This window comes from Ahaetulla prasina, chromosome 5 (genome assembly GCF_028640845.1).
Source record: "Ahaetulla prasina isolate Xishuangbanna chromosome 5, ASM2864084v1, whole genome shotgun sequence".
Classification (NCBI taxonomy): domain Eukaryota; kingdom Metazoa; phylum Chordata; class Lepidosauria; order Squamata; family Colubridae; genus Ahaetulla; species Ahaetulla prasina.
Window position 1 is genome coordinate 109909578 of NC_080543.1, and position 288358 is coordinate 110197935.

Below are 288358 nucleotides of genomic sequence, written 5' to 3' on the forward strand. Positions count from 1 at the left end.
GGAGATCTAGTCCAACCCCCCTGTTCAACCAGGAGACCCTGTCCCATTTCAGACAAACTTTGGTCCAGGCTCTTCTTTAAAGCCTCCAGGTGATGGTATAGCACCCACAACTTTAAGAGGCTAGTCGTTCCATGGGTTAACTGTCCTCACTCTTTGCAAATTTCTGCTTCATTTTCTCCTTGATTTCAGCATTTAGGGGCAGGGGAAAGTCAGCCTGCCTGCTCTGGCCAAACTTTGCCTCGAGCTTTCCGTGGCCGGCTAATTTTGTTTATTTATTTTATTTGTCAATCATATATAAGATAAGAGATAAAAGTATAAACATAATTTGGATACATGAAAAGAGTAAGTAAAAAAAGGAATATTAGGACAGGGACAGTAGGCACGTGGATGCACTTACAGATCTCTTAGGAGTGGGGTGAGGTCAACAGTAGACAGTTTAAGCTTAAAGTTTTGGGGGTTTGAGGAAGAAACTACAGAATCAGGTATTGCATTCCAGGCATTGACCACTCTGTTGCAGAAGTCGTATTTTCTGCAATCGAGTTTGGAGTAGTTTACCTTGAGTTTGTATCTATTATTTGCTCATGTATTGTTGTGGTTGAAGCTGAAGTAGTCATTGACAGGTAGGACATTGTAGCAGATAATTTTATGTACTACGCTTAGGTCAGACCGAAGGCGGCATAGTTCTAAGTTGTCTAAGGCCAAAATTTGGAGTCTGGTGGCATAAGGTATTCTATTGCGAGCAGAGGAGTGGAGGACTCTTTTTGTGAAATATCTCTGGACTCTCGATTGTATTTATGTCCGATATGCAGTGGGGGTTCCAGACAGATGAGCTGTATTTGAGAATTGGTCTAGCAAATGTTTTGTACACTCTAGTTCAGTGGTTCCCAACCTTTTCTTGTTTGAGGCACAACCTTTTCTTGTTTGAGGCACCCTTGGAAAGCCTTTCAAAAGTTCCCGGCACCCTTATAAGGAAATAGATATTTAAAATCTCCGTAGCTCAAAAGTTCCCGGCACCCTCAAAAGATCTCACGGCACCCCTTAGTGCCGCGGCACACTGGTTGGGAACCACTGCTCTAGTTAGTAGTACAATATTACCAGAGAGAAGTTCCTGAACTTCCTGAACTCCGCCAACTTCCTGACCTTCGAACCTTTCGCCGCGAGCTTAAGACACGCCTATTTATCTGCGCAGGACTGGACTAGAATTTTAATTTTTGAATTTGGTTTTAATGGGGTTTTATTATTTGTATTGCTATTTTTAAATATTCGGCCTTATGTAATAAGTTTTTTAACTGATGTTTTATTTTGTATTTATATGTATTTTTATTTGGCTGTAAACCGCCCTGAGTCCCTAGGGAGGTAGGGCGGTATAAAAATGCGAAAAATAAATAAATAAATAAATAAATAAGCTACCCATGATTAGGTTATGAGCTCTTAATGCCTTTTTGGCACTAGGAACCGAGGCAAGCTGCAAGGCAGGGGCTGCCATTGATCCCACCGCTCATACAGGACGCTCCTGGCCGGTGCAGCGAAAGGTGGTCCCAATCTAACCCCCAACCTAACCCCCCAGTCTGAAGACCTGCCTCTCAAAAGAAGCAGGCGGCCTCAGGTTCGCACTCGGCGAGGCTCGACTTCCGCGGGGCAGAGCCGGGCCAGGCGCACGCGTCGCCGCCGCCGCCTTGCCGGGGTTCCCGGGGAGGCAGGAAGGCTCTGGCGGCGGGCGGGTGGGCGAGTTGCCAGCTCACTCCGGTCGGAGCCGGGCGGCTCCCTCTAGAGGCAGCCGGTGCCGCGGGTGAGCCGGGTGTCGGGTTGCCCGGAAGCACCTCCAGCTCTACCCGCCGCTCCTTTGCTCGCACGCCTGTCTCTGCCCGAGGGGAAGAAATCTCCGCCGGGCGAGGCCGCGCAGGTTCCTCCTCCTCCTCCTCCTCCTCTTCTTCTTTTCTCACGGCGGGGTCGATGGAGGCGCTTCCCTCCCGGGACGAGAAAGCGAACCCTTCGAGGGATGCCAACTTCTGCTCGCGCCTTTTCTTCTGGTGAGTCGTTTCCCCCACCCGCTCCCCACCACTCCGCTCCCCGCCTTCCGCCTCCTCGTGAGTCCCAGCTTTCCACCCGAATCAGCCGAGCTCTCCGCCGGGTTTCCCCGCGAATGAATGAGGCAGCCAGCCGCCCCCTTGCCTCAGGAAAGCTTATCCCGGGCGTTATTTGTGGGGGGCAATTAAGGTGCTTTTGTCGCCCGGGGTTAAAAGAAGAAAGAAAGATGCGATTCTCTCGAGACAGGTGCATGGAGTTTCGGCGCTCGGCTTCTCAGATGGACTCGCGGTAGAAGCACCGTCTGAATGCGCGCAGGAGGGGAAACCCGACACGCACACACACACATTCTCACTCACTTACTTTTACCACCTAGGGCTACAGGTATTCTCGACTAACGACCACAATCGAGTCCAAACTTTCTGTTGTTGAGCGAGACGTTGGTTAAGTTGAGTTTCTTTTGCCCCATGTTACGACTTTTTCTTTCAGCGAGGTGGTTGTGGTTTAAGTCAGTGAAATAAGTGAATCCAGCTTCCCCCATTGATTTTGCTTTAATCTCACCAACTTCTCAGAAATGTGGGTCTGTAAGTGGTATTTCCCTGGATGTTCTCACACAGGTAGACCCTTCACTTACGACCATAATGGAGCCCAAAATTCATGTTGTTCAGTGAGACCTTGGTTAAGTGAGTTTTTTGCCCTGTTTTATGACTTTTCTTGCCACATTTGTTAAGTGAATTACTGCAGTGGATAAGTTAGGAACTTGGTTGTTAAATCTATCTGGCTTCCCCATTGACTTTGCTCGGCAAAAAAGGATCACACGACCATGGGACACAGCAACAGCAGGGGTGAAATGCTCCCGGTTTGGACTGGATCGCCCAATATGGTAGTGATGGTGGCAGGTGGTTCGGAGAACCAGTAGCAAAAATTCCTGCCCCCCACAATGCTGAGCCGCGCGATCATCAGAGGTTTTTTTTAAAAAAAAAAGCTGAAAAAATGCTTTTAAAAGTAAAAAAAAAGTCTCTGATGATTGCGCGGCTCAGCTGGGATCCTCAGAGCCTTTTAAAAGCATTTTTATTTAATGATCCCAGCTGAGTTGCCTGATCGTCAGAGCCTTTAAAAGCGTTTTTATAACTTCTTCATCCGAAGAGATTGTAGAAAAAATGCTCTTAAAAGTTTTTTAAAAAAAAGTTGGCCATGCCCACCCAGTCACATTACCACCCCCTCCCCCTCCCCCCCCAAGCCACCTCCACAGAACCAGTAGTAACAAATTTTACAATTCACCACTGAGCCACAGTCATCGATATGAACCAGTCGCCAAGCATCTGAATTTTGGTCAGATGTTCATATGGATGCTGGAAAGGTCATAACTGTGAAAAACAGTCATGTCACTTTTTTGAGCGCCATTGTAACTTTGAACGGTCACTAAACAAACTGTTCTAAGTCGAGGACTACCTGCACTTCTTAATGCTTCTTAAGGTAGACTTACAGCAGTTTATTTAGTGACCGTTCAAAGTTACAACAAGGGTTGAAAAATGGGACTTAGGATCAATTTTGCAAAGTTGAGAGCTTTGCGGCATCTCTATGATCATGTGACCAAAATCCAGATGCTTGGCAACTGGTTCATATTTACGACTGTGGCTGTGTCCCGGGGTTGTTGGATCCCCTTTCTGATGAGCAAACTCAATGGGGAAGCCAGATTCACTTAGTAACTGGGTTACTAACTGATCAGCTGCAGTGACTCGGTTAACAACTGTGGCGAGAACGGTTGTAAAATGGGGCAAAACTCACTTAATGCCCCACTTAGCAACAGAAATCTTGAGCTGAATTGTGGTCGTAAGTCGAAGGACTACCTGCATAGAATTTCTCCAACCTTGCAGTAGTACAGCGATATATATGGCAGCAGCCCCCCCCCCTCCTGCCCCATAAATAGAATATTTTGGTTCCAGGTAGCCAAATATGCTATTTAGTTTTACTGCTTTAATATTTCGAGCGGTTCTCAAATGTTATTGTTCAGCCACGTGGGTGCAGGTGCATCTGTGGAGGAGAGGTCAAAAAAGTGAAGGTGGCAGCTGTGACCATGTGATTAAAACCCCACGCCATCTTCATACATGTAAAAAGGGGAAAATAGTTATGGACTGGCCCGCGGTGCCTCTGGCAGCCAAAACAGGGTGCTGGGGCCATACACGCCCCGCGTGCCTCATTTTGGCTGGCAAAGTGCTGCAGAAGGCTGTCCAAACTGAAAATAAGCCGCGGGGGGGCCACGTGTGTCCCCGTGTCCCGTTTTAGCCGCCAAAATGCTGCAGGAGGTGTCCGTCCTGTCTCCTCCTCTCCCCGGCCCATAAAGGAGAACTACAGTGCTGATCCAGCTCTCGAAAAAATCCAGTTTGATACCCCTGAAAAAATGACCATTTTTCACACTTAAGACCACTGCATTATCCCCATGGTCATATGGATGCTTGACAGCTGGTTCATATTTATGACGATTGCAGTGTCCTGGGGTCATGTGACCATCTTTTGTGACTGTTTGATAAGCAAAGTCAATGGGGATGCCAGGTTCACTTAAAAACCGCATTATTAATTTAAGAACTGCAGTGATTCACTTAAAAAATGGGGCAAGAAAAGACGTGAAATGAGGTGAAACTCACTTAACAAATTTCTCACTTAGCAATTAGCAATAGTGGTCGTAAGTCGAAGACAGTCTACAATCAGCCATTTCTTCTTATTAAGCACTGTGCCATCTCACACTCTGGTTGTGTGTGTTTCTATTTGGAAGACAATTATTGTAGCAATTTCTACTTGGTAGGAGCATAACATTTCAATGCTAAAATACAGCACAGTAAGAGGATGTCCTATTATTATTAATTGGATAATTATTCAATTATTATTTGAACTTAAATATAATGCTTTGCAAATTAAAATGGATGCATTCCTTGGACAACAATTTATGGTAGTTATTTGACTGTATTATCCTGTTTCCCCCAAAATAAGACATCCCTTGATAATAAACCCAAATCGGGCTTTTGAGCACATGGCAATAAGGCCAAGTGCTTATTTCAGGGTTCAGAAAAATATAAGACAGGGTCTTATTTTTGGGGAAACACAGTAATTTGTGATAAAATAAAGCTACAGTTTCTCAGTATTAAATCCAAATTATAGTTAAGAAAGGCATTTTGTTTTTTTATTATATAGGTATTAAGAGAACATTAATGTATTTCTGCTTGTGTCTTCATGTAGTAAGATCAAGAAATAAAAATAAAAATACACTGTTTTACTAAGGAATGTAGTTAGACTAAGTACTTAAAAATTTCCTGAAATTAATAGTTAATGACTGAAGGTGGTATTGTCCTGTGACATAGAAAATCAATGTTTATAATATTTGTTTGGGAATCATACACATTCATTACTTGATTTTCTTACACAACCCTGGGATATTTCAGCACCCTTCAGAAATAGTATGTCATTTTTGAAAGTCAGAATGATGCTTGCAGAATGATAATTATTCATCTGTTTTTAGTTTCCTACCTGAGTTTAGGTCTGGAACAAAATAAAATCTTATTGGGTAGATTTTTAATCTAACAATCATCAGAAGCAAAATGGAATACTTAAAAGTTAATACAATCCTCTTAAACCATATAACTATGATTATGACCTGTGACCTATTACTTGTGAGCTTCTGAAGCGGAGACAAATTCCTTGTGTGTGTGATCACACTTGGCCAATAAAGAATTCTATTCTATTCTCTTCTCTTCTCTTCTCTTCTCTTCTCTTCTCTTCTCTTCTCTCTTCTCTTCCCTTCCCTTCCCTTCCCTTCCTTTCCCTTCCCTTCCCTTTCCTTCCCATACCCATTCCCATTCCCATTCTCGCCCTGCCACCTCATGTAGCTTAGTTACATCAATAAGTTTGTTTAAATTACAAGTACTCCTTGCTTATCAAAAGTAATTGAGACTGGGAATTTTATCACTAAGTGATTGGATAGTAAAGAACAATATCAATGTGACTGCACTAAGTTAATGATGGCAATTCTGGCAGCCCCAGTTGTTGCTGGACTATTCCTGCAGAGTTGCAACATCCACTGGTCATTGATAGCCATTTGTGACCTCCTCCTGGCTTTCCCATTGACTTTTCTTGCTGGACACAGGAGCTAGTTAAAAATTGCAAATCATGATTACATGACCGTGGGACTTTGCAGTGTTGTAATTGCCAGCTGGTTGCTGAGCGCCCAAATCGTAATTATATGACTTCGGGACCCTATAACAATTGCAATGGTCACTGAACAATTGGTCTAACTTTGAACGCTGAAGGAGCAGTCATTAAACATGGTCTATCTCTATACACTGAATGTCAGAAGCTGTGTGAGTGAGTGCAGAACTCCTGGTTTGTTGTACCACCTTCCCGCTTTTATTTGGGCACCCGCAGTCTGCAACATCTCTCTGTCCTGCTGCAGTTATGCGGGCATTGCTTTCCTTTCAACAGAGCAGAACATCTGTAAGTTATGAGGGCATAACAGATACTGCTCCGAAAAGGAAGAGTTAGTTCTTCGTTGGGAACTGTCAGCTTGCTCTTCCTAATACAGGTAGTCCTCAGCTTACGACCACAATTGAGCCCAACATTTCTGTTGCTAAGTGAAACATTGCTTAAGTGAGTTTTGCCCCATTGTATGCCTTTTCGTGGCACAGTTAAGTGAATCACTGCAGTTGATAAGTTACTAACCGGTCCTTAAAGTGAATCTGGCTTTCCCATTGACTGTTGTTAAATGAATCTGCTCACTGTTGTTAAGTGAATTGGCTTCTCCATTGATTTTGCTTGTCAGAAGGATTGCAAAAGGTGATCACAAGACACAGCAACGGTCATAAATATGAACCGGTTGCCAAGCATCTGAATTTTGATCACTTGATCATGGGGATGCTACAAAGGTCATAACTGTGAAAAACGGTCCTAAGTTCCTTTTTTCAGTACCGTTGTAACTTTGAATGGTCACTAAATGAACTGTTGTAAGTCGAGGACTAACTGCTATGAATCAATCGGCAAGCATCTGAATTTTGGTCAAATGACTATGGGTATGCTGCAACAGTTGTAAGTGTGAAAAATGGTCATACGTCATTTTTTATCTGTGCCATTGTAACTTTGAATGGTCACTAAACGGACTGTTGTAAGTTGAGGACTAGCTGTGTTGAATGTGAGTTTGTCGGTGATTTGTTCCTTCAAAAGGGGTTTTGAAAACTTTTTTTTAATTGTTTCAGCTACTTTTAAAGTATATTCCATACCATAACTGTTGGCGTCTACCCAAGAGTTATTAAGGATCTTAAAGCTGAGATTTGTAGACCTACTAACTTCAATAGGCAACCTGTCTCTGCATTCAGTTTCTGTAGGGAGGAATGGAAGTTGGCCAATATAACTTCAATTTTTAAGAAGGGTTCCCAGGGAGATCTAGGAAATTATAGGCCTGTCAGATTAATATCTTTTCCAGGAAGATATGGGAAGTTTCTTTTAAAGATAAAATTACCAGATACATGAAACACTGATTTTGCTCAAGGATACCTAACATGGATTCACTAAGGGTGGTCCTGTCTAGCTAATCTACTAGAGTATTTGAAGTTGTTAATAACTGTATGGTTAAGGGTGAGCAAGGACAGGAGACATAATCTGCTTAGATCAAAAAGCCTATGATAAAGTCCCTCATCAACAACTTCTCAGTAAGTTTAACATGAAATAAAAGAGGAGATTCTCCTGTGGATAAGCTAAGCTAAGCTAAGGAATAAAAAACCCCACAAATAAGTGGAAATTTTGCCCAATGGAAGGGTGTAGTATGATTTATGCTGATTCTATCACTAAGCGTTGTATCTTATGATTCATTATGAATGTATTTTCCTGATGACTATGATCATGATTTATCACTTATAGCTTTTATGTACAATGAGAGCTTATGCACAGAAGACAAATTCCTCGTGTGTCCAATCACATTTGGCCAATAAAGAATTCTACTCTGCTCTGCTCTGCTCTGCTCTGCTCTGCTCTGCTCTGCTCTGCTCTATTCTATTCTATACTATTCCACTCCACTCCATTCCACCCACTCCATTCTATTGTTAGTGGGGCCCTTTATGTTCTATTCTAGCACTGGAATATTTTAAACTATTTATAAATGATCTGAAATCAGACATAGCTAGTTGAATAGGCACGTTTGCTTACGACACTAAGTTATTCAGGATAATTAAACAATAAGGGACTGCAAAGAGCTCCAAGGGGATCTCTGCAGATTAGGGAACGGGTGTTGAAATGGCAGATCCCATTTAACGTGATGTACATTGCAGCCACAAATTCTAACTACTCAATACAAACTAATGGATCAGAGCTGCAGGAGACCCTACAGTAAAGATACATGAATGTGTATCAACCCAGCTGCATCTGCTGCCAAAAAAGACCAACAGTATTTAAGGCATAATCAGAAATCGTACTGCAGATAGAGATACAATATGGTAATTTTATTTATTTTTATTCATTTATCAGACTTGGAAACCATGTAAATCACAGGTGCAACTGTATCTGGAATATTGTGTGGAGTTTTAGGGGCCTCACCTCAGAAAGGATATAGTGAGCTGCAGAATGTTCAGGGGAGGACAGCTAAAATCTTCAGATTAAGAGATTGAGGTTTCTCCCCCATGAGGAAAAGTTGCTTTTTTCTTAATCTAGAACAGAGGCATCCAACTTTTTGGACATCAGGGATTGATTCCGTGGAGAGAGGTTTTTCTGTGGACCGGAGGGGGTATGGTTTTATGTGCTGCCTGCATCCTGCGGATGTGGCTTTGCTTGTTTGTGTGGGCTGGTTTCTGGCATGCCAGGGACCGGTGCCAGTCCACGGATCGGGGAGGGGACCCCTGATGTAGAAATTTGATGAATGAAAGGAGGCATAATTGAGCTGTACAGAATTATGCATGGTGTGGAGAGTAGGATAGGATAGGATAGGATAGGATAGGATAGGATAGGATAGGATAGGATAGGATAGGATAGGATAGGATAGGATAGAATAAAATAGAATAACAGAGTTGGAAGGGAATTTGGGGGTCTTTTTGTCCAAACCCCTGCTTAGGTAGAATACCCTACACCACTTCAGACAAATAGTTTTCCAATCTCTTCTTAAAAACTTCCAGTGTTGGAGCATTTACAACTTCTGGAGGCAAGTTGTTCCACTGATTAATTGTTCTAACTGTCAGGAAATTTCTCCTTTTTTCTAAGTTGCTTCTCTCCTTGATTAGTTTCCACCTATTACTTCTTGTTCTACCCTCAGGTGCTTTGGAGAATAGCTTGACTCCCTCTTCTTTGTGGCAGCCCCTGAGATATTGGAACACTGCTATCATGTCTCCTTTAGTCCTTCTTTTCATCAGATTAGACATACCCAGTTCCAGCAACTGTTCTTTACTGTATATGTTTTAGCCTCCGGTCCCCTAATCATCTTTGTTGCTCTTCTTTGCACGCTTTTTAGAGTCTGAACATCTTTTTTTCATCGTGGCAACCAAAACTGGGTGCAGTATTCCAAGTGTGGCCTTACGAAGGCATTATAAAGTGGTGTTAACACTTAACGTGATTTTGATTCTATCCCTCTGTTTATATAACCTAGAACTGTGTTGGCTTTTTTGGCAGCTGCAGCACACTGCTGGCTCATATTTAACTGATTGTCCACTAGGACTCCAAGATCCCTCTCGCAGTTACTTTTGAGCAAGGTACCACATATACTGTACCTGTGCATTTTGTTTTTCTTGCCTTAACGTAGAACCTTAGTTTTTTCACCACTGAATTTCATTTTGTTACATGGTGCCCAATGTTCAAGTCTGTCAAGAAACTTCTGTATTTTAAGCCTCTCTTCTGGAGTGTTGGCTATTCCTGCATTGATGAAGATGTTGAAGAGTACTGGGCCTAAAACAGAGCCTTGGGGTGAGAACTATTGCTGGACTAGTTGGGCCAAGGCACTCTTTTATTGTTACGTTCTTAGACCAGAATTATGAGTGCATCTATTTTACTATAGTTAGCTAGTTGTGAATTAAACACACACTGAGTTTGAGCTGTCTGTAGACAATTTTAGTAACTTGGATCCAAGACTATGGCTAGATTGGGAGAGGCCTCTCCTTTACCACCATATTTAGTAGGGATCGCTAAAGAAAGAAGCTCTACTGATCCAACAGAGGATATTAATTGCTAGTAGAAATTACGAGAGCAGCTTCACTTGTATCATCTTTTGATTACAGAAGATACTTTATATGGGGCTGTGTAGCATCTAGTAAGTTCACTTGTCCCAAATCTCTGAAATTCCAAATTCCTTTTGTTTTGTTTTTTCGTTTTTTCTTAACTTTACTTTGTTTGTTTTGTTTTTTTGTTTTTTTACATTTATACCCCGCCCTTCTCCGAAGACTCAGGGCGGCTTACAGTGTATAAGGCAATAGTCTCATTCTATTTGTATATTTTTTACAAAGTCAACTTATTGCCCCCCCAACAATCTGGGTCCTCATTTTACCTACCTTATAAAGGGTGGAAGGCTGAGTCAACCTTGGGCCGGGCTCGAACCTGCAGTAATTGCAGGCTGCTGTGTTCTAATAACAGGCTTCTCTATTGCCTGAGCTATCCCGACCCTTTGGAGATGTTATTGCCTTCTACTCCGTAAACCTTGGAATTATCCATCTTCATTTTGTTTAATTGAAAAAAAAAAAGGAAACAATGAAATAAAACTTAGTGAGACGCTAAAAGACCAAAAGTAAGTAAGTATTAAGTACGTAAGTTAATTTATGTATTTAGATTTGGAAGGCTGCCTGACTCCCAAATAACTTTTAAGTGGCTTACATAGTTAAAAGGAAAAAAAAGGAAAAAACTAACAATTGAATGGAAAAAGGGCATGTATGCCGAGAAAAAACCATCCATTGCTCTACAAAATAATTTAGGGCCTCAAAAACAATCTAGCCTGTACCTGGGAGAAAAGCCAAATTTTCAAATATTTGCAGAACCTTTATAGAGTGGAACTCATGGGGGTGATGTTCCAGAAGGCAGGTGCTATAACTCTTGGGGGGGGGGAATGATGTTCCCTCCGGCAGGTGGGATCCCGGAGAGCATGCATGCTTCCGGGATCCCACTAGATGACATTGTTTAATAAATGGTACCTGGCATGCCCCAATCTGCCCACTTTGCCCAAGTAACAAGAATAATGAGGGGGCTAGAGGATAAAACATTCGAAGAACTGTTACAGGAATTGGGTATGTCTACTCTAGTGAAAAGAAGGACTAGGGGAGACATGAGAGCAGTGTTCCAATAGTTGAGGGTCTCCTACAAAGAAGAAAGGGATCAACCTATTTTCCAAAGCACCAAAAAGTAAGATGAGAAACAATAGATGGAAACTAACCAAGGAGAGAAGCAACCTAGAAGTAAGGAGAAATTTCCTAACGGCGAGAGCAGTCAATCAATGGAACATTTGCCTTCAGAACATGTGGATGCTCCATCACTGGAGGCTTTCAAAAAGAGATTGGAAACCATTTATCTGAAATGGCACAGGGTCTCTCTTGCTCGAGCAGGGGATTGGATTAGAAGAGCCCCAAGGTCCTTTCCAACTCTATTAGTCTATGTTCCTTTATGGCTGATCTTGAGTATATTTCCTATATTGTCTACATTTTCACTGGGTTTTTCATCCTTGCCATCACTCCAAACGTCATTGGTTGGTTTGTTGTGTTGGGTTTGTGCTTGGAATTAACTCCCAAAGACCCTAAATATTGTCCCAGAGATCCTAAAAATTGTTCAGCTTCCCCTTTCATTTTTAGTTTAAAGCCCTCCTTATAAACTAATCCTGTTGTTTTCTGAAAACATTTTCCCCAGTTCTTGTGATGTGCAGCTCATCCCTTGCCAAAAGCCCTTCATGTAGGTAGTACAGACCGTGGTCTAGGAATCCAAAGTTCTCTTGGTGGCACCAACCCTTGAGCCAGTGGCTCTTTTCTAAAATCCTTTGTTCTCTCATTGGAAGTTGACATTGTTGGAAGTACCAATATGTATATCAATACCAATAAGTATCAATATGCAAATGATATCATTGGATATCATTTGCATATTGATGATGCTGAACCTTGATGGATGACCTAACTCAGAGGTTTCTCATAGATGTTAAACAGGAAGAGCATGAGCGTCAAGCCCTAAAGAACCCCACAAGTCAGGGACTCCAAATGTATGTTGAAGATGTAAACAAAGGTAAGGGACAATTTGGTGGAGTAGCATGGAAGTCCATATTTATTGGTCTGCTCAACATCCTGCCTCTTGCAACACTGACTCCAACTCCAGGCCCTTCTACAGTTTTGAAGACCACCAGCTGACCTTTAAACAGTCTGCATATGGATTTTAAATTAACACTGAAGGAAAGGTCAAGTACAAAGTCAAGAGATAAATAAACACTTTCTGGCGTGCCATTCAGATCTGCGAGGCTGGCCTATCATAATATGCAGAATCATCTCAGAACCAGCCAATTCCCATCCAAGAATTACACTGCTGGCTCTCTTTATAGCTTATTAGAGGGCTTTAAACATTACCTTTTTAAAATCTGACTATTAAATGAATAGGATTTTATTAAAAAAAAATTGGTATTACACAAAAAGAAAATTGTAGCGCTGAACAACTAATTGAAGTGCAGGTAAAAATTATTGCCAATCAAATATTTTTTTGTCAGAAGGCAAACCTTTTATATATCTACAGGTTTCACTGAATTTGCTCTGGAAAATACCTAGTAAAAAAAGTTTGCTTGTCTCCCAATATATGAACTGTTTAGAAGAGCGATCTACATAGCTTACACTCATTAATATTTTATAGATTTTTTAAAATAGAAATGAGTATATAAGCAATTTAGTCCTTATTTATGGTTGAGGTTTAGCAGTAGTATAAATATCCGTATTTTTTGGAGTATAAGATGCACCTTTTCCCCCCAAAAAGAGGGTGAAAATCTGGGTGCATCTTATACTCCAAATGTAGCCCCACCCGGCTTCTCAAAGGGAGGTTTCAGAGGCTGAAAGAAGTTTCAGAAAAGAAGCCCCCAAACAGAACTTCAAAAAAGAAGCCCCCAAACAGCTTCAGAGGCTTTTTTTCTGAAGTTATGTTTTGGAGGCTTTCAGAGACAGAAAAAGTTTTTTCTGAAAGAGTTTCAGAGGCAGAAAAAAAAGCAAAAAAAAAGCAAGGCACAGAGCTCACAACCAAAGAACCTGTTGCTAAAATTCACCTATGGGAACAGCTGATTGGGGGTATTCCGGGAGGCCCATCCACCTGTCAATCAACTTTTTTCTTATTTTCCTCCCCAAAAACTAAGGTGCGTCTTATACTCTGAAAAATACGGTAGCTGTTTTAGTGGATACAAAGATTTTAAGAAGGATTTGTTGACTGTTCTGCCATTAAAACCTTATACAACATATAATAGGCTAAGTTTTATCTTGAGTTATTCAAACCGTTTGACTCTTATATCTGCTTCTGTCCTGTCACTGAACTCTTGTGTTTGATACGATACGATCATTTTTGCAAACTGAATTTATGGATTGGCTGGACAATGTTTCTTTTGCAAAGTTTTATCCTATTTTAATGGATTTGTTCTTAAACAAGTAACTCTTTATCCTAAAATTTGGTTGAACTGATTTTTGATGTTATGACAGTTTTATTTTGATATTTAGTTGTAAGTGTTACATTGTAAGTTGAACTGGAGTCTTTAAAGGCAAAATAAAATGTCACATATTTAAAAGAAGCAAATATTTTCCTCATGTTCTTATTTTCCATGTATCAATTTGGTCTTTAGAGTAGTAAACTAACACTCCTCTGTTCCCATGGGCAGATGCACTATAATGCATTTCTAAGGAATGAGTAAAACTATCCCACTTCACATTCCTGTTCCGTTTTAAAGAAGTACAATTCATATATTTCTGCTAGTTTAAAATATTTGATTTAACTCAAATATTAAGGATTCTCCAATATAGGTTTCCAATGCTGGTTTCTCATACTGGTATGTGTGGAGGGGGATCTGTAATATCAAACATCAAAGGCGTAGACCAGGATTGTTGATGCCCCTTTTGTCCTTCTTGTGTGTTAGTCTACAGCAGGGCTCCACAAACCCTGATCTGTGGCCTGGCACCGGGCCGTGGCATGCCAGAAACTGGGCCATACAAACAAGTGAAGCCCTATCCATGGGATGCAGGCAGCACATAAAACCATGCCTCCTCTGGTCCGTGGAAAATCCTTTTTCCATGGAACTGGTCCCTAGTACCCAAAAGTTGTGGGCCGTTGGTCAAGGGCCGTGATGGCAGATCTATGGCACACGTGCCACAGATGGCACATGGAGCCATATTGGTGGGCATGCAAGCTCAGCTGCGACGTGCATGTGTGCACCAGCCAGCTGATTTTCGGACCTTCTGGGCACACCGGAAGGGAAACAGACTGTTTCCAGCTTCCGGAGGGGGTGGGGAAGGCCTGTCTTTCGCTCTCCCTAGGCTCCTAGAAAGGCTCTGGAGTCTGAGGAGAGCAAAAAACAGGCCTTCCAGTCCCACTGGAAGGCCTCCAAAGGGCCACTGCGGGGGGTTAGGCCGTTTTTGCCCTCCCCAGGCTGCTAGAAAGCTTCTGAAGCCTGGGGAGGGCGAAAAACAGGCCTACCAGGCCCACTGTGCCATCGCATGCCAAAAGTGGGGGGAGCGCAAGGGTTGGTGGGTCACACACATATGCACGGGGGGGGCGCATAGAATTATGAGTGTGGGCATGCGCGCACATGACCCCCCGTACTCTCCCCACTTTTGGCACACGATGGCAAAAAGGTTAGCCATCACTGGTCTAGGGCATGGGTATTACACTCACCATGTCACGTTGCCATCACGTGGTTTTGTGACGTTTTTCCCATTTTCAGAGCTAGGTTGGGTGCCTAGCCTGCATGTGACACATCCGGCCTGCGGGCCGTCAGTTTGACACCCCTGGTCTAGGGTTATGCTTTACAAAAAAAATATTTTTTTCCCCAGACATTCTGTTTGTTCAACCTACAGAAATTGCCATATCGTATCAAACAAGTATTACTGGTAATAAATGTCCATGTGTTAAGAATCTAGGACAGTGTTGGCGAACCTTTTTGACACCGAGTGCCGAAATGAGAGTGTGCGCACACGTGCGGGGGACCGCTGGAAACCGGAAGAGCAGTTCCCTGGCATGCATGTGCATGCCGGTGACTTGGTCTTCTGGTTTCTGGCATGCATGTGCGCACGAAGACCAGCTGGCCGGCGTGCATGTGTGTGCTGGAACCCAGAAGAGCAACGAGCGATGGCTGGCGTACTTGGAGAGATGGCTTGTGTGCCACTTCTGGCATGCGTGCCATCACGGATCTAGGACGTTGATGCAAAAAGATGGCAGTTGTTCTTTGTTTTTTGTATCTGTGGGTTTTTAATTTAGTTGTGAGTGACCTAGAATGGGACAGAGGGTAGGTAGAATATACAGAATTAGTCCTTGTGTGGAGCATGGAACCACGTGTTCTCTCACTGTCAATATGCAGTAGTCCTCAGGGTGTGGTGGCGGACAAATGTACAAAAAACTGTAGCTTTGATGACTTATTGAAGGGATCCCCCAAGAAGAGGCACTGAAGCTGGGAAATGTTCTAGCATGTCCTTCAGGCTGCTTTCCTGTTGATGTTGCTGGAAAAAGACAGACCCTATTCCCAATATTGCACTCTGAAGAGAATCTCAGGGCAAAGTCCATTCCTCCGTGGAGTCTTTCAGAGTAAGGCCTTGGCTGGAAGGGGAGCATGGGAAGAATGGTGTGGTAGCCAGTACTTGGGCTTGAGTGGAACTGGAATGTCAACCTCTATGACAGTGGTTCTCAACTTTTATAGTGCTGTGACCCCTTTAATACAATTCCCCACGATGTGGCGATCCCAACCGTAAAATTATTTTCGTTTTGAATTTATCGTGCCTGAAGCCGTTTTGGCTAGCGATCTGAACAGCTTGCGATTGCCTTGAGGATGGAGGCATTAAAGCGGAGACTCCTCCCCTGTTAAGTTTATTGTGCCTGAAGCCAGATTAGGCTAGCAATTGGGAGTGATTGCAGCTGGCTTGAGAGGAAGACATCAGAGCAAAGATTTCTCTCTTTTTTAATTCATCGAGCCTGAAGCCAAATTCGGCTAGCGATTTGAAGAGTCTGCAGCTGGCTTGTGGAGTCAACCATTGGAGCACGATTCTTCGACTCGCAAGTATACTTCCCGTATTTCCGATGGTCTTAGGTGACCCCTGGCAAATTGTCATTCAACCCCCAACGGGGTCGCGACCCACAGGTTGAGAACCGCTGCTCTATGACTTAGAGAAAACAATCCTCCTCCTCCTCCTCCTCCTCCTCCTCCTCCTCCTCCTCCTCCTCCTCCTCCTTGCCATTGTTTATCCAGTGCCACGGTGGTGCAGTGGTTAAGAGAGCAGTATTGCAGGCTACTTCCGCTGATCACTGGCTGCCAACAGTTTGGCAGATTGAATCTCACCAGGCTCAAGGTTGACTCAGCCTTCCATCCTTCCGAGGTGGGTAAAATGAGGACCCAGATTGGGGGCAATAGGCTGACACTGTAAACTGCTTAGAGAGGGCTGTAAAGCACTGTGAAGCAGTATATAAGTCTCAGTGCTGTTGCTATTGCTATTTTCTTACGGTTTCCAAAGCTCTTCAGCATGCTGAGGCATGAGCCTAGAGCCATATTTGGTCCCCAGGATGGGCAGGTCCTCAAAAATTCAGCCCAGCCTTAAAGCATTTTTGGGAAGTTAAGATTTTGGCTGGAGGTGCCTTAAATCAACCCACTTTTGAGTATAGCCTTTGAGTGGAAAATAGGTTCTATCCCAGAAGTCATCTTCCTCCTTAAATTTTAATTAAAGGCTGATGCAAGATTGCTATCATCTAAATTGCAAGATTGCTTGCAAGATTGCTGTCATCTAAATTGACCTCCATTTCTGTTGTTCTTCTCTACAGATCTTAGAAAAAATGCTAGGAACATAGATCTTCTGCTTGGGTGATAGAGGTGGTTTTTATGTGTGCGCGTGTGTAGTCATGCATACACTTCTGGAAATGGCTGCTGGAATAATTCTTGGGTAGTTTATTGGGGAAAGCTGTCTGGGCAATAAACCAAGTTAACATGCGTAATTTATGACAGAGATGATTAAAGGAAAAAAAAACCTCTGAAATGATTGCAAATTGTGGAACAATGTAGTTGTGACCTGTCAGCTGACACCGGTTTAGAAATGATGCAAACTGAAATTTTCATACTTCCTTAATTTATGTCACTACTGAAAGTAATAAGTAGCTGAATCCCCACCCATTCCTCATTTTTTGGAGCTTTTTAATGAAAGTCACAGGAATATAGTGCAGTCTTTGTTTGGCTCAGTGCCTCTAAGAACTAAAAACCCCAGACTGTATTTTCAAGAATAGTCCTGAGCCAAATGAAAAAAAACCTTTTTTGTACCTACTTTATATCATTTAAAATATCGATTTCTGCCACACACGTAGACTTTTATACCTTTTTATTTACAGATTTTTTTTAAGAGCTGTATTTGCCGAGTGTGAGAGATGATGTCTATGGAGGGGTGTGTGGGCTGGGCTGATGGACAGCTTCCCAAAAACAAGGGATCACATTCCAGAAAGGGGAAAGGGACAAGAAGCAGCATGGGTAGGTCCATGTCATCATGGCCAACTCACTGCGGGATAACTTTCCACAGAAAATCCCATGCGGGATAACTAAAAAAATGTTATCTGCTACTGTTTCTTTGACAGTATTTCCATTCACAAAGGTGGGAATTATGTCAAAGAAATAGTGGCAGATAATATTTATCGTGTTGAGTTATCCAGTGTGGAATTTTCCGTGGCAAACTGTCCCATGGTGAGTTGTCTGCATCAAAGTGGCCACGTTGAGTTGGCCGTGACAAGATGGCCGCCCTGAGCAAATTGGCCATGCCAAATTGTCCCATTCCATACAGAGAGTAAGGACAGCCACTTGCTAGTATATCCGTCAAGCAGGGAGTAGTAAGGGTTTAATCTGGCAAAATTCTGTCTCCTATATAAAAGCAAATCAAGAACTGATCTGTGACTGAATTGTTCTCAGGTTTAGCCTGAAAATGTAAATAATTCACATAATTTGGATTGGAATAATACTGGAGATGGCAGGACAAAAGCTGTTATTTAGAGTATATTCAGAGTTTATATAACATTTTAAAAATCTTTAAAGTGTTTCAGAATATCTTAAGGCATGCAACCATCTTATTAACTCTGGCTAAGTGATATCCTAAATACTTTCAATGGCAAGGACAGTTCATTCAGGGTTTTTTCTTTATTTGGTCATGGCAAATTCAAATTATGACTTGTGGGCCTGTATGAAACAGGGAAGTAGGACCCATATGGCACCATAGAACATTATGAAAAAAGGTACAGTAGCCAGCAATGTAACTGAGATCTTGTCACTGAAGGAGGGAGTTCACTTGTCCATAGTTCCTTAATGAAACATTAGAAAATAGTGGAAGCAGTTACAGGTTGGTTATGGGCATTTGACTGGCTTCAGTCCAGGGGTATCCAAACCTGGTAACTTTAAGACTTGTGGACTTCAACTCCCAGAATTAGCTAGTAACTAGTTTGACAGTGTTATTTGTTTAGCACAGGGGTCTGCAAACTTTTTTATTTTACAGTATCCTTTCCCTGCCATGCTCACCATGCCATGCCACACCCACCATGCCATGCCACGCCCACCAAGCCAAACCCACAGAACCGGTAGTAAAAATTTTTGAAACTCACCACTAGTCTGCACATGGCTCACTGCATTGTACTGCATATACCATGTTGCTCCATTTCTGTCTGGGTATTTTATCCTTGTGGTGGACAAGCTTCTGCCTTAGTGAATTCTTGGGTTTGAAGTGTGCACATATGTTGTGTTGGCTGGAGATCCTCCTGAGCTTTTCGATATTCCTGCAATGCACGGAATGACAGTGTTGCTTTGTTTTGTTGTTCTCTTCGTTGTTTGTTATCAAGGAACACCTGAAGGGTGTTTATTATCTCCTTTGCTTTTCTATGGGGAGCTCCAATTTTGTCCTCTAGAAGAAAATAAAAATTTCTTCAAGGGCGGGGAGGCAGAAAATTCCGTGTTCAGATAATCTCGTATCATTGGATTTACAAGCTTTAGGGATTTTGGGTGGGTGTGGGAGTGATGTGGGAACAGAAATATCCCATCCTGGCATGGAAGGAGTTTAGGCAAACCTCAGGAAAATAGACTGTATTCTGAAGCCTCGACTGATAAAATTTATGACCCACCAAAAGGCAAATGTCTTTCCTGTTAGATGCCTGGCATCTATATATGCAGCCCTGCTGTATTTTCATTTCCTTGCAGGAAGATAATGATGTCTTGATTGCTTTATATGACTTATGGGCTGAAGAGATATGCAGGCTGAGTCTGGAAGCCCATAGCTTATTGACCTCAACCTTGCTTTCTTAGAAGTTAAACTGTCTCTCCTGTGGCTTTATTTTTGGTATAGTTAGTTATATATTGACCTTAATAGGTTAATGCAGTTTATTAATTAAGGATTTAGGATGAGTGGAGATAGGTGAATTGCTACTTCTGTAAAATTAACCTGATGCATTTCAGATACTCTGCTTATACTACTGTAATTGCTTTGGATGACTTCCCAAAATTTAGCTTGGTTCCAAGCCAGAGGCAGCCTCCTTTCGATTTGCAATGATAGAGATAAATATTATCTCAATCTGAGCCTGAGCACATTCTGGTAATGCAGGATATAACTTACTAGCTACGTTTATGTACTTAACTTTATTACGGGTCATTAACCAGCACAAGAGAATTGGTATTCAAATATCCAAAATATACAAAACTGAATAGACAATAGGATAGTTAAGAAAAGAACATGGGGAGGGGGGAATGGCTAACAGACAAGAAGCAAAAGAATTAGACTCAAAGGTATTTTGTGTCTTGTTATCTTCCCTCTACTCCTATTTCTTGGAAACAAGAAAAAAAACACCAACCAGGTCAGGGAAGCATAGCTCAAGGCAGCGGACTAGCAGAAAAGGAGTGTGTTGTGTGTGTGTGTGTGTTTGTGTTTGTGTGTAAATGCTTAAAATATCATTCTCTTCAGGGTTGTTCAGGAGAAGGCACTAAAACATTGCTAATTAATAAGCTAACAAAAATAATTCATTGCCTATAATATTTGAAGGAGTGACTGAAAGTCTAAAGGGCATGGCATCCGAAAGGCTTTTAAATTCAGGGAGAGAGCTGAAAAACTATGCAGCTTGAGTAATGATTGTCAATTCTTCTTGCCCTTGGGTCCAAAAAGATTGGGTCAGCAAACAGAACAAAAAAATAAATAAATAAGAGTAGTGAGAAGAAATGTCAGGTTAAAGCAATGTGTACTTTGTTGTTGTTAGTTGCGAAGTCGTGTCTGACCCATTGCGACCCCATGGACAACATTTTCTGTCCTCTGCCATCCTCTGGAGTCCATTTACATTCCAGGTTCCTATGGAGAATAGATCTTTACAGCATCGGACTTTCCTTTCATCACCAGATACATCCATAGCTGAGCGTCTTTTCGGCTTTGGCCGAGTCGCTTCATTCTTTCTGGTGCTACTAGTACTAGCCCTCAGCTCTTTCCCATTAGCATATTAGACACCTTCCGACCTGAGGGGCTCATCTTCCAGTGTCATAACTTTTTGCCTTTTGGTACTGTCCATGGGGTTTTCATGGCAAAGATACTGGGGTGGGTTGCCATTTCCTTCTCCAGTGGATCACGTTTTGTCAGAGCTCTCTGCTATAACCTGTCCGTCTTGAGTGGCCCTGCACGACATAGCTCATAGCTTCATTGAGCTATGCAAGCCTCTTTGCCACGACAAGGCATTAATCCATGAAATGTGTACTTAGCAGGACACTAAAGTTCATTTTGCTGTGCATGCTCCTTTTTTTTAATGATTTCCGGGTTGTGGAGAGATGCTAGATGAAAATTCAGTAAAACATTGAAAAATGTCTTAGTTTGGATATCAGCAGTTCAGGTGCAGGATTGAATACCTAATGCCATTTACCAGTCTATGTTTTGAATCTTGTATCAGCTAATAGTTCATATCATCCAATTTATCATTATACTTTTATTTTAATGGGAGCAACTATACCCCCAGGGCTGCAGCCTGTTTGGAAGTGGGCTGCACGAGTGGTGGGCTGCATGAGCAATGGGTGCTCACACTCATGCGCGAAGCTCCATTTGTGTGAGCTGTGGGTGCACACACCCACTGCAAGTGCAAATGGAACTGCGTATGCGCATGTCTAGTGTTCATGCGGAACCATCCCCTCTTCTCCTCCCCAGTCTGCCAAGCCAGAAACACTGGGGACCACTGCAATACAGGACAACCAACACAAACCCTAAAAAGAGTTACATTGCCATACATCAAGAATTTCTCAGAAACCACCAACAGATTACTACAACCACATGGAATCAGCATGGCACACAAGCCAACTAAAGCCCTTCAAAACATCCTAAGCAAAGCAAAAAGACCCAGCAACCCTAGAAGGAAAATAGAAGTCATCTACAACATACAGTGGAATGACCTCAACCACCACTGTGTAGGACAAACAGGCAGAAGATTGGCAGAATGCATCCATGAACACCAACTAGCAGTTTAGAAGACATGATGAGAACTCTTTAATTTCACAATTTAAGGACAGACTTAACCATAGTTCCAATTGGGAAAGTTCTGACCAACCTAGATCAAGCGAAGTTCAAAAATGCCAGAGAATTTCTAGAAGCCTGGCACTCTGACAAATTAGCTGTCAATAGACACATAGACATTAACAATATCTATAGACTATGAGAAAGAAACTATCAAGCACCCAGAAAGGGAACAAAAAGACCCAAGCACCTCTCTACCAGCAAGCAGCACCCAGATCAATATAGATCAGGGGTCCCCAACCTTTAAGCCTGGAGGACTCTGGGAGTTGAAGTCCACCAGGCTTAAAGTTGCCAAGGTTGGGGACCCCGATATGAATTAACTCCAGGATTAGCATCAGACCAACAATTAAATAAACAGTATGCCAATCAAAAACACTGCCAACGTAAACAGCTCAACCAAAGAACCGCTAAGACCACTCCCACCAACAGGACAAGTTACTAAAATATTGCAAATTGCACCCCTTACTAGCACTGATGATGTTACCTAGTTTGGGTGATGAAACATCTGCAAGAAAACAAGCAAGCTTAGGGAGCACCAAGGGCCCCTCATGAAACATATTATGACATAATAGAAAATGTCATAAAACATTTTCTGTGGTCAACACCTATTGCTTGGCTGCACTGTAGAGTTCAACATAAGCTATTTTCAAGACAGATACATCTCTTAATAACTTTCCGAATTTTTAATAACTTTTCCAGTACATCAGAAGCTCTGCCATGATTGAAGGCATCGAGGAATCTGGTAGGGAAAGACCTCTGAAATGATGATCCAGTGGATCACATGTTGTCTAGTATACACATACACAAACTCACTTCTTTATATATTGGCCATCTATCATCCATGGTAACATAAGTAGAATGAGAATATCATCTATTTCATGCAAAATCTATTGCACTAAGATTCACTAAGTTGTGGATCCAATGTAATTTTCCAAAACTGAAAAAGAGTTAGGGATTTCAATGACTTCTGGAATATTGAGAGGTAAAATGGAAAAGTAATTAGAACCCTAAAATAAGGAGACAGGATCTTAGCACGGATCTATCTATCTATCTATCTATCTATCTATCTATCTATCTATCTATCTATCTATCTATCTATCTATCTATCTATCTATCTATCTATCATCCATCTCTCTCTCTCTCTCTCTCTCTCTCTCTCCAATTAGGCTGTCGGGCTACAAAGCAAAGAATTAACCTTTGGTACTTTTATTTCCAGGAATATCTGCGACTAACGAGCTCTTCAATTTCTCAGAAAATAAAAATGTAATGCGTGTGAGATGTAATAGAAGACAGGGAGAAGAGATGCTGCCAAGGATAAAACAGGGAGGAGCCAGCAGCTGAATAACAGTGGAGAAATAAACTTAGAAAGGATCCATCTGAATTAATCAGACAGTAAAAAGAGAGCGTGGGAGATTAATACTTTCAGACTTGCAAGATTCCAATAGTGTAACTTTACAATAAAGTAGAATTACTGTGGCTGGTTGTGTTTTCTGTCAGGTCTGTTTGGGAGGCTGACAGGGAGTTTCCACGGTAGCACTTGAGAATATCCTGGAAACCATGTGGAGCACCTTCATTAAGCTGTTTTGGCAATAAGCAAACCCTTCACAGATGCAGCCGTTTTCATAACAAACTCTCAAAATTCTGCTCAAAGAAAAAAAAATAGTGAGGCTTGTTTTACATAACAGGACAAAAAGAACAAGCAGGTCCCAGAGCTTCTTAACTTGTTGTAACTATATATAGTTAGGTGTCCCTGGCAAATATTTAAAAAATGTTTACAGTACAACTAGCATTATTAATGATCTTTGGATATTCTAAAAATACTAGTCCTCTAAAGGTTACAATAGTAGTGGAAGCCAACATATTGTTATGTTTATTATCCACTGTTGTTTATATATTGCTAACAATTTCATGTTTTGATGTACATTTCTGATATTTATAGTGTGGCGTCACATAAAACTTTCTCCTCTCAATTTATTTATCCCCCTACTCCAAGTAAGGTAAAGGTAAAGGTTCTCCTCGCACATATGTGGTAGTCATTCCTGACTCTAGGGGGCGGTGCTCATCTCCGTTTCAAAGCTGAAGAGCCAGCGCTGTCCGAAGATGTCTCCATGATCATATGGCTGGCATGACTAAATGCCAAAGGCGCACGGAATGCTGTTACCTTCTCACCAAAAGTGGTCCCTATTTTTCTACTTGCATTTTTTACGTGCTTTCGAACTGCTAGGTTGACAGAAACTGGGACAAGTAACGGGAGCTCACCCCGTTACGCAGCACTACGGATTCAAACCACTGAACTTCTGACCTTTCGATCGACAAGCTCAGCATTTTAGCCATTGAGCCACCGCGTCCCACTCCAAGTACTAGAATTTTATTTTAGCTTTGTGGGCATCCTCTCCAAAAGTGCGCTTTTATTTTTCTGACTGTGTGAACTAACATTAAATCTTTTTAAAGAGATGTAGGTGTGTATTATGAGAGCGAGAGGGAGAGGGAAAGAAGAAAAGAAAGAAAGAAAGAAAGAACAAAAGAACAAAAGAAAATTAGTTTATGTTTGTCTTGTGCAATAATTACATGGAGAGTAATCTTTCTTTTGACAGCTGGCTAAACCCTTTATTCGTTATTGGTCATAAACGGAAACTAGAAGAAGATGATATGTACAAAGTACTCACTGAGGATTCCTCTAAGGTGCTCGGAGAAAGACTGCAGTGGTATGTAAATCCCAATGTCTCAGTACTGATCATTCAGTCTTTTTGTTCTTTATAGTCCAATGCCAATAAAGGTAATCAGGAACACATTCCATGTGAAAGAAGAAGAGGGCAAACGAAAGACTGAGATTGAAATCTAAAAACCATTAAGATGACAGGTGTATAAGTAGGCTTTGAGCCCAGAGTGGTAGGAAATTATTAGAGACTCAGAGTAGTTACCCTCGACTCCCAGGGCTATTAGAGAAAGAGAAAGGAAAACAAAGTGTTGTGCATTTCTGTTACTGTAGCCTCTCAACAAAGTACAATTTTATTTTTCTGGTGGAATATACTTTCTGATCTGGACCATCTTGAAGGGCTGATACCAATGCACTCCTATCCCTGTAAGTCTGTTCAGTGACTGCATGGATTGTTATTGACTCTGCTGTTCTAAATCATAATTCTTCCTCTTTCCTGATCACATGACCCACGGTGCTGCGGTGTGGCTCAGGCAGTAAGAAAGCCTGTTATTAAACACAGCTGCTTGCAATTACTGCAGGCTCGAGTCCCACCAGGCCCAAGGTTGACTCAGCCTTCCATCCTTTATAAGGTAGGTAAAATGAGGACCCAGATTGTTGGGGGGGCAATAAGTTGACTTTGTATATAAATATACAAATAGGATGAGACTATTGCCTTACACAATGTAAGCCGCCCTGAGTCTTCGGAGAAGGGCGGGATATAAATGTAAATAAAAAAAATAAATGGTGCCCTTAAGCCAGGGGTATCAAACTCAATTTCATTGAGGGCCACATCAGGGTTGGGTTTGACCAAGGGGGTGTGTGTGGCAGTGATGGGCATAGCCAGGGTGGACGTGGTCAGCTCAATGTCACTCGTTGAGCATCTGTTTTCGGCTGTGACGGCCTCCTGCAGCCCTCTGCCAGCGAAAATGTAGCTTGGGGAGGCCCGCCTGGGCTCCATTTTTGGTCACAACAGCCTCCTGCAGCCTACTGACAGTGAAAACAGAGCCTCCCTGAGCTCTGCTTTCAGTGGCAGAGGGTTGCAGGAGGCCATTGCGGCTGAAAACGGAGCCTGGGCAGGCTGCACACATCCTCCCCAAGCTTTGTTTTCACTAGCAGAGGGCTGCAGGAGGCTGTCGTGGTCGAAAATGCAGCCCAGGAGGGCTTTGCAGCCCTCCCGAGCTCCACTTTTGCTGGCAGAGGCACTGTAGGCTGGACCTTCGCTGTTTCCAGGCAGCCCCATGGGCTAGATCTAAGCCCCCTACGTGCCGAATGTGGCCTGCGGGTCTTGAGTTTGACACTCCTACTTTAAGCTGTGTTCCTCTTTTTTTCTTAACTTGTTATTACTTTACAACCTGAATTTTCTGCCTTTGCAGAGGTTGCCCTTTCTAGATCCAAGCATGATGCCAGGAGAAATCTTGAAATCTTGCCTTATTTATTTCTGGCTAAGGTAGAATCTTCTTGAGTTGAACTTGGCTCATGGTGACTTCTTTTGGGCTGGAAAGTATAACAAGGATAGGCTGAAAAGTGTGGCTTCTGGATTCTCTCCAATGCCAATAGTAGAGAAGTGTTTTGCAACCACATGTTTATTGATTTCTCTCTCTCCAGATTTTCCAGTTTAGTCTATAGCCTTTGGCCACCTTTCCAAATGCTAAGCAAATATGACTCTATCCCAGCACCTCAGGTAGGCAAAGTCAAGAAACGAGCATGGTAGAGATTCCAGGAGAGTTGGAAGCCTGTCCAGATTTCTTTTTGTCCTATTTTGTAGTGAACAAATCAAGGGGCCGTGGTGGCTCAGGCTTTAAAATAGCCTGTTATTAAAACACAGCAGCCTGCAATTACTGCAGGCTCGAATCCCACCAGGCCCAAGGTTGACTCAGCCTTCCATCCTTTATAAGGTAGGTAAAATGAGGACCCAGATTGTTGGGAGGGCAATAAGTTGACTTTGTAAATATACAAATAGAATGAGACTATTGCCTTACACACTGTAAGCCGCCCTGAGTCTTCGGAGAAGGGCGGGATATAAATGTAAATAATAATTAAAAAAAGGCAGAGTTACTTTGAACTTTTTACCTCATACTCTCCTATGATTTTTTTCACAAAGTCCTCCCTTAAGAGCTTGTTTATGGCTTCCATATTCCAAAATCAGCTCTATAATCTTTTGCAATCTACTATTTGAGTTTATCAAAGTCAGTCAAGGTTAGTTAAGAGCTGTCACTGCTTATAACTACCATCAGAATGAATAAGCACCATGGACTTGCCTTGAAATCTTTGTACAATCTTTGTACAAGTTTGTGTGCCTTTATACTTCTTTACCTTCACATGCTTCAGATACTTTTTAGGAGTAACGTTAAGGAATGGAGATGTAGTCAGCATATCTTAAGAATACAAGGTTGGAAAGAGATTTTTTAGCAAGATCGATGTTGGGTCGTATCTCACTGTAGAGTTACCATTTTATGACTTGATCATTGGCCATAAGAAATGCCTGCAGATAAGATATATTGAATTCTTTCTGACTTCTCCTGTCTAATTACATTTATAGGTTCTGGGATAAAGAAGTACAAAAAGCTGAAAAAGAAGCAAGAACACCACGTTTGACAAAAGCAATTATACTTTGTTACTGGAAATCTTATTTAATGCTGGGTTGTTTTACATTGGTTGAGGTAACAGACTATAAAAGATGTACTATTTAAAACAAATCTGCATGCAAAAATTGTGAGATGGTTATATTAACATGCCTACTCCCTGCTTAGTGTTATATGTTTTCTAGAAAATTTTAAGCAACAGCCAAAACAAAGGAAAAATGGGGAAAATGAAAATTTATCCAATACTTCTTTTAGCACCCTTTACCTCTCTCTAATACTCCTCCCACTGTACCAACTTTATACGAGCTGTTATAGAAATATAATATGTGCGTACATACCAGAAGAGTTCCAAGCTCAAAATATTTTGAGTTCAGGATAATTTCATGGTGACTGCGGCTTTGGAATCCTTCCTGTAAGATTAGAACATCGTGTTTTGAATTTATAACACTTTGCACAGCCTCACTTTAGTACCCTACATAGGATGATGATGATGATGAAGATGATGATGATGATGATGATGATGATAATAATAATACCATTGATCACATACTGAGCTGTTGTAAGACAATAGCTCAGACCGACTACAAACAATGTCACAACACAGTCGCTTAGATGGTTCACTGGAACTTGTGTCACAACTACCATCTGCCTGTAGCAAAGAACTGGTGAGATCATAAGCCTGAAAAAGTGATTGAAAATGAGCATGCAAAACTACTGTGGGATTTCCGAATACAGACTGATAAAGTTTTGGAACACAATACCCCAGATATCATGATTGTGGAAAAGAAAAAAGTGTGGATAGTCAACATCGCTATACCTGGTGACAGCAGAATTGATGAGAAACAACTTGAAAAAGTCACCAGATATCAAGATTTGAGAATCGAATTGCAGAGACTCTGGCATAAACTGGTGCAGGTGGTTCCAGTGGTACTCGGCACACTGGGAGCTGTGCCTAAAGACCTAGGCAAGCACTTAAAAGCAATTGACGCTGACAAGATCACCATTGGTCAGCTGCAGAAGATCACCTTACTGGGATCTGCTCGCATAATTCGCCGATACATCACGCAGTCCTAAACGCTTGGGAAGTGTTCGACTAGTGATTTGGGATACGAAATCCAGCATAGTTATCTTGTTTGCTGTGTATACTGTGATTTTGTGTAAATAATAATAATGATAATAATAATGATAATAATAATAACAACAACAACAATAACTACTGACAAGATCACCATTGGTCAGCTGCAGAAGGCCACCTTACTGGGATCTGCTCGCATAATTCGCCAATAATAATAATAATAACAACAACAACAACAACAACAACAACAACAACAACAACAATAATAATAATAATAATAATAATAATTTGTTTCAATTGTTCCACTTCAATTGAAATTTTCTTTTTCTTTCCTTTTTTTAAAGGAAACTCTGATACTAATCCAGCCGGTATTTCTAGGGATGATTATTGAGTATTTTGAAAAGATTGGTTCTTCACATGCTGACGAAAACGCTTTGGCCTATGCCTACGGCTCTGCTGCAGCCTTATCTGTGTGCACTTTGATTCTGGCCATCACTCATCATCTGTATTTTTATCATGTACAACGTGCTGGCATGAAGCTGAGGGTAGCCATGTGCCATATGATTTATCACAAGGTGGGTAATAGGTTTTCTTTATCTCAATAAACAGGGCCCCAAACATAGGTGAGTGCTTGTCTTGCATTGTGAGTGAAGCAAACAAGTGTTTCTAGAATCATTAGCTTAGTAGGGCGATGAAATACGTGGCTGTCCATGAAAAGAATGTTAAGATTACATCAATGTGCCATATGTAAATTCCGTTCTGGGTGGACAGACCAAGGGCTGAAATCTCCAGAAAAAGCAGCAGGCTAGAAAGATGTTGGCTGCCATCATGAACTGCTAGTTCTTCTTATGACTTTTAATGCAAAAATTTACCATACTAGTGAAAAATTAGGAGGAATGAAGGGGGCTAGGTAAGATTTTTTTCTAACAGTGTTGTCCAGTTTTAAGCTTCCTTCTACTTCTTTTTTTGTGTTATGGTCAAGAATTATCTCGAAATTCTTCAAGGTAGGCTACACTGATCCGCTTGCATTTACAACAAGGAAGGGTGTGATGTAATTCAGCCATCACGCAACTAACTTTTCTATCTCTTCCTTCTGTCCAAGATGTCCTTCTAGGTTTCCAATATAGGTAATCCTCAACATACAACCGTAATTGAGCCCAAAACTTCTGTTGCTAAGCGAGACATTTGTTAAGTGAATTTTGAAAAAAATTACAACCTTTCTTGCCATAATTGTTTAGCAAATCACAGCAGTTGTTACATTAGTGACACGGTAATTAAGTGAATCTGGCTTACCCGTTGGCTTCGCTTGACAGAAAGTCACAAAAGGTGATCACATGACCCTGGGATATTGCAACCATCTTAAATATGACAAACATCTGAATTTTTTTTTTTTAATTGAAAAAGTTTTAAAAAAACAAAGACATTTCCCCTTTTTCCCCTCCTCCCAGAAAACCCCTTCCCCTCCTTCCCCCCGGCTTCCCGGGTCAATCACAAGGTATTGTTATACATAAACCAAACATAGAATAAAATTCTCCCTTCCAATCCAATTAACCTCATCCAAAGCTTTTCATCTCCCAACCCACTCCCCATTACATAAAATAACTTCCTAATTATTCAAAGGCAATCTGATATTTCTTAATCTGATATCTGTTTTGTAGATAATCAATCCATTTTTTCCATTCAATTAAATATCTTTCCTGCGTATTGTCTTTTAAAAAAGCTGAGATTTTAGCCATCTCAGCCAAATTAATGACTTTCAGTATCCATTCTTCTATTGTAGGTACCTCTTCTTTCTTCCAGTATTGTCCAATCAACAGTCTTGCTGCTGTTATTAAATTCAGAATCAGTTTAGTCTCAATCCCTGTACAATCCGTTATAATTCCCAAAAGGAAAAATTGTGGCAGGAACTTTATCTTCTTCTTCAGTACATTTTGAGTAATCCACCAAATTCTCATCCAAACATCTGAATTTTGATTACCTGACCAAGAAGATAATGCAACAGTTGTTAGTTTGAAAAATGGTCATAAGTCACTTTTTGACAGTCACTAAATGAACTGTTGTAAGATGAGGACTACCTATACTGGGATACTCTTAAAGATTGCAGGATTTGTACATTGAGGTGCCCTTTTTAAAATATATTTTTCTTCCGAGGGAAATTGGCCTATCCTTTCGACTTTAAAAAGCATTCAGTATTGTATGTGTCTGGAAGGGAATACTTTATCTAAATCTACTTTTATTTACTTATGCACTTTAGAAGTATCTCATATTTTAAAGTAGCTGTTCTATTCTATTTGCAATGGAACTGCTGCATTTTGTGCTACCTTATATAAATTGCTTTGTAGTTTATAGCTTGGATATATATTTACCTAGTGCAGGAAGACTTGTTTACACTAACTCACACTTTCATTACCACTCAGTTAGACTACTGCACTGCGTGCTAAGTTGGTGGCCTTTGAAGACTACATAAAAACTGCAGTTGGCTGAGAACAGAGTGGCCCGTGCGTTCGTTGTCACGTGTTACTTGGATCAAGCCAACTCCATCCTTGTTGGCTTTCAAAAGATATTAAAAATGGAATGCCTGTATTTACTATTTACTTTTAACCAATCTCAGGCATTTTTTCATCGGTTACTCTCTTTTTAAAAAAAAAAACACCTATTTTATTTTGAAGTATTTTACTGCAGTTTTATCTTACTGGTTTGAGCTTTTATGATTTTTATTTTAGTATTCTTTTTAATTACACTGTGAAAGTTTTAATATTTTTCTATATTATATATCATGTAAGCCAAGGGTCCCCAACCCCCAGGTCGCAGCCCACTATCTGCTTGAAATCAGGCCACTTTCACACAAGTGGAGCTTTGCATGCGAGCACAAGTGTCTCCCGTTCATGTGAGTGGAGCTTCGTGGGTTGGTGCAAGCACCCTTCGCTTGTGTGCGAGCTCCATTTGTGTGTTAGAGGGCACACACATCCGCCACTCTCACAAATGAAGCTGTATATCCATATGTTCGCCTGCCACTTGCACACCCCGCTCCCTGTGCTGAGCTGGGCCACCAAGCTCGAAAGATTGGGGACCGCTGAGGCTAAAGTGGCAATATTTAGTGTGACTATCCCTTTACAGTTGAGCAACAGCAGATATATGTCTCCCGTAAACCTAAATGGATGGGACCCTAAGTACTGTTGTTGCTAATACCTGTGTGTGTCCTACTATTTTATGCAAAAATGTCTGCTATGCCAAAAGGTCAATAATACCAGGTTTGTGCTAGACTTGCTTGAGCATTACGTACAGTGCAGTCACACATATTGTATAAGTGTAATGCGTTGGAAGCTTGCTAATGGGAGCCGTTTCAATCACATCATTCCAGTCAAAATGTCAAAGATCACAGAATTTGACAGACATAAAATCATACTTTTGCATCAGCAAGGCTACTCTCATAGGGAAATCAACAAACAAACTGGATATTTAAGACATAGTACTCAAGACTGAAAAATAATTATGGAAGTTGGTGGCGCAGTGGTTAGAGTGCAGTACTGCGGGCTACTTCAGTTGACTGCTAGCTGCAGTTCAGCAGTTCATCGACTCAAGGTTGACTCAGCCTTCCATCCTTCCGAGGTGGGTAAAATAAGGACCCAGATTGTTGGGAGCAATATGCTGACTCTGTAAACCACTGAGAGAGGGCTGTAAAAGCACGATGAAGTCTAAGTGCTATTGCTATTGTCATTATAACTTTGCTAAAACAACAAAGTGGGTGGCGGCTGAAGACTTGCACAGTACTGTCTTTGCTATGATGATGCATTTGTAGAAAAGCTAAGTTTGTTTTTCAACCTGCACTCTTCCTCCTGATACCTCCTAGGAGCTTTGTTGTCATTAGGTAGAATGCTTTCTTGTGCATAAAATCATCTCGGGGGAATTGATTTGTTTTTCAGTATAATAGTCTACAGAGAGTTTTGGGAGTCATGAAACAAGCTTTTCTACCAATACGGCATTAAAAAAAAAGAAACGGAGAAAAGCTTATTGATTCATGTTAGGCTCCTGTGTCCTCATTTTAGGGTTTTAATTAATTTTCCATTTTACTTCTTAATATTCCAGAAGTCATTGAAATCCCTAACTCTTTTTCAGTTTTGGAAAATTTCACTGGATCCACAATTTATTGAATCTTAGTGCAATCGATTTTGCATGAAATAGATGGTATTTCCATTCTGTTTATGTTACCATGATGTCGATTGTATAATTTGCATAATGTTGCTGCAGAGGACATAATTAAATAGTGATCAAGAACAATGTGTGTCCCTCCTCCAACTGGTTTGTTAAAATTGAAATGGAAGCTTCATTATATTCAGCTAGTCAGCCTATTATCTTCTACTTTTAAGTGACAAAGGCTTAAAAGGCATTGGACCACACTAGTTTATATTAAAACATTTTAAAAGTTAATTGGAAATTCTATTCTCTAAGTCTAAGTGAAGTATGCATTGCTGATACTTTATTCCATTTCCCTTGCGTAATCAGTGAGAAGTTGAAGAAAGCAACGCTTATTTGGGTGATGTTATGTCTAGAAGGTGATCATTGGAGCCCATGAAGTTTTATAATATTTTTGTTTATTTAAAATATATATAATTTGTGTATCCTGGAGGCAGTAAACTATCTAGCAATTTCATGTATACAGATCTCAAGAGAGGACCTCATTCAAAGTGTGTGAGCTTTTACAGCCTGAAACTCATTATCTCTCTTTCTCTCTTTTATTATTTATTTATTTTATTTATTTGTCAAACATGTATAAGATAACAGATATAAGTATAAGCATGTGTATTAATACAGGAAATAGATACGAATAAATTGGGACAGTAGGACAGGGACTAATTGCACGTTGGTGTGCTTATGCACGCCCCTTACAGACCTCTTAGGAATGGGGTGAGGTCAACAGTAGATGGCCTAAGGTTAAAGTTTTGGGGGTTTGGGCATGTAACCACAGAGTCAGGTAGAGCATTTCAGGCATTGACCACTCTGTTGCTGAAGTTGTATTTTCTGCAATCGAGTTTGCAGCAGTTTACCTTAAGTTTGTATCTATTGTGTGCTCATGTGTTGTTGCGGTTGAAGCTGAAATAGTCATTGACAAGTAGGACGTTGTAGCAGATAATTTTGTGTACAACTCTTAAGTCTTAGGGCCGCGGTGTGGCTCAGGCTGTAAGAAGCCTGTTATTAAAACACAGCTGCCTGCAATTACTGCAGGTTCGAATCCCACCAGAGCCAAGGTTGACTCAGCCTTCCATCCTTTATAAGGTAGGTAAAATGAGGACCCAGATTGTTGGGGGGGCAATAAGTTGACTTTGTATATAAATATACAAATAGAATGAGACTATTGCCTTACACACTGTAAGCCGCCCTGAGTCTTCGGAGAAGGGCGGGATATAAATGAAAAAAAAAAAAAGTCAGACTGAAGGCAGCGTAGTTCTAAGTTGTCTAAGCCCAAAATTTCAAGCCTGGTGGCATAAGGTATTCTGTTGTGAGCAGAGGAGTGCAGGACTCTTCTTGAGAAATACAGTTCTCTTGTTGTCCCTTTGGTTTTTCTTTCTAAAACTTTGCTATTTGTGGTTTTGAGCCATTTTACATCAGGATCAGTTCAGTTTGGCTAAAGAGAACAGAAGAAACTTAAAAGTATTCATTCAGAAGATTTACTAAATATTTCCCCCTAGAAACGCATCACACAATATTAATACCAAACCATGTCCTAGACTTTGGCCTTCTGTCGCCTTATCTCCAGATTTATTGGAGTACAAGTTCCTGATTTGTATAATCCGTCACTTTGGAAAATGGGAACTGGGAAGAATATGATTTAAAGTAGCAAGCAGTGATCATTTGATTCACAAAAATGTAACTACAAACAAATATACAGTGATGTATGTGAAGGCACTTAACACCCAGACCTTTAGAATGTTGAATATAACTGTATAATCTGAACATAGGAACTTCTATTTTTTTTATTTGTATTTTTATTAGTCTATCAAAAGATAAAATAGAGAAGTAAAACGAAAAAAGAAAATAAGGGAAAAATAAGGAAGGAAAAGGAGAAGAGAGAAAAGTGTAGGGCTAAGGGGAAAAGAGAAAAAAAAGCATTGACTTCCGACTCCTTTTGGTGCAATAGAATAAGGTAAATATAAAAATTCCATGTTTTACTTCTATATGATAATACGTAATAGCTATTTCTATCATAAAAAATCTATCTAATCAGCAAAACCAAAATCAAAGTTTCATTTTTTTCCACCTCAAGCACAAAGTCCAAAAGTGGTTTCCAAGTAGAAATAAAATTGTGTTCTTTTCTTTAATCAAAGCAGTTACCGTATTTTACAATGTATAAGACTCACTCAGTCCCCCAAAAACGTGGGTGGAAATATCTGTGTGTCTTATACAGTGAATATTGCCGAAGCCTCGCCCACCCACTGATCTCCATCCACTGGCCTCTGCTTCCCAGCAGTTTACCTCCTTGCAAACAAACTGGTCAGCTTCAGTACAGCCTGATTTAGCACAAGCAGCTGATTGGTGGTTGGATTGGCCGCCCAGAATACCGCCTATCAGCTGTTCCAGGCTGCAGGGATCGCCACCGGCCATTGCCACCATTGCTGCCCATTGCTGCTGCTGCCCCATTTTCGGCCTCTGTGCATTCTGTTTTGGGCCTGTTCCAGGCAGTGGAGATAGGTGGCAGCAGCGATCCCCGCCGCCTGGAATGGGCCAAAAACAGAATGTGCGGAGCCTGAAAACTGTGTGCGGAGGCCGAAAATGGGAGGTGTAGAGGCTGAAAATGGGGCACGTGGAGGCAGTGATAGGCTGTTTGCTGTTTGTTGCAAGGAGGTAAATTGCTGGGAGGCAGAGGCAGATTTTCCCCCTCTGGTTTTCCGCCCCAAACCTAGGTACATCTTATACTTCGGAGCATCTTATAGTCTGAAAAATATGGTACTTTGTCCATCCCTGCTGACCCCTTCAACTTTTGTAGCCATTTGTCCATTGTGGGTATCAAACAGGGGTGGGTTTCTACCAGTTCGCCTCGGTTTGGGTGAACTGATAGTGGCAGCGGCAGGAGGCTTCGCCCACCTGCCCAGATGTCACCAAAAATGCTCTGCACATGCGCAGAAGCTTCTGCACATACGCAGAAGTACCACGTGCTTGCGTGCTACCAATAGCAAACCAGTAGCCCCAGGATTTGAACACCACCACTGGTATCAAAGTATCCTTCCATTTTTGTGTGTAAAGTATTTTTACTGCCACCAACATATACAGTATAATATCAAGGTTCCAATTTTTTTCCCCAGGTTCTTTATCCATTAAAAGAAAATTCCTTGTTTTAATCTTTATTTTTATATTCATTTTAAGAATCTTCTGTGTTAAGATGTGAATCCTTCTCCAGTATTTCTTTGTTTTGTCACATGTCCATCATAAATGATAAATGATAAAAAATTCCTTCTTTATGCTTACATTGCCAACATTCATTTCAAATGCCTTTATATATTCTTGACAATTTGAACACCAACCGTACAACTGTCTGCGCATGCGTCAAGATGGCGCGGTGACGATCTTCGCGGTGCGGTCCGCGGCTTTTCCAGGGGGTCTGGGACCGAGAGGGGGTCTTTTTTAGCCCTCCGGTCCCAGACCCTTCCGGAACATCAGAGGAGGCGTTGGGCTGAGGCCCGCCGAGCGAGCCGAGCCGCGAGCCTCGGAACAGCTGATAGGCGCGGCGGCGGGCTCGGCGGTTTTCCTCAGCGTCTCCCCGGGGCGGTGGCTGTTTGGCGGTAGGCCCGGCGGCTTGGCGGCTCCCCTGGTGGTTCTTTGGACGTTTCTCGGTGGCGGCTTTGTCCTGCCCTGCCCTGCCCTGCCTCTGCCCTGCCCTGCCCTGCCCTGCCCTGACTCAGCGGCTCTGCCCCGGCTCTGCCCCGGCTCTATGGCGGTTCAACCCCGGTGTTGGCTACGGTCTGCCTGGGCCTGCGGGAAGATCGGCGGCCCAGTGACGGCCCAATGGCGGCTCTGCGGCTCTGCGGTCCGGCGGCCTTGCGGTGGCTCAGTGGCCCCCTCGGCGGCCCGGCAGCTCCCTCGGCGTCTCCCCACCTTCCTTGGGGTGGTGGCCGTGGCCATGGCGGGCGCTGCGGGCCTTTGGGTCTGGCGGCGGTGGCGGCGGCGGCGGCCCCCCCCAGGGGCTAGGGTTTTTTTTTTCCAACAGTGCTGGATGGGACTTGGCCGGACTTTTCTCCCTTGGAGCCTGGCGTTTTCCTCGGCTTACCCTTGGACTTCTGTCGGGGCCTGCTGGGCCTCTGGCTGGGGTGATGGCCACGGCGACCGCGCTTGGCTTCCGGGTATCGGCGGCGATGGCAGCGGCGGCAGGTGGCCCCCCCACTCCCGAGGACTGAGGGTTTTCGAACAATGCCTGAGAACGGTCTTTCCATCAATGCCAGGGAGGAGGAGAGACGAGAAGATCGATCGCTGAGTGGTAGTGGCGGAGGGTCAGATGTAGCCATCTGGAGGGTTTCGCCCCTCGGAGGAGGACTCGGAGGTGTGGCTGGCCCTCTTTTAGACCCTCGGCAGCTCGGCCTAGGATTGTTCAATCTGGCCTGGAGTGTCGGAGCAACTGGGTATGGAGCCCCTGACATCAAGGCCTATATTGACTTTAACACCAATTGATTGACTTGACGGAGAATGGCTAGTCATCTGTACCTGGGGCAAGTGAGACCGTTTGGGTTTGGGGACAGAATAACGGCCCCATGGAGCCCTGGAAGTCCACGGTTCATCTCGCCAGCCAGGGAGCCTAACCTTGCTATAATAACCGCGCTACAATAACACCTTGACATTTTCACCGGCCTGGATGGACTGCTGACCGTTTTGTATTTGTATTTTTATTTACTTATGCGAAGATTTTCAACCACGGACCTTCTTGCCCTGCGAGACTCCCCTCTCTCGCAGGTCTGGCCCTCCACATTATCGAGGGCACATCTTGAGGACGGGTTTTGGAACCCCGAGAGATGGCATGCGAAATCTAGGAGGCTTAGGGGATTTTTAATGAACTCTTTTAGTCGTTTTTTATTGGGGGATTTTAAGGGAAATTTTAAGGGGAGGGAAAGGCGGGAGCTGGGGTAGCCCGTCGAGGTGGGGCCAGTCACTGCGCATGTTTGCGGCGGAGTGTTATTAGGTCCAAGGTTCCGGGGAGGTGATGTTCCAGGTGACAATTGTGGTTCCATCTGTGTGGTTAGTGGGAGAGGCAGATATGGCGGAGGGGGGGGGCCGTATCGAGACCTGGGAGCACGTGTTCGATGTCTGAAGGCGATCACGTGCTCCGGCCCCTCAGTTCCTACCCGTTCCTCAGGAGGCCATGATCCTCAGAGCTTGGATCTTCGGCTGATGTTATGTAATGCCCGGTCCGTGGTTAATAAAGCTCCCCTGATCTGTGATCTTATTCAGGGGGAGTCCGCGGACCTTATGGGCATTACGGAGACCTGGTTGGGCCCGGAGGGGGGGGTGCCCCTTGTTGAGTTGTGCCCTCCAGGTTTCCGAGCATTTCATCAGCCGAGGGCCCAAGGTAGGGGTGGGGGGGTGGCGGTTGTTATTAAGGAAGATCTAGAGCCGAGGGAGGCCACTGTTCCTCAGATTGCCGGCTGTGAATCCCTCTATGTGAGGTGGGGCCATAGGAATCAGTTGGGCTTGTTGATCGCGTACCTGGCTCCTTGCTGCGTGACCACAGCCCTGCCCGAGCTGTTGGAGGTACTGGCTGCTGTGGCGGTTGAGACCCCCAGACTTATAGTCATGGGGGATTTCAACTTGCCATCAGTTGGCTTGGCATCGACGGCAGCTCGGGAGTTCCAGGCTTCCATGACGGCCTTGGACCTGATTCGAGTAAATGATGGCCCTACGCACATGGGGGGAGGCATGCTGGATCTGATTTATATCTCTGGACAGTGGTTAAATGATCTGGTATTAGACGATTTAGTAACAGAACCAATGTCATGGTCGGATCATTTCTCCTTCGCCTAGACTTCCGAACCGCCATTCACCACCGCAGGGAGACGGAACCTATACGGTGGTTCCGTCCCAGGCGCCTGATGGACCCTGAGAGGTTCCAGACGGAGCTTGGGCCATTCCCTGAGGATCTGGCCCACGGCACGACTGAGGAACTGGTCGTGGCCTGGGAGCGGCCACGGCCGGGGCCCTGGACCGTGTCGCGCCTTTGCGGCCTCTGACCCGCGAGATCTCGTCCGGCCCCTTGGTTCTCCGAGGGGCTGAGGGAGATGAAACGCCGGAGAAGACGCCTAGAGAGCACCTGGAGGTCCAGTCGCTCGGTTGATCGGACACTAGTTAGGACCTATTCTAGGACCTACCTAGTGGCAATGAGGGAAGCGAGGCGCCCCTACGCCTCCACCCTCATTGCGTCGGCAGATAACCGCCCGGCCGCCCTGTTTCCGGTGACCCGCCTCTCCTACATCAGGAGGTGCGGGATGACCTTGCAGGGACGAGCCGAGGAGTTTAGTGGTTATCTATACGATAAAATCGCTCAGCTGAGGGACGGTCTGGACCGAATTTGGGATGATCCAAGCGAGGGAGAGGAGGCACGCCTTGTTGAGCACATTTGGGATGAGTTTGACCCTGTGGCTCCCGAGGACGTGGACAGGCTGTTGGGGAGGCTTCACGGCACGACATGTTTACTGGACCCGTGTCCTTCCTGGCTGGTACTGGCCACTCAGGCGGTGACACGAGGCTGGCTCCAGAGGATTATCAACGCTTCTTTGTTGGATGGGGTTTTCCCTGCCGCCTTGAAAGAGGCGGTGGTGAGACCCCTCCTTAAGAAGCCCTCTTTGGACCCAGCTATTTTGGGTAATTATCGTCCAGTCTCCAACCTTCGCTTTGTTGCGAAGGTTGTAGAGAGTGCCGTGGCGCGACAGCTGCCCCAACACCTGGATGAAGATGTCTATCTAGACCTGCTCCAGTCCGCTTCCGACCCGGATACAGCACGGAGACAGCTTTGGTCGCATTGGTGGATGATCTCTGGAGGGCCAGGGACAGGGATATTCCTCTGCCCTGGTCCTATTAGACCTCTCAGCGGCGCTCGATACCATCGATCATGGTATCCTGCTGCGCCGGTTGGGGGATTGGGAGTGGAGGCACCGATATCGGTGGTTCTCCTCCTATCTCTCTGACCGGTCGCAGACGGTGTTGACAGGGGGCAGAGGTCGACCGCGAGGGGCCTCACTTGTGGGGTCCCACAGGGTCGATTCTCTCGCCTGCTGTTCAACATCTACATGAAGCCGTTGGGTGAGATCATCAGTGGTTTTGGGGTGAGATACCAGCAGTACGCTGACGACACTCAGCTGTACTTTTCCACCCCAGACCACCCCAATGAAGTTGTCAAGTGCTGTCCCGGTGTTTGGAAGCTGTACGGGTCTGGATGGGGAGAAACAGGCTCAAGCTTAATCCTCCAAGACGGAGTGGCTGTGGATGCCGGCACCCGATTCAGTCAGCTGCAGCCGCGGCTGGCTGTTGGAGGCGAGTTATTGGCCCCAAAGGATAGGGTGCGCAACTTGGGTGTCCTCCTGGATGATCGGCTGTCGCTTGGAGACCATTTGACGGCCGTCTCCAGGTGGGCCTTCCACCAGGCTCGCCTGGTTCGCAGTTGCGCCTTCCTTGATCGGGATGCCTTATGCACAGTCACTCATGCGCGCCGTTACCTCTCGCTTGGATTACTGTAATGCTCTCTACATGGGGCTCCCCTTGAAGTGCGCTCGGAGGCTTCAATTAGTCCAGAATGCAGCTGCGCGGGTCATAGAGGGAGCTCCGCGTAGCTCCCATGTAACACCGCTCCTGCGCAGTCTGCACTGGCTGCCTGTGGCCTTCCGCGTGCACTTTAAGGTGTTGGTTATGACCTTTAAATCGCTCCATGGCTTAGGACCTGGGTACTTACGGGACCGCCTGCTGTTACCACACGCCTCCCACCGACCCGTACGCTCCCATAGAGAGGGACTTCTCAGGGTGCCGGCCGCCAAACAATGTCGGCTGGCGGCCCCAGGAAGGGCCTTCTGTGGGGCTCCACACTCTGGAACGAACTTCCCCCGGGTTTACGCCAAATACCCGACCTTCGGACATTTCGTCGCGAACTCAAGACTCATCTTTTTATCCGCGCAGGGCTGGCTTAAATTGGGATTTTAATGTTTAAATTCATTAATTTTAAACGGGGTTTTCTTAGTATGGTAAATTTTAATTATTGGGCTAATTTAAAATAAGTTTTTTAAATCGTATTTTAAATTTGTATATTGTATTGTCGGTTTTATTATGCCTGTACACCGCCCTGAGTCCTTCGGGAGAAGGGCGGTATAAAAATCAAATAAAATAAATAAAAATAAATAAATACATCATCTTATAAAAGTTTTTTTTTAAAAAAATGATAATTTAATGTGAATTTTAGACCTTTCATCCATGTATTCTCCCATTGTTTAAGCATTATATTGTATTAAAAGTTTTTGTCATACAATGCTTTACATAATCATTCTCCAAGTTCAGTTTCAATAACAATTTATAAACCTTAGCAATAATATGTTCATCACCATTACACAGTAGGATTTCCAATTCATTTTTTACAAAATCAAATCCATAGCTCTTTTTGTCTAGTTTAAATCTTTCTTTCAACTGTAAATATGTACCAATGGCAAACACGACCTTCTGATTCCAACTCCTCTTTAGATTTGAGGATAGGGCCACCATAATTAAAATATATTATTTGATAAGTCCACCAGTCTGGTCTCGCCAGCATTTCTTTTCTAAAAATAGCTGCCTGGGGAGACAGCCAAACTTTCCATGACTTTATATTTATCCCAAACTCTTAGGATGGCATGCCTAACAAAGTGATTATTAAAATCAACATTTACTTTAATCCGATCATATCATAAATAGCCGTGCCATCCAAATCTTAATTCTGACCTTTTAGCTAGAATAACCGCTGATTTTGGAGAGTCACCCACTCTTTTAGCTAGACAGAACAACAGGCATCTGATTATAGGGATTCCTATCCCTATAGCTAGTTATCAACAACACGATCTATCAAAACAGTGTGTTAGCCTTGAAGTCTTCATTCAAAAATAAGCAGACTGTTCCTGAATTGTTTTTTCTCTCCTGATTAATAGACCACTGCAAGTACAGTAGAGCTTCCAGAATTTTTTCAACCCACAGGGAGGATTTGAGAGGCATTTGTCTCTATGTATTATTCTGCATTAGAAATTTTAGAGGACATTTAGGTAGTTTATTTATTATTTATTTATTTATTTACATTTATATCCCGCCCTTCTCCGAAGACTCAGGGCGGCTTACATTGTGTAAGTTCACCTTTAGGTTTAAGGCTTTTCTTCTTTGCTTAAGTGAAATATTTGTATATTATTGATAGAACGATGCAGTCTTTATCTGTTCACTGTTATATCAGCAGGATAGTCTTCCTGCTAAATCTTGTATGCGATAATATTTGTGTGAAACAATGACTAAGTATCATGCTACTCTTTATGTTAAGTTTAATTTTTGGTTTAAGGAAAATTAATTTATTTTATTTATTTTTATTTTTATTTATTTATTTTTGTCACAACAATATATGTAAGTATCATACAAAAAGATTATATAGTATATAAACATATATATGAGTAAATATTAGGAGGTATAAGCATATATATATATATATATATATATATATATATATATATATATATATATATATATATATATATATATATATATATATATATATATATATATATATATATATATATATATATATTTTCTGAGGTTTTCACGGTGTTTGTATATAGGTCTTGTTGTTGGGTTTTCTCCCGTGTAAAATTGGAAGTGTCTTGGCGATGTTTCGCTCATGAAGTCTCATTCGTCATCTTCAGGCTTCAACCCGTTAGCTTCTGGGAGCAGAGTGTGATCGCAGCTATTTCTTCCTTTGAAAAGGAAGAAATAGCTGCGATCACATTGCTCCCAGAAGCACGGCTGAAGCCTGAAGATGACGAATGAGACTTCGTCGAAACGTCGCCAAGACACTTCCAATTTTACACGGGAGAAAACCCGAACAACCAAAGACCTATATATATATATATATATATATATATAGGAAGAAGAAAAAAACCACACGTTATCCTTAAGGACTCACCATTCAATGTGTGTGAAAATGAAATGCTTGTTTCTCTTATTCTGTTTACAATAGATGTTTATTCCAGTATTTTATGCCATGGAAATCACATTGTGGGAAATGTATTTTGAATCCATCATTTTCTACACATTTATTATACTGTGATTAGCCTCCACATGTTTGTTTACATTATTCACAAGAGTGTGAGATTGCACTATAGGAAAACATCACTGAATACCACTTTAAGTCATAGAGCTGGAAGGGACTTTGGAGGTCTTCTAGTCCAACTCTCTGCTCAAGCCAGGAGACCTTATATCATCCTAGTCAAATGGTTGTCCAGTTCAGTTTTGAAAACCTCCAGTGATGGAGTCCCCACATCTCCAGGAGGGTAGCTATTCCATTGATTAATTGTTCTCACTGTCAATTTTCCCCCCCTTACTTCTTGGTTGGATCTCTCTTTAACAAGTTTCTACCCATTACTTCTTCCCCTGCCTTCTGGTGCCTTAGAGAATAAGTCAGTCCCCTCTTTATGACAGCCCCTCAAGTACTAGAAGACAATTATCATGTCCCCCCGCATTCTTCTCTTAGATAGGCTAGATATACCTAGCTCTCTCAATTATTCATCATATGATTTAGCCTCCAGATATTTTATTATGTTTGTTGCTCTTCTCTGCACACTTTCCAGAGTCTCATCATCTTTTTTGTATTGTGGTGACCAGAACTGGATGGAGTATTCTAAGTGTGGTTTCACCAATGCAGCGTAATATACTTCTATCATTTCTCATTGTCTTGATCTGTCGATCTGTTGGTTCAGCACAGATCTATGTTGGCTTTTTTGGCAACTGTAGCATACTGGTGGCTCAAACCTAAGTGGTGGTCCACTTGGACAGTTAGATCCTTCTCACAGTACTGCTATTGAGTCAGATACCACCTATTCTATTCCTTTGCATTTGATTTTTCCTTTCTAAGTGCAGAGCCTTACGTTTCTTACCACTGAACTTCATCTTGTTGGTTAGGACCCAATATTCAAGTCTATCAAGATCCATCTGAATCTTGATTCTAAAGTGTTCTTCCCAGCTTGGTATCATCTGCAAATTTGATGCGGTTCCCTTCTGTCCCCTCATTTGATCATTGATGAAGATATTGAAGAATACTGCCCCCAAAACTGAACCTTGAGATCCCCCTTCATGGTCCCCATTGTTCTATCATACTAAGAAGTAGGTTGTAGTCAACTTTGTCATCAAAAACTCAGGATGCATTACTGAAGTCCAAGTATACTCTGTCCACAGCATTTTGCTGATCCTCTAATTTGGTTACTTTATCAAAAAAGGCAATGATGTGTTTTTAACAAACCCATGTTGGCCTTGTTCATCTCTAGGTGGTCACAAATCCTCCATTTGATTATCTTTTCCAATATCTGGGTTTTCCAGATATTGATGTCAAGCTGATTGGCCTGCAATTTTCTGGATCAATTCTTCCTCCTTTTTGTAGATTGGAACCACATCGGCTCTTTTCCAGTTCTCTGGTATTTCCTCTGTGCTACATGAGCTTTGAAAGATAACATTCAGTGGTTCTGAAACTGCACTTGCCAGCTCCTTCAAAATACTGGGGTGTAAACCATATGGCATAGCTGATTTATACTCATCCAGGGTAGCTAGGCATTCGCTTACTAATTCCTTGCCTATTTTGACTTGTATGCCTGTTCTGTCTCCCTTGTTACTGCTTTAGATAGGTCTAATTAGGCAAACTGCCGAAGTCTTTTCTTGGCAAAAGTTCAAAAGCAGAAGACGCCGACAAGAAATAAATGCAGCATTTAGGAGAAGGCTATCAACATTGTTTTCTGACAAAGAGCCCAAACGCCGTTGCTGGTCTTTTAAGCCTTATGGGAGGGGCCAATCATCTCTTGGCCCTACTCCCGAGTTGTCCTCTTTGCTTTAGCTGCTCTTGCCTTCTGACAGCTCTTCTCATGTGTGCATTAGGAACAGGCTCCTCCTGTTCCTCTGCCTCACTACTGTCAGCCCCTGGAGGCTCTGGAGTCCGCATATCACTCCCCGATGGCCTTGGGCCCATCTCTGCCTCTGACGCAGAGTCCTCATCTGGGCCTTCTCCAGCCTCCAGGACTGCCCCATGTTCTTCCTCAGCCTCATCGCTATCCAACTCTGCTGCCAGCTCTGCAGGCTGCTGGCGGACCACAACAGGCTGCTTCTTTCTACTGCCTAAGAACAGATGCAATGAAGGAATTAAGCAATACTACTTCCTCCCTCCTATCCATTACCTTCTTGCCATTTACTTGATGAGAAACTTAATTCGTTGACAAATGCTTTGTACGTTTTAAAACAAGGATAAAGCTTCTGATATCAGATCTAATGCCTCTGACCTTGGTAGGTATTTATCATACCTCTGAGTTAAAGTTCTTTCAAGACGAGAAAAACTGGTTTTCTACAGAATATCACTATTGGGTGACACTTCTGTTAAATCTTTAAAAAAGCAAAGATCGTGAAGAACAATTTGACTCCCTGAATTGGTTCTCATGGTTAGCATGGAAAGCAAGGACTGTGAGTGAGTACGAGTTGTTCCACTGTTTAAAGATCTTGCTATGCTTGTAATTCTCAGACAATGCACCATGGTGTGGAGAAACACAAGCAGGAGTTCTGTCCTTAAAATGTTGCCAGCATTGTTGTACCAGAAGGGCACAGAGAGAAATTGACTCCTTTCTTTTATCTGAAGTCAGGTAAAGGTAAAGGTTCCCCTGCACCTGCGTGCTAGTCGTTCTCAACTCTAGAGGGTGGTGTTCATCTCCATTTCTAAGCTGAAGAGCAGTGCTGTCTGAAGACATCTCTGTGGTCATGTGGCCGGCATGACTAAATACCGAAGGCGCATGGAGCGCTGTTACCTTCCCACCAAAGTGGTCCCTATTTTTCTACTTGCATTTTTTACGTGCTTTCAAGCTGCTAGGTTGGCAGAAGCTGGGACAAGTAATGGGAGCTCACTCCATTACACGGTGCTAGGGATTCGAACTGCTGAACTGCCGACCTTCTGATTGACAAGCTCAGTGTCTTAGCCACTGAGCCACCGTGTCCCCATAGCTGAAGTAGATTCCCCCAAAATACTTTCCTCAGTTTCTGACATAACCATTTTTCCTAGAGCAGAAGGTAATACAGGGGGTCCTCGACTTACAACAGTTCATTTAGTAACCCTTCAAAGTTACAGCGGCACTGAAAAATGTGAGTTATGACTGTTTTGCACAGTTATGACCTTTGCCGCATCCCCATGATCATGTGATCAAAATTCAGATGTTTGGCAACTGGTTCCTATTTATGACCGTTGCTGTGTCCCCTTTTTGCGACCTTCGGACAAACAAAGTCAATGGGGAAGCCAGGTTCACTTAACAACCATGTTGTTGTGGTCCGTCAGCAGCCTAGGGAGCTGGCAATGGAGTCGGACAGCAATGAGGCTGAGGTGAGGCCAGGGCCATCGAGAAGTGAGGTGCAGACTCCAGAGCCTCCAGAGACTGATAGTAGTGAGGCAGAGGAACAGGAGGAGCCTGTTCCTAATGCACGCATCAGAAGAGCTGCCAGAAGGCAAGAGCAGCTCAAGCAGAGAGGACAACTCGGGAGTAGGGCCAAGAGATGATTGGCCCCTCCCATAAGGCTTAAAACAGACCAGCACTGGCGTTTCAACAATGTTTTAGCTGCGTCTTCTGCTTCATCTTCTGCTTTGTATACGTTTTTGTTTTTGTGGCTTCTGGATGTTTTCCAGGAAGGGTCTTTGGCAGTTTGCCTAATTGGACTAAGGTTTGTGAGATAACTGAGGAATTTGAGTTGGGAGGCATTTGTTTTACTTTGAGTTGAAGGACGCTGAGAATGAAGTAATTCCGTGCTGTTCGAATAAAGTTTGTTTGTTTTTTCATGGACTGAGTTTATTACTACCTACTTGGGCCTGGGTCACAACACATGTTACTAACTTTTATCAGCTGCAGTGATCCACTTAACACCTGTGGCAAGAAAGGTCATAAAATGGAGGAAAAGTTCACTTAACAAACATCTTGCTTAACAACAGAATTTTTTTGGTTCAATTGTGGTCGTAAGCTGAGGACCACCTGCATTTCTAAACAAATCCTTAGAACAGGAGAAGCTGTGGCAATGGGGTTCGACAGAGTATGACATTGCAAAAGGAAGAACTGATCCCAGCATCCTGAGTTTCTGAGGATTCTTCGATAGAAGAGAATGGTTACTTCTTCTGCAGATAGGCGAGCTGCAAAAGATCAAAAGAATAGCTATTATTAGCCTGAAAAGAGGCAATAATTTCAAGGGCCAGTAAAAGATACCAACAGATGAAGAAGTGATAGGGAAGGTTTTAGAGTGTGCCGAAATGGGCAAGTTAACAAAAGAAATTAAAGAGAAAGAAGAGACAGATTATTATACAATCTGGAATAAATGGTATGAATGGTTTGAGTCTAGAAATAAAAGGAAAAAAATAAAGGGGAGAAATTAGAATGTCCAGAATATATTAGAAATGCACAATATGTAAATAATAAATATATAAGAATCGAGAAAAGTAAAGCTATGAGTATTAGATAATTTAATGTAAATAAAGAAAAGGGGATAAGAAAGAAAATGAAATAACAAATGTGATATGGGGGGAAAGGTGTACAAGCGAAAGAAGACCACTAAGAAATGCTGTTTAGAAATAGGAAATATTGATATATTATATGTTGTGTGTTTGTCAGATTGTGTATCACATTAAAACTATAAAAAAATTTTTAAAAAAGAGAAAAGGATCTGGGCTTTGTTGTAGCTGCTTGGGGGAACCCATAGAGTGGAAGAGTAGAGAGCTCTATCTCCCCCCCCCAATTCTTGATCATTGCACCCTAACTCTGCCCCTGCCTCTTAGACTGGTATCTGGATACTTTCATTGTCACTGTCTCCTGTGAAGTGTCTCCCTATTAATTCTGGTATTTGAATAAGAATAACACTCTGCTTTATTTTCTGGCGGTTACTAAGGAAAAGTGAAAAAATCATGTAAAAGAAATATATTGTGCTGAAATCCTATCTTGACCATAAAACATTGAGGCGTGCAAAGTAGATTTATTAAACATTTCTTCCTTGAGGTTAAATAAATCTTGCAAGGTGGACCAAATTAAATGCTATTAAAAAAGGGAGAATCAAATGGTAGAAAAATACCTTTAGCGTCAAGAATAATAATCTATATTATTCTACTTAATGTAGAATGATGTGTGTTGGAAAAAGAGAAGTTCAGTGCTGTTCTGATCCAAAGAGTTAGCAAGTGCAAATGATATGATCAGAGCTAGCTCTCGAGAAGTTGGGTTCATATGCGACATAAAAGTAAATTCAGTAATAACATAATAACAGAGTTGGGAGGGACCTTGGAGGTCTTCTAGTCCAACCCTCTGCCCAGGCAGGAAACCCTACACCATTTCAGACAAATGGCTATCCAACATTTTCTTAAAAATTTCCAGTGTTGGAGCTTTCACAACTTCTGCAGGCAAGTTGTTCCACTTATTGATTGTTCTAACTGTCAGGAAATTTCTCCTTAGTTCTAAGTTGCTTCTCTCCTTGATTAGTTTCCACCCATTGCTTCTTGTCCTGCCTTCAGGTACTTTGGAGAATAGCTTGACTCCCTCTTCTTTGTGGCAGCCCCTGAGATATTGGAACACTGCTATCATGTCTCCCCTAGTCCTTCTTTTCATTAAACTAGACATACCCAGTTCCTGCAACCGTTCTTCATATGTTTTAGTCTCCAGTCCCCTAATCATCTTTGTTGCTCTTCTCTGCACTCTTTCTAGAGTCTCAATATCTTTTTTACATTGTGGCGACCAAAACTGAATGCAGTATTCCAAGTGTGGCCTTACCAAGGCATTATAAAGTGGTATTAACACTTCACGTGATCTTGATTCTATCCCTCTGTTTATGCAGCCCAGAACTGTGTTGGCTTTTTTGGCAGCTGCTGCACACTGCTGGCTCATATCTAAATGGTTGTCCACTAGGACTCCAAGATCCCTCTCACAGTTACTACTATTGAGCAAGGTGCCACATATATGGTACCTGTGCATTTTGTTTTTTTGGCCTAAATGTAGAACCTTACTTTTTTCACTGTTGAATTTCATTTTGTTAGATAGTGCCCAATGTTCAAGTCTGTCAAGATCCTTTTGTATCTTGAGCCTATTTTCTGGAGTGTTGGCTATTCCTGCCAGCTTGGTGTCATCTGCAAATTTGATGAGTTCCCCATCTATCCCCTTGTCCAAGTCATTGATGAAGATGTTGAAGAGTACTGGGCCTAAAACCGAGTCTTGGGGTACTCCACCGCATACTTCCCTCCATGTAGATGTAGTTCCATTGAGGACTACACGTTGAGTGCAGTTGGTCAGCCAGTTACAAATCCATCTGGTGGTGATGCTGTCTAACCCACATTTTTCTACTTTATCTAGTAGTAGGTTATGGTCTACTTTAGCAAATGCTTTACTGAAGTCCAAGTAAGTTATATCGACAGCATTCTTCTGGTCCACTAATTTTGTCATTTTGTCAAAGATTTCAATGAGATTAGTCAGGTATGATCTGTTTTTGACAAACCCATGTTGGCTTTTGGTTATTACTTTGTTTGTTTCTAGGTGTTGGTGATTCGTTGCTTGATTATCTTTTCCAGAATCTTCCCCGGTATTGAGGTTACACTGATAGGTCTGTAGTTTCCTGGATCTGTTTTTTTTCCTTTTTTGAAGATGGGAACTACATCAGCTCTTTTCCAGTCCTCTGGCAGTTCCCCTGTGCTCCAGGATTTTTGAAAGATATAGTTCAGTGGTTCTGAGATCTCATCTGCCAGTTCCTTCAGAACCTTGGGGTGTAATCCATCCGGTCCTGGTGATTTGAACTCGTCTAGGATAGACAGGTGTTCACTTACCATTTTTTCCCCTATTTTAACTTGTGTTCCTAATCTGTTTTCTGTGGTGCAGTTTTTGATAGGTTGGATTGTTTTTTTCCTTTTGTGTAAAGACAGATGCAAAAAATGAGTTAAGTAGATCTGCTTTCTCCCTGTTGCTTGTCACCTTCTTGCCACTTTCTCCCAGCAATGGGCCAATTGTTTCCTTTACTTTTTTCTTGTTTTTAAATCATAGCTATCCAGATTCACAGAACAATCTAGACCAGGGGTGTCCAAACTTGGTAACTTTAAGATTTGTGGATTTCAACTTCCAAAATTATGGAAGTTGAAGTCCACAAGTCTTAAAGTTGCCAAGTTTGGACACCCCTGGTCTAGACATAAACCACGATTTATGGACCAAAAACGCAGATTCACATAATGTAACTCAATATGACATGTCATAGTCCTCTTTTTCACTATCTGTTACTCAAATTTGAACTTCTTGAATCTTTTGGAGTTTGTGTCATCTTACATTGTTTACATAAGGTGATTATTGCATCCTGGAAACTTTTTTGAGTAGTATATGTACTTTTAAAAAAAGGAATTTTTCAAAAAAGACAAAATATATCTAAGTTGTGATTCAATGTATGAATGTGACATTTGAATATGTTTGTTTCTGCTTTTAGGCGCTTCGTCTGAATAATGCAGCCATGTCAAAAACTACAACTGGTCAGATTGTAAATCTTTTGTCAAATGATGTGAATAAATTTGATCAGGTAAGCCCTGTGGGAGACCTTTTCTTTTTATTCATAGTAAAATAGAATGAAAATTCTTGGGTTTGCTTGTATGTACATGCAGTAGATAATTTTTTTAAAAAAAGACTGTAGAATCCTTTGTGGGATGCATCTTATATGCGGAGAAGTGTGATTTCCAAACAGTCTTTTTAGAATTAAGGATTTTGATAAGAATAATTTACACAGTAGTCTCTAATCTTATAGAGGACTTTGTTCTTTTTCCTCTCTTTCTCTTTTTTGGGATTGGGGTGCAGTAGAGGTGGAGGGTTTATTTTTATTTATTTATTTATTTATTTATATCCCACCTTTATTATTTTTACAAATAACCCAAGGTGGCAAACATATCCAACACACCTTCCATCTCCTATTTTTCCCACGACAACAATCCTGAGTCATGTTTAGGAAGGCACCACATAAACACGACTCACAGAACAGCCCAAAGCATGTATTTCAGTAGAGAGAAATTCCCTGAAGATGGACTCCAGCATGAGTCCAAAAACTTGGAAGAGTAAATCTCTAGTCCTGATGATTGACCCAAATTCAATCTTGCATAGTTCTGATATTTCATGGTAGTCAAGAAAGTATGAACCAGGTGTGACTGTGCTTAGGTTTGATTAGATCATTCAAGGTCAGCTAAGTGAAAGTTCATTATTTTACCTTGGGCAGCTCACTTGGCTAAGCCCTGCCTGTAGATGATTTTGTATAGATTAAAAATATGTATGCTGGTTTCATGAGATATGGGTTAGAACACTCACAAACCAGACAGCATGAAACTTGTGTCATGTGAAGGTTTTCTTAAATGTCCTGGATAAATTTTACCATAAAACATGGACACTAAAGATATAGGCCTCAGATGTGGAGATCATCAGAGATGACAAATGTCAGGGTAAAAAGAAGATATATCTCAGATGGTGCAGGCACTTGCTGAGGCCTGGAGATTCCATCTTTGTAAGGAGCAATTCCAGGGCAGCTCAAGTGACATGCAGAATTTAGGGAAAACAACAACTTTTTAATATATATATATATATATAAAACCTTACATATCCAGATATAGATTATTTCTGGGTCCCACAAGACTTTCCCCCACTCATGCAAGAAATGTGTGCACTACACTGGTAGCTGTCGTGATTTTTCTGCTTCCAGTTCATTTCGTGGGTCATGTGTCTTTCTTTTTTGCCTAGGTAACTATTTTCTTGCATTTCTTATGGGCTGGACCTCTTCAGGCAATAGCTGTGACTGTCCTTCTGTGGCTTGAGATTGGCCCGTCCTGCCTTGCAGGAATGGCGGTGCTGATTATTCTTCTTCCCTTGCAAACCTGCATTGGCAGACTTTTCTCAGCTCTGAGGTAAGAGTGATTGGGGTCCTGTCCCTTCAGAGTTATTAAAAAAAACTCTTTCAATTCAGCACTGTTAGTTCTTCTAGTCTGTGTTTTTTTTAAAGGTTATATACTGTCAGAGTGTTTACAATGTGACTACTATTTTGAGACAACCCAGGAGCAAAATACAGGACACAGAGGTTTTGTCATTACAAACAGAGGTTTATATACAGGCTTCTACATACACACATACAAGTGGTAGGCACATACCAGACAAGCAATCATTCTTCTTCAACTCTACATGGAGAACTACAGTGCAGATACGCAAGGAGAATGACTGATACACGAGGAGAGAAAGTGACGCCCTCTAATGACCTCCTTTATATAGCCAGCTTCTTAAAGGTCAATAACCCTGCTGACTCATCCTCAGTCTTAAAGGGCTGGTCAGCTTTAAATCATTACCCTGACATAAACTTTGAACATAAAGGTTCAAAAACAGGTGTCTGCTAAATCTGGCACCAGTAGAATAGAGATCTTCTTTAAATTTCATCTTTATTATACCTTCAAAGACATACACAGGGCACAACATTTGTTTTTCTTCCCAAAGCAAATTACAAAGCAGAATTTTTTAAAAAAAGTTACAGAAGTCGGGAAAAGGAGCATAGAAAGGGGCAGAATTCATGGCTTGTAAGTTTTGATTACTTTATTTTAATTATTTATTTGTCAATCAAATATAAGATAACAGGTAAAAGTATAAACATAATTTGGATACATGAAAAGAGTAAGTAAAAAGGAATATTAGGACAGGGACAGTAGGCGCGCAGGGGATGAGGTCAACAGTAGACAGTTTAAGGTTAAAGTTTTGGGGGTTTGGGGAAGAAACTACAGAGTCAGGTAGTGCATTCCAGGTATTGACCACTCTGTTACTGAAGTCATATTTTCTACAATTGAGTTTGGAGCGGTTTACCGTGAGTTTGCATCTATTATTTGCTCTTGTATTGTTGCGGTTGAAGGTGAAGTAGTCATTGACAGGTAGGACATTGTGGTAGATAATTTTATGAACTATGCTTAGGTCAGACTGATGTCTGTGTAGTTCTAAGTTAAATTAATACATTTTATTAATTAAATAATTAATAAATTAATACATTTATTAATTAGTTGCAGGACCCAATCTAGGTCGGACACCAGGAATAGACATTTTGTCTTCCAAGCTTTTCATGCTGAAGCCCATCTTCAGGAAACTTCTCTCTAGCAGAATGTGTGCTGTTCTGTCAATGAGTGTTTTTTTTCTCCAGTGAGACCAGTCTATCAGGGCAACCTGATCTACCCAAATAGGGGATGGAGCATGCTGCTTCTGCTTTCGCCTTTCAGCCCCAATCCAGGAGCCTTCGCAGGCAGTCGCTTTCGCAACGAACTATTTTTGTGTTCAATTTATATTTTACCAACAAAGAAATAAAGGGAGATTAGTATAGATCTATTTCAAGCTATTTACTGTAGCTTGTTCTGTGAATGGTATTTATATAGTGCCCGTTGTATATGTGGCTTTTTAGATGTTGATTGGGGTGTGTTGATGGCTGGCTGTTAAGGCGTTAGCTGTCATTTGCTTGTGTTGCCCAGCCCTCACCTTCTAAGTACTTGATACGCTGGTAGTAAGCCAGCACACCTGTTGATTGACAAGGGGCCTATTTCATAGGCTTCAATCACTTCCCTGGCTGTTTTTGTGCCTGCTCGACCGGCAATCTTAGTAGCTGCATTGATTAATTAGTGTTTCTTTTTAAATGTCTGGGTATGGACAGCTTAGCACAGTGTTGGTTAACCTTTTCAGCACCGAGTGCTGAAACTGGAGCACGCTGGAGTACTGGAACCCAGAAGAGAGCAGATGGCCGGTGAGCATGTGTGCGGTGGCCAGCTGCTCTTCTGGGTTCCATCATGCGCATGCCGTGACAGAACCTGGAAGAGCAGATGGCGACGGTGTGTATGCCCACAGAGAGGGCTCTGTGTGCCACCTCTGGCACGCATGCCATGGGTTCGCCATCACGGGCCTAGCATAAAGCATGCATGGCCAGACTTTAGGAAAAAGGCCTTGTGATATAAAAATGTAGATATGGTGAAATGCCGAACCTTGGACGTGAAGAAGAAAATCTAGAAGTGAGAGGAATATAGAACTCAGAGAAGACATGGATAATATAGGTAGTCTTGTATTAGAATGACTTATAACCGGAGTGAAATCCTACCGGTTCGGACCGGTTCGAGAGAACAGCTAGGGATTATGGGCATCAGTTCGCTGAACCGGTAGTAATTACCCCTCCTTAGCCCCACCCTTGCCTGGCTGGTCACTGCTCACCTCTTCCGGCTGCTCGATATTCCACAGAATTCAATGTTAAATGCAGCAGAGAGAATGCTAACTTTCTCCCTCCATTCACAACAGACCTGCTGCAGCCTGTCCCTTTTAAGATAGTCCCCAGGAGGGAGGGGGACCTGTGGGGGGGGAAAGCATCTGGAATGGAGCCATTTCTGTGAAAGGGAGGAAAATGGGGAAGGGAATTTTCCTGCCTGTCATCCATTCCTCAATCTCAGCATAGACTGAGGGAAGGATTTATTTATTTATTATTTATTTATTTTATTTGATTTTTATACCGCCCTTCTCCCGAAGGACTCAGGGCGGTGTACAGGCAAGATAAAACCAACAATATCAGTATACAAGTTAAAATATCATTTAAAAAACTTATTTAAAATTAGCCTGAAATTAAATTACCATTAACTAAAAACCCCATTTAAAAATTAATAAAATTTCCCATTAAAAATCCAATTTAGGCCAGCCCCGCGCGAATAAAGAGATGTGTCTTCAGTTCGCGACGGAATGTCCGAAGGTCAGGTATTTGACGTAGACCCGGGGGAAGCTCGTTCCAGAGTGTGGGAGCCCCCACAGAGAAGGCCCTTCCCCTGGGGGCCGCCAGCCGACATTGTTTGGCGGACGGCACCCTGAGAAGTCCCTCTCTATGGGAGCGTACGGGTCGGTGGGAGGCATGTGGTAACAGCAGGCGGTCCCGTAAGTACCCAGGTCCTAAGCCATGGAGCGCTTTAAAGGTCGTAACCAACACCTTAAAGTGCACTCGGAAGGCCACAGGCAGCCAGTGCAGTCTGCGCAGGAGCGGTGTTACATGGGAGCTACGAGTAGCTCCCTCTATCACCCGTGCAGCTGCATTCTGGACTAACTGAAGCCTCCGAGTGCACTTCAAGGGGAGCCCCATGTAGAGAGCATTACAGTAATCCAAGCGAGAGGTAACGAGCGCATGAGTGACTGTGCATAAGGCATCTCGATCAAGGAAGGGGCGCAACTGCCGAACCAGGCGAACCTGGTGGAAGGCCCTCCTGGAGACGGCCGTCAAATGATCTTCAAACGACAGCCGATCATCCAGGAGGACACCTAAGTTGCGCACCCTATCCTTTGGGGCCAATAACTCGCCTCCAACAGCCAGCTGCGGCTGCAGCTGACTGAATCGGGATGCCAGCATCCACAGCCACTCCGTCTTGGAGGGATTAAGCTTGAACCTGTTTCTCCCCATCCAGACCCGTACGGCTTCCAAACACCGGGACAGCACTTCAACAACTTCATTGGGGTGGCCCGGGGTGGAAAAGTACAGCTGGGTATCATCAGCGTACTGCTGGTATCTCACCCCGAAGCCACTGATGATCTCACCCAGCAGGGGCGAGAGAATCGACCCCTGAGGGACCCCACAAGTGAGGCCCCTCGCGGTCGACCTCTGCCCCCCTGTCAACACCGTCTGCGACCGGTCGGAGAGATAGGAGGAGAACCACCGATATACGGTGCCTCCCACTCCCAATCCCCCCAACCGGTGCAGCAGGATACCATGGTCGATGGTATCGAACGCCGCTGAGAGGTCTAATAGGACCAGGGCAGAGGAATAACCCCTGTCCCTAGCCCTCCAGAGATCATCAACCAATGCGACCAAAGCTGTCTCCGTGCTGTATCCGGGTCGGAAGCCGGACTGGAACGGGTCTAGATAGACGTCTTCATCCAGGTATTGGGGTAGCTGTCACGCCACGGCACTCTCTACAACCTTCGCAACAAAGCGAGGGTTGGAGACTGGACGATAATTACCTAAAATAGCTGGGTCCAGGGAGGGCTTCTTAAGGAGGGGTCTCACCACCGCCTCTTTCAAGGCGGCAGGGAAAACCCCTTCCAACAAAGAAGCGTTGATAATCCTCTGGAGCCAGCCTCGTGTCACCGCCTGAGTGGCCAGTACCAGCCAGGAAGGACACGGGTCCAGTAAACATGTCGTGCCGTGCAGCCTCCCCAACAACCTGTCGACGCCCTCGGAGCCACAGGGTCAAACTCATCCCAAATGGGCTCAACAAGACGTGCCTCCTCTCCTCGCTTGATCATCCCAAATTCGTCCAGACCGTCCCTCAGCTGAGCGATTTTATCGTATAGATAACCACTAAACTCCTCGGCTCGTCCCTGCAAGGTCATCCCGCACCTCCTGATGTAGGAGAGAGCGGGTCACCCAAACAGGGCGGCCGGGCGGTTATCTGCCGACGCAATGAGGGTGGAGGCATAGAACGCCGCTTCCCTCATTGCCACTAGGTAGGTCCTAGAGTAGGATCTAACTAGTGTCCGATCAGCTTCGAGCGACTGGACCTCCAGGTGCTCTCAGGCGTCTTCTCCGGCGTTTCATCTCCCTCAGCCCCTCGGAGAACCAAGGGGCCGGACGAGACCTACGCCGGGTCAGAGGTCGCAAAGGCGCGACACGGTCCAAGGCCCCGCCGCTGCCTGTTCCCAGGCCACGACCAGTTCCTCAGCCGTGCCGTGGGCCAGTTCCTCAGGAATGGCCCAAGCTCCGTCAGGAACCTCTCAGGGTCCATCAGGCGCCTGGGACGGAACCACCGATAGGTTCCGTCTCCCTGCGGTGGTGAATGGCGGTTCAAGGTCTAGGCGAAGGAGAAATGATCCGACCATGACATTGGTTCTGTTACTAAATCATCTAACACCAGATCATTTAACCACTGTCCAGAGATATAAATCAGATCCAGTGTGCCTCCCCCCGTGTGCGTAGGGCCATCATTTACTCGAATCAGGTCCAAGGCCGTCATGGAAGCCAAGAACTCCCGAGCTGCCGTCGATGACAAGCCAACTGATGGCAGGTTAAAGTCCCCCATGACTATAAGTCTGGGGGTCTCAACCGCCACAGCAGCGAGTACCTCCAACAGCTCGGGCAGGGCTGTGGTCACGCAGCAAGGAGCCAGGTACGCGATCACCAAGCCCAACTGATTCCTATAGCCCCACCGCACATAGAGGGATTCACAGCCGGCAATCTGAGGAACAGTGGTCTCCCTCGGCTCTAGATCCTCCCTGATAACAACCGCCACCCCCCCACCCCTACCTTGGGCCCTCGGCTGATGAAATGCTCGGAAACCTGGAGGGCACATCTCAACAAGGGGGACCCCCCCCTCTGGGCCCAACCAGGTTTCCGTAATGCCCATAAGGTCCGCGGACTCCCCCTGAATAAGATCGCAGATCAGGGGAGCCTTATTAACCACGGACCGGGCATTACATAACATCAGCCGAAGATCCAAGCTCTGAGGATCATGGCCACCCGAGGAACGGGTAGGGACTGAGGGGCCGGAGCACGCGATCGCTCTCAAACATCGAACGCGTGCTCCCTCAACTCGGTACGGCCCCTCCCCCCCGCCATATCTGCCTCTCCCACTTACCGTATAGATCGAGCAACCCTCTAAACCTGGAACGTCCTCCCCCCCTGCCTTCAGACAAGATGGAATAGTGTCGCGAACTAGCACAGGGGCTGGATCCCCCCCCGACGGGTTCTCACCCCCACCCGTCAAATCCCGCCCCCCCCTTAAAAAACCCTTGTTTAAAAAACTATTTAAAAAACCCCACAACTTCTTCTTGGTCAGATACCACCTCTCTGGGTCCCAAGACCCTTCGTTAAGGTAAGCCCTCGATAATTTGGAGGGCCATTCCTGCGAGGCGGGGGAACCTCGCAGTCGTAGTAGTTCGGCAAACGAGTATCTCATGGGAAATAGTCAATATACAGCGAAAGGATGTCCATCCCTGACCGGCGGAGATGTTCCGGTCGTACCGATAGTTCGTCCGACCCGGTATTAGTCATATTACTGGCCACTCGGGCGATGATATTAGTTATAGTCCGTAGAAAATCCAAAGGGTCCAGAAACAACCAAGGGGCCGAAAGTCCGATCCCGATCTAATGACCTCCACCTCGGAGGTTGGCATAATAGCCTTCCCTTGGTTGTTTCCTCGGCTACAAAGATGGAAAAAGTCAATAGCCGGGATAAAAATCTCCCTCGGGTTCCCGGCAACGTACCATCACGGGACAAAAACCCGTGTGGTACGATAATCGGGACGAGATCATGCCGCCAGTGCCGTCAGTGCTGTCCATACCGCCGTCCGTACCACCGCCAACCAGCCGCCAGATTTTACCGCTGGGCCCAACAAGGCCCCAGCACGCCGCTGTGCCGCTGTTGTGAGTGACCAGGCCCAGCCACCTCTGTCGCCGATGGAAAAACAACCCGGAAAGATGTAAGCCGTTGGTGAAATTACGGCATTTTTGGCAGGCCTTGGCAAAAAGTCAGCAGTGGGGGGAAGAACGATGTTCCGGGCCATGAAGGGAGGAAGGAAGGAAAGGGGAGGGGCAATAATCATGCCCGTGTAGGCCCCATTCCAACCACCGGTGTTACCTGCGGTCCAACACCCAGAACCCAGCATACCGCCGTCGATGTCGATGTCCTCCATCCTTCATCGGTGTTTGGCACGCTCCCCCAGCCGTTGATGACATCCGCGGCCGAAAACCGGCCGCCAAACAGCTGGGTCAGGCCGGGCGTCTCATCGCGCCCCCCCCAACATGGCCGCCGCCATCCGCCGCTGTTCAAGGACTTCGGCTCCGCACTCAGCAGCCGAGAGCTCAATGAGGTCCAAAGACCTCGCTCTCGGCTGCCGGGAGAATCACACAACCGGAGCCGGGACCAAGCAGCCAGGTGGCCGGCAGAACTGCATTGCGGCCGCCAAACAGCTGAGTCGGGCCGGGCGTCTCCTCGCGCCCCCCCCAACATGGCCGCCGCCATCCGCCGCTGCCCAAGGACTCCGGCTCCAAACTCAGCAGCCGAGAGCTCAATAAGGACCAAAGACCTCGCTCTCGGCTGCCGGGAGGATCATACAACCGGAGCCGGGGACCAAGCGGCCAGGCGGCCGGCAGAGCAGCATTGCGGCCCGAAGGACTCTCAGCCGCCGTCTCCACGAAGCTCAGAACGCCGCCATAACGCGCATGCGCAGAAGAAGAAGATTTGCCTTTTCTGCAAATCTGAGGTAGACAGGAATATTTCCCTCCCCATTTTCCTGCCATTTGCGACAAGGAGTGGCTGGGAGGGGAGGGGCTGGGGAGGAGCCCCTCAATGTGAGTGATGTTGAGTTGGCCACACCTACCCAGTCACATGATCCAAACCACACCTACAGAACCGGTAGGGGATTTTTTAAAATTTCACCCCTGCTCATAACCATTCATTCAGTGATTGTTCAAAGTTACAAAGGCCCCGAAAAAAGTACCTTATGACTGTTTTTCATACAACTGTTGTAGCATCCCATTGCATCCTATTGGTCATGTGATCAAAATTTCAATGCTTGGCAACTGCCATATATTTATAATGGTTGGAAGGTCACGTGATCACCTTTTGCAACTTTCTGAAAAGCAAAGTCAATTGGGAAGCTAGATTAACAGTCATGTTACTAACTTAACAACTGCAGTGCTTCATTTAACAACTGTGGCAAGAAAGGTTGTAAAACAGGGCAAAACTCAGTTAACAATTGTCTCACTTAGCAAAAGAAATTTTGGGCTCCATTGTGTCCAAAAGTCAAGGATTAGCTGAATTTGAATTGAAAGTGGAAAATATTTCTCAATTTTTTCCCTACAAAATAGGTTCTCGGATCTTTCTGAGCTACTTGTAATTGTATATAATATACAATTATATTCCATAATTGCAAATCTTCAGATTAGAAATGTAGACCTGGAACTAGCTGTTACTTCTGCAAGTATTTCAAGGTTGAGCTTTGTGTGACTCTTAGGTCAGCCAAGCTGTGGAACGTTTAAGTTCTGTAGCAAAACAAAGATGTTTTGAGAAAGTGGAGACTTCATGTTTTTAAAAATAACTGATTATACAGTGCCCTGGTTGAATTTCCATCCTTTAGGGCATATTCCTTATGCTAGTTAATTTGCCAATTCATTTAGTTATGCGATTTAAAAATGTATAACATGTTTTCAGTTCAGTAGTTTCAAATTATTATGATTATTACTGCATTAGGTAACTGTATTATTATTTACAGCATTTTGCCAAATTGTTCAGGACAGTATGTTTGCTGTCTTATGGATGTCATCCTGCGTAATCCTTGCATTTTAAGCTGGAATTTAAGACTTTTCAACTTTGCACTCTTTTATTATTTTGCAGTAATCTCCTTTGTTGGTAATCATAGTAAATATATAAAAAATGCAAACAAGAAAATCAATATATCTACATTTTTTGTTTTTAGCTAGATGCCTGCATAAAGATATTTGGTATTAAACCTGAGATCTGGCAAATATTCATGAGCAGAATTCCAGCACTGTGAAATATTAAACTTGGTCTTCTGTTTATCTATTAAAGAACATTTCTCAATAATCTGTGACCTTCCGCACTGCAGCTAATAGTTGATTGCTTTGTTGTTGTTAGTCAGCAAGAGACAAAACATAGAATAGTATAGGGCTGGAATGGACCTTGGAGTCTAACCCACTGCTCAAGGCAGGAATCCTTATACCATCCTGGACAAATGGAGCAGAGTTCATAAGTTTGGAGTCTGCTCTAAAGTTATCCTTGAAGGTATATCTACTTTTAACTCCATCTATGTACTTATCTATTATGTTACCGTTATTTATCCATCTATATACAAATTCCATTAATTCCAAATTACATCTTATTCCATTAATTGTTTCTGGTTGTTATTGTAGTCTATTAGCTGACTGTAGTTCCTTGTTGCTATTATTAGTCTCTCATTAACTTTAAGGAGGATAGACGATGAACAAGTAGTCGTCTTTGTCCCTTGCTCACTTTCTCAGCTTTACTCTTGAGAATAGGCAAGAGGCAATAGATTCTCTTAGCTTTTTCTATTTATTCTACACTTATACACCTTCTATTACATGGGTGTCAAACTGGCGGACTGCAGGCCAGATGCCTCACACGCAGGCCATGCCCATCCCAGCTCCGTGAAGAGAAAAAAAATGGCTGAAATCCAACAGGTTCTGACAGGTTCTGGAGAACCGGTAGCAGAAATTTTGAGTAGTACTGAGAACCGGCAAATACCACCTCTGGTGTCGTGTCCCACTCCTCCTCTGACGGCCGAGTTGGGGAAGTCCGTATCAAGCGTGCCTCTGCAGCTCTGCCAAAGTCCTATCAGAGTCCTCAGGGCAGGCAGGAATCCAAGGTGTGACTTCAGCAATCCAGATTAGACTTTGCCTGACTCAGAGAATGCCAGAAAGCAGATCCTTTATATAGGCCATGGGGTGTGGCTCCATGACTCAGCACTTATCCAGGCCTGCCCCTTCCTTCCTTTTGCTGACATCGCCTCTCCATTCTCCGGAAGCGTGGATCTATCCATTGCATCGTTTCGTCTCCAGCTGTTGGTAATCCCAGCTCATGGCTGGCTTCAGGCGCACATGCTATCGGAGGGAGGGTTGTTTGTTCAGTTTGTCCGGGCATGGTGCCAGGGCTGGGGGCTGGAGGCATGCCAGGACATTCTTCTGTACTATCAGCGTCCGGCAGGAGATAAGAGGGGCCCGGCTGTGGCTGGGGGTGGGGGTGGGGGCGAACGAGGCATAACATCTGGCTGGCCCCAGAATGAGGGGGAGGAATGGAGATTTTGCAGTATCCTTCCCCTATCACGCTTACCAAGCCACGCCCACCAAGCCACACCATGCCCATTAAGCCACGCCCACAGAACCAGTAGTAAAAAAAATGGATTTCATCACTGGGAAAAATGGTCATGATACGTCACATGACGGCAACCTGATGCTACGAGTTTGACACCTGTGTTTTACTAGGATGTAATACTCCCATAGATGTGTATGGAAGTATTACATAAGAATTGGCCAGTCCCAATCCTTGGTTATGTATATCTTCACTATCTTCAGTAAGGAGTATGGCTATTAATGCTGTGTAAAAGAATCCACTAATTTTTTTTTCATAAGCATCTGAAGTTCATTCACACATGGGTTTTCAGTTTTGTTCACTACACCTTTATATTTGTATTCCTTAATTTTTACTTGGGGGGGTGGGAGCAAGAGTGTTTTTTAATTATTGAATGTAGCACAGAAATTCTCTCATTAGATAAATGAAAATGTCTGTATAAGGGTCTTTATGAATTTAGAATTAGAGTTTTTTAAAAAAAAAAGTTTATAGCTTCCTATTTCTATTTCAGGAGCAGGACTGCAGCTTTTACAGATGCAAGGATCAGGACTATGAATGAGGTTATAACTGGAATGCGGATCATAAAGATGTACGCCTGGGAAAAGTCATTTGCTGAACTTGTGAACAACATGAGGAGGTGATTTTATATCTCGCAGAAATTCTATACCTATGTTGTTTTTTTACCTGATTTTAAACTAGAGGGTGATATTTTGCAATGCAGGATTTTTTGAGTCACAACAGAAGAATCTGAGAATATTATGGGGGTAAAGGAAACCTGTTTTCCTCTTGATCATACAGCATCTCTTCCTGTAATAAGTAAGGTTTATTATTTAGCATAGCGATAAACTGAAATATGTCACAATTTTTCAAAATCTAAAACATAAAATAAAATGCTATGTTGCTTCCATGTCTAATTCCCTGAAAATTTGAAAATACGTATTAAAAATTATATATATATTTTAGATTCCCATCCCGCCTTTGCCATAGGACAGGAATTCCTAGACCAGTGATGGCTAACCTTTTTCCCATTGTGTGCCAAAAGCGGGGGGAGGGTAGCACATGCGACTACTCACACCCATAATTCAATGTACCCCCACCCCCGTGCGTGTGCACTGACGCCCCCCCGTGCTCCCCTGCTTTTGGCCCGGTGGGCCCGGTAGGCCCGTTTTTCAGTCTCCCCAGCCTCCAGAGGCTTTCTAGGTGAAAGCCCTCCAGAGGCCAGAAACAACCTGTATCCCAACTTCCAGTGGCCTGGAAGGCCTGAAAACCAGCTGGACGGTACGCTCATGTGCGCTGGAGCTGAGCTAGAGCTACGCTCGTGTGCCCACAGATATGGCTCCGTGTGCTACCTTTTTTTTTTTTTTAAATTTACATTTATATCCCGCCCTTCTCCGAAGACTCAGGGCGGCTTACAGTGTATAAGGCAATAGTCTCATTCTATTTGTATATTTTACAAAGTCAACTTATTGCCCCCCCAACAATCTGGGTCCTCATTTTATCTACCTTATAAAGGATGGAAGGCTGAGTCAACCTCGGGCCGGGCTTGAACCTGCAGTAATTGCAGGCTGCTGTGTTCTAATAACAGGCTTCTAACAGCCTGAGCTATTACGGCCCTATTACACCCGTGCCGTAGGTTCGCCATCATGGTCGTAGACTTTTGCATGTCCCTGTCTGATATGTTACAAAACTCTGTCTCTCCTCATCCAAGCGCACATTAAATTCATTCAGTTTTCTGATTGAGAAAAAAATATACATTGGATATTCATCTTACCAGCCATTTGCTTATAATCTGCCGATCAGTTTATCCAACCCTGATCTTCCTGCACATACCTGTAGATTTTTCCGCCACATAGCTGCAGTTTGATCTAGTGGTTAAGGCAATAGGCTAAAAATCAGGCAGGAGAGAGTTCTAGTCCTGCCTTAGGCATGAAAAGCATGGTCACGTGGTCAAAAATTCAGATGCTTGGCAACTGGCTCATATCATGGTTGCAGTGTTCAGGGTCATGTGATTTTCTGACAAGCAAAGCCAATGGAGAATCCAGATTCATTTAACAACCGCCTTACTAATTTAACAAGTGCAGTGATTCACTTAACAACTGTGACAAGAAAGGTCATAAAATGAGGCAAAACTCACTTAATAAATGTCTCACTTAACAACAGAAATTTTGGGCTCAGTTGCGGTCATAAGTCGACAACTACCTATAATAACAATGAGATTATAACAAACCAACAAATCAATGAATAAATATTTGCAAGGTTTCTCCCCCTTCCATTAGCCTTCCCTGTTCCACCATTCTTCAGAGTTTAAAATTACCGATTTTAACTCTAATAATTGTTTTAAAAATGCATGTTCTACCATCTGATTTGGAATTTGTTCATGATAGAGATTGGAAACCCTTGGGAAAAAAACACAACAGAATAATTGGGGAAAAAACAGGGTTGTTTTCAAACCCCCCCCCCCAATTTTCCAGCTTTTCCAGGCCTTCACATGTCTATTCATGCCCCGGAGCAAATCACACCCTCCAGTTTGAGATTCCCTGTTCTTGGAGCTCAAAGCTAAATATATCCATTCCCTCCTTCCATTTCAGTGAGGTAGGTTGAGCTAAGAGAATTGCTTCAAGTCATTTATTTATTTAACAGATTTCTATCTCTACCCATCAAGAAACAACTCTGGGCAGCTTCAACAACAATGTAACTATAAAAACAGTAAGAACTCTATTAAAAAAAAACCTAAAATACCTAGTACCGCCGTGGCGCAGTGGTTAGAATGCAGTACTGCAGGTTAATTCTGCTGACTGCCAGTGGTTTGATTCTCACCAGTTCAAGGTTGACTCAGCCTTCCATCCTTCCGAGGTTGGTAAAATGAGGACCCATATTATTGGGAGCAATAGGCTGAGTCTGTAAACCGCTTAGAGGTATGAAGAGGTAAATAAGTCTAAATGCTATTGCTACCTCAATCAACCTCCCAGGGTGCCCCAACCCACTTACCCTCCATAGCCTTCACTACTCTATCCTAGTGCCTGGGCAAAGAGCTAGGGTTTCAGTGGCCTTCTGGAAAGCTAAGAGGATGAAGGCCTGCCTGAGGAGAGGATTTTCCATAAGGCAGGGACAGCCATGGAAAAGGCATGCTTGTTACGTCCCATTAAGCCCCATTAGATAGCACTGTTTCAGGGAAGGAATCTGGAGCATTGGCCATTTTATATGACCTAGTGGGAAGGGCAGGGTTTCAGGAAGAGGTAGTCCTGAGTAACCCGGGCCTATGCCACGTAGGGCTTTAAAAGTGATAACAGGCACCTTGAATTGCAACCAGAAGGAAACCAAGCCAGTGGTGCTCAGTCAATAGGGGCATTACATAGGCAAACCAAGAGGTGCCCAACATTATGTATACTGCGGCATTCTGGACCAGTTGTAACTTTTGAATGGTATTCAAGGGCAGCTCCATGTGGAATGCACTGAAGTAATCCAAACAAGACATTGCTGTCAGGGGTAGGTTCTACTTACCTTTACTACTGGTTCACAATGGGATTGTGCATGTGCGATCCCTTTGCTCTCAGGCACGCCATGCTTCTGCGCATGTGTAGATCGCCTATAATGACATCCAGGTCGGTGGGCGGAGCCTCCTGCTGGTTTTACTACCAGTTCTATAGAACCAGTCGAACCGGGGGCAACCCACCACTGGTTGCTGTGCTTCCATAGCTGAGACGGAGTTGAACCTAGCTGCATACGGCATTGTTTTATTTATTTATTTATTTAAATTTTTATACCGCCCTTCTCTCGAAGGACTCAGGGCGGTGTACAGCCGAAGATAAAAACAATAAAATATACAAAGTTAAAATATCAATTTAAAATACATATTCAATAATGGCCGAATTAAAACTGTCAATTGACCCAACCTAAAATACCCCATATAAAATTACAAAAGATTACAATTTAAAAATTTTTAAAATCAGGCCAGTCCCGCTTGGATAAATAAATAAGTTTTTAATTCCCGGCGAAAGGTCCGAAGGTCAGATATTTGGCGCAAACCGGGGGGAAGTTCGTTCCAGAGGGTAGGTGCTCCAACAGAGAAGGCCCTTCCCCTGGGGGCCGCCAGCCGGCATTGCTTGGCGGACGGCACCCCGAGAAGACCCTCTCTGTGAGAGCGTATGGGTCGATGGGAGGCATAAGGTAACAGCAGGCGGTCCCGTAAGTACCCGGGCCCTAAGCCATTGTAGAGTCGATAATGTGGTATATACGCTACTGTTGTTTTGATATTGTATTGCTGATGCTGAATTGATTTTCTTTACTATTGTGGGCTTTACTGTCACTTAAACATTTTAGATGTGCTTGGTTGAAGTGGCTTAAAAATACTTGCAATACATAAATGCATAACGTGTTTTATCAAAATGATTAAAAATTTCAATTTCAGAAAGGAGATTTCGGTGGTTCTTAAGAGTTCTTACCTTCGTGGAATGAACTTGGCATCCTTCTTCATTGCCAGCAAAATCACAGTGTTTATGACATTCATGACGTACGTGTTGCTGGGCAATCTGATTTCAGCGAGTCGGGTATTTGTCGCCGTCTCTCTGTATGGTGCAGTGAGGCTGACAGTCACGCTGTTCTTCCCGGCGGCCATTGAGAAAGTATCTGAAGCATTGGTCAGCATTAGACGAATCAAGGTACTATCTAAAGGGGACATTCAGTTGAATTTAGTTGCAGCATTAGAAATAATTAACAAGTTGGTAGCTCATGCTTTTCCTTTCAGGCAGCCCCTGTGTCTTTTATAGCTAGAGAAAGAGAATGCATAAATATTTGCCTTATGTAATTCCCTAAGGGTAATTCTTAATTGTTGCAGATGATTAACTGCTTAGAGGTTGAATTTATGGTGCTTTTTATTGACTAAGGATGTTTACCTGAATGAGCATAAATGATTTTCAAGGTAATGGGAATAATTGTGGATTAGAGATAAGAATAGAGGTACAGTTTTATCAGATAATTTGAAATACATGGAAAAATACAGAAAGAAACCCCTACAGAATAATAAAGAATAAAAAATACAGAATAATAGTGCAAGACTTTTTTAGTCACCCTTGATCAATAAACAGCAATAGATTCTATTGCTAGGGTCTCCTTCATTTCTATTATTTGGATCTGTAATAAAATTTATGAACAATTCTACTAAATATCTTATAATAAGGCATTAGAAACCTGCTAAATAATGATGTTAGCCTAGGAACTGCACATCTGAAAAATTAACAAGAGAACCATGCCTTTGACAAAACAGGTTGGAAAATCAATGCTAGAGCTACCAGAGGAAGAAAAGGTCTTGCATTTGAGAACTTCACTGTATCAGGCATTATGAGGCCCTTATAATACTCTGACCCTTAATGGCTTAGAATAAAAGTTATAGAACAACAGAATCAGAGGTGGATTTCAGCAGGTTCTGACCAGTTCTGGAGAATCGGTAGAGAATTTTGAGTTGTTCGGAGAACCAGTAGTAAAAATTCTGACTGGCCCCACCCCCATCTAGTCTCTGCCTCCCGAATCCCAGCTGATTTGGAGGAAATGGGGATTCTGCACTAACTTTCCCTTGATTGGGGTGGGAATGGAGATTTTACAGTATCCTTCCCCTTCCACGCCCACCAAGCCATGCCCACCAAGCCATGCTATATCCACCAAGCCATGCCCACAGAACCGGTAGTAAAAATTTTTGAAACCCACCACTGAACAGAATTGAAAAGAACCTTGGAGGTCTTCCAGTCCCACCCCTTGCTTGAACAGGAACACTATATCATTCTAGATAAATGGCTATCCAATGTCTTCTTGAAAACTTCCAGTGATGGAGCACCCAGAACTTCTGGTGACAAGCTGTTTCATTGATTAATTGATCTCACTGTCAGGAAATTTCTTAGTTCTACGTAGGTGGGATCTCTCTTTAATGATCTTCCATCCATTACTTTTTTCCTGACAGTGAGAACAATTAACCAGTGGAAGGGGTTGCCTTCAGAAGTTGTGAGTGCTCCATCAGTTGAGGTTTTTAAGAAGAGGTTGGACAGCCATTTGTCCAGAATGGTTTAGGGTCTCCAGCTTATGCAGAAGGTTGGACTTAGAAGATCTTAAAGTCCCTTCCAAGTCTGTTATTCTGTTATATATATAGTGCAGTTCTTTAAATCTTCTTTTTTGGTGTGCCCAGTTGAGGATGGTATTTAGTAGGTAGGATTCATTGCCTATCTTTGCAGAAGGCTGTGTGAGGCGAAATTAGAACTGCTACGTAGATATGTGAAGTCACAGATTAAAGTTAGAAAACCAACTTTTGTTCCTGTTGATAATCAGATTTTCATTTGCTGTACATGAAATATTGTAAATTATAAACTAAACTATTAGTTAACCATCGTAAATTAATAATAAAATTATAAATCTAGATCAGTGTGTATTTATTTAAAAAGAAAGATTGATGGTCAGAAAATTATTAAACTCATTTTATAAAATAAACTCAGTTTCCCTTATGGATATGTTCTTTGAATATATTGAAAGACTTTGATTGTGTGAACCTATTTTAGCAAAAAATAAATTAGTCTTTTCGGTTTTATATTTATACAATCTTCTTTTTTTCTTTCCATTGATGCAGAACTTTCTAATCCTTGATGAAATTTCTCAGTTTAGCCCACAACTGAAAAGTAACACTGAAAATCCTTTCCTTAACATACAAGATTTGACTTGCTCCTGGGACAAGGTAACTCACCTTTATTCTTAACGGGAATACAGAATTGGTCCACTTTTGCAGCCCCAGCTAAAGGATGCAAAATTTGGAGATAGTGATGGCTGTCTCTGGACAAGCAGCAGTCGTTTCCCCTCTCAAGTTGCTGTTAAACTAAAAGTGCTTTTTTCCCCACTTCCAAATAAAACACATTCAGTAATACAATGAAAAATGTTGCTTTCAGTAAGCAATATGACCAGTGATGGGATTCAGCCAGTTCGCACCACTTTGGGAGAACTGGTTGTTAACTTTCTGAGCAGTTTGGCAAACTGGTTGTTGGAAGAAATTGTTAGGGCAGAGAACCGGTTGTTAAATTACTTGATTCCACCACTGAATATGACCTATAGCAGAGGTGTCAAACTTGATTTCATTGAGGGCTGCATCAGGGTTGTGTTTGACCTTGGGGGGGCGGCGGGGGGGCATGGCCAGGGTGGGTGTGGCCAGCAACATCACTTGTGTGATTAAATGCCACTTTTGCTAGTAGATTGTTTTGCTAGCACTCTGCCAGAGAAAACAGAGCTTGGGAAGGTCGCGCAACAGAGGTGGGTTTCAGCAGGTTCTAACCAGTTCTGGAGAACCGGTAGTGGAAATTTTGAGTAGTTCGGAGAACTGGTAGTAAAAATTCTGACTGGCTCCGCCCCCATCTATTCTCTGCCTCCCAAGTCCCAACTGATTGGAAGGAAATGGGGATTTTGCAGTAACTTTCCCCTGCCACGCCCACCATGCCCCGCCCACCATGCCACGCCCACCAAGCCACACCCACAGAACCAGTAGTAAAAAAATTTGAAACCTACCACTGCAGCACAAGTTCTGTTTTCGCTGGCAGAGGGCTGCGGGAGGCTTTTGTAGCCGAGAATGGAGCCTGGGAAGGCCACATGCAGCCTTCATGAGCTCCATTTTCACTGGCAGATGCATCATGGGCCGGTCCTTTGCTGTTTCCAGAGCGACCCTGCGGGCCAGATCTAAGTACTCTTTGGGCCAGATCCGGCCCGTGGGCCTTCTGTTTGACACCCCTGACCTATAGGAACTTAATGGTGGCCTCAGGTAAGACTTCTGTTTGAAATCTTTGCCCCAAACGGACAAGCCGGCTTTTCATAACCCACTTCTTCAGATCTTTTCTGCCCACTCTTATGCAGAATTAAAACTCATAATGCTGTCCTGCTCTGTTGAATAAGATAAATGCAGCAAAGAACCCTGGAATCGCTACAAAATGCTACGTAAAGGTCTTAAGTGTGATAGTATCATTTCCCCTCACTGGGAAATTTATAGCCCTCCTGGATTGTGATTTCACTATCTCTGCAGATGATGTAAGAGCAATAGGGTCAGTTGGCATAGAGCCTATCATTTGCCAAGGAAGCATAATCCAGTTACTACTGGGAGATAAATCCACAAGGTATAAGTGACTTGATATACTGAACATCCCACATTACAGGCAGTCCTTCACTCACAACCATGAGTGAGTGCAAATTTATGTTGCTAAGTGAAACATTTGTTAAGTGAGATTTGCCCCGTTTTATGATTTTTCTTGCTACCGTTGTTAAATGAATCATTGTAACTGTTAAGGTAATAACATGGTGTTTTAGTGAATCTAACATCCCCATTGACACTGTTTGTCAGAAGTTCGCAAAAACTGATCACATTTTATTTATTTTTTTATTTTATTTTATTTGCATTTATATCCCGCCCTTCTCCGAAGACTCAGGGCGGCTTACACTATGTCAAGCAATAGTCTTCATCCTATTTGTATATTTATATACAACTTATTGCCCCCAACAATCTGGGTCCTCATTTTACCTACCTTATAAAGGATGGAAGGCTGAGTCAACCGTGGGCCTGGTGGGACTTGAACCTGCAGTAATTGCAAGCAGCTGCTGTTAATAACAGACTGCATTAGTCTGTTGAGCCACCAGAGGACCATGACACCAGGACATGGCAACCGTCATAAATATGGGTCATTCGCCAAGTGTCTGAATTTTGATCACACGGCGATGGGGTTGCTGTAATGGTCGTAAGTGTGAAAAATGGTCATAAGTCACTTTTTGGAACACCGTTGAAATTTTGAAAGGTCACTAAATGAAATATTGTAAATCGAGGACTATCTGTAGTGCGGTTAATACTCCTCAACTTACAACAGTTCATTTAGTGACTGTTCAAAGTTACAACGGCACTGAAAAAAGTGACTTATGACTATTTTTCACACTTACGACCTTTGCAGCATCCCCATGATCATGTGATCAAAATTCAGATGCTTGGCAGCCGACTCATATTTATGACCGTTGCTGTGTCCCAAGGTCACGTGATCCCCTTTTGCAACCTTTTGGCAAGCAAAGTCAGTGGGGAAGCCTGATTCACTTAACAACCGGGTTACTAACTTACCAACTGCAGTGATTCACTTAACAAACTTAACAACTATGGCAGGAGAGGTCGTAAAATGGGGCAAACCCCACTTAACCAATGTCTCATTGAACAACAGAAATTTTGGGCTCAATTGTGATCATAAGTCGAGGGCTGCCTATACATTTTTCTCATATCATATGACAATGAATGCAATTTCTTTTGTGGAGTCTGCTCTCATTAGCGCCAAATCTTATTGCTCAGCATTGTGTCATGGTTTGCTTGACCTGGTTAATTTTTTGGGGGGGGACTTTAGAAATTTGGTAGGTACAGTACCTTATGTCAGAGTTCCAAGTAACACCCCCAATGAAAGAAAACTCTGAGGCTTGAGTTTCCTCAAAGTTCCATTTTTTTTTTTAAAGGAATAGAATTTTTTATTGGCCAAGTGTGATTGGACACACAAGGAATTTGTCTTGGTGCATATGCTCTCAGTGTACATAAAAGAAAAGATACGTTCATCAAGGTACAACATTTACAACACAATTGATGATCAATATATCAATATAAATCATAAGGATTGCCAGCAACAAGTTATAGTCATACAGTCATAAGTGGAAAGAGATTGGTGATGGGAACTATGAAACGATTAATAGTAGTGCAGATTCAGTAAATAGTCTGACAGTGTTGATGGAATTATTTGTTTAGCAGAGTGATGGCCTTCGGGAAAAAACTGTTCTTGTGTCTAGTTGTTCTGGTGTGCAGTGCTCTATAGCGTCGTTTTGAGGGTAGGAGTTGAAACAGTTTATGTCCAGGATGCGAGGGATCTGCAAATATTTTCACGGCCCTCTTCTTGATTCGTGCAGTATACAGGTCCTCAATGGAAGGCAAGTTGGTAGCAATTATTTTTTCTGCAGTTCTAATTATCCTCTGAAGTCTGTGTTTTTCTTGTTGGGTTGCAGAACCGAACCAGACAGTTATAGAGGTGCAAATGACAGACTCAATAATTCCTTTGTAGAATTTTATTAGAGATGTCATATTGGCACATCTGGAAAAATCCAAATCTGAAAGCTTCCAGGTTTTCCCACGTTCCCAAGTTCAAGTCCCTGCCCAATACCCCCATGTCCATCACATCGTCCAATCTAAGCACTGTGCCAACTGGAGATGTCTCCCAATTCCAGCCTTCCAGGTGCAGGGCAAGATGTCCTTGACTTTCTGAGAAAGGAATGTTATTATGACTATAAATCACCCTGGCTCCATACAATCCCCCCTCCCAGTTTCCTACCTTAGTAAATGTGGCAGGCCTGAAGATCCAACAAAAAAGATGGTTTCCAGGCCTGACACCTTGTATACTGAGGGTCAGTCAGAAGTTACTTTTAAGATCCCTGTGGTGCAAGGTTACCTTTTACAAAGCAAATATTATGTTGATAGTTTTTCCGCCCCGTTTTCTTTTTCTGCCAACCATGTTCCAGATTATATAATTATATATAAGTTACATTGCAGTTGGCTGAAAATGGCATGCTTCTGTTGAAGTCAATGCAAGGTCAAAGTAAGGGAAAAACTTGGTTGTATAACTTTAAACAGAAAGTTGACTTTAAACAGAAAAGCAGTAAAAAAGGAATAAAGCGAGCTATTTTCGCCACCTGGTGGAGATTAAAGCATAATGTTTAAGAAGACCAATGGCCCGTTATTTCTGTCTGTCATTATGGTGGAACAGTATTTTAGGTTTAGAAACAATGGGTTATGTTTAATACCAACCTTTACTGGAAACTTGATTATTGCTTTAAATCCAGTCAAGTTTAACGTTTAGTAACATTCAAGGTACCTGGATCAAATAAAAGAGGACGAGAAGTCAATATAATGGCAATAGAATGGTAATTGTTTCTTATTTCTGAACATGAATAACATTTTCTCATGCTGATTTCTTGCTGCTCATATTACTTTATGGTCTGAATAAAATTGATATTATTTCTAATTTTTCTTTGGGGTTTTCTTGTTTACAAGAGAATTAGGTATGAATTAAGTATATTATCAGGTAAAATGGGTGGGTGTGGTTAAGGCTCATCTCTGTTTATTTTATTTTATTTATTTATTTTGTCAAGCATGTATTAGATAACAGATATAAGTATAAACATGATTTCATTTTTATGATACATGAAATGGATATGAATAAAAGGGAATAAAACATTAGGACAGGGACAATAGGCACGCTGGTGCCTCTTAAAGATCTTTTAGGAATGGGGTGAGGTCAACAGTAGACAATCTAAAGTTGTCTTATCTATCTTGCAATAAGTAATTTTAATCAGACCGTAAGGGAAAAAACCCTATTCATTCTATAAATAATTATCAGTTTCATATCTATAAGGAATGTATATGCCATCTTGCATTTTTAAATCCCATGTGATATTTCACATATAATTATTCTTTGGATCTGGATAGATGGAAGTGATTAAACCTTACACTTGGGGAAAGAATAATACTCTTAAATTAGATTACTTTCTAAAGTTTTGTGTTGAATTCCTATAAATGTAGGAACCAAGATTGACGGAAGGCATAAAACAATGCATAGAGTCAGTGAATGTATTTTTGTTTAGTTTTCTTCAGTTTTCTTTTATTTTTTTCATAAACATGTATATTGCTTTGTTTATTAGTATTCAGTTAATGAAAGCAAATAAATAAATGCATAAATAATACAGTGAAACCAAATTAATTTCTTCCCAAATGAATAGACCATGGAAATGGCAACACTTCAAGACATTTCATTTACTGTCAAACCAGGAGAATTACTCACCGTGATTGGCCCCGTGGGAGCAGGAAAGGCAAGTTTTGAATTTTTTTTACTTTTATGTTGTCCCTTGGATGTTCATTCTGAAGCATTTGAAAACAGACATTTTGTCCCTGTTCACTCTCTGGGTGTCAATCTGTTGATATCCAAGCTTGTATAAGTGAGTAGGATGAGGTAACACTGGGCTTTGTCAGAACTGACCAATACTGACCTTCCCATTATCAAGTAATTTGGGTGGGTGTGGTTAAGGCTCATCTCTGTCTTATCTATCTTGCTAAAAAGTAATATGGAGCAGAGGGATGTATCTAGGATGGCTTGTGGAAGTCACAATCTGTTGGCTCACCTAGTGAGGTAAGGTTGCAACTTGGAACGAAGGAAAATAAACGGTAAAGAACATGATTTAGTGAAAGAAATAGAAGGAATAAACCTATGCAACAAATAGAAAAGGAAAGAACGTAATAGATGTGACCAGGGATGAAATCTATTTATCTTCCCAACCGGTTCAGAAGTGCATGCGCCGCATGCTTGGACCCTCTGCGCATGTGCAAACCCTTCTGCACATGCATATTTATTTTATTTTATTTTATTTATTTATTTATAATCCAATTTCTATACCGCCCTTCTCCCGAAGGACTCAGGGCGGTTTACAGCCATATTAAAAATACAAAAATACACATAATATAAATAACAAATTTAAAAACATTTAAAACAAATATATTAATTGGCCAAATTACTAAAACGGTCAAAACCGACATAAAACCCTTTAAAATTTAAAAACTATAATTAAAATACATTTAAAATACATTTAGGCTAGTCCTGCACGATTAAATAATAAAGTTTTTAATTCCCGCTTGAAGGTTCAGAGGTTGGGGAGTTGGCGTAATCCCGGAGGTAACTCATTCCAAAGAGCCGGTGCTGCCACAGAGAAGGCTCTCCCTCTGGGGGCTGCCAACCGACATTGTTTGGTCGACGGCGCCCTGAGCAGGCCCACTCTGTGGGAGCGCACAGGTCGTTGGGAGGCTATCAGTGGCAGAAGGCGGTCTCGTAGATACCCCGGTCCTAAGCCATGGAGCGCTTTGAAGGTGGTCACTAACACCTTGAATTGCACCCGGAAGGCTACCGGCAGCCAGTGCAGGCCATGCAGGATGGGTGTTATATGGGAGCAATGTGGTGCTCCCTCTATTACCCGCGCAGCCGCATTCTGGACTAACTGGAGCCTCCTGGTGCTCTTCAAGGGGAGCCCCATGTAGAGAGCATTGCAATAGTCCAGGCGAGAGGTAACGAGGGCGTGAGTGACGGTGCGTAAGGAGTCCCGGTCAAGGAAGGGGCGCAACTGGCGAATCAGGCGAACCTGATAAAATGCTCTCCTGGCGACGGCCGTCAAGTGTTCTTCTAAAGACAGCCGATCATCCAGGAGAATGCCCAAGTTGCGCACCCTTCCCCTGGCAGCCAATACTTCACCCCCAACAGTCAGCGAGGGCAAAAGCTGGCTGTTCCGGGATGCCGGAACCCACAGCCACTCTGTCTTGGTCGGGTTGAGCTGGAGCCTGTTCCTCCCCATCCAGACCCGCACGGCCTCAAGACACTGGGCCATCACCTTGACAGCTTTGTTGGGGTGGTTTGGAGTGGAAATGTACAGCTGAGTATCATCAATGTACAGATGATAATCCACCCCAAAACCACGGATAACCTCACCCAGCAGTTTCATGTAGATGTTGAACAGAAGAGGCGAGAGAACCGACCCCTGAGGCACCCCACAAGTGAGGTACCTAGAAGTCGATCTCTGCCCCCCTGCCAACACCGTCTGCGAACGGTCAGAAAGATAGGAGGAGAACCACCGATAAACGGTGCCTCCCACCCCCAATCCCTCCAACCGTCGCAGCAGGATACCATGGTCGATGGTATCAAAAGCCGCTGAGAGATCTAAAGGGACCAGGACAGAGGAACATCCCAAGCCCTCCAGAGGTCATCCACCAACGCGACCAAAGCCGTCTCAGTGCTGTACCCAGGTCTGAAGCCGGACTGGAACGGGTCTAGAAAGACAGATTCCTCCAGGTATTGGGGGAGCTGATAAGCTACCACACTCTCAACAACCTTCGCCAAAAAGCGAAGGTTGGAGACTGGACGATAGTTCGCCAATACAGCTGGGTCCAGGGAAGGCTTCTTGAGGAGGGGCCTCACCACCGCATAGAGGGTAAAGAACAGGTTACTTCCTGTTTAAAACCAGGAAGTAACGACAACTAAGTGGGTGGGTGGAGCCTTGCACAGCCGTTGCTACCGGTTCTCCGAACCACCGGTCGCCATTGTTACCAGTTAGGCCGAACTGATCCAAACCGGGAGCCTTTCATTTCTGGATGTGACTGAATCTAACCCCCTCTTGTGAAATTGAGCTGAGTTAAGGAATGAATTCAGAAGAATGGATATGAGTTAAGCATCAGTCTATTCACAAATCTGCAACAAACAGATATGAATCTTCATTCAACCACTCTTTCCTCTTTTTCTTTGTTCCTATCTGGATTGTGTTTCTCTGTCACTTTTGTCGTTTACTGTTTTGTGGAGTTTTTTTTCTTTTTAAAAGTTTTTAACAATTAGCAAATTGCCCAGTGTCACTGGGAGTTGGGTAGCTTATAGAGGGTACCCTTAATAAACAACTATTATTATTCATTTTGAATCAAAAATCATTATGAACCTCATTGTTCATGATTAAAATATGAAAGAATTGGTGAAGAATATATGGTGATGAGAAATTCTGTCATTTTTTTGTAGTGTGGAGTAGATTTGGGGAAAATATGGGTGTGGAATCAAAGAAGAGAAAGAAGCTAAACTGGAAGTACTATAATTAGAAGAAAAATGGTTTGGCTTCCTGATACAAAGAGACATGTACCAAGAATGGGTGCAAAGCTACCGGGACTTTAACTTTAATGTTTAGTTTGTCTGCTTTGGCAGAGTTTTATATGAAAGTTTTCTGCGAACAAAACTTGGGAAGTGAAATCCTGCTTCGTGCCAGTGAGTGACTGTACAAAGCAGATTTTTTTTTCTAGCCTGCAAATCATTAAAAAAATTATGAATCTGAGAAAAATGTATTTTGATTTAGAGAAAGCATGTGATAGAGAATTTTTTGTTGTTAGTTGTGAAGTTGTGTCCGACCCATCATGACCTCATGGACAACGTTCCTCCAGGCCTTCCTATCCTCTACCATCCACTGGAGTCCATTTAAGATCATGCCTACTGCTTCAGTGACTCCATCCAGCCACCTCATTCTCTGCCGTCCCCTTCTTCTTTTGCCCTCCATCTTTCCCAGCATTAGGCTCTTCTCCAGTGAATCCTTCCTTCTCATTAGGTGGCCAAAGTATTTGAGTTTCATCTTCAGGTGATAGAGAATAGGCTTGATCAATAGAATATTTTGTGTGAATATGGGGTGTTATTGCATGTGGTTGGTAACCGAATGTGGTAACAGCAGTCTGTTGTTAGTGAATTCAGATAATGTGGAGGAAATAAGACAAAGATGTCCCTTTGATTATTTAAAGCATCTATGATTAAATGTATAAGAAATACTTGTGGTAATGATAGAGGTCTGATGTTTTGATTAAAATCAGGGAATACGCACATAGAACAAATAGATGCATTTTTAGAAATTGGTAGAATATTTACTAAACATTGGAAACTGGATTGGAAAACCATTTGTCTGGAATGTCAGGGAGCTGGACTAGAAGACCTTCAAGGTCCCTTTCATCTCTGTTTTTCTGTGATTCTATAAGGGATGGATGTTAAGATACAAACTTGTGGAAGTGAGTGGTACTTACAAAGCTAGTAACGCATGATCTGTTGCAAGGAAGGAATGTTTTTTGAAAGAAATGAAAATAGCTGTGTATCAATGTGTGCTTCTGCCCTCTTAGTTATAAGAAAGTGAGAGCTGAATGGCAAAAGAAATATAAAAGTAAATTAAGTGCTGTGAAATGTGCATATGGGATAAAGTAAGAAAAGAGAAGATCGAGAGTAGGATCAAGAATCATTTGATATCACGTTATTTTGTTCTGCAAATTATTCAAGATCTGCCTATTCTCCTAGGTCAGGGGTCTTGCAAACTTGGTCTTTTAAGACTTGTGGACTTCAACTCCTAGAGTTCCTCAGCCAGCTTTGCTGGGAGGTGAAGTCTACAAGTCTTAAAAGAGCCAAGTTTGCAGACCCCTGTCCTAGGTGTTGAGTATAGAGCAGAGATCTCCAACCTTGGCCACTTTAAGACTTGTGGACTTCAACTCCCAGAGTTCTGGGAGTTGAAGTCCACAAGTCTTAAAGTGACCAAGGTTGGAGACCCCTGGTATAGAGTACTTTGGAGTGCATTTTAGGGTTTTTAAAAATTTGTTTTACTTTGGATTTATTTGGTTTTTGTATTTTGCTCTTCTGGACACTTAAATTCTTTTTTTTTCTTTAATAGTTGTAAGTTGCCCAGAGTCAGCTGAAAGTTGGATTGCTTCTAAATTAAACAATAAACACATGGGATGCAAAATAAATGGGTGATGAAAGAATGTTGTGATTGAATACAAAAGTGAAGGATGAATATATGTGTGTTGAAATGGTTTGGTCATAACAAATAGAAACAGACTGAATATACGAAAGGAGAGTGCATGGCCTAAGAAAGAAAAGAACAACCAAACTCCGGTTGGATGGAGTCAAAAAAAGGGAGTTGAATAATTTAAAAGGATAAAATGTTCTTGAAGGACATCAGGACATAGGAAAACTAAAGAAGGTTTACAGGAATAGAAAGGTATAGAGTAATGAATTGTTTGATACATACTAGATCACTTCCATTTCCTTCTCTTAAGTTTTTAAAAATTCCCATTATATTTGCTAGTTAATTCAAGAATGGCATCCAATAAATAAGCCATATCAGAGTAGCTAAAAAGCAGCTATGAAACAATTTCTTTAAAAAAATGTTTTTGAAATTTTTGCTGTAACAGATATTTGTCTGTATTACGGCTGTTGTGTTATCAAATTCTTTTCACTATCCATAAATCTATATCCTTTTTTATTTTATCCTAAAACCCATTTTGAGAGGGACGTGGTGGTTTAGTGGGTAAGACGCTGAGCTTGTCGATCAAAAGGTCGGCAGTTCAGCGGTTCGAATCCCTAGTGCCGCATAATGGGGTGAGCTCCTGTTACTTGTTCCAGCTTCTGCCAACCTAGCAGTTCGAAAGCACATAAAAAGTAGAAAAATAGGGACCATCTTTGGTGGGAAGGTAACAGCATTCCGTGTGCCTTTGGTGTTGAGTCATGCCAGCCACATGACCACAGAGACATCTTCGAAGCTCTTTGGCTTTGAAACGGAGATGACTACCGCCCCCTAGAGTCGGGAACGACTACCATGTATGTGCGAGGGGAACCTTTACCTTTAAAGCCCATTTTGGCGTAAAGTACTAGAATGGGTTAGCCGATTAGATACAAATAAAATAATTAGCCAACTCCAATTAGGTTCACATAGAAATTAGTACTATTAATTAGTACTATTAGCTACTATTAATCCCGTATTGCATCTGTTGAGCCATGGTGACGCAGTGGTTAGAGTGCAGTACTGCAGGCTACTTCTGCTGCCTGCCGGCTGCCTGCAATTTAGCAGTTCAAATCTCACCAGGCTCAAGGTTGACTCAGCCTTTCATCTTTCCGAGATGGGTAAAACAAGGACCCATATTGTTGGGGGAAATATGCTGACTCTGTAAACCGCTTAGAGAGGGCTATAAAGCACTGTGATAAAAAGAATGGAAAGTCATAGGAGTGTTGTGCACATCAGTATTTATAATTTTAACCTGTTTCTCCCCCCCCATACCTATGCTTCCAGTCTTCACTCTTGAGTGCTGTCCTGGGTGAGCTGTCTACAATAAAAGGTCTAATAGATGTTCAAGGAAAAATAGCTTATGTTTCTCAGCAACCCTGGGTGTTTTCTGGCACAGTAAGAAATAACATACTCTTTGGAAAAGAATATCGAAAGGAAAAATATGAGAAGGTCTTAAGAGTCTGTGCTCTTAAAAAAGTAAGTTCTACAGTTTTAAATACATTTTGAGTTTTTTGGCAATGCAAATTGGCAAAGCATTATGCATGGAAAATTACAGGGTCCTCGTGGAAGCCTCATTGCCTTTGGATTCCCAAAAACCAGCCCAACATCCAAAATAAAACAGTGAGCACAAACGTGCCTACCGTTCCTGTCCTACTGTTTCCTTTCATTATATCCAATTTATATAGTTATTACATGATTATACTTATATATATGCTTATATGTTGTATAGTTGCTTCATGCTTATGTATGCTGTTATGACAAATAAAATAAATAAATAAATAAAAATAAATAAATAAATAATAAATATAAGACATCATGCATTGTGCAAAATAGCTCCATGTCTAACTGTAATTTAAGTTGGCTGGATCCATAAATAATTATGCAGACAGGGCCTTTTTGGGATGAGACCCCACTTAATTTTAAATGAAGGGTTAGGGCAGCACTCTTAAAGGAGCTGAACAGAGACCATCATGAAATTTGACTTGATTTAATTTAATTTTAATTAAATTTAGTGAAATGTAACGACTCATAATATATATGTGTTTACTAGGTTTTTCCCCATTGCCATATTAAAATTTTCAATTCAGGGATAGTTTTGTGGGTTGTGGTTGTGTACCCTGCTTTAATACTTCAAGATTTATCGACTTCCCATTTAAAAGGCATAAAACAAATCCTAGGAGGAAATAATTCAGGTTAGAACATCTTTCACATTCCCTGTTTGTGAGAGTGAAGACAGAAATTGCAATGGATATGTTGTTCCTAAAAATGCCGTTGGCTTCTTAAGCTGGCATTGTGTTTCAGAGAATGTCCTTCAGAACATTTCAACTTTATCTTTGATTTGGCAGGTGTGATCTAGGACATTAAAATAGATTGCCAAGAGACAAGATAATTTTGTTTGGCAACTTGAAAAATATTATACACCAAATCCAGGAGATGGCATTTGATGATGCCACTGTCAGGCTGAAGATGGATGAAAAGCAGACAGTTTAAAACCTTTTGCAAAACACGTTTTCTAAAAATGCAGTTGGTCACTTTTTTATAATCCTGTTTTGCGTTATGAAAACTGCCCATCATTTTCTAAAATTCATATTTAATTTGTATAAACACACTTCTTCGGTGAGTGAAAATCTTACCAAGCAATTCTGATTAATAAGTTCTCCTTTTGAACAGAATGTATTCATATTAGTAATATTTACGACGGTTCTCGAATCATTAAAATGACAAATGCAAACATTTTTATTTGAATAATACTCTGTTATTGATAGGATATTGAGCAGCTGGAAGATGGAGACCTAACAATGGTTGGAGACAGAGGAGCTACTTTGAGTGGTGGACAGAAAGCCAGGATTAATCTTGCTAGGTAAAGTGGACTTGACTTTTATGAGACCATCTTGAACCTGCAGATATCAATTAAATACCCAATGCATTTGGTGAAACTAAAATCTAAATTATGTGCATTTCAAGATCACCTGTAAAAATTTAAAATTGCATTAATTAGTGGTAACAAAGTAATGACAGAAATCAAACTGTTCAAATCAAAGTCCTAACACCAAACAATACTACGTGTTACAGGTAGTCCTCGACTTACAAGAGTTCATTTAGCGACCATTCAAAGTTACGACGCCACTGAAAAAATCTTTCACAGTTACAACCTTTGTAGCATCCCCATGATCTTGTGATCAGAATTCAGACGGTGGCAACTGGTTCATACTTACAACCATTGTCAGGAGGTCATGTGATCTGATTCCCTTTTGCAACCTTTTGACAAGCAAAGTCAATGGGGAAGTCCGATTCACTTAACAACCGGATCACTAACTTATTAACTGTAGTGATTCACTTAGCAACTGTGGCAAGAAAGATCCTAAAATAGGGCAAATGTCTCACCTAACAACTGAAATGTTGGACTCAGTTGTAATTGTAAATCAAGGACTACCTGTAATGATTTAGACATTCGCAAAAAGAGACATTTTAATATGCCTTTATAGTATGGAGCAGGGGTGAAATCCAACAGGTCCTGACAGTTTCTGGAGAACCAGTAACAAAATTTTTGAGTAGTTTGGAGAACTGGCAAATACCACCTCTGGCTGGCCCCAGAGTAGGGTGGGAATGGAGATTTTGCAATATCCTTCCCCCAGGAGTGGGGTAGGTATGGAGATTTTGCAGTATCCTTCGTCTGCCATGCCCACCAAACCTCTCCCAGCAAGCCACACTATGCCTATTAAGCCATGCCCACAGAACCGGTAGTTAAAAAATTTGGATTTCACCACTGGTATGGAGTTCTATTCTTCCTTATCACGATCGTGTCATATTGATAACAGCAGCAATTCTGATGTGATTGAGGATTTTATCAATATTGTATTTCTTATTTTATCTACCCTCATTTGTTCTTGAATGTGATTGTCTAAAGTTAAAATGGAAGATTGGCATTTTGTCTTTTTTTTTTTAATTTTAAATTTTAAAATCATCTTAAAGCCATAATGATCAGGAAATGACATTATCACATTTATTTTTGATTTGTAATCTTTTTCTTACAGAACGCCATTGGTTGTAGGATTCTCTAACTCAGTGGGGCCTAACATTTCTAGCTTGGTGGCCCAGCCTGGAATGGGGAGGAGGGGCATGTGTGTGGCAGGCACATGCGCATGCACCCAGCTCCGTTTGTGCAAGCGGTGTGTCCTCCACTCGCATAAATGGAGCTTCACATGGCTAGGTTTCAAACAGGCCATGGCCCAGGAATTGGGGACCCCCTGCTGTAACTGATTTGTCTGAGAAGGATGCCAGGCAAGGTATCTCCCTCAAAAGTATGTGAGGTCAGGTGTAACGAGCCAATAGCTGAACCGGGCGGGAAAGTGGAAACAAGGTTAGATGAGACACCCCCCCTTTCACTGTATGGGTCTTGCTGCAGGAGTGGGTTCTACTTACCTTCACTACCAGTTCGCAATGGGGACGCGCATGCGTGATCGCTTTGCTCATTCTTGCGCATGTACATGCACAGATCATCATTTATGACATCTGGGCGGGTGGGCAGAGCCTCCCACTGATTTTACTACCAGTTCTATAGAACTGGGAGCAACTCACCACTGTCCTGCTGCTAAAAACACGCACATTTGTTTTAGAAGCAACCTAATTGTTCTTTAAGGGATGCGGTGGCTCCGTGGCTAAGATGCTGAGCTTGTCGATCAAAAGGTCGGCAGTTCAGCAGTTCGAATCCCTAGTGCTGCGTAACAGGGTGAGCTCTTGTTACTTGTCTCAGCTTCTGCCAACCTAGCAGTTTGAAAGCACATAAAAAATGCAAGTAGAAAAATAGGGACCACCTTTGGTGGGAAGGTAACAGCGTTCCGTGCACTTTTGGCATTTAGTCATGCCAGCCACATGACCATGGAGATGTCTTTGGACAGTGCTGGCTCTTTGGCTTTGAAACAGAGGTGAGCACCGCCACCTAGAGTCGGGAACGACTAGCACATATATGCGAGGGGAACCTTTACCTTTACCTTAATTGTTCTTTACTTGTCTGTTTTTTTTAGAGCTGTGTACCAGGATGCCGATATCTATCTTTTGGATGATCCATTAAGTGCAGTGGATGCAGAAGTGAGCAGGCATTTGTTTGAAAAGTATGTAACCTCCACAGTGAACTTTTTAAACATTTACATTTCTCTTCAGTGGTTCTCCTTTCTTATACTGTAAATGGAAACAAGGTTAACTTGAAACATTTAAAGACCCTCAGTGGGTCTTGTGGCCTGGTGAATACATTATTGCTCCTATATCTTATTCTAACAATAGAAAATCAGAATCATTTATGTAAACATTTCAAAAATATTGGGAGAATATTGGGCTCAGTATTTCTGCCATAAGAACCACAGATGACGTGATTATAAAAGGATGTTTTTGTTGAATAATAATATTTTTTAGTTAAGAGTTATATTTCCCAATTAAAGAATACAATCCTATATTTATTTGGAACTACCACTGAACTCAGTAAAATCTTATCCAATGCTAACTGCATCCTTCATTGATTAATTCATTGATTAAATAGTATATGGTCTCCTGCTTGAGGTTGGACTAAAAGACCTCCAAGGTCCTTTCTACTCTGTTATTCTGAACCATAAATGGTAGCTAAAGCAATTAGTTAAGAATATGTATGTAATACATACATATTCATTTGTACATTATAGGCTTTTGGTCTTTTTGTTTTTGAGTGAGAGAAAAGAAATATTTCTAAAGTAGCAGTTGATAACTATGATTGTAGATTATTGTTGCTTTCTATGTACCTCAAAAAATCACGGGGCTTTTATGGTGATGTGTTGTGATATTAATGGTGATTTCTTCTTGAAATTGTAGCATTTCTCAATGCTCCTTTACAGTACTTCATACTCTTCCCATATACTGTTTGTACTTAAATAGTTAATAATTTAACTTATTAATAAATAAATAGTTATTCTTACGTATGATAAAGCTGAATGATATATTAGTATTCAGTGTTATCTCTGTGGACGACAGAACGATAATTTTCCAGATTCTGATTTGCTTCAGACAGGGGTATCAAACTCGCGTTGTCACATCGTCACCATGTGACGTATTGTGACTTTTTCCCCTCCGCTAAACCGGTGGTGGATGTGGCCATCATGTGACGCATCTGGCCTATGGGCCACGAGTTTGACACGTCTGGCTTAAAAAAGCACTGCAAACTTTGGCCAACTATTCTGGAAGTCAGTCCCAAGTCCATAGTGATGAAATGTTGGAAATGTCATCAGTTACTAGGATCTTATTATCATATGTGGTGGGCATGCCCAGAAGCCAAAAACTATTGGTAGAAAATAAAAGGTTGGTTAGAAGAAATGATCCAACAACACATTGACTCAAAACCGGAGCTGTTCTTATTGGGGATTCTACTAGAGAAGATCAGTAGAGAAAATATCTATTTGACTATATATGTAATAATAGCAAGAATTGTTTTTGCGCAAAATTAGAAAGCAGAGAAAATACCCCTGGAAGGAGAAATTATTAGAAAAAATTTAGATTGTGCAGAAATGAATAGATTAACTTTGATGATTAAAGAAAGAGAGGATTCAGAATATTTTACGTATGGGATAAATTTTACCATTGGTTAGAAGAAAGGTATAGATAAGCAATGTAAGAAAATGATAATAATGTAATTGTAGAAAAATGGTAATAGTTTAGAATGAAGTGAAGAAAGAAGAAATAACAAAAGATGGAGCCAGGAAGAAAACTCCGAGATGTCATACCGAAGGAATTACTGATGTTTTAAAAGTATGTTTGTCTATAAAATAAAAAAACTTTTTTTAAAAAAAAGCAAGTCCATAGTGATGGCCTTTACAAAACATCCTAAATCAGTGGCCCCCCAACCTTTTGGGTGCCAGGAACAGTCTGTGGAGAGGTTTTTCCGTGGACTGGAGGGGGCGTGGCTTCATGTACTGCCTGCATCCTACAAATAGGGCTTTGCTTGTTTGCACAGCCCTGTTTCTGGCATGCTATGGCCCAGATTTGGATCTTAAATGATTTCAATTTGTTTGGACAGGTTAAATTGTTTAGATAATGAGGCATTGTTTTTCATGTCATGACCTCATGCAGAATCTCATAAAGATAATTGCTTTTATATTTTATTTATAAGAATCTGGAAGGTTTTTCTTAATACTGATCTGCACATAGGCTTTGATATCTTTTCAGATATCAAGTGGTGCCTTTCATTGAATATTAATCTTTAAAATCCTCAGTTTCAATGCATATATTTGAATCCAAAATTTTTAGCATGGTTATTTATTTATCCTACTTAGCAACTGCCCATCTCACTCACAGAACAACTTTTTAATGTGTCCGTCGAGCTAAATGGTCCCTTTATGTTGTTCACATTTCCAGCATATATCAGAGGTGCTTTTATATATTCTGGACAATTCCTCTGGTGTCATATACCAACAATACATAATTTTCCATGTGCCATTTTTGTATCAGTTTTCCTGTGTTGTACTCTAAGAAGTCAATTCGGAGTTCAGCAATTTTATGCAGCATAATATGCATGCTGAGAGAAATGAAAATAATAGAAGAATTGTCCAAGGAAGGAAACTCCTACAGCATTCGTTCTTAATCTTTTCTGCATCACTGACCCTCTTTAGATACTTTTTGTGGCCACAGACCATGGCCACAGGCCCCCCTCAAGACTTAAGTCAAGGTTTAAATCTGTTGTGTCCTGCCAGCAGCTAGCGGAGCTGGTGGCAGACTCAGACAGTGAAGAGGTTGGAGAGGAACATGGGTCAGTCCTGGAGTCTGGAGAGCTCTGATGAGTGCTCTGTGCTGGAGGCAGAGATGGGGCCAGGGCCATCCGACAGTTATCAGCTGCCTTCGGAGTTGGATATCAGTGGGGCAGAAGAACAGCTGGAGCCTGTTCCCGATGTGCACATGCGCAGAGCTGCCAGGAGAAGGGAACAGCTAAGGAACAAGGGCTGACTCGGGAGTAAAGGCACAGGGTGACAGTGAATGGCCCCTCCCATAGGGAATAAAGAGGAGCGAAGGGGAGGGGAGTTTGCAGGAAACAATTAGTTCAATTCATTAGGGTGAAGATCTGTTCCTGATTTCTTGCCAAGTAATTGCTGCTACAACGTGGCATTTGGAAGATACCGGCCTGGCCACTCTCCAAGCCTTATAAAGGTCTATAGTTGTGAAATCTTATGAAAGACTGTTTGACGGGACTTTGCTGGAGAGGAATTCCCTTTAATCTAAATAAAAGAGGTTTTATCGGGATGAGGAGTCTGCTTCATGATCTTGGGAGGCCTAGGTCAGAACAAAATCATAACATTTCTTCAGGCCTTTGTAGAGCCATTGTGATGACATCACTGCCGTCCCAGGGGTTCATGGACCACTGGTTGAGAACCACTGCCCTACAGTATTGTTGACTATATTTGTTGGTTCTAGTGGCCAATAGAAATGAGAAGGTACACCAAGCTGTGAGCCCAGAAGGGGATCTCCCAACATAATTTTCCAATATAGTTTCTGCTCTATTGTCTCCTCTCTCTACCCAAACAAGATTTGTGTGCATGTATTTTATAGGAATAATATACATTGCAGTTCTGTGGTCATGCCATGTTTGAGACATAGGTTTATAACTTAATCTCTTTTTTTACATAGGACTGAAAATTATCATTGAGAAGTTATGTATGCTATGAATTAACAGTTGCAACAATAGTTGTTCTGGTGGCATGATTCAGAGTCCTTTGTGAGAAGTGATTACTTTTTAATTAGATTTCCGCTGTTGAAATCATCCAATTCTGAAACATGATCAAATATTAATGGTTAGATAAGTTAGGTAAAATTATATTATCTTGAGAATAACCCCACATTTCTGGTTTTCCTGTCTCTTGGTCTCTTTCGCCATACATTTTGTTTATTATTAAATTTTATATTGCCAACTATTGTTGGATCACATCAAGGAGGACATAAAATGCATGAGCATCACCCCTGAAGAAGCCCTGGAGACAGCTTTACTGACAAGGAGACCCTGCCATAGTGTGGGAATAATGCTCAGAAGAAGAAGATTCCCAACTATTGTAGCTTCAAGACCATTTACAATAAAAATGTATTATATCAGTGCCAGGGAAGAGGAGCAATTATGAAATTAATTATTTTTATTTAGCTCTTTGTAAACTGAGTTATATTATTTGCAAAACATGTTACGGTTGCTGGATTTAAGACCATATTTTTGATTTTTAAAGAAGCAAAGTAAGTTGGTAGTGATTGAAGAGAAACCTTCATGCATAAATGTCCCTATGTTTAGAATTTGCTGTAATAGATATAATACATTATTGTACCATACTTTCTTATTTTTAAAATACCTGTTATCTTCTAACATTGAATGTAGAATAATGAATGTAGAATGTACATACTCAGTATGGTATGTTCATTTTTCAGGGATTAATGTGACATTTTTAATTATTTTATTACACTTTAAAGCAACTTTTTATAGCAAAATTTAATTTAATGCCTGTAAATATTCAGCTATTAATTTTTATTCAGGGTCTACCTTGTGCTGAAAGACACAAAAAATAGCTTTGTGTAATATAATATCTCAGAGTGACACTGTCAATCAAATATTTTGATTTGAATCAGATGTTCCTGTGGCTATAAGAAGTTTCCACTATGATCTACAATGCAAATGTAACTTTTCAGGCAAATTGGTTCAGTTAAACTTTCTCATGGACATCACACTTAATATTGTATAAGTTTCCATTGCAAATGTATAAATACTGCTGAAATCTAAAAAACCCAAGATGGAAAATTAGACCTGTGAGGTGCCATGGTGGCTCATGTGGTAAGACGCTGGGTCTGCGCGCTGCTAAGGTCAACAGCTCGGTGCCTTGATTCCCGTGAGTGAATAAACCGCAAGGGACAAGAAAGGAGCCTCCCCCAATTGCCTACCTGCATTCAGGCGTAAAGATAACACCGCTTGAAAAAATTCCTTTCACAGAGGTAGCCAACCACCTTGGTGATCCCTGGCTAACATGTGCCATACACTAAATAAATAAAATAAGAGCTGTGAGACAACTACAGCTGTGACAATGTGAATGAAGCGCTTCTCTTCAAAGAAATTAAGCAATTGTGTCCTATGGAACAGGGGTCTCCAACCTTGGCAACTTTAAGATTTGTGGACTTCAATTCCCAGAGTTACTCAACCAGCAAAGCTGGCTGAGGAACTCTGGAAGTTGAAGTCTACAAGTCTTAAAGTTGCCAAGGTTGGAGACACCTGCTATGGAAGACTTGTGGGATTTTTTCAGGAAACAGAACTCGAGATTCATGCATGACCTCAAGAGAACTTTCTAGACAGATCTGATGTCTGGGGCTAGTACTCATTCACTCTTTTCTTCTTTGGTTTAAGGAACAGGGTACAGCATACACCCCATAAAACGTCCAGTAAAATGTTTTGCTAAAATTATACCAATAATTTAGAATATAGGACTTCCTTTTTTCAATTTCTCCTCCTGTTCAGCATTGTAATGGTTTTCCTAGATTGGAATTTGAGGCTATCTTTCCATTCCATCTTTTTTTCCCCCAACACTGAATATCAGTAAGTAGAACAAGAGCTAGAATTTAGTTTCAAATTAGATACTGATGAATAGTACTGTTTAGTTCTTTCCTAATTATCGTATAAAGAGGAGCCTTTAAACATTACTTTTAAAGCAACTTGATCTGTTTTTAAGAAGTCAGCATTTCATTCAGTTTCATTTCTTTTGCAGGTGTATTTGTCAGACTTTGCATAAAAAAGCGTGCATTTTAGTGACTCATCAGTTGCAATATTTACGAGCTGCAAGCCAGATCTTAATTTTAAAAGAGGTTGGTGAAAATAAAAATAATCTTCGGAGGGTTGGCAGCGTTTTAGTTTGCTTTCTGTATTCTTAATATTTAAAGTTGAAGAGCTATAAATAAGGAGAATAGCATGGTCAACCTTGCAGTGTTCCAAGTAATATGGGTACATGGCCTACAAAATTATACATTTATTTTACAGAACTAAATAAATTAAAATGCCATTTTTGAATGATAAAGTCAGGACTTTTTAAACCCTAGCTAGAAATTAAAAGAAGATAGTTTAAAATATATCTGTTGAAGTTTTCAACAGCTGAAGTGAGATCTGAACTTCCTGCTAGGTAGCATGGGAAAAATATGCTCTTTATTTTGACTTTACAGCTCTAAATATAAAATGTTAAAGCTGAAATTTGTAAGTATATAAGACATTGAATACATGTAGGCATCTGTTTACATTCCATGCCCATTGTTTGCTCTCTTAGTCAAACTTAAATGAATTATAAATATAAATGCAAATAAAGTCAATAAAGATTGAACAGACATAATCTAATATTTTTTTTATTTTATTTTGTCACAACAGTATACATAAACATTGATATAAAACAACAACACATCATAAAAAACATATATATAAGCAAAAGTATGCAACAACTATATTAATTTGATATAATGAAAGGGAACAATAGGAGAGGAACGGTAGGCACATTTGTGCTCTTATGCACGCCCCTTAATATCTCCCCTCTTCCTCCGTTCTAATGTCACTAATAAATAAAATATTGTTATGTTGCTGTCAGTCTGACATTTATATTCGTATTGACTGAAGCAGTATAAAAACTGTGAAAGAAATAAAGTAAATAAATTAATTAGGAAAGATATCCTGTTTGTTATAATTATCTTAGAATAAATTCCAAATTTTAATTGTTCCATATATTTGTAGACAAACCAAATAAGAAACGATATTATGTACTTCTAATTACTAACAAGACTTCTAAGAATTATATTTTTTTATAATTTTATAAAAATATTTGCTAATAAAAATGTTGCCATCTGTCAGGAAAAAAAATCATCTGTTTCCAATATCTAATAACTATCAACTTTGCTATCATCAGCACATGCCCTACTGACACTTTATTTTTTCAATGAGGTGTTCTGATCTATAAATAAATTTGGTAATTAATGAGGGCTATATAACAATGGAATTTCCTAAAAAAAAGGTCATCCTAAAATTGGGCTATCACATATACATTGTGGACCCATGACTTTTACCACTTTTCCAACATAGGAAATTTACTTCTATTATAGAATTGTTTATGGTGTTGTATCCCATCTACGAAGGGGAGACCCATTGAAAAAATGTACTCTAGAGCAGGGGTCTCCAACCTTGGCAATTTTAAGACTGGTGTCCACCAGTCTTAAAGTTGCCAAGGTTGGAGACCTACTCTAGACTTATGTGGTTAGGACGGCACGAAGCTTTCAGATAGGTCAGTTTCCAAAACGATATAATTCCCAAGTCACCCATAAAATTTACTATCAAAAGATAAAACATTTAGAAACCTAGCTTTTAATAAAATAGAATTTATTATCAATAAAATAAAATATTGTTATGTTGCTGTCAGTCTGACATTTATATTCGTATTGACTGAAGCAGTATAAAAACTGTGAAAGAAATAAAGTAAATAAATTAATTAGGAAAGATATCCTGTTTGTTATAATTATCTTAGAATAAATTCCAAATTTTAATTGTTCCATATATTTGTATACAAACCAAATATAAGAAACGATATTATGTACTTCTAATTACTAACAAGACTTCTAAGAATTATATTTTTTTATAATTTTATAAAAATATTTGCTAATAAAAATGTTGCCATCTGTCAGGAAAAAAAATCATCTGTTTCCAATATCTAATAATTATCAACTTTGCTATCATCAGCACATGCCCTACTGACACTTTATTTTTTCAATGAGGTGTTCTGATCTATAAATAAATTTGGTAATTAATGAGGGCAATATAACAATGGAATTTCCTAAAAAAAAGGTCATCCTAAAATTGGGCTATCACATATACATTGTGGACCCATGACTTTTACCACCTTTCCAACATAGGAAATTTATTTCTATTATAGAATTGTTTATGGTGTTGTATCCCATCTACGAAGGGGAGACCCATTGAAAAAATGTACTCTAGAGCAGGGGTCTCCAACCTTGGCAACTTTAAGACTGGTGTCCACCAGTCTTAAAGTTGCCAAGGTTGGAGACCCCTACTCTAGACTTATGTGGTTAGGACGGCACGAAGCTTTCAGATAGGTCAGTTTCCAAAACGATATAATTCCCAAGTCACCCATAAAATTTACTATCAAAAGATAAAACATTTAGAAACCTAGCTTTTAATAAAATAGAATTTATTATCAATAAAATAAAATAGCATAAGATTATTGCATAAGCAAATATTTTAGTTTGGAGAAGTCCCCAAAACCTTCCATGGCAGGCTTTTCACCTACCTTTATTATTCTCCCTAAATCAATGGTGAAATTCAATTTTTTTTACTACCGATTCTGTGGCTTGGCGGACGTGGCAGGGAAGGATACTGCAAAATTTCCATTCCCACCCCACTCCTGCGGGAAGGATATTGCAACATCTCCATTCCCACCCGGTTCTCTGAACTGTATTTGCCGGTTCTCTGAACTGCTCAAAATTTCCACTACCAGTTCTCCGAACTACTTAAAATTTATGCTACCGGTTCTCCAGAACCTGCTAGATTTCACCCCTGCCCTAAATTAATATATTGCATGGATGAACAAATGTTGAATGTACTAAAACTATACCAGGACTATCTTTATGGAGAAAGTGGGAAAGAATGAATAACAAAGTTCCTGATTGGCTCATTACACATCATATACTATTTTAGATCATAAACTCAATCTGAAGTAGCCCAAGTTAGCTTTTAGATTCACCCAATTTTAAATCCTAGCTTCAGTTCTGGCTTACTGAACATAAAGACTGTCTTCTTTTTTTAAAATTAAAAATAGATTGTTATACTTCTCTCCAATTATTATTCAGAAAAAGATTATGGAGAAGAAATTTGCCAGTTGGGAGGATTGACAAGTAGGATTTTCCAACTGATTTTTATTATATGTCAGTTGAGATTGGACGAAAAAAGCCAGGAAATTAATAGTAACTGTTAGGACATTTATTTTTATTGCTGCCTTAATGAGAACAATTTAATCAGTTGCTTCGGGCATCAAAATAAATCCTTGTTTATTAAAAGAGAATACTCCTTTTCTTCTTACTTCTTACAGCATAGCCAGAGAAGGTCCTGAAAGTTTTATATCTTGTTTTATTTCTGTAATTGCCAGTTATAGTTCCATCCAGACTCTAAAATGTGATAAATTTTAACTATGATTTGTCGAAATGTTCGCTTCAAAACCATGGTCATGAAATATATAACTAAGATGTTCTAGAACAGGGGTCTCCAACCTTGGCAATTTTAAGCCTGGAGGACTTCAACTCCCAGAATACCCCAGCCAGCAACTCAGATTTGCAATATCTAGCCAAACAGAGTCGATCTTGAAAGAGCTAAACAAAGGGTGTAGACTAGACTGGGAAGTCGAAGAAATGTTCTGGCAAAAAGCAACAGTTGAGATACTTCTGTACTATTGTTAAGGAAACAACATGGAGGTGTGGTTGGTTAATCAAAATCAGAAGGGTACATTTCCATCTCCTCATCAGTTTTCAGGAGAAGGAGAAGGAGGAAAATACCAAGAGAATGTACATGTTATTGCTGTATTTCTCATTCCTAGCATGAGAAATCATGTTTTTGATTTTTAGTCTGGACTATTACTTAGACAATTGCTCACTTAAATTGAGAGAGCCAGTACTGTGTAGCAGTTAGTGGACTTCTGGCACCAAAGAGATCCAGGTTCAGATTTCCTCTTAACTACAGAAGCTGCTTGGTTGAACCATTCTCTCTTAGCCCCACCTGGTTAACAGAAATAATGTTATGAGGTGCGGTTGTGTGGAGAGAGAACAGTATATGCTTCATCTTAAACTCCTGCAGGAAAGACAGGATATAACTTTAACAAAAAATTGAATAAATAAACGATAATTCAGGGGAATACAGGGAAATATAATACACCCATGACTTAATTAGATGTTAAGAAATGTGATACTTTTGGTATGAAATGTCTAAGGTACTCTGTTATTGATCATTAGTAGTAAAATGTTTGGACCCACATTTTAACATCCATGAAGGACAAGTGGCTAGTATAAAGGTATAACTGGTGAAATCTCAGTGTCTGTGGGAGGCAGTGGTGAAATCCAATTTTTTTTACTACTGGTTCTGTGGGCGTGGCTTGGTGGGCGTGGCAGGGAAAGGATACTGCAAAATCTCCATTCCCACCCCACTCCAGGGGAAGGATACTTCAAAATCTCCATTCCCTCCCTACTCCTGGGGGAAGGATATTGCAAAATCTCCATTCCCTCCCTACTCCTGGGGGAAGGATATTGCAAAATCTCCATTCCCACCCCACTCTGGAACCAGCCAGAGGTGGTATTTGCCGGTTCTCCGAACTAGTCAAAATTTCTGCTGCCAGTTCTCCGGAACCTGTCAGAACCTGTTGGATTTCACCTCTGGTGGGAGGGATAAGTTTGGTTTATTCATCCATCTCTCTGTAGATCCCACACTTCCTTGAAATGTATCTTAATCATTTAAAACAGGTTGCTGGGAAGCATAAATGGTCGCAGAGAAAGGAGGACATTTACTAAAAGATTTTTTTTGGTGGAAGTGGAGCCTGGATTGCAGCTGACAGTTATCCAAAAAATTACTAGTATCGTTGGCCATTTTACAACCATTCTGCACATTACAATCTCTATGTATTTTCTTTCTAGGGTAAGGAGGTAGGGAAAGGTACGTTCTCAGACTTCCTTAAAACTGGAGTAGATTTTGCTTCCCTTTTGAAAAAAGATGAGGATGATGATCAACCACCATCTCCAGGAACACCCAGCCACCAGTTGACTAGGATTCGTACATTTTCTCAGTCTTCCCTGGGTTCCATGGAGTCTTCAGTTCAGTCACAGAAAGATGGAACTGCTGGATCACCAACTGTGAGTAAATGACACAATAATAATAACAATAACAGCAACAACAACAACAACAGAGTTGGAAGGGACCTTGGAGATCTTCTAATCCAACCCCCTGCCCAGGCAGGAAAACCTACACCACTTCAGACAAATGGTTATCCAACATTTTCTTAAAAACTTCCAGTGTTGGAGCATTCACAACTTCTGCAGGCAAGTTATTCCACTTATTAATTGTTAGGAAATTTCTCCTTAGTTCTAAGTTGCTTCTCTCCTTGATTAGTTTCCACCCATTTCTTCTTGTCCTGCCCTCAGGTGCTTTGGAGAATAGCTTGATTCCCTCTTCTTTGTGGCAACCCCTCAAATGTTGAAACACTGCTATCATGACTCCACTAGTCCTTTTTTTTTCATTAAACTAGACATACCAAGTTCTTGCAACCATTCTTCATATGTTTTAGCCTCCAGTCCCCTAATCATCTTTGTTGCTCTTCTCTGCACTCTTTCTAGAGTCTCAACATCTTTTTTACATCGTGGTGACCAAAACTGAATGCAATATTCCAAGTGTGGCCTTACCAAGGCATTATAAAGTGGTATTAACACTTCACGTGATCTTGATTCTATCCCTCCGTTTATGCAGCCCAAAACTGTGTTGGCTTTTTTGGCAGCCTGAGGCAACCCTATAAAACAGCCTGAAAGTTGAACAGTGTTTTTATTTGTAGAATAAGAAACTGTTGCTTATTTATGCCAAAATGTGCAAGTTTAAGTATCATATTCCATGATCTTGTGAAATATTTTCCATTGGCATGAATATTTTTGCTGTGAAATATGATACTTAAACTTGCACATTTTTGCATAAATAGCAAAGAACATTTATACTCTTAAGAGTATACATTTTAATTTCAAGTGCTTAATTACTTCACATTAAAGATTGAGAAGAATGAATGGAAAGTATGAACAAGTTCTTTTCCTAATAAGCAGAACATCTTCTGAACGATATCAGATTTAACATTTTGGCATAGAATTTGTTATATGCAAAGATGCATAAATAATATGCAATGTAATATGCAAAGATGCATACATACAATATATAATATGTATAAATATGTGGTATTTTGTTAACTTAATCAAAATAATAATAAAAATAATGTAAAAGAATCAGCTTAAATTATGTAATTGATAGCCCACATCAAAGGTTGATCTTTTAAATTAACCTAGATGCATTATTTCCTCAAATTGGAGGAGGTGACTAAAGAATTATAAAATCTTTTTTAGAAATTAATTTTTTTGTAGAAATTAGTCTTAATTTCTTAAGAAAATCCTTTGCCTTAATTTTTACTTCCATTGTATTGTAGATGGGACCACTCCTAACCGCGTTGCCAGAAGAAAGTCGATCAGAAGGAAAAATTGGCTTTACCATTTATAAGAAGTACTTTTCTGCTGGTGCAAATTATTTTGTAATTTTTATACTATTAGTTCTCAATATTTTGGCACAGGTAAGCTTTTCTAGCGATCAAAAAGGAAAATGTTACTGATAATTGTTTTTAATAGATTAGCATGTACTTTCCTATTCTGTGTGTCTGAAGTGAAGTAGCAAGACTTAATGCATAAAAGAGATAATTTCCTCTTTGAAATAAAGTGGTCAGATTGTAAGTGAGCTTGAGATTTATTTACTGTAAGGATGGAGCAGTGATCTATCTGTTCCTTTTCGCATTTAATTTCAAAAGAAAACATTCCATACAATTTGATTATAAAAAGAAAAAATGTTTATTGAAATTAGTCTTTCAAACATTGCAGTAGAATTTTCTGTTTATAGGAAAATACCTTTTACAATATATGTAGTTAGCATAAATTAATGTTTAAATATTATGAGTTGTTTACTTCTGGACAGTAGTAGGATGTTAGGGGTATGAGCTTTGACTTAGTGGCTTTCCATTCCACTCCAGGTCTTGATATCTTTTGTGAGATATTGAGGGGCTAAAGCTATTGATTCAATCATTCCACAACTTTGGTCAGTCTCTTCCACAGGCCTGGAAATAATACAGTCAAATTAAAAATAATAATGAGTAAACTTAGTCATATGTAACTAAATTCAAGGAATTGTATTTCCATGCTTGCAGTACAATAGTGTAAAAAACAATATTTTCTTGGTAGCATTACCTTTTCAGGGTGCCAACCTGGAAATTTAAGACTCAATTAAGCCTTATTCTGAGTCCCACCATGGCTACTTCTAATTCCCCTCTATAATACATGTAACGCTATTGAGAACCTCTGCTTTAGAATTTATTCCATTTTAGATAGTGCTGATAACTGCTTGATGGCAAACAGAGAATTTTTTTTACTAGGCATTCTTGAGTTTTCTTGATTTGGATGTCACAGCTCCTACAATATGTAACTGATGTGTCCAAGCTACCATGTAGTCATAGTTGATGAGGTAACTTTCAGTTATTGTGGTGTAAGATTGCAGATAAGATGCTTAGCTTGGCTTACTGTTACTTAGCTTATATTTTTGGTTTGTACTACTCCTACCACTAGCTGAAAGAGGAAGCTTGAAAAAGCTTAATACCGTTTTGAGAAAGGAATAGTCCCAACCACAGTAAGTGAGGCAATGTTGCTAAGAAAAAGCTGTGCCTGGATTCTGAGAATTGTGAGGATTATCAACTAATCTTCTATTCCTGAGTAAGATACATGGCAAGGAGCAATCTCTTTAAAGCGTTACATTATTGTATGAGATTAAAATAGAAGCAGATAATCATTTTCTTTTGAGGGCTGCTATGGGTAGAGAGGTTCCTTGGCTGCTGACCTATATTGAAAGAAAGATAGTGGGATCCTGCTAATTCTTAATTCATAAAAGGTGACTGATCTTCTTGGAAAAAAAAAGACTGTTCAGAACATTCTGAAGTGAAAATAAAATGAAGTTGACAGTCTAGGACAGCTGTGTCAAACTGGATTTCTTCAAGGGCCAGATTAGCACAAAACACACCTATCGTGAGCTCAAAACACACCTATTTATTCAAGCGGGACTGGCATAATAATGTCAAATTTTAATTTGGGGCTTTATTAATATTTTTAAAATTTTAAAACTAAATTTTAACTGGGTTTTATTATTTATATGTCTATTTTAAATATTTGGCCTATTTAATAAGTTTTTTAGATTAATGTTTTACTTTGTATATTTATGTGTTTTTTATATGGCTGTACACTGCCCTGAGTCCCTAGGGAGATAGGGCGGTATAAAAGTATGAATAAATAAATAAAATAAATAAATAAGTTCTCCATGGGCTGGCATGGTGTGGGGGAAGATGGGATGGACACCTCCTGCAGCACCATGCCTGCCAAAATGGGGTGCAGGTGGCCGCATCCCCCCATGCCTCGTTTTCGCCCTCCCCATCCTCCAGTAGCACTCTGCTGGCCAAAAAGGGCCACTCAGAGGCCTCCCGAGGCCTCCGACAGGCCTGTTTTTGGCTGGCAGGATGCCGTGGAGGCCAAAAATGGGCTGTGGGGGGCCTGATGCAGCCAATTTTGAGCCTTTGATCAAAGTTTTGGTCCTTTGATATTTCCAGGCTGGCTCCGCAAGCCAGATTTAAGCACCTCACAGGCTGGATCCGGCCCATGGGCCTTAAGTTTGACACCCCTGGTCTAGGATGTGTGAGAATCCAGAATGCCTTTTGGTGCATTTCTAGCATATGGAGTTAAACTATATTAAAAATTTTAGGCAATCCAGGTCGAATTCTATGTTTAAATTAATTCCTAATGAATGGAAGCTAATACAACATTGCACAAAGTTAAATACCACATTTTCCCACAAATCTGAATGCACAGTTACTGTTTATGTGCAGTTGTGCACAGATTGAGAGTGAGAACACTGAACCTGTCAAGAGCAGAAGTTTGGAAACCATTCAGAAGGTTGTGCTGTTTTACTGCATGTTTGAGACTTCTGTGAATATCTTCAGTAATGTTCAAGTGGTGAGGACTGTGAAAGCCATTCCCAAATCTTTACTTTTATTCAAGATTGATTTGGAGGTATCAGTCCATCAAATCTTTAGCACAAAGTATTTTAATAAAACATTGAATCTTATAAAAGATAAAAATAGCACAAAGCTAGTGATATCACAATACTGAACTATAATAGTGAAAGATTAAAATCTCTCTACAAAATTCTTAATACTAAGTCTAATAACCTAAAACAAGGGGAAGAGCTCTGAAAGCCACGAAAATATGTATGTCTATGGAGATTCTTAGTCATCTGGGTCGTGGTTGTTCCGAAGGTGCTTTTTCAAAAGGCAACTGGATTTCCTTTGTTTTTGCTTGAAAAAGTTTTGCTTCTCATCCAAGAAGCTTCTTTGGTTCTCTTCTCATCAGAACTGAAGAAGCTTCTTGGATGACAAGTGAAACGTCTTCAAGCAAAAACAAAGAAAATCCAGTTGCCTTTTGAAAAAGTGCCTTTGAGTGTTGTGGTTAACTTCACACCATGAATAGTTGCTTCTGTCCACTTTATTAAAAAAACACAAGTTGACTGGAAGAATCTAAAATTTTTACATGTAAGTATATGCATGCATGTCTTTATTTTTTGAATAGTAGGGTAGAGAGAGGTAAAGGTTCCCCTCCGACATATGTGCTAGTCTTTCCTGAGTCTAAGGGGCAATGCTCATCTCCGTTTCAAAGCCGAAAAGCCAGCGTTGTCCAAAGACGTCTCTGTGGTCATGTGACTGGCATGACTAAATGCCAAAGGCTCACAGAATGCTGTTGCCTTCCCACCAAAGGTGGTCCCTATTTTTCTACTTGCATTTTTATGTGCTTTCAAACTGCTAGGCTAGCAGAAGCTGGGACAAGTAATGGGAGCTCACCCCGTTATGCGGCACTAGGGATTCGAACTGCTAAATTGCCAACCTTTTGACTGACAAGCTCAGTGTCTTAGCCACTGAGCCACTGCGTCCCTTTTTTTTTAATAGTATGTATATCCAAAAAGAAAAGGCTCAAGGATAGTTTATAATACTTGAAACATGTTTTGAATTAAACCACAAGGCATTAAATAATCCAAAATAAATTCTAAAATAATTGTTTTAACTTTTTTAGGTTACTTATGTACTTCAGGATTGGTGGCTTTCTTACTGGTGAGTGTTTGTTTCTATATAAACCATGTAAATGATCACTTTTAAGAATCCGGCAAATGAATAAATCAGGACTTTTGATCCATATTCTTTTTGAAAACAAAACAAAAATACTTTTATTCTTTGGAAATCTATACAGCAGTTCATAGCATTTTTGGTAAGCATAGTTTGAATTTATGGAAAAATGCAGTCATCCTTTCTCTTTACCCCATCTCCAAACCATTATTTCATTTTTATTTTGTGCATTGTGTTTCTACCACCTTTCATTAAAAATATTCCAAAATTCTCTCTCTCTCTCTCAGAAATCTAAAATTCGACAGCTCATTAGTATAAAATAAAATAAAGCATTGTACAAGATAACAATTAAGGGAGCCAGAAATCCACTTCTTGGATGAATTCTGTGAAATCATCCAGATAAACCATGATTTTTCACAGTATTTAATTACCACATGAGACTTCTAGCAGATCAATCAGTATTAAACTGTATCAACAGGTTTGTCTGATAATAAAAAGCAACTTTGTCCACTTACTGTTAAACAAAACAGAGACTACTCTTTTACTAGCTATGATTTTCCTAGTGTGTAATTTACACTTTTGAAAATTCTTACTTCTTCTATTTCAGTAGACAAATCAATATTATTCTTAATAAAATGAGGGAGGATTTAATGGAAGACAATTTTTAATCCAGGATTTAAAAATGTATCATATACAATATACAATTTTTGAAATAGTTTATGAAATAAAGTACACATTCAAAGTTTAAAAAAATTACAGTTGAAACAACAAAACAAAGCATAAAGAATATGTAAGAGAAAATACAGCAAATGAAATTGTTTGTGACAAATGCAACACTGTACCAGTATAAAATCTTTACAGATTTTTGTATCCTTTTAACATGCATCTTTTAATGGATTGGATTACATTTATCTTAATTATTTTTGACTATATGTCATTGATTCAATTAAATGAATTTACAGTGAGTGAATTATGCAGTTTATAAAAGAAATCTTAGCATTCACAAATTTTGTTCATAGAGGCCGTGTGTTCTAATCCATTATGGGGTATCCCAGCTTTGAGACAATCCAAGTGGAGAAGAGCCTCAACATTTTAAAAAAAACTTTTAGATCCCAGATTGGGATAGAATTAAATATTTTAGCATTTTAAATTCTATATGATACTCTACTGTTGTTGTTTTTAAATGGTGTTGTTAATTATATTATATTTCTATGCTCTATGCTACCTTACATTGTTATTTGTTGAAAGGTAATGCAAAAGTTTTTATTAAATTACAACATAATTTGGAATAAACCTTAATTTTTACTATTTATTTCTGGGGCAAAACTAAACGTAATGAAACACATAACACTGCTAAAGCAGGCAGTATCTTCACATTGATTTTCCTCTTTCTTATTTAACATATAATAGCAGAAGTTCACATATGATTTATTATTTCAGAAATTACAGACTACAGTTGAAGAAGGACTGTTGTCTCATTCATTGCAAAGTGAGCTGTTTCAACTTTCCCGAAACTTGGAGAGAGACCAGAGATTTATTCCAAGCAATAGGTTCTCATGTGCTTGCAAACTTGTTTGAAATACCTCCTTTCCATGTGTTCACAGGGCAAACCAGCAAGTAAAGCTAAATGACACCACAATGGAATATGATGGGAAAAATATCACAGAAAATCTGGATCTTCCCTGGTATTTAGGAATGTATGCAGGTAAAAACTTAAAATATCAACTATAATTTGGAAAAATCTATACCACGATCCTAAAATATGAGGGTTTTTAAATAACTTTTAAATGTTACTAGACAACCTGTGTCCCATTGGGTCATTATTCTAACAATATTTCCTGATCATGTAAGTTATGCTAATACACTCTCACATATTCTTTCTGACCCCTAGTGTGCAACTCCACAACTTCTATGCATCCTCCCTGACCTGTGTGGCATTTCTCATGCACCCTGTGCACACTCCCTGATCTGCACACTGCCTCTTGCATCCTCCATCTTGTGTGGCGCAGACAGGAATGGTATTCAAGAGTGTAGTGCTGATCAGGAAAGGTGTCAGGCCTGGGTGTGTATGTGTGGGTTGTGGAAATTGTGAAGGTACACGAGTATGTGCAAGAGGTGCCTTGAATGTTGGGTCTGTGGCGATATGGTGCTGGTCAGGAAGGGTTTGTGGAGTGCCCAAGAGAGGCTGGAGAACTTCAGAGTAGGGGAGACTTGCAACCTTTCCTACTAACTTCCCCATTGCTGATGCTCCCTCCCAGCTTCCCATAAGCAATTGTGTGATTGTGAGAAGTTGGCAGGGAGCATTGGCAATCAACAATACATTTCCTGCCTGCTCCCCCATTGACTTGTGGGAAGCCATTAGGGAACATAAATGATGACCACGTGGCTCTGACTGTACCTGTGTTGAAACAGTGGCAACACAGCAACACTGAAATAGCCACACCTTCCCCAGATTTCAGTCCCATGGGTGTAATGGCTCCTGGAATTCTGGAAGTTACATCATTTGACGTGCCTTGGTTCAAAACTGGCTGCCCTATGATGTACCATTTGAAGATTACAAACAGACCAGGGATGAAATGCTCCCGGTTCGGACCGGATTGGCCAATCTGGTAGCAATGGCAGCAGGTGGTTTGGAGAACCGGTAGCAAAAATCCCTGCCCCCCCCATGCCCAGCTGAGCCACACGATCATCAGAGCCTCTCTTTTTTTACTTTTAAAAGCATTTTTTTAAGAACCTCTTTGGCCGAAGAGGTTGTAAAAAAAATGCTTTTAAAGGGTTAAAACAAGGCTCTGACGATCCCAGCTGAGTTGCCTGTTCATCAGAGCCTTTTTTTTTTTAACTTTTAAAAGCATTTTCTAAAAGGTAAAAAAGCTGAAGCCTGCTAGGCAAAAAATGGGGGGGATTCGTGAGAGAGAGAGAGAGAGAGAGAGAGAGAAAGAGAAGGAGGGAGGAAAAAGGAGAGGAAGGAAGGACTACAAACCTGGCATTAAATGCACTTCAGAGGATAATCCAGGGCTGGAAGGGACCTGGAAGTCATCTAGTCCAACCTTGCTCCAGCAGGACATTGTTAGTGAGTTTCTGTCTTTTGATCCCCAATCACATGGTTACATAGCCACACCCACCCAGTCACATGATCCCCTAAGCCACGCCCCCCAAGTCATGCCCACAGAACCATTAGGAAAGAAATTTAGATTTCACCACTGAAACAGACTGAAGGGTTTTAGTAGTATATAGATAATTATATATGCTGTTTTCTTCTCTGACTGTATTAATTAGATTATCTCTTTAAAAAATAGTCATAAGATGGGTAGAGAATTTATAGTCTGAGTTTTGAAAGCAATTGATTTATTGATTGAATTTATATAGCCATCAATATGTGGCTCTGGGCAGTTTATATGGTTAAAACACAAACAATATCGGGAAACCAAAAGGTAAAATAATCATGCAAACATTGGAAACATACAAACATTAGCACTGATGATGTTACCTAGTTTGGGTAATGAAATGTCTTCATGAAAATAACCAAGCTCGGAGAGCACGAAGGACCCTTAAACATTAGAAAATTAAAACAATTAAAAACATACAATCACTGGGAGAACACAGTCACTTCAGGAATAGCTGAACTGGAAGGTAAATAAAAATTGAATATTTGAAAACTCATCATAAGCTTTACCTCTCCAAATAGATTATCCCAACTGCGTTTTTATTATTAGGAACAGATTCTCAGGAAATTAGAAATTGGTCCTGCTGCTAATTCTTAACTGCCCTAAACATGCTACACTAAATCCACCTAATGACCAGCAGGATGTGTGGTCTGTCACCACCCTGTTATTAATGCATAAAATAGCATTTCAGCCATTTTAAATGCACATTAAAATTTCCAGAACACAGACTTCAAAAAATGTTTGCCTTCATACACCTTTTTAAAATTTAAATAGAGGTATAGTTTGTAAAATCCAATCGGGGTTTAAAAAGTTATTGTTAGAATATGTGTTATTGTTCTCCGTGTGTTGTTGATTAGTCATATCAACAATATCAAGTCTATAATAAAGAATTTGGGATGCCATGGCTCAGTGGCTGAGCTTGTCGATCGAAAGGTCGGCAGTTCAGCAGTTCAGATTCCTAGTGCCGCATAACGGCGTGAGCTCCCGTTACTTGTCCCAGCTTCTGTCAACCTAGCAGTTCGAAAGCACGTAAAAATGCAGGGAGAAACATAGGGACCATCTCTGGTAGGAAGTAACAGTGTTTCATGAGCCTTTGGCATTTAGTCATGCTGGCCACATGAGCATGGAGATGTGTTCCGATAGTGCTGGCTCTTCGGCTTAGAAACGGAGATGAGCACCGCCCCCTAGAGTCGGGAATGACTAGCACATATGTTTGAGGGAAACCTTTACCTTTACCTATAATAAGGAATGTCTGTCTGTCCTTTCATTGGACTCTTAAGGGATCACTGTGCATACCAGAAATAAGCATCTTGCAGAATACAGATGGCCCCATAGTCATTTTGTAACTCTAGAGCAACTCTGTTGAAATCTGGGGCAAGTCGTCCATTTTTAGCTGTACATTTTTTTCCTAAAACAAGACATTTATTGCATGAAATTGTGTTTTAATAGCCTCATTTAACTCCTTTACAACTCCATCCCCAAAGTGTGCCCCACAGCAGACTGAGAAAACCTGCTCAGAGTCTCACAGGGCCTTTTTATCTCTGCCACACGCAAAAAAGAGAAAAATAAAATGAAAGGACATCCCTTCAGAAAGGTTGTTCACCCTATTCTACCACAAGTCTGTGGTCAGTTCTCATACAATACTAATATTAGTAATTATTATAATATTCAATGCACACAAACCCCAACACCAGCTAAAGAAATGGCGGGTGTGAATTCTCATTGTGTATATAATGATAATTTATTGAATTTATATGCTGCCCAATTCCCAGTGACTCTTGGCAGCTTACAATTGTGAAAATATTTAACTTGTTAAAACATTTAAAAAACATTTTAAAAAAATATTTAAAAACAAAGAACAACAAACAACGTACAAGCCTGAATTATTTGGCTGGATCCTTTGTTAACTGGGTGTCAGTCAAATGTAGGTTCATGAATGCACCTCTATCAGTTATTTTATTTATGCTTACCACCAAACAGGGATAAATAGCTCTGGTCCAGAGGACTTTCATTAGGGAAAAGTATAAGGAAGAGTTTCCTAGACTCACTACCAGATAAGATGGGCACCGCATACATTCAATAAATGAATAAAAGATTTACTTTAATGATGAACTTAAGTCAGATCACTGGCTTATACAAAAAGCTATTTGTGCTTCTTGTTTTGTCAACATGCACCTCAGTTACCTAGCTAGAAGCAAATAACTTGTAGGAAATTTGTGCAGAATTACTAATTTTCTTGCCGCAGAATGTTTGTTAAATTAACAATATTCGATGTTAAATAAATTACTGTCGAACTACTATCATTGTGACCCATGATTTTTTTAAAAAAAAATGCTTGTCAATAGATTCTTGAAGTTGATAGATTACATTATGTAATTCTGCCTTTCATTTAAATACAGGTTTAACTGTGGCTACAATACTTTTCAGTATACTGAGGAGCCTAATTATGTTTCACATTTTGGTTAACGCAGCTCGGACTTTACATGACAAAATGTTTCAGTCGGTTTTGAGAACTCCAGTGCTGTTTTTTGACAGAAACCCTATTGGTAAGTTTCTATCACTTTACAATAGTGGACTACTGCTGACTATTCTAGGAATGGGCAAGAAGAAGCAGATATGTGATTCAGGAACATCATCACACTATTTGAATGGTGACATTATTGCATGTATGTTATCCTTTTGACATCATTGTTGGTAGGTGGTAGATGTCACTTTTGATGTATAGCAATAGCACTTATATACCACTTCACAATCCTTCACAGCAGTGGTCTCCACAATCCTTTACAGCAGGGGTCTCCAACTGCTCAATTCTGGGAGTTGAAGTCCACAAGTCTTAAAGTTGCCAAGGTTGGAGACCCCTGCTTTACAGCCCTCTCTAAGCGGTTTACAGAGTCAACCTATTTCCCCCAACAATCCGACTCCTCATTTTACCGACCTCGGAAGGATGGAAGGTTGAGTCAACCTTGAGCCGGTGAGAATCGAACTGCCAGCTGTTGGCAGTCAGCAGAATTAGACTGCAATACTGCATTCTAATCACTGCTCCACCACGGCTCTTGTATGAATGATCAGAAGATTATTTCCCCTTCGTGCCACTTTTCAGCTAAGTGGTATCTGCAGAATGTTCACATTTTTAGTGTCTACTTAGTGTAGCTGGCAATTTTTTTGTAGTGATATCTTCTTCAGTTGACATCATGATATATGCTTAAAGCAGTGGTGGGTTGCTACCAATTTGGTCTGGATCTTGCAAACTGGTAGTAACGGTGGCGGGAGGCGCAGAAGCGCCAAGCGAGCAAAGCAAGTGCACATGCGCGCTCCCATTGCAAACCGGTAGCAAAGGTAAGTGGAACCCATCCCTGGCTCAAAGGTTCATTGGTTGAGGAAGTGCAGAATAATATTTTCACCCTCTAATTTATGGACCTATTTGCAACATAAAATTGGCTTACTGTAAAAACTCTGCTTGTTTTCTTACTGCCAAAAAGGGTAAGACATTTAGTTTAGTTTACTTCGTTTGTAATATCAGCATCATTTAGCCATTGTCTTTCCACTCCAGGATGGCCTCTTCTGCATGTTTCCAACCAATATGGTCTTGAGCTTTCCTTTGCCAGTCTTAATTGACATGTTTCCTTTAAATTATAATTCAGTTTTAAGTCTGGTTAAAGACTGATTTCAAATTAACACATGAAACCATGACATGAAGGAGGCTTACAAATCTTAGATTGCCTGAACACAGAGTGTACATAACAAGGATAACTCAACTGACTGCCATTGAGGGGAGATGCTCTTAAAAATTTGAGATCTTTCCTCATGTTCTTCGTGGATAAGGTGACTTCCACTTCCTTAAAAGCCTCTTTCACTGTCAAGAGTTGTCTCCTTCCTCCCTTGAGTTTTGTGACTGACAAAGAACTTGGAAGAGAAGAAAAGTATTAGAGGCTTACTAATGATCATAAAACAAAGCCAAAAAGTATTTCTGACATTAACCAAGACTATCAGTCGATGTTTCATTCATTGCATAGTGAAAGTAGTTTTTCTGGTCTTTTTGCTTTCACAAAGGTATCATGCTAGTATCTCCCTGTGTTTTCTATAGGCCAAACCTGACTGGGCATGCTTAAGCATGTTTCTGACATGTGCTGAGTTTCCAATTACAGTGTTCTATTTAAACTCTTAGAGCATCCACCATACTCAGTAGTTTAGTGGTACACAGCATAAAGCAAATATAAACATGTAAAAATGAGAAAATGCGACCAGGAATGGCTAGGGGGTGAGAGATCAAAAGGATCCTGGTAGTTCCTTTTTTTGGTGAATATATTTTATTAAAAGGTATAAGTTGTTGCGAGTGTCAGAAGAGAAAAAAAAATGCTACTAAGCAGCTGCTGATTTTTTTTTTGTCACCATAAACTAACATGGCTCTCCACCTAAAATGCCTGAAAGAAAGAGATTAAGAGATTTAATGGGTGAATAAATAACAATTTTTTTATTGGTCACAGTAATGGGAGCAACAGCAGAATTAAGTAGGTCTTTTTGGTGCGCATCTTGTAACTAAGGTACCACTGCCAATTGTCTGCAGAGATTCTCAGTCATCCACGTCATGGTTGTCCCAAAGGTGCTTTTTCAGTAGGCAATTGGACTTTCTTGTTTTTCTTTGAAGACGTTTCACTTCGCATCCAAGAAGTTTCTTCAGCTCTGACAGGATAGCGGGGAACCTCCAAGTGCTTCAATGACCCTCTAAAAGGATGCAAATGACCAGCTGTCTGCAAGGAATATAAATCCTTCCATTCTCCACTATTGTCGTGTCCCACTCCTCCGTTGACGGCCGGGTCAGGGAAATCCGAATCAGGCTTGCCTCTGCAGCTCTGCCCAAAGTCCTAGCAAAGTCCTCAGAGCAGGCAGGAGACCAGTAAGTGACTTCAGCAAGATAAGTTCGACTTTGCCTGACTCAGAGACTGCCAGAAAGCAGATCCTTTATATAGGCCATGGGGTGTGGCTCCATGACTCAGCACTCATTAAGGCCTGCCCCTCCCTTCTTTCTGTTGCCTCCGCCAATCCAATCTTCTGATGCGAGGGTCACTCCAATCAGCTGTTGGAAGTAAACTTTCCTCAGGCTCACATGCTGTGGAGGAGGGGGAGGGGTCTAGCTGCTTCGTTTGCCTGGGCATGGAGCCAGGGCTGGGGCCGGGGGATGCTCCCTCCTCTGCAGCCTGCTTGGGCATGGAGCCAGGGCTGGGGACCGGGAGATGCCCCCTCCTCTGCAGCTTGTCTGGGCATGGAGCCAGGACTGGGGCCGAGAGGCATACATTCCTCCGTGTTCGGGAGCAGATAAGCAGACCCCGGCTGCGGTGAGAGCGGACAAGACACAACAACTATCCTGTCAGAGCTGAAGAAGCTTCTTGGACGAGAAGCGAAATATCTTCAGAAGAAAAAACAAGGAAGTCCAGTTGCCTCCTGAAAAAGCACCTTTGGCACTGCCAATTGCTGGAGCAACAAAGCAAGCTTAGTGTGCACCACCCATTCTTAATCTTGGCAATGTGTCTCTTGGCAAACCGCTAGTAAGAATTTACCAAGTTGATCTGGCTTTTGAAAAACGGTATGGTAAGAAAAGATTATTATAGCAGCTGCATTAGTTGTAACTTGAATAATTATGTCTTCTGTTCTTTTAGCACAAGAGGGCAGCATGAACTGCTTTATTCTATCCTCGCTTTACAATGAATGCCTTTTTTAAAAGAGGAAAATACGTCTTGGCTATTCTTAGTGTCATGTTTTGAGGAGTGAAATGTGTGGATATAGATAAAATTTCTAAAGCCTGACCTCTATTATTTTGAATGTAACGGGGCCCTGAAGGACTATAGACACACTACCAATTAGTGTAAGCAATGCTGAGTTACATAGACCAAAGAAAAAGCAACTTCATATTTATATCCAATATCTTATAGGACAGGCAACTGTATGAATTCTTAGCGGTTAGAATGAAATGTTGACAATTCTAAATTGACTTAAGACCATTGCAAGGTGCATTGTTTGTTTGTTAGCTCTTTTCAGTGTTCATCAAACCTAAAGTTTTGTTACATAAGTCATGTGGAATGAATTCCGTTTAGGGACTGCTTGAGAACTTCCCAGGGGATTAATTCAAAAGTATCTAAAAGTGAGTGCACATCAAGAAGTAAGGCCCATGGGCTTATTTTCTCTCTCTCTTTCAATCAACAACAACAACAACAAAAAGCAAAATAAAAAAAGCAGGAACAGACTAACTGAGCTCGCTAAAAAGGAATACAGAAGGAAGTTTGAGCTACAATTTGGCTAGACTGAATGGTGAGACCACTTACGATAGTTTTTAGCAATCATTGCTTGTTCACCCAAGTAATGGTTCTCAAGTAGACAGCATGTTTAAACAAGAAATACTGGTTGGAAGGCATGTAATTTTAAAAGCAGCTAGTATTTTTGATGGATCGTATGAACAGGTTACAAGGGGTAGCTTCATATTAAAATATTCCATTGGCAATATCATTCATCAGTCATATAAGCTCTTAGGCACATGGCCAAAAGATAACCGTGTTATGTCTGTCCAGAATGAATTGCCAAACTGGTTTCTTTTTTTGGAAAGTAGATGTATTTTAGAAGGCATTTATTATATCTGTATCTTAATGAAAAATGCGTATCTGGAGGCTTGATGGTTTGCATTTTTCTCACTTAGATCATTTTAAATTACTGATAGCTTTAGTTTTATTTCCACTTCATTTGACTGAGTAGCTTAATCATAGGAAAATCTTTTTACTATATATTAATGTTCATTGCCTAGGAAAAGTTTAGTCTTCCTGTGAATAGACAAAAGGAATCTAATAGAAGTGATACCTTACAAAGTGACCATAGACTCAGTGGAATGGCCTGCCTTCAGAAGTTGTTCGGTGCCCCATCACTGGAGGCTTTCAAGAAGAGACTGGATAGCCGTTTATCTGACATGGAATAGGCTCTCCTGCTCGAGCAGGGGGTTGGACTAGATGACCTCCAAGGTCTCTTCCAACTCTGTTATTTTATGTTCTAATATTCTAAATAGTATTCCTGGGTGTTTTCTTGAAACAGTTAATAGGCTAAGTATAAGGTGTGGTAATTAAACCTGTTTGGCTGCCACATGTTTAAGGCAAAAAGAATACCTTAAATATTTTTTTTCTTTCTTTCATATAACAATGGTTCTGTGTACCTTAACCTTATCAGGGTGTGATACTGAATGATTTTTGTGGGAGTTGCTCTGTTACAGCTATTTGTATCATAATAGCTTTTGTTACAAGTTTAAATAGCCTTACTTACACAAATCTATTTGATTATAACTCTTGTGATTCTGTTAGCAATCCTTTATAACGCTGATTGCTCTAGGAGTTGGCTAAAGTAAGACAAATAATGCATTCAGGCTTTGTGTGTATTAACTATCTATTCATAGGGTCGGACTTTTTTTTTTAATGCCAAAACACTTGTTTTCTGAGACATGAACTATAGATTGCATCAGATGCAGAGCGGTGTGCATCCGATAGAAAATGACTGTGTGAAGCAGTGCATTTCCGTTCCATTTGCACCAGGAGTGTTATTCACTTACTTTCTCTACCGGTTTGCAAATGTGTGCGTGCGCGTCCACGTATGCGCCCAGCCTTCCGCGCATGCTCCCGGTCTCAAAAATGTGCCTAAATAGAGTCAGGGCGGGTGGGCGCTACTGGTTCGGGCAAACCGGTCTGAATTGGCTGATCTGCACCAACCCAACACGGGATGCGTCAAACCCACACATGAGAGACTGAGATCCTTTGCTCTGTTTGCCTCTTGCTTGAAACCTTCCCAAGTCAGGCAACCATTAAAGTCTGTGTTCTTTCTGAAAGATTTGCTCACAACAACCATGTCAGATGTTCAGGAAGGAGACTGAACTATGGCTAAGCGTGTCTGATGTGGCCGGATCAGGTCTCCGTGCCAGAGAAAGACTAGCAGACCAAACAGAGAACTGGGTTGACTGCATAGGTTTCCTGCGGTCCCAATCAAGGAGAAAAGCATTTGGGCCTGCAGATTCAGGTGACCCAGTGCAGATTCCCCTCCCGCATGTGAAGGGGAAAAAAAAAATCTGAAGGAGAATAGTTGCCTATTTCAGATGATTCATGCTGGTCAGGATAGTCGGGAGCTGGAAAAAAAAATAAGGCTACCAGCTGTGTTTCTACCTTTATTTTTTTCCTGGTTTTCAGGAGAGGTATCAAAATTGGAGTTCTGGGTCCTGTGAATCTAAACTCTCCAAAAAAGGGAGAAGAATATGTTCCTGCATGTTCCTTGCATTCCTCTCTGTGTTGTTTTTGGAGCAGTGGCAGTTTTCAAATGCTACAGTAAGGACCTTTTGAAGATTTGCAGTTATGGTAGCTTAGAGTTTTGGAAAGAAATCTGGAGAACAAAAGCAACAGATCAGCTGACCTTCCCTCCTTTAAGATTTACCCTCCTCTTTCTGAGAATTGAGACCGAAGGCTTTTGTCATCTCCCAGGATTTGATATGCCCCCGTGCCACGTATGTAACCTAGTAAGAAAGACACAGAGGATTTAGACATGTCTCCAGTAAAGATGCTTGGGACCCAGTATGTCATTTTTAAGTGACAGATCTTGGCATTGGACTTTGCCAATGCAGTAATAGTGTGAAGGCACATCCGTCATTGAAAGACTCGCCCATGGCCCGATTGAAAAGGGTTATTATGAAGGAACTCTCAGCATCTTCTCAATGAAAGGAAAGAATTGAAGTATTTCAAAGATCTGAGTGGCAAATATGTTTTTAACTTGTTTATGTTCTGACCTAGGCTTCCTTAGAAAGTAAACAGCACAAACTTAGTCCCGGCAAGCTTCTTTTATTTATATGACTTTCATTTACAGTCTACAAGTCTTGATGAACAGTCTTTCAGAGGAAGATTATCAACACCCACCTATCTCGTATGGGACGCTGCCAGAGAGCTAATTTCCAGATGCAGGGCAAAGCCAAACTTGGCACAGAGTCACAAACAGCATTTTTACTTCTTGAATTGGCCAGATGAACTAATTGCTCCCTGCAAAATCTCACGTCCCTTTTGCTACTCTTTTACGTCTTATGGGAGGGGCCAATCATCTCCAAGCCTTACTCCCAACTTGACCCTGTTTTCTTAATTTTTCCTGTCTTCTGGCAGCTCTGCGCACACGCACATTTGGAACAGGCTTCTGCTGTTCTTCTGCTTCGCTGATGTCAGACTATGGAGATTCCGGAGGCAGCAAAGAACTACCAGATGGCCTTGGCCCCCTCTCTGCCTCCGACTCAGAGCCTGTTGTGGTCCACCAGCAGCCTGCAGAGTTGGCACTGGAGTCAGACAGCAATGAGGCGGAGGAAGAACATGTCCCAGTCCTGGAGGCTGGAGAAGGCCTGTATGAGGGCTCTGCATTGGAGGCAGAGATGGGGCCAGGGCCATCGGGGAGTGATGTGCGGACTCCAGAGCTTCCAGAGGCTGACAATAGAGAGGCAGAGGAACAGGAGGAGCCTGTTCCTAATGCACGCATGAGAAGAGCTGCCAGAAAACAAGAGCAGCTAAAGCAAAGAGGACGACTCAGGAGTAGGGCCAAGAGATGATTGCCCCTCCCATAAGGCTTAAAAGACCAGCAACAGCATTTGGCTTCTTTGCTGGAAAACAACGTTGATAGCTTTGTCTTGTTGCATTTGTTTTGTATTGGTGTCTTCTGAACTTTTGCCAAGGAAGGCCAATTAGGCAGTTTGCCTAATTGGACCAAGGTTGGTGATAGGACTGAGGAATTGTGTTGGGAGAAATTTGCTTTAATTTAGTTGTTCTAATAAAGTTTGTTTGTTTTTACACTGACTGAGTTTCCTACTACCTACTTGGGCCTGGGTCACATCAGAGCCATTGTCTGAGTCTTCCCCAGATTCCAGGACTGGCCCACGTTCCTCCCCAACCTCCTCACTGTCCAAATCTGCTGCCAGCTCTGCTGGCCACTGGCAAGCCACAACAGTTTATAGCGAAAGAAATAAAATAAAGGAAAAAGCTACAGTATGTCATTATAATAGTACACATAATTCTATATATACTTATCTATTGCAAATATTCAAGTACATACAATATATATTTCTAATACATTCACACCACTATCCTTTTAATGTGCCTTTCTCTTCTCTGATATTGTATGTATGTTCATTAACATATTTTGTATTTTGCTTTTTTCCCTATTCATTAAAAATTAAGTTAAAATAGTCTTCATATAGGGCAGTGATGGTGAACTTTTTGGCATCGCATGCCGAAAAGGGAGTGTGCATGCGTGCTTTGTGTGCGTGCTCCTCTGGGCAGCAACACGGAAGGGGAGCTGCCCAGGGTGCATACGCGCCCCCGAAAATGAACTTCTGATTTCCGGAACGTACATGTGTGCCGGTCAGCTAGTCTTTCGGTTTTCTTCAATCAGCTGGCTCGTGCGCATGCTCACACAGGAAAATGGAAGACCAGCTCTTCCAGTTTCCAGCACTGCTGCATGCACAAAGGCCAGTTGATTGTCACGTGTGCACGCACGCCAGAAACCTGGAAGAGGAACGGGTGATGCTGCGCGTGCCGGGCGACATGGCTCCGTATGCCGCTTCAAGCACGCGTGCCATAGGTTCGCCATCATGGATAGAGGGTAACTATTGAGATAACCAAATGTTAAATTTATTTAAATGTGAAGTGATGCATATTGGGGCAGTGAACCCTAATTTCACATAAACGTTGATGAGGTCTGAGTTGTGAGGAAGATTATCAACACCCACCTATCTCGTATGGGACGCTGCCAGAGAGCTAATTTCCAGATGCAGGGCAAAGCCAAACTTGGCACAGAGTCACAAACAGCATTTTTACATCTTGAATTGGCCAGATGAACTAATTGCTCCCTGCAAAATCTCACGTCCCTTTTGCTACTCTTTTACATCTTATGGGAGGGGCCAATCATCTCCAAGCCTTACTCCCAACTTGACCCTGTTTTCTTAATTTTTCCTGTCTTCTGGCAGTTCTGCGCACACGCACATTTGGAACAGGCTTCTGCTGTTCTTCTGCTTCGCTGATGTCAGACTATGGAGATTCTGGAGGCAGCAAAGAACTACCAGATGGCCTTGGCCCACTCTCTGCCTCCGACTCAGAGCCTGTTGTGGTCCACCAGCAGCCTGCAGAGCTGGCACTGGAGTCAGACAGCAATGAGGCGGAGGAAGAACATGTCCCAGTCCTGGAGGCTGGAGAAGGCCTGTATGAGGGCTCTGCATTGGAGGCAGAGATGGGGCCAGGGCCGCACATCGGGGAGTGATGTGCGGACTCCAGAGCTTCCAGAGGCTGACAATAGAGAGGCAGAGGAACAGGAGGAGCCTGTTCCTAATGCATGCATGAGAAGAGCTGCCAGAAAACAAGAGCAGCTAAAGCAAAGAGGACGACTCAGGAGTAGGGCCAAGAGATGATTGCCCCTCCCATAAGGCTTAAAAGACCAGCAACAGCATTTGGCTTCTTTGCTGGAAAACAACGTTGATAGCTTTGTCTTGTTGCATTTGTTTTGTATTGGTGTCTTCTGAACTTTTGCCAAGGAAGGCCAATTAGGCAGTTTGCCTAATTGGACCAAGGTTGGTGATAGGACTGAGGAATTGTGTTGGGAGAAATTTGCTTTAATTTAGTTGTTCTAATAAAGTTTGTTTGTTTTTACACTGACTGAGTTTCCTACTACCTACTTGGGCCTGGGTCACAACAGAGCCATTGTCTGAGTCTTCCCCAGATTCCAGGACTGGCCCACGTTCCTCCCCAACCTCCTCACTGTCCAAATCTGCTGCCAGCTCTGCTGGCCACTGGCAAGCCACAACAGTTTATAGCGAAAGAAATAAAATAAAGAAAAAAGCTACAGTATGTCATTATAATAGTACACATAATTCTATATATACTTATCTATTGCAAATATTCAAGTACATACAATATATATTTCTAATACATTCACACCACTATCCTTTTAATGTGCCTTTCTCTTCTCTGATATTGTATGTATGTTCATTAACATATTTTGTATTTTGCTTTTTTCCCTATTCATTAAAAATTAAGTTAAAATAGTCTTCATATAGGGCAGTGATGGTGAACTTTTTGGCATCGCGTGCCGAAAAGGGAGTGTGCATGCGTGCTTTGTGTGCGTGCTCCTCTGGGCAGCAACACGGAAGAGGAGCTGCCCAGGGTGCATACGCGCCCCCGAAAATGAACTTCTGATTTCCGGAACGTACATGTGTGCCGGTCAGCTAGTCTTTCGGTTTTCTTCAATCAGCTGGCTCGTGCGCATGCTCACACAGGAAAATGGAAGACCAGCTCTTCCAGTTTCCAGCACTGCTGCATGCACAAAGGCCAGTTGATTGTCGCGTGTGCACGCACGCCAGAAACCTGGAAGAGGAACGGGTGATGCTGCGCGTGCCGGGCGACATGGCTCCGTTTGCCGCTTCAAGCACGCGTGCCATAGGTTCGCCATCATGGATAGAGGGTAACTATTGAGATAACCAAATGTTAAATTTATTTAAATGTGAAGTGATGCATATTGGGGCAGTGAACCCTAATTTCACATAAACGTTGATGAGGTCTGAGTTGTGAGGAAATAGGAACTAATCAAGAAAAAGATCATGGCGGTATGGTATACTGACTTGGCACACAACAGCTACATTAAAAAAACAAAATTCAGTACTAGGGATCACTAGAAAAGAAACTGAAAACAAATATACTAACTTTATAATGTCTTGGTACAAATCTATGGGGCCTCTGCATTTGGAATACCATGTATAGTTCTGTTGGCCATGCTTGAAAAAGAATGTAATAGAGTTGGAGGAAGGCAATCAAAATAATCCACAGGCTTGATACAATTTCCCTGAGAGAAGAGAGTAGCCTGTGTTTGGGACTCTTCATCTTAAAAAAAAGGTTGACTGAGGTATATAAAATATTGTCTAACATAGAGAAAGTCGATAGGAGAGGTTTTTCCTTCCTCTCTCAAAATACAGGTAGTCCTCGAGTTACGGCCACATCTGAGCCTAAAATTTCTGTTGTTAAGTGAGACATTTATCAAATGAGTTTTAGAATAGAATAGAATTTTTTATTGGCCAAGTGTGATTGGACACACAAGGAACTTGTCTTGGTACATACACTCTCAGTGTACATAAAAGAAAAGATACCTTCATCAAGGTATAACACAACACTTAATGATAATCATAGGGTACAAATTTAGCACATAATGATACAACACTTAATGATAGTCAAAGGGTACAAATAAGCAATCAGGAAACCATCAATATCAATATAAATTGTAAGCAACAAAGTTACAGTCATACAGTCATAAGTGGAAGAAGATGGGTGATGGGAACGATGAGAAGATTAATAGTAGTGCACATTTAGTAAATAGTTTGTCAGTGTTGAGGGAATTATTTGTTTAGCAAAGTGATGGCGTTCGGGAAAAAACTGTTCTTGTGTCTAGTTGTTCTGGTATGCAGTGCTCTATAGCGTCGTTTTGAGGGTAGGAGTTGAAACAGTTTATGTCCAGGATTACCCCATTTTATGACCTTTCTTGCCACACTTTTAAGTGAATCGCCGCAGTTGATAAGTTAGTAACACGGTTGTTAAGAGAATTGTGCTTCCCCATGGACTTTGCTTGTCAGAAGGTCGCAAAAGGGAATCCCATGACCTTAGGACACAGCAATTCGTAAGTATGAGTCAGTTGCCAAGCATCTCAATTTTCTTCACATGAGCATGGGGATGCTACAAAGATCGTAAGTGTGAAAAATGATCATAGGTAACTTTTTTCAGTGTCATTGTAACTTTGAATGGTCACTAAATGAACCGTTGTAAGTCAAGGAGATCCATACCAGGTCTTTCAGTGAAAAGACAAAATAGACAAAAGAAAGCAGTTACGCACCACGGAGCATAAATTAACTTACGGAATTTGTTCACACGAGATGGCAGTGTGCATTAACTTTGATGATTCCAAAGGGATTGGATAGATTCGCGGAGGACTAGTCTATTAAGAATTACAGATAGTCCTCGACTTACAACTACAATTGAGTCCCACATTTTTGTTGTTAAGTGAGACTTTGTTAACTGAGTTTGGCCCAATTTTATAACATTCCTTGCCACAGTTGTTAAGTGAATCAATGCAGTTGATAAGTTAGTAACCTGGTTGTTAAATGAATCTGCTTCCCCATTGAGTTTGCTTGTCAGAAGGTCGCAAAAGGGGATCATGTGTCCCTGGGACAATGCGACTGTCATAAATTTTAGCCAGCTCCCAAGTCGCTGAATTTTAATCACGTGACCATGGGGACGCTACAAAAGTTGTAATTGTGAAAAATGGTCATAAGCAGGGGTGGTATTCACTTACCTTCATTCCCAATTCGCAAATAGGAATGCTGTCAGGCCTGGAAACCATACTAGACTTTAGGTTTCCAGACGCTGCCACATTTTTCCCCTGAGGGGAAGAAGGGGGGCTGAGGGGTATGGTAACATTCTTCAAGCGGTCAAGGTCAGATGGTGTTCACATCTGCAGGAAGAGTGGCGAGAAGATATTCGAATGAACTGGGAGAACGTGGGACCATGTGACCATCAAGGGGGTCAGGGGGGTGGGACTCTTGGGGTTTGTATAACTGGGAAAAGAACCCGGAAGTTCAGTTTTGGAATTTCACTCATCGTGTGCCAGTTTCCTCATGCTAGTAAAGAACTCTGAAAAACAATGGCTTCTGAGTTTTTTTTATGCAGAAGAGGTTTTTCTGGAACCTTGACAAATGCGTGCGTGCATGTGTAGAGCATCAAAAACGGGATATGATGACGTCCGGGCGGGTTGGCGGAGCCTCCCACAGCTTCCACTACCAGTTTTCCTGAACTGGATAGAACCAGTTGAATAGTGCCATTGGTCATAAATCACTTTTTTCAGTGCTGTTGAAACTTTGAACAGTCACTGAATGAACTGTTGTAAATCAAGGACTACCTGTCTTTGTCTTGAAAACTTAATGTTACTTCTGCAAGGAGACGGGTTGTCCCCATTTTCTCCTGGTGAACATCTGGCTGCTTCCATGAGAAACAAAATGCAGGACTAAGTGAACCTTGACCTGATGGGACCAAGCTCTTTTAAACTTCTTACCTACATGTAAGATTACATGTCCAATGGGTTTAGTGTTTGAAACAGAAAAAGTAGTAGTAGAAAAAGTAGTTTTGGTAGAATATTCATTCTACCAAAGGACCTTCAGACCTTTCGCCGTGAGCTGAAAACGCATTTGTTCATTCAAGCGGGACTGGCTTAAATTTTTAATCTTAAATAATTTTAATTGGGGTTATTATTTATGAATTTTAAGGGTTTTAAATTTGATCGTTTTGAATTTTGGCCATTTATGGAATATGCTTGTTTTAAGTTTTTGTTTTAATTGTATAATTGTGTTGTTTTTATAATTTGGCTGTACACTGCCCTGAGTCCTTCGGGAGAAGGGCGGTATAAAAATCTAAATAAATAAATAAATAAATAAATAAATAAATAAATAAATAAATAAATAAATAAATAAATAAATAAATAAATAAATAAATAAATAAATAAATTTTTATAGTCGCTATTTTTCCTACTGTTAATAATTGCAAATGTATCCATTTCTCCAAATCCAATTTTATTTGATGTAGTAGCCTTATATAGTTGCACATCTTGCTGTTAAATGTATTCCCAAATATTTAACTTTCTTAACTATCTAAAGGTCTGTCTTTTTTGTCAATACATTTTTTTTTGTTTATCTGTAAGGTTTTTAACTATTAGTTTTTTCTTTATTTTCAGTCCTGCTACTTCCTCATATTTTTCTATTCTTGTCATGAATTTGGGACTGGTTTCCAATGGTTCTTCTAGAATGAATATCAAATCATCCGCAAATGCTTGTAATTTATATTTTTCTTTCTTTATTGCCATACCTTTTATTTCTACATCTTGTCTAATATTCCTCTTTAACACTTCCAGTGTTAATATAAATAGCAATAGGGACATCCTTGTTGTGCCTGCTGTCGTGACTCGGATGTCCAACGGATTTAGTATACATCTATTTCCCAGGCACAGAAATGATCTCCCGGGTGAGAAATGTCTAAATTGTATCTGTCAGGAATTTGTAGTCAACTTGGTGACAAGTGTCTGAATTGTGTCTGTCAGGAATTTGTAGTTTTGAGGTTTAAACCTGGATAAGGTTTATATCAGTGGTAGTCAACCTGGTCCCTACCGCCCACTAGTGGGCGTTTCAGCTTTCATGGTGGGCGGTAGGGGTTTTGTCTGATACTGAAGCACTTTCCTTTTTTTAAAATTTAATTGACTTTTAAAATTTTATTGACTTTTAAAAGTTTTTTCATAGCATTATTTAAAAACATTTTCATTAGGTTTTCATAAAATTCCCCGTGACAATTTAAATTTCTGAAAATATACTATTTGTATCGCCCGCGCATAAGTTTAGTTCACGTTAGGTAAGTGAAACTAAATGGCGCTAGAGTGAGACCGCAAACAAAAGAGCCTCATCCCAGAATAGCTCGGCATCTCCCCCCACACTACCCAGCTGTAACAGACAAGCAAAGTTGGTGGCCGGCTCCACCCCCAACCCAATCCACGATGCGCGAGAGGCATGCGCAAACGACGATACACTTTATAAATCACCATTACTGTGGAACGGTGGGCGATTAGAAAATTTTACTACTAACAGAGATACAAAAGTGGGCGGTAGGTATAAAGAGGTTGACTACCCCTGGTTTATATTAAAGCTGGGCCATACTGAAATTTCATTTGCTGCTCCCCACCCCCGCAATTAGCCAATTATTGAAATACTAGGGTAAGCAAAATTTTGAGGAAGCCTACTGGGCTGTGTGTGAGGTTTTTCTATTTTTCCATTAGCCCCGAACTGAGGGAAGTACAACTACTTATGAAAGCAGCGTCTTCAGTTCTGAAACTTGGAAACGGCTGTGAATTGGAATGCACTGAAGCCTCTTACAATTAAAACTTACTTCATTAATAGCTGCTAGTTGTTTTTGTGATGCAGAGAAGACGTTCTCCCAGATGATCCAGGGTAATCTATGCTGTAGCATCTGGATGAATTAATTAGGCTTCTGCCAGATTTCATGCACCTGGCAGATTATGTAACAGTGGTGGGGTGTTTTTGTGCTCAGGAGAATCTTCGAATGATGGTAGTTTTTTCCCCTCCCCAAAAGAACTTCTCAGAGAGAACCCAAACGCATTCAGTAAATGAGAAGAGTGAAGAACTGTGACTATATAGGATGGGAAGATATAAATTGTGAAATTGGAGCAACAGATATGAGATATTTCGCTCATTGTAAAGGCTCTGACAAAAAATGCTATTAGAAAATTAAAACTCTGTGTAAACTGTTTTTTTTCAGCTCATAAAGTTTACTCTATTTTCTCAAATTGAGAAAATATTTTGAATCCAGAGATTTGTATCCTGCCTTTATTGTTTTTAAAATAACTCAAAGTGGAGAACATATCCAAAACACCTTCCTCCTCATATTTTCCCCACAACAACCCTGTGAGGCGGGTTGGGCTGAGAGTAGATGCACAGAGTTTTAGAACTGTTAAATGCCCATAACCCTCTGAATCTTCAAGTGCAACATAGCTGATACTTTCACGTTTTGACAGTTTACAGAGCCCAATCATTTAAAATAGTTATTTCCTGAATATATACAGTTAGTCCTCGTTCATTTAGTGACCGTTTGAAGTTACAGGGACACTGAAAAAAACTGGTTTATGACCATTTTTCACATTTACAACCATTGCAGCATCCCCTTGGTCATGTGATCAAAATTCAGATTCTTGGCAACTGACTTTTATTTATGACCGTTGCTGTGTCCCAGGGTCATGCGATCACCTTTTGTGACCTTCTGACAAGCAAAGTCAATGGGGAAACCAGATTCATGTAACAACCCTGTTACTAACTTAACAACTGCTCAGTGATTCACTTAACTGCAGCAAGAAAGGTCATAAAATGGGGCAAAATTAACAAATATTTCGCTTAGCAACAGAAATTTTGGGCTCAATAAGTCGAGGACTAACTATACAGCCAGAAGTGTTCCGTAGACTATATAATGGCATGATGCATATTATGACATCATTTTCCGTGGATATCTGCAGAGCATGCTTAAAAAATTCAAGTTGGCAGCCACGATGAAGCTATCAAAATTTGTTTTTATTTGCGTCGCAAATACCCTAATCCCATAAATGGTGCAACTTTGCATCCATTGTGCCTTGACATCATCATCCTGTGCTCTGGCCTGGGGGAGAGACGTTAGATTAAGAGTAAGATAATCTTTATTGTCCTTTTTTACTGTGAGCACACTGGCACACATTAAAAATGAATTTCCCTGCTCTCAAAAGAAAGTATATATCTACCCATACATAACACACATATGCACATGCTAAATATATATGTATATATACCTACACCTAGGGGGTAAAATGCTCCTGGTTCGGACCGGATCGCCCGATCCTCTAGCAATGGCGGCGGGTGGTTTGGAGAACCGGTATCAAAAATCCCTGCCCCCCACCCCACTCCCGCCCGTGTCCAGCTGAGCTGCGTGATCATCAGAGGAGGTTTTTTTTTTTTACTTTTAGAAGCATTTTTTCTTTGGCCGAAAAAATGCTTTTAAAGTTAAAAAGAGCCTCTGATGATCGCGCAGCTCACCTGGGATCTCCAGAACCCTTTAAAAGAATTTTTTCTACAACCTCTTCAGCCAAAGAGGCTGTAAAAAATGCTTTTAAAGGTTCTGGCAATCAGGCAACTGAGCTGGGATCGCCAGAAGCATTTTTTCTACAACCTCTTCGGCCGAAGAGGCTGTAAAAAATGCTTTTAAAAGGCTCCTCTGGTGATCTGAGCATAGTTGCCTGATCATCAGAGGCTTTTTTTTCTTTTAAAGAAAAAAAAATGCTTTTAAAAGAAAAGCCTCTGGCAACTCAGCTGGGATAGTCAGAGGAGCCTTTTAAAAGCATTTTTTCTTCGACCGAAGAGGTTGTACAAAAAATGCTTTTAAAAGTAAAAAAAAAAAAGTTGGCCACGCCCACCCAGTCTCATTACCTCCACCACCACCAAGCCACGCCCACAGAACTGGTAGTAACAAATTTTACATTTCACCCCTGATTTCACTCCTGCTACACCCATACATATAGATCACTGTCCATTTTGAATACATAATGGAAAGAGGAAACTTGAGCGTTCGCAAGGTCGATACTATATGGAACAAAACTGTGACTGAATCTAGATCACGGGTATGAAACACAAGGTCCGCTGGCCGGATCCTGCCCACGATGTGGTTGGATCTGGTCCATGGAGCCATCATGGAAAATGTAAGGGGCTGGCCTGCGTTGCTTTGGCTCAGTCTACCCAATGCGAAGAGGAAGCATCGGGCCAGCATTGCTTTGGCCCAGTCTACCCAATGCAAAGAGGAAACATACCAGCAGTTTGGGGAGTGGTGTCAAGCTGGCCACCCCCACCCCCCCAGTTGGGCACATCTACCCAGTCGGCCGTGCCTGCTCAGCCCCCCGAGGTCAACCATAGCCTGATGCAGCCCTCAATGAAATTGAGTTTGACACCCCTGATCTAGATGTTCTGCTTCGGATATCTCGAAACCTCCTCCCAGAAGGTAACAAGGGAAACCAGCGACTGCTTTTATATTATGGAATTCTACCCCATAGAAACCTACTTTCTGGGAAATGAAAATCAAAAAGATACCTGGTCATCTAAGGATTTCTTGCAAAACCAAAGAAAACTTTATTTTTTATGTGTTTTATTTTGTGAAATATCAGATCTTTTAACATGATTCTGGATTCCTTTGGAACGAGCATAGAAATAAGACAGTGATTTTAATAGGCAAATAAGCAGGATATACGTATGACACAATAAGCAATATCCTTCCCAGATGAGGAAGGTGGAGTGCAGAAATGGCTTTATATGGGGCTGCTATATTCATTTCAATTCAGTTATTCAATTCATACATCTGCCTATCTCAAATTAATGCCTCTGTGTGGCTAACAAAGCAACGGTAGGAAAAATCATTAAACGACATAACTAAGAAAAATTTAATAATAAATAAATAAATAAATAAATAAATAAATAAGAAAACAACACACATATTCAGAAGCCGTAATACAAAAAAAAAATAGAACCAACAACAAAAAATCAGCATAACCACTGAAGAGCTTAACATAGCAATGTTTCCATTGTTGTTTATTTTTCACATCCATGGGTTAAGAAATTGTCCTGCATTTCATAGAGGTGGATACCTGGCAGTGAGGGGCTGTTCAGCAATTGAGTCAAATCCCTCTCTTAATGCACAAATCCAAATTCAAGCATTCGAAACAGAATCTTTGGCCATGCCAGACTCAATTGCACCACCAGGTAATAGTGGTAGTGTGGTTGATTGGGACCTGCACGCTTAAACAAATCTCTAAGTAAGTGCCGTAAGTTAGACTTGACTCTAATATAGAGGCCAATTATGTAAAATGAAGTAAAGCTATTACATGCTGGTTTAGCTCATGTTTCATTATTTACGGGTTGATGAGCTGCATGCAAAAGCATTTGTGGCATCAAACTGTAGTAAAACTTTCCTATCTTTAAAAAGGGATAAAAACATGTAAGTACTTGTTCTTCAGTAGACTATAAACATACGAGTGATTGCATTACATCAGCTTTTGGGTGCTGTCAGATATGTGCCGCACATTAAGGTTTATATTCACATAGGTTGGCCATTTGTTGTGTTTCAGGAAAAAAATCTGCCTTAATACTGAACAAAAAGTAAATATAGAAAAGCTGGGCTATCTTCTTTCTCTATCAAAAGCAGTCAATATAGCAATTTTATTCCATAATATGCCTGTTCCTTTCCATTTACTAACTGTGTTGGCCAAGAAGTTTTGATGGAGCTTGTCAGAAAATAAATCTTGTTTCTTGAATGTCTGTGATCCTTATTTAAGATAATCTTATCTTAAATTCATAGGATATGTTTCACATGGCATATTGAAACAGTATTGATGTTTTGAGAAACATAGATATAATTTAGTTGATTTTTGGTTGCGATGGGAGGGAATTGAGACAAAGGGTGTAGGTTTTAGATCACTATTGATTTTTAATTTTCCTAAAGACTGACTTTTTCCCCTTGGAACAGATAATCAAATATATATTTTTGAGGCCCAGTAAGTTGTAATCTTTCATATGGTTTTGAATCCAGTTCTAAGCTCAAACATTTGCTGAGTCCTGTCCCAATTTTTAAAATCTATTAATTATATTAAAAGCTTTTTTAAAAAACAACAAAGGCAAAAACTCATGCAAATTAATATACTATAAATTAATATAAAGTAAGAAGAAAAAGGAAAAAGAAAAGAAACAGCTTTAAAATGCAAGAAATAAAAAGAAAAATAGAAAAGAAAGAAGACACAAAGAAATGACTTCTAATATTCTTTACAGGAATTATAAAGTTATAAATGTACCTCTTTCTATAAAGTTACAACATGAGTATCCTCTTTCAATGATCTATCCTGTTTATTGGCAAAAGCATGAATCATAAATTCAGTTTTTTTCTGTTTCATGCCAGAAGTCCATAAGGGATGTGTCATATCCCAATTTTAAACGTAAAAGGAGGCTAAATCCATGAAGAATGTTTAAAGAATTGGATATGTTTAGCCTAAAGAAGTAGCTAAAGATGAGAAAGCTGAAGGGAGAATCATACCAGTCTTTCAGCACAGACAGAATAAGGAAAAGTGCATGGATTTATTTTCCATAGTGCCTGAGCATAAGTTAAGAATTAGTGGGTGGAATCTAAATCCTATTATTAGAGGTTAATTCCTCTAAAGAACAGTTAAAGGAAATGGATATGCTTAGCCTAAAGATTGGTTTGAAGAAGAGAAGGTTGAAGGAAGACATGAGAGTAGTCTTCCAATATTTGAAGGGCTGCACAAGGAAGAAAGTGAGGATTTATTCTTAGTGTCCAAGGATAAGACAAGATCCACTGGATGGAACCTTTACAGATGTAAACTCAAAATAAGGATTGTGAGACCTGAAGAAGTAAAACAGCCTGCCTCCTGGAGATGCGGCTGCTCCATCATTGAAGGTTGGGCAACCCTTTGCTGGGATGGGTCTTGGGATTCCTGCTATGTATACTGGGCTTACCTAGGAATTCTCCCAAGGTCCGTTTCAACTCTATAATACTAAAATACGTTTTGGATTGCTTTAATTGATCCTGAGCGGATTCACGAGTTGTAAATAATTGCCAGATGTTTTAAGGCAGGGGTGTCAGACTCAAGGCCCGGGGTCCAGATCCAGCCCTTGGGGTGCTTAGATCCAGCCTGCGGGGCCGCCCTGGAAACAGCAAAGGACTGGCCCGCAGTACCTCTGTCAGCGAAAATGGAGCTCGGGAGGGTTGCCTGTGGCCCTCCTGAACTCCGTTTTCACCGGCAGAGGATTGCAGGAGGCCGTTGCAGCTGAAAATGGAGCTCGGGAGCCTGTTTTCATTGGCAGAGTGCTTGGGCCATCGGTGGTCAAACACAACCTTGATGCAGCCCTCAATGAAATTGAGTTTGACGCCACTGTTTTAAGGGAACAAAAGCATTTTGACTTTATGCCAGATGGATTTATGGTGTCAGGATCATTGGAGGTTTTTAAGAGGAAATTGGACAGCCATTTGTCTGGAATGGTATAGGAACCCCTGCTTGTGCAGGGGGTTGGACTAGAAGACCCCCAAGATCCCTTCTAGCTCTTTAATTCTGTATCCTATATCTTACCTTTTCTTCTGCGCTTCCTTTTTAATGCCTTTAACGAAATTTATCTGGGATTTAGACAATATGAAGTTTCTGGTGACACATTTATACTTTTAACAACATTATAGAAAAAGAAACTCTCATTTGGCAGATTGACATCCCTGCTTCTATACTAGCAATTAAGGAGCTTAAAGCAAACAGAATTTACCAGGAATTTGAAGTTCTAAGTTGAAGGTCTCATTGGTTTCGTAATAGAGGAGCCAGAGTATCATTCCATTAAACCTATGTTCTAGGGTCATTAAACACAATACATGCACCTGGAGAGTCAATAGGAGGTAAACTGCAGTCCTTTTCTCTGCATCAACAGCTGCTGTCTGTAAAAATGCAAAGGTAACTTGTCTTCAATAAATTTGCTATCAAAGCCCTCCTGTTGCTTGACAATGCCTCTGGTCATTCCTTAGCCTGCCTGCTCCTGCCTGTTTCTCACTAGACAACACCACCTCCAGACAAGGAACATAGTCTGATGGTGACTTTCAAGTCATACTACACTCATCACACTTTCAAAATTATATTGGATCACATAGAACAGGGGTGCCAAACTTGCGCCGTCACATGGTCACATGATGTGACTTTCCCCCCCCTTTGGTAAACTGAGGGTGGACATGGCCAGCGCATGATACATCTGGCCTGTGGACCACGAGTTTGACACCCCTGACATAGAAGTTTCTTCTCCATCAGTCAGGGATTTCTGAAGGGGCTACAGCACTGCAAATTGAGATTAGCGCAGCATCCTTTGCAGAGATCAACATGGAATACAATGTAGAAAAACATGTGGCACAGGACAGTCACCATCTGCTGCATCTGTTTTTATGGATGAAGGGTGAAGTGGAGTGATCACCAGCATTTGTAGAGAAAGCCATGAAGATATGCTACTTGAAGTGGAAGACCTCCATTCCAATCAGAAAGACCTCTCTGAAGAAAGATTGGAGGAGCTGAGAAAGAAGACAAGAAGATTCTTTTTCCAAATCTTTCTCTGGTAAGAAACTGGCTGAGATCCTACCATTTGGCAGACAGGGTATTTGAATTCGACATTTGATTTGGAGGTCATTCTTTAGTTCAAACAGAAGCTGACTGCTGTTTTGCAACCACACCAGGACATTTATTTGGCTCAGCAAAGCAAGACTAGGCAAGCATCATCATCAGCTACTGTGTAAACGTGGTTGGGTCACCTTCAGAATGTGAAATGACTTGGAAGAGGAGGCTGAAAGTTTTCCTGCTTCCTTGCTTTGATTTTGCTGCAGGTCAGAGACTGGGGAGAGATGATGTGCTGCTAACTCCAGCAGTGGAATGAAGGAACTACTTTGTGTTTGCTTGCTGTGGGCCAGAAACTAGAGAACATTATTCTATGCAGTGTTACCAGGGGTGAAATGCTACTGGTTCGGGCCAGTTCGCCTGGACTGGTAGTAAAAAAATGTAAAAAAAAGTTCCAATGATCAGCTGAGTGACACATGATTTTAAAGTTTTTTAAAAAACTTTTTAAGCATTTTTTTACTACCTATTTGCCTGAACCGGTAGTAAAAAAATGCTTTAAAAAGGTAAAAAAAAAAGGTTCCCAAGATCACAGCTGTGCTGTGTGATCGTTGGAACCTTTTTAAAAACTTTTTTAAAGCATTTTTTTTATTACTGGTTCGAGTGAATAGGTAGTAAAAAAATGCTTTAAAAAAATAAAAAAAAGGTTCCGACGATCGCATGGCACAGCTGTGATCGTCAGAACCTTTTTTTTACTTTTTAAAAGCATTTTGTACTACCTATTCACCTGAACCGATAGTAAAAAATGCTTTAAGAAAGTAACAAAAAAAGGTTCCCAAGATCGCACGCCACAGCTGATTCCCCCTGCTGTTCTACTTAGGTTCTCAAGCCTCCTTTTGGTGTGTATTGTGCATGCATGTGCAATGTGTGTTTGGTGCAAACTGTGCATGGACACACACAGAATAAAGTTGAACTTGAATAAAGTCATAATGGATGGCCAATGTACAGTATAATTAATGTTTATAGCCCTTACAAAACCTTTTCCTAGAATTTTTTATATTTGGGGGATGCCATTTTTAGTTATTTTTGAGTACTTTGATGACTAACCCATCAGTTCACATAGGCTTGGTATCCTGTTATTTGCAATATCATCATCATCAGTAACAAGGCCCATCTGTGTTCAATATTTATTGGAACTGTTTCTTGTATATAAAGAATTTTAATAAAGCAGGTGGTTAAAGAAACATCATGATTAAACACATTGGAGAAAGCAAATAGCTGTGACGATAACTCTCCATTTGAAAGCGTAGAAGAACAAAAGCAAGAATGTGATAAAATGACCAGAGGCCATTTCAAAGCAATAGCAATAGCAATAGCAATAGCACTTACCCTTATATACCGCTTTACAGCCCTCTCTAAGCAATTTACAGAGTCAGCATATTGCCCCCAACAATTTGGATCCTCATTTTACCCACCGTGGAAGGATGGAAGACTAAGTCAACCTTGAGCCTGGTAATATTTGAGCTGCCAAATTGCAGGCAGCTGGTAGTCAGCAGAAGTAGCCTGCAATACTACACTCTTACTATTGTGCCACTGTGGCTCATCCATATAGTTAAAATGGGAAGCTGGACTTTCAGTTTTCTGTAGAAACATTAACTTCACTGGTGATGTGGCTGGCAAACAAGACATCATATTGTTTTCCAGTTGGATTTCCACTGGCAAATACTTTTGTGGTTCATAAAGGACAGTATGATGCGCCATTGCTAGAGAACATTTACAGGAATCATCTGTGCCCCATTTTATGACCTCTTTTCAGCAAATCAATACATTAGCTAAGTGAATCATGCAGTTTTTAAGCAAATCTGACTTTGCTTGTCAGAAGCTCCCTAAGAAGATTGCAAATGACAATCCCAGGATCCAGGCTGCTGCAACCATTGTAAATACATGGCTGTTGTCAAGTGCCAAAAGTTTGATCACAATACTCTGGGCATGGTACAATGATCATAACGGAAAACTGGTCATAAGTAATGTTTTCAGTACTGCTGTAACTTTATAAACAGCTAAATGAATGGTTGTAAGTCAAGGACTACCCATGTCTATCTGAATAGACCTGACAGTATCATGATCTATATTGTCACTGAGGAAGATAAACCAGTGTTTGTTAGACCCTAAGAACTTTATGATCTCTGAGTCTCATCCTTATTAATCCTCAGAGTCAGAGCGAAGAAAGAGATGTTAATCTTCCATACTCAGAAGTCTCTTGTTCTACTACACAGCTTAGACTTTCCACCAGGGGTGAAATCCAGCAGGTTCTGTCCGGTTCTGAAGAACTGGTAGCGGAAATTTTGAGCAGTTCAGAGAACCGGCAAATACCAACTCTGGCTGGCCGCAGAGTGGAGAAGGAATAGAGATTTTGCAGCATCCTTCTCCTGCCACGCCCACCAAGCCGCACCATGCCCACCAAGCCACATCCACAGAACTGGTAGTAAAAAAAATTAGATTTCACCACTGCTTTCCACCCCTTCTCCTCATAATAAGCCCAGAAATAGGGTTGATAGTAAAACTTCCTTTTACTTACATTATTTTAATTGTTTGGAGGAAAACCAAATGACTTAGGAAACAGCTGGAATATAATCAAAAGGCCTTATAAAAAGCTCATACGCTTCCCTGAGTATTCTAGGTAGGACAACAAAGAATATTAAATCTTGTAATGACAAAACTGGTGCATTGAAGATGAAGCAAAACAGTGTTTCGATGCCTGAGGCTGATAGTTTTGTAAGACAGACGTGGTTGTACCAGACAGATAGTCTCTCTTCTCTCTCTCTCTCTCTGTGTGTGTGTGTGTGTATGCACACGTGCGCATCTCTTCATTATCAATGTGCTGCTTTGTGCTTCCAGATGTGGCTGCCTATCCATACTCATATGCTCTCAAATATCCTTTTGTATTGAAATCAAACTTTTTAGCAATGACTTGGGGCCAGAGGATCTCATTACATTTAGATGTGTGACTTAACCTGTTGATTTTGTTTCAGTTGGAGGAAAATAGCAGAGGGGAGGAATGAAGAAGAGGGGGGGAGACCTTGTCCTTTCTCCAGCTGTTTTTGTCAAGTGGTGAGTGAGTGGTTCTGCATGAGCATCTCAGCAGCCATCTCCCTCAGCCAGGTGTTGGTTTGGAAATATATTTGAGGCCCCACAGAGAGAAAAATGCCCTTCCCTCCATTTTGCTTCACAAGCCAGCTTTTTATGCATGTGAATACAATCAATTGAGTTGCAGTCAGTGCAGTTCTGTGTGCATTTCTGTATGATTTTACACACTTCTTCATTGATATTTTGCTGTCCTTCTCTTATGGAACATCCATCCTTATGGAAGGATGGCCAATCCTAAACCTGCTTAGCTTCAGCAGGATTGCTGCATCATAAGCCTTTGATTTCCCTGTATTTTCAGTATTTAAGCTGCAATGTGTGATTACAGTTGTGTGTCAAATGTAATTCAACCTTTTGACACCTGGATATCATCTAAGTGTACATTGGCAATTTGATAGCTATTTTTGGGTACATTGGGAGAACTGGCTGGGCTAAAAAAGCCAAGGTTTTTTTTTTTATGAGACACAATAAGTCACCTTCAGGTATGTGCTACCTTCAGCCCATTTTCTTCCCAGGCAACCATTATTTTCAAGGCAAATGAGTACCTGTCTCTGCCTGAGCTTTTTGGTCTGTCCTGGGACTGCAGGTTCAGCAGGATTGTTTCCTCAGTTGCTTCCCTTTGTAATAATCTTCTTGTCAGATGTTCATTATGCCTCATTTTTTAAAAAATATGCATGTCTGTCTGATGTCAGGCATAGCAATTTTGACTTGTTTATTTGTTATAATACTAATTACTTTGTAAACTGCAATTGTCTAGGCAGCCTACAAAATAAAGCAAAACAAAAATAATAATAATGCCATTAATAGTATCTAATTCTTGTACAATTACTGGTACTAGCAAAGGGGGAAAGCCCCTCAATAAATTAGGTAAAAGGAGCATATGACATTATTCCAACCTGTGAACATCTAATTATTTTGCTTAAATTGCGTTCTTCTTTTGTGCTTCGGACGAGATATAATCTGCAATCTTATTGATAACTTTCTGCTTTCTTCTGGAGATTGCTAATCCAATAAAGGAAACAGGTAGTCCACAATTTGCAATCAAAATTGAGCCAAAGATTTCTGTTGTAAGCAAAATAGTTGTTATATGAGTTTTGCTGCATTTTATGACCTTTCTTGCCATAGTTGCTAGGTGAAATTCTGCAGTTAAGTTAATAATATGATTAAGTGAATATGGCTTCCCCATTGACTGTGCAAGGTTGAAAAAAGTGATCAGCTTTTGCAACTGTCATTACATGCCAGTTGCCAAGTATCCAAATTGCATTGCAACTGTCATAAGTACATGCAACTATGATAAATACATGCCGCTGTCATAAATACATGCAATGGATATTGCAACTGTCGTAAATATATACCAGTTGCCAAGTGTCCAAATTTTGATCACATGACCACGAGGATGCTGCAGCAGTCGTAAGTGTGAAAAATAGTTATAATTTACCTTTTTCAGTGCTGTTATAACTTTGAACAGTCACTAAACAAATGGGTGTAAGTCAAGGACTACCTGTACAGTGGACTAATGGATAGTCAGTCCCCTGAGGAGTTTCCTCAGTTGTTAATAATTTTAGCAAAATATTTCTTTTCCTTTTTAACCACTGTTTCACTGCTACTGACAAGGTGGATTTTGAATAAAAAGTTGATGGTAGCACCAACTGACTAAACTCCAAAAGGACTCAAAGCCCAATCAGCTGTATTGGTTGTACTTCATTGGTAGTGTTTATTTCCCATAATAAAGGAGGAATGGTTTCTGTTTAAAAGCAAAAGATCATTGAGTACTAATGGAGAAATTGATTAGGAGGAGTACAGTGCTAGGAGGCCCAACCCACTGCAAGGCACAGTGAGAACAAAGGAGATTGGAAGAAAACTATAATTTTACTCTCTGAGGTGAAGGGACTGTTTTGGTCATCAAAATTGAAAAGGCGAGGTTTTATAGTTCGTTTATATATAAAAGATGAGACATGGGAAGAAGGGATTATTTGTGATATTTTAAGAGGTGATAAATTACTAAAATTATAGTTGTGATAAGTCATTTCTTTATATGTTTCTTTTTTACTGTATTCATATTTTTTATTTTTTTCTATGTCTTTTCATTTCTGTACCTTTTATTTTTTTTAGTTTGTAGTAGCTTTCTATCATTGCAATTATCAATATTAATACATTACTGTCTAAAAAAATAGGAGTACTAGTGTTACAGCCAACTGTGGGACATAAACTGAACTGGATTTTTTGGGACAACTTTCCCCCTCATGATGTAATGTTCAGACCTTTCTTATCCCAGCCCGTGACTGGCTTCTTTTGTGACTGAGAGTCTTGTTCAAATAATAAATTAATTGAGGATATAAAACACTACAAATGTGTTTGTTGTCTCCTGAAACTGCTCAGTACCATTTATAGAAGTCAGGAGAGTGATTATGTTCTTGTTACTTTCTGTCTTCTGGCACATATTGGGGGCTGTGGGGGTGGGCAGAGAAAATCTGCATGTATTTTTCTTATTTGTATTTTGAGGATCCCTGTAGCGAAGGCGGTAATAACTGCATAGTAGTGTATGTGGACAGGCAATGTTAGTAACATATTTTTTAAAAAGATAAGATGCCTCTATAAGCATTTATTTATAAGAACATGGAATGGAAACTAGAATAGATCAGTAATTGTCAACCATTCAAGATACATACATACATATTTTTAGTTTTCTCTTTTTTTTTTCAGAAACGAAACTTGGTTCCTTTTATTGCTTGAAACCCAATTTTAATGGTTTTGATGATTTAATGATTGTACTGCGTTGAACTTCACTAGCATTGCTGTGGGGTGTGTTTTCTGTCAGCAATTGATATGGACAAATTCAATTATTTGTCATTGCCTTGAAAACTGGAAAATGCTTAAAGTAGCAATAAAAACATTTTAGTGATGTATCCCTCCCCCGCACTAGTTTCTCTTAGAGAAGAATGGATATACAGTATAAAAAAACTGTTTAAATGTTCCTCTGCATCCAACCTCCCCTAATCTGGAATCATCTACATGTAGCTGACTTGGCTGGGGGAATTCTGGGAACTTTAATTCCAATTTGGCAGGAGCACCAGAATAAGGAAATACAATTGCAAGTACGTGATATGGTGTGTGGGTGTGACCTTGGGGGACTGGGTAACAAGGACCAGTCAAGGGGTCGGATTAAAGGCACTTTAGCCCACAGTTGGATTGTGAGTGGAATAAGACACTCAGAAGAAATTCTCCCTAATTTTGGGGGTCTGTTTTCAGGGATAAAACCCCCCCTCCTTTTTAGTCATATATAGTCATATATTGTGACATGTTGCCAAAAAATAATTGTAATGTAATATTAGGTTGATGGAAGTAAAGACTCCTATGATTTCATATCTTTCATTAACCTTGATTTGTTTCTTATTATTTTCTTATTAAATTTATATGCTGTTATCTTGCTATCCATGATGACTCTGGGCGGCATAGTTATCTGGAATGAGAGGTTTAGCTGAGTTGATTTTGTTAATGTTATTGAATTGAACTGGATAGGGAAAGCCCACTTTTCAGTATTAATTTGGATTCCAACCATACTATAGGTTGCTCTGACTCACAAGCAACCAGACCACACATGTCCATGCTTGCTACTTTATTGTATTCTGCCTATTATGCAGGAATCTTCCCAGACTGTCAGCCTCAGCCTGAGAACAGATAGATAAGGACATAAGGTTCTATATGGGGCTTGGGGAATGGGGTGTCACTTCTGGATTTCTTGTCACTGTATAAGGACTGGAGGTTACTTCTGCACTTGTGGCCTCTCCCCTGCCTGCCTGGGTATTTCCCAACAGGTTCTAACGTTACCGAAAATGCCGATGTGAAAAACTGGACATAGGGAGGAAGAAGATAGTAAAAATGGATGTAGTCTGTTGGACCACATATAAACCCGTCAGACTGATAATTTGATGGGTCTTTTGCTCAGCTTCTAAACTTTAGTACTCAAGAGTTGAATGATAGTTTTTATTGGATCCTTTGATGAGAAAGCATGAACGAACGTTTTGAAGTAGGTGATTTTGATTGTGATGTGCGCTTCCTATATGGAAGGAAAAATTTTAACATCCACTCTCAAGTGTCAACAGACAGCTGCAAAAGCCAGGCATGGATGTGAAACCACCTGAGCACATTCTGATTCCAGCAATTAAAGCAATTTACAGAGCTTGTAAGAAAAGAATATCACATACTGTCTCCTTTATGGAGAACAAAAGCGTTTCAAATCCTTTCACTTCAAGTTTGCCCTAACTATTATATAGAGAGGGAGGTTTAATGAATCATTGTTTAACTTAGATACGGTGAAGTGTTTGACTATAGCATAGTCCCAAATATGTACATAGAACTTTGCTGACAGACCCTTATTTAACTATGATTAATGGACCTTGGAGAGGTATTTAATTACTTAGGTAGAAAACTCAAAACTCTGTGTGTGTGTGTGTGTGTGTGTGTGTGTGTGTTCCAGCCATATTATTTAATGTGATAGTATTAAGATCTCTGGAATTTATATATTCCTTGTAAAAGCTAACTTTTATTTATTTTTATTTTTTTTGTTTACATTTATATCCCGCCCTTCTCCGAAGACTCAGGGCGGCTTACAGTGTATAAGGCAATAGTCTCATTCTTTTGTATATTTTTTTACAAAGTCAACTTATTGCCCCCCCAACAATCTGGGTCCTCATTTTACTTACCTTATAAAGGATGGAAGGCTGAGTCAACCTTGGGCCGGGCTTGAACCTGCAGTAATTGCAGGCTACTGTGTTCTAATAACAGGCTCTTAACAGCCTGAGCTATCCCGGCCCCTTTTTTTACTTTGAAAATACCCTAAAAGTATTAGGAATGTATATATTCTGGGATTAAGCACACTGAAATGTAATGGGATATAGCTCTCCTGACTTCAGAGCTCTTTTCGTAATAATTTCATAATTATTACCTCCTGTGCTGTCAGTGGAAAACATGTATTTTAATGATATTTTGTCCATTATAAAAATGAAGAGTTTTTCCTCAGTCCACCCTCCTTGAATTACATGTTTTCTTTACATATTTTTAACTGTTATCTGTACTGATGTGAAATGTGAAAACTTTTGATTCTGAGAGAACTTCTGATAATTAAACTATGTGTTGTTCATCCTTTATAGTAAAGTCATAGCAATGAATATGATCTCCCTTTTTCATTTTTCATGGACCACTAGGGTAGAGTCGGGTTTGTACAAAAGGATTTTGAGTCTTTTTAGTATATCACGTTATATTAATAAGGTAGGGGGGTACAGATGAAATGTATCCTTGGGTGAAATGTTACAGCAATGTGGAGAAGTTGATGGCCATTTCATATATTCTATTTTAATCCATTGAACTATAAACATTCTCTTGGTGCATTACGCTTTCTCAAAACCATAATATATTTAAGCATCAAAGGTCTCTTTGTGGTGTTCTGTAGACCAGGGGTCCTCAACTCACAGTCTGTGAACAGGCACTGGTCCATGGCATGCCCGAAACTGGGCTGCACAAACAAGCGAAGCTTCATCCTTGGGTTGCAGGCAGCATACGAAACCACACCCTCTCTGGTCTGTGGAAAAATCTGTCTCCACAGAACAGGTCCCTGGTGCCCAAAAGGTTGGTGACCACTGCTATAGACCAGTGTTCCTCAACCTTGCTGGCTGGGAAATTCTTGGAATTGAAATCCCTACATCTTGTCAAGATTGAGTAGCATTGCCATTGTTCATCTGGGCAGCTACTACTATAAAGCACTCTACCTGGAGTTGCCTTTAAAGAATATCCAGAAACCAAAGTTTCAAAATGGTGCAGCCCACATACTTTTGAGCTTCTGTCACTGGGAGCACATAATGTTGATTTTGCAAAGGACTCCATTGGTTGTCATGGCTTGGCAACTAGACACCTCCAGGGCCGGCACCTCCAGCTATTTTGGCCCCCCTGATTGGATCTAGAAATTGCTGTAAGTCTCACATTCGTGTGGGTAACACCTGAGTCAAGAAGCTACTACAGGTAGCACAACATAGCCCAGAATTTCTGTTGCCAAGCAAGACAATTGTTAAGTGAGGCTGTTGGTTTGAGTTCCCAACTTGGCAATTTGTTGCAAACATTTCATCACCATTTGAGGAGACATAGTCAGTGTGTTTTGAATTGTGCTCGTCTGTCAGAACACAGGTCTTTAGACACTGACAGACGAGCACAATTTGATGTTTCCTCAAATGGTGACAAAACTTTTGCAGCCAAATTGCCAAGCTCAGAGCTCAAACCAACAGCCTGCCTAACTACCAACCCGAGCTACTAATATTCAAACACATTTCAACTGTTAAGTGAATTGTGCACCATTTTACGATCATTTTTGCCTCGGTTCTTTAGTGAATCACTGCAGCTCTTAAGTGAATCATGCAGTTGTTAAGTGAACCTGGCTCCCTCTAATGACTTTACTTGTCAGAAGCCAGCTGGGAAGGTTACCAATGATGATCACATGACCCTGGGACAGTGCAACTGTCATATATACATGACAGTTGTCAAGCAACCAAATTTTGATCACATGACCACGGGGATTTGGAGATGCTGCAATGCTCGCAAGTATGAAAACCGATAGTAAGTTTTTCAATGCTGTTGTCCCTGAATGAATGGTTTTTAAGTCGAGGAATGTTAAGGAATACGCTCCCTGTGAAGATCAGATCGACTCCCTTTTTGTTGTTTTTTTGCAAGCTTCTAAAGATGGAACCTTTTGAAAGGCGTCCTCTGATCTGAGGTGCTGTTCTAATATTTTTACTGTAGCATTGTGGAATTTAAAAAAAATATATATAGGATTTATATTACATATTTTATATAAGCCACCAATATTTGTTTTTAATTGCAGCAACATTCAAGTATGTTTAAGAAATGAATAAGTGTACTCCCTTGGACATCTCTCTCCTCTAAGGCAGGGGTCTCCAACCTTGGCAACTTTAAGACTTGCGGACATCAACTCCCAGAGTTCCTCAGCCAGTCCACAACTCTTAAAGTTGCTAAGGTTGGAGACCCCTGGTCTAAGGGGTGTAGTTCCAGAAAGGCTTTTGGCCGTGATGGTGAATCTATGGCATGTGTGACCGAAGTGGCATGTGGAGCCATGTCGCCTGGCACGCGTGGCATCGTTCGTTCCTCTTCCCGGTTTTTGGCGCGCAGGTGTGTGTGATGATCAGCTGGCCTTTTTGCATGTGGCATTGCCGGAAACTGGAAGAGCTGGTCTTCCATTTTCCTGCGTGAGCATGCACGCCGGCCAGCTGATCATCGCATGTGCATGCGTGCCAGAAACCCGGAAGAGTAGCTGGCTGAAACTGGAAGTTTATTTTCGGCCGTGTGCATGTGGCCCAAACATGAACACATTCCCTTTTCAGCACTCAGTGCTGAGAAGATTCACCATCACTGGCCTATGGTCTTCTTTAGAACTTGGTAGAGTTTTCATTATATGCTGCAAGTTTACAAAAGATAGGCCTGTTTTGTTAAGCAAAACAGTTTCAAAATTGTTATCTTGCTCTAGAGTGAAGCTTTCCGAATGATGTATCACTGAATCCCTGCTACATTCGTATTTATAATTGTGCTCATGTACCAGTCCTTTCCAAATCATATGCCTTTACTCATCCTTCCAAAAATTAACACGTGAATTAGTCAGATTAAAAGGGCTGTTCACTTTTTTTTTTAACGGATCATTTTTTTTTAGGCTGAATAACTCCCATTCCCTTGATTTTTAAAGCAAAACTATTTTTCCCTACTAGAATTTCTGGCAAACATTCTTTTTAAAATACTGCATTGCTTAACAAAACATTGCAAACCCGACATCAAAGCTACAGTTTGTTGGAGTTGATTAGCAACTTGATTACCCATGAGAACTAAGTAGTCATTTTAAAATGGGAATATTGCACATAAATAATCTTCCTTTTGGAATGATTAGTACAGCTATTGGCTAGGCTTGATACTCACTTGGCTCTGAAGCCAAATTATATTATTTTGGCACTCATTAGCAGTTCTCATAATTTTAGATGTTACTTTACACCATCCTAGTTTGGGTTAGAGAGCCAAGGCAGAGGTTTTACAGTGTTTATCTCATAACCTGTATTTATTGCAAGCTTTGAAAAGTTTATGGAGGATCTAATAAATTTCTAAGGAAAAAAAAAAATCCCATCCTCTTCTAAAGGAGAATGAAATAGGACCTTGTGAAAAAATTGGAAACAAAGCCTGACACGCTTTGCATTATGGACATTTAATCCATATTCCATAGGCCAGCTTGTGGTTCACATGCAGTTTTTCCATACATCTCAAGAAGCAAAATGAAATATATATGTATTTAATATATATGTGTATTGTATTACAGTCAGTTATATATTACTGACCTGCATGAATAACAGGGAGGCAGAAAACAGAAAAAAATCACAAAGATTTATAAAGTTATAAATGTTTATTATTTTGCTTTTTTTTTAGTCCTTATATTTGCTTTGTGTGTCTATGTATATGTGTGTGTGTGTTTTTCTGTCCCATAGTAGTTATTGTGCTGGAGTAGAAGCAGTGAGATCAGGGGTGGGCTTCAAAAATTTTAGCAAGGGGTTTTCTGCCCGGTTGCTGGGTGGGCGTGGCCATGGTGTGCGTGGCCTAGTTGGCCTCCTGCATCATGGCAGTCGGGGGGGGGTTGTTTTTGCCCTCCCTGGGCTCCAGAGGTTTTTCTCAAGCCTCCGGGAGGGCAAAAATGGCCTCCCCAGGCTCTGGAGGCCCTCTGGAGGCCCTCTGGAGGCTGGAAATGGGCCTCTGTGCATGCCCTGCACTTACCTGAATCCAAAACAGGCCGTGTGGAGACTCCTGGGGTGGGCAAGGAGGGACTCCTGGGGTGGGTGGGGTCATCCAGGAGTGGGATTTATGGGTTTTCCGAACTGTACAAAATCTTAGCTAGAGGTTCTCCCAAACCCTTATGAACCCCCAGCAGCCCACTCCTGAGTGAGATTCATATTATAGTCCTCTGTTAGCATGGAAACTGGGTGGGTGAATTTGGGCCCAATCATACACTCTCATTGCTAGGTGGTATGGTGGCCTAGAGATGGAGCTCTTGCCTCACAATCAGGAGGCTGTGAGTTCAATCCTAGGTAGAGACTAACATTCCTCTCTCTGGGCATGATGAGAATATATCTGCTGAATATAACTCCGCGTTGGCGATAGGAAGGGCATCCAGCCAGTAATCACCCTGTTCTATTTCAGTTGCCTAGACTCTACCCTGGAAGGGATTATGGGGTCATTAAAAGTTGATGATGATGATGATGATGATACACTCTCTTTGCTAGACTGGGAAGTCTATCTACCAATGTGCACTGGGTGTACATGACAGCCCTTAACTTTCAATAAAGAGGCCTTTTGTTGGAGTGGATTAATTCAAGGTGATGATCATCATCATCATTATTATCTGTTGTAGAGTTTATGCCTAAAATGACTCAGATTAAGTCTTATGCATGTCAGTAAACATTAGTAGAAGTTAAAAAATTCATATATTTGAAAAAGGCGCTTTTTGAAAAAAATCATGAGAAATAAGAACCTTAGGCTAATATGAAGACTAATCAGCTTATAACTTGCCATACCATACTATTAGCTATTAGGTGGTAATCTTCTAAATAGTAGAAATGTTGGCATATATCTACCACGTAAACAGAAATTAGAAAAATGGAATTTCCAAATACGATGACTAGGAATTCTTTTTGTTGTAATCCCTACATCTAGAGGGCACAACATTTGAGTAACAGGGAAAAATCTTCCCACTATCTGACCGGTTTATCATCTGTGTGGGCCTAGAACCTTTGCAAAAGATAAGAAATTGTCGTTTTTAATGAAACAGAAGAAAATGAAAATAGAAGAATTATACATGGATTCTAATTATATTAACTGTATCAGAAAAGGAAGGCCGGAAATGTAAGATACAAATAATGCATTCATTTAGTTATATATCCTTAATTTGATTAAATTTAAATCTAAATCTAATTAAATGAAGTTTAAATGGTACTGCTTTTTTCTTTGTCCTAGCATGGCCTTTTAGAGTGCGCTCTTCATCATGCAATTTAAAGAGAGATTAAGTTAGTTGTCTCAGTAAGCCTTTGTTGGTTGTCTGGATTGTTTTCAGCTGATTGATATTTGAATTCACATTTGAATTTGAATTCCTTGTCAAGAAATTCAAGGCATGAAATTCCTATTCTTCATTTAAGTTTTGTAATTTAAATAAATTAAATTACAGACCTGGAATGAATCAGAATAGCTGCTCTAAATCTGAAAGAATGTACTAAGATTCTTTTTAGCCTTCTTTTGTATCTTTTTGTGATTTCTTTGTGGCAAATGTGCATTTTCCTTTGCAACCAGTTACCTGACATTGCAAGACTATGCTGTAGGTACTTTCTCTGAAAAATGTGCTGAACACAACCTCTTCTTCCAACCGTTCCACAATATTGTGTCCATTCATAATTATTATTTATTCAATCCAACGATATTGAGTCATCTTTCAGATTCTGAGTGAACAAGCAACCAACATTTCACTTATTTCATAAACCAAGTCATCTAATATGCTACGTGTCAGCATGATGACTTCCTTTCATTCAATTCATTGATAACAAAGATCAATTGTGTGACTACTTAGTTAAACTTTCATGCTGTTTTGGACCAGTCCTGTCCTTGTATAAATCTCACAGAGCTTGGTTAGCTCCATTAGAGTGAGTTATCATTCGCCTGTGACAAAAACAACAACAACAAAAAACCTGTAGGAATTTAGCACCCACCCCCCTCCTAGAAGAATGAAATATTTTAGAAAATATTTAAAAGGCAGAATATATTTCCCTGGATGAGAAATGGAGAAACATGTTTTAAAGACAAAGCAGCTCCCTGCAACTTCCTGCCACCCCCCCCATCTTTGTCAATGGGCCATCATCATCTGCATCATAATAGAACCCATCTAGCAACTGAAACTCACCACATGGCAAGGCTCAGGCAAGCTTGAGAGACAACCTACAAGGCTAGCTAAGACTCCCACCCCCTGGGAGTCTGACAGCCAATCAGGGTACTCTTCCTGTGCCCCAGAAAGTTCAAAGCTCAGAAAAAGCATAAAGCCAGGGAGCACACAGGATCTCAGCCCTTTTCTGTTCAGGATCTCAAGCCATGTGATCCTGACCACCATTAAACCATCTTTCCAAGCAGCCTCCATGTTTCCAGTGTCTTTGTCCCCACTTGGAACTGAACCCAGATGGATATTTCTTCCAACAAACCAATCAGGAAGATTTTCCTACAGCTTTGAGGTACCACCACTTGAAATGGTAGAGTTTTCTGACAACACAAATCTCTCCAAGAATGGCCAACTTGAAAAAAAAAAACATTTCAAATGTGTACAGCAATGACACTGATGGGGGAAACTGTCAACACAGACACAAGTAACTGCTCGTTTGGTGTCTTCTTGTTAAGTCATAATAATTTTGATACAGTACGTTCTCTGAGCATTTCCCTGGTATAGATTTGATTGGAAAGCGCCATCTAGATCAGGGGTGTCAAACTCAATTTCCTTGAGGGCTGCATCAGAACTGTGTTTGACCTCAGGGGAGCCTGGGGGGGGGGCATGGCCAGGAGGGCGTGGCCAGCTCAACGTCACTCATATCGGGATGCCTGTGGCAGCCCAAGTGCTCTGCCAGTGAAAATGGGCTCCTGAGTTCCATTTTTGGCTGCGATGGCTTCCTGCAACCCTCTGCAGCCATCCTGAACTCTGTTTTCACTGGCAGAGGCACTGCGGGCCGGTCCTTTGCAGTTTACAGGGTGACCCCGTGGACCAGATCTAAACACCCCACGGACTGGATACGGCCCCCGGGCCTTGAGTTTGACACCCCTGGTCTAGATCATTGAGTTCAACCCTGTGCTCAGGGGTTGAACTGGGAATTCCTGTTTGTGCAGGAGTCCAAATTAAAGCATCCCAGACTAGAGGGTTGACTAACCTCTGCTTGATCATATCATATGAGGGGGAGCTCACCACCCATGTAGATGAAGTTTCGTATTAACCAGTCAGTGTTTTGAGAGACTTCCACAGCTTTGCAAAATGTTAATTGCAAAATGTTGATAGGCTTCTTCAAAGTTTCACTTTGTCATAACATTTTTAAAGGAACATTTCCAAGCAATTAAAAATAGGATTGTAGCTTTAATGAATAAGGGCTTCTAATTTCATCAGAGAAAGAAATCTGTGTTTCATTCACTGATAGTAGGTTAGCCCAAGTCCATTAGTCCATTAGTCTAGTTGAGCTAGACTTGCATGGTTGGATATCTATTCATTCCTGGAACTTATTTTCATCAATCAAACTATTAAAAATGATTTCAAAAATATCTGTAGCTCTTAGAGAGGCATACCTTATGATTTAGCTGCCTATACAATGTTCAAATATAAATATCTTCAGTCTTACTAAAAGGTTTATCACTACCAAAATAAAAAGTAGGTATATAATTTGTTTTCTTACTTCACAATCATCCTAAAATTTTTGTTACTATAAAAATTAATTATTGCAATGTTAAAGAATAATTTAGACCATTGAACAAAATGTATTATTCTGCACAGATGTAAATTAGTTTGAGCTGAAAATGTATTTATTGCATGTGTATCCTGCTTATTTTGGAAAAGTTGGAAGCAGCTAATATAACAATTGTTACTTGACTTGATTGTCAGGTTGACTTGAACTTTTATAAGTCTTTAGTCTTGAAGACATCTTTCTCAGAGGAACAAATACAGTAAGATGCATGTATTTCCAAGATGGGATTCAGGCTGAGGTTCACATTTCTTTTCTCCATTTTTAAAAATGATGAAAAACAAACTTTCCTCCCATTTTTTGTTTTTTTGTCATATAACCCTCAGTTTTGTTCTTTTCTTATAGGAAGAATCCTAAATCGTTTCTCCAAAGATATTGGCCATTTGGATGACTTGTTGCCACTAACGTTCTTGGACTTTGTACAGGTAAACTATGGGCTTTTGCAGATTTGGGTTTGGGGTATCCTAAGTCTTGATGGCACGTGTGTGTGTGTGTGTGTGTGTGTGTGTATGTGTGTGTGTGTGTGTGTATGTGTGTGTGTGTGTGATGAGTTTAGTGAAAGTACTTGTTTGAGAAGGGTGTAGTCCAAAACTATAGAACAAGTGGTAGTGACTAGGGAGAAGAAATGAGTAATAAGTGGCTGGTAGGAGTGGCTCTTAACAGTTTACCATTATGTCAAGGTTTCAGTATGTAGTAGTTTAATGCTTGGTAAGTTGTACCTGGTTTGCCTTTGAGACATTTGGCAAGGTTTCTGCAGTGTTATGAAACATATCCACAGTAAAGGAACAATCAGCTCACATGAAAAGATAGCACAGATTAACCTAATTATGCATGTACTTCCTCAAAGAAGCCAATGTTTACTATAGCTGTTTGGGATTGAAATAGGTGTGGTTATTTACAAAGAAGAGATTAGTAATAATACTTCTGAAAATAATACCTTCAATGGAAACAAAAGAAAGAAGTATTATAAATACAAAAAGGTTCTCTAAGTATAAACGATGTTTGTATCAAGGAAGTAGTAATGGATTAATTTGTGGCAAAGTATTTGAGTTTCAAGAGAGTCTCAAATGTTTTTTCTGGAAACTATGTAGGACACAGGAAGTGATATTCCTACTTATGGTATGGTCTTGTTTGGAAGACTTTCATAGTTCTTAAGCCCTCAGCTGGTCATAGCAGCCGAGTGCTTGAGCTCAAAAGGCTAAACAGGATTGAATTTAATGACTCTTGGATGGGAAATCAATCCTGAAGATTGCAATGGCGAACCATCTTCATATTGCTGCCAAGATAACACAAACATGGACATATTCTTATCAGGAATTAAGTGAACTCAATGGAGAGTTTACTTGTGACATCAAGATATTACCATGTTCCCAGACTATGTTTTACCTATATGTTTATATTTGTCTGAAGGGTGGGCCATATTGATAGTGAGCATAGTTGCATTGACATTTATTTGATTACCATATTTATTTCCAATGTTAGCCAGTACTTAACTAATCTAGCAATAGATTCAAAAGGCAGATTAAATTGTCTGTGCATTGAATAGTTATATATTCATGGCCATTACCAGCAATTTATTGAGACTTGACTTCTGTTCTTTTCCTTGTTTTTAGAGAAAATTAGTTTTGTGTCCACAGTAACAAAGAGAGGGAAAAGCTCAACATTTTCTGAAAGTTTTAGCGTTGTTTTTTAAAGCTCCAGTCCAACAGATCTTAGAAAAGAATTCCTTTGTAGAAATCTGCCTTTTTGAGTGGTCGTAACACATTATGTTGAACTCTAAAACTCATATATTGAAACATAATACAAGAAAATCATCCCTTTGCAGCGAACTTCGGATGGGATCGTCACCATTTTATTTCATTTCAGATATGGGGCTTCTTCAGACATGATAGCACAGTATGATGTGGTAAGAAGGCCTTAGTTGGTAGGACAAAATGATCTCTTTAACTACCTGAACACACGTTTGGCATAATTTACTTTATTTCATGTTGGTATCTCCTCCAAAATTTACAGTCTAGGAAAATGATGCAACAACCCTAAAAAACATTATGCTTAGTATTGGAGCCCCTGAATCTTTTATGCCAATAGCTCTTACCATTAGTAGTTCTGTATTTTATACTCTAAGATACAATGCAAGGATTAGTTTTGTCTTCCGATGAATTGACTTTTCCTGATGTGTACTTGATTTAATGATCCAGTGCATGCTTGAACAATTAGTGCCAGACTAATTTTAATCCTATTAATTTTAGTCAGTTACTCCATCAACCTAAGGACCAAGCGACTCTCTTAGATTAAGAGATCAAAAATGAGTTCCGTGTTTCTTTTTCTAGCACAAAATCCTTATCTTTTTATTTGCCTCAGGTAAAGTAACTAAAAACCCTCTGGATTTAATGCTAGTGAGGAGTCACTTTCAGGTAATTTTTTAGGAAGCATAGACTGATCAGTTACATGCCTAGCCTACTCACTTAAAAAGGGCTCTGAATAGATATGACAAGGATGAATTTTTTCACAGTTTCCTCCCTGATTTTTTTTTGTCAGGGAAAAACATAATAATTCTTAAATCTTCTCCTTTGTAACTATTGTACTTCTGAAATGATTTCAGATGCATGAGAAAGCAAATGGGATGTTACCAGCTTTCAGTTTATATATTCCCTCCTTAAAAAAATTCCCTCTCTTAATTGTGGGCAGCATTGATTTAGTTGAAGCATTTTAGTTGAATTGTGAAGGGCTTGTGGTTTATTTGTGTCTGGAGAAGCCCAGCTTTGTACAATGGATCCCTATTATTGAATATGATAAAGATCTTTTGTCATTTGTTTTGTTTGCAGGTGTCTTTTATAAGAGAACCTCTAATCCCTTCAGGAAGAAATATTTTCTCTTTCTTTTCTTTTTTTTAAAAAAGGGGGAAAAATCAGTATTAACCGAGAATAAAAGCACTGAGCCTTTGCTATTGTTGTTGACAATTTGAGAGACATTTCCCAATAGTCATTGTTCAAATGGTTGTCAGGAGGAATCAAGTGAAACTCGATAAACAATGCTGTAACCAGTTCCTCACACTTTGTGTGCAGAAGCTTTTCTTGAGATGATTTGCATTGAAGAAGTGGTTCATTTTCCAAGTTGTGGTAGGGTCATTTAGAAGCATTTCAGGTTCTCCCCCCCCTTGCTTTTCTAGCAGTTGAATATTTTAGTTTTGCAAAAATATATCTATATGTTGACTAGAGAAAAAATTCCTACCATCACCCAACTATGCAGGAAATACTAGAGTGTTGCTGTGACCTTCTAGCAGTATCTTTGAAAGGGTGCTAATTTGTTTTCAGAGGGATTTATTTACATGATAATATATAATATACTGCAAATGATTACTAAAGAGTAAGTTTCCTTGTAGTTGATGGCTCTACTTTTTAGTTATTTTGTTATGCTTTGCAAAATACTATTAAAATTGCTACATGCACAATGCAATTCTATGTATCCTTAGCCAGAGATAAATCCTACAGCGTTTAATCTTGTTCAGGACTGCAAGCTTAAATATTTTAAAAGAACCAGAGTCGTAGAAATTTAAGAATACAGCAATCCTTTTGACTCTATACTGCCATTTTTTAAAAATTATTCACTGATAAATTTATGTGCTAATCAAAATCTTTTTTCCCCTTCATTTCCTTTTTTTGTTTTATACACACACATTTTCCTCTCTCTTGCTTTTTCACTTCCTGTCTTAAACACTGTATGGGTATGTTTCTTTCTAAAACTGTTAACATTGTCTTGCAAAGCATTTTCAAATTCTCCTTAATGCAGCAGACCGACTGGAGCGTTTTTTGTAGAATGTTTGGAAATATACATCTGTTAACTTTAATTTATGTTCCTGCCCCTTCTAAATGTTGCATTAAAAAAAAACAACCTTAAGATTTTGTTTTGTTTCTGGGGGAACATTGTGTGCTATCTGCAGCTGCCCTTGGATGAGAAAGAAAATGCCAGTGATTTATTGAAGCTGGTGAATTGAAAAGCCCCTTTTTCCCTCCCCAAAATCAACAGCTTGACTGAGTTTAAATAACTGACTTTTCATATCCTTTCATTGCACACAAAGACCTAATCCTGAGACTACTTGAGCCACCAATGTAGACTGTGGACAAGACCACCACTGGAAATGTCATCCCTTCTCACCACACACAAAAACACATTGACTGCAGCTTTTATGAAGTGAAAATGCCAAAGAAAAGGAAAATGCAAGTGAGGTGGCTGCAGTAATTTTTTTCAAAATAAAATAAAAAAGGCTGATCTGTTTGGATATTAAGAACAAAAAGTGCCTAAAATGACAACAATGGCTAGGGTCGCTTCCTTTCATAGGTGCAAATGAGTGAAACTGCTTGTTTGTTTCAATACCGTTGACCCTTACATTTCATTGTGTGGAAATGTCAGGGAAAGTGTGTTCGAAGACATTTCAGCATCTTTTAGTTTTCAATGTGGTTGTCATTTTGAGACGCTCAAGGGCCTCTCCCATCTGTCTCCTTCTTTCACCACAATTCATTGGCAATGTAGACTTCCATATATATTTTTTATCTTCAGTAATAATTAACTGACACTTCTCTGTTTTGTTTCTAATTTAAAAACTAAATCAGAATCCAGTATACACTTAGTATTTTTTTTTCAGAGCAACAGGAATAGCCTTGTTTCAACTTACGATGGTTCACCTATATCTGTGTTTTATGGGCTACTCTAATGATTATGTGGGATGGTCCAGCTAATGGAAGAAATACCTATTTAGGTTAATGTTCTCATAACAACTCAAGGGTATTTCAGGGCAGAGTCTGTAGCCTGTAAGAAAAAGAGAGATCGGTGGCAGTGATGTTCAAAGAGCAGGGTCCCCCTGTTGATATGATCTAGCTTCCCAGCATTTGTATTTTTTAATTAGTTTCTAATATAAAAGACAAAAGTACAAAAGCAAATAATAGGAAAAATAAGGAAGGGAAAAGTGTAGAAAAGAAAGGAAAAAGAAAGAAAAGGCGTTGATTTCTGACTCCCTTTGGTGCAGTAAAATAAGATATTCACATCAAACCTCAACTTTTTACTTTTACATAGTAGTATAAACTAGCCATTACTATAACAACAAATCTATCCAATCGGTAAAACTCAAAATCAAAGTTTCGTTTTTTTCCCACCTCAAGCACAAAGTCCAGAAGCGGTTTCTAGGTAGAAGCAAAAGTACCGTAGTTGTCTTTTTTCCTTTCTTTAATTAAAACAGTCAATTTAGCCATCTCTGCTAACTCCACCAACTTCGGCAGCCATTTGTCCATTGTGTGAATCCAAATGTCCTTCCATTTTGGTTCATAAAGTATTCTTGCTGCCCTTGACTCAGCATTTGGAAAGGGAAAGTTTGAACAAGTTGGATAAGAAAGAAGAAGTTGGTGGTAGAGAAGAAACCCTTTAGGCTTCTTTGCCTTGTCAGTCTGGCAAGGTATGATGGACTCAAAACATTTTGCTGTCTAAAACAGAAGTGCAGATGATGCTCCTTGTTGATCAAATTATTTTGGCATCTGAAAATCATGTTAAGTACCTCCTCTTGACTGCAGTTGTATTGTCTCTACCTAGGCCTCATTGAACAGTTACACACTTTCAATTTTATATATTCTTTGTTAAAGAACGTGCTTGAAATTGATGTTTTGCTGATAGCCTTTAAAAAACCATTTGCAATAATTTTTGTATACGAAAAAGGTCTTGCATTTCTTTACAAGCACCTGGCATTCACAATATGGACCGCATAATTTCTTTACATTGACTTTAATGCAAATATGCAGAAGAAGGAGTTTCCAAATTGCAGAAAGACAACATTCCATGGTGTTTAAAAATATTCAAAATTCTACCCCAGGTTTGATGTTCACTGAAGGTAGTGAATGTTGATTTTTCCTAAAAAGTTTTTGTTTTGTTTTTTAAAAACCCAAAAACTTTTTGGATCTGAAAGAAAGATTGGCAGTCATTCTTTTCTTCCTCTCGCACTCTTGCATTTTGCATTTTCCAGTTGTTGTGTAGCATTGTTTGCAGTGGCAACTAGCCATTATTTCCCTGGATTTTGGCTGATGGCAAAACACCAAGTTAGATAAAGGTTTCATGTCTTCTCACTTCTCTCTTTGCTTTAAATTGCACCACTGCATTTTAAAGCTGTGTGATACTACTTTCCTGGTAGCATTTACCACAGTTGAGGTAATGCAACACTAAAACAAACAAATACTGCTTTACATAATACTATAATTGGGATTTGGTTACGTGCTAAATTAAATGCTTGCACGTCTGCATTTTAGTGGGGTGAACACCTTTGAATATCAATCACATTTAGATTATTCCCTTTAATTGTAACTTGGGGGGGTTGACATAATCGCCCCTGCATTTCAAAAATGTACATTATGTCACTGCTGTCATAATGAATGATATTAATTACTGATCGACAACCTCAAGCCTTAGGAGCAGCTGTCAGTAAATAAAATGAATGGGAAGGCAGGATAGGGAACAAATTGGGTCTCATCTATAGACTTAGAAGAGGCTGTTTTATGGCCACACACATCACAAGCATTAATTAATTAGATGGTTACAATCAAAGAACAATTCCTGAAGCTAGGAGTTGGGTGGTGTCACTGTCACCTCCCAAAATACAATTCTGAAAACTGCCTCAGAAGATGTTGTAGAACAGTGGTGGGTTTCAAATTTTTTTACTACCGGTTCTGAGGGTGTGGCTTGATGGGCATGGCATGGCTTGGTGGGCATGGCAGCGGAAGGTTACTGCAAAATCCCCATTTCCTCCTGATCAGCTGGGACTTGGGAGGCAGAGAATAGATGGGGGCGGGGCCAGTTACAATTTTTACTACTGGTTCTCCAAACTACTCAAAATTTCCACTACCGGTTCTCCAGAACTGGTCAGAACCTGCTGAAACCCACTAGCTATAGGATGAGGGTAGCACCACTATTGGCCAAAAACGGATAGCAGATTCTGTTTTCTCTTGATATGATAGTCTTCCACATCAGGGGAATAATCTTATTCTCTCACTTTTGCTATCTTTAAATCTTTAAATGAAGCCTTGGTGAGACAGTCTTTAATTATAGAGATTTGGGTCACATATCCATATCCTGGAACGTGGCTTGCATCAGTGATGTTTAAGAACCTGTGGGCCATTTGCTCTTCAGTATTTATTGGACTCCTGAGCTTTTCATGCCAACAATGAATATGGAGTTGCCTTAAACCCAGGGTTCCCATAGGCCAGTCAAGCATTCTCCTGCTTTTTTAAATTGCTCCATCTTCCCTTGTCTACATTTCTAATTTCTTTTTACAAAAGACTATGGATTTTATCCCTTCAAAACATTTCTATGAACACTGTAACACAATTTCCTGGCAGGAAGAGTTTCTGTAGCAGAAGGAAGAAAAGATCAAGTGATTCCATTAACATTTCTAACAACTTCTTAGCTTCTACAAATCTTTTAATTCCCCTGTCACTCACAGAGTGTAACAATCCTGTTTTAAATGGTGATAAGTACAAATCTTTTACATTGCCTTAAACTACTGATATATTATGGATGTATTTATAAACAAAATAGGGAATATTTTTTTCTGTTTGACACAAATAGATCTCAGATTTTACTTTCAGATTCAAAGGGAGGTTTTTTTGAAGTAAAATTACCAGTGCAAATTATCAATATTGGATCTCAAGGGATAAATATAAGTAAGCTAAATGAATCGGAGGGTAAGGCTTGTAAAATATTTGTATAGATTTAAATACATGCTTTCTGTGAGATTTAAATATTTTCTTTTTTGTCTGTTTGCTTTGCTTTTTTTGTAGAAGGAGTAATATAGAGTAGCAGCTCTCTGTAGCATCTTGAGAAATGTCCGGGTATTGATATGAAATGTCACAGTTAGGCTGTTAATCTGTAAAGTCTAGGGATCATATGAGCCCTGTGTTAAGAGAAGTATTCTTGTTATATATTGCTTACTGAGCACAATGTAAAGTTTCAGTCTGGTTCAGCTAGGTGGCAGCACTAATCAACCTTGATTGATCTAGAAAGCTACACAAAGTCCAGGGCTGTAGGCTAAACTGGAACATTAATAAAAGTTCTGGAAGTTGCCTATAATAGCTAGTTAAATCCGTATTGTGCCCAGATCCCCCATGGATGTGTCTGTGTAATTCACCAACATACAGATCTTGCTACACTAGCCTTTAAAACCCTGAATACTCTGGAGCCTGATTGTCCAAGGATTTCCTTTGCAGTGCTAACTTGCTTAGCCATTAAGATCTGCAGGAAAAATTCTTGAGATAACAACTTGTTATCTTTTTGTTTTGTTTTGTTTTGTTTTTCTTTTAATATTTTAAACTATGTTTTTACTTTTTACATGCTCTTAGTCCTCTTAAGCATTTACTAGTGTAGAATAAATAAATCAAGCCAATTAATGTATGAAATATTTTTCTTGCTGGTTGCAAAGATAGCACACCCTGATTCTTAGTAGAAGAGAAACTACATGGAGAGAGGTAGGCTGAGGAGGGCTGGAAGAGAGACCTTTCTTTCACCTGGCCAGTCCTTGTCACTGGAGGAGAGTTCATTTTAAAACCTGGGCAATATATTTAAGATATCATCACTTTTTCTGATAAACACTGGCACACATTAGAAATGAAATTTTAATGCACTCCCTCAAAAGAAATACACACACACACACACATACACACACACATACCCCCCCACACCCCAATCATATGCTGTATACACACACAGAGAGAGAGAGAGAGAGATACATACATACATACATACATACATACATACATACATACATACATACATACATTAATCCCAGTCCATTTTGAATAAATAGCAAAAAGTCTTGAGAGTTAACAAGGTTGATACTACATGGTACAAAACTATTACAGAATCTAGTTGTTCTGCTTTGGAAGCTGTGAAGCCTCCTCTTAGGAGGTAACAAAGAAAACTGGTCATGGAAAGGATGTGTAGCATCCCAGACATTACTGCGATCCCTGATCAAGCATCACTTATATGCCATGTCCTGGATAGAAGGAAGTGAATTTCCAATAATTTTTTTTCTGCCATCCTCACCACTCTCTGCATGGCCTTCCTGTCTGAAACCGTAATACTTCCAAACCAAACAGTAATGCCAAAGACAGATGCTTTCAATCGTCCCTCAATAGAAAGTGGTAAGGACAGGGGAACGAAGACGTGCTATTCTTACACGATGCAGAAATGCAAGTGCTGCCATGCCAGTTTCATCAGTGTCTCACTGTTGAATGGCCAAGCTAACCCAGAAACTCAATAGTACTAACCACCTCCACAGTTAAATCATTAATGCACAGCGGTGTATGGCTGTGCATGTCTTTTCTGAAATTGATAACAATCTCTTTTGTTTTTCCTGCATTTAGAACCAAGCTGTTCTTATTCCACCAGTCCTCCAAACCCGCTACCTGCTCCCGTTTTAGCTCCTTGTTTCGCCCTGAACTTCAAGCCAAATCTTTTAGATCAGGGGTCTCCAACGTTGGCAACTTTAACACTTGTGGACTTCAGCTCCCAGAATTCAGAACTCCCAGGATTTTGGGATTTAAAGACCACAAGTCTTAAAGTTGCCAAGGTTGGAGACACCTGTTTTAGATCAGCTTGATTCACCTCCTTCCCCCCTCTGTGTAGAAACTGCAGCCCTCATGATGATAGTTTAAAGAAAGGCAGCTCTAAAGTAAAATTTAATTTGTTATGAAATGGCCACGTGTTTTCCAAGGATATTGTTCAATTTGCATAAGTTGGGAAATCAGATGCCTTCCCTTTCTTTACAGGGCTTGGTTGTTGCCTGTGCAATAAGGTGTCTGCCTTTTGAGACTATTTCATTAACAGTTTATTTGCATGCAAGTTGAGTTTTTCATATGCACGATATTAGAATGACCCACCCTTTCATAAATGTAATGTTAATGAGGCTTCTGTAAAATTCCTTCCAAAGATAGGATGTGTGTCAGACAATGGTGTGTCAGAACTTCATCATCCTAACAATATCCCCGCTCTTTTATTTTGCTTCCAAGAGCAGGTTTTGTTCTCAGGAATATTCCCATCTGAGAGATTTCGTTTCTTAAGGTTGTAGCTAAACATGACCCTGAAACCAAAGAGAAAATTTGTTCTCTAATTCATTTACTTCAAGCATGCTTCAAGCAGGTGCATAATGGTAAATTTCGCCTGTGTATAAATAAAGCTTTGATGAGGCCATTTTATAGTTCTGGGGACAAGTAAAAAGCAGGATAAAAAGAAAGATGAATTAAGCAGTACCCTAAAAAGGTAGAATTCCACCCACCCACCCCCTGAAAAAGGAAATGGTGGTAGAGATAATGTTAAAGCAAAGAACTAGGAGAAAATAGCACAGAGCCTAAAAGTTGAGATAAGCCCCAGAATCACAAAGGGCTGAAAGGAAACCAAAAGACTAGGGAGTTTTATGGAGCTAAGACCAGGCTTAGGAAATTTGGAACCTAGTTTAGGAGAAAACAATTTTGATGTTTCTGACTCTGCTTGATTTCTATGATCTTATTAGGGGACAACAGAGGTGGGTTTCAGCAGGTTCTCACCAGTTCTGGAGAACCGGTAGCGGAAATTTTGAGTAATTCGGAGAACTGGTAGTAAAAATTCTGACTGGCCCTGCCCCCATCTATTCTCTGCCTCCCAAGTCCCAGCTGATCGGGAGGAAATGGGGATTTTGCAGGAACCTTCCCCTGGATTGGAGAGGTAATGGTGATTTTACAGTATCCTTCCCCTGGAGTGGGGTGGGAATGGAGATTTTACAGTAGCCTTCCCATGCCATGCCCACCAAGTCTCGCCCACAAAGCCATGCCACGCCCACCAAGCCACACCCACAGAACTGGTAGTAAAAAATTTTGAAACCCATCACTGGAGGTCAAGCAAGACTGATAAAAAGTGGTGACAATTTCACATATTGCGTTCAGCTGTGGGCTTCTGGAACTTAGTTGCTGTTTTTTTATGCTTCAAAAGTACCTTTCAGGCATCTTAACCATTGCCATTTAGTTAGTTCATTAAAATGATTACCTTGCAGATTGGAGTGGGCAGAAATGATACAGCAAGTGAGACTTGTGATTTGCCAAACATCTTGCCCTTTTGAATTTTGTTGTGGAATTAGAACAATGGGCACGTTGTGGAAGGACCATAAATGAGTTTTGGGTGTTAGTAGAAATAATTAGAAAATGTTTCCCAAATATTATGTCCATTTATATGACTGTATGGACTTTGGGATGGTTTGCTCTCACTATCTCTTGGTAGAGTGTTGTGTGCAGGACTCTCAGAAGAACTTTTGAAAACAGAGATGTTTGATGATGGTTACTTTTTCTTCTGGCAGACCTTTCTTCAGGTGTGTGGGGTGGTCGGCGTGGCGATTGCTGTGATACCCTGGATTCTCATCCCGTTGGTTCCCCTTCTTATTGTTTTCATAATTCTTCGACGCTACTTTTTGGATACATCAAGAGATATCAAACGTTTGGAATCTACCAGTAGGTGTTTTAATTTTAACGATTTGGGGATCCTTGCATTCCTTGCTGCAAATTCCTCGCATGCAGAGTTGGTTTTCCTCCTGTACATACCCCTGTTTTCCTGAAAATAAGACCTATCCCAAAAATAAGCCCTAGCATGTTTTTATGCATGTGCCAGAACCTGAAATCCAGCAGGTTCAGACAGGTTCTGGAGAACCGGTAGCAAAAATTTTGAGTTGTTCGCAGAACTGGCAAATACCACCTCTGGCTTGCCCCAGAGTGGGGTGGGAATAGAGATTTTGCAGTAGCCTTCCTCTGCCACGCCCACCAGGCCACACCCACTAAGCCATGCCCACAGAACCAGTAGGGAAAAAAATGGATTTCACCACTGGCATGCGCCTAATACGAGTCCTAGTATAAGTTCTATCCCCCAAAATAAACCTTACTTAAGAGCCTGTGTAGCCCATTCCATTTGGATGCTCATGGTGCCGCAGCCACAACAGCCCTGAAAAATAAGCCCTAGTGCTTATTTTCTGGCCCAAAAGAAAATAAGTTCCTGTCTTATTTTCTGGAAAACATGAGTATATGTGTATTTTGGTAGTGATTTTGAACACTCCTTTGGCTCATCCCTTCTTGTAGCCCTTAATGGCACGTATAAAAATCTATTTCCAGCACGTATAAAATGTTCCATTTCCAGCACTCCAAAAATTCTTTAATTTCTTGTTCTCAGGAATAGACACAACGTATGTATCTTTTTCTCTCACTGGTTGAGCACACCCTCCCATGTGCTTTGTCTGTATTTGACATTAGGAATGATTGAGAAATTTGCTGAAATAAAAAGTGAAGGAAATGCTTTCAGCTCTCACAGTACTTAATACACCAATTTTATTTTAAATGAATAAGTCCAAAAAGAGTGGATGAGCCCTGTGACCATTGGAGGCTGAGGGAAAAAAAGGAATGTGACTCTTGCACCTCACAAGTTGCCTGCCTCTGATTTTGTTTTGTTTTTTAAATTATCCTGTTTTCTCTTTTCTCTATTTCAGCAATTTAGCTATGAATTATAATTGACACATCCCTTATTCTTAGTAATGAAAATATATGAAAATTTGGAGTTAGCACTAGCCAATAGCACTTAGACTTATGTTGGGCTTCACAGTGCTTTACAGCCCTCTGTAAGCGGTTTACAGAGTCAACACATTGCCCGCAACAGTCTGGGTCCTCTTTTTACCAACCCCAGAAGGGATGGAAGGCTAAGTCAACCTTGAGCTGGTCAGATCGAACTCCTGACAGTAAGCAGTGATTTAGCCTGCAATACTGCATTCTAACCACTGTGCCACCACAGCTCTTGTTGCAAAAGAAACAGAGGACAAGCTAGGAAGCTGCAACCTACTTAAATACTGTATATTATAGATTGCTAAATGACCTCAATCCTACAGAATAACTGTAGCATAAAGACTACATTTTCTTCATTATCCATTCCCCCAACCCCACTCCCCCAACAACCCTGCCTTTCTACTGCTAGTCAGCATTTCTATCTACCTGTCTCAAAATATTGCCTGCTCAGCTTTTGTGCCAGATCTCCTGGTACTGAGTGGGTATGAACAACATTATTCCACTTTATTCTTGCTTTGTGTTCTTCACTGTGAAAGATACATTCTAAGTCATATAGATATTTCTGAGTGAATTTTGTTACTGACTATCACGATTCAAGAACAAGATAACCTAATCATGGCTGTATGTATATCAGTTGAGTATCACTCCCTGCAACTTCTGCATTATTTATTTTTTTGGTTTGTTTATTTATTTATCAAATTTATTTGCCGCCCATCTTGCAGTTTCAGGTGACTCTGGGTGGCAATAATTTTATAATGATTTTTAAATAAGCATTAAGATAATTTTAGAGAAACACTTACTGTTTTTGTAATACCAGTGATAAATATTACACATTGATTCAGTTAATATCTCACAGTACTATTAAAGGTCATCATAATGAAAGAGTTCTCTTGAAATCTGACATCTTTTAATCTTTCTGTTGCAGCTCGAAGCCCAGTTTTTTCTCATTTATCATCATCTCTTCAGGGACTTTGGACAATTCGTGCTTTTCAAGCACAGCAAAGATTCCAAGAATTATTTGATGCACACCAAGACCTGCACACAGGTTTGTAAAAAAGATCAAGGTAATTAATTTCCAGTTCAGCAGAACCAAGAAGAAAGATTCTTCCTGCAGTATACTATTTCCTCAACTACTATATTCACTAATTGAGAAATGGAATGAGGCAGGAGAACGAAGCATTGTTTCATCTGAGGCATATGTTGGCTGTCTTCTCAAAAATCTCATTGAGATATATGGTAGTCCTTGACTTAATGATCACAATTGAGCCCCGAATTTATGTTGTTAAGTGAGTTTTGTCCTATTTTACAACCTTTCTTGCCACAGTTGTTAAGTGAATCACTGCAATGGATAAGCTAGTATTCTGGTTGTTAAGTGAATCTGGCTTCCCCATTCACTTTGTTTGTTAGAAGGTTGCAAAAAGTGATCACATGACCCCGGGACACTGTAACGGTCGTAAGTATGAATCGGTGGCCAAGCATCTGAATTTTGATCACATGATCACGGGGAGGCTGCAAAGGTTGTAACTGTGAAAAATGGTCCTGTCACTTTTTTCAGTGCCATTGTAACTTTGAACGGTCACTAAATGAACTGTTGTAAGTCCAGCACTACCTGTACAGGCAGTCCTCGACTTACAAGCCTTTGTTTGGTGACTGTTTGAAGTTACAACGTCATTGGAAAAAGTGACTTACAACCCGTCCTTGTACTTATGACTATTGTAGCATCCACATCAGGGATGAAATGCTCTGAAGTCTGTTACCGGTTCACTTCGCTACTGGTTCTCTTTGCGCGCACATGTGCAGTGCACGCCAAACGTGTGCTTCGCATGCATGCGGACCGAAAAGGGAGGATTAAGAAGCCTTTTCTGAGTCTGCAAAGGTAAGTAGAACAGTGGGGTGGGGGGGAACAGCTATGCTGCATGATTTAGATTCGCTAGTAAGCGGGATTTCTTGCTTTCTAGTGAATATAAATTGGGCGGCGCAGCTGATTGTCAGAAATACTGGTTCACTTGAACCGGTAGTATATTTTGTACTACCAGTTTGCCTGAACTGGTAGCATTTTTTACTATTGGTTCAGGTGAACTGGTCTGAACTGATAGCATTTTACCCCTGATCTACATGTCAAATGACCAAAATTTGAGCACTTGGCAACTGGCATATATTTATGGAATTATGGGATAACCATTTAAGACTTTCCCAGTTGATTTCCAACAAGGAAAGTCAGTGGGGAAACCCTGATTTGCTTAAAGACTGCCTGATTCACTTAACATCTGCAGTGATTTCCTTATCAATTGTGGCAAAAGAGATCATAAAATCGAGCACAATTCACTTAACAACTGCCTTCCTTAGCAACATAAATGCTGGCCCCAATTGTAGTCACAAGTTGAGGACCATCTGTATCACTATATATCCTTAGAGGTATAATGGAACTGTTTGAAAAATCTGTTTCCTTCCTGAATTTCCAAAATCAGTTTCAAAGATAAGACTGAATTTATACAATCAAATTGTTTCAGCCCTGTTAATGTTGTATCTGTTGCATCTGAACAATCTCCCTTTCTTCTTTTTGCTTTCAGAAGCTTGGTTCCTATTTCTGACTACATCTCGCTGGTTTGCTGTACGCTTGGATGCCATCTGTGCCATCTTTGTGATAGTGATGGTCTTTGGCTCTTTGCTACTTGCACAGAGTAAGAAAACATTATACTATTATCCTATTATCTACTGTCGTTTGCCGTCTCATATTTTTCTAGCTATGTTACCGACAGCAAGTGAATAAATTCTTTTCACAAGCCAGTTACTGGTAATGAGACAGTACTTCCTCCAGATAATTTTTGGGTAATCTGGTTTGTTTTGATTGTTGTCCGAATGTGCCATCTTTGTTTTTATCGATGAACTGCCCAGCCGTTGGAAGTCAGGCAATATAAAATTTTAATAAATTAAATCAATCAGTAAGTTAAAATTTCTGTTAATATTTTGCTACAACAAATGAATTTCCTCTTAATGTTCTTTATTTTTTTTATAAATAATAGATTCCTCTTTGTTAAAATCCTTCATTTAAGAACGTGTGTGTGTGTGTGTGTGTGTTTGTGTGTATATACATACATACATACAGTTTGTCAAGTAAGCAACTGCCTGTGAGGGCTCCTGGATTGGGGCTGAAAGGCGAAAGGGAAACAGTATACTCCCTCCCATATTTGGGGTAGACCAGGTTGCTTCGATAGGGAAAAAAACCTACTTAATCTTTCCCCTGGTACAGCTGAAAAGCAAGGAGAACCTTTGGCTTAGAGGTAAATATATCTGCCTAATATGCAAGCAAGCCTGGGTTTGAATCCCAGAAGGGTATGGCTAGCTGATGAGAACTAAATAGCTTGAAATAGATCTATACTAGTCTCCCTTTATTTTTTTGTCAGTAAATATAAATTTAACACTATATATATTTATTTCTTTATCAGCAAACACAAATTTGATAAGTATATATATATATTTCCTGGAGAACATATTTCCTATACATATATAGAGCCCATATGCATATGTATTTAGTTTGTGTAATTTCATACATTTTATATTTTCAATTTCATAAAATAGATGATTAAACTTGAAGAAAATTGTTCATTCAAAATTCTTTATACTTGCCTTCTTTCTTGTTTTGCAGCTCTTGATGCTGGAAAGGTGGGCCTCGCTTTATCCTATGCAATCACTCTCACAGGAATGTTCCAGTGGGGAGTTCGACAAAGTGCAGAAGTTGAAAATCTGGTAATAAACAATTGTTTCTGTAAATTATGTAAAAACCCTGCTGCATTGGAAGCCCAGAGACATTTTGCCCTGTTGGTTCCCTTGCTCTAATACAGGGGTGTCAAACTTGTGACATCACGTTGCCGTCAAGTGACGTATCATGACATTTTCCCACTTCGTGGAGCTGGAGTTGGCATGGCCTGCACATGATGCTTGCAGCCTGTGGGCCGCAAATTTGATACCCTTGCTCTAATACAGCTGATGTTGCCTCCATCCTTTTGTGTTGTGGGGACGTAAGTTATTGAGGCCTTTGAACTCTGGTGCTGGAGAAGACTCCTGCAAGTCCCTTGGACTGCAAGGTGAACAAACAAGTCAGTCGTAGAGGAGATCAACCCTGACTGCTCTTTAGAAGGCCAGATCCTGAAGATGAAACTGAAATACTTTGGCCACCTAATGAGAAGGAAGGACTCACTGGAGAATTGCCTAATGCTGGGGAAGATTGAAGGCAAAAGAAGAAGGGGACGACAGAGAATGAGGTGGCTGGATGGAGTCACTGAAGCAGTTGGTGTGAGCTTAAATGGACTCCAGAGGATGGTAGAGGATAGGAAGGCCTGGAGGAACATTGTCCATGGGATCACGATGGGTTGGACATGACTTCGCAACTAACAATACAATACAAGTTATTTTGAATACAAAAAAGTCAAGATCCAATCTGAGTCAGTCCCGGTGACCGACCCAGTTTGGATCTTGCAAAATTATCCTGGGACACATATATTTGTTTCATTTGTGACAAAAAAAGTCAGTTGAGAATTATGAAAGAACTTTCCATGAAGGAAAACAAAGATGGCAACCTCTTCTTAGAGGGAGAAGGAAGAATTTCAGTCATGGTAGTTTTTCATACAGAGAGCATAATGGAAGCCCAGCATGGTGAGATGAATACATAAGGGAGGAAAGAGTGAGTGTGTACATATATTAAATGAGTGTTATATTACAATATATATTAAATGAGTGTTTTATATATATAATGTTATTATTATATATTTAATTTTAATTTTACTAAACAATATTATATAATTAATATATAAAAATATATATTATTATATAATTAATAAGAACTGCATGGTGGCCTGGTGGTGAAGACACTTCCCACTTGGAAGGTTGAAAGTTCAATCCTAAATAGCAGCAGATGTTTCTCTCCAAGGTCACAAAGTTAAAATATCTGCTCTGAACTCTGCATAGATGTCAGGCAGGGCATCCCAACAGTAAAGGTTCAGTTCTATCCCTTTGCCCCAACTGTACCCTAAATAGGGACTGCAGTGTTGTTAAAAGGGAGATTTTTTGTAAAATTCATATATAATTATTACATCACGGATAAGGAAAATGCTGTGGGCATAGTTTATTTATTTATTTATTTATTTATTTATTTCAATTTTTATACCGCCCTTCTCCCGAAGGACTCAGGGCGGTGTACAGCCTAGTAAAAATACAATATATAAACATTAAAAAGAAATTAAAAAGAAATATTATAACATGGCCAAAATTTTTAAAACCATTTAAAATCAAAAGACATAAATACCCCAATAAAATATCAATCCAGTCCCGCTTGAATAAATAGGTGCGTTTTCAGCTCACGGCGGAAGGTCCGAAGATCAGGCACTTGATGTAAACCAGGGGGAAGTTCATTCCAGAGCGTAGGAGCTCCAACAGAGAAGGCCCTTCCCCTGGGGGCCGCCAGCCGGCATTGCTTGGCGGGCGGCACCCTGAGAAGGCCCTCTCTGTGTGAGCGTCTGGTCGGTGGGAGGCAAAGGTAACAGCAGGCGGTCCCGTAAGTACCGGGTCCTAAGCCATGGGCGCTTTAAAGGTGGTAACCAAAATCTTGAGCGCACCGAAGACCACAGGAAGCCAGTGCAAGCTGCGCAGGATTGGTGTTACATGGGAGCAACGAGTCGCTCCCACTATTACCCGCGCAGCTGCATTCTGAACTAGCTGCAGCCTCCGGGTGCACTTTAAGGGCAGCCCCATGTAGAGAGCATTGCAATAGTCCAAGCGGGAAGTGACAAGGGCATGAGTGACCGTGCATAAGGCATCCCGGTCAAGAAAGGGGCGCAACTGGCGCACCAAGTGTACTTGGTGGAAGGCCCTCCTGGAGACGGCCGCCAAATGATCGTCAAACGACAGCCGCCCATCCAAGAGGACACCCAAGTTGCGCACCCTCTCCGTTGGGGCCAATAACTCGCCCCCCACAGCCAGCTGCGGCTGCAGCTGACTATGCAGTGCCGGCATCCACAGCCACTCCGTCTTGGAGGGATTGAGCCTGAGTCTGTTTCTCCCCATCCAGACCCGTACGGCTTCCAGGCACCGGGACAGCACTTCGACAGCTTCATTGGGGTGGTCCGGGGTGGAAAAGTACAGCTGAGTATCATCAGCGTACAGATGATAACTCACCCCGGAGTTTGATTTCAGTAGGGCATTTGACAAAGTAGACCATAGCCTACTTCTTGGTAAGATAGAATAACGTGGGATAGACTGTACCACCATCAGATGGATTTGCAACTGGCTGACCAACCATATTCAGGAGATGGTCTTCGATGGAACAACATGTACATGAAGGGAAGCATGGAGTGGGGTACCTCAAGGTTCTTTCTCCGGCCCAGTACTCTTCAGCATCTTCATAAATTATCTAGATGAGGGGATAGAAGGAGAACTCATCAGATTTGCAGATGACATCAAGCTCAGGGCAATAGCTGACACTTTGGAAGATAATCTCAAGATCCAGAAGGATCTTGACAGACTTGAACACTGGGCCCTATTTAATAAAATGCAATTCAGTGATTAAAAAAAAAGTAAGATGCTACACATCGGCAAGAAAAACCAAATGCGCAGCTATTAAATAGATTGTACCTGGCTCAGTAGTAGCAACTTCAGAGGGATCTAGGTATCCTAGTAGACCATCACTTAGGTATGAGCAAGCTGTGTGCTGCAGCTGCCAAAAAAGCGAATGCAGTCCTAGACTGCATCAACGGAGGAATAGTTTCAAGATCACATGAAGTGCTACGATAGTACCACTTTATACTGCATTAGTGAGATCACACTTGGAATACTGCATCCAGTTCTAGTCATCACGATACAAAAAATATATTGAGACCTTAGAAAGAGTGCAAAGAACAGCAACAAATATGATAAGGAATCTAGAGGCTAAACCATACAATAAAAGATTGAAGAAACTAGGTATATCCCGACTAACGAAAAGGAGTATGGGTGATATGATAGTAGTCCTCCGGTGCTTGAGGGGCTGTCACAAAGAAGAGGGGGTCAATCTATTTTCTAAAGCCCTGAAGGCAGGACAAGAAGTAATGGGTGGCAGTTCATTAACGAGACCTTGAACTTAGAACTAGGGAGAAATTTCCTGACAGTGAGAATGATTAATCCATGGAATGGCTTAGCGCTGGACGTTGTGGGAGCTCTATCACTGGATGTTTTCATGAAGAGACTGGAGATCTGTGATATAAACTCTCCTGCTTAAGCAAGGAGCTGGATTAGACGGTCTCTAATTATTATATGTTCTCTGTTCTCTGTTCTATTTCATGTTTGTAAACTAATACACTGTGAACAGCTCTACAAAGCAAGCTTCCAGTTGTCCACTACCAACACAAGGATTATTTAAGATATGCAGGATAGCACACTGGTAAAGAAAAAGGTGTATGGTATATATTTAATAGCTGTAGTTTACTCTAGTGTACACTGAAGAGGGATATAATTAAGCTTTATAAGTCCCACAGTTGTGGAGTGTTGTTTTCAGATATAGAAGACATAGATTAACACCAAGATATATTGTAGGTTTGTTCCAGATATATGAAAATAAGATTACTTCAAACTATTTTTTCACTTATTTATTTGATTTATGCTCCTCCCCCTTTTCTCACAAGTGTATTTATTCAGGTAGAAATAATTGTGGCAAGTATTGAATCTGATTCTACTGAAAACCTGAAAATCAATCCTCGAGTGCATTGTAAATCAGTAAATACCTAGGAATCAATATTTGTTTCTCTTTTTCAGATGATATCAGTGGAACGAGTAACGGAATACACCGAATTGGAACAGGAAGCACCATGGCATACACACAAACGTCCACCAGCGGAGTGGCCAACTGAAGGAGTGATTGCATTTGATGATGTGAACTTCGCTTACAGTGCGGATGGTCCTTTGGTGTTGAAACATTTGTCTGTTTTAATTAAATCTAAAGAAAAAGTATGTATGTGTTAATTTTACTTTTGAGTCAGAATGGTAAAAAGAATCTTAATCGTGGTTGGGTTCCACAGGCTTGACTTCACACATTGCCTGTAGGTAGTCCTCAAATTACAACCACACTTGAGCCCAAAATTTCTGTTGTTAAGTGGGACATTAGTTTAAATGAGCTTTGTCCCATTTTAAGACCTTTATTGCCACAGTTGTTATGTGAATCACTGCAGCTAATAAGTTAGTAACCCGGTTGTTAACTGAATCTGGCTCCCCCATTGACTTTGCTTGTCAGAAAGTCACAAAAAGGAGATCACATGACCCAGGGACACTGTGACCGTTGTAAGTATGAACCCGTTGCCAAGCATTTGAATTTTGATCACATCATCACTTGACGAATGTATCTTTTCTTTTATCTACACCGAGAGCGTACGCACCAAGACAAATTCCTTGTGTGTCCAATCACACTTCACCAATAAAAAATTCTATTTTATTTATTTTATTTTTATTTATTTATTTTGTCAAGTACATATTCGATAATATATAAAAGTATAAGCATGAATTGAATACATAAAATGAATGCAATTAAAGAGAACATTAGGACAGGGATGGTAGGCACGCTGGTGCTCTTAAGCACGCCTCTTACAGACCTCTTAGGAATGGGGCAAAGTCAACAGTAGCCAGTCTAGGGTTAACATTGTGGGTTTTTTGGGATGAAACCACAGAGTCTGGTAGTGCATTCCAGGCATTAACAACTCTGTTACTGAAGTCATATTTTCTGCAATCGATTGGAGCGATTCACTTTAAGTTTGTATCTATTGTGGGCTTGTGTATTGTTGTGGTTGAAGCTGAAGTAGTCATTGACAGGAAGGACATTGTAGCAGATGATTTTAGAATAGAATAGAATAGAATTTTTAATTGGCCAAGTGTGATTGGACACACAAGGAATTTGTCTTGGTGCATATGCTCTCAGTGTACATAAAAGAAAAGATACGTTCATCAAGGTACAACGTTTACAACACAATAGATGGTCAATATATCAATATAAATCATAAGGATTGCCAGCAACAAGTTATAGTCATACAGTCATAAGTGGAAAGAGATTGGTGATGGGAACTATGAAACGATTAATAGTGCAGATTCAGTAAATAGTCTGACAGTGTTGATGGAATTATTTGTTTAGCAGAGTGATGGCCTTCGGGAAAAAACTGTTCTTGTGTCTAGTTGTTCTGGTGTGCAGTGCTCTATAGCGTCGTTTTGAGGGTAGGAGTTGAAACAGTTTATGTCCAGGATGCGAGGGATCTGCAAATATTTTCACGGCTCTCTTCTTGATTCGTGCAGTATACAGGTCCTCAATGGAAGGCAGGTTGGTAGCAATTATTTTTTCTGCAGTTCTAATTATCCTCTGAAGTCTGTGTTTTTCTTGTTGGGTTGCAGAACCGAACCAGACAGTTATAGAGGTGCAAATGACAGACTCAATAATTCCTCTGTAGAATTGGATCAGCAGCTCCTTGGGCAGTTTGAGCTTACTGAGTTGGCGCAGAAAGAACATTCTTTGTTGTCCTTTTTTAATGATGTTTTTGATGTTAGCTGTCCATTTGAGATCTTGCGATATGATAGAACCCAGAAATTTGAAGGTTTCTACTGTTGATACTGTGTTGTCAAGTATTGTGAGAGGTGGAAGTATAGAAGGGTTTCTCCTAAAGTCTACCACCATTTCTACGGTTTTGAGTGTGTTCAGTTACAGATTGTTTTGGTTGCACCTCTCGTCTATATGCGGATTCGTCATTGTCTCGAATGAGACCAATCACTGTTGTGTCATCTGCAAACTTCAGTAGCTTAACAGATGGATCATTGGAGATGCAGTCATTGGTATACAGAGAGAAGAGAAGTGGGGAGAGCACACAGCCTTGGGGGGCCCCTGTGCTAATTGTACAGGTATTTGATGTGATCTTGCTTAGCTTCACCTGCTGCTTCCTGTTTGTTAGGAAGCTTGTGATCCACTTACAAGTCTGTTCCGGTACCTGTAGCTGGTTTAGCTTAGTTAGAAGAATGTCTGGAATGATGGTATTGAATGCTGAACTAAAGTCTACAAAAAGGACCCTTGCATAGGTCTTTGGAGACTCAAGATGTTGTAGGATGTAGTGCAGAGCCATATTAACAGCATCATCTGTTGATCTATTTGCTCGGTATGCAAATTGCAAGGGGTCTAACAGCGGATCCGTGATGGTTTTCAGGTAGGAAAGCACTAGCCTTTCAAAGGTTTTCATGACTACAGATGTTAAAGCAACTGGTCTGTAGTCATTCAGTTCCTTGATGGTGGGCTTCTTCGGCACTGGGATGATGATAGAGCGTTTGAAGCAAGAAGGAACATAACACATCTCTAGTGATTTATTGAAAATTTCCAAGATATTAGTAGCCAATTCGTCAGCACAGACTTTTAAGCAAGAAGGAGTTATCTTGTCTGGGCCTGGAGCTTTTCCTGGCTTTTGTCTGTGAAATAGGTCCTGCACTTCCTTTTCTGTGATCACTAGGGGTTGTGAACCCAATGAAATGGGGTCAGTTGTAGGAGGCTTGGCTGTTGTTGGTGTGTCTGAGATGGGGGTTGTGGAGATAGGTGGCTGTAGTTTCCTTTCAAACCTGCAGTAAAACTCATTCAGGTCATCTGCCAGTTGTTGATTACCTTCAGCCTGGGAAGGAGGTTTGCCATAGCCGGTGATATTTTTAAGAGTTTTCCACATGTTTGCTGGTTCATTTGCTGAAAACTGATTCTTTAGCTTTTCAGAGTAGCTTCTTTTTGCTGCTCTTATCTCCCTTGTTAGTGCATTTCTGGCCTGATTGTACAGCATTTTATCACTTTTTTTTTTTTTTTTTGTTTACATTTATACCCCGCCCTTCTCCGAAGACTCAGGGCGGCTTACAATGTATAGGGCTACTCAAATCAACTTTGGCTGATCTGAGAAATTGGAAAAATGTCTGTCTTTGTTCAACCTTAATCTGATTTTTCACTGAAGAATAATCAATTAGATTCTGGAATAATATGTTGTTAGATGATTTGTATTATTATATTAATGATTAATTATATATTAATATGATAATGGTATAATATTTAGGATGTTAGACTAGGACTGGGAATACCTACCTTCAAATTCATCCTCATTCAGTTATTTGGGGCCAGTTTCTCAGGAGACTTAAGACCGTGAGAGATTTTAAATGCTGAGACCAACCTCTTATGTCCCTTTGAATATTAGCATACTGAAATAATTGGCTTTCTTTAGCACTCATTTTATAGAGACATTTGACAATCTCTTATTTCCTCAGTATTTACATGCTGTTCATAATGATCAATTTAGGTCTTTCTACTTTTTTTGCTTATAATTCTGACATACAGCATTGTTATGCTTTCTGCAGCAGATTGTGAAATCTTCTAGGAACTGATTATTAATAGAGACTATAAAATTCTTGTATTAGCGTATTTCTGTCTTTAGTTTTCTAGTCATTTTGGTTAACAGTATTAAGAAGTATTATTGCCTATTAGCATGAATATTTTACTACTTTCATATTTTTATTTTTATAGATAGTGTAGAATAATATTATATCACACTTCATTAATTCTGTAATAGTTTGCAACGATTAGCTTATACATTAATTTTGATATGTTACTGTATGTATGCTTAATAAGAACCATGTTACTTAGTTGTACTTTGTAGATTTAAGTCTTATAAAATGGATTTTCAAGTTCTAGGCTATAAATTTAATTTTTAATTACCTTTTTATAGTTTGTATTATGCAGTAGATATTAGGTTTGGAAAGATTCATGATTTTCTAGTTTTAAATATTATCCTAGGCTGGTCCAGGAGAGAAATATAATAAATCTGAAACCTTGGATTAATTCAGCCCAGGATTGTTTGCCCTACCTGAAGCACTGGAAGATTTGCAAGCATGGTTTTACAAATACTGTGAAACAGCTTGAATGAGCAATTAGGGAGGGAGGTTAGGTTTCGGGTTAGATTATGAGTCTCTTCAGTTCTCTTCTTAGATTTATCTCCCATTTTGTAAGATGCTGCTTCATCCCCCTAATTCCTGGTTAATCTCAGAAAGAATAATTCCACTATTTAAGTTGCTATTTATGTAAATCTACTATATAAAAAGCGTGGCATTTATTTTGCAGAGATGACTTCATGGGTAAGCGGAAGCCTCTACGGATTTATGCAGGATATCTCTTTATCACTTTCATACTTTTATTTGCCTTTGGGCCAACTCTTGCAGTAGTCATACGCTCTTCTAATAGTGGATAAGGATTCAGATGCCATGCAAAATAACAAACCAAAGGAACATGACTAGGAAGAGAGGGAATATGTTGCTGAATGAATGCACCACTACTTGGGCTGTTTTCTTAGCAGGAATAAGGAAGTGGTTTGCCACTGCTGCTTTTGGGACTGCATTCTGTGACTTTACAGTCTGGGGCTACTCTTCTGGGATCTTCTTAAGGTTTCCCTTCTAAGAAAAGATAGACTTTGACTTCGTTTAGTGTTTTTATGATCAGCCAAGTTCCCTCAGGAACTTCCATCTGCAGCGATTAAGACAACTGAAAGAGAGGTTGCTGAGAGTTTGTCTCAACTAATTCTCCAATTATTCGGCTGATACAAAGAGGAGGGTAAATCACATTGCCCCAAGTGAAGAAAAACAGCTGGTGGGCTTTAGTGGCTGAAAGGGAAGTTTGAAGAATTTCTGAATGTTGCTGTGATCTTATGCTAGGTAGTACCTCCTAGTGAATGTGAATTCAGAATCTCACCGCTCCTGATTTCACAGTATACATCTTGATTTTTTTTTTTAAAAAAAATACTAATGGAGATAAAATGCAGCATTTCCTAATTAAAGACGCAAGTAATATGAGAAATGCGTTTAAAGGTATCATCATATTATTGACAAACTTTCAGCAGATTTTTTTTTTAAAAAAATGGGGGTTAATGCAGAAATGGTTTTCATCATGTGAAATTCACATTATTGACTTCTCAGCTCATTTGAAAAAAAAATTGTTAGGTTTACACATCTTGTTTTTGATCTTTTTCCTCTTCCTCTGATATGGCACAAATGTCAGGGACAACATTCTGTTGTTTTTTTTAAATAGCAATCTATTTTAATATTCCTGTATTTTAGGAAATACAGGAATGTTATACAGGAATACAGAGCAATTTTAAGCACAATTTAGATATTTTAATTGTGAAGTTGAAGCCTGATTCAGTTTCAGTATAGTTATTTGAATTTAAAGAGGACAATATTAGAAAAAATCTTCAGATGTCCAGGCCTGACTGTAATTACAAGTATTAGAATTGTTCAGGTTTTCATCATGACCTCATAGGATTACAAAACCTGGAGTTTGAATGATAGAAAATGCATCCGATGCTTTTAATTTTTGATATTGGAGAAGACTGTTGAGAATATGATGGATAACTACAAAAAACCCACAAATCAATTCAGAATTTGCACTTAAGATATCAGTGATTGGGGTCAAACTGTAATATTTTGGCAGTTCCTTTGAGAAGCCCATAATTCTGGGAAAAGTTGAAAGAAAGAAAAGAAGTGGATGATTGACAGCAAGGTGGATAGATTCAGTTTTCAGCTACAATGAATGGAACTAAAAGGCCAACTTGAAGACAGATCATCTTGGAGAGAATTGATCTGTCACTCAAATAAAAATTGATACCAACTTGAGGGCACTTAATCAGCTTATTAATCAATCAATCACTTGTTCTCCCTCTCTTTGCTGATTAATAAACTCAATACAATTAATTATTGTCTCTGATGGCTGAGCTAGAAATTGATAAGTAGACTTTGGATCTAAGAAGTCTGTTTCACTTTCTTAATATAAAAGAAATATATGTTTATTCCTGTACTCCTGATATTACGACAGAAGGTTTATAAAAAGACCACTCATAATATTTACTCTTGAGATTGTGAGTCAAAAGCACCGTTATTCCTATTCGAAAGCAAATATTAATAATGTTTTATAAGCTACCCAGGGCCTGAAGCTAGACAAACTTAGTTTCAGAAACATATAAAATTACATTAACATTTGAGTTCAATTTAAAGACTGGAATAAGATAGTTATGCTTTAAGGGCGAGAGTAGAAGTCTTAATAAGCCGTCTCTTCACATGTGCTAAACCGGGAAAATATTTGTTTGAGTCCTACTTCGCATGAGAAAAATGAATTGAAATCACTATATTATCAAACAATAGGTTTAGATCATTCAAATGCTGAGAAAATCTTCCTTTAAAAGACAATATTTATGCATCTTTTGTTGCCTAATATCTACCGTGTACATCTTGCCTTACAAGAGGCAAAATAAACAAGATAATTAGAAGCAGTGCTTTATAAAGTCCTTCTTCCCCTAGTATATGTTTTTCTATTTTTTGTCTTTCAGGTTGGAATTGTTGGAAGAACAGGAGCTGGTAAAAGCTCTCTAATAGCTGCTCTTTTCCGGTTGGCCGAGCCCCAAGGAAGAATTTGGATTGATAAATATTTGACATCAGAACTAGGACTTCATGACTTGAGGAAGAAAATTTCAATCATACCTCAGGTATTGGTTTGCTTTGCGCATCAGCCTATTTTAGAAGTCCATCCAGCGCTCTCCAGAAACCTTAGGGTTGTAAATTTTTCTTTATCTTTCTTCTGCACTCTGCTGGTTATATGCCAGGAATCTTATAGAGTAGCGTGATGTCTCTGTGTATGTTAATCCTCTCTTCTTGAATGATGACTGAAAATGAAGTGAAATTATTATGACTATTTTAAGAGGTTCATTATCTATGTTTCTGTCATGCCCAAACAGCTTTCTTTCAGCCATTAGTTATGACTACAGATTGAATTTGGTTTAAAGACTGGAAGGATGCATTCTGTTTTGTGGACATAAAATATTTTAGAGCAGAAATTATTCTGACAAATAGAAGAGAGTGTGATTGTGCACGCGCACATGTGGGTGTGCGTGCACCCACAGTCTCTTTGTCCTCTCAAATATACGCCATAAAAACAAACAAGATTTTATGGGCTAAGGTGTTGTGAATCAGAATCCGTTCCTGGCATTTTAGACTTCACTGAGAATATAATTTCAGCCAGTAGAAAATTGATAATTTTTATTTGGCTTTCGAGATATTCCAGAATGAGAATGTTTTAATCGCAGCAGCTTTGGAAGACTCAAAATGACTGTTTGGAGCGGGAACATTTTTGCTCGTATATTCTGCAATGTGCTAAATTAACTCAGTTTGTTGCTTTGAACAGGTTATCAGCTCCAATCTCTCAGGTTCATTTGTGCCATTCTAAATATGTAAAAATATAAACAGACTGACCAGTACCATTGCCTCAAAGAAGCTGCATTGCATCCACTTTAAAGGAATATGTCTGGTCATTTTTCCTGTGAACTCTGTTTTTCAGATTGAAAAACAATCCTATCAGTCCCCATGAAGACACAAGGTTGGGGTGCTGCCCCAGGAATGGGGGCAGAGCAAATATGTTTTTATATCCTGGTTGCTTTTTAAATTAAGAAACAGGTTGCTTAATGATGACTGGGAGGGAGGGGGGAAGAGAGGGATCAGTGCACTAGTGAAATCCATTTTTTTTTTACTACCGGTTCTGTGAGTGTGGCTTGGTAGGCGTGGCAGGGGAAAGATACTGCAAAATCCCCATTCCCTCCCCACTCCTGGGAGAAGGATATTGCAAAATCTCCATTCCCACCCTACTCTGGGGCCAGCCAGAGGTGGTATTTGCCAGGTTTCTGAACTACTCAAAATTTCCACTACTGGTTCTCCAAACTACTCAAAATTTCTGCTACCGGTTCTCTAGAACCTTCAGAACCTGCTGGATTTCACCCCTGGATCAGTGCAATTTAACTTTTGTTAGTGACATGCAAAAGAACCATGGGGCCTTTTAGACTCATGACTGCCTTGATCACCTTCGCTCCTTTGACATCAAAATGCTGACTTATATAAGTTTTGGTCACCACACTATAAAAAAGATGCTGAGACTCTAGAAAGTCTGCAGAGAAAAGCAACCAAGATGATTAGGGGACTGGAGGCTAAAACATATGAAGAACGGGTGCAGGAACTGGGCATGGCTAGTCTAGTGACGAGAAGAGAAGGACCGGGGAGACATGATAGCAATGTTCCAATATTTGAAGAGCTGCCACAGAGAGGAGGGGGGTCAAGCTATTTTCCAACGCACCTAAGGATTCAGCCTAGAAAAAGAGATTTTTTTTCTGACAGTGAGAACAATCAACCAATGGAACAGCTTGCCTTTGGAAGTTGTGGGAGCTTCATCACTGGAGGCTTTGAAGAAGAGTTTGGACTGCCATTTGCCAGAAATGGTGTAGGGTCTCCTGCTTGGGCAAGGGGTTGGACTAGATCAAGGGTAGTCAACTTTTTTATACCTACTGCCCACTTTTGTATCTCTGTTAGTAGTAAAATTTTCTAACCGCCCACCAGTTCCACAGTAATGTGCCATGTATCGTCATCTGTGCATGCCTCTCACGCATTGTGGATTGGGTTTGGGGGGGGGGGCGCCGGCTACCAGCTCTGCTTGTCTGTTATAGCTGGGTGTTTTGGGGGAGATGAGCGAGCTATTCTGGGATGAGGCTGTTTTGTTTGCAGTCGCACTATAGCGCCATTTAATTTCACTTACGTAACGTGAACTTATGCACAGGCGATACAAATAGTATATTTTCGGAAATTTAAATTGTCACAGGGAATTTTATGAAAACCTAATGAAAATGTTTTTAAATAATGCTATGACATTTTTTAAGAAAGTCAATTAAATTAAAAAAAAGGAAAGTGCTTCAGTATCAGACAAAACCCCTACCGCCCACCATGAAAGCTGAAACGCCCACTAGTGGGCAGTAGGGACCAGGTTGACTACCACTGGACTAGATGATCTACAACAGGGGTGTCCAAACTTGGTCCCTTTAAGACTTTTGGACTTCAACTCCCAGAGTTCCTCAGCCAGCTTTGCTGGCTGAGGGACTCTGGGAGTTGAAGTCCAAAAGTCTTAAAGGGACCAAGTTTGGACACCCCTGATCTACAAGGTCCTTTCCAACTCTGCTAATCTGTTAAATTCTGAGTAGGCATGGAGATAGTTGTCAGTCATAAATTTTGTCAAACCAAATTTAAAGTTTTCTCTCTTATCTCAGAAGGAGAAAGTCAAAAGATCCTCTAATCCCTATACATTCTGGTTGTCATGTGTTTTCAAGGAATAGTGAAACAGGGGTGTCCATTTCACAATATACAGGTAGTCCTCGACTTACAACAGTTTATTTAGTGACTGTTCAGAATTACAACAGCACTCAAAAATGACTTACGACCGTTTTTCACACTTATGATCATTGCAGCATCCCCATGGTTATGTAATCAACATTCAGACACTTGGCAATTGGCTCATATTTATGACTGTTGCAATGTCCCAGAGTCATATGATGACCTTTTACAACCTTCTGGCAAGCAAAGTCAAGGGGAAAACCAGATTCACTTAACGAATGTGGCGGGAAAAGTCGTAAAATGGGGCAAAAATCACTTAACAAATTTCTCACTTAACAACATGCATTTTAGCTCAATTATGGACGTAGGTTGAGGACTACTTGTATATCATTTCAATATGTAGCAATTGTCGCAGGATTGTTACTATGAAACTCATAATATATTTTTGAGATCGGGCTCTCTAATTCTTCCTCCCTGTAATAGTAATAGCACTTAGACTTATATACCGCTTCACAGTGCTTTACAGCCCTCTCTAAGTGGTTTACAGAGTTAACATATTTTCCCCAACAGTCTGGATCCTCATTTTACTGATCTTGGAAGGATGGAAGGCTGAGTCAACTTTGAGCCGATCAGGATCAAACTCCTGGAATGAGCAGTGAGTTAACCTGCTATACTGCATTTTAACCACTGCGCCACCATGGCTCTTATGTCTTCCTTGTCAAGGCTAAACATTACAAAAAGCACAAAACATGTCAGCAACCTAACATGTGGCTACAGCCACATTCTCCCACGAAAACTAGAGCAGGGAGCTTCTGCCGGTTGCCTTTTGTTGCGTTGTGTATTGTTTCACCTGACCTGGACCGAGGCTGAGGAAGGGACCCGTATTATATGACATGACGCCTGAATGAGGGCTGTAGGGCTTTCTGTGACGCTCCCCCCCCCTGTTTTCTCTTTGATTTTTTTTTTTTTGATTTTTGTTTCAAACTATTGTGATTAAAAAAAAAAAAAGTTAGGCAAGCAGCTTGGTTCTCTAAAAAGCCCTCTTCGCCTTATCCTCCCTTCTCCCTTCTGCTCAAAAAATAGAAAGCACAGAAAGAGGTATGTATGCTATTACTAGGAAATAAATACAATTGGAATGAGGCCTAATGCAAGCTCCCTCTTTATTTCTGGATGCTGAAGGTTTCATTAGTGCACAGTAGCGCTGCTGAGTGAAGTTGATGGCCCTTTTGTACCTAAGAGGACTTTACATGGACTTAAATTCTTCTGCCTTTGTGTTTGCACAATATTCTTTTCTCGGGAAAACAGATGACGAACTGTTCATTCAATAGCTGCAAGGTTTTGAAAGCTTTCCTAGCTATTTCAGGTGGGGACCGTATTGTATAATACTGGAGGGTTGGGTTTTTTTTTCCTCAGGGGGAAAAAAATACATTTTTAGAAGGTAGGATGTTTTCCTACCCTAATTTTATCTTCCATCCTATTTATTGTTACATACATGATTGATATGTTAAATTCCTTGTATAAGACTTACACTTCAAAATAAAACAAAAAATGCCTTGTCTATCATCTTGTCAGTATAAACAAGATTTAATTAAATTCACAGGGGAGAGTTTCAGCTATCTAAAAGTATTTACTTATTTTTTACGTTAAAGGAGGCTTTTTTCATCTTGTCAAATGGCTGCAGAGTTGTAAGTTTGGGTTTGGACGATGCTGATAATATCAATGACAAACTACATTGGGTTATTGTGTTTGTGTTGAAAAAAGCTGCATAATATGACCATACAGAGTATATTTTCTAATTCTGTTTTTGCCCTCCATTTTTGCAATGTTAACCATGGTTTTGATGTGTGTAAGTGCTGCTTGGAAGACATTTGATTCGTTTGACAGGTTAAATTTGATTGACAAGTGAAACTTAAGGTTTGGGGATAAGATTTCTCAATATTCATTACTGCATCGAAATAAAATACGTTCAAGTTGATTCTAGAGATGGGCTTTGATTAGTTGGTTGATTTGATTCATGTAAGGCACCTTACACACCAGTTAAAATCAAAAGATAGGATAAACCGTTAAAATAAACTGCGTTAGCCTCATCTCTCCCATCGAAAAGCAAACTTATGGAAGTCTTTTCTAGCTCCCATCTATCAGCTGCTTCTTATGCTGATTTCAAGCAACCTTAAAATGCAAATAATGCATAGTGTTCAATAAAAATTCCATACATTCTACTTCACTGCTGTGGATGCAATGGGAAGGCTAATGTATTTTGCTATCACATTCCTTCATGCATCTCTAAATATGAATGCGCTGGTAGAATTATGCATAAAACCTGCTTCTGACCACCCAATTCAATTCAGAGTCAGATAAATAATGCCTTTTGTTGCATTTTAGTATAAATCAATCTAATATGACCTTCTGAGTGATTACATGAACCGGAACAGATACATAGTTAAGTTTCTGCATTTCTCCAAATTCTGCAGTGCAATTATATAATAAAAATGGATATCCAAAACATGTCCAATATGGAAATTAATTAATCAGATTTAAATGTCGCATGAGTCTTAACAGCTGTAAGGGACTGTAAAAACACTTGATTAAAATGCACGTGGATTTTTCTCTGGGTAAAAACTCACATGAATATGTGGGTGTGGGTGAATTTTTGTGAAGATTTTATAGGAAATATTTTACGAATTACTCAAATGTGTCTTAGAAAAACAGGTAGATTTGTCCATTTGAGTTTTCCTTGTAGCTATCCATCTTTTATTGATATCTAAGAAGCCAGGTTAGTTTTTGTGGAATATCTTTTGAAAACAATTTCTCGTTTGAGAAAACTGCATCACAAGAATGCATTCACTGTCAGCTTGTGCATCCTTGTCTCTCAAGTGTGGCTTTCCCCTCCCCTTCTTGGCTTATGCTAATCATAGTTTGTCCTAAAATCTAAGTTCTGAATAATGTTTTTAGGCAATTTTTACTATGCTACCATGTTTCTCCGAAAAGATGAGCCATCTTGAAAAGAAGCCCTATCACGTTTTCAAGTGCATGCAATCAAATTAAGCCCCACCCACAAAATTAGCCCTAATTAAGACTTTGCCCACTCCGGGGTGAAGGGGGTGGGGCAAGGCACACAGGTAAAAAATAAGCTAGGGTGGGGATGGGTGGTGGAGTTCCCCTACTTACGAGGCCTCGCACACCTTGACACCTGCCTCACCTTCTTCTGTGGCCACTTCTTCTGCGGCCGCTTGCCACCACTCGCATGCATCGTCCCGGCCTCCGTTTCACATTCAGAGCCTGCCAAAAAGCATGTGCAGCTGATAACGGAGCTCTGGATCAATCCAGAGCTCTGTTATCAGCTGCAGATGCCTTCTGGCAGGCATTTGAAGGCAAAATGGAGGCTGGGGCGATGTGTGCGAGTGGCGGCAAGCAGCTGCAGAAGAAGAGGGCCAGCAGTGGGCTCCTGCTGGCGGGGCTGTAAGTGCCACCACCGCGAGGTGAGTCAATAATTAGAACCCACCAAAAAGGAAGCCCTAGCCATTTTTTGGGGAGTCAAAAGAAAATAAGACCCGGCCTTCTTTTTGGAGAAACACGGTACTTTTGATTTTCAAAAAAAAGAAAGAAAGAAGAAAGAGAAAGAAAGAAAGAAAGAACAAAAGAAAGAAAGAAAGAAAGAAAGAAAGAATTAGAAGAGAGCAAGAGAGCAAGAGGGAATCTATCAAGAAAAAGAGAGAAATTATGAGATTCTGAAGAAGGGCTTCTAATTGCCAATGATGCCTTCTGAAATTAGGGTACTACAAATAGTTTTTCTCAGGATAAACCTGCTGGATGGGTTGGAGAAAGTGACTATGAAGGTATTGTAGTACCAAGCCATAAAGGGTTTTATTGGTTAAAAATAATAATAGAATCCTACTGGAAGCCAGTGCAGGACCGACAACATCACAATAATGTGGGCCAGATAACGTGTGACAGGTTGCAATGCAATGACTTGTTGCATTCTGAATCAACCAAGACATTTAAAGGTAGTTCCATGTATCACAAATTGTAGTAGTTTCTTAGATCTATACTTAAAACGATTACTAAGCTAATAATATTCCAGAAGTTATAATGCTGGTTAACTTCTAACAGTGTTTTGGAATCTGGAATCTTGGAATCTGGAAAATGAAGCATGGCAACTGGACTTCTTTCCTTCTTTGGTTTGAAACATTTTGCTGCTTATCCAAGTATAGCGAAATGTTTCAAACCAAAAAAGAGATCCGGTTGCCATGACTCATCTTCCAGACAACTCTACCTGGATCGCAGGGAAACTTCACTAAGATATTCAACTTTGAAATATAAGATGTGTAGACTTCAACCTCTAGAATTAACCAGTCAGTTTGCCAGCTAGGGAATTCTGGGATTTGAAGTCCACATGTCTTAAAGTTGCCAGAATTGAAAAATATGGTTTTAACTGCTTCTTTAGATCAGGAGTCCCCAACCAGTGGGCATGCCCCGCTACGGAGCCATGACTTATTTGCAACCGGGCTGTATGAGTGGCAGGTCAGTGCGCATGCACATAGCCCGACTCATGTGAGTGGCGGGGGCCGGTGCTCGCAGCCCCACTCGCACAAGCTGTGCGCGCATCTGCTCCTCACACAAAACATCCCTTCTCTCCCCCCCCCCCCCCGGCCAACTGAACTGGGCCTCTAAGCCGAAAGGTTGAGGAACGCTACTTTAAATGCTACTTCATGAAACTTTTATTAAGGACTGTTAACATCAGTCCTTTGAGGCAAAAATATCTATTTCTCTGACTGTAATTTATCATTTTTTTATAAGTTTAGCTTATGAGCTTCCTCTCATGAAGCAGGCAATTTTTATATAACTATTTGCCCGGAGTTGAAATTAAAACTATCCTTATCTTCTTCTGCAATACTCATGTGCTCCTACTATTTTATAGCAGTTATAAAGATTTTATGAATTGAAATTTTCCATTTTGCTAAACTATTAAAAAATTGAAATGGAAGTTCATCTCCACGATATCTGAAATGTACATCTAATACCATTGATAGATTTTTTAAAAAATAAGATTTTTTTATATTTTAAAAAAATCAGCATTTTTAATGCTTTATTGAGCCCATTTGATCAAAAGCTTTTGTAATTAAAATTATACGGCAGGAATTGCCGTTTTTGAAATGAAAAATCTATTTCATTGTCTTCTATCTTAAAGGGGAATACAAAACTATATTATACTGCACATTTCTTCTGCCTGTGATGATTTTACGGACCTTATAACTTGGCAGAAATGCATTGAAAATATTTTATCCAAAGAGCTTTGCAACTTGGCATACTTTACTACCCCATTAAAATAAAAATAGCTTCATGGGTTGTAATCTGTTGGCAGTTAATCATTGCACTACGTTCTTTCTTTACCTGTGTATATGCTTCTTATGAAAACGATTAAAGACACTTGGGACAGTTGAATACCTCTAGGCTATGTTGAACTATTATGCTAAGCTGCAGTGTGTATCTTTAAGTGAGCCTGTCAGAAGAAACTGAAGTCATTTCACAAGTATAGTAGTCACCTATGGGTCAAATTGCAGTTTGGAAGTACATAGTTTAACCTTTTGGGCTTAATTATACCAATGTGTTATCATTATTACTGCTGATTATTATAAGTGGTTTTTAAGCATTTATTCCAGGCAGTCTCTCCTTTCCGTCCCTGCCCCATTCTGTTTATTTTGGGAGGGGAGCTGGCATTAAATTTGATTGAATTTTAAGACTGGGATATTATTGTAATGTGTGAGAAACATCAAAAAGGTCTATCTTTTCATTAAACAAGTCATAAATATAGAATAGAATAGAATAGAATTTTATTGGCCAAGTGTGATTGGACACACAAGGAATTTGTCTTGGTGCATATGCTCTCAGTGTACATAAAAGAAAAGATACGTTCATCAAGGTACAACATTTACAACACAATTGATGGTCAGTATATCAATATAAATCGTAAGGATTGCCAGCAACAAGTTATAGTCATACAGTCATAAGTGGAAAGAGATTGGTGATGGGAACTATGAAACGATTAATAGTAGTGCAGATTCAGTAAATAGTCTGACAGTGTTGATGGAATTATTTGTTTAGCAGAGTGATGGCCTTCGGGGAAAAAACTGTTCTTGTGTCTAGTTGTTCTGGTGTGCAGTGCTCTATAGCGTCGTTTTGAGGGTAGGAGTTGAAACAGTTTATGTCCAGGATGCAAGTGATCTGCAAATATTTTCACGGCCCTCTTCTTGATTCGTGCAGTATACAGGTCCTCAATGGAACCTCCACTAGTGCGCCTATGTAGCATTTTGAACTGGGATGTGACAAGTCTGCAGATGCCATGTGTTTGGTGCACATAACCTCATCTATGTGTGAACTCTGAGATTTAGAGAAGTATATCAGGGTAATGAAGATTTAAAGCTGACCAGCTGCTGTAAGGCTGTGGACCAGGATGATGGACTGAGGATGAGTCAGCAGGCTTATTGCCGCTTTAAGAAGATGTCTATATAAGGGAGGCCATGAAAGGGCCTCTCTCTCTCTCTCTCTCTCTCCTCATGTATCACTCTCCTGGTTGTGTTCTATCATCTGCCATGTGCATTGTAGTTCTCCGTGTAGAGTTGACGATTGATTGATTGCCTGGTATGTGCCTACCATGTGTATGTTTGTATATAGAAGTCTTGTATATAAACCACTGTTTGTAAGACAAACCTCTGTGTCCTGTATTTTGCTCCTGGTTTGTCTCAAAATAATAGTCACGCTGTAAACACTCTGACAAAGTAAATTTAGCTTCTCATAGGAGGGGGAAACGTGGATACAGAAAGTGGCTGAAGTGGCAAAAAAAAACAAAAAAACAACAGCTGAACTAAATTAGATATTTCTAATTTTAATTAAATAATTATTTAATTCTATAATAATTGTTATTAAATCATAATAACAAAACTCTAATTACAGCTAATACTTTAGAACAGGGGTCTCCAACCTTGGCAACTTTAAGCCTGGCGGACTTCAACTCCCAGAAAGCCCCAGCCAGCAAAGCTGGCTGGGGCATTCTGGGAGTAGAAGTCCTCCAGGCTTAAAGTTGCCAAGGTTGGAGACCCCTGCTTTAGAAGATAGTCTCAAGATCCAGAAGGATCTTGACTGGAGCAGTGGGCCCTATCCAACACAATGTAGTTCAGTGGTGAGAAAAATAAGGTCCTGCACTTAGGCAGGGAAAACCAAATGCATGGATATAGAATAGGTGGTACTTGGCTCAATAGTAGTAACAGGGAGAGGTATCTAAGTGCTGGCTTAAATATGAGCCAGCAGTGTGCTACAACTGCCAAAAAAGCCAATGCAGTCCTAGGATGTATCAACAGAGGGACAGTGTCAAAATAATGAGAAGTGATAGTACTACCACCGTGCTGGTAGGACCACAGTTGGATTTTCTGCATCCAGTTCTAGTAACCTCGATACAAAAAAGACGTTGAGATGCTGGAAAATGTGCAGAGAACAACAAATACGATAAAGGGTCTGGAGGTGTATGATGAATGTTTGACGGATCTAGGTATCTCAAGCCTATTAAAGTATGGATGTCAAACTCAGATGTGTCACATGACGTATTGTGACATATCACAACGTTTTTTTTTACCTTTGCAGAGCCACGGTGGGTGTGGCCTAAGCCTTTTTGACAAGCCATGAGCACTTTGCAATGCATATGTATTGCATTAAACTGTAGCACATATCCTGTTCTCACTAACCTAACAATCACTCTATTTTCAACAGAATTTAGTGCTTACTTTAGCTGAAGTGGAAGCATCAACTCCAGTCAATCTACATTTTATTTTAGTTTCACCATTGAATGAAACCAGACATCTCCATCACCAGTGATGAACTAATGATCATTTGTAGGCTGAAGATTTTTTTCTCCTTCCAACAGGGAAGGATCTACAATAAGTGAAATCTACATTGTGGAATGTATAATATACCATCATTCGACAATCTGATGTTGTCCTATGTACCTCAGGATCCCTAGCTGTTGGGAGCTCTTTTATCAGGAATTTGTAATAAGGAAATAAAATACAGGTAGTCCTTGACTTACAACAGTTCACTTAGTGACCCTTTGAAATTACAATGGCATTGAAAAAAAATGATTTATGACCATTTTTGAGGCTTAGGAGCGGTGCAGTGTCCCCAGATGTTTGACAACCGATTCACATTTATGACGGTTGCAGTGTCCTGGGGACACTTGATCACTTTTTGCAACCTTCTGACAAACAAAGTCAAAGGGGAAAACAGATTCACTTAACAACCGGTTTACTAATTTAACAACTGCAGTGATTCATGCAACAAATGTGGCAAGAAAAGTCGTAAAATGGGGCAAAGCTCACTTAACCAATTTCTCACTTAGTAACATAAATGTTGGACTCGGTTGGGCTCGTAAGTTGAGGACTCCCTGTATTATAGTAAAATACTGTACAGTACAGGTATTCCTCGAGTTATGACCACAATTGGGCCCAAAATGTGTGTTGCTAAGTGAAACACTTGTTAAGTGAGTTTTGCAACATTTTATGACTTTTCTTTCACAGTTGTTAAGTGAATCATTGCATTTATTAAATTAGTAATATGGTTGTTAAGTGAATCTGAATTTCCCATTGACTTTGTTTGTCAGCAGGTCAGAAAAGGTGATCACATGATCCTGGGATCCTGCAAGCATCATAAATGTGAACCACTTGCCAAAGATCTGAATTTTGATCATCCATTGATCATGGCACTGGGGATGCCGCAATGGTCGTAAGTGTGGAAAAAGGTCATAACTCACTTTTTTCAGTGCTGTTGTAACTTTGAATGGTCACTAAATGAACTGTTATTAGATACAGATACGGTAGACAAATACATTTTAGTAATTTTTCGGAGTGAAAATATTTGGGAAGAGAAAGTTGCTTATGGAAAAATTGTCAGGAAGAAAAGCAATTAAGACTTCTTTCTATTTTCTCTTAACACCTCTGCGGTATTCTTCTGTCTGTCTATCTATCTCCCAATTTTGCTTTGGAAAAAAAATAGCTGTTGGGACTTCATTACATTTCTGTTTGAACATGCCTTCCTGCCATATTCTATTTTTAGTTATCCTAAACATGCTAAGGGATTTTAACTTTTATTATAGAAACATCAAGGTTGATTAATTAAAATAATTTGCCTGGAAATTTCTTGTGTTTCAGGAGCCAGCTTTATTTACTGGGACTATGAGGAAGAATTTGGATCCTTTCAATGAATATAGTGATGAAGACTTGTGGAATTCTTTAGAAGAGGTAATTTTTCTGGAAAACAATGCTTTCCATTGTATTATGATATACAGAAGACTTCTGTTCTGTTAATTTGTTCTTTGTGGCCTTGTTCTAACATCACGGTAAGTTAGAACGACCTGAACAAGTGTTGTTAACTTCAGCAGGAAATCTGATATCCTTTAAATATTTGGGGTTATACATGCCCTGGTCCCTCATTAGTGAGCATGTTAACTACTGCTGATGGAAAAGTTCAGTATGTACAATGGGCATCTGGTAATGTACCCCAAATTGAACTAATCGTATAAGTTATGTCCATATCTTGTTAACTCATTTCAATCAATGAGTTCTGGCTTGCCCCCCCCCTCTTTCTCTCTCTCTTAATGCCATAAATCCATAAAACTATGACCTGCTTATTTTAAAGCACTTTTTAAAAATAAGATGGTATGGATATTTTGAAATTAGATGCAAAGCACCTTAATGATCTCTTACAAAAAATTAACTTAGAATTACTGTTATGAATTGCTTATAGGTCCAATTGAAAGAAGCAATAGAAGACCTACCTGACAAACTGGAAGCACAATTGGCAGAATCTGGATCTAATTTTAGCGTTGGCCAAAGACAACTGGTGTGCCTCGCCAGGGCTATCCTGAAGAAGAATAAAATACTGATCATCGATGAAGCAACTGCAAATGTTGACCCGAGGTAAACAGGAACTACAATTTATCTCTGGCATTATTATAATATTGGTCCATTGTAGTTGTATGTCATTTTTATTTACACAGAGTCTCAGTGTCTGATATAAAAAACAATTAGAAAAATGCTTGCTGCAATGGTAAAAATCCATTATAAAAGCAACAATGTTAATAATTATAAAAATAATAAGTAGATAATTATAGATGAACACAAATGGAAAAGCTGATTACTCTTAGAGAAATCCAAATGTTCATTTTGGTAAAAATATCACATTCATTATCAATGGACCTTTTCCAGATCTTGCTTGAATGCTCTTCCCCTATCATCTGTCTGTCTGACTAGCTATCTAGCTTTCATCTCTTTCTATAGCCACCCATCTCAGCAACTGACTCTGGGTGGCTTACAATTCAATATTAGAGTTAAGAAAATGGATAAAAATTATATTTCTAATCCAGGTAGTCCTTAATTTAAAACCAGCCACTTAGTAATTTTAGGGACAACGAACCTAAAAAACGGTACTTAACAACCCAGATTCAAAGTTCTGATGCCACCTCTCCCTTTCATGGTCACTTGATTACTTTTGGGGCATTCGGCAATTGGTTTGCATTTATGGTGGTTTGCAGTGTCCCATAGACATATGACTGCAATTTATGACTTTTTCTGCCATAAAAAATGAAGTTTATTCCGGTTTCTACTAAAAATAACTATTATGAAAAATAAATTCACTTAATCACAATGGCATTTGCTTAACAACTGCAGTTTTACTTAGCAACTGCCACAAAAAATGTCATAAAATCGGATTGGCCATCTGATGATCCATTTAACCAGCACAATTTACAAGCATAATTCCAGGCTCAATTATGGATGTAAGTCAAGGATTATCTGTATTATATTAAGAACCAAATACAGTGATAATTGTTTACGGAACAAGAAGACAACATTTCATTCTCTGTAATTTAATTTGATTTTTTAAATGAATAAAAAACATTTAAATGTAATTATTTAAAAGAAATAATTATTTTTATACATATTTAAAAGGATGCCTTTTCTATGTATGATATTTTATTTTTGTGGCATCCATATTACATTTTAGTTAATCTTACCCAGTGATTTAAAGAAATATAAATTGGTCATTCAATCAACTATAGTTAAAAGATGGAGCTCCAGTAAATTACAGTTAAAAGAGCAAGGAAAAATTCTAGTTCTCTGTAGATTCAAGATGGTAACAAAGAAAGCTTATTCTCCTTTTGAAGAAATTTGGTTGAGAATTCTATTTAATTAAGACCAATGGGAATCTCTTTATTTTATTGGTACTTATGATTTATTTTTAAAATCATCTCAACATTTAGAAACTTGCCTCAAGATATTCCTGTTGTTATTTTATATAAAAAACTGACTTTATATTATTTAAGGTTGACCTATGGAAAGGAATGTTTCAACTGAAACATTCATCACTAATAATGGTTGTGTTGAGAAGCAAAAGTAACTTATTGCTAGAGTTGGCTCAATTCCTAGATATCTACTTAATAGTGAATATAAAATATATGAAGACAAGTGTAGATTCTTAATGACAATTGTAGCAACTCTTTATGAATATACTCTCCATGAAATTTGCCTTATCTCTGATGTAAATTGGGACACATCAAAGCTATTTTAGTGAGAACGTGAGCACTATGTTTCATTTAAAAGAGGTCAAATATACTTCTTTTAAGAGGTATATTTGAAAGAGGTATACCTCTTTTAAAGAAAGAAGGATGAGAAGCATTGCATTGAGAAATGAATTATTTGAGAGATTGTGCAGGTTGCATTAGGTAGCCTTATGGTAAGCAATGATGCTTTTGGGATGTTTGGGGCAAGAATTCTTACATTTCCTTGCCACTGGGTTAATGAAATTTGAAGTCAAAAGATTGTGTAAGGTCTGATGTAAACTGTTTTTCTACCAAATTAACTTTTCATGAAAACAATATTATTCATTAAAAGAATGGAGACTTTCAGATGTATACTCTGGCCTGAAATTTGCTCAGTCAATCAGAATAGAGCTGGAAGGGACCTTGGAAATCTTCTAGTCCAACCCCTAGCTCAAACATTTCAGACAAGTGACTGTCCAGCCTCTTCTTAAAAACCTCCAGTGATGGATCACTCACAACTTCTGAAGGCAAGCTGTTCCACTGGTTAATTGTTCTCACTGTTAGGAAGTTTCTCCTTAATTCCAGACAAAAATCCTACACAAATTTTCTATCAGACATTACTAAATGTTTATATCTGTCAAGCAAATACTATTTGATCTGAATACTATAGAATTTGGTTATGTGAACTAGAAAGCCCATTTGTCAGTGACATGAATTTTGCATATTTGTTTTTAGATTCAGTCAAGGAAATATGGGGTTCTGTCAAACGCAATCCTCATTTTCCTTCTCCTCCTCACTTAGGAAATGACTGCCTGCAAAGGGCTATAACATGCTGTGTTGTAATGTAACATAACACTTTGACGTGTCTAAAAGGCAAACATGCACTTTGCTGCTACAGTTTTATTAAAACATGTTGACATAGAGCTATGCCAAAGAATATAGAAAAACAAAGTGCCAGAAGCAGAAACTGTTTTGCTTGTTGCATAATCTCTTCACATTACTTGTGTTGTTTATTTCAGAACAGATGAGCTGATTCAAAAGACAATCCGTGAAAAGTTTGCCCAGTGTACTGTTTTGACAATTGCACACAGATTGAACACCATCATCGACAGTGACAGGATTATGGTGAGCATTAAGGGAAAAGTATGATCCCAGAGTAGCTGAAATGGCAAAAAAAATTATGCAGACACTCCTTATTAATTCCCTTTCACTGAGAACTTTGGTCAAAGACATTTGTAAGTATAGGTATACGTAATATGCATTGTCGGACACAAATTGTGCATTTTCAGTTATGCACGTGAGCATTGATGCATGCGACATAAAACATCTTTATGAATTAAGAAGGAAAACTTAAGTTATGCTAGAATTATTTTTCCTTGACAGAGATAGACAGAGACTTATTAGGACAAGTGGACAACTAAGTCAAATATCTTTCCCAATTTCATCTCCTCTTGGCTGAACTTCAACCTAACATGCAGGCTGGCAATTCAGGGCATGGCAATCCAGGGCATCTGAATATTAAGTTGGAGAAGGGTGTTTTGCTATGTCTGTTTTGCGATTGAGGAAAAGAGTATCAAAAGTCTTGCTGAATGCAGATCCTTCTATCCAGCACCAGTTGCCATCAACCAAACATGGAGGTTTGAGGCCAGTAGTGGCCCTGGGACCCCTGCTTTCCTGATTTATCTAATTATCAAAACTCCACAGCATGGTTTCCCACCATTTTGAGATAGAAAAAAACATAAACATTGCAGTATATACTATAAAATAGATTTGGCATAAAATTCCAAGTTTTGTTCTGACCTAGGCTTCCTTAGAAAGTATACAGCACAATCTTAGTCCTGGCAAACCTCTTTTATTCATGTGGCTGTGAATTATTGCCATTCACAGTCTGAAAGGCTTCTCAAACAGTCTATCAGGGGAGTGTTTACAAACATCCACCTTATCTCCCTTGGAATGCTGTCAGAGAACTAACTGCCACACACAAGGCAAGGCCAAACTTAGCACAGAGTCAAAAAGAACTTTTCCAAAGCTTTTACGACCAGATGAACTAATTGCTTCCTGCAAAAACTCATGTCCTGTTCGCTTCTCTTTTATGTCTTATGGGAGGGGCCAATCATCTCCAAGCCTTACTCCAAAGTCGACCCTGTTTTCTTAGTTGTTCCTGTCTTCTGACAGCTCTGTGCATGCACACACTGAGAACAGGCTCCCGCTATTCTTCTGCCTCGCTGATGTCAGACTCCGGAGGCAGCAAAGAACTACTGTACCAGATGGCCTTGGCCCTCTCTCTGCTTCCAATTTAGAGTCCTGGTCCAAGCCTTCCCCAGACTCCAGGACTGGCCCATGTTCCTCTCCAACTCCTCACTGTCCAAATCTGCTGCCAGCTCTGCTGGCCACTGGCAGGCCACAACAAATTTGTCCATGCCTGTTTATGACATGGTTTGGCCCACCATGGCCCTTGCCTACCCACCAAAGCTGGAAGCCAGGAAGAAGGTTCCCACACCTGTTCTAAACATGCCATTGGCACAAGAGAGTTAATGTTATGATTTTAAGTGCTGCTTAAACTAAACAATATCCTATGGTAGTTTACACTGTAAATTGTAATTTGTCGCTTCTTCAACGTGTTTTCTCCATAGCTACATAATTGGATGCAGACAATGGGAATGTAGGTTTGCAAATCAGACCTTGCATAAAATATCATAAGCATGCAAAGGGTAAATCTGGGTTTTGGTTGCATTTGTGACATTTTGGCAAAATTGTAACAAAAGACACTATTTACTGCCCGTACCAGAACAGAGAATTCTGCATGTGGCATAGTTATGACTATATCTGGTAATCCAGTCTGCTTTTCTTATCCTCTTAAAAAGTACTATATGATATATGGAGCCACAGGCGGTGGAAGTCCTCACACAATATTTCATCTCTTGATTTTTTTTCTGTTTTGCATAATACATATATATGGAAGTATGTGGTTAGGCAGAGGTTTATGAGATCCATAATCCTGGGTGTTTTAATTTTTGTGTATTTGGTTAAGTCAAGTGTGCTGTGGAGGAATGTTGTCATGGATTCTTTGGCTAATTCTGAATCTATGAATGTAAACAGAGCTGTAACATCAAATGAATAGATGGCTTTGAACTAATAAATGAAACAAATTAAAAAATTGACATGTTTGTGAAGTTGAGAGATAAATGAAAGACAAAATAAATCTGATTGAATCGACTGATTTTGTGGAATAGAGTTAAGGAATATCTGCAGGGAAGAGAAGGTGTAGGTTTAATTTTAAAATGTATATCAGAAAATATGATTGAGTGTAATTTAGGTACTTGTAGGTTTGAATGAAAATTGGAATCCTTAAGATAGTGTCATGTTATACTCCTATAATTAGATTGTATACATGGAAAAATAGGGAGATTAGGTCTGGGTAGAAATTGTGTAATTTACTCCAGAAAAAAACACACAAATATTTTCAATTAGATGACATAAATGTGTAAGAAAAAATTCAGGAAAGGCAGGAAAATTTAATAAACCATTTTTTAGACCCAAAAGTGAATTAGAATGATGACCAGTGAGTATCTGCTAAGAAAACATTTGTTTTGGACATAATGAAGGCTGCAAAGGAAGAGAAATTATGAGCATAGGACAGGCCGTTTTTTAATGTCCAGAAAGGATCTTGAGAACAAAAAAATGGACACAGAAAAAGAAGAAAAGAAGTAATGAAAGTAGAGGAAAGGTAGAATGTCTGCAAAAAAAGAGTCCTGCATGAAAAAGTATTAGAAGGTTGACTAATCTCACAACAGAATGAAATGAAAGCAGATGTAAGGAAAGAGGATAAGGCAGCTGCTTGGAACAGCATGAAAAAGAATTGATGTTCCGGGATGCCATAGAAGAGTCTTGAGTTGATGGGAGATATGGAGAAGGATGCTTAGAGGAATGATGAAGAGGAAGAGCTGAAAGAGGAATACAAACCATACTAGGAAGCAAGAGAAGGAAGATTGGCTTCTAGGCAAGAGATAAAAAAAAGGAGTATAATCAGGAAGGGCATTTGTGTACATCGATTTAGCTACATATGTTTTTTATTCTTATTTTATGCCTTATTATTATTATTATTTTTTGCTTACTACTTCTTGCTCTAGAAGAGTTCTGTTTCAATAGGCTTCTCATGTCTAGTCGAAACTCTGGTCTGCTGGTAGTTGCTTATTCCCAAACTTTATCCAAAATATTGTTTTTTATCTCCCAAATTTGACCTTGATTATTCTGTATGCGAATCCATATACAAACTGTCTGGTCCAACTTGGTTATTCATAAAGGAGGTGTTCTAACAAGCTTTGGGATAGCTAAGAAATTAACCTTTTGTGTTCTGTTTTGACACCTTTAATTTAAAAGGTTACAAAAGATGGGAGAACGTTGTGCCTGACATCCCACGGAACCACAACTAGTCACTGAGAATGATACTCTGCTATAATGGAGCACAATCCCATGTAGCATATAGTAATTTGGTGGTAAATTGATTTGAAGGAACCTTGTTGGCTTGACTGCAGAATGTCTAATTTGAGGGCCACAATTATACCTTATTAGCCTCTTTCATCCAGGTGACCTGTTAAATCTAAATTGTTTTGGGTTCCCCCCCCCTTTAATTACCTTATTTGTCTCTATCACCATTTGGCACTGCAGATTCCTCTCCTCTTTTGGGCGAGTGAGTCAATTTGAAATTAGAAAATCCATAATATGATCTCTCGGGAATTGTTTATAGTTTGCAAAATGGCTACTGCAGTCTCAAAATACATGTTATCTAGCCCCTGGAGGTAGTTAATGTCAGCTCCAACCTTTGCTTGAGCTGTTCTCCATCTTTATCTTCTCGGAAGAACCATGAAGCTTGTGTGGCATCCAAGTGTGAATAGAATAGAATAGAATAGAATAGAATAGAATAGAATAGGATAGGATAGAATAGAATAGAATAGAATAGACTTTTTTATTGGCCAAATGTGATTGGACACACAAGGAATTTGTCTTGGTGCATATGCTCTCAGTGTACATAAAAAAAGATACTTTCTTCATTAAGAATTCTAAGGTACGACACTTAATGATAGTCATAGGGTACAAATAGGCAATCAGGAAACAATCAATATCAATATAAATTGTAAGGATACAAGCAACAAAGTTACAGTCATAAGTGGAAGGAGATGTGTGATGGGAATGATGAGAAGATTAATAGTAGTGCAGATTTAGTAAATAGTTGGACAATGTTGAGGGAATTATTTGTTTAGCAGAGTGATGGCGTTTGGGAAAAAAACTGTTCTTGTGTCTAGTTGTTCTGGTGTGCAGTGCTCTATAGTGTCTTTTTGAGGGTAGGAGTTGAAATAGTTTATGTCCAGAATGTGAGGGGTCTGTAAATATTTTCACAGCCCTCTTTTTGACTTGTGCAGTATACAGATCCTCAATGGAAGGCAGGTTGGTAGCAATTATTTTTTCTGCAGTTCTAATGATCCTCTGAAATCTGTGTCTGTCTTGTTGGGTTGCAGAACCAAACCAGACAGTTATAGAGGTGCAGATGACAGACTCAATAATTCCTCTGTAGAACAGGATCAGCAGTTCCTTGGGCAGATTAAGCTTTCTGAGTTGGCGCAGAAAGTGTGTGTTGGAAATGAAGATGATTTTGGAGGCTCATGCTTTCAATTTGTTAATATTAAAAAAACATTTAAAAAAAATTATATGGTTATTTAAAAAAATTAACTGGGGCAAGGGACCTGGCAGATGCCAAAAGAGGAGCCCATAAGGGACTCCTCTTTTGGCATCCTACTGACTTTCAGCCTTTCCTAAACATTCTTTATCTAAGTGTCTTGATGATGATTCTTTCTTTGTAATGTATAAAGACATTACCTGTTACTATTGATCTCATTTGAGATTGTTCAGCTAGTGATTTAAACCAAATTTACCCAAATATACAGTATACCTCCAATTATTCATGAAATAGAATAAGGCTCTACAGCAGGAGGGTGAAACTCAAGGCCTGGGGGACAGATCCGGCCCACAGGGATGCTTAGATCTGGCCCTCAGGGCCGCCCTGGAAACAGCAAAGGACTGGCCCGCGGGGCCTCTGCCAGTGAAAATGGAGCTTGTGAGAGCTGCGTGTGGCCCTCCCGAGCTCCGTTTTCACTGGCAGAGGGTTGCAGGAAGCTATCGCAACCGAAAATGGAGCTTGTGAGGGCTGTAGGCTTCTTTCCCAAGCTCCGTTTTCACTGGCAGAGAGTTGCAGGTCTCCATTGCAGCCCAAAACAAAGCTCATGAAGGCCATGGGCAGCTCTCCCGAGCTCTGTTTATGTGGCAGAGGGTTGCAGGAGACCGTCCCAGCCAAAAACGGAGCTCAGGAGCCCATTTTTGCCAGCAGAATGCTCAGGCCACCACAGGAGCCCCAGACATGAGTGACGTCGAGCTGGCCATGCACACCCTGGCCATGCCTCCCAACCCCCCCAAGGTCAAACACAACCCTGATGCGGCCTTGATTTAATGAAATCAAGTTTGACATCCCTACTCTAAAGTGATGTCTACATTTTCCAATATTGCAGTGCAGTTCTTAATTTTTTTAAAAAAAATGTGCAGAAATTGAGGATATGTGAGGGAGGCAAGGTGCCCAAAAGGTGCCTTGTTATTAGGAAACAAGTATATGATTTGGTCACCCAAATTTCAGAGATTATTTAGGAGACATAATAGTATCATATATTTAAAAGGGTTTTCTAATTAAAAGGAAATTTATTTTTTTTAAACCTTTGTCAGGAAATATGAATAATCTTTTGGTTCCAGAGGAATTCCCTCAAGTTTTGACTCATTAATAAAATAAGAGCAACAATGTACAATAAACAAGCAAGATCAAAAATGCTTTCCTAATAAGGGTGTTTTCTTATTTTCATTAAAATGGCGTAGTCTTAATGATACATAATTATTTGGGTTTGTTTGATTCAGTTACTGCAGAATAGAGTTGAATTAGACCTCTCCATTCATCTCTTATTATTTGTTCTCTGATTACTGAAAATGTTTTATGAAGCGTTTTACAGCCTAATCTTGGAAAACAGTCGTCTTCTTCATCCTTATAAATTATATAATAGCTCTGTTGGTGAAATATTTTGAATCATAGTTACTTCATGTATAAGGCCATTTGTCTCTTTGCATCAAATATATTTTAAACACTAATCTCATCTTTTCTGGGAATAACTCATGTTACCCTCATGATTGATATTTGTCTTGTGATCCTTATTTCTTTAGTCCAGTTCCTTGGACCTTCCAACAGGGGTGCTATTCAGCAGGTTCTGACAGGTTCTGGAGAACCGGTAGTGGAAATTTTGAGTAGTTCAGAGAACCAGCAAGTACCACCTCTGGCTGGCCCCAGAGTGGGGAGGAAAGGGGGATTTTGTAGTATCCTTTCATTGCCACGTCCACTAAGCCACACCATGCCCACCAAGCCACATCATGCCCACCAAGCCATGCCCACAGAACCGGTAGTAAAAAAATTTAATTCCACCACAGCTTTCCAACACTATACTTTAATAACTGTGAAACACAGCCAGAAGGGATTCCTAAGAAGCCACATCATTGTTTGTATGATGTAAACTGAATTTTTATGCTGAGCTTTCTTTCATTTCATCATGGCAACTCTGTAACTTAACAGTTGCAAGAATCCTGGGAACCATCTGCAACCCCCTGCATAGGATAAAAATCACAGAAAAAGAGCTGTATCAGAACACTATATACCAGAGGTGGTATTCAGCTGGTTCTGACCAGTTCTAGAGAACAGGTAGTGGAAATTTTGAATAGTTTGGAGAACCAGTAAATATCACCTCTGAATGGCCGCTTCCCCATCTATTCTCTGCCTCCCGAGTCTTAGCTGATGGGGAGGAAATGGGGATTTTGCAGTAACCTTCCCCTGGAGTGGGGAGGGAATGGAGATTTTACAGTATCCTTCCCCTGCCATGTCCATCAAGCCACACCATGCTCACCAAGCTATGCCCACAGAACCGGTAGTAAAAAAATTTGAATCCCACCACTGGTACCCACAAGCATTTATTACAAGATGCCTGCAAAGGAGAGAAAGGAAGAAAGAAGGTATGAGACCAACTGTATGGCATACCCTGCCATATATCAAAAACATTTCAGAAGCAATATAACACAGCTTCCAATATATGCAAGTCGGTATCGCATACCATCCAGAGACTACCATATGAGGACAAATCCTGCATTGCAAAGGTCGCTTGGAGGTGGAAGATACTTCTAATGTAATCTACCAGATCCCCTGAGTGGATTACTCCTGTGACTATGTAGGACAGACAGGAAGGAAGCTAACTATCAGAGTGAAAGAAAACAAGTCAGACGAGGAGACCCAAACTCATTGGTAACACACTGCACACCTCACACTGCAATGAACAAGGACATACATTAAAATTTGCAGCTATTAAGATTGTTGGCTGTGCAGGCACAAAGATAGTCAGGGACATGATTGAAGCTTGGGAAGCTGGCCTCTTGTCAGTCAACAGGAGTGCTGGTTTACCACCAGTTTATCAGCCCAGGGTTTGGCAGCACAAGGAAACAGCAGCCAATCGCCAGCCATCAACACACTAACCAATGGGAAGGTACCACATAAATACGAAGCATAGAATATCCCAAAACACATATTCCAGTAGAGAAAAGTTCCCTGAAGATGAGCTCCAGCATGAGTCCAAAAGCTCAGAAGACTAAACCTCTGGTCCTGGTGACTGACCCAGATTAGATCTTGCAATTTACTTTTTGTAAAGATTTTGTAAAAAAGAATGGTATATTAGGGCTTTGAGGGGGGGGGGATGGGGTATATAGTAGGAGAATCAGAACTTGTAATCAACGGGACACTCCTCTGGTCAGTTTGCACTGTCTTAAATCAACCAGAAACACGGAGTCTCAAAACCTGAAGTACCAGCATCTTGACTTTCAGAAGACAGTCTTCAAAAATTGAGCAATGTTTAGCAATGGGCGGGCCAACTTTTCTTCCATCCTTGTATTACATTTATATGCATTTCCTAATGATCAGAACAGAAAAGTAAGTTGCACAGAAGCCAGAATGTCTGCCATTGTTTTGAGATGTAATGAATACTCTGTGTGAGCAGATCTAATCTTAAGATTCCTCTGTGAAAACAAGTGAGAACTCTCTCTGAGATGTTGGCACCATGATTTAACATTCTTGGAGCAGCCATTCGAGGGATTACAACATAGAAGTTAATTTTGTGGCTTGCATCTTTGTCATATAAATTTGTTTTGTTTTTTTAAATTTAATCCCAGATGCTGTGGGAGGTTCCTTTGGATTTTAATACACAGGAACGGAATGAAGTTTCTACTCTTTCTTTTCCAGCCATAGTCTGATTAAAATGGTTTACCCCTACACATCAAATAGAGATTAAGGGAGGCGAGAGACAAGCCAATTGGTCCTAATTATTCTTTCCCTTCTCTCTCACTTGGTTTGATGAAATGTATTTCCTTTATCAACTGATTAGAGAGACCTGCGTTTCATGAAGAAGCAAAGTGCCTCAGTTTTATAGGCTTATTTGCAAGATTGATATACGTCTCAAATCATTTTATCACTTCAGGTTAATGCAGGTCTGTTTTTAGATTGAAAGATTTTTAATAACTATATGGTAGAGATAAACTTGATTTATCAAGTTTTCTATCATTGCCACAAAGATGAAGTATTACATACTCTGTGTTCCTTCAAATAGCAGTCCTTGTGTTCATTGAAATTATCATGTAGTTGGGTTTGCAGTTCGCTATCCATATCATACTGTATTATCCATATTTTAACCTGCACCTCACTAACCTTTAGACTGGTGGATGGCATGTAACAGGATGAGAGCTCATTAAAGCTAATTAAACGATTGCAGATCCTCTCCCTCCATAGATTATTCTCCTGGTATACTGCAACATCTACATCTCCCTTCAGTAGGAAAGTGTAAATGAATTGGAAACACATTGGTGTACATGGAGAATACTGACAGTCTACAGCAGGGATGTTAAACTCGCGGCCTGCAGTTCAGATGCATCATGTGCTGGCTACCTCCACCCCCAGTTTAGTGAAGGGGAAAAAGTCACGACATGAGTTTGGTCTACAGCATGAACTCCCTTGCTCAACACAATTGCAGAAAATCAAAACGGTACGTTGGCAGTTTGCCAGGCCCAACTCCTGAGGTCCATTCAGTAATAGGAACCCCATCCATTCACTGTGTAAATAATTATTGGCTGCTCATAAATTGTAAAATATGCTGACCAAAGGTAGCAAAGTCATTTTAGGAAACTGGGATGAGTAGCAAAATGAGGTGGCCCGGTGCTAAGAAGTGACAGTCCTAGAGGTTACAGGATGGACTTCAGTTTCCATCAGTGTGAATTTTGAGCAGAACAAATTATTGTGAAGATTCTGTCAATGCAGCTTTGCTGATGCCAGTCACATGGAAATCCAGCTGCTTTTCTTACAGGGAGAAGTGAAATGGCAGAGACGTACACCACTGAGGAGAAACCTGTACAGGGAGTATGGCAAAATACTGTCCACTGAAAATGTAGTTGTAAAACCATCAAACTAGTGAGTCTTGTGGAGGTTGTGTAGAATAGAATAGAACAGAACAGAACAGAACAGAACAGAACAGAACAGAACAGAACAGAATAGAATAGAATAGAATAGAATAGAATTTTTTATTGGCCAAGTATGATTGGACACACAAGGAATTTGTCTTGGTGCATATGCTCTCAGTGTACATAATACCTTCATCAAGGTACAATATTTACAACACAAATGATCGTCAATATATCAATATAAATCATAAGGATTACCAGCAACAAAGTTACAGTCATACAGTCATAAGTGGAAAGAGATTGGTGATGGGAACAATGAGAAGATTAATAGTAGTGCAGATTTAGTAAATAGTTTGGCAGTGTTGAGGGAATTATTTGTTTAGCAGAGTGATGGCCTTCGGGAAAAAATTGTTCTTGTGTCTAGTTGTTCTGGTGTGCAATGCTCTATAGCGTCGTTTTGAGGATAGGAGTTGAAACAGTTTATGTCCAGGATGTGAGGGATCTGTAAATATTTTCACGGCCCTCTTCTTGATTCGTGCAGTATACAGGTCCTCAATGGAAGGCAGGTTGGTACCAATTATTTTTTTCTGCAGTTCTAATTATCCCCTGAAGTCTGTGTCTTTCTTGTTGGTTGCAGAACCAAACCAGACAGTTATAGAAGTGCAAATGACAGACTCAATAATTCCTCTGTAGAACAATAGAACAATAATAGTAAGGCAGTTTATCTCCTCTTGTATTATTCAAAGTCTATCAGAAAGGCACATGACATAGCAACTTCTCCCTTCTATATGCTACTTTAGAAACAATCTCTTCTTAGAGGAGGAAAAAAACCACCCTACGAAGTAAATTTGAATAGCAATGTAAAAAATATGGTAGAACCTTTCCCCCTGGATCTTCGCTATGGGTAGATATTGTTTATGTAGAAGGGTGGAAATGGTATGATTTAAGGAGGTCTTTATCAGATGTCTTCAGATACAGAAGAATTTGCCATTCCTGAAATTGATTCAGTGAAATGAATCTTCTTAGGGCTCAGATAAGTTGCACCATCTACCAATTAGCCTTAGTTGATTTTGGATGTGGGACCACTTAGGAATTCCAGAGTTGATATCTACACTAGGGATTTGTAAAGCATTCTGGAAGAAATCAAAAACAAACTATTTCTATTGTTTTGTGAAGGAAAATATGAATGCGTATATGAAATCACCCAGAGAAGGATTCAATTTGGAGCTTTTCTTTTAAGTCCTAGGTCATAATGGTGTTGAATACAGTAGGCTAAAACAATCTACATGCAATCCTGCTGGAATATGGCTAGCACTTGATTTATAGCCACCTGTTCAGAGAACATTCAAAATTCTGATGACAATGAATAAGGGTGATTTATGTACCTTCTGTGAAATTATAACCATCACAATATCCCTGTGGCTGCTATTTGCGGCCTTATCTTCCAGCTTCCCATAAACAACATCAATGGGGAAGCTAGCAGAGAAGTTTGCTCCTGTAAGTTGCTCCCTCTGCTTTTTCTCCCAAGCAGCCCTCCAGCCCATGCCCATGGCACTCTCTCTCATTCACTCGCACTCCTTAGCTGGGATGTCTTCCCCCTTAATGACCTGCATGGTCCTGAGGTTATGATGGCTTTTTTACAAGAGCCCTGGTGACACAGCGGTTAGAATGCAGCATTGCAGGCAAACTCTGCCCACAGCCAGGAGTTCAATCCTGACTGGCTCAAAGTTGACTTAGCCTTCCATCTTTCCGAGGTCGCTCAAATGAGGACCCAGATTGTTGGGGGGTAGTATGCCGACTCTATAAACCACAGCCTTTAGAGATGGCTGTAAAGCACTGTGAAGTGGTATATAAGCACAAGTGCTATTGCTGTTTACAAGCATATCACTTAGCAATGGCAGTCTTAGTCCCAACTGCAACAAGAAAAGCTACATTTCTATTTGATCACCCTTCTTTGGGTCAGTGTACACAGTTATTGTGTGGCTATGTCTGCTTGCATTCACTATTTACCTGTCTTAATAATCACAGAAAGGTGTCTTTATAATGAACGTGTGATATCATGAAGTCCAAAGACTCTTAATTGCAAAAAAAAAAAAATTTAATAAGGAAAGAAAAAGAAGTGTTACCCCAAAAAACATTGTCAAAACGAGAAGTTACAGGGAGAGAAAGCAAATTTGCATTAAGCTAAAATGACTGAAACTGATAAATAAAACGCATCAGTGCACACCTCCTGGTAAATACATAGATGAAATGACTTTTAACTTTTTTTCCTCTTTAGGCTGAGAGAGGAACTTTTCACCTTTCTTTCTTTCTTTTTTCCTTATGAGAAACCCATGAGCAAGTGTATAAAAAGGGATCAGCACTGGTGCGAATGTGTGTGCAAGTGTGTGGTGAGTGAACATGAATCAGAGCGACAATTCACTGTCTTTTTTTTTTAATCAGGTTTTATTTTACCTAAATGAGAGGAGTCTCCTGAGAACAAAAGAAAGAAAAGAATGCACTTTGCACAACTGCAGACAGAATTGGCCTAAGGAACTGTTTAATTCTAGTTTATTCTCCCCTCCTTCAGCTTTCACAATCCCAGTCACGCCTTGAAGAGAGTATCTCCACAGTATCCTTCTTTTAATTATAAATACACATATCAAACTTCAAACAACTTGAAATCATTGAGAGGATCTGTATTGTGTAAGGTGATACTGTCCTAAGACAATCACACCAATGACTAATAACACTTTTCTCCCATGCTGTGCCTTTCATCTGGGAATCTTAAATCTTGTTACAAACATTAATTAATTAAAAGTCCATGACATCCCTGCCAGGTAGGGAAAGAATTAGAGACCTATCAAAATGAGGATTAGAAAAGATAGAGTTATTTTAATAATGCTTGGGTGCTGCTAGTGCTTTTCTAGAATACAGAACTGTTGATGACATAGTGGGACTTATATACAGCTAATCTTATGATCATAATTGAGCCTCAAATTTAGGTTGCTAAGTGAAGCATTTGTTAAGTGAGTTTTGCCCCAATTTACAACCTTTCTTGCCTACAGTTGTTAAATGAACCACTATAGCCGTTCATTTAGAAACACGGTTGTTAAGTGAATCTGGTTTCCCCATTGACTTTGCTTGTCAGAAGGTCACAAAAGGGGATCACATGACCCTGGGACATTGCAACTGTCATAAATATGAACCAGTTGCCGAGCATCTGAATTTTGATCACGTGAGCATGGGGATGCTGCAACGGTCGCGAAACTGTGAAAAACAATCACAAGTCACTTTTTTTCAGCACCGGTGTAACTTTGGACACTAAATTAACTGTTGTAAGTCAAGGACTATCTATACTTAGTAACTAAGGTAAAATATTCTGAACTGTTCATTATTTTCCATTGGCAAAGCTGTCCGTTTTTTAAAAAAAACAGAGAATTCTCTGGTCTATTTGGCATTTTTGTCATGCAACTTTGGCAATGTTAATGAAATCTTGTAAATTACCCAGAAAGTTATCAGCCCTCAAAGGCTTTTCTGGGCTCTCACTTTCTCCACTCTGATTAATTAGACCCCAATAGTGGCTACAGGCATTCATTCCTCCAGTGACAATTTGTGCATTGTGATATCATGGCACTAGCTGCATCACAATATCACCTGCAAATACACAAAGGGAAGAGTTTGCATTCGATGCCTCCTCCTCTTGTCAGGGGCAATATGCTGACTCTGTAAACCGCTTAGAGAGTGCTGTAAAGCACCATGAAGCGGTATATAAGTCTAATTTCTATTGCTATTGCTATTGCGCCTTTCCTGCAAGCATCTGAGACTACGAGGTATCCTGGAAAGATAGCATTTGTAGCTGCTTTATTATAAGCAGGTGCACCTCCAAAGCCATCTTAGTGGAGAACGATGGAGCATGTTTACAAGCATGCTCAAGACCCATTGGAGTTTATGAACTGGGAACTGGCCTTCCCAACTCTTCTGGCCACTCTTCTTTCTCTGTAGTTGAGAAAAAGGAAAAATGAACAACTTTGGGTGGTTTTTTGGGGTGGACTTACCCATGTTTCCATATTGCATGGTGCAGCACTATGACAATTCAAAGGCCAACATTTCTTAGGAGTGTGCAAGATCTTTCTGTAACTCCATAAAGCAACTTTGGCTTTTCCTACAATTGCGCACCTGCTCTCCTCAGCTACAACACAACGCCATGAAAAGGCACAGCTGAGGCTCCAGAGAGTGGTAGAGGTTGGCCAACTGAAGTACAGAAAACCTTCCTGGTCATCAAACTCTCTCGTGAAGTGTCAAACCTTACTGAGAAATAGAGCGTCCATTCCCTAAGGAGGCATTAAAATTGCAGCTCAGCTGGGAAATGGATTAGGATTGATTATTTGTGTTGCCAAGTATAAGCCACACCTTGTACTGTAGACAAATTGGCACCACTAAAAGATTTCCCTAAAGAAAGCGTCAGGCTCGGAGTTTCAGTGGGACGCCTGAAATGAATCTGACTTCACCAGAAAAAGCACCTAATTGGCAGGTCCACACCCTTGTCCTTGTAATGTTGAAAGGCTATGCGTGAAACGGCTAATCGGTCTTTGAAATAGCACTTACTTAAAGAGACAAAATAAGATTTGCAATACATTCAAAGGATAGTTCGTGCTCATACACAATTGGCTCTGCTATTCCTAAGGCAGGCCTTTCCATTCTGGCCTCTCTTTTTCAACATGAGTGTTGAAGAAAAAGACAAAAATGGAAAGAAGATTGATGGGAGGGAATGAGGAGAAAAGAGAAGGCAGTTCATCTGTGGCAGCTTAAATTTAAAAGACCTAAAAAAAAAATATCGATCAAAGTTGCAAATAATTGGAGTTATGTAACATAAAGGGATTAATTAATTTAAGAAAAATGGTTATAGGATCAGCATGGGATCAGTTTAGGATATACAAGTTGAGGCAGGACTAGAGCCAAATGCCAAGTTAGCAATATTTATTTAACGTCTTATTTTAGACTACATTTTTTTTTATCTCAGATGTTCCTAATGTATGATTCTAGCAATTCACTGTAAAAGAAAGCAGATATAAAAATGATTATTTGTGTCAGCTAGTTTTTTTAAAAAGTTATTGGAACAAGTTAAAAGAAAAAAAATCTAGGAGAAGAAATCTGGCCAAACTGGCTGCCCCAAAAAGGGAATCCTCTTTTTTTTTTTTTTTTTTTTAGAATAGAATTTTTTATTGGCCAAGTGTGATTAGACACACAAGGAATTTGTCTTGGTGCATATGCTCTCAGGGTACATAAAAGAAAAGATACGTTCATCAAGGTACAACATTTACAACACAATTGATGATCAATATATCAATATAAATCATAAGGATTGCCAGCAACAAGTTATAGTCATACAGTCATAAGTGGAAAGAGATTGGCAATGGGAACTATGAAACGATTAATAGTAGTGCAGATTCAGTAAATAGTCTGACAGTGTTGAGGGAATTATTTGTTTAGCAGAGTGATGGCCTTCGGGAAAAAACTGTTCTTGTGTCTAGTTGTTCTGGTGTGCAGTGCTCTATAGCGTCGTTTTGAGGGTAGGAGTTGAAACAGTTTATGTCCAGGATGCGAGGAGTCTGTAAATATTTTCACGGCCCTCTTCTTGATTCGTGCAGTATACAGGTCCTCAATGGAAGGCAAGTTGGTAGCAATTATTTTTTCTGCAGTTCTAATTATCCTCTGAAGTCTGTGTTTTTCTTGTTGGGTTGCAGAACCGAACCAGACAGTTATAGAGGTGCAAATGACAGACTCAATAATTCCTCTGTAGAATTGGATCAGCAGCTCCTTGGGCAGTTTGAGCTTACTGAGTTGGCGCAGAAAGAACATTCTTTGTTGTCCTTTTTTAATGATGTTTTTGATGTTATCTGTCCATTTGAGATCTTGCGATATGATAGAACCCAGAAATTTGAAGGTTTCTACTGTTGATACTGTGTTGTCAAGTATTGTGAGAGGTGGAAGTATGGAAGGGTTTTTCCTAAAGTCTACCACCATTTCTACGGTTTTGAGTGTGTTCAATTCCAGATTGTTTTGGTTGCACCACAAGGCTAGTCGTTTGACCTCTCGTCTATATGCGGATTCGTCATTGTCTCGAATGAGACCAATCACTGTTGTGTCATCTGCGAACTTCAGTAGCTTAACTGATGGATCATTGGAGATGCAGTCATTGGTATACAGAGAGAAGAGAAGTGGGGAGAGCACACAGCCTTGGGGGGCCCCTATGCTAATTGTACAGGTATTTGATGTGATCTTGCTTAGCTTCACCTGCTGCTTCCTGTTTGTTAGGAAGCTTGTGATCCACTTACAAGTCTGTTCCGGTACCTGTAGCTGGTTTAGCTTAGTTAGAAGAATGTCTGGAATGATGGTATTGAATGCTGAACTAAAGTCTACAAAAAGGACCCTTGCATAGGTCTTTGGAGACTCAAGATGTTGTAGGATGTAGTGCAGAGCCATATTAACAGCATCATCTGTTGATCTATTTGCTCGGTATGCAAATTGCAAGGGGTCTAACAGCGGATCCGTGATGGTTTTCAGGTAGGAAAGCACTAGCCTTTCAAAGGTTTTCATGACTACAGATGTTAAAGCAACTGGTCTGTAGTCATTCAGTTCCTTGATGGTGGGCTTCTTCGGCACTGGGATGATGGTAGAGTGTTTGAAGCTAGAAGGAACATAACACATCTCTAGTGATTTATTGAAAATATGGGTGAAGATGGGGGCTAATTGGTCAGCACAGACTTTTAAGCAAGAAGGAGTTATCTTGTCTGGGCCTGGAGCTTTTCCTGGCTTTTGTCTGTGAAATAGGTCTTGCACTTCCTTTTCTGTGATCACTAGGGGTTGTGAACCCAATGAAATGGGGTCAGTTGTAGGAGGCTTGGCTGTTGTTGGTGTGTCTGAGATGGGGGTTGTGGAGATAGGTGGCTGTAGTTTCCTTTCAAACTTGCAGTAAAACTCATTCAGGTCATCTGCCAGTTGTTGATTACCTTCAGCCTGGGAAGGAGGTTTGCCATAGCCGGTGAGATCTTGCAAGAATGTTACAACAGGACTATCATCTCGCACCCCCAGGGGATGCGAGCACTCCAGGATGGAAACCCCTGTTTTAGACCATTGTTATTAAGAGTTTGATATTTTAATGTTTCATGGCAGTTTGTATTTGTTAGCATATCAGTCTGGATTTTCTGTAATACCTGAATGCTGTTTTTTTCCTAGCCTCCATTAACTAAATGCCTTCAAACTTTAGCCTTTATGAACTGCCCTCTCAATTCCTGGCCGATAGATGGGGATGAAATCGCGGTAGTGACAGATTTTATTTTTCTGGGCTCCAAGATCACCGCAGATGGGGACTGTAGCCTAGAAATTAAAAGATGCTTGCTCCTCGGGAGGAAAGCTATGGCAAATCTAGACAGTATACTAAAAAGCAGAGACATCACCCCGCCAACAAAAGTGCGTATAGTCAAGGCTATGGTTTTCCCAGTTGCAATGTATGGCTGTGAAAGTTGGACCATAAGAAAGTCTGAGCGCCAAAGAATTGAGGCCTTTGAACTATGGTGCTGGAGAAGACTCCTGTGAATCCCTTGGACTGCAAGGCAAACAAACAAATCAGTCCTAGAGGAAATCAACCCTGACTGTTCTTTAGAAGGCCAGATCCTGAAGATGAAACTGAAATACTTTGGCCACCTAATGAGAAATAAGGACTCACTGGAGAAGTGCCTAATGCTGGGAAAGATTGAGGGCAAAAGAAGAATGGGACGACAGAGAATGAGGTGGCTGGATGGAGTCACTGAAGCAGTAGGCATGAGTTTAAATGGACTCCAGAGGATGGTAGAGGACAGGAAGGCCTGGAGGAATGTTGTCCATGGGGTCGCGATGTGTCGGACACAACTTCACAACTAACAACAAAGCCCAATTCTGATGGAAGATTGGGTTTCCACAGTTTATAGAAGCCATCAGCATTGCTAAACTTGGGGGGGAAATCTTTTGAGTCTTTTAGTAGATCCAGAGAATTTGGCAATAATGAATGGTGAAGTCTTGATTATCAGGGTTAACATAAACAGTGCAGACCTGACGTTGACTTCAGTTGCTTTGACAGCAAACGTCATTGAAAGAGTTCTAATACTGAATATACTTGCACAAAAACATTTCCATTGAGATTATTTATGTTGAAATTAGAACTACAATACCATTGTCTGGATACAATTTAACAAATATTGTTCAATAAATATAATGCTAATTTCAGTCAAATAAATTGCATATAGCTATGGTTTGCCTTTTCTACCTTAAGATCTTCCAGATGTATTGACTAAAATTTCCAGCATTACCCCATATAAGTTTCCACTAGAAAAATGACTCAGAGTTGATTGGAATTGAGCAGCATCAAAGTTTGATTGATTGATTGATTGATTGGTGAGACCTGGAGAATAAAATTCCCAGAAGCAGCCTCAACTTTCTGTAATCACCATGTGAAAATTGGGTGGCTCGGGCTAGGACGTTGAGTTTGTCGATTGAAAGGTCGGCAGCTCGGCAGTTCAAGTCCCTAGTGCTGCTGTATAGCGGGGTGAGCTCCCGTTACTTGTCCCAGCTTCTGCCAACCTAGCAGTTTCGAAAGTACGTAAAAAATGCAAGTAGAAAAAATAGGGACCACCTTTGGTGGGAAGATAACAGCGTTCCGTACGCCTTTGGCGTTGAGTCATGCCAGCCACATGACCACGGAGATGTCTTCAGACAGTGCTGGCTCTTCGGCTTTGAAATGGAGATGAGCACCGCCCCCTAGAGTAGGCAATGACTAGCACGTATGTGTGAGGGGAACCTTATCTTTATCTTATAAATTTGTTTAATAAAAATAGCTCTCTCACCCAACTAGGAGCCAGGTAGGCTACTATTCTGATGTCCTGAGTCTTCGGAGAAGGGCGGTATAAAAATTTGAACAATAAATAAATAAAATGTCTTTCTGAACTAAAAAATGACTTATCATTTTCAGAAGAGTGAGGAAGATCAGCCTTTTGGGAGTGATGTATTTGTACTAGTTTTTATTAATCAGTATTTAGTCATTTTAACTGCTTATCATGTTTTATGGATACTGCAAGAGCAGACATACAAATAATTGTAAATAATAAATTTTACAGTACAGGTAGTCCTTGAGTTACAACCACAATTGAGCCCAAAATTAATGTTGCTAAGTGAAACATTAGTTAAGTGGGTTTGCTTCATTTTACGATTTTTATTGCCACCGTTGTTAAGTCAATCATTACATTGGTTAAGTTAGTGACACACTTATGAAATGTATCTGGCTTTCCCATTGACTTTGCTTGTCAGAAGGTTGCAAAAGTGAATTGCAAGTGACCCCAGAACACTCCCAACCGTCATAAATATGAACCAGTTGCCAAGTATCTGAATTTTGATCACCTGATCGTGGAGATGCTGCAATGGTTGTAAGTGTGAAAAACGATCATAAGTCATGTTTTTTTCGGTGACTTTGAACGGTCACTAAATGAACTGTTTTAAGTTGAGGACTACCTGTACCGTGGAATTAAGCCATATTCATATATTATTATACAGACTGTTTGGGCCGACAAGTTGGCTAATACTTTCCGGGATTTGAACATAAATAGGCACACTATTAGTACCTCCAAATGAATATGGATAGGCTTAAAGCCTAAAAATCTTCTAAAGAGATTTTCCCCTCCTATGGGTGGTTGTATTCCTTCACGAGTGAGAGGAGGTTCATAAATACATCATTTTAATCATCTGTTATAGTCAACCGTTAGGGATTAAATGGTTCTTCAAGGCTGTGCTGTTCAATTAATTTTTCAGACCAAGGAATTTTCTATACTTCTAGTACTTTTAACCTTAAGAAAGATGTATTTTATTATTCCGTTGTTTTGTTAGAATATATTTAGTGGCTAACCACAAAAATTGAATAATTGTTTTGTGTTGTCTATTTCATATGTTCTCAGGAAAATGTACAAGATAGCTTATAGGGCTCTTAATTGTTAAGAAGGCTGTGGGGGTAATCTTTCCGATCTCTTGAAAAAGTTTCGTACAGAGTAATTAAATGGGCTATGCCAGTAAAGATGGCAATATAGAAAACAAACATTTTTTTTCTGTTGAACTTGACAAGCTTGTAATTTTCTTGGCAGCAGTTCTAAAGTAAGTTCACCACTGCCTTCTTCCCAGTCTAATCTATAGCCTGGGATATTCAGGTCTGATTTTGCACATAGCTTCTGCCAAAATTGCCCACTGACACCTGCCTGGCTGCAGTTTGATGGTGTAACTTCTAGAAAGACTTAGATTAATACAGTTTTAAGAGGTATAGTGTGTTTTATGAATACTTTTATAGTAATCTCTTAAAAACTTTATGGTAGATCAGGGGTGTCAAACTGGTGGCCAGTGGGATGGATGCATCACATGCAGGCCACGCCCACCCCAGTTCTGTGAAGAGGAAAAATGCTGCAATATGTCACGTGATGGCAACATGACACTGCGAATTTGACACCCATTTGATAGATGGTAGATAGATCCATAGATGAATATAGATGAATAGATATCATAATGATTTTTTGACCAAGTTGCCTTGGTTTTGTCTTAAGGAGTTTTGTTTTGTTTTGTTTACTTTCCTGGGAAATAAAAATAATTTCTATGTGCAAACTCACTGCAGCAGAATTTCTAGAAAATTTGGGCTGTTTTGGTTATCTTCAAGGACAATGCTTTCATTATGTAGTAAGTTTTTATTGTTTTATGTTGCGGAACAAACTCTCACTTTCTAAATATTAATGATCGCATTGTTTTAGTTTTTACTTTTATTTATTCATCATATTTCTGCACCAACCATTTCATCTAGGTGATTTTAGATGCCTGTCTGAAAGTACTTCTGATAGAAAATATCTATTAATTAATACAATATATGCCAAATATTAAAGTCAGTCTTTCAAAAGAGTAAAATTGTAGGAATACACTCTATAATTATCTAGGAAAAAAACCTGAATAGAGTAATAAAATGCAGTATACAATGAATGGAATATACCGCATTGTGAAAGAAAAACAGAAGCATAAAAATAATAAGAGCTTTATTGTTGTATATTACTCAGTTAAAGTTCTATAATTCACTGCAATTCCCTATTTTCTAAAACTAGTTGGAGCTTTGATGATTGGGTCAGATCACTCTTTCATTTTGATGACAATGTTCTAAAGCTCAACAATTTAGAAACATAATTTATATTGGAATGAAGCAAATGTAAAAAGATGAATTTTCTTTTCATTATGCAGCATTTTTTATTAAATTTTTTAAGCCATACATTCCCACAAAGTTTTCTGAATGAGATGTGCACATGTTAATTGCTGTAAAGATTTTCTGTTTCTCATTGGAAAAGACATTTTGTTCACTCTATAGAAGAATGGCCATTGGAAGAATGATTAAGTATGCTTTGATATCCAGAATAACTTTCTATATAAAAAGTAAATTTGACAAAGAATTTTAATTTGAATGGAAACATTTCGGCTTCTTTCAACATAAAATGTTAATATATTACAGTAGTTATCTATGTTTCTGTAAGTTTGTTTCTGATATTTATATTTTGTTGCACTTACCGTATATACTCGAATATAAGCCGATCCGAGTATAAGCCGAGGTCCCCAATTTTACCCCAAAAACTGGGGTAAACTGGGGACTCGAGTATAAGCCGAGGGTGGGAAATGAGGCACCTACCGGTTGGGGAAACCCTCCCTCCCTCAGCTGAGAAGGCTGGCGGCTCCCCCGCCCCGCCCTCTCACTGCACCGGCAGGGCTTCCCCGCGCCGTCCGGTAAAATGTGAAAAAAAGAAAAAAAAAAAACTCGAGTATAAGCCGTATATACTCGAGTATAAGCCGAGGGGCTTAAAAAAAAAAAAAAACTCGAGTATAAGCCGTATAGACCCGAGTATAAGCCGAGGGGACGTTTTTCAGCACAAAAAACGTGCTGAAAAACTCGGCTTATACTCGAGTATATACGGTAATTCTAATTGTTAGTTTTTAAAAGCAATATCATATATGCTCATTTAGAACTAATCAATTAAATACGTAAAAACTTTATCTGCCACTTACATATTCCCTATTTATCCAACTATAACATGTTTTTCCTTTCCTTTCTTCCGTCTTTTTTGTTTATGTTAAATTATTATTATTATTATTATTATTATTATTATTATTATTATTATTATTATTATTATTATTATTATTATGTAACAAAATAGTAATCTCAGCAAAACAAATCTGTATCACAGTATATAATTATTTGGCAAAGGACTTTTGAAATAAGGACATTTCCATTTGAAAGTTGATTCCATCTAAGATCTACTCCCAGTTCTCATATGTTTCGCTTCAACAAAACTTGGATTGTGGAACACAAAATTAATTTATTAATACATAATCAGGACACTGAAGAGAACAATGACATTCAGTTTTTGTTTTTATTTGAGGGTGTTTAAGATAATTTAATGAAATGTATTTTGAATCTGACATAGTGGAGGGTGTAATTTTTTTCATTTAAGTCTGAACAATTATCAGGAGTAGACTTGCAGAAGCCATACTATAATCTACTACAAAGATGACCAGACAAAAATGTTAAATTTCTAGGAGGAGGGAAGTTAGTTCACTATCTAAAGATGTCAACCTTTTTTAATGCCTGATGCTCACTGAACCTTAATACCAACTTGAATGGTAATTCGTAACCGTTAGTGTATTTTCTTTGAGAAGAAAATGTCAACTACTCTGACACCTGGGGAGTCGCCTTCAATAGTTGCTTTCTCTAAATGAACTTCTGTTTATTAGTCTTTTTAATCTATACATAGGCACTTATTTAACCCACCTCTTCAGTTGAATTTGATCCAAAAGAAGTTGTCAAGTTAGTGAGACATTGTCAGTGTACGGATCAAGTTATCTGATTCAAAGATACTGAGAGCAAAGTTGGATCTCAAGGATCATGGAGCCCAAGCCACTATTCAGAATGGCATAACTGCAAAACAATCATTTTTTCATGACGTAATTCCACTGAATTTAGTAGACAATTGTTTCAACATTTGATAAGAGGTCTAGAGTTCTTGTTGTTCTTATATTTAAAAAAAACAAAAAACTTCAGACACAGATATTTAATCTGAGCGTTTGCTGATGTGGGTTTATATAATCAGTATCTTCCAAAAGTTCCTAGGACAAATTATGTATCTTTCTGACATTATCCATTACCTCATTAAGGTAGCATGTTGTTCACTTTTCAAAGTAGTGTTTACAAACTGCTAGAATGTGCAAGTGGTCAGATTAAGATGTTAAAGTGTTCTGTTTTGCTAGCGAGACAATTGTTTTGAAGAGCCCATTATTATGGCTCATTCCTTGATCCAGATATTTATGATCAAACTTTTGGAGTTGTTCTTGCTTACTATGTTTTTAACAGCTTAGGCTGCTATTATATAAAGTCAAACCTTGATTTTTATATATGGATATAGACACATGGAGTTTACCTTCCAAAAGTTTCCAGTGCAATTCTTTTCCACCTCTTCATAGAAATGCCTGCAAAGTACGGTACATGCTCTGTTATTGACTTAATTTGAAACAACTAATACAGTCACATTTTTAATATTACTGGAATCTTTTTCTTTTATTGAATTGGTTTTTCTTTATTGCTGTTTTGAGTTATAGCATCTTAAACTGTTCTTATGTTTTGAGAGAAAAGTTGATCTCTCCAACTTAATTTTCTGTGTCCTTTCTTAGGACATTCCTATATCATTGTTGATCCTATTGCTTGCTCTTCAGATTGTGGTGGACATCAATTTTTTTAAAAGGGTCCATTACACATTTTTCCCTGCCTGAATGATTTTTGCATGCTATTTGCAATTTAAATATCTATAAATTAATTAGGGAGTGCAGCCTCAGGCTAACCCGCCAACCTACAAGGAAGGGAAAAATAAAAAGGTCATCCACATGCACTTATCAACAACATTGCAATGCCATGTCTTTGTAATATACTAAGTCAAGGTTATATAAGCAGTGATTTTACTTTTGCTCAAGGCTGTTCAACAAGATGCCATCGCTATTTGTTGTTTCCATGCTAGTACATAGAATCATACGGCTGGAACCTTGGAGGTCTTCTAGTCCAACCCCCTGCTCAAGGCAGGAGATCTTATACTATCCTGGTCAAATGGTTGTCCAGTCTATTTTTGAAAACTTCCAGCTATGGAACACCCCCAACTCCAAGAGGCAAGCTATTCCATTGATTGTTTTCTCAGTCAGGAAGTTTCTCCCTTACTTCTGTCTTTAACAACATTACTTCTGGTCCTGCCCTCTGGTGTTTTGGAGAATAAATCAATCCCCTTTTCTCTGTGACAGCCTGTCAAATACTTGAAGTCAGTTATCATGTCACCCCTAATTCTTCTCTTCGCTAGGTTGGACATACTACCTCTCTCAACCATTCATCATATGATTTAGTCTCCAGACCCCTTATCTTTATGTTGTTGTACATTTATGTTATTAGCAATGCTCCCTCCCCTGGCTCCATATTGCAATCTGCAAAGCCCAGAATCAAAGGTACATACTGTACATATAAGGATTTCCTTCTAATGCCCAGTTGTGCAAGAGGAAAAGAAACTTTTTTCAGAGGAGGGTGGGTAATCAGATATTGGAGTATCTGATTACCCACAGTGGCTTATAGACAGCTGGGTAAAAGAACGGGATACCTTCAGACAAGATTCGTTACTTGTTTAGGTTTTGGTCACATGGCTGATCTGAGTGATAGCAAACATTATGGAATTAAAGTCATCAGTGCAAACGGGGCCAATAAGATATTTATCTTTTCATAGACTAGGGTAGATGGAAATCAGCTGTCCAGTTGGACTGTCCAGTTACACATTCATAGCAGCTGTTTTGTTCCAGTTCTGGTCCGGTTGAACTGGCAATCTGATCTCTAGTCTCATGGTTTCAGTTTCTTTTAAATATCTGTTAAATACTTGGGGAGTGTCTCTTCTGATCTGAATTTTCTTCATTTACCCAGAGGTTTAGACGCATTTGCACACATAGCAAATTTGACTTCCTGTTTCTGAGCAAGGTGCCTTGTGGGGAAATGCCTACACTTCGGAATGTATTTCGCTGAAGCGAACTAGATTTCATTATAGTTTTAGATGCCAAGTTGAACCATGTCTTTTTGTATCAAGTTTTTGGAATGCCTTGGTGGGTTGGATGATCTTTGATTTCCTCACAGTTTTAGCTTGGTGGTCATATCAAGGATCATTATTATTTATTTGCTGTGCTGATAGGTTGCTCAATCAGTACTGACGTTGTTTTAGGCCTGTTACCTTTATGCTATGACAAAAAAAAACCCGCCCTGTTTATTCTATCACATTTCATTATTTATTTAAGGAGGAACATTCTGGAGTTTAACCACATTATAAAATTTGAAGGAAATCTATAAATAAGTACAGAACGTGAATTAGAAGTCTTAGAAGTGGTTTACAGATATTGTGAAGTGTGTACCCAGGAGTTACCCAGTTTTGATAACATCTCCTGGCTAGAAGAAAAGAATTTGTGTGGTAAATCTGTGTTGGGTTTTGTTGATTATCTCAGCAGAGAATTTCTTCCTGAACATTTTACCTAACATAAAGAAACCTCTAGGATTGCAGCAGTTGTAGCAATCACTGAGGTAAATCGCAATCTTGCTTTAGTCCCTATAGCAGTTGCTAATAGTAAACAAATTTCAATGGAATTTTAAAATAGGAAAGGCATTTTGTTTTAAATTGAAGGCAAAGTATATGCATACATATTTTTTTAAAAAAAGCTAACTCTAAGGCCTTAGCATCCTTTATGTAGGAGTACCTATACTAACCAAACAGATATTCTGATATCTTAAGAGATATTAGAAATTGGGTCGAAAGTCCACAGGCTGATAATCTGGTTCAGATTATTGTTATTCTTCCAAGCAGTTTCTTTTGTATCCTGTGAGGCTAGCGTGGAGATGACTTCAGTCTAAGATAAAAAGCTATTCTGACAATCATAGATCATCCCAAGGGTGAGCAGATCCAATTCCAATCAAAGAATTGCATTAAAAAATACTACTCTTAAATATATTTCAAGGTACCAACAGTTTGGAAGTATGTAGAAAAATGAAATTAAAGATGTACTTATAGAAGATTGAATCTCTCTATATAAAAGCGAAAACCACTCACGCATTAATCACGAAATCTCTAGAATTGTAAAGCCTACAAACTTGAAATTTGCCATGTATGTTCCTCTTGGCTTCTAGGTGCTCACTAAGAAAGGATTTTTTGAAATGACCAGCAGAGCATTAGTATTTCCTATATTATTATTAATATGCTCTGATGCTAAGGTGTTGTACTCCCCCTCCCCACCTGAAAAGAAATCTGTTCCAAATGCAAAACACAAGTAGAGGAGTTTCACTTTCAGTTTTCACAGCAAGCAGCTTTACTACAGAACAATTGAGCTAAGCCACGCTCAGCCTCCTTCCTGTCTCCTTCTTGCTCACACAGCAAATACTGTTTGAGTTTCCAAACACCCCTCAACTCTCTCACATACTGACAGGATGCTAGCCAGATGAATACTGATGGATGCAGTGGGCTAGGACATTCTACTCCCCCTTCCCCACTGTTCCAACTGCCAGTTGCATTATATTAACATACTCTGATGCTACGGAGTTACACATTCTATATTAAGTTTCAGGCTGCAAGTGTCAATTTATAAAGCCCGAGCCCATAGTTTTGTAGCGAAGCACGGGCGTCCAGCTAGTATAAAATAATACACACAAAACTCTAGTATAACCCAGACTCCTGTGTTTTATGTGAGCATTCCAAAGATCTATTTGCATAGATGACTTCAGATTGTTTGAAATTAAGGCTCTACATTACTTTCATCAATTGTGCATTTATGAATAACAGGCGTTTTAAAGAAAACCAGCCTTATGTTTTCTGATGAGTAACAGCTCATTGGCACAAAATAGACAAAAACATGTAATTTTCTTCATTCCATTTCATAATTTATCACATCCACACAGTAATACACCAGAGATCCCACCAGTTTCTTACAAAGACTACCTAAGAAAATTACACCTTTCAAAAATTCAGTTTTTTTATGTAGCTAGAAAGACATAGGGAAGTTTATTGGTCTACAATAGGTATATTAAACTTTGCTGGGGTAAAAAAAATAGTCCTCTGAGAAGAAATATTTACTTTTTTTGTCAATGCAGCAAGAAATTGCCCATGATTTATAGAAAAACCTCCCCCAGGGTATAGCTTAGCTTGTGACTATCCAGTTGTACCAACTACCTCTGTCATAAGAATTGGTCTTAACTGCTTAACCACTTATGCTGTCAAAGGAGTTTAGAATTTCTTGAATATTGTCATATCCTGAACTGGGAAGGAGAAACATTGCTCTGAGCCTTTATCTCTGTAAACATTATCTATAAAATTATAGATGTGTTTGGTCAACTGGGCCATTTAAACTTCTTGGCAGAACAAGGACCTTCTATAAGTTCAAGATGGAAGATTTTTTTCACACTCATTGAGTTCATAATTCTTGACAAATGAACAATAATAACTGTAAGAGAAATTTCATTTCATACATAAGGGGAATGGAGGAGAATCACTATCTGCATACCTCAGCCTTGCTTCTAATGATAATAATGGTACTGTTTTAAGTTTTGATTAAGCTCTGTTACTATACGCAACAAGAAGCCAAAAGTAAGGGCCAAGGTAGCAACTATGTGAGAGGTACTTTCATGCTCGAGACTCATTTGTTCATATTTGGTGAATAGCCTGATCAATATTTCAGGAAAAGGTCACACCAATTCATTTATCTGAAATCCGGTACTCAAATCATGTTCTCTGGTGCAGCTTCTATGCTAGAATACTACTGCCTTCCTATCATTTCAGATTATTTTTGTGTCATCTTGTATCTCAGGAACTGTCTCGTTAGTTTGATGAATGTAGCAGATTTTGCATTTTGCGGCAGTTACTAGAATAAAATATTAAGTTGTGCAGAAGATATGATGAGCCCTCCCATCTAGGTGTAATTTGATGACAAAATTAAATACAGATAGTTAATGGTTGGATTCTGCCGCATTTTTTTTCCACTTTACAACAGTTGTTATAAGTGTAGGTTCCCTTCATTCTCATGGCTTCAGTTCCTGAAACTAAGTTTTTTCTCAGACTAAGCAAGAATGTCAGAAACTTGGCTGATGTTTAAGCTTTTGATTATAATTTATATATGCATTTGTTGGAATAGAAGTACCTATCCCTTGCCGAAGGCTCTTCTTCAACATCTGTGATGTGACCTCACATAGGTTGCTCATACTGCTTGCCTGCTCCCACCTTCTTCTCTTTAACTGTTTCATTCCAACAACTTATTGTCAAAAGATATGCAGACCTCAGACATTCTCAGAGGATAGAAAATTCTGCTGAACTTTATGTTTATGTAGATACGTTGAAGAAAAATCTCATGATCTCCTCAGCTCTTGTCTCATCACGGTATAGGTTCATATTGGCAGATTTTATTTTGTTCATACTTTATGTGGGATGGCTGTAAAAAATAAAAGCTGATCCATAATTATGAATGATGAAAAAATTAAAAAGCCAGGAATTTTATATGATAAATCCTGTTTTTTATTCTTGTTGGGAAGTGAAGATCTCACAAGCATTGGAAAAATAATGTGTTGTAGTTCTGAGCTGAATTAGGTTTGGTGGACCACAAATTGCTTGAGTTTGGGCTGTGCAGTTCTTCAGAACTGAGCTCCAAGAGTGGTTTGGCTTGTGTTTGTCGATAACACTTTGAAGGAACTATGCAATTTTCTCTAGGATCCATATAATTTACTAGGATTTGCATGTTTGCTGCTATCTATTTCAAATTTTAGCAAGGTATATTGTTGAATCTAAATTTTTGAAGCAAAATACACTATGCACCATGATCAAACCTATAGGGAATTGAACATTGTTCAAGACAGATTTCCTTACTCTGTAGCACAGTTATTTCATTGTTAAGATTTGTGTAGTGATCTTCAAAACAAGGCAGGGTATACTGCTGTAAATGGGAAACTCATCAAATTTGCAGGTGACTCCAAGTTGGGGGGAATAGCCAACGTGTTAGAAGATAAACTCAAGTTCCAAAAGAATCTTGACAGACTTGAACTCTAGGTCTTATCCAACAAAATACAATTAAGTGGTGAGAAAAGTAAGATCTCACGCTTAGGCAAGAAAAATCAAATGCATAGGTGTAGAATAGGAGGTGCCTGGCTCAACAGCGGTAACAGTGAGAGGGCTCTAGATGTCCTAGTGAGAAGCCACTGAAGTATGAACCAGTGTGCTGAAGCTGCCAAAAAGTCAACAGACAGATAACATCAACAGACAGATAATATCAAACTCATGTAAAGTGATGTTAGTATTTTATACTGCACAGACCACTTTTGGTATATTGAATCCAGTTCTGGTCACCACAATATAAAAAAGATGTTGAGAATATAGAAAGTTTACACAAAAGAGCAACAAAAATAATTAGAGGACTGGAAGCTAAACTGTACAATATATGGATGTAGGAACTAGGTATGTCTAGTCTAATGAAGAGAAGAGCTAGGTGTGACATGATAGCAGTCTTCCAATATTTCAGGGGTTGCTACGAAGAAGAGGGGATTAATCTTTTCTTGAAAACATCTGAGGCCAGGACAAGAAGATATGGATGGATGCTTAACAAAAAGAGATCCAAGCTAGAATTAAGAAGAAATTTCTGACAATACAGTAGGAACAATTAATCAGTGCTACAGCTTGCCTTCTAAAGTTGTGAGCGCTCCATCACTGGAGGTTTCAAGATGAGATTGAACAACCACTTGTCCAAAATGGTATAAAATTCCCTTCTTAAACAGGGGGCTGGACTAGAAGAACTCCAAGGTCCTTTCCAATCCTATTATTCTATGCACATGTTTATCCTTGAAAAATATTCATCAATTTAGCTCACATAAGTTGGGGTCCCTTTCTCCCACTGTGGCAATCTAAGCATCATTAAGTTTTCATTTGTATGTTCAGATGTCCTCTTAACTTCAGCTGTGAGGCCACTTTCTAAGATTCTGTCTGTAATCTTCAAATTTACATCTTCTGATAAGAAGAAAAAATACCTATAGTTGAACAGTTTATGGACAAATTGCACCAACTAAATATGTAATTCACCAAGTCAAATCCAGTTTACCCTTCATGAATTATGACATTAAATGTTAATAATGGTAATTGCTTTGCAGATACCATACCTAAAATAAGATTTTGAAGTTTAGAGTTAGCAATGTGTGGGAAGGAATTTTAGTAGGGGGGAGGAGCTTTTATGACAGTTGCTGCCTACCTAAAACCCTAAAAATCCCTGGGCTCCTAAAATAGAAGCAATTTTACTTTCAAGAGTTGACAGCCTTAATTCACTGACAAGATGCCAGCCAGAACAAATATGAAAAATATGTCATATACTATTCATCTTGTTTTGATTTTTCCATCTGTGGTCACCTGTTTTTGTGAATGTTTTAATCCTTAAAAATAAAGTGCTAGCCCAAATTATATTACTGAAAATACATATTTTTATTTTTAAAACATCTCTATGTGAAAAAAAATGGCACATTTGGTCTGCTGCACATTGTGCCTTAGTGCTCTTTAAATATTCTAATTAATTTCAAATAAACAATACCATTTTTAACATGGTGAATTGGGAATTTACTCCTGCTCAAACAGGAGACTGTATACCATTTTGGACAAATGGCTGTCCAGGATCTTTTTGAAAACCTCCAGAGATAGACCATCCACAATTTTTGAAGGCAAGCCATTCCACCAATTAACTGTTCTCACTCTCAGGAAATGTCTTCTTACTTCTAGATTGACTCTCTCTTTAATGAACTTCCACCCATTACTTCTTGTCCTGCCCTCAGGTACTTTGGAGAACAGGTCAGCCCATTCTTCTCTGTGACAGCCCTTCAAGTACTAGAAGAGTATCACCCTCAGCTAGGGGCGAAATCCAGAAAGTTCTGACAGGTTCTGGAGAACCGGTAGTGGAAATTTTGAGCAGTTCGGAGAACCGGTAGCAGAAATTTTGTGTAGTTCGGAGAACTGGCAAATACCACCTCTGGCTGGCCCCAGAGTGGGGTGGGAATGGAGATTTTGCAATATCCTTATTTATTTATTTATTTGTTTGTTTATTTATTTATTTATTTATTTTATTAAATTTCTATACCACCCTTCTCCCGAAGGACTCAGGGCGGTTTACAGCCAAGTATAAAACAATATCCATAATACAATTAAAAAATACTATAAAAATCTAATTAAATTTTGGCTCCCATTAAAACTGTTAAAATGATAATAAAATTCCAATTAAAAACTATAACAAAATTAGGCCAACCCTGCGCGATGAAACAAGAGAGTCTTGAGCTCACGTCGGAAGGCCCGGAGATCGGGGAGTGATCGTAACCCCTGAGGAAGGTCGTTCCAGAGGGTAGGAGCCCCCACAGAGAAAGCTCTCTCCCTGGGGGTCGCCAGCCAACATTGTTTGGCTGACAGCACCCTAAGGAGATCCTCCCTGTGGGAGCGCACAGGTCGATGGGAGGCTATCGGTGGCAGCAGGCGGTTCCGTAAGTAACCCGGTCCTAAGCCATGGAGCGCTTTAAAGGTGGTCACCAGCACCTTGAATTGCACCCGGAAGACCACCGGCAACCAGTGCAGCCTGTGCAGGAGAGGTGTTATATGGGAGCCACGAGTGGCTCCCTCTATCACCCGAGCAGCCGCATTCTGGACCAGTTGGAGCCTCCGGGTGCTCTTCAAGGGAAGCCCCATGTAGAGAGCGTTACAGTAGTCCAGGCAGGAAGTGACGAGAGCATGAGTGACCGTGCACAAGGAGTCCCAGTCTATGAAGGGGCGCAACTGGCGGATCAGGCGTACCTGATAAAAGGCTCCCCTGGCGACGGCCGTCATGTGATCTTCTAACAACAGCCGAGCATCCAGGAGAACACCCAAGTTGCGAACCCTCTCCATAGGGGCCAGTGACTCGGCTCCAACAGCCAGCAATGGAACCAGCTGGCTGTACCGGGATGCCGGCATCCACAGCCACTCAGTCTTGGAGGGATTGAGTCAGAGCCCGTTCCTCCCCATCCAGACCCGCACGGCCTCCAGACACCGGGACATCACTTCCACGGCTTCATTGGAGTGGTCAGGGGTTCCTTCCCCTGCTATGCCCGTCAAGCCACGCCCACAGAACCGGTAGTAAAAAAAAAATTGGATTTCACCACTGCCCTCGGCCCTTCTCTTTGTTAGACCAGACATACCTAATTCCCTCAAAGTTCATCATAACCACAATTAAACTAAATCAAATAGATGATTAATTGATTGATTAGATGCTATCAAGTCAGTATTGATCCTTAGCAACCACAAATATAGACTTTTTCTAGAATAGTTTTTTAGTCAGCAGTATATTTATTGCTGACGTAATCGGTCCATCCATTTTGCCATCAGTCCATCTGCTTCCTTTAACTTTCTCTAGGATTATGTATTTGTCAAGGGAGCTGGATAATTGTATACAGTGTCCACAATATGATTGAGTTTGTTCATTTGAATCTTGTTTGAGGATTATGATGGTTTTATTTCATAATTCATTTCCATGTTTCCTCCACTATCTGTGGTACTCTCTCTTTTTATAACCCCAAAGCTCAAAAGTATCAATACGACTTCTATTTCGCTTTTTAAAAATCCAACTTTTGCATCTATAACCGTAGCAACTTTAAGCTATATGGGCTCAACACCCAGATTGCAGTCATTAACTGCAAAGATGCTTCTAATGGCCAGAACTCCAAGGACTGGTCATAACTCCCCCTCATTTCGTGCCATCATAATTTTGATCAGTTTTTGAGCAATTGGCAACAAACTGAGGATTACCTGTGTCATGTTGAATGACATCTGACTTGAGGTGCCCATCATTTGGCACTGTACTGTCAATCATTTAATATTGTCTATCCAGGTGATTTTCTTGGTAAAAATACAGGGAGTGGTTTAATATCACCATCTTTCATACAGTGTAAACGGCCTTTGCCATGTCACTAAAATGTTTTGGGATGACCTTTGGGTTTTGGGTGATCCCGTGATTACTCTGTATTTAATATTTTTCCTTTCTGTTTAATGGCAATTTTGGAGGCTTGCGCACAGCCACGTACTAAGCAATTAATAGCATTGCTCTTTTGTTGCTGAAAGCACAACACGCACAAAAAAAAATAATTGTACAGGATTTTTTTTTTAAAAAAAGCGCCGCTTAATAAAGATGTATATAGAAACTGGTGGCCACTGCAGCCACACACAGGCTTATTTTCATACAAAGTATGTTATGCTCTATTTAATGCAAAGTGAAAACGTTTCACTCTTTGGAAGGATGAAGCCTATATTTAAAGGCTGGATTTCCCCCCTTTCATTTCTAAGGGAGTGGTTATTCAATAAAGGGCTTTGCTTTTTAAATTACACATTCAAGGCATCTAAATTGGCTTGTGAAATTATAGGACATCTTGATTGTTGTGCTCATGCCCTGTAGATGAAAGTCAGTTATCTTTAAAGCCTTCAGAAAGGTGATTTTAATTATAATTAAACATAGTCAATGAGGGTGCAATGAATTTAAGATTTGTAATGTGTTCTTGTATGCGTAAATAAAACAGAATAAAGAGAAGGAATTTAAATCTGCGTCGAGAATAGTAGCTCTGAGATTACAAGAATATTTGCAGTGTCATATAATATTAAAGTGGAAAGCTAAATGAGTAATCTTAATTAGACTGTGATTCTAAGCACACTTGCCAGGTGAAACAATGGGAGTTACTTCAGATCAGCATACAGAGGATTGTTTGGAATTTACAGTATTGTTGTGAGGATGTGGGGTGTGTGTGTGTTATTTCCAATGGACATTTTGGTCTTTCAGTGGCTGTTTTTCTCTCTCTTTTAAACATAGTTGAAAAAGAAGTGTCAAGTGCTACAAAATTTTTATGACCATAATTCTATATGTCTTCAGAAAGTCATCCTTTTTTAAAAAAAATGCAAGCAATTTATTTTCTTTGGGGAAAAGCAAATTGTGTAGCATATTTTCTAAATCACATGGGCAAAGCTACACATTTATCCCAGCAAATTAATCTTTCTCAATAGAGCTCTCTTCAGTGTGAAAGGGCTTTCCATGAAGGAGCTGCAGGGAAAATAAGACTGAAGCAATTATAGGTAGTCTTTACTTATCAACCGCAATTGCTAACTCAGTCGCTAAGCATCGTGGTCGGTAAGTGAAACATCACTTGAACACACAGATTTATTATGTTACTTACCATTCAGTCATTGCGCAAGTCATTGTGGGTCTTTGAGACATCATGTGACCGTAAGTTGCGGTTTGGCTGCCAGCATCTTCATTGACTCTGCTTGTTGGAAACCAGTTGTGAACACACAAATGGTGATTATGTGACCGTGGGATATTGCAATGAATGTAGATGCCTGCCACTTGCAAAGTACCCAAAGTTTTAGATGGCTGGAAGGTTATCAGAGAAGATGCCCAGAATCTGTGCCATGGAATCACAATTATGAATAATTTCAACAACTCTTGCATTTAACCAAATAAGTTGTGGCTGATGAAGATCTACACATCTGAGATGCAACACTTCCTTGTTCATTGGTTGCATGCTTGATACCCTGTTTCCCCGAAAATAAGATCCAACCGGAAAATAAGTCCTAGCATGATTTTTCAGGGTGCTCATAATATAAGCCCTACTCAAAAAATAAGCCGGAGTTAAGATCGTGAGACAGATGGACACATTTAGTACCGTATTTTCCCCAAAATAAGACCTAAATAGAAAATAAGCCCTAATGTGTCTTTTGGAGCAAAAATTAATATAAGATCCAGTCTTATTTTTGGGGAAACATGAGTGGTTAGAACCATTTGGTACATCTGAAAAAAGAAAGATTGAACATTTGATTACAGGCTAATGTGTGATTGCCACTTGAGTCCCCTCAACAAGTGGCAGGGTTTCCAGTCTCTTTGTGTTGTACGAGTCTTTTGTGTATTGTCAAAAAGACCTTGGTGGCATTTCCTTAAGCTCCGCTTTCTAGTCAAAATTTGTGAAGATTTGGGCCTTCACTCTCCTTTCCAGCAACCTCACCCTTATACAAAAACTAAAGCATATCAGCCACCGTAGAAATATAATTGAAAAATAGAGAATCTTTATTTCCTTAACTTCCCCTATTAATTGTAGTTTAAGTATCCACCAAGCCCAGGTAAATATGTGCTAGAGTCGGAGCAAATCCAGTGGGATGAAGACGCCTGTTGCTGTTGCCAAAATTCACCTTTATTAAGCAACTTTTTTTTTCCTGCCAACTCATCAGGTCTTAGATCTGGGACGCCTGAAAGAATATGATGAGCCATACATTTTGCTGCAAGAAAAAGAGAGCCTGTTTTACAAGATGGTTCAACAACTGGGTAAGGCTGAAGCTCTCTCCATCCAAGAAACAGCCAAACAGGTAAGGCACGTCCCTTCCTTCACTTCCCCTCCCCCACCCCCGTTTTCCTCTACAAAATGTTGTAATTACGTTTGTCTCAAGATGGACTTTCCACACAAGGCAGCATATTCAGGGCTTCAGAAAATCCCACCTTCTCCACTATAGTTAAAGCTTGTGTAGCTTTTCAATTATAAAGCCTTTTTTTCCCCATTCTTTATTACTGGGATTTGGAATAATAAGATACCTAGAGTGGAAAATCATATGCTCCCATTCGCAGAAAACAGCTATGATTGGGATTGTTTTTGTACTTGTGTAGAAGATGATACATGGTTGTGGTGCTGGACTCATTTACTTTTCCCTCTCGGTAAATCCAGGATTATAGTGAAGCTCCACCAAGTTCCCTTGTTTTTGATAAATAAAGCTGCAGTTTTGTACACGAGCGGAGGGCAATTTGATGAATGGAATCAAATTTGATGAATAAATTTGCAGTTTTATGCATGGACAAAGAAAACTAGAGGAAAAATTCTTATTGGTTGTAACTATTCAATAATATATGTGTGTAATTTTAGTTTTAGTAATTTCTTACTACTCTGATACTACTGTATTTGTGCCATGAATGAGACCTACCTATTTAGGTGTAACATTTTTTTTCTTCTGTTCAATTGTGTCTGATTCTTGGAGACTGCCTAGACAAAACTGCCTTATAGTTTTCTTGCCAACGTTCCTTAGAAATAGTTTGCCATTGTCTCCTTCCTAAGGTTCAGAGAAAGTGATTGGTCCAAGGTCACTTGGCTGATTTCATGCCCAAGGCAGTACTAGAATTCAGAGTTTCCTGCTTTCTAGCTTGATGCCTTAATCTCTATACCAAACTGGTTCTAAATAAACTTGATGACTCTCCACTCATTGGGGCATATGATTTTAAGAGAATGATGGACATCATGGTAAAAAAATCAGATAAAAGGGATAGGCAATCATCAGCTCTACTCCTGAAAAAAAAAAAAGGAAAGTGCAGGGGTGGAAGTGGTGATGATGATTGCTTAGAACAGGGGTGTGAAACTCAAGGCCCGCGTGCTGCATCTGCCCCATAGGATGCTTAGATCTGGCCTGAGGGACCGTTCTGGAAACAGCAAAGGACCGGCTGCGGTGCCTCTGCCAGCGAAAACGGAGCTTGGGAGGACTGTATGCAGGTTCTGTTTTTGGCCACGACAGCCTCCTGCAGTCCTCCACCAGCAAAAATGGAGCTGGGGGGCCCCTCCATTTTCACTGGCAGAGGGCTGCAGGAGGCCATCGTGGCTGAAAACGGGGCTCAGGAGCCCATTTTCGCTGGCAGAGTGCTTGGGCTGCCACAGGCGTCCCTGACATGAGTGACGTCAAGCTGCCCATGCCCATCCTGACTACGCCGCCCCCCTGGACCCCTGAGGTCAAACACAACCCTGATGTGGCCCTCAATGAAATCGAGTTTGATAACTCGATTTGACAACTCGATTTGGCTTAGAAAGCAAGAAGGCAAACAGGTATTTTGAAGCCACATTATTTTACTTGAACAAAATACTTCTTTCAGGTAAAACCAAACCAGGTTCTCTAAATTAGATATCATATGAACCCCAAAATATTGAATGTACAACCTATCTGCCAAGAGCATATCTCAGAATATATATACCCACACTCTGTCTGCTGCCCTGAATTATTCTAATATTCCTTTAATATCACTTTCCAATCACTTTTATAATCTACTCTCCTAGGCTTCCCTCCTTTCCCGGCACTTTAATCCAGCTGAAGCAAACTAACACAAGACACAAAATGAAAATAAGACTATTTGATTCTTTAGTATAATGAAAACAAAATAATGTTAGAATACAATAGAATAAAAATAAAAGCAACTGTAATAACTCTTTTGGACTCTCTGTAAAATTAGTAATATTTGAAAAACAAATATCTGGTTAGAACAAGAGATGTTTGGTTCAAAGCGCTGGATATTTGAAATAAATTTTCCACTCCCACCAAATTTAGATTCCAAACAATTCTGTAAAGCAAAGTTTTTAAATTTCAAGTTCAGTAAGAACTTCTTAAAAAAAAAAAACCTCCTCACATTCAATTAATTACTGTCTTCATCAATTTACAGTATTCTTATTTCTTTTGAAGAGTTAGGAACCTCTTGCTCATAAATCAAATATATGAGAAATACAGAAAAACTAATTTTAATCAAGATCTCTGAACATCAAAATAGGTTCTGGATTCAGAGACTTTTAAGAAGATTTTGCAATTGAACTTGCCAATTATTGTAGAACAAGGCCTATGCCTAAAAGAACTGTTCTGGAAATGGTATTTTGGCAATAAATCTTATTGCACCATAGAAATCTAGTGATGAGAAGAATAGTTCTGTCTTTCTCATAATTCTATCAAGCATAAGATCTTGGAAAAACCAAAACAAAAGTCGGCAAGCTGGTTTGAATTTAAATGCAGCCTTTATCATAAAGATGTGGAAAGGCGACTTCTAAGAACAGTGAAATCGCATAACATACATGTCTGTCAAATACATGTAAAATTTTTATTATACCGTGGCTCATCTCTTTATATGAGAAGAACTATTTATTTATAACTTTGCCTGGAGCATCACTCAGTGATATAAATTACAAACAAACAGGCTCCCTGCACTGTTTTCCAGAAAGCATAAATATTAGGCCTAACTCATGACATATGTCGGCTCTGTGGAAGATAGTGCATTTTGTGTGTTTTAAATAAAACTTTTTGACATTCTCCTTTCTGGGAAAAAAAAATACATTTTGAAGCCCCTTTTCACCCAAACACATTTTCCGATAAGAGCACGCAAGTCTTGACATTATTTCATTTTGTTACCCACATCTGTCAGGGAGCAGAGATATGATACAACTACTGAAAACTGATGATTGTGGAACAGTGAAACTTGACAGGATTTCATTTCCTTTATGTTCTGATTATACATTTATCAGGAAACCTGTATCTCTGGCAGTTCAGCTCGAAATTGGTAGAATTCAAGAACTCAAAAGCTCAGCCAAGAACTATTCTATTATTTGGTATCATCTTACATTTTAGAGAAGTTGCTTGCTCGAGCCATTGTTCCTGTTTTCCCTTTCCCTTTCATTATTGTGGCACCCTTTCCCTCAGATCACATTTCTATAAAGCTCTGTGACTCTGCCACATTGCAAATTAAATGCTGGGATATTTCATACATCTATCCTGAACTTTCAATGCTTGTCAATCATAGTTTGTAAAATGCAGGGATTACAACCTTGATATTCACATCCAAATCTATTGTGCTTATTTTTATGTGGGAAAATAGAAAGCCCTTGCGCAGACACTAGATTTCGAAGCAGCTTTGTCACCCTGTTTTTATCTCCATTTCTGAGCCAGTAAAAGGATTTTATTTATCAGTTTAATGTCAAATGATAGTTATCTGTTGATCAGAATTATTAGCACTTTTAGTGGGATAACGACCCTATATGTTGAAATATGTATGCTTTGCTGAAAATGAAGGCAGGTTTATTACTTTTTTAAAAAAAAAAGAAATAAAAGGATTTAAAATGTGTATTTTTTACCTTTGATATATATCCTTAAGTGACAGGCTTCAGAATAAGCTACCATATAAATCTAACATACAATATCTTCCTTCTTAGGTTTATTTTAAGAAGAATTATCCTGAAGTTACTCCAAGTGATCAAGCAGTCACCAGTTCATCTATATCTGAATCTCAAGGACTAATAATTTTTGAGACTGCGCTATGATCTTATGCAATCATTGGGAGGGGCAGGTTTTCTTTTCTTGTTCTTTTAACAGAATGTAACCTTATCAAAAGACAGGTGAATCTTCCAATTCATTCAAAGGTGTTTTTGCACTGGAATATTAATTGTCATACAGAAGAAGAAAAAATATTTTTAAATAGTCCTTACTCCTTATATTTACATACAATATTGTTCAGAATTTTTTAAGAATTGTATTTCTGAAAGTGCCTAATTTTGTGGATTTAGCAAACAAGAAGCTTGCTCCACAATATCTGCAGCCCAGTTCTACGATGGATAAATTTGCTCAGGAATTCACAACTTCCTCATTTCCTCTAATAATGCCATAGCAGAGAGACATTGCACTGTAAAATTCCTGAATGTGCTGCTGTTACATCATCCAGGGTCTGATTTGTACTTATGTCCTTTATATGTAGTGTAGCTTTGTTATCCAGAGGTAGAGAAACATATTTGTGTAGTTGTGCAATTAATTTCTGTTTTTCAATCAGTACAAACTTTCACCAGGATCAGCTTCCTGTGTGAGAATCCTTAAAGCCAAATCTGCTGTATTCCAGAAGCTCAGTCTTTAAAGGAGAAGCAGAAGAAATTGTGGGGTTTTAACACCAAACACTACTTCCCAGACCCACATAATATCTGTCCTCTGTTTTTGACCCCCTCGCTCTACTGTGCATTGATAGCCAGTGAGACGTATTTCATTTAGAGATCAAATATGGCATACATATTTTTATTCACTGTTGTGCAACCCTTGACACATTGAAACCCCTGGTGCTGGACACCTCTTATAGTTTTAGGACACCTTTCTCAGGTGGGGGAAATGTAGTTTTCTAGTTTTGCACATTAAAAACAAGTTGGGAAAGAACAAGATCATGATACCTTAAAACATGTAAATCCTTAACTCCATGGGCAGTTATGCTTAAATTAGAACTTTTGAACTTGGTTATTACAAGAAAAGAGTTACATCCTTCACTGCAATGTTTTACAAATCATATTTTACATTTAATTGGGAAATAATGTCAGTGTTCTGCCCCACCCCCGAGAAGACACACGAGCTGACTGTATTTGCCAGCAGTTTATTCTTGCTACAGATATCAGCTCTGGCAACGAACCTGCGATTGCCTGCCAAGTCCTCCTTATCTCTTCAATGCTACTGCGATCTGTTGCTGGAGCAACCCACAGTTCAGAAGTAAACAGAAGTCTGAAAAGCCAATTCCTGAGTCTCGCAATAAAGCAGCCAAAGTTTCCAAAAGTCAGTTTTTGTCCGTCACGGAGCCCAAAGGCAGCTCCACCCACTTTTATACCCTGTGGTGTGTGGCTCTGTGACTCAGCACTCCCTGGGCCGGCCCCTTCCTTTCTTTTGCTGCGCACGCTTCACTCGGCGTTACTGCCTTGCATCTAGCCACAATTGATCCTCCTCAGCTGGCTCTTGGGGCATTGCCAGAGGGAAGGAGGGGTCAGGGGAAAGAGGCCGTGTCAGCTCCTCCTCCTCCACCTGGCCTGCCTCTGGAATCTGGAGCGGAGCCAGAGAGGAAGATTCTGCAGAGGGAAGCCCTGTCGGCTCTTCCCCCTCACTCTCCGAGTCACTCTCTGCCAGGAAGCCCAGCTCGGGGCCCACAGACACAACAGTCAGTACCACAAACTATATTATAGCTGGCAATTTAAATTTTATAAATTTTAATAATTTTAATGTAGGCAGCAAAATGCTACCAGAGACAAAGCACTGGTGTGAACAGTAGTTCACTGCTGCTGGTTGCATGGATACTTCCTGAGGATAAATCCCAGTAGAAGAAAAATGTGAAAAAAATGTAGTGGTATCTTATCTGTAAATCAAGGTGAGAGAAGGTGATATTATTTTGTGCAATGCTTCACAAGTATTTCCTTTCAGTAGCATTTCTGTTTGTATATTTTGCCAACCGAAATATGTAAAAAGTTCCATTCTGATTCTACTGTCATCAGTTCACCGTATGCATTTATTGTGCCTTACTGAATCTCAAACCAAGTGTACTGAAAATACATTAATTTAAAGATGCTTTGCGAGTTTGCTTTATTTAGAGTGCATTATATACAGCTGCAAGCTACTGCCAATGAATTATTTAGACCAGTGTTTCCCATTCTGAGACCCTTTAAATCAGGGGTCCCCAACCGCTGGGCCACAGCCTACTACTAGCCCATGCCCTATTCAGAATTGAGCTACGTGAGTGGCTGGCTGGAGTGTGCGTGTGTGTGCACTCATGCATTCACACACCAATTCCCTGCTCGCACGAGTTGAGCTGCATGGATGCACGCTGGCCTGCCACTCACACGGCCCAGTTCCCCCCTCTCTCTCAGCCTGGCCTCTAAGGCTGGGGACCGCTGCTCTAAATGAGTTGGGGTACAGATTCCAGCATTCCCTTCTATGTCGATTTGGAATCATGGAAGGATGACACATCACAGAAGGCAAACAATGAGACTGTGTACAGCAAAAAATAGCTTTTAAACAAACAAAATCACCCTGTGGTATTTTTGTAACACGAATTCTGTATTCTATAGAGTTTAGGGTATATGTAAAATTCTTTAGGGTGAATTCTATATTCTATACGCAAATGAACTACAAGTTGCACACATGGACACTAATAATCTAGTACCCTAGAAGAGTACTGAAGTAATACAGGTATGTTGCTACACTTCACTGTTCTTTGGATCACATTCATTAGAAGCCAATTTGCAACTGGCCAATTTGCCACTAGAGCTATAGGGCATTTATCTGTTAATTGATAGTTGAGTGTTCACATTAGGCTAATAAGAATGTGGAGGGGAGTACAGGATCCGAGGTTCTTCATCTTCTTGCAAGAAAGATGGGTACTCAGAAAGATGGGTATTTAACTAATCACTTCTGCCAGTTGAATAGGTAGGCTGGAGTTACAGGGTTTATAAAAATCTCCCTTGATGCTCCTATTGTGTGATATAGCTACAGCTGTAGATTCTACTTTTCATAATTTAATGCAGTGCAGCACAGTTTGTGTTGCCACTGTATTCAAATTACAAGATGCTGGACTGTACTTTTTAACTCTTAATACTTTTTATTGCTGAGATTTGCACTTTTGTAGGGAAGTTCCCGTGGAAAAGAATACACATAGCTTAGGGTTGAAGTATGGAGTTCTTGGTGCATCTCAACCAAACTCAGAAAATCCCAAAAACTCCACAGTTTCATGCTATTTGCAATAGCTGGAAAACCAGCATGGGCCATCTTGCTTCAAGTAAAATTAATCAACAAGGAGATTGTAGTATCTGAAAAACTAACATGTTATATACAGTATGTGGGCTGACTGGATTTAGTGAATTGAACTAGTCCATAGAAACCAAAGTTGAGGAGCTGCCACAAAGAAGAGGAGGTCAAATTATTCTCCAAAGTACCAGAGGGCAGGACAAGAAACAATGGATGGAAACTAATCACAGAGAGATGCAACCTGGAATTAAGGAGAAACTTCCTAACAGTGAGAACAATTAACCAGTGCAATAGCTTGCCTCCAGAAATCGTGGGCATTCCATCACTGGATGTTTTTAAGAAGTTTCTAGACTCTAGGCCAGCGGTTCTCAACCTGTGGGTCGCGACCCCATTGGGGGTCGAATGACGATTTGCCAGGGGTCGCCTAAGACCATCGGAAATATGGGAAGTATACTTGCGAGTCAAAGAATCGCAAATTCGGCTTCAGGCGCGATGAATTAAAAAAGAGAGAAATCTTTGCTCTGATGTTTCCATCTCAAGCCAGCTGCAATCACTCCCAATCGCTAGCCTAATCTGGCTTCAGGCGCGATAAACTTAATAGGGGAGGAGTCTCCGCTTTAATGCCTTCGTCCTCAAGGCAATCGCAAGCAGTTCAGTTCGCTAGCCAATACGGCTTCAGGCGTGATAAATTAAAAAAAACAGTTTGCCCCCTTCTTTTTTCCCCTTCTGCGGCCGCTGAGGCGCGCTGAGATCGCTGCTTAAAAAAAAATAATTTTATGGTTGGGGTCGCCACATCGTGGGGAATTGTATTAAAGGGGTCGCAGCACTATAAAGGTTGAGAACCACTGCTCTAGGCAGTCTCTTATCTGAAATTGTATAGGTTCTCCTGTTTGGACAGCGGGCTGGACTAGAAGATTTTTAAGATCCCTTCCACCTCATTTATTCTATTCTATTCCGACACCAAAATGAATGCATTAGTCTTTAAAATGTCATAAGATTTTGTACCATCTATTTATTAAGACAGAAAATATTGTCTTTAATAACAAAATGGAATCTGCCATGGGCAGAATATATATTGCCTAGCTGTAATCAGATTAACAAATGTATTTACTTGCCTGGAGGATGTGTGGCTTAATCTGTGATTGATACTGGTGTAAGATATCAGGTCTGCACAGTTTATGACCAGCCAGGAAATATGTCATCTATTAATTAACCTTCCAGTAAATGAAGAATTATTTGTTTTGATCTGGCCCTTCTGATGAAAGAGTTATTGTTTGATGGTCTTTATAATGTTATTCTGTTTCTCCATGCTTCTATACATCTTATTTTTGCTCTTTTTCCCCCCACTTGCTCAGATGAATTTTCAGATGATCTAGTGAGTCTTCCAAAAGCCCAACTTAAATGGTTAGTGGATTACAAGTTGTGGAGATATGAATTAAACATTGCAAGGAGCACTAAGTCATGTAACCTATTTTGCTGCAATTAGAAATAGTAAGACATTACTATAGTCTAGAGCAGGGGTCACCAACCTTTCAGACCATAGGGACCACTAAATTCATAATTTTAAATCCTGAGGACCACTAATATGAATTTTTTAAAAAGATAAATAGCGTTTAGTGCAATATAAAAAATGCAAATATTTTTTCTGCGGACCACCAAAATTTTCTCGCGGACCACCAGTGGTCAACGGACCACTGGTTGGTGACCACTGGTCTAAAGAAGATGACAATTATATCTAATAATAATGGTTGCCTGATTCTCTTCCTCTTATAAATTTAAGCATCAATATTCTTCAATAAAAATTTAATCGACCAGAGACAATAGTTCTCTTAATTTTAGTCAATAAAGGCTAATATTTTATTTTACTGAAATAATTTTAAATGTTAATATAAAATTGGAAGAAAATATCGGAAGCAAATTGTCGATTCTTTGAAGGGCATTGTCTTTATTCTTACTTTATTCAGAACACTTTAGTTTTGATTTCCAAGTATTCAGTTCAGATTAGATTTAATAAAGAATTTATAAATGACTCCATCTGCATAGTTTAATAAAAAGTGTATCATTGATAAATAATAATGCACTATCTTTGAGTCTGTTCCCAAATATTTTTCAGCAATAAGGACATGTGCATGTTGTGGTTTGTTGATATTTAATATAAGCAATTGTACTTTAGACTGATTCTAAAGTAAATTTGCTACTCCAGGAAGGAAAAAATCAGTGATTGCCTTCAGTAGCTTTTCTTCTGTCAGGGCAGCTAGACTTGCTATATCAGATTATAAAAATTAGAGTTTTTGGCTTACTTGATTCAATTTGATATTATAGCCTATAGAATGCTAACAAATATGTAAAGTATCTATGAAAATGCTGAATGTGCTGTTTCGACATGTTTTGACAGGATAATTGTGGCTTTATGCAACTGATACCAATGTAACATATACCAAAATGAAAAACATTGAGAGATAAATGGAGACTACCAACAAATGATATTTGTGCTAACAACATTTCTCAATGCTTTAAATTTTACATTTTTATTACTTTTTCTTCTTTCTATTTAAGGAATGTGACAGCTATGGCTTAGATCCAAACTCCTGGCTGACAACTGAAGTTGCTGATATTCCTAGTAATTTCACAACATTGTGAAACTTCGCAAGAGGGTTGTGAATCTAGAGCAGGCACGTAATTGGTAATACAAATGTCCACAGGCAAACAGTGTGGATTTTAGGAGTCTTGGTGGTCCCTGAGCTTGGTTGTTTTCTTGCAGATGTTTCATTACCCAAACTAGCACTGATGATGTTACCTCCTTTGGGTAATGAAACATCTGCAAGAGAACAACCAGGCTCAGAGAACACCAAGAACCCCTCATTTCAACAAGAATATCGTAAACAAGAAAATGGTAAGAGAACACTTGTCTGATCTAGATGAGTTCAAATCACCATGACTCAACATATTATATCCTAGAGTTGTGAAGGAGCTGGCAGATGTTATCTCAGAACAATTGAACCGTATCTTTCAAAGATGCTAGAGTACTGGGGAACTATCTAAGGACTGGAAAAGAGCTGATGTGGTTCCCATCTCCAGAAAAGGGAAACAGATCCAGGAAACTACAGACCAATCAGCCTGACAAAAATATCTGGGAAGATCCTGGAAAAGATACCAAGCAACAAATCTGTGACCATCTAGGAGCAAGCAAAGTTTTAACCAGAAGCCAATATGAGTTTATTGAAAACAGATCATGCCAAACAAATCTTATTTTATTCTTTGACAAACTGATTAAATTAATGGACCAGTGAAATGCTGTGGACAAGGCGCTAGTATATTTGGATTCACTAAGACATTCAACAAAGAACACAACCTACTTCTTGGTAAGCTAAAAAACAATATGAGATGGACAGCATCACTACCAGATGGCACTAAGATGGCAGGAATAGCCAATAGCCCAAATGATAGGCTCAGGATTAAAATAGATCTTGACAGACTTGAACATTTATCCAACAAAATAAAAGTTAATGTAGAAAAAAGTAAGGTTTTATACTTAGGCAGGAAAAACCAAATGTACAAGTATAGATTAGGTGAAAGCTGGCTCAATAGCAGTAACTGTGAGAGAGATCTTGGAGTTCTAGTGAATAATCAGTTAAATATGAGCCAGCAGCTAAAAAAAAAGCTAATGCAATCCTTGCTTGCATAAATAAACGGATAGAGTCAAGATCATGTGAAGTATTACTAATGGTATATAAAATCTTAGTAAGACCACATCTGGAATACTGCATCTAGTTTTGGTCACCATATTATAAAAAAGATGTTGAGATTTTGGAAAGAGTGCAGAGAAGAGCAACTACAATGATTAAGAGCCTGGAAATTAAAACGTGAAGATCAGTTGGAGGTATTGGATATGGCTAGTCTAGAGAAAAGAAGGACTAGGTGTAACATAATAGCAGCATTCCAATATTTGAGGGGCTGCCAGAAAGAAGAAAGAGTCAACCCAGTGATGGAATTCAATTTTTTTTTAGTACCAGTTTTGTAGGTGTGGCTTGGTGGGAATGGTGTGGCTTGGTTGGTGTGGCAGGGGAAGGATACTACAAAATCTCCATTCCCACCCCAGTCCAGGGAACGGATACTACAAAATCCCCATTCCCTCCCCACTCCTAGGGGAAGGACATTGCAAAATCTCCATTCCCACCCTACTCTGGGGCCAGCCAGAGGTTGTATTTGCCACTTCTCTGAACTACTCAAAATTTCCGCTACCGATTCTCCAGAATCTGTCAGAACCTACTGAATAGCACCCCTGAGTCAACCTATTTTCTTAAACACCAGAAGGCAAGTCAAGACACAATGGATGGAAATTAATCAAGGAGAGAAGCAACCTAGAACTAAGGAGAAACTTCCTAACAGTAAAAACAATTAACCAGTGGAACAGCTTCCCTTCAGAAGTTGTGGGTGTTTCATCGCTGGAGGCTTTTATGAAGAGACTAGCTGTTTGACTGAAATGGTATAGGATCTCCTGCTTGAGCAGGGGATTGTGCCAAGCAGGGGGTTGAATCCAATCCAGGGGTTTTTAATAAAGATACTATACATCAGAATCACCATTACTTTTCTGTATTACCCAATAATGGCACATTGTTAAACAATAATTAGATGAAATATGGTTGCTTTAAAAGGATTGTTTACAACGTTGAGAAGTTATTGGTTTATCTCCAATATAGTAAAATTATGCTTCTAAATTTGGTTTAGATATCTACCTTTCAAATATATAGTGATGGTGCCTACTTATTTTTTTTCAAAACCTCTTACACACACACACACACACACACACACACACACACACACACACACACACAAAACTTGCTTCTTTGCATTCAATCATTGTTTTAAAAAGCGTTGGCTCACTATAATATTGACCAACCTAATAACTATTATTTTCTCTATATTAAATATGCTATTTAAGTAGGACTTTGTGAATGTATTTTGAAGCCTTCCTTGCCACAGACTTATTTAAACAAATTGCTCAGAAATTAAAAATCAAAGAACCGGTCATTACATAATTGAAATGTCACATGTCTGCATTACTTTATCAGCAGTTGTCTCGATAATCCCCTGAGCTTTTTTTTAAAAAATCCAGATGAGACCCTGCTTTTCTGCATACTTGGATAAAAGGCATTGTTTATGTTTGAGATGAGCAGCCTTTTGAGCATTAGAGCCATACATAACATTATGAAATTTATTCAATTTATATAGCCGCCCATCTCACATTTGTGATATTGGATGGCTCACAGCATCAAAAAACAAACCAACGAAAAATAAAGCAACCATGTAATATAAATACTAAAAAATGTAAACCCAAAACAATATAGTTCAATCATCAGGAGAGCACAGTCATTCTACGTCACGGGTTTCAAACTCAATCACATCATGTGATGTATCGTGATGTTTTTTTGTCTTTGTAGAGCTGGGGTAGGCATGGCCTGCGTGTGACGCATCCGGCCCACGGGCTGCCAGTTTGACAGGCCTGTTCTATGTCCTTCACACCATTCTGTGGTCCTCAGATGAGATGGTAAAGCATGGTCTTCAGGACTTTCCAGAATGCCATCAAGGTTGGGGCCAGCCTGATCTTGGGGGGAATGATGACCGATAGAGCTGGTGAAGCAGCAGAAAAGGCCTTGCTCCTGGTTCATCAGGTAACTTTGCTCCTGGTTCATCCACCCATCTAGTGGGTGGAACCCGCAAGATGCTGCTGAACCTGATAGGATAGGAAGCTGTCACTGGGGAGAGGCAGTCCCTCAAATAACCTGGGCCCATGTCATACATTACCACCAGCATCTTGAATAGGATCTGGAAGCAAGTTGGAAACCAGGGCAGTTCTTGAGAGCAGATATGTAAAGCACACATAGCTAGGTATTCACATAACTGTATATACCCCTACAGTCAGCAGCAATTGAAGCTTTGGCGTACTCTTCAAGGAGAGTATGTAGTAGAGTGCATTAAAGCAGCGATCCCCAACCTTTCTCTCTATGGACTGGGAGCAGCAGTGGCGGTGCAGCGGGGGAGGTGGAATGGTTTCGTGTACGCAACCTAGTTCCCATGCATGCACACGCTTCAGGAATGGGCATGATTTATGTACAGTCAAAGTTTTGCAAAGGCCCTCCTAGTACCCTGCCACCTGCTTTTTGAGCAAGAATCATGAATCTAGAACAGGGGTGTTAAAACTTGATTTCATTGAGGGCCACATCAGGGTTGTGTTTGACCTCGGAGGGCTGAGGGGGGGGCATGACCAGGGAGCACGGCCAGGGTCGGCATTGCCACGTTGGACGTGGCCAGCTCGACATCACTCATCAAGGCTCCGTTTTCAGCCATGACAGCCTCCTGCAGCCCTCTGCCAGTGAAAATGGAGGTTGGGGAGGCCATGCAGAGGGTTGCAGGAGACCATCACAGGGCTAAGCACCCTGCAGGCCAGATCCGGCCAACAGGACTTGAGTTTGACACCCCTGCTCTGGATGAAATAGTTGAATCTTGCCACTGCAGAGTTAGGATTTTCCTACGTTCCATCTTTTAAGCAGCTTGCCACTTATTATTAGAGTAAAGACTACCTGTAATTCCCCTAGAGCCATAGTTGAGAAAATATTTATGAAACCAAGAGAGAGAAAGAGAGAGAGAGGGAGAGAGAGAAAGAGAGAGGGACACACACACACACACACACACACACACACACACACACACATTGGATATTAAACTCTTGAGTCAAGAGTTGTTTGTTGTTAACTCTGTTTTGCATGACTGTAGGCAGCTTGTTTGGTTTTTACATGTTTTGTTAAGTTATTTATTTCTTCTCATTTTATGAAAGGACATCTCCTAAAATAGCAGGAGACTCCAGAATGACTTTACTCCTGTAGGCGCTCTATCTTGGATGAGGGAATATTTGGGAAAAGCCCTTTTCTCTTGATCAGCTCCTGGAAATGAGAAGACTGTTCACTCCTTTATCAAGCCTCAAACTATGGGATTTACCTCTGTTTAGAAAACTAGTTTATCAAAAATATGCTGTAATTTTGGAAGACAAAATTGATATGTATCTGTTTTGATTTGAAGGGGCCTTAGACTTAAACAGATACATATCAATTTTGTCTTCCAAAATTACAGCATATTATGGTTGGAGGGACGCGGTGGCTCAGGGGCTAGGACATTGAGCTTGTCGTTCGAAGGTCCGCAGCTCAGCGATTCAAATCTCTAGTGCTGCCGTGTAACAGGGTGAGCTCCCGTTACTTGTCCCAGCTTCTGCCAACCTAGCAGTTTCGAAAGCATGTAAAAATGCAAGTAGAAAAAATAGGGACCACCTTGGGTGGGAAGGTAACAGTGTTCCGTGTGCCTTTGGCGTTGTCATGTCGGCCACATGACCACGGAGACGTCTTCAGACAGCGCTGGCTCTTCGGCTTTGAAACGGAGATGAGCACTGCCCCCTATAGTCGGCAACGACTAGCACATATGTGCGAGGGGTACCTTAACCTTTACCTTTACTTTTACCTTTAGACTGTACAGGTCTTTTTTTTAACCTTTACTCCTCAAATCAGAGGTATGTGAACTCGTTTGTTGGCATAATATGTTCATTTTAAATAGAGTGGGTTCCATTAATGTTTCCTTATTTTATAAAAAAAGATATATATGTGTGTGTATGTGTGCCATATACCAGGGGTCTCCAACCTTGTCAACTTTAAGATTTGTGGACTTCAACTCCCAGCTTTGTTGGCTGAGGAATTCTGGGAGTTGAAGTCCACAAGTCTTAAAGTTGCAAGGTTGGAGACCCCTGCCATATACGATTGTTATATCCTTATATACCGCTTTTTTCTCCAGAGAGAAAAAGCACACACACAAAAGATTAAAATATACACAGGGGGGAAAAAAGTTTAAAAATTCAGTATTTATTTTTCTTAAAAGCAGTTTGAATCCTAATGACTTAGTCCTGGAATTACTTTATCCAGCAAATGTCTGGAAATATATATGATTTGAGTTGTTACCTGAACTAAATATTGTGGGATGTTTTTCTCTAGGGTTACAATTCTTTACCTTGTGAGGAAGAACCACTGAACAAGTCACACTCTTACTAGCCACAATTCAGACCAAGCTGAGAGAGATTGTTGTTGATATCCTGTATGTAAAAAAAGTGACACCAGCATCATAAATAAGATTTGGGGCCTGTGTAATATCTAAACCCTATTATCAAGATGAACTGACTGTTTATGTCTGTGATGGCGAACCTATGGCGTGTGTGCCAGAGGTGGCACGCAGAGCCCTCTCTGATGGTATGCAAGCCATTGCCCCAGTTCAGCTCTGCTGTGCATGGGCGCGGGCCTCCCCCTGGCCAACTGGTCTTTGGGTCTCTGCCGTGCATGCGCGAGGGGTGGGGCATGTGGGGGGGCAGTGTGCATGCACAGGGAGCGTGGCGCATGCGGGGGGATGCATGCACATGCACGGGAGTGGGGCGTGTGCGGGAGGATGCATGCACATAGGCAGGGGTAGGGCACATGCACAGGTGATGTGCACGCATTGAATTTTGGGGGTTCGGGCACGCGCACAGGCATTGGCGTGTGCACACATGTGCTTTGGGCACTCAGTCCGGAAAAAGTTAGCCATCACTGGCTTATGTTGAAAGTTCAGTGGAACACAAACCAAGTTCAGAGATTCCTGGTAATTTAACACTATAAGCAACGTATAAAGATATGCTCATGGTCATCTAAATATGAAGGTTGGACTCAGAAGTGCTTCTGCAAAAAACCTAATTATTCAAAGTCATTTTTCAACCAACCCTTGGTTATCCAAGCTTCAGTTCTTTTGATGTGACCTTCAGAGGTCAGCGAAGATGTTGAGTGTTACAAGGCTACATGGACATAAGCCGAAAGGAATTTCATATATGAGCCTCCAGCTATTACATTATGAAACCCTTTCAGTGGATGAAGGGGCCTCAAGCCCCGATTCAACTTAAAAAATGCTAACCTCAATTAGAATCACAAAAGGATCAATTCTTCCCATAAAAGAAAAAGAAAAAAAATAATGCCTATGGTGTCTTGTCATTAAGATGGGACTAAAGGAGGGTCTGTTCTTCTGCCAAAGTTGCTGTAGAAAAGAGCAAGAAACATCTTTAATGTGGGTATTTGAGATCATTGTTCACTTGAATTCTACAATCATAAAAAAAAAGTGCGACCATTTTACTTGTGAAGCCAGCCTTCCCAGGATTACTGGTTGGGAATCACATGTTTCAGAGCTATTATTCAAAAAGTACGAGGCATCAAATTATCTTGAGTGTTTAGAAAAACACCCAAAGTTGTGCACCTTTTCATTTCTTCAAAGCCAGCGCTAAAGGTGCCAAGCTTACAATGGACTGCCACCTCTTTTGAAATAGCCTCCATCCCAGTGGTGGGTTTCAAATTTTTTTACTACCGGTTCTGCGGGTGTGGCTTGGCTTGATGGGTGTGGCTTGGTGGGCGTGGCAGGGGAAGGATACTGTAAAATCTCCATTCCCACCCCACTCCAGGGGAAGGATACTGTAAAATCTCCATTCCCACCCCACTCCAGGGGAAGGATACTGCAAAATCCCCATTTCCTCCCGAATAGCTGGGACTTGGGAGGCAGAGAATAGATGGGGGTGAGGCCAGTCAGAATTTTTACTACCGGTTCTCCGAACTACTCAAAATTTCCGCTACCGGTTCTCCAGAACTGGTCAGAACCTGCTGAAACCCACCTCTCCTTCATCCTATGCCTAAGGCTGTAACACTGTGGTTGGCCAGTGCAAATACAGTGCCTACTTACAGAATTCTGTTGAGGAGAAAACAATTACTGCTTTTTGAAACCCCTTTCCTTTTGGAAAACTTGGTCAGTAAACCCTGGAAAAGCTAGAAGGGGAAATATAGTCTCGCTCCAAGTTCTCTGTTCAATATGAGGTGTGGGAAATCCCCATCCCATCCAAGAAATTGTGGGATTCGCCAAATGCTTTGTTGTAACTGATTATGGGCTTTATCTAATACCTTTAATGTATTAGGTGGAGTAATGCATTACATCACCTAATGCATGAAACACAGTTGAAATCCTTACCTATTGTATTACCAGTTCCTTTTTCTTCTTCTTCAGAATGAAGCTTTCAGATGTCCTACCTTTCATTCGTTATTTTCATTAATGTTGGGCTGCAACTTTAAGAAAACCCGTCAGCTTGGTTGAAGGCTGACAATGGTCAAAGGAGCCATTGCTTGGGTCATTTACAAAGGAACTGGGCATTTAAAAGTGAAGTTACAATTCACAAATACATAACATGGGAAGAGAACAGGATAACTGGCTTAAAGGTGGAGCACTGGAGCAGCAGAAGGGCTTGGGTAATATAAAAAGGTAATTCGGCGTGGGAATTTGCAACTGGTATTATTTTTTTAAAAAAACTTTTGGCTAAAGAAAAATCTTTTCTATTTTTGTAAAATACAACATTGGTAAACGAACATATCAATTTTAAAATGGAGAAACAAGCAATAGTAGAGTATCATAAATAGCTTATTAATCTTATAGAGCTATAATCATGAGCCAAATCTCCTTATTCAAGAGATGAAGGAAGGAAGCAATATCATCCTGAAATGATATTGCAATGCCCAAAGTATGAAAGCCAAAATAAATAAATAAAAACCCTACCTCGGAGATGACCAGGAGCACAGAGTCTGGAGAAATGCTCTCAACTGCCCCTCGTGTAAAAAGAAGACATCACTAATATAATTCTAAAATGCCTTAACAGGATAGTGTGTTTGGTGTGAGATTAACCCAGAATTCAAAATAGTGATACAGCAGAAAGACTGCTAGAACATTATCTCCAACATTGGTCCCCAACCTTTGCAGCTTGGTGACTGGGCGGAGAGGGGGACCGTGGAACCAGCATTGTGAGTTGAACTGCACACATGCCAACCTATCGCTTGCAGAAGTCAAACAGCATACATGCGTGCCAGCCTGGCCCGGTTGTGAATAGGTCATGGTCTGGTAGTGGGCTGCAGCCCAGAGGTTGGGGAGCCCTGACCTACAGTATAGTGTAGTACAGGGGTGTCAAATTCTATTTCATTCATCAGGGTTGTGTTTGACCTTGGGAGGCTGGAGTGAGCATGGCCAGGATGAGCATCGCCAGCTCGATGTCATTTGTGTCAGAGGCGCCTGTGGTGGGCCTAGCGCTCTGTCAGCGAAAACCAGCTCTTGAGCTCCGTTTTGGCTGTGACAGCCTCCTGCAACCCTCTGCCAGTGAAAACGAGCTTGGGAGTACCTCCTGCGGCCCTCATGAGCTCCACTTTCAGCAGTGACAGCCTCTTGTAACCCTCTGCCAGCGAAAACGAGCTTAGAAGAGCCGCCTGCAGCCCTTCCAAACTCCGTTTTCAGCTGCAACAGCCTCTTGCAACCCTCTGCCAGCAAAAACAGAGCTCGGAAGGGCTGCATGCATTCCTTCTGAGCTCCATTTTTGCTGGCAGAGGCACTGTGGGCTGGTCCTTCACTCTTTCCCTGTGGGCCAGATCTAAGCACTCCACAAGCCATATCTAGCCCCCAGGCCTTGAGTTTAACACACTTGCTGTAGTGTGTCATAATTGTCATAATTGTTAGATAGGGAAGTCCAGGTATCTTGAAAGCAAGCCTAATCATGGCTCAAAAGTCTGCTGTCATCTTAATATCTTTCTTGTAGAAGGTAACAGTGGAAATACAGTAGAATTTTGACAAATAAATAAATAAATCCACGTCCTGATGTCAGAGGAGTCTCATATTAATTTTTTAATTGTATATGTAATGGGCTTTGGTTTTGATCACTTGGATTCCATAGAGAAATAAAAATCAAATGTAATAAAACTGAAAGTCAGGAAATTAAAATCCCTGTCATTACATAACCAAATTACATGATTTAGTAGGGATTTAGGGATTTGTCCTTTTCATAAAGTTTGTTAATAATTAGTAAATCCTCTTGAAATGGGATTCCCCTAAGTAGAAATATGAATCTTGAACTAATATTCATTTCTACAAGATTCATTTCCCATAAACGCATGAAGATATTTATCAATTAACACCATTATTAATCTGAAATAAACTGGTTGGAATGTTTAAATCTACACATATAATATTTTATTGGGATAATTATTCCAATATGTAAGGGAAATTATAATTGGCAAAATGTGTCAAACATGTCAATTCTACTATATCAAAGGCCTTTTTCTGAATCAGTGAAGCCACTTTTGCCCCTTTTCTGAATGTATATCTAAAGTATCCATAGGGAATTTAATATTCTTGCCCTTTTATGCAACCACAATGTACAGAATTTGCAGTCAAAGATAATACTGCTAACAGTAACACAAATCAGCATGAAAATGTTATTAGCATCAACGTTTAATGAGGAATTGAGCAATTACTTGAATCTTTACCATCCTTCAAGATCGATTATATAAGCCGCATTGAAAGAAGTTGTAAAACTTGTGTCAGAAAACATCATTATAATTCTCCAATAATATAAGAACAAATGCCCCCTCCCTCTCAATCAGATAGCAACATTATTAGGACCAGGAAATAATATTGAGAATTTCCTGTAGTAATGGTGCAGGTAAATAAAAAACTTAGCTACTGGTACGTGCAATTGCTGGAAGAGCTATATTGTTTTAAAATAAAAGTTTCTTTCTCTGTAATCTTTTGCCCAGCATTTTAAAGCTGAATATTTTAAAAAGATTAATTTATTAAATTGAAATTATTATGTACTTGATTAGTCCAATTAACTTTAGTCTGTGGTTGCTGCTTCTATTGAAAAGCAAATATTTTATAATCTCTTCCCTTGTCACTAATATATTTGTTTTAGGCAAAAGGTAGGCCTTGATTTATGATGGTTTGTTCAATGATGGTTTGCAGTTATGATGGCTGAAAAACTGATTTACGACCCACCCATAAAGTTACAACAGGGGTGTCAAACTTACCACATTGCCATCATGTGATGTTTGTGATGTTTTGCCCATTCACGGAGCTGGGATGGGCATGGCCTGCACATGACGCATCTGGCCCACAAGCCACCAGTTCAACACCCCTGAGTACAACCATCACATCAATCCATGGTCACGTGATTGTGATTTTGACATTTGGCAACCAGCTCCCATTTATGTTGGTTGCAGCATCCTGAGGTTACTTGATTTTGATTGGTGAGCTTTTGACAAGTAAAGTCAATATGGAAGCTGGCAAATAAAGCTGCAAATTGTGATTATGTGAGGTCTTGCTTAATGGCTTCAGAGATTTGCTTAACAATTGTTGCAAAAAAGGTCATAAAATGAGGGGACAATGCTCCACTTAATAACCATGATGCTCAATGATGAATTTTACAGTGCAGTCCTAAATCAAGGACCACCTACAAGAATATAAATGAGTAACTTTCCAATTTATCAGAGTTAAAAGCTTTACTGTTACTTTACTGGCTAGGGCAAGGCCAGAAAGCAAAGAATATGGGACTAGATGGTCTATGACAATCCCCAACCTTTGTGGCTTGGTAGCCCGCCTGGGGGGAGGGAGAGGAGAACTGGGCTGCGAGAACACACACCGCTTGTGCAAGTCAAGTTGTGTGTGCGCACATGTGCATGTGCACACCAGCCTGCTGCTCACGTGGTATGGTTCCAAATAACCCCTGATTAATGACAATAGTAAGACTCAAGTGAAAACAACACTCCCATCTGTTGGAAGAAATATCCATCTGATTCAGTTCCAAGTGGGGAGAAAGACACTGGAAACATGGAGGCTGATTGGAAAGATGGTTCAATGGAACAGAACCATCAACTACAAGGTCCTCATGCAGCTGAACATATGGAGTAGAGAGTGAGGGTTATTTATACCCTCTCTTGGGCCTTGCTCTTGAGCCTCCTGTTCCTGTGGCAAGGGCATGTATTCTACTGGTTGTTGTCAGACTTCCATGGGACTATGCAGGGGTCATAGCTGATTTTGTAGGTTATCTAAGTTAAGCTTGGTTGAAGCTTGGGCTGATGTGATGAAGGGGCTTTGTTGTGCAGTTTCTGTTGTGGCTGAATGGCTTTGCCCTGAACGATAATCCCATCATCCTTGAGCTGAAGATCTTTTGTTTTGTAGGTAGGCTGGCCCAGTCCTTCTCAATGGGCACCAAATACCTGTTGGGGGCAGGGAGCTGAAGCTCTGAGTTTCTGTCTTTAGAAACATATTTCTCCTTTAGGGAAAATATAATATTCTGCCTTTTTAATATTTCCTAAAACATTTCATTTTTCTAAGAGGGATAGATGCTAACTTTCTACATATCCTAAAGTGGGAAGGTCCTAGTCTCAATACGCAGGAAAAAAAGCTAGCTCACTGGTTAGTTATTGGCTGAGTTTTCCTTTAACCCATTTTCTAATTCTTGCAATTAGCCTAGCTTCTCAAGATCTATGTCCTTGAAATCCTGCCTACGAGGCTTTAATTCCTGTATAGCTGGGGAAAAATCTTATATGTATTAAAACCAGAGTGTATTGCCGTTTAACATTTTCTAAATTTTCTTTCTCAGAATTGTTCTTCCATAAGCCACATACAAGAATATAACCAATGCATAGGTTTTTTAAAAAATCCACATAACCAGTAAATCCATAGAACATTTGTTTACTTTTAAAAAACAACTTCCAATTCATGCTTCTTTTTTTATAATCAAAAATAAATTATTTAAAAATAAACAATACTTAAGTACACAACTTGGAGAAAAAAAAGGATGAATAATTCTTATAATATTTTTTTGGCATCCGTGAGGCATCATTAGATACCACAACAGGACCTATACTGTCAGGGGTGAAATTAACTTCCCTTCCCTACCGGTTCGCAAATGTGCGCATGCTGCAATAACTGTGCAAAGCTGCTGCTACCAGTTCGCTACAGCTGGATGGAACCGGCTGAATCTCACCCCTGTATATTGTGCAGTATTACATTTATCTATCTAATTGACTAAAATGTATTTTCCCAAATGCTAGTCACTTCCCACCTTCTAATCTATCTATCTGGCACAATTTTCCCAAGTACTATAATGGCTGTAATAAACCACATGGCAGCTTTTAAAATCCTAAAATCTAGTTCTTAGCCAAGCATGGATGGAGTCCTGTCTATAGAGATTCCACAGTGTTCTACCTGTACAAGATAGCCTGGGAACTTTACATTATCAAGATGTAAACAGCAAGGATGAAAACTTCTCTGCTGCAACCAAAGTAGAAATTTGCTTATCTTGTCCTTTACATTTCTTGAAATCTACCCATCATCTCATTTTTCCCCACAACCATTATCTTCACTGAATTGACAAGAACTCCACTTGTATTTCCACTCCACCTGTGAGTTCATTGTCTTTAAACTGTGCTCGCTTTAAAATATTAGACATATTTTGGACTATATGAAAAGACAGGAATAATTTAATACTTTCTTTGAATCAGGAGACTCCAGATTTATTTAGTGCAGCATTTCTCACCCTTGACAACTTTAAGACAGGGGTCTCCAACCTTGGCAACTTTAAGACTTGTGGACTTCAACTCCCAGAATTCCTCAGCCAGCTTTGCTGGCTGAGGATCTGGGAGTTGAAGTCCGCCAGGCTTAAAGCTGCCAAGATTGAGACCCTGTAATAAACCACATGGCAGCTTTAATCTGGCGGACTTCAACTCACAGAATTCCCCAGCCAGCCATGTCATGGCTGAGAATCACTGATTTATTGAACATTATCACGAGATTAGAATAACAGATTAAAAAACAGTACTCAGAAATAATGAACACAGGATCAACTCTGATACAGAATTGGGGGAGGAAGGAGCATAGCCTTGTAATCCAACGAAAAGCCACCATATATAACACTATTTTAAACTCCAAAGCTTGTAACACTTGTCCATACATGAGAATTACAATTAATCAGAATAGCGTTGGAATCTATCAGAGAGTCTAAAACTTGAGTAAAATCTCTGTAAAATATCTGGGTGGTCCTGTTGGGATATAATAATAAATACAACAGTGTATAGAGTGCTTTACAAAATTCACAGAGTTGATGAAAAACATTACAAAACAAAGGAATATAAATCCTTCCCTTCTCCACCGTCCTGTCAGAGCTGAAGAAGCTTCTTGGATGAGAAGTGAAACGTCTTCCAAGGAAAAACGAGAAAGTCCAGTTGCCTCCTGAAAAAACACCTTTGGGACAACCATGACCTGGATGACTGAGAATCTCGACAGACTTATAACAAAACAAAGGCCTTGAAAAAGCCTTGGAAAGAATTAAAAACATGAAAACAAGACACATTTTAAGACATAAATCTAGTAAATCTAATCTAATAAACCAGGGGTCTCCAACCTTGGCAGCTTTAATCCTGGCGGACTTCAACTCCCAGAATTCTGAGAGTTGAAGTCCGCCAGGCTTAAAGCTGCCAAGATTGGAGACCCCTGTAATAAACAGTTTAAAGGCTGATTAGTTCCTGGGATTGAGGGTATCCTGTAAGTACCTGGATGAAAATGAATCCCTATATAGTTTGTTTTCTGAAAGAAGATAGGACTAGGCCAAAGAGAATTCCAAAATTCCAAGGCTTAATCAGAGAGAAACCTGTAGGACTCTGTGCAGAGCCTGCCAAGTTGATCTTAATGGGCAAACTAAAATATTGAAGATATTTAAGGATTTGAAGCTAAGTTATTTCAGGATTTTAGACTATTCTGTTAGTTTTCAGCAGCCAATAATGGGCAACAATCTAAAATATGCATCTTGTCCACTGTGATATGACTGCAAAAACTGACACTGATTCTGTAACCAGATGGCATCCCCATAAACTTGTCAGTTTCTGCAGTGATTATAGCATCAAATTGATTATTGATGCAAACTGCTTCATTTCCAAGGAAATAGTACTGTGGGCTAGTAAATGACGGTGCTAAGTCTTCTGCAAAAGAAGTTCCAAGCATAACCTCTACCAGCTGAGAAATTCCTACAGAGCAGATGAGCTTTAGCTAAGTTGTTGTTAGTCTTGAACAGGGTAGAGAACAACAATAAGCACTGTAGTAATAAAAGGAATGGGAAACACAATTCATGGCTGCCTTCCAAATTCTTCACCATGTTTTGAACAGAGAGAGACTGCTTTTTAAGGGAAGAATATATTAATAGAATTAAAATGCACGGTTCTTAATCTTCAGTATGCCCAAGAGTAAATACACAATGGCCCAGTTCCTGAATAATTCAGTTTGTTTAGTTGGGAAATTCCATGTAGGTTTCTTCAAAGTAAGGAGTTATTTCTGCATTTTGCTGGAAACCTGAATGGAGTTTTGAAACTAGGCAAGCCTATGTAATAGTGATGCAGATTTATATATTACTAAAACTGCATCAGAGGGCAACAAATTTTGAACGGAGGTACCTCAAATGTGCGAACTTGCAAAACGCTGTGATCCACTTGTTGTGACCTGTCAGTGGCCAGCAGACCTGGCAGCAGATTTGGACAGTGAGAAGGTTGGGGAGGAACATGGGCCAGTCCTGGAGTCTGGAGAAGGCTCGGACGAGGGCTCTGAGTCGGAGGCAGAGATGGGGCCAAAGGTAGTTCTTTGTTGCCTCCAGAGTCTAAGGAGTCTGACATCAGCGAGGCAGAACAACAGCGGGAGCCAGTTTCCAGCATGCACAGAGCTGCCAGAAGACAGGAACAATTAAGAAAACAGGGTCAACTTGGGAGTAAGGCTTGGAGATGATTGGCCTGTCCCATAAGACATAAAAGAGAAGCGAAAGGGACGTGAGCTTTTGCAGGAAGCAATTACTTCATCTGGTCGGTAAAAAGCTCTAAAAAAGTTCTGTTTGACTCTGTGCTAAGTTTGTCCTTGCCTTATGTGTGGCAATTAGTTCTCTGGCAGCATTCCATGGCAGATAGGGTGGGTGTTTGCAAACACTCCCCTGATAGACTGTCTGAGAAGCCTTTTGAACTGGGAATGACAATAATTCACAGCCATTTGAATAAAAGAGGTTTGCCAAGACTAAGATTGTGCTTTATACTTTATAAGGAAGCCTAGGTCAGAATACCACTATTCCCATGGGAATGAAATTTGGGGAAGTAGTGGCCACTTCAGCAGCTGCATTAGCACCTCCACTTTTTTGCTCATGTGATCATAATTTCTAATGCTCTTTGACAACTTCATGATTGTCCATGCTCCCTGCCAGCTTAGTACATCCCTAGTACATCCCTAGTACAACCTCCCTAGTACATCTGTGTGCGTGTCAGGTTTCTCATGGACCCCTCTGCACCCTTCCCCTGCATGCCCCCCCTGACCTGTATGGTGCTTCTCATGCATCCCCACATGCCTTTTCTAGGAATGTGCTCTCCCCATCAAGGAGGACATGCATGAGAGAGGGGTTGCAGTGTGCGAAGAGGTGTATGCCTTGGGGGTTGAAAGGGCTTGCAAGGGCGCACATAAGAGGTGTCTTTTGGGTTAAGGAGGGTTTGTCGGGTGCACAGCAGTGATGGGTTTCAAATTTTTCACTACAGGTTATGTGGGTGTGTGTCAGCCTCCACTCCAATCTTCGTATACTTTTGAATGATTATATTAGTAGATAGAATGTGAAATGTTTATTTCTGTATTATAAAACTATTAAGGAAATGAGATGTATCATACCACCGTACAGGGTAAGGGAAAGGAGCCTATTAAGAGTGTCGGCTGACATAACAGTGGGGGAGGGGTGATTAACGACTGAGTGTTATCAGCGCGGGCTTTTCTAACAGACACTGCATTCCTAAGATGACTGACAACTAGAGACCTGTGGAAGAAGATTACCACGAGGGGCCGAGAAGGAGCTGGCATTGGCCCAGACCAGCCTGACCTCCTGGAGGAGGAGGGACAATTGGGGGGGATATGATATGTTAGCCATATTTTGTCTCAGATCCAACTTTACTTAGCTGCTATCAAGACTGTAAATAGTAAAAGTACTTTTCTTTATTCCAAATGAAGTCAAGGTGAATTCTTTCCTAATTATAGTCGGAGGTAGCCTGACATTAAGTTGGATCTCATCATCATGTCTACCAACCAGGATTGCAATCTCAATACCGGGGGGGGGGAGAAAAACCAAATGTGATGGAAGGCCAGCTGCCGGCTGAGCTGGGGGAGGCGTCCGGAGGAATTTCTGCTGACACTTTTAACCCTGAGCTGGAAGATTGCAGAGCTCGGTGGGCAGAGCAATTAAAGCTGGAAGAGGAAGGGTGGAAACCAAGCACCGAAGAGCTTCCCTCTGGAGTAACTAAAAGAAAAAAGAAAAAAGAAAAAGAAAGACTTTCGGAAGCAGAACAAGAGATAAGGGACAAACTCCAGTTGGAGGAAGCCTTGCATCTTTTCCGTGAAGTGAAAGTAAGGCAAGCAGCTCGCCAAAGGTATGAATCCCCTATTCGGTCCTCCAGGTGGGAGGGAGAAGAGGAGGAAGATAATACAAAGGGGCCAGCTAGAGGTGATTCCCAGGGCGGTGAGATTTCTGAAGAGCCAGAGCCGGGAACCCTCTCCCCAGAGGAAGCTGAATTGGATGGGGGTCGCGCGCCACCTGCTGATCAAGCAAGGCTGCGCAGGGGAAGGAAAAAGCCAAAAATTCCCCCCCTATCAGAGAAATTTGATGGAAATGCGAAGGAGTTGGGACTGTTCCTGGCGAAAGTGAATGACCACATGATAGACTGGGGGGAAGATTATTGGTCACAGGCAGCACAAGTGAGAGCTGTGACCCACAATTTGACCGGAAGAGCAGCTGCATGGTTTGTGTCGCTATATACCAACCACTCCCCCTTGCTGCAAAACTACGAGCATTTTATGACTGCACTGAGGAGGAGGTTTGAGGACCCCCTGGCAGAGCAGAAGGCCAAAGGTCGAATGAAAACCATCAGGCAAGGGAGGAGACCGGTGGCTGATTATAACCAGGAGTTCAGTGATTTAGTTCCCCTGATGAGAGGGTGGTCGGAGGTGACCCTTGTGGATATTTACAAAGATGGTCTGAATGGAGACCTCTATGAACTGTGTCGAGCACGAGCCTCTCCAACTACGCTGTATGGCTGGTACACCCTGGCAGCAGAGATGGAAATCGAACTAGTGAAGGACCGTGGCAGAAGACAGCGCACTGGAGGGCCATCCCTTGGCCGGTTCCCAGGAGGCACCTATAGGGACGTCCCTAGATCGGAGGGTGGAAGACCACGTTCGTCTGCGTGCTACAGATGTGGGAAAGAAGGCCACCGAGCAGCCGACTGTAAGGTTAAGTTGATACCAAGCACGACCTCTGGTGGTGAAAAGGAACCAGTGAAACCAGCGGCTAAGGCGCGTAAGCCGGCAAAAGTGGGGGAGGGCGTTGCCAAGAAGGGCACGCCCATCAAGGAGGATGGCGAAGCGTCGACCGATACTGACGACAGCAAAACCACATCAGAGTCTGATGAAGACCTTCTGGTGAGTTGGGCACGGGGCCCCTTGGACATTCCAGTCAGTCTACATGTACCCTCTTCGGGTAATAAGGGGGAACTGCTAGCACTACTCGATTCTGGATGCACTAGATGTATGGTCAGTCCCGAACTAGTAGAAAAAATGGAACTAAGATTGAGAACCCTAAGTAGGCCCATAGCGTTTGCCCAGTTGGATGGCTCTGTGGCAGGGGGAGGACCCGCCCATTTCATAACAGAACCCATAGAAATGATAATAGGAGACCACCGCGAAATTCTGAACTTCATAGTAGCCCCAGGAATGGACCAACCCCTGTTGCTAGGCCTGTCATGGTTGCGGAAATGGAACCCCCATATTAACTGGAAAACGGGAGTCCTACGTTTCCGTTCCAAAACATTAAAAGGGAAAAAGGGGGAACCCAAGAAGGGATCTGCCGTGGCCATGCACCAGGATACGTTGGGGGCAATGATCGAACGGATAGACGGGGAGGAGAGGATACCCAAGGAATACTGGGACTTGCGAGAAGTCTTTAGTGAGAAAGCTTCAGACGTACTTCCTCCCCATAGGCCTATTGACTGTGCCATAGACATCCTTCCGGGGGTAAAGCTTCCAAAACCAAAAGCTTATCCCATGACCCAAAAGGAATTGGGGGAGCTATGTAAATTCATAGACAAAAACCTAGAGCGGGGTTTTATCCAACCGGCTAGACCTCGCGTGGCTGCGCCAGTGATGTTCCGGGAAAAGAAAGATGGCTCCTTTCGTCTTATAGTTGACTATAGGAACTTAAACGCGGTGTGCGCCGAAAACATATACCCCATGCCACTCATGAAAGATATGTTAGCACATTTAGCGAAGGGAAAGTTCTTCACCAAACTGGACCTGCGAGAAGCCTACTACAGAGTTCGTATAAAGGAGGGGGATGAATGGAAAACCGCTTTCAACTGTCCACTAGGATGTTTCCAGTTTCGAGTACTACCCTTTGGACTGCAGGGGGCGCCCGCAGTTTTTATGCAACTAATAAATGAAATACTCCATCAGCATTTGTTCAAAGGAGTTCTTGTCTACCTTGACGACATACTTATCTATACCGAAACAATGGAAGAACATATTAAACTAGTAAGAGCTGTTCTCAAAAAGTTATTATCTGCAGAACTGTATTGTAAGCTATCCAAATGTGATTTCCATCAAACTAAAATAGACTACTTAGGGTATCGCATTTCAGCTGATGGGTTAGAAATGGATCCAGAAAAAGTGAAAGCTGTCTTGGAATGGCCCCCCCCACGCACACGTAAGCAACTGCAAAGTTTTTTAGGATTCGCAAATTTCTATTGTCAATTCATCCCCTCCTTTGCTCAAATTGCTTTACCAATCACCAACCTCTTGAAAACTAAAGGAGACACGAAACCCAAACCATCATTACCTCTCGAATGGACAATGGAATGTCAGGCAGCTTTTGAAAAATTGAAACGACTCTTTGCCGCCGAACCTATTTTAAAACACCCTGACATGGATGTTCCTTTTGTAATACAAGCTGATGCCAGTGATGTAGCAGTCGGAGCCGTTTTACTCCAAAACAATGCTGATGGTAAACTACAACCCTGTGCTTTCACTTCTCGAAAATTGACTGAAACTGAAAGACGATGGGCTATTTGGGAAAAGGAAGCATTTGCAGTTCATTGGGCTCTACGAATGTGGAGACAATTCTTAGAGGGTTCAAATCATCCTTTTGAAGTTTGGACTGATCACAAAAATCTAGAAGCCCTAAAGACTCCTAGAAAACTTTCACCTAAACAAGCCCGCTGGGCTCAATATTTTAACCGCTTTAATTTCACTTTACATTACATTCCTGGGGGGAAAAACTTCTTAGCGGATGCTCTCTCACGTTTGCCCCAATACAATTGCACTCGCTCCGAGGTGGTTCGACCAATACTTCCCGTGCAACAGTTGGCAGCCCCGGCTATAACTAGGAGCCATTCAAAAGCTGAACCCTCACTCCCAGATGAACTGACCAAGTCGTTTAAAGAAGCTTTAAACACTGATGACTGGTACTTAGCGCATTCCCATGAATGCACACTCCGTGATGGACTAGCTTGGATTGGAACAAAACTATATGTTCCTCTATCACTCAGAGAAACCATCCTACAACGATGCCATGATGCCAAAATGGCAGGGCATTTTGGATTTGTGAAAACTTTGCATCTTCTTAAAAGACAATTTTGGTGGCCAAGTCTTAAAAAAGACATTCAAGCATATGTAGCAAGTTGCCCTATTTGCGCATCATCCAAAAGGCCTCCGGGAAAACCTCCTGGACTACTTCAAACGGTAGCCAGGCCAGGAACCCCATGGAAAGAAATATCCATGGATTTCATAGTGGAATTACCTGAAAGTTCAGGCAATACTGTTATATGGGTTGTGACTGACCTTTTCTCCAAACAAGTCCATTTTATTCCATGTTCAAAAATACCCTCCTCAAAAACTCTAGCAAGGTTGTTTGTACAACACATTTATAGACTCCACGGAGTTCCTGAGCGCATCATTTCAGATCGAGTTCAATTCACTTCTCAATTTTGGAAAGAATTTTTACGACTCATTGGCTCCGCCCAAGGATTAAGCTCCTCCCATCATCCCCAAACTAATGGAAGCTGTGAACGTTCGAACTCTGTACTAGAACAATATCTACGATGTTATGTTAACTACCAGCAAGACAATTGGGCAGACCTCTTACCTTTTGCTGAAGTTGCCTACAACAACTCAATTCATAGTAGCACGGGATTTACTCCCTTTAAAATAGCTTCAGGTCAAGATTTTGTTCCTATCTCGGAACTCCCAAAGGAAGAAACTACTGTTTCCTCTTTGTCAGAATGGATAGATCAAATACAAAGCACATGGAAAATGACTCGCAAGGCGATCGACGACGCTCACCGTGCGCATAAAAAACAAGCAGATAAAAAAAGGTCCCCTGAGAACAAATATCAAGTGGGCGATAAGGTTTATCTTTCCACCAAATATCTTCAAACCACTCAGAAATCTAAGAAACTTGGACCCAAATATGTGGGACCTTTCCCCATAGTAAAAATCATCAACCCCGTGACAGTACAACTAGATTTACCAAAAACACTTAGGAGAATTCACCCCGTTTTCCATGTGAGCTTGCTGAAACCTGAACACACATCTACTTTCCGTCCTAACCATACACCCCCTCCTATACCAATTCTCATAGAGGGCGAACAACACTTTGAAATAAAAGAAATTTTAGATTCAAGAAAACATAGAAATAAAATTCAATATCTTATTGCTTGGAAACACTTTTTTTTTTTGTTTTTTTTTGTTTACATTTATACCCCGCCCTTCTCCGAAGACTCAGGGCGGCTTACAATGTATAGGGCAATAGTCTCATTCTATTTGTATATATTTACAAAGTCAACTTATTGCCCCCCCAACAATCTGGGTCCTCATTTTACCTACCTTATAAAGGATGGAAGGCTGAGTCAACCTTGGGCCGGGCTCGAACCTGCAGTAATTGCAGGCTTTGTGTTCTTAATAACAGGCCTTACCAGGCAGAGCTAAACCGGCCTCTTCCCGTTATCCCAAGCTGAATGGGTGAACAAAGAAGATGTTCGTGCTTCGGAAAAGATAGCACAATTCTATAAAAAATATCCTGACAAACCCTAACTTCTCTTTTTTCTTTCTAGGACTGACGTCCTTGTTGCAGGAGGGCCGAATGTCAGCCTCCACTCCAATCTTCGTATACTTTTGAATGATTATATTAGTAGATAGAATGTGAAATGTTTATTTCTGTATTATAAAACTATTAAGGAAATGAGATGTATCATACCACCGTACAGGGTAAGGGAAAGGAGCCTATTAAGAGTGTCGGCTGACATAACAGTGGGGGAGGGGTGATTAACGACTGAGTGTTATCAGCGCGGGCTTTTCTAACAGACACTGCATTCCTAAGATGACTGACAACTAGAGACCTGTGGAAGAAGATTACCACGAGGGGCCGAGAAGGAGCTGGCATTGGCCCAGACCAGCCTGACCTCCTGGAGGAGGAGGGACAATTGGGGGGATATGATATGTTAGCCATATTTTGTCTCAGATCCAACTTTACTTAGCTGCTATCAAGACTGTAAATAGTAAAAGTACTTTTCTTTATTCCAAATGAAGTCAAGGTGAATTCTTTCCTAATTATAGTCGGAGGTAGCCTGACAGTGTGGCTTGGTGGGCATGGCATGGCTTGGTGGGCATGGCTTGGCAGGAGAAGGATACTGTAAAATCTCCATTTCCTCCCAAACAGCTGGGAGTCGGGAGGCAGAGAATAGATGGGGGCGGGGCCAGTCAGAATTTTTACTACCGGTTCTCTAAACTCAAAATTTCTGCTACCGGTTTTGCAGAACTGGTCAGAACCTGCTGAAACCCACCTCTGGTGCACAGAGATGCGACAGAGGCACTGTACAAATAGCAAAGGTTGCGAGGGGCTACAGAAGGGTGAGAGAAAAGTATGGTGAGGGTCGGGGAAAGTATGTGAATTTTATGTAAGAAAATGTCGGAAATAGCAATAGGGCTTAGACTGAAGTACCGCTTCACAGTGCTTTACAGCCCTCTCTAAGCGGTTTACAGAGTCAGCCTATTGCCCTCAACAATCCGGGCCCTCATTTTACTGACCTCAGAAGGATGGAAGGCTGAGTCAACCTTGAGCCTGGTGAGATGCAAACTGCCAAACTGCAGTCAGCGGCAGTCAGCAGAATTAGCCTGCAGTACTGCATTCTAACCACTGCTCCACCGCAGCTGTAATGGATCGTGGGTTGTTTAAGCCATTCCACTGATTAATTGTTCTCACCAATAGGAATGTTCTCCTCATTCCTAGGTTGCTTCTTTCCTTGATTAGTTTCCATCCATTGTTTCTTATCCTACCTTCTGGTGCTTTGGAAAATAAGTTGACCCCCTCTTCTTTATAGCCAGATGGCTTTATAACTGGCTGACAATTCACATTTTTCAGAGTTTCCCAAGCTTTTTGAGTTGTTTTCCCCTTTTAAGATTTTCATCCAAAGAATCCTTCCCAAGCTCTTTCTAAGTTTGTTAAAATCAGCTTTTTAAAAGTCTGAGATACTGGTTGGATTATCTTCTATTGTTTGTGTTTGCATTATATTAAATTTCAGTATGACATGGTCACTCTACCCCAAAGTTCTGGCAACTTCAACCCCCTCTATCACGTCTCTGTTAATAAAAATTAGATCCAGTATAACGCTCCCTCTAGTTCCCTCCTCTACCTTTTGGAAGGTAATGTTGTCAGCTAGATTGGTCAGGAATCTGTTCGACCTCCCACTTGATGCAGGGTTCATCTCCCAATTGATGTCAGGGTAAAGTCCCCCATTACTATTGTGGTGTGTCTCCTACATACATTTGTTAACTGGTTAGCAAAAAGTTCATCTTCTGCTTGGTTGGGTGGCCTGTAGCATGCATCTATGGCAATGTCATGTTTATATTGATCTATTTCAATATATGCCAAACTCTTTGACTGCGGCATAGCAGACTCCCAGTGAATGCCCCAGAGTTGCTATTTTTTTGCAATGGTTAAGTCTGCAGATGGTTTAGCAGATTACAGCTGGTTGCCAAAGGAACTGGAGTTAGGCCCATGATTATTTTCTTCTTCTTTGCAGGAAAGATCCCAAACCCACCTCAACAAGAAAAATCACAAGGAACATCACACCATACCACTAGCATTAAGACTGTGAATTGGGCCTTTATGCACCTAACTGTGTAAAATTACTCTGCTGTTTTGCACAACTGCTTCGCAAAGGTCCTTCCTTTGCTGATCCAATTCCCTATCTTCCAGTTTACTGTACACCAGTTAAAATCCCCTTCCCTACTACTCCTTTGTATGGGACGTATATAGGTGCGGTACACTTCCATGCACTTTAATTCATCTTTGAGTTTGAGCAGATAGATAGCAACCTAGTTGATGTCATAAGGTAGCCAATTGTCTCTTTAAGGTTCAAGCCAAAATTATTCTCTAAGGTGGTCTACAGCTTATTATTAATTGTCATCTTATTAAATGTTGTCTATTGCAAACTAAACAATCAAAAGCTGTACCAATCAACAGCTGCCTTTTAATGGTTAAACAAATCCCATCCCAGTCATACTTTGCCCGCAATTCATATATAACATATCTTTAACTTTGAGGAGTACCAGACAGTGGTGAAATTCAGCCGGCTCTATCCTGATTGCGCGATCCGGTAGTGCCGGAGGTGGGAGACTCCACCCACCCACCTGGAGGTCGTCATGTCCCGTTTTTAACCCTCTGCACACGTGCAGAAGGCTTGTGTGCATGTGTGGAGGAGGCGTGTGCGAGCGCATGCTCACATTTGCAAGATAAGTGAATACCAACCTGGTACCAGGTCCAGCCTGCAAAAATCAGCCAGATACAATGGTGGGATTCAGCCAGTTCATACCACTTTGGGAGAACTGGTGGTTAACTTTCTGAGCAGTTTGGTGAACTGGTTGTTGGAAGAAATCATTAGGACAGAGAACCAGTTGTTAAATTATTTGAATCCCATCACTGGCCAGATAGTATTAATAGCTTCTAAAAGTCAGAAAACTCTTTGCTTCCATTTAGTAGAAATATGGAATTTTGCAGCCCAGATCCGATGATGCTACATTTTGGGATGCTCTATAATGGAGACACTAACATCCAATAATGTAGTTTTGCCATGCAGAGGCATCTCAGTTTTCCAGATCACGACGCAGATATGGCTTTGCAGCAGTGGCCCCAGTTCTGTTGTGATTTACATCAGGGGTTTCCAACCTTGGTTCCTTTAAGACTTGTGGATTTCAATTCCCAGAGTTCCTCAGCCAGCTTTGCTGGCTGAGGGACTCTGGGAGTTGAAGTCCACAAGTCTTAAAGGGACCAAGGTTGGAGAGCCCTGATTTACATTATCTGTACAGCAATGTCATTATAATCATTACACAGTAACACCTATTCTTAAACGATGTAAACAATATTGCTACAGTTATGTACTTGTAGACTTTTAGAACTCACAAACAGCCCCTACCCCAGAGATGTCAAAGTCAAGGCTGGGATGTTTAGATCTGGCCTATGGGGCCACCCTGGAAATAGGAAAGGACTGGCCTGCGGTGCCTCTGCCACTGAAAAGGGAGCTCAGAAGGGCTGCAGGCGGCCCTCCTGAGATCTGTTTTTGCTTGGAGAGTGTTTCAGGAGGCCTGTCACAGCCAAAAACAGAGCTCAGGAGCCCATTTTCACTGGCAAAGTGTTCGGGCCACCACAGGCTCCCCGACACGAGTGATGTCAAGCTAGCCACACCCACCCCGGCCCCCCAAGGTCAAACACAACCCTGATGCGGCCGTCAATGAAATCGAGTTTGACAGCCCCTGCCCTACCCCAATTAGTGCATTGAAATGAGATTTCGCTGCACCCAGATGGTTCAAGCAATAGTTAACAATTTACAATAAGAACTTTAGTAGTGAGTAAGACGTCTCTGAACTGGATTGCTTCTGGGATTCTGTGCAGATTTCTGTTATTTATTTTTATGTGCCGTTTATATTTTCAAGAGTGGTTTGAACCCTTTTCAAGCATACAGAAATCATTAATCCTGCCATTTTTCTGCCCGTGAAATCCTCTGTGCAAATTCTATGTTTAGGAACATTTAATTCTATTGAGTTTAACGTTTTGTGTACTGTATAAGTAACCACATTTAGAAAAAAAAAAAAGATCTTAAGTGGAGAAAATGGTGGGATGGAAAATTCCATTTGAACACAACTTGTTAGATGTTACACATCTAAAGCACGTTGAGGGAGACTGCGGCCTATAATACCTTCTGGGTCAGCCTTTGCCGCTGCTTGGCAGGCACAGGATGCGCCAGTGAATCCAGCCCAATTTGCTTTTCTCTGAGGTTCTGCTACTCAGCTTTGGAGAGTCAAAGGGGTGAATAGGCAAATGCGTACAGAAAGCACAAATCAAACATTATTTGGGGGCTGTTCAAAACTGAAGTAGCAGGAGGATAGGTAAGAAGGAAGGCTGATGAAAGAAGCATGAAATCAAAGTGACAAAGAAGCAAATATTGCTGGCAGGAAAATCCCATTTTTCTAAGCAGCATTTGCTACGCACTCTGAATTCAGAAGACAATTAGTTTGCAGAAATTGGTCAGCAACCTGTTCCTTCCACCAGCAAAGCAGGTTCTTTGCAGGCTGGGAGACCTGATTAAAAAGCTCACCTTCCTTCAAACAGAATAGGCTGCTTTCTGTATTATTAGATAGCATTAAACGCACAAAAGGGAAGAGTTTCATTTACCGCTCAGATAATTTATTTTTTTCTGATAGCACAACTCATAATGCATGTAGCTTACATAGGTAAATATATATTTTGTGAATGGATAGATGCAAACCATAAAACTACTACAAAGGAAGCTATTTGGGCAGCACAATATTTATAGGCATTCGTGTTTATTTATTTAGAATGTGTCTGTGTGGGTGGGTGGGTGGGGAATATATATCGGTATATATCCCTGCCCATATATATATATAGTTTTAAGGGTAATTATGTACATCTTTCCTGTAATTATTTTATATCCCGCATTTGCATTTATGTAGTTTAGAAAGGAGGAAATTATTTTAACGATTGTGCATCCTATTGAAATTGTATTTACTTATATTTAAATTGATTCAAATATTACTGTTAATTGTCAAAATAACGCCCTATAGCCATGTGAGAATTATTTTTTTAACCAGTTCAGATAAGAATAAGCCCTCAAATTTACCCAGATCCCAGATGAAATAACTGTGTTCTTTGGTTATAAATTGAGTATAGTATAAATCCATATTATACAGTACCTGACCTGAAATACTGAGTGGTTTTATAACAGCGAAGTGTACTGTAGTTGAAGTTGTAATGATTGTTAATATATTGAGGCATTAACATCAATTCTTTTAGACTCCAATAATGTACTCATTTATCTGCATCATGTAACTACTTAATTCCAAGGAAATTATTTCGGAGACCTTGTATATAAAGCAACAATTGTGTTTAGATGCTTGTGTATTTTGAACATACTTGGAGTATCAATGAATTGTTTTATACTGTACACTAACATACTTTTTAAAATAAGGAAACAATATATGGATTACTGCAATGATAAATGGCTTTCTATAAGGCTGATGTTTTCAAGGTGAGCAAATACAATCACATTTCAGTAATTTTTATTTTCCATACAGTCTTGTATTTGACTTCAATAATACAATAATACCCGACAAGAAAAAAAAAGATGATTAGTATGAAATATCAGTAGAATTGTTGGAATTACAATTTCAAAAGATTATAAGTGATATTTTAGTATAAGTACACATACAGACTATTCCTTTTTGCTTAACCCCCCCCCCCCAAATGTATCTTAATGGGGTTACTCTTTAAAGGCAATATAGACTGATTCTCAAGCAATCCTAACATTTACTGGGAATAAATATTTAAGTCCTTTCCACAAAAACAGCCTCTCTCTTAAAAATACTCAATGGCACTTTCCCCAAAACAAAAATAATATATATCTGGAATGTGGGAAAAGTTTTATGAATTGGGGCCATCATTCAATCCTCTGGAATTTGGTTTGATTTGATCTGATTTGCCAATCTATAAACTCCACTGCCCACTCAGAAAAATGTATGTGTTGATGGAAAGGGTTTATGGCTATATGTCTCCCCAGATAGCAAAGGAGAATCAGACTCAACATCTCTTCTAGGAAGTGATTTCAGTAGAAATAGTTCTTATCTTCAGTCTTGATAAGCCTTGCTTTGATGTTGGTCTCCTAAGGACTTCCTAATGTAAATCTGAATGTGCAGGTGATTTGGGGGATAAATTGATACTGCTGATAAGATGCCTGCTGTACTTCAGGTTTTACACAGAGTATTACAAAGATTTGATGAGTTGTTATCTGATCAAACAAGCAGCATTACCAAGAAAGGCATAACAGACACACCACAGCTACAATATTGCTTTGAATCGCTCTGTATGACAGGTGTGTTCCACGTGGCTTGGAGGAATTTCATCAAACCACCCCACAAGGACAAAAGTACATGGAGAACAGCTGCAATGGTGTGTTTCTATGTGTGTGTATGTATTTGTGTGTGTGTGAAAATCTAAGATCATGATGGCGAACCTATGGCACGCATACCAGAGGTGGCATGCAGCCCCCTTCCTATGGGCACCCGCACTGTACCCAGCTGCTTTTCTTGTTTCCAGTACATGCTAGCCAGCTGGTCTTTGAAGGTGCTGGAGTGCTGGAAAACGGCCTGGAAATGCCCCCCAAATGGCCTGAAAAACAGCCTGAAAAATGGCCCCAAAATAGGCATGCGTGTGCCAGCCAGCTGGTCTTCGGGTTTCCAACGCTCCGGCGCAAGCAATTGCATGCACGTTCCGTTTGGCATTTGGTGCTGAAAAGGGTCGCCATCACTGATCTAGAACATGTGCATGTGGGATAGCTGGAATATAGCTTGATTTCTGGACTGGTAGGTGGGAATAACTTTGGAAGATGGGGCTGAAAGCTGCTTCCTGGGGAACCGTCAGATAAGAGAGGCCATAGCTGCAGCTGCATAACGGATGGAAAAGGAGGCTCAGAAGGGACCCTTCTCCAATTCTCGGACTGCAAAGGAGATTGGTAGACTTGCAAGATACTGTTAAGATGGCCTTACAATCAAGTAGAATTAGCTCATCGGGTTTCTGTCTGCTCTGCCTGGGAAGACTGACAGTTCTTAATTTGACTACAGATGATATCATCTGCATTCAAGAACAAACCTACTGAATCATGTGATAGCTGGAAAAGAAGTGTGTGCACCATCTTTAGTGTCCTCTTGTATTGTATTGCATTGTACAGTCAGAGCCCAGAAAGAAGACATGGGCACTGGAATGCCCAAATGCCTGGCACTGTTAGTATTCAACAGGAAAGGGGGGAGAGCAGTGGTGGGTTGCTACCGGTTCTCCCTGGTTTGGGAGAGCCGGTAGCGGAGATGTTGAAGTGACAGCGAACCGGTTCGCTCCGATCGTCATCTGGGCCCTCCTGCCCACCCTTGGGCTATACCTACCTTTATTCCTTCACTTTTAGCCCAGCTGAAAGGCATGGCAAAGCGGATTGCAATGCCTCAGCTGTTCAGCCAGTCAATGCACTTGCACGAAGTCGATCACGCGCAAAGCACCTGCGCAAAATGTACCGGCGGTAAGACCAGTTAGAACCCACCACTGGGGGTGGGACACTCCATCAATTGGCTGAATATTTCCCTAATAGCAAATAAGTATGGTGAGAATAGGGACACGGTGGCTCAGGGACTACGACATTGAGCTTGTTGATCGAAAGGTTGGCAGCTCAGCGGTTTGAATCCCTAGTGCTGCAGTGTAATGGGGTGAGCTCCCGTTACTTGTCTCAGCTTCTGCCAACCTAGCAGTTTCGAAAGCACGTAAAAATGCAAGTAGAAAAAATAGGGACCACCTTGGGTGGGAAGGTAACAGCGTTCCATGAGCCTTTGGCGTTGAGTCATGCCAGCCACATGACTACGGAGACGTCTTTGGACAGCGCTGGCTCTTCGGCTTTGAAACGGAGATGAACACCGCCCCCTAGAGTTGGCAACGACTAGCACATATGTACGAGGGGAACCTTTACCTTTACCTTTATCTTATGGTGAGAATGAGTAGGATCTATTTAGAATAACATCTTTGCTGTCTGTCATGCCCCTGTCGGAGTCTGAATCCGAAGGGGAAGAGGAACAGCTGACAGAGAGTGAGAGAGTGGATCCATTGGCTGTGGAAACTGGGGAAGAGCAGGCTGGGCAGAGCAGGGGAGAAGTAGAACAAGGGAGAGGGGGTTCCGATGAAGACCAAGGCCTACCCCTTCCTCATCCTAGGCAGTGCAGGGAGGAACGGAGAAGAGAGCAACATGGGTTGCGTGGCTTACGAGGGAGGAAAGGGTCCCGATCCTCTTTACAAGGCACAGGTGCTGATGGGTTTAAAAGGAAAGGCAAATGGGAGGGGCGTTTGTCAGGAACAAACACTGAGTTTATCTGGTGTTTCTTGGAATCCTGGCATACTCCCAACTGGTTTGATTTGTTGCCGTGCTACTTTACTTGTGGAATTCCTTATTTTGCTTGCCCTGCCAGATTAATTACCTTGTCTTGCCTTTGGATTTTTTGTTAGAAGTTTTCTGCTTACAATGTTTGGGACTGAAGTATTGCCAGCCAAAGATTATTACAGGTTGGTGGAAGAGCTCTCTCCAGGCCGGAGAGTTGAAAGGGACATTGAGGGCACAGTTGGTGATAATAAAGGGACTCATATCGGTTCTCTGGCTGTGTTGCCTTTGTGTCACGCCCTGGGTCATCACACTGTCCCTCCATTCATTACTTGGCAACTAAAATATGTAAAGGACCCTGGGATACTTTAGTAATGACAGCTTGATATCACAGAGGGTGTGTTTTTATCTGCAAAATGAAGGAGTCCTTTACTTATGACTGCTCGTTTAACAATCATTTGAAATTATGACAGTTCTCTCCAGAGCTACTTAAGGCCTCTTTCAGAGTTACGACAGCAGCACAAACTCCTGCAGTTATGTGATTGCATTTTGGGACTTTGGCAACTGGCTCTCCATTTGTAGCATGTAGCGGTCATGTGAACACGATGTGCAATGGTTTTTTTGGTTTTTTTTTTGCCAATTTGGCATTTATTTCTGGTTTCTGGCAAAAAAACACCCATTGGGGAAAATGGATTCACTTAAAGACCATTGGATTTGCTTAACAACCATCATAAGAAACGGTAGTAACTTCAAATCCAGTCATGCAATGCCTTAATTTATGACTGCAATGACTTACAACTGTAATTCTGAGCTCAATTATGGTTGTAATTTTTTTTTAAAAAATTAAAATTTTAGTAACATAAAATACAAAAGTACAAAAGAAAATAATAGGAAAATAAGGGAGGGAAAAAGGGAAGGGAAAAGTGTAGAGCAAAGGGAAAAAAGAAAGAAAAAGCATTGACTTCTGACTTCTTTTGGTGCAGTAGAATAAGATAATAGCATCAAACCTTAACTTTTTACTTCTATATAATAATACAAACTAGTCATTTCTATAACAACAAACCTATCTACTGTAAGTAGCAAAACCCAAATTTAACGTTTCATTTTTTTTCCACCTCAAGCACATAGTCCATAAGCGGTTTCCAAAAATTAGGTTGTAAATTGTACATACAACAATCTGTATGTAGTTGTCTATATGCGGTGACTTTGTGCTTTTAAAAAAAGTTACAAATATAGTTTTTAAATTTAAAGAACGACAGTACCTCCCAAGCCTTACCCAGATGGATAAGTTTAAAGAAGGAAGGACTATAAGATTTTAGTCAGGTGTCTGTAATTTTAGTATTAGAGGTAAATATACAGATTTTTGGAAACCACAAAAGGAATTATCCGTTCTTATCTATCAGCTAGTATATTATGGTAGAGTTTTCAGAATGATGTGAATAGTTTCTTCTCAGGTTTCTTGTTACCTGGACTGTATCCTTAATTGTTTCTAATATTCCTTCTAAGATTTTTCCAGCCTCTCCAATTTCCCACACTTCCTTCCTAAAGCACCTGGTTATCATCAGCTTGTAGTGTTGAGAATAAAGAAAGCAAAAGAAAATCTGGGGAAACCCTTGAGCAAAAGTCACAGGTTTTGAATGCAGAAAGTCATAAATTTACTTTGTGACAATAGCTTCTTAGCTTCTGGTGCCACCTGACTGCATGGATTGGGTAAAGCAGAAGTGAGCAAGATGGTGCACCACAGTGGTGTGGAACCCCAATTCCCATCAGTCCATAGACAGTGGTGATGTAAGACGGAACCAAACTCTCTACCTCTAGAATGCAGGTCAGAGTTTGGGGTTTTAATTAAAGCAGCTCTAGCATTTAACTCTAATTTGAGAAATGAATTTGTGATTTATTTGTTAACTTTAAATGGGGCTCTTTCTTATCCCCTTGAGGTTAGCTGGGATCAATAGTGGGTTTCTACTGGTTCGCCCCGGTTTGGGTTCTCCTCGCCTGGACTTTCCCGTTGTACTTTATGAATTTAGGGATGATGATGGGAAATGCCCTGGTTTGGGCTCTGTCCACTCACCCAAACATCATCACGGACACTCTGCACATGTGCAGAAGCGCCCTGTGCGCTCACAGTTCCGGACTGGTAGTGAAGATAAGTGGAACTCACTACTGGCTGGGAAGATGTGAGAAAATGGCTGAATTTCCATGACTGAGGCTGACCCTGAGTCTCTCCAGACCAGGTGCAGTCCCCTAATCCTGCACCTCACTGGCTCCCCCAGCTGAAAGTTTGGGGAGTAGCCATAACTCAGAGCATCTGGTGTCCCAAAAGGCAAATCCTGGCATTTCCCATCATCATCCCTAAATTCATAAAGTACAATGGGAAAGTCCAGGCGAGGAGAAATGCAAGTTCTTATAAACAGGTACCACATGTGCGTGAAAAGGAGAAACCAACAGCCTGCTTTTTCCATTCTGTCCCTCCTTCCCTCCCTCCCTCCCTCCCTCCCTCCCGCCACCACTAATAAGAGCTTCAACGGCTGCTCGGTCCTCCCTCTGCTGAATAAGCACCATGGGGAGTTTCTCAGGAACGCCTGGGCTTCAGCAAATCTTGGACGGCAGAGAGAGCGTGGCAGTGGGGCCACCTCGGCTGTTGCCGTGCTCTGCCCAGGTACCCATTACAGGATAATTAGAGAGGTCTGGGGCTGCCATAATAACAGCCTTCCCCTCTGCTCAGGTGCAGTCATAATAAATGCTAATGTCTTCATCAGCCCCAAGTGCAGAACATCTGTGCTGCAGAGCAAACTAAATAACCTGTGTTTGGGGTTAAAAGAGAAAGAGGCAGACGGAGGAGGGTGTCTTCACGTGAGGGTTTGTTAACAAGCCTCTAGGCCTCCCTGCTTGGCTGGCATACCTAATGCATGCTTATGACGGGAATCATCCCATAGAATCTTAATTGTAAATAACCACTTGAGCATTCCTTCGGCCTGATTCACATTTAGGCTTCCTGTAGGCACCGGAGATTTGCTTAAAATTTTTTAAACCCTTCCCAAATGCCAGTTTGGTAAAACACATTTTAAAAACATTGTAAATTGGGACCCAACGCCGCTTAGAATAATTGTTAGCATTGTGGATAGGAACAGGGGAATGGTAATTCTGATTCAATTGGGAGGCTACACATCTTATAAAATAATATATAAATATATATAGATAGATGATAGATATAGGAATAGGGGTTTTTTTTGGCAAGCCAAGCTGCAGCTGAAACGTGCCATCCTCTTTTCCCCATTTTTTTTTTCATTTTTAAGTCAGATTTTGATGCAGAAGTATTCCAGCTGAGTGCAGAGAGACACTTTACTGCTGCTCACAAATCCACATTCATTTATTCTGCTTAAAATATGATATGGGGCATTTTTTTGTATTCCCATTTATCCCTTGCCAAGAAATAATTAAGAATAGGAGCTAGAAGATTAATTTTAAATAAAAAAAATCTCCTCAAATGAAAATGTCAGGTCATAAAAATTCCTTTTAAATCATAACAGCATATAAATCTTTGAAATTAACCATGTAATTACAATGTCTATCAACTTCTACCTTGAGCTTTGAGCCTCTCTTTTTAATCTTCCATTCTTTTTTTAATGAATAGCTATTTTGAAATTAAAAAGTACTGTTCATTACACATGCCCCACTATAATAGGGTTTTTATCATATTTGCTCTATTTAAAAATACTTGCTACTTTGTAATTATTCACACGCGGATCCCTTCCTATATCGAGCAGAAAATAAAAAATGAAATGGAAGTCAAAGGTGCTTCAGAGCTGAATGATTTACACAATTCATTAAGGACCGTGATTTTTCAGTTAGCATCAGATTAAATGGTTACTTACTCTCAAATAGCCCTTGGGGAGTTGAATTGCTGGGTAGCAAACAGATTAAAGTTTGCATTGAAAGAAAAATTGAATTCAGAGGTAATCAATAGCATAATAGGGGCAGTGAGTGGTGCCTGCTGCCTGAAATGAAATTACCATATTTTTAATCTTAATTTTCCACTCTGTTTATCTGACAGTGTGGATGTGCAATCCAAACAGATAATGAGAGAGTAGGATATTGACACTGCTGTCCTCTGGAGTGCTTGTTTTCAGTGATTAAATGCTGTGATCTGTGATTACTTTGTGAGGGGATGTCAGAACTGTTGGCCAGGGCTGCAGAAGGGGCATCAACCCAGCAGCTGCAGCTTCCCTGTCTCCCAGCCCTGATGTTTGAAATTCATTTTCTGCCTGGGTGTCAAGCAGCAGACGGGCAGAGGCAGGGAGAGATGGAGAAAGGAGCTAATGGAAGCTGGGATATATGTCTTTCAACCATGGCACCAAAATGGCCATCAGAGCTCTTAATTCTTAAAAAGAATCTACAAACAACAGCAACAAAGCTAGATCCAGAAGGTAGAGTGTCTGGTCTTCAAAATATACTCCTATCCTACAAGAAGGGATGAATTCCTAATGAAGGAAAAAGTAATGCAGCTGAGGAGGGGAATGAAAGCCGGACACACCCAGCAAACCTTTCAAGGGAAGGTGAATTATCCTCCTGAACACCTGCAAAAGGGTATCAATAAAGCAAGGTGGGATGCCGCAAAATGAAAGGCTCTTGATCAACGTAAAAGCACACAAGCATAAATATAACCGCCAGGCAAGGAGTCTTGAAAAAGATAGACAAAGCAAAGGCAAACACCGATAGCCTTAGGGAATCCAAGGTTTTAGAAGGGAGATGGCATGGAGATTTGACAAACAAAGGAACTTCATGGGATTTGCTCAAACACTGGTTTCCAGCCCTATTTTTATCTTATGGGATTGAAGTTAATTGCACGGCAATGTCACGATGAAAGAGAGAATGGTAGTGATGGCACTGAAGCACCATAGATAGACAAAGAAGAAAAGGGAGTCATTACAGCTGTGGCCACATGTGACTGTCTGCGTTTACCACAAATGTTAGAAAACCTTCTTGTTAGTTACATATTTGAGTAATCCCTGAATATGGGGAGGAATTGTACCTGTGCAGTACAGTACTAAAATAATGGCGCTGTTATCTAATGTGGACTTTATGATATTACGTAATAAACATAATATAGCATCCATATAATAAAATTTACGGGTTTTCTACATCCGTATGAAAGGGAACATTTGTGTGGTTCATTTTAGCACAAATTCCATTGCTCAATGATTTCTGAAGCAATTTGGCATTCAATTTTGGATCTAAAATAGATGTATTAGTATTCTACAAGTATTGCTTTTTCTCATCACTTTTTTAAAAAATGAAGAAGATGGACAAGATGGTTCAGTCACATCCACCTTGACTAGTATGTCCAGTTCTGGATACTGCATTTCATTATACAATTCAGATAAACTAGAGGAGGTTTAGAGAAAAATAGTGGTCCGATAGAAACTATGGATTAAGGTTGAAGACCTTGACATATTTATCAAGCTCTGGTCATTCCAAAAAGAGGAATAAACTACAGTATTTACATTAAGGACTAAATGTTAAGAGGAGAATTTAAATCACAAGAATAGATTGTCAGGAGAAATAATTACTAAGAGAAGGAATGAACTCCCACTTACTGGATGTATTTCAGCAGAGGTATGTCCATTTCTTCAGTAACTGTTCAAAGTTACAGGGCACTGAAAAAAAATGTACTTATGACTGACTGACCCTCAAACTTCTGGTCATTGCAATAGCCCGGTGACCACATGATTGTGATCCAGGCTCTTGGGTATTTGGGCTCACAATTATGAGGCTGCAGTGAGCTGCAGACATGTGATCACCATTTGTGAACATCCCTCCTGCCTTCTCACAAATAAATTCAATGGGGAAGCCAGCAGAAAAGATTGTAAATTGTCTCATTAAGCTGCTTCTACCGTTCCCACCCACCCCCGCGAAGGATCCCATTAGGAAGGGTGCTCCATAGCAGCCCACATCAACCTGCTCTTTGTAGTGCACACTCACCTGCAGCAGTTCCCCCCCACGCCCTCCCCTGCCCTCCCCAACCCATATACCAGACCATGATATTCAACCCCCTGCAGCAACACCCCTCATATTCTGAATCATATCCTACATTCCTTGTCTGGGACTCTGTTCCTTTCCCACTTAATGACCTGCATAGTTCCGGAATTACAATGGCAATCATTGGGATTGCCATTGCTAAGCAATGCAGCTTTGTGATGTCGTGCTTTTTGATCATGTTGCTTAGCAGTGGCAAAACCAATCCCAATTGCCATCATAATCCAAAGAACACCCTTACATTGACCTGTTAGCCATGCCTTAGCTTGGATTCCTGCACTGAACAGGGAGTTGGAATGTTCTAATTGATCCCCTCGATCACTAAGAGTCCATGAGTTTACAAGACAAAGAGGGAACGAAAGCAATCTACTTACTTAATGAGAGCCATAGAAAGGATCAAAATAAGGCTCATCAGGACATGAGATTTAAGCAAGGAATTGTAAACTAAGTTCAAACTAGAGTTCACAAAGTTTTTTTTTTTAAAGCTAAGTCTTAGGTGGTACCTAAAATGGCTCATTTTTGTAGAGCTGATTGTGACAACTTGTTGCACGTTATCATTCTACTGCAGTCATGTCCTAAATCAGGGGTGTGAAACTCAAGGCCCACAGGCCAGATCCGGTCCGCGGGGTGTTTAAATCTGGCCCGCGGGGTGAGCCTGGAAATAGATTAAAAAGAAGAAACAGCTGAGATCACACATTTCTCCTAGAAGCACGAAGCTGTAAACACCTAGCCTGAAGATGACGAACGGGATTTCGTCGAAACGTTGCCAAGACACTTCCAATTTTATGCGGGAGAAAACCCGAATAACCAAAGACCTACATACAAACACCTGCAAAAACCTCAGAAAACAAATATATATATGACACCAGACCCACACTCACGAGGTCCACACAGGATGTCACCACTGCACATCCACCCAGAAAGCAGACCCAAACCCACACTGATCATGAAGCACGACCAAGGACCAGAAGCCAGACCGCAGCTGCAACATTAGCCATTTCAAACCCCTCCAATCCATACATGCAGCAGACTGACACCCACTATGAAGATGTAGCACGACCACAAAGCCAAACAACAGCTATGCAGCTCACCAGCTCAAGTCCCTCTGCAACACAGACTAAACTGAGCACAACCAAGCCCCCACCCAAACAGGACACACCCCCAGCCAATCAGAGCACAAAAAAACCCCAGTCAATCAGAGCACAGCCAAACTCCCACCCAATCAGTTCAAACCCCCACTAGCAGTTAAAAGGAAGAAACAGCTGCGATCACACATTGCTCCCAGAAGCACGAAGCTGTAAACACCTAGCCTGAAGATGACGAATGGGATTTCGTCGAAACGTTGCCAAGACACCAATTTTATGCGGGAGAAAACCCGAATAACCAAAGACCTACATACAAACACCTGCAAAAACCTCAGAAAACAAATATATATATGACACCAGACCCACACTCACGAGGTCCACACAGGATGTCACCACTGCACATCCACCCAGAAAGCAGACCCAAACCCACACTGATCATGAAGCACGACCAAGGACCAGAAGCCAGACCGCAGCTGCAACATTAGCCATTTCAAACCCCTCCAATCCATACATGCAGCAGACTGACACCCACTATGAAGATGTAGCACGACCACAAAGCCAAACAACAGCTATGCAGCTCACCAGCTCAAGTCCCTCTGCAACACAGACTAAACTGAGCACAACCAAGCCCCCACCCAAACAGGACACACCCCCAGCCAATCAGAGCACAAAAAAACCCCATCCAATCAGAGCACAGCCAAGCTCCCACCCAATCAGTTCAAACCCCCACTAGCAGTTAAAAGGAAGAAACAGCTGCGATCACACATTGCTCCCAGAAGCACGAAGCTGAAGCCTGAAGATGATGAATGAGACTTCGTCGAAACGTCGCCAAGACACTTCCAATTTTACACGGGAGAAAACCCGAACAACCAAAGACCTACATACAAACACCCGTGAAAACCTCAGAAAACATATATATATATATATATAAAATATATAATCCACTTTGATGGATTTATATATATATATATATATACACACACACATATACACATATATGTGTGTGTATAATATGTATTATATATATATATATATATATATATATATATATATATATATATATATATATATATATATATATATATATATATTTGTTTTCTGAGATTTTCACGGTGTTTCTGTAAATCTGCTCTTTAAAATCTTATAATAGAATAGAATTTTATTGGCCAAGTGTGATTGGACACACAAGGAATTTGTCTTGGTGCATATGCTCTCAGTGTACATAAAAGAAAAGATCGTTCATCAAGGTACAACATTTACAACACAATTGATGATCAATATATCAATATAAATCATAAGGATTGCCAGCAACAAGTTATAGTCATACAGTCATAAGTGGAAAGAGATTGGTGATGGGAACTATGAAACGATTAATAGTAGTGCAGATTCAGTAAATAGTAAATAGTTCAGTAAATAGTAAATAGTTCAGTAAATAGTAAATAGTTCAGTAAATAGTAAATAGTTCAGTAAATAGTAAATAGTTCAGTAAATAGTAAATAGTTCAGTAAATAGTAAATAGTTCAGTAAATAGTAAATAGTTCAGTAAATAGTAAATAGTTCAGTAAATATTGCCTATACCAAACAGCCACTGAAATGCAAACAGTTTTCAAGGAGTGGCTGGTTTCATTTGAGACTGTTCTCAGATCCATTTAAATTACAGCTTAAAGGTTATAAGATGCCTTTTCCTTTAACAACTTGAAGGCTAGAATCTTGTAGTTCTAGCCATTATTTAAAAGTGTCTGAAGCTGTTAGAAGACAGCTGTCCTCCCCGCCCTTCCAAAACATTGGAGGACAACCTGAACTCAGGCTCTTTCTTTCTGGTTTGCAAATCTGATATCCCATCCCAGCCTTTCCAAAATGGCACAACTGAAAAAAGATATCAAGGTGTTTTTTTAAAAAAAAACCAATAGATGTATCTAATTGTTCAAATCAAGGATGTTGATTGGAAGAAACTGTGCCCAAACTTTCAAGATTCATCATTCACGTTGTGGCCTACCAGCAGCCTGCGGAGCTGGCAACGGAATCAGACAACAATGAGGCTGAGGAAGAGCATGGGCCAGTCCTGGAGGCTGGGGAAGGCCTGGATGAGGGCTCTGCGTCAGAGGCAGAGGTGGGGCCAGGGCCATCGGGGAGTGAGATGCGGACTCCAAAGCCTCCAAAGGCTGACAGTAGTGAGGCAGAGGAACAGGAGGAGCCTGTTCCTAATGCACGCATGAGAAGAGTTGCCAGAAGGTAAGAACAGCTCAAGCAAAGAGGACGACTTGGGAGTAGGGCCAAGAGATGATTGGCCCTTCCCATAAGGCTTAAAAGACCAGTGACGGCGTTTGGACTCTGCCGGAAAACAACGTTGATAGCTTTGTCTTGTTGCTTTTGTTTCATATCGGTGTTTTCTGAATTTTTGCCAAGAAAAGCCTTTGGCAAACGTCGCCAAGACACTTCCAATTTTACGCGAGAAAACCCGAATAACCAAAGACCTACATATATATATATATATATATATATATATATGTATGTATGTATGTATGTATGTATGTATGTATGTATGTATATAAATCCATCTAAGTGGGTTGTATAGACATGATGCCTAAATGTACACTTGATAAGTTACTTGCTGTTTGATCTCTCTACAACTTTTCCTTCAGACCTGTTTATTTGTTTATTTATTTAATGTTTGTTTTGGGGCTAGTTCAGCATGCCTTACACAGGATGACCTTTTAGTCTTGGTAAATAGGCTGGTGGCAGAAATTACATTAGAATAAAAAGCAGCCCAAAGTGATAACGGCATGATAAATGGAATGGCTTAGCCAGACTTGTCAGGCAGGATAGGATAGGACAAGGAGTTAACCTTAAAATAACCAGCATTTGTCAGTGTCCTTACGCATTTTTTTTTCATGCATCCCATAGGCAGGCAACCATATTTTTAGGAAGTTCTGGTTACCATTGTTGATGGTTGTCCATCTATTATTTTAATTTCTTCTACAGTTACACCATACTTTCCAAATGTAAATCTCTGCTCTTTAAAATCTTATAATAGAATAGAATTTTATTGGCCAAGTGTGATTGGACACACAAGGAATTTGTCTTGGTGCATATGCTCTCAGTGTACATAAAAGAAAAGATACGTTCATCAAGGTACAACATTTACAACACAATTGATGATCAATATATCAATATAAATCATAAGGATTGCCAGCAACAAGTTATAGTCATACAGTCATAAGTGGAAAGAGATTGGTGATGGGAACTATGAAACGATTAATAGTAGTGCAGATTCAGTAAATAGTAAATAGTTCAGTAAATATTGCCTATACCAAACAGCCACTGAAATGCAAACAGTTTTCAAGGAGTGGCTGGTTTCATTTGAGACTGTTCTCAGATCCATTTAAATTACAGCTTAAAGGTTATAAGATGCCTTTTCCTTTAACAACTTGAAGGCTAGAATCTTGTAGTTCTAGCCATTATTTAAAAGTGTCTGAAGCTGTTAGAAGACAGCTGTCCTCCCCGCCCTTCCAAAACATTGGAGGACAACCTGAACTCAGGCTCTTTCTTTCTGGTTTGCAAATCTGATATCCCATCCCAGCCTTTCCAAAATGGCACAACTGAAAAAAGATATCAAGGTGTTTTTTTAAAAAAAAACCAATAGATGTATCTAATTGTTCAAATCAAGGATGTTGATTGGAAGAAACTGTGCCCAAACTTTCAAGATTCATCATTCACGTTGTGGCCTACCAGCAGCCTGCGGAGCTGGCAACGGAATCAGACAACAATGAGGCTGAGGAAGAGCATGGGCCAGTCCTGGAGGCTGGGGAAGGCCTGGATGAGGGCTCTGCGTCAGAGGCAGAGGTGGGGCCAGGGCCATCGGGGAGTGAGATGCGGACTCCAAAGCCTCCAAAGGCTGACAGTAGTGAGGCAGAGGAACAGGAGGAGCCTGTTCCTAATGCACGCATGAGAAGAGTTGCCAGAAGGTAAGAACAGCTCAAGCAAAGAGGACGACTTGGGAGTAGGGCCAAGAGATGATTGGCCCTTCCCATAAGGCTTAAAAGACCAGTGACGGCGTTTGGACTCTGCCGGAAAACAACGTTGATAGCTTTGTCTTGTTGCTTTTGTTTCATATCGGTGTTTTCTGAATTTTTGCCAAGAAAAGCCTTTGGCAGTTTGCCTAATTGGACCAAGGTTGGTGATAGGACTGAGGAATGTGCTTTAATTTAGTTGAACTACGCTGAGAATGAAGTAATTCTCAGCTGTTTTAATGAAGTTTGTTTGTTTTTACACTGACTTGTGTTTCCTACTACCTATTTGGGCCTGGGTCACAACAATTCATTGCTGATTTGTAGTCCTTTCAATAGACCTATTCTGCAGAAATTCAAAAAACCCATTAGACGACAGCAAAGAGATATGGAGAGCTTACTTTCTGCCATCTCTATCAGGTAACAACAACAACAAAACAAAACAAAACAAAAATCAAAGCCATCAGTGGTTTGAACAACAAAAATGTTTTTCATCCTGTTTGGTAGCCTTGAATTCTCCAATAAGTTCTGCACTCGAGTTTGCCTAGAAAGTCCTTCTTGCTAACTTTAATAATAGATCAATCAACCATACAGCAAAGTAATATTAAAATTCTACGGTAGCCTTATCTGCCTGATGGTGCTGTTGTGAAATTGTGAAAGCCAAAGAATTATCATAGAATCAAAGTAGGAGACAGCAGTGTGCTGCGGCACTGCCCAAAAAGCTAACACAGTCCTTAAAAATAATAATAATAATAAAAGTAAAGATTTCCCCTGTGCAGTCATGTCCAGCTCAAGGTGTGTGTGTGTGTGTGTGTGTGTGTGTGTGCTCATCTCCATTTCCTAGCTGAAGGAGCCAACATTGTCCAAAGATGCTTCTGTCGTCATGTGGTCTGCATGACCGCAGTCTTAAGTTGCATCAATACGAGGATACTGTCAAGATCCTGAGGACCCAGATTGTTGGGGGGCAATAAGTTGACTTTGTAAAAAAAAATATACAAATAGAATGAGACTATTGCCTTATACACTGTAAGCCGCCCTGAGTCTTCGGAGAAGGGCGGGGTATAAATGTAAACAAAAAAAAAAAAGATCACAGGAAGTGATTGTCCATTTTTATATTGCACTGGCGAGGCCACAGTTGGACTACTGTATCTAATTCCAGTCACCACGATATAAAAAAGGGGTTGAGATCCCAGAAAGAGTGCAGAGAAGACCAACCAAGATGATGAAGGATCTGCAGAATAAATTGTATGAGGAACCATTAAGGGAACTAGGCAGTGGTGGGATTCAGCCAGTTCGCACCACTTCAGGAGAACTGGTTGTTAACTGTCTGAGCAGTTTGGCAAACTGGTTGTTGGAAGAAATCATTAGGGCAGAAAACCGGTTGTTAAATTATTTGAATCCCACTACTGGAACTAGGTATGTCTAGTCTAACAAAGGGAAGGACTAGGGGTGATATAGTAGCAGTCTTCTAGTACTTAAGGGACTATCACAGAGAAGAATGGGTCAACCTATTCTCTAAAGCATCTGAGGGCTGGACAAGAAGTAACGGGTGGAAGATCATTCAAGAGAGATCCAACCTAAAATTAAGGAGCAATTTCCAGACAGTGAAAACAATTAATCAGTGGAATGGTTTGCCTCCAGAAATTGTGGCTGGTCCATCCCTGGAAGTTTTCAAGAAGACACTGGACAGCCATTTGTCTGGAATAGGATATGGTCTCCTGCTTCAGCAGTGGGTTGGACTAGAACAGTAGTCCCCAACCTTTGCAGTTTGGTGGTCTGGCTGTGGGGAGGGGAGGGGAACTAGGTTTCATTAGTTGTGGGCTGACATTCGCATGTGTGTGCATGCATGCATGTCGGCCCACTGCTCACACAAGTTGAGCTGCATGTTCACATGTGCATGCTGGCCTGCCATTCTTGCAGCCCGGTTTTGAATAGGCCATGGCCTGGTAGTGGGTCCTGGCCCAAGGGTTGGGGATCACTGTACTATAATAATAATAATAATAATAATAATAATAATAATAATAATAATAATAACAACAACAACAACAACAACAACAACAACAACAACAACAACAACAACGTTTATTGTCACTGCACAACATATGTAGAATGAGATTGGTGGAGCTCCCTCCAGGATACCTTTCAACCTTATTATTCTATGCTCTATGTTCTAATTTCTCTTTCATATCACTGCACATTTTATACCAGTGTTTCTCAAACTTGACAACCTTAAGATATATGGCGTTCAACTCCCAGAATTCCTCAGCCATCACAGACCTGTTCTGGAAATTATTTATTTATTCTTTTGATTTACATAGCCACTCACCTGACTTGTGACACTGGACCTAATATAAAATAATAAGATATATAAAGTACAATAAAAGTAAAACTTAACAACTGGTTACTAGCTGGGTCAGAAAGTTTCAATCAGTACAAAACATTCAGAGGTGGGTTTCAGCAGGTTCTGACCAGTTCTGGAGAATTGATAGTGGAAATTTTGAGTAGTTCGGAGAACCGGCAAATACCACCTCTGACTGGCCCTGCCCCCATCCATTCTCTGCCTCCTGAGTCCCAGCTGATCGGGAGGAAATGGGGATTTTGCAGTAACCTTCCCCTGGATGGGGGAGGGAGTGGAAAGTTTACAGTATCCTTCCCCTGCCACGCCCACCAAGCCACACCCACAGAATCCGTAGTAAAAAAATTTGAAACCCACCACTGAAACCATTGTATGCATAATGCTGATATTAGGCACGATGAACATATAAGGTGAGTATAACGTGATCTTTACTGGTACCTAATTCATTTGCAGGACCAGTTCCAAGTGCAAATGCTTATCTATAAATTTCTTCAAATATTGTGACCAAAGAATTTTAAGAATTCTGATGTCCCAAGATTTTAATCTTCTGTGCTTTTACTGGGATTCTAGTGATTTTAGCATGTGTTTTATTGTTTTATTACATCCATGTATTTGTAGTTCTTTTTAATTGCACGTTGCCTTCAGATTTACTATTGTAGGATGACTTAAAAACAGCAACACCACCAAAATGTGTAAAAAGTATAAATAATTTGTGCTGTTGAACATCAATACTCTTTTACTTATATGGAACAATAAAGGCAGTGGCATAAAAAACAAACTTTATGTCAAGAAAAACAATGCTTGAAACATTTGAAAACAATACCAATACTAATAGCAATAGTAACAGAAGTACTAATCCTAATAAATTTATATGCCATTTAACTCTGGGTAGTTTACAAATTGTTTAAAACCTTAAAAACAAGAAGAAAAAAACACGAGACAGAAATGAAGAGTAAATATGGGAAGGACGACAATAATAATTTGATTAATTATTATAATATATTATATTATAATATTATATTTTATATATATATATATGTGTGTGTGTGTGTGTGTGTATAATATATAATATATTAATATAATATAATATAATATAATATAATGTTATAGTATAGTATAGTATAATAATATAATATAATATAATATAATATAATATAATATAATATAATATAATATAATATAATATAATATAATATAATATAATATAATATAATATAATATAATATAATATAATATAATATAATATAATATAATATAATATAATATAAATTATAATATTATAATAAATAATAATGTTGAAGACTACTTCAGCTTCAATCACAATACATGAGCACACAATAGATTTAAGCTTAATGTGAACTGCTCCAATCTTGATTGCAGAAAATATGACTTCAGTAAAAGAATTGTTAATGCCTGGAATGCACTACCTGACTCTGTGGTCTCTTCCCAAAATCCCCAAAGCTTTAACCAAAGACTATCTACTGTTGACCTCACCCCATTCCTAAGAGGTCTGTAAGGGGCATGCATAAGAGCACCAGCGTGCCTACCGTTCCTGTCTCAATGTCCCCTTTGATTGTATCCAATTTGTATAGTTATTTTATACTTATGCTTATATATCGTATAGTTACTTCATGCTTATGCTTATATATACACTATTGTGACAAATAAATAAATAAATAAATAATAAATAAATAATAATTTAAGTTTATATGAATGAAAAAATAAATGCAGAGCTTTGGCTGCAATGTTTCCATGCACTCATTCCTAAATAATCTGCTTCATAACGTCAGCTCTTCTTCCTCCAATTTCCTTGCATGAATTTCTCCTCTCCTCTTCCTGTCTCTAAAGACACATTTCTTGCTGCACATGTATCTTTTGTGAACATCAGATCTGCCAGGTTTCTCACAGAGAAACAATTTGGTTCAGTCCTCCAGATTGTTTATGGGAGGAATCCTTTGACAGGGATGAACAAAAAATGCTTGGATCAGAGTACAAAGCATGACACATTAACTAACTTTTTAAAATGTCAGTTATCATTTATCATTGCAAAGTATTGTTCATATCAATTAGTGAAGAATATCAATTAGGTGATTTTAGAAACCTTGCCAATAAACCCAGTGGCAGGTTTCCTGTCTGAAACGACAAGTTAAGGCAGGGAAATTCATTCCTCTGAGCAATCTGCTTGACAGCCATGATCCCAAACATCCCGAGGAAATGGACTTCTAGCCAACACATTTAAGATGAAGAGGGAGGGGATTGAAAAAAAAAACCCCATCTTTGCAAGATTGCATCTTTTAATATAACTAGAAGCTAGTAATAGTTTCTGCCTGGTTCATTTTTGCCCATGATGATAATTGGCTGCTAGACCTAGTTATATGGAGTTATATGGCCTGAAATTATATATATTGTATATTTTAACAGGCACATATGATACAGGATTTTTAAATAAAAGTTCACTGAGAAATTAAGGAACATGTTTTTTGTTTGTTTGTTTGTTTGTTTGATTGATTGATTGATTGATTGTGCACCATCAATTTGCTTTCAAACTCTGAATGACCACATATGTAGATTTCCTCCACGAATACCTGTTCCTAACCTGGTTCTTCAGGTCTTCCAATGGTGAACATATCACCATTGTAATGGAATCCATTCACTTCTACTGGTTGTCATCATCTTGTATTCCTTCCATCTTTCCCAGCATCAGAGTTTTCTTTGGAGAGATAGGTCTTCGTATGATGTGCCCAAAGTAAGGCAACATGGAGGATGCTATTATCTATCAGGGACTCCATGATAGCTGATCAATGGCCCTAATAGCCCAGACCAATGACTGAGGGTGGGAACAGAGCTGCAATTTGCTCTGACCTTCACTTGACCTCTTCTAGATAAAAGGTTTATAAAAAGACAGAGGATAGAAATAAATGCATCTTCATGAGAATTATGAGGAAGTGGGATAAGTTTTGAAGGAGAATAAGAGGCAGTGAAAAAGGACTGACTGACTCCCTTCCTTCCTTCCTTCCTTCCTTCCTTCCTTCCTTCCTTCCTTCCTTCCTTCTTTCCAGAAAAACTACCCATTATTATTCCTCTTTTACTAAAGAGTGAAGTACCAGAAGATCAAAAGGGTGAGGGGAAAAGTATGATGGTGAATCAACTAGTATGGACCTAGAGAGATAAAGAAAAAGGATCATGAGATGAAAAGGCTAAGGCAAGGTGGGTGGGAAGGATTTGGATGGAGGTGAGGTAGAAAACTTCATGTAATGCTGCAAAATAAATGTTGCCTGTTGAGCCTTACAACCAACTCTGTTTTGGAATTCCAGTTTCGTTTTGGTCTTTCTGGACAACATGTCGCTTCTGAATTTCAACTTTTGAATCATAGAAAAGTGTTTTGTATCTGGGATTCTTCAGAATTTAGAACCACTTTTAGGCATCCTCTTATTGGACAACCTACCCTAGAGACCTGCAGCTTCTTACTTATTGTTCTATAAACGCAATGAGTTGTGAGCTGTAAGTTTCTGGCTCGGTACGACTGGCATCACAATGTGTGCTAACCAGAGCATTGTGTAGAATAAGGGTGTCAAACTCGCCATGTCACATTGCGCTCACGTGATGTTTCGTGACATTTCCCCCCTTCGTGGAGCTGGGATGGGCGTGGCCTATGCATGAGGCATCCAGCCCGCAGGCCGCCAGTTTGACACCGCTGTGTAGAAGGACAGAGTGCGTATGTTGTGTATGAAATAGCTTACACTTTTGAATGTGTTGATTTAAAAACTGTTAGGTTTTACCTATTGTTTGACTGTCCTTTTGTGATTTTATTTCATCAATAGGGACTTGGAGTTTTAATCACAAATTCAAAAAGCTGGTCATTAAATTGTAAAGATTTTCAGCCACAACTTACCACTCTATTTTATTTAATCAAGATCTCTATCTTGTATCTGTAAAAAGAGGGAGAGGGGAGGGAAATGGAACAATAAGAGTTTGTCCGCCGAGAGCAGACAGTATGGATGGATAGCGCAGACAAACTATGGCAGATGTATTCCAAAACAAAATTAGAATTTTATGCTTTAATTTAGAGCTTGAAGAACAAATATGTTGCTTTATTGAGCACCTTTCACTGAATAGCATTAGTTGTTCCTCAGTTCCGGCATTCCCACCTGGTGAAAAGCAGAATAATAACACCAAACATATTCTAAAAATTGGATTAACCTGTTTAGCATCAGATAATCACCATTTGGTTAAGTTTTTGTTGTTTTAAGTTTACTTTGCAAGCTATTCTTGACTCCATTGATTAGAAGGAAAGGCGTCTTTTGTTTCTCTGGGTGGGGAATGGAGTCTTCCTAAACGGTTACAATTCTAGCTGACATTATTTGAAAGAAATTTCCACCAGATACAGGTAGCCTTTGATTGAACCCCAAAATTCCTGTTGTTGAGTGAGACACTTGTTAAGTGAGTTTTGCCCCATTTTACAATATTTCTTGCCACAATTGCTAAGTGAATCATTGCAAATGATAAGTGAATAACCTGGTTGTTAAGTAAACCTGGCCTCCCCATTGACTTTGCTTGTCAGAAGCTCAACCTCCTTCCCCGATAACATCAGCTGGAACTTCTTACCCAGAAAAAAATGGAACCACTGAGAAACCCTCCTTACTGAACTTTTCTGGGAGATCTAACAAGATGAGGTGTGTCCTCTTTCTCCATGTCCTGAGACAGAACATCTATACATACTGACAGCTTCAATCCAGTACTCAGGTCTAAACCAGTCTAAAAGGGATCTCGATAAAGTTGACAAACTGTAACTTCTTGGGTCATCGTTTCAAAGATATTTCCTTATTTAATACTCAATGCCATCTAATGAACCTGCACAATACCTTTTGTGCATCACTATGCCCCCCCCCCAGCCCCTGCAGTACCTTTTGCTCACTGTTGTAACCTAAGCCCACTTAGGAATAAAAGACACACTTAGTCTTAAACAAATCTATTTTATTATAACAGCTGGGATTTATTTCATTCCCAGCTTAGTCCAAATTAATTCCAAAACAAGTCTTTCAGAAAAAGTCCTTTGGCCTTATCACAAACCTTTATCTTCTTTGGCACCCTGCCAAAGGCTTTTCTTGGCAAAACCCAATGAAGTTCAGAAACAAGAGACACCGAATAGAAACAGATGTAGCAACATTGTTTTCCTACAAAGAGCCCAAGTGCTTTTGCTGCTCTTTTAAGCCTTATGGGAGGGGCCAATCATCTCCTGGCCTTACTCCCAAGATGTCCTTTTTGCTCTTGCCTTCTGGCAGCTCTTTGCATGCGTGCACTAGGAACAGGCTCCTCCTGTTCCTCTGCCTCTCTGCTGTCCACCTCTGGAAGCTCCGGAGACCACGCATCATTCTCAGATGGCCCTGGCCCCATCTCTGCCTCTGATGCAGAACCCTCGTCAGAGCCATCCCCTGACTCGAGGACTGGCCCATTGTCCTCCCCAGCCTTCTCACTGTCCAACTCCACTGCTAGCTCTGCAGACTGCTGGTGGACCACAACACACACTCCCTCACACTCCGGCACACTCTCCTGACCCATATGGTGCCTCTCATGCCACTCAGTGGGTGAGGAGGATTGAGACAAAGCACAAAAGTGCACAAGAGGTGCTGTGGGGGTCAGAGAGGGCATGCAGGGGAGAAGCACAGGTCAGACAGGCGTAGGGTGCATAATGGGGCATAAGATGTGCTGCACAGGTTGAGGAGGGCATGTGGAGGTGCACAGATCAGGAAAGGTGCACCAGGTGCCATGCGGGTTGGGAAGAGTGCACAGGGGTGGATGGCACAGCATGAGTGCAGAGGGGCTGAGGAGGTTGTGTGGCTGGGGGAATCATACCCAAGCAACTTGCAATCTTCCCTGATGCCAATGGTCTCCGCCAGCTTCTCACAAGCAAAGACAATCATATTGAATTTATACTTTAGGTCGATTTCCCCTATAACTTGTGGGAAGTTTTAAGGGAGTATTGGAAATGATAATGATATGACCATGGCTCTCCTGAATAAAATTTTCCCAAATTTTATTACCATGGCTGTAGTGGACCCCAGCATTCTATAGCCCATTGAAGTAACTTGGTTCAAAAACTGTTGCTCTAATATGGATTATTTTGCCCAATTGAAAGTTATAGACAGACATGGCAGTTTTACTGGTATAGATAACCCAACACCTTGAATTGCATTAAGAGGCCAACTGACAGCCAATGTAGCTCACTTAGTAGTGGTGATACATTGGTCCACCAAGAGTTACCCATTGCTGCTTGCATTTCTGGACCGTGAAGTGACTGTCGCTTCCAGAGGGTCTTGAAGAGCAACCCCATGTAGGCATACATTGAAATAATAATTTAATGGTAAGGTGACCATGGCAGGAGTAACTGTCTTTCTTCTTCTGGAGTCCATGGCTGATATCCTCCAAATTCTGTTGACCAAAGCTTGTACTGTACTGGCTGTCTCTTCTTAATAAGGTAACAGCCAATGCCTCAGGATGAAAACCAGCTCTCTGGCCTGTTATAAGTGGGGGTGGGGAGGTGCATCACAAGAGATTCAAGTAATTGCTCTGATTAAAAGTTACTACTGCCTCTGTCCAACGTTTGAAATATTCTAAGGTGAAAAGAGTTCAAACAATAGTCCCCACAAATTACTGTAGAAAAATGAGAATTTGTTTCCCCATACCCAAAATTATTAATTATGTTCATATGTGTTTCCTCACAGATTTTTTTTCAAAATGGAAATTAATGAGAGTTTTACTTAGCTAAATTAGATTCAGAAGTGTAGATAATGTGCACTAGTTTAAGTTAGGGTTAGGGTTAGAAACGCTGCTCTAGAGCAGGGGTGTCAAATTTACTTCATCACAATGGCATCATGTGACATATCAGGACTTTTCTCCCCTTCTCTAAACCACTCCTGGGCATGGCCAGCACGTGACACATCCGGTTTGCCGGCGGAGAGTTTGACAGCCTTACTCTAGAGGATATGGTGAAATGAAAATAATTATTAGAAGGGATTGTCAAAGAGAAGAGTAGAACGTTTTGTGGTGGAGACAAGAGAACCAGGAATCGAGAATGAGGCACAACTTTATTACATAACACAAATCGCTAATAAAGTTGTGAAGGGGGCAATTTAAATTGTCAAAAATCTGGTTAAACTGTAGATGGCACTAAAGTAGCGGGGTGGGAGAAATAGCACCTTGGTGCCATTGAGTGATGGTTTGGATTTCTGCAACTCTGAGGTGGTAGTTTGTGGGGAGAAGAAAACCAAGAGGTAAAGGAACCGACAAAGCATTTTTTAAATGTAAATAAATCAGTCACAGGGTTTTAGAGGGGAAAATGAGATTTTTGTTCATTTTAGAGGGCAGGAGAGCTTTTTTAAAAAAAGCCAGAAGACAAGGAGCTAGATGAAGCAAACAATTTAAAATATATACATCAGTTGTATGTTTTGATGGCAAGTATGTATGTGAATTGGTTAACCAATTCATATGGTTATTTCATGCTTATACTTATATATACTGTTCTGTTTGACAAATAAATAAATAAATAAATAAATAAATAAATAAATAAATAAATAAATAAATAAATAATTTGATTGATTAATTGAGAAAAGGAACCAGACAGCAATTGGAGAGTTATATCCCTCAATTTTTAATGTTGCATTGTTGTTCTTTTTGCTGTGCTTGTACAGATAATGCAAGCAAATACCAGATAATTTAATGCAAATCCAATAAATCCAAGATTTATCCTACTTTAGTGGGATGAACTTTGTACTTAAACTTTGGTTTAGTAGATTTTGGATGCAATAGAGGACATATGTTCATCTCTTTATGTATGCGAAAAATCCCAATCAAGGATCAATTATCAATGAGTATAAGTTGCAACATAGCTTGCAAAATGTGAGTTTAATAAAAATTTACAATATCAGCTTAAAGTACAATTACACATTGGGTAAAATGGCTGAATAGGCTCTGTAATTCTTCAAGTGCCTTCTAACTTTTGGACTAGCTATAGATTTGCTGCAATCAGTCACCCAGGACTCTTTCAGATGAATCAGACCACACATTAGTTATGTTAGAAATCATAAAAAAATTAAAGAGAATAGGGGCACCATATTTGATTTGATCTGAAGGACATACCATCAGGAAAAAGTGAAGAAGAGACAGCAAACAGCTTGCTTGTTTGTCCCTCTAAAATATCATTCTTCCCCTCCCCCCAGATCAGTGGTGGGTTTCAAATTTTTTTACTACCAGTTCTGTGGGTGTGGCTTTGTGGGCGTGGCATGGCTTGGTGGGCATGGCTTGGTGGGCATGGCAGGAGAAGGATACTGTGAAATCTCCATTTCCTCCCAATCAGCTGGGACTCAGGAGGCAGAGAATAGATGGGAGCGGGGCCAGTCAGAATTTTTACTACCGGTTCTCCGAACTACTCAAAATTTCTGCTACTGGTTCTCCAGAACTGGTCAGAACCTGCTGAAACTCACCTCTGCCCCAGATGCTATGACCACTCTTTTGGCTTTCTAAAAGAGCCTGAAGTTCTGGTTCGGTAACTGGCTTGGGACCCCGATGGAAGCATGTCATTCTGCAGTTTAATGAATTAAGATAAGAGACCCCACCTTCTCCCTGTATGACTCTTGCTCCCTTGCTCCCCATCTTTGTCAATATTAAACCGGTTTTAGCATTACTATTTATTGCTTTGATGTTTTACATTGGTGTTTTATTATTGCAAAGTTGCCTAGGGTCTCCTCTAAGTGAGATGGGCAGTATATAAGTTTAATAAATTTATAATTTTATATAATTTATAAATTTATAATTTTATAAGTTTAGTAAATAAACAGACGCTTGCAAGCTTATCCATTGTTAGTAACAAGGCCTGCCTGCTCACTAGTTCACAGAGTAGCCGTTTTAAAAGTTCAAAGAGCTCTCTTTAACATCTTAGGAAATGAATTAGTTTTAATGGGAAATAATTCAACTGCTAAATTTTTTGCAACCCTGCCCCTTTCATTACAATAAATCTTGCTAAGAAGCCAAGATGAGATTTGTGCCTGGGAAAACTTATTTTATACTCTGAGCCAGCTGCCCAAAAACTTGACTTGTACAGCCAATTACAAGAAAATTCATTCAGGCCTGTATGAAACTGCACCTTTGATCAGCTGTTCAGGTATTTGGATCTGTGGTGCAAATATTTGATAGACTGTTAAAAATGACTATGCATGGCAAGTTTGAGGGAAGGAGACAATAGATAAGGTTGGTGGGATTATTTTTTTTAAAAAAAAATAGAAGTGCCCTTGGGAGAGTTTACAAGTTATCATTGGAGAGAGATTAAGATGGTGAGCATTTGGCCATATAATTGCCAGGAGTTTAATACAGCTCGATAACGTGTACTAGAGACCCATGGCCTTATAAAATCAAACAAATCAATGACAGTTTAGAAGTTTTGGGATTTGAAAATGCATGACGTGCCTTTCTAGAATTCCTTTCCTGACCAGCGTCTGTCTCTCTTAGGAAGAACCTTCTCTGGAGCAAACATATCTAGAAATCTACTGAGTTAGACCATGCTGCCACAAAGAGGAGGGGGTCAAGCTATTTTCCAAAGCCCTTGAAGGCCAGACAAGGAATAATGGATGGAAACTGAACAAGGAGAGATTCAACCTGGAAATAAGAGACATTTTCTGACAGTGAGAACAATCAACCAATGGAACAGAAGTTGCCTTCAAAGTTGTGGGAGCTTCATCACTGGAAGCTTTCAAGAAGAGACTGGATTGCCATCTCTCAGAAATGGTGTAGAATCTCCTGCTTGGGTGGGTGGGGGGGTTGGACTAGATGACCTACAAGGTCCCTTCCAACTCTGTTAATAGCTTGCTTGCAAAGTACCCTAGAGGACCATGAGTCATTGCATGCTACCTATTGGGGGATTAAAAATAACCTTTTTCCTTAAATCTCCTTTGAAGTTCCTCTTTTTTCCTTTTCTGAATTTTACTTTCTTTTACATTTTTTGACTGTGATACTTTAGATCAGCGGCTTCCAAACTTTTGGATTTCAGGGACTGGTTCCGTGGAGACAGGTTTTTCTGCAGACCAGAGGGGTCACGGTTTCGTGTGCTGCCTGCATCCCACAGATCAGAGGTGGGTTTCAAAAATTTTTATTACTGGTTCTGTGGGTGTGGCTTGGTGGGTGTGGCATGGCTTAGTGGGCAAGGCTTGGGGTGTGTGGCAGAGGAAGGATACTGCAAAATCCCCATTTCCTCCCAATCAGCTGGGACTTGGGGGCGGGGCCAGTCAGAATTTTTACTACCGGTTCTCTGAACTACTCAAAATTTCCGCTACTGGTTCTCCAGAACTGGTCAGGACCTGCTGAAACCCACCTCTGCCACAGATGGGGCTTCACTGGTTTGTGTGGCCCGGTTTCTCACATACCGCGGCCTAGTGCCGGTCCACAGACCGTAGTTGGGGGCCCCTGCTTTAGATAACTAGTTCAGTCTGAAGACAGGCTGGATTTAATATGATCAATATTGAATGCCTTATACCAGACCTTAACATTTTGGAGAAAATAAAATAAATAAATGCTTTGTTCCATTTTTAATGGGTTTTTTTTTAAATTTGTGGTTAAAATGACCTCCTCTTTTCTCCATTCTCCCCTTCCTCCTGCTTAGCATGCCCTGAGTTTTGGAGTCCAGGATGGAAAAAAAAAAGGCCGAAAAGGATATGAATGAGTGCAACACCAGATTTTCAAAAGGATTTTAATTAATAACTCTGTCTTGCCAAGCTTCTTTACAATGAAGCTTAGTTAGCTTATGGACTGTAATTCTAAAAAAGAACTATTGATATGTTAATTGCATATGATTATGAATGGCTATTTGTGGCATTGGATCTCACTGCTATACCAATTAGGCTCTTTATATTTGATCTCCATTGTCATGCATCCTTGGCGCTTTTCAGCATTCTTCTCCTTCTTTCCTCTGTTCCCCCCTCCCCTTTCAGGCTGTACACCATCTATATGACTGCAAGCATCAGTCCATTTTGTGGCTTTTATCTTAGGAGTTACTAAGCACCTTCCCTGATTGGTAAATGGTAGAGCTAGAGCAATTATTATCTAATTGGCTCAGGTCATTCGTTGTTGCCTCTGTACCAACAAGGAACAGTCTTGGCATCCAAGCTCAAAAACAGCAACAATCCTAGTTGATCCATGGGATGCCATGATGGCACCACTGGATGGTGAGGCTTAACTGTCTTCTGTATTGAAGCCACGGTGGAGTGTCCTCTACTTGCATTAAGTTTTTTTGTTAAACCTTTGCTATAATCAATGCCGAAGCCACAACCTGATTCATATTTATCTGCAAGTGATCCTCGTGGAAACCAGTAAAACTTACTAAAGTAAGCTGCATACTTAACAAATATAAGAGCCGTGGTGGTACAGTGGTTAGAATGCAGTATTGCAGGCTAATTCTGCCCACTGACAGCAGTTCGATCCTGACTGGCTCAAGGTTGACTAGGCTTCCATCCTTCCAAGGTGGGTAAAATGAGGACCCAGATTGTTGGAAACAATATGCTGACTCTATAAACCGCTTAGAGAGGGCTGTAAAGCACTGCGAAGTGGTATATAAGTTTAAGTGCTATTGCTATTCACTTATTTACTTGTATGTCTACTTTTTATTTGCAAACCAGACTTCTGTCAATGCAGCCTAAAAGCAGCACATTTAGCATCACACTGCACTGATTGAGTTTCATAGTCACCTAATAATTCAGTATTTTTCCACCAATGCTATAACTATGCCAGGTAGCTTGCAATCGACAATTGTATTTGATTTCAATTTCCTAAGTAAATAACATTGTACTTATTTCTGCTGAATTTCAGTACATTTTTAACAATTTTTTTCCTAACCTATCAAAATTATTTTGAATTTTATTTCTAGGTATTCTGCATAATCTAATCTGCCTTTTAAATTGCAAATGGAAGGGAGATTTCCAGGAACCTTCTTTCAATGTAAAGACAAGAAGGAAAAGGTGGGCAACAATGTAAGGATCTGGGCCAGGGGTGAAATCCAGCAGGTTCTGACAGGTTCTGGAGAACCGATAACGGAAATTTTGAGTAGTTCGGAGAACTGCAAATGCCACCTCTAGGTGGCCCCAGAGTGGGGTGGGAATGGAGATTTTGCAATATCCTTCCCCCAGGAGTGGGGTGGGAATGGAGATTTTGCAATATCCTTCCCCCAGGAGTGAGGTGGGAATGGAGATTTTGCAGTATCCTTCCCTGGAGTGGGGTGGGAATAGAGATTTTGCAGTATCTGCCTGCCACTGCCACCAAGCCACGCCCACCAAGCCATACCACTCCCACCAAGCCACGCCCACAGAACCGGTAGTAAAAAAAATTGGATTTCACCACTGTTCTGGGCCACAAAGATCATTGTGAAGTAGATTGTCCACCATGCATCTTTTTCTACGTAAAAGAGAAAGAAATGTGATTTTTAAAAGAATTAACATGAAAGCTGCTTTGGTCCATCTTTTTGCTATTATAACGCTAAGACACAACATGCAGGAAGAAATTAAATGTTAAACATCAGATTGGAACAACCAAAGGAAATCTAGGCATCTTTTTTTTTTTTTTTCTACGTGCAGAACTTGGGGCTGGAGGGAAAAGTTGATATAAAATTGTGATGGGCAAATTTACACAAGCACAAAGTTTAAGAGAAAATTTTTATAAAATGTTTTATAGATGGCATTTAGACCCTAAAAAATTGGCGTGTATGTATCCGAATATGCAAGCTAAATGTTGGCGATGTGATTGTGAGGATGCTACTTATTTTCATATATGGTGGACTTGTAAAAAAATCAAAGCATTTTGGATTAAGATATGGTGGATTATGCAGAATATTTTGAAAAAGAAGATAAAATTTACTCCACAGTTGTTCTTACTGGGTATAATTACAGACTGTACTGTTATAGAGACTAAGCTGATTTTAAATTTAATAACAGCAGCGAGACTTTTGGTTGCACAATACTGGAAGAGAGAAGATTTACCCACGATTGAAGAATGGACACTTAAAGTATCAAATTTAGCAGAAATGGCAAAAATTTCTGCGTATTTGAAAGAACATTCACAAGAAAAATATGTATTGGAGTGGAGAAGTTGGATTGATTATGTTCAAAACAAGTATCGGACTAAAAAGTATCAAATAGTTTATGAATAATGTTATGAATGGCATATATTAATGTATATGTTTATATGGGAAAGGAGAGTTAAGGGGGTGTTGGAAGAGAGTGTGTTAAGTTCGGGAAGTAACGAGGCTGGAGACCAGGGTAGTGACAACAGCTCTTTAATATAGGGTGAACCCAGCAACAGGCTGGGCGAAAACCCTCTCCTTTTATATAGTTCTGTTGGAGGTTTTGACCAATCAGCAACGTGCTGATTTCCCGCTCAAATATTTAAAGGTACAGCATTAATACATAACACTCCTCCCCTCCCAGAAAACACTTTACCTCTATTTACATAAATATTTACATGTTATTTTTCGACGTAGTCACGCAAATAACCTGGGCGTCTCCTAGTCCTTTCTGACCTGCGCGGTTCAGTTCTGGGTGGTGTTTTGAGCTGGTCGGAGGGGCTGTTTTCTCCTCCCAGCTCTTCCTCTGGGCCAACGGGCTCCGGATTGTTGGCCGACTCTTTTTCTTGGCCATCGGGCCTTGGATTACTTTTTTCAATTTCCCTGCCGCTTCCCTCGGGAACCTGATGGCGTCGCTGGAACTCAGGGACCTCAGCTAAGTCTTGCGCCTCCCCCGGGTCATTGTTGGCTGTGGAATCAAATTGGTATTGATCATGATATGTTTCATTTGGTTCAGTTTGGTCGGTTATTCGTTTCCTTAACTGATCTATGTGGCGCCTCCACACTCTGTTGTCGGATAGTTCTACCACGTATGATTTTGGTCCAGTTACTTTAATTATTTGTCCTGTGAGCCAACTAGGGCCGTCCCCATAGTTTCGGGCCCACACCTGGTCGCCTATGCTCATTTCCCTGGTCTTTTCTAGTTTTCCTTTGTAACCCTCTGGTGTGTAATGGGGATTCAAACGGTCCAGTGGGCACCGGAGTTTCCGTCCCATTAGCAATTCGGCTGGGCTTTTCCCGGTGGCCGTGCTTGGGGTTCTGTGCTGGATTGCTAGGAAAAAGTCTATTTTTGTTTGCCAGTCACCTGGCTTTAGCCTGGACAATGCCTCCTTAGCGCTCCGGACGGAACGCTCTGCAAGGCCATTCGACGCAGGGTGGAAAGGCGCAGAGAGGGCATGTCGGATGCCTTCCTCTGCCAGGTATTCTTCAAACTGGGCTGCCGTGAATTGAGGCCCATTGTCGGACACCAGAGTGTCCGGCAATCCGTGAGTTGCGAATAGGTGGCGCAGGGTTGCGATTACTGCTTCGGCCGTAGTGGATTTCATGAGTATGACCTCCAACCATTTTGAAAATGCATCCACAACTATTAGGAATGTTTGGCCGTGAAAAGGGCCAGCAAAATCAATGTGGATTCTTGACCAGGGCCCTTGGGGCTTTTCCCATTCTCTGACTGGGGCCGATGGGGGTAGAGGTCTGGATTCTTGGCAAGCCTGACATTTCCCTACCCTTTCAGCAATCTCTGTGTCCATAAGTGGCCACCATACATAGCTTCTGGCTAACCCCTTCATCCTTACGATCCCTGGGTGACCCTCGTGGAGGAGGTCCAATACCTTTCCCCTTAACTTTTCAGGAATTATTACACGATCACCCCATAACAGACACCCCTTGAGCCGAGAGCTCATCTCGTTTTGACAAATTCTTTGAACCTTTCGCCCGGCGCGGCCACCCTCTCTGTACCCAACCGAGTACAGTCCTTAACACAATGTCCCGGTATGATGCCCGAGCCACTTCCTTAGATGTGACTGGGCCAGAGTCCAAGGAGTCAATAAGTAGGATGGGTGTCCCTGGAGTGGGGTCTTCGGTCGCCCCAGGTAAGGGGCATCGGCTTAATGCGTCTGCATGCCCCACTTCTTTTCCTGGTCGATGTTGCAGCTTGTACGAATAAGCGGCTAAGAATATAGTCCATCGGGTCAATCGCGGCGAAAGTGCCACAGGCGTGGGGCGGTCGCCAGCCAATATTCCTAGTAGCGGTCTGTGGTCAGTCACGATTTCGAAATTCCGCCCAAATACATACTCGTGGAATTTCTTGACCCCTGATACAATGGCTAGTGCTTCTTTGTCTAACTGGCTGTAGTTCCTCTCTGGGGAGGACATCGTTCTCGAATAGAACGCTATAGGGGCTTCTGTACCGTTTGGAAGTCTATGGCTGAGTACAGCCCCCACCCCATAAGGGGAGGCGTCGCAAACTAACACTAGGGGTAATGAATCGTGATATTGGATGAGCAGGCTATCACTTGAGAGCAGGTTCTTTACTGCTTCAAAAGCCCTATTTTCCGACTTTCCCCAAGACCAAACAGTATTTTTCCCTAAGAGCCTATGCAGCGGTTCCGCAACGGTTGCTTTGTTCTTTAAAAAGACCGCGTAAAAATTAACCAATCCAGGAATGCCTGCAGCTCTGCTTTGTTTTTGGGCGCTGGAGCCTTCTAATTGCCTTAACCTTGCTCTCAGTAGGGTGAATTCCTTTCTTGTCTATCCGTAGCCCAAGAAATCGACGGATTCGACCCCTATCTGGCATTTGTTTGTCTTGACTTTTAACCCGCTGTCCGGAAAATGCTCAAGACCTTTCTTAACCGCCTCCCCAGTTCCTCCATGTTTTCCCTGAAATTAGGACATCATCAAGTAAGGAACTACCCTGGGAGCCCTGCAGTAGTCGTTCCATCAGGTTTTGGAACAGCCCTGGTGCCACACTGACCCCAAATTGTAATCGGGTGCACTTGAAGGCACCCTGTGCGTCACAATCGTTTGGGCTTGGCTGTGCGGGCGTCTACTGGCAGTTGTTGGTAGGCCTGGGCCAAGTCTAACTTTGCAAAGACTTGCCCTTGCCCCAAAGAGTGCAATAAGTGTTGCACCACGGAACCGGTAAGCGCTTTTCTGTAAGGCTTTGTTAAGCGTCGCCTTGTAGTCAGCGCAAATTCTAATTGACCCGTCCGGTTTTATGGGGGTGACGATTGGCGTCTCCCACCTTGCGTGATCGACTGGCACCAAGATCCCTTGATTTATGAGCTTATCCAGCTCCTTATCAATTTTTGGTTTTAGGGCAAAAGGGACTCTCCTCGCCTTAAGCCTAATGGGGGCTACCTGGGGGTCTAAGTTGAAGGAAATAGGGGTCCCTTTGTACTTGCCCAGGCAGTCCTTGAAGACATCTTCGAACTCGTTAAAGAGAATGTCTTTCAGGTTACAGTCACTTCGGTAGATGCCAGTCACTCCCATGCCCAGGGCACGAAACCAGTCTAGCCCCAACAGACTGGGCAGAGTTCCTTCGACGATCGTGATGGGCAGGGTCTTTTTATGTGGACCATACTCGACTCGAACGGAGGTGGTCCCTCGAACAGGGATGCGATTCCCCTGGTAGTCGTGCACTCGTAGCCGTTGTGCTTGCAGGTGGCGCTTTGCGACGGACGGCAGCGACTTCGCCAGAGTGTCCCAGGACATGATGGTGATCGCTGATCCCGTGTCCACTTCAAGCCTGCACCGTACTCCCTCGATCTTGGGCTTTGTGAAAATCTTCTTTTCCACTTTGGTTGAGGCGCGGCCTATAATGACAGTCGTTTGGTTAGACTTCGCGCCTTTCTTGTTTGAACCAATCGCGGGCCGCCTTTCCGGTTCCGCGTTTT

General features: G+C 40.3%; 2 protein-coding genes across 2 annotated transcripts; one reads left to right on the top strand and one right to left on the bottom strand.

Annotated features, from left to right (window-relative positions):
- The first annotated feature begins 1657 nt into the window (after positions 1 to 1657).
- On the top strand, positions 1658 to 224481 carry ABCC4 (ATP binding cassette subfamily C member 4). Its single transcript, XM_058184767.1, has 31 exons — positions 1658 to 2030; positions 24320 to 24430; positions 26963 to 27083; positions 28425 to 28655; positions 49771 to 49860; positions 51060 to 51223; positions 61692 to 61817; positions 65589 to 65838; positions 67788 to 67892; positions 72977 to 73066; positions 78866 to 79057; positions 80347 to 80441; positions 82606 to 82692; positions 88321 to 88417; positions 93275 to 93490; positions 94816 to 94956; positions 98537 to 98574; positions 100191 to 100291; positions 104150 to 104296; positions 141581 to 141660; positions 152592 to 152742; positions 154760 to 154879; positions 156405 to 156515; positions 157481 to 157581; positions 161617 to 161808; positions 168222 to 168377; positions 180231 to 180320; positions 180826 to 180998; positions 183637 to 183742; positions 218566 to 218700; positions 222333 to 224481. The coding sequence occupies exons 1-31, from the start codon at positions 1954 to 1956 to the stop codon at positions 222438 to 222440; spliced, it is 4002 nt and encodes a 1333-aa protein (XP_058040750.1). The 5' UTR covers positions 1658 to 1953; the 3' UTR covers positions 222441 to 224481.
- A 61069-nt stretch (positions 224482 to 285550) lies between these two features.
- LOC131200229 (uncharacterized protein K02A2.6-like) lies at positions 285551 to 286334 on the bottom strand (the record flags this gene model as incomplete). Its single annotated transcript, XM_058186773.1, has 1 exon — positions 285551 to 286334. A coding segment is annotated over exon 1 (702 nt), but the record flags the coding sequence as incomplete, so codon positions are not given.
- Between the last annotated feature and the right edge of the window lie 2024 nt (positions 286335 to 288358).

Coding starts and splice junctions, on each gene's coding strand:
- ABCC4 (XM_058184767.1), top strand. CDS start 1,954: ATGGAGGCGCTTCCCTCCCGGGACGAGAAAGCGAACCCTTCGAGGGAT. Junction 88,418..93,274: donor AGATCTTAATTTTAAAAGAG/GTTGGTGAAAAT, acceptor TTTTCTTTCTAG/GGTAAGGAGGTAGGGAAAGG. Junction 152,743..154,759: donor CAAACGTTTGGAATCTACCA/GTAGGTGTTTTA, acceptor TTTCTGTTGCAG/CTCGAAGCCCAGTTTTTTCT.